Below are 288,358 nucleotides of genomic sequence, written 5' to 3'. Positions count from 1 at the left end.
ACACAAGATGAATATATACATTCAACATACGGTACATAAGTACTGTATTTGTTTATTATAACAATAAATCAACAAGATAGCATTAACATTCTGTTAAAGCAATCCATGGATAGAAAGACTTGTAGTCCTCAAAAGATAAATGTTAGTACAAGTTATAGAAATTTTGTATTAAAACCCCTCTTGATGTTTTCGTTTTAATAAAATTTGTAAAATTTTCAATCACAAAATAAACTAGTAGCCCTCCATTGTTGATGTCAATAATTACACAATGCTCATGGGTGCTTAAGCCCATAAAATCAGTCACACCTAAGCGCCAGCAGAGGGCGACAGAACTCCAAGAAACACAAGTAACAAGTTGGCATTGCACTGTGCTGTCATTTTAATCTGTTTGAGCGGGGCATGTGCGTTAATTGCGTCAAATATTTTAATGTGATTAATTTATAAAACGAATTACCGCCCGTTAACGCGATCATTTTGACAGTCCTACTTTTTACCACCAATAAAAGACTTAATTTTCAACTATTTCGCCACACTAATGAAGTCGTTAGTTACCTGTACCTCTTCACCGTTGTAATGTTTAACATTGTGTTTTTTTGTTTGATCTAGATGACAACAACTATTTCCTGTACTATTAGCTGTTTCTGTGCTCAGGGCAAAGCCAGCGAAAGTTAATTTGCCCAAATAAGATTTATTTATAGAGATTTATGTCGCCTTTTTTCCAACGCGTGCTCCTTCCACTGTATTTAACTGATGCATGAAGAGATGGGAACTAAATTGTCTGAACCCTATCACAATGACTGCCATGTAACCTTTTGTCACTACTCTTCCTCTTTTTTTACACTGTACATCTTCTACTTCTGTAATTTGTCCATAGACTTCCCTACAATGGCATAGGGACGGTAGAGACGTAACACGAGCAACTTTTCAGGATGCTCAAATTGTCCCCACCAACTTTTAAGCAACCCTATTTGCATATTATAGTGACTTTTGTTATATAGGTAATTTAGATTGTCTCCCCATATGTTGTAAGGATAGAATTTACCCTACCATTATTAAGTGAATTATTTTCATTATGTTCAGACTTAAAGAGCATACGACAGGAGAAAAAAAGTCTTAAATAGCATTATTATGTGAATTAGAATCATATTTTGAGACGATTCGACTATATACAACAATTTAGCAAAGCGCAGATGACGAAAAATTTGTCTTTTAATCTGCCGGTTAGCCACGCCTACCATTATAGGGCTCAAGCGTCCCCAACAGGCGGATGACGTCAGCGGGAGACTGGGCTCATCGGTTTTACTATACAACCCATTGAGGGGGAATTATTCACAACGAGGAAAACGCGACGAAGAGAGCCGCAAAATGTCATTGTTTCAGTCTCTCTACTCCAATATTTTTACAGGATAGCTAAATAAATGGCTTGAGAAGGACCAGTCAGCCTGTCGAGGGGGAACTATTCACAACGAGGAAAACACGACGAAGAGATCTGCAAAATGTCATTGTTTCTATCTCTTTACTTCAATATTTTTACAGGATATTCTTTTTATCCAAGTATTTTCCCCAACTGCTAAATAAATTGCATGGTCATGACAAATAACAGTCTTGTGCAAAATGGAATATGAAATAATAAAAATGCATTTATTCAGGACGACAGCAAAATTACTCCATAATGGTCAAAACTGTCGACTTCACCTTTACTGTCGCACCTCCTGAACGATATTTTATGACACCTAAATCGGACATATGTCATTTCCCTTCCCCGGCTTCGGAGAATGTAAACAAACCAAGAGGCGTGACAGCTAGCTGACATGCTAACCCAAACCAAGTGATGTTTCAAAGTCTTCGAAGCGGAAAATCACACATAACTAGCCCGGGTTATTTGACATGACGACTGGGTTGTCGACTGTCTTTGCGGATCGGCAAACCACCCGGCAGAGAGCAATTTACAGCTCGTTCCCCGGAGGAGGGCGGCTGCAGTTGTTGTGCAGCTAACGTGCAGCTAATGTGCATGAGGAGAGCTTTTTACATGCCTATCAATGATCAAACGTAAGTAGTCCTTTATTTAAAGAAAGTTTGTAGTGTTTAATTTGTAATTGCTGTATTCGTATTTGACATAATACAAAACAAGATGTTTACTCACTTCCTCGTAAGTCCAATGGTCCCACAGTACACTCTAAAAAATGATTTATGAGGCTAGTTGGTATGACTTGCAAACATGAGCTTTTTCAACATAAAAATGACTTTTTTTTACTATTCATTGTTTTATTAAGTTGGTAACTTCTTTTATGGAGTTAATCAAAATTAAATATTAAGAAAGACGTATTAACTTAAAAGTATATTGTTTTTGAATAAGCTTTTCTGCTTTCACGTAACAAAGAGAAAGATTAAGTGAGTGAAATTTAATTTCTATTCCATTATTAAGTTGGTGCAACTTCCTAAATTCCCATCTCATGTGCATATTACCACGGGAAAAGAATTGGCCATTTTCTGCCTTACAATATTTGCAGTTTGAAAGAAAATGAAAACAGATTTCATTCCCATACATCAAGCAGCATACTCAAAAAATTACAAAAATGTTTACAACATTTAAATAAATTATCTTAAAACAGGAGTTACTTTTCAATCACCCTATATTGTTTGTACATTTGCAAACATTTTGTTGTACACTTGTTTTGCACTGTGTGTTGTCATGCCATATATGTGTATCAAAGTACTGGAAGTACACTTTTCGTTTATACCTGCACCTGAAGTGAACTGTTGACAATGTTTAGGATGTTTATATTGGTTTTAATCTGCACTTTTATTTTGTCCATTCTTTTGAGTTTTGAAATATATATTTTTTTCCAAATAAAACTGGAGTTGCCATGTCCAATTTATTTTAGAAAAACAAGCTACTCTCAGGCGGCGTGGTGGCTGAGTGGTTAGCACGTCCGCCTCACAGTTCTGAGATCAAGGGTGTGGAGTTTGCATGTTCTCCCCGTGCCTGCGTGGGTTTCCTCCCACATCCCAAAAACATGCATGGTAGGCTGATTGAGCACTCTAAATTGTCCGTAGGTATGAATGTGTGCCTGAATGGTTGTATGTTTCCTTGTGCCCTCCGACTGGCTGGCAACCAGTTCAACCGTCCCCTGCCTACTGCCCATAGTTAGCTGAGATAGGCTCCAGCCCCTCCGTGACCCTCGTGAGGAAAAAGCGGCAAGGAAAATGAATGAGTTACTCTTACTCAATAAATTTAAGTACCATTTTGCATCAACTTTTGAGTTGAGAAATTAAAATGAAGGAGTTATAGCAACCTAAATGAAGTAGTTTTATTTCTTATGAATGTTAAAACTTGGACTTAAAAATTGAGTTGGTTCTACACAATAAAGCTTGTGGAGGGCAATAAATAATGATGGTTCAACTATACTAATTGAGTTAGTCCAGTTATAAAATTTATAAGGGAAGTACTTAATCATTGCTTAGTTGAATTTACCGTATTTTTCGGACTACAAGTCGCTTCTGAGTATAAGTCGATCCAGCCATAAAATGCCCAACAAAGAGAAAAAAAACATATACAAGTCGCATCGGAGTATAAGTCGAATTTTTGGGGGAAATTTATTTGATAAAATCCAACACATAGAACAGACATGTCATCTTGAAAGGCAATTAAATTAAAAAAAAAATACAATAGAGAACAACATGCTAAATAAATGTACAGTGTATGAACAACGAAATGTGAATATACTGTCCTACGTTACGGCTCGGTCCTGGCTATACAACGAACTCCCAAAAGACAATGCTGGACGTCCGTATAATTTGCTGAATCAATTTGGTCCTCGATAGAAAACAGGTTTGCATCAACGTAAATAAATGATAATTAGGTACTATTAGTAATAAGTAACAGGTTAGCATGCGTTCGCTATCATTAGCACATCGTTCAAACAACCACACAACTGGCTCTAAGTGTCCGATCGCGGGTGGAAAACACACAACAACAACAGAAAAGATAAACAATGAAAATAGGTTCGCAGCCGTCTATTCTCTCTCGCTAACTCGCCCACTCACTCACTTACTCACTCAGAGCTACGTAGCTGTCAGTCTTCTTCTGGCGTGTGAGCACTCTTCTTCACGTAAACAAGTGCGAGTGCGCCCTCACGTGGGCGTGAAAGCGCCACAAACTAAATGCATCCATTTCAAGATAAAAAAGTCAATAATACAATTGAACATACACTGCCAAAGGCAGAACGCGAACGTGGCCATAGCTATAAAGAGTTATTCAGATAACTGTAGCATAAGAACATGCTAACAACTTTACAAAACCAAAATAACATGTGAAATTATATCATAATGTGTTAATAATTCCACACATAAGTCGCTCCTGAGTATAAGTCGCACCCTCTGCCAAAATATGAAAAAAAAAAACGTGACTTATAGTCCGAAAAATACGGTACTTAAAAAATTAAATGCAAATTGTTACAACAATTTTTTTAAGTAGAGCCAGTGGATTTTTTTTAGAGTGTAGTTGGGCTTGTTTTGGCCAATATCCACGGTGAATGGGAACCTTTTGAAACTCCAAAAAGGCGCACACGCCTCTCCCTCACACAGCAAGATTTTTCTGCAGCCGTTAGGCTGGCGTGATGCAAAAAATAAATGTATTAATCCGAAAAATCAGCTGAATCCTTAGTCCTCATACACAACAGTAGGCTGTATAGTGAAGAGGAGTCCTTCTCCTGTACACGTCACAGCGCCCTCCTCCTCAATACAAGAACGAAGCCGGAAGTCACTCATTTTCATGGCGCGGGATTAAAAAAACTAAATAAATATAGCGATCGCTTCCACACACATCCAAGCGGTCCGTATCATTCAGGAGCATAAAATACCGCGTGTATTATGAAATAAACATGCTTTTTCGTGTCACATGCACTTTAAGGCCGAGTTATACTTCCGTTTCAGACCTGCGCCGTCAAGGAAGACCCGATTTACGACCCTGCACCGTAGCCTTATGCGGTCCTATTGATTTTTCAAACCCTAGCGTCATGTCAACGCATATGACGTGACGGAAATGGACTGTGATTGGTTCGCTCAGACTGTTGTTTCCAGTTCAGCGTGAAATCACCGCCATTGTAAAACATCATTTTTCTAGACGCAAAAATGGAACAGGCCGACAGGAGTATCATCGAAGAGCAAGTCTCGTCAAGACATCGTGAAGTTTGCCAAATGGCAAAGTCAGCGATTGAATTAAAAAATGGAGGAACCACCGAGACGTGTGTGTTCGGAATCGAGTGGCCACACGAAGCGATGACCCAGTCGGCCAAAAACTACCAGATACTTATTTGCCCCACTGTACATGAAAGAAAGGCTGTATTTTTATTTTTTTTACATATTCCCTGACTCAGAGTTTTTTTTCAGTCATATTTAATTGATACATTTATATAGTATATATATATATATATATATATATATATAGATATATATATATAGTACTGTATATATAATGTCATATGAATTTCTCAACAATGTTGAGTGGTCTTAAGGCAAATGTTTATTTTTCGCATTCCTGGATAGTTAAGAGATTATTAACAAGTTTGTATTTATTGTGTATTTTCATATAATTTGAGTTATGTTCAAATATTGAAAGATAATTTTGCTAATTAAATCCAACATTTATTGTGGAAGTTTCAAACTGTTTCTTTAGTAGTTTTTGAAAACAAAGTTTTGAATCGTACGGTGTATCACCTGAACCAATACATATGAAAGTATAAGTCAATACAGATGTATTTTGCATTGATCATTTAGCCTATCAATTAATTAGGTTCATATTCGTGAGAAATGTTGCTCTTGACTTCATTCACCCAGTCTGTTTGGTCTTATTAATGTCCCGTCCCCAGCAAAAACATGCAGGTTATGCCGTTATATCGTCCCTACTAATGTTGAGACCAAACCTACGCCCTTGTTTCCCCATCTTTGGAGGGTATGCTCACAACACCTGATTTTTCTCAACTCATTTTCCCTCATTTTCAGTTTGTATTCCACTTAATTTAATTGGCTAATGATGTTGTGAGAAAAGCTTTTTTCCTCTATTTCCGTTTATACAACTTCAGTTGTGACTTTTTACTGGTGTACATTGCAACATGAAATTAGCAGAAGAAATTATTATGTACTTTCACTCTCCTTCCTTTGCTATCTCCCCCGAAACTGGAAAAGACTAAAGTGTACGCGTCAGCCCTTTAAGAATATCACCTCCCCAGGCAGACGAGTCTCCGTCTGGTCCTCCATTATATTGCTGCATCTGCCATGTGCCAGCTTGGAACTGGGTTGTTACCATGGTGACCACATATTTGATGGACATGTCGGCGTATGGCGACCGGGATGCCGAATGTCTCTCACATTCAGCGCTAGATAGATACACATTCAGTTTGTGCACTTTGACTAATCGGCTGTGAAAAGAGCATTTATTCCGATTAATTCAAATGGAACTGACTCTGCCGTCTTTTCTGTTATCCACTTCCAGCTTGTTTTATACTAATTGTTCCCTCCAATATTTGCATTTAAAGACAAGTGAAGTGAAGCGTATCCTCCCCTAATGAGCGGTAGTGACGTCTTCACATTTTGAAAAGGTTTTAATGATGACGCATTGTATGCAAAAACAAAAAAAGGCACAGATTCCAGACTAACAGTGATCCGCGATCTTTCACTACATAAAATAAAACATTTAGCAATGTCATCATCTCAATACGTATACGGATTATGCTATTATAAACAATAATAATCATAATTTCGCCATTGTTTTTCCTGACGATCCTATTTTCAGCTTCTGTATTTGGTTTAATATTCCTTAAAGGGTATGAAAACGCAAAGGGGGTGTGAGACATCAATAGAACAGTTATGTGCCAAGATAACAAATATTGATAAAGTTAACAAAAAAAAATCAATCACATTAATGAGCAATTATCGAAAATAGATCGAAAATGACGAACATTTCCGAAAGTGTTCCGGAAACAGTCGAATAGGGCGGAGACGTCATAACAAGGAAACAAAAGGTTGAGGCAGGTGCCATCTTTGTTTATCGACGAGAGAGTTGCATTCGTGTTTCATCAAAAAATCACTAAAATGGTTCAAACCTGTCATGCTACGTGGTTTACAAATAGCCATTTGTCGCAATGTAGTACCCATGAGTTCCCGAACGCGAGAAAAAGAGCTGGACAACGCAGACAATGAGTAAAGTTCGTCAGTGCTAAGAGGGCTAATTTTGCAATTTTACGGGGAAAAGGGAACCTGACGAGCCAGAAGATGTGCCTACAACCTCAAAGAAAACAAAATTTATGCTACTTCCCAATCACTAAAGACCCACGAATTGCGAAGGAGTGAATTTGTGACCCATATGTGAATAAATCGAGTGATTCGAGCATGTCTGTGGAACAGGAATATCAGCTTGTAGAGATCGCAAATCACGGCGACTTAAACGTACATTTGAGACAACAACTCTACCGAAGTTCTGGATTAAAGTCATTTCGGAATATCCTGACATCGCTAGGAGCGCGCTTAAAACTGTGCTACAATTTCCTTTTGTGCATTTTGTGATGCTAGCTTCTCTCACTCTCCCATCTCGGGACCATCTCGTCTCAACGAAACAAACTCAGCCCTCCCACTGATTCAGCGGGTGAGTTGTATTTTTTCCCTGCACTTAACACGACGGGGCTAAAAACAAATGCTATTTTATATTTGCTGTATTTTTCTGCTGCACATTGCCGGTGTTCTGACAAAGTTGGCATGCGCGTAACGTTAAAAAGGACCGCGAATGCAGCGATTCCTAAGTACACACTACAAACTTTCTTTAAAGAAAGGAATATTAACTTACGTTTGCCATGTTCGGCGCACACAACAACTGCACGTAGACCTCTCACTTAAAGACTTCGCCGTGTCGTTAAGCGTTAATTTACGCTATTTCGGTGTTGCACATGTATGTTTGTGATGTAAATAGTTTTTTAGCACCATTGGATAACATTGAGAGTCCAACTGAATATAAAAGAGGGCTTTTTTTCACCGCCACAAAAGCTTTGGGAGCAAAATTTTATAAAGGTGCAAAATTTGACAGGACACCGGTCCGTGGTGCAAAAAAAGGTTGGGGACAGTGTTGTTAATAACGGCATTACTAACGGCGTTATTTTTTTCAGTAGTGGGTAATCTAATTAATTACTTTTCTCATCTTGGCAACGCCGTTACCGTTACTGAGGACGGAAAGGCATGCGTTACTATATTGGTCGAAAAGTCTGAGGGAGACGGACTCACCGAGACGACAGAGCAGAGCAGGAGTGGGGAGGAGGCAAAAAAGTTGTGACGCCGAGCAAACGCGATGCTAGGTAGCTCCAATAATACATGTTGTATCAGATAGCCTACAAACTACGCCCGCATGTTATGGTAGATATGGTAGACATGGTAGATATCACATGTACTGTATATAGATATAACTAGATGCAAAATGACAGACATGGCACTAAATGCGTTAGTAGACAGCCGCCATTTTAAAGCAGTAGACTTTTTAGGACGGCTCTGTTGTAGAGAACCTTCCTAGCGAACCTAAGTAACTTTTTATCTAAAATACTTCTAAATCGGCAAAATCTTGACTTGAATCTAACTTTAAATGATGAAACAGTTTTAAAACTTTCATATGTCGAAAGTAGAGAGAAGGGAACTAATGCAATAATGGGAGCAATTTTAACAACTTTTAACAGTTGATTCAGGGTAAAGGGTAAATTAGGGTAGAGAATTGGGCTTGGGCCAATTGTACCAAAAACTTTCACAAAAAACTTCACATAGTGTGGCCAATGTTTTTTTTTTTTTTTTTTGAGGAAAAAAAAAAAAAAGTAATTATCACCAATTACTTTGCCAAGTAACTAATTACTCTTACATTCAGGTAATTGAGTTACTAACGCAATTACTTTTTGGGATAAGTCAGTGGCGCCTCCAGAAATTTTTCATAGGGGTGGCCAGTAGGGGCCACTTAAAATCTTGGGGTGGCCAAAACTAAAAGCCATAATTTCAGGTTTTCATTGTATTATTGCAGTAAAAAGGTCAGGGGAAAACTACCAGAAAGACTTAAGGACACGGCTACTGATATAATTTGGTGTAATATTTCATGTTACTAATGATTTAATGTGCATAGTCCATAAAATGTCCAGTCAACATTTTGAGTTCCACAACAATTGTTTTATTGTGTTATGTATATATTAGGCATAAGCTGTACATTTAACTAGGGCTGTCAAACGATTAAAATTTTTAATCGAGTTAATCATAGCTTAAAAATTAATTGATCGTAATTAATCGCAATTCAAACCATCTCTAAAATATGCCCTATTTTTTCTGTAAATTATTGTTGGAATGGAAAGATAAGACAAGACGGATATATACATTCAACATACTGTACATAAGTACTGTATTTGTTTATTATGACAATAAATCCACAAGATGACATTAACATTATTAACCTTATTTCTGTGAAAGGGATCGACGGATAGAAAGACTTGTAATTCTTAAAGGATAAACGTGAGTTTGTATATTTTGACTAAATACTGCCATCTAGTGTATTTGTTGAGCTTTCAGTAAATGATACTGTAGCGACTTAACTGTTCTACCCAAATGCATGATGGGAAGTGGTGCAACCATGACTGTGTGTGGTGGCTGCAAATGCTATATCTTCTCTGCGTTGGGTACACTACATGGTGTTAAGAAAAACTCCTGTCATTCTTCCCCACATCGCTTCCCACAATATTTATAGTTGCTGTGGGAGAGAAGACAAAGCTTTTGCCAATTAAAAGCACGGCCCCAATGAATGATTGTATCTACTCCACTCTGCCTCTTATCTCTGTATATAAGTAAAACGGCGCCATTGTAGGCTGTTTGCGGCAATTCGTGAACGAGTTGTACCGCGACTGCGTTAATTGTGATAAATATTTTCACGTGATTAATTTTTAAAAATTAATTACCGCCCGTTAACGCAATGAATTTGACAGCCCTACATTTAACAAAACAAAATGAATGCATTCATTTAGGATGAAATGCATAACTGATGCTACAACAATCTAACGATATACTTGCAAGCGGGGTGGCCAGTGGGGTGGCCAACCAATTTGGCCACCCCTGGCCACCCCCTGGTGGTGCCACTGGGAGAAGTAATTTGTATTTGTAAATTAGAAGGGGGGGGGGGGGGCAAAAACAACACTAATTGAAACAATGGAAATGATTTTGAAATCATAGTTTTACGTATTTACAATTAAAACTAAAGTGGATTTGACTGGCAGGTGGATTGATGCAGCATCACAGTGATGTATAATTTTCATCGGAATCGGCATTGTCGTGGAAAAGAATGGCTGAGTCCACTTGTTTATGGCATTTTGTGCCTGACTTTTTAAGATGATGTTCACGTCATTAACGTCTCCCATAACAACCTGCTTCATCAATCAAACTGCTTTTCAGAGTTAAACATTAGGAGATGCTTTTAGGGGGTGAAGTGAAGGCCAGCATCTGCTACGTCACCTTGTTGAGCCCATCAGGTGAAGTAGCAGATGTAATTGCTTGCCTGTGTTTTAGCGCTGCATTCATTCCCACGAGATGCTAACAAAAATGTGGGAGACTGTTGTGTAATCACTTACGCTCAGACAAAACTAATCTCACCTCAATGTTGTTTGTTTCGAGAATATTTCGTTAACAAACATTTTTTCATGAGGATGACGTGAAGATGACAAACTCGAAACGTGTCTTGGATGACTGCAACGTAACGAAACGTTTGCCAGTTTTCGTCTAATGAGACGAGACGAAAATGCGACATACTGTAAGTTCTGTCATATAGTCACAATGCTTGTTGTTTGCTTTAATTTACATGTAGTTAGTGTTATTTACTTACATATACAGTATATGTTTACTTTTATGCATTATTATTCTTAGTCAAAGCATCATGATTGAAATACACCACAAAGTGTCAATGGCGAGTTTTAAATTAGAGATCTAGCCAAGGCAAAGTCTGAGTAAGTTTGATGTGTATTTTGCATAGCTATTTTGATTGGGAACGCCTCTTTGCATTGAGCGCTTTTCTTTTTGCGAACATTATTTTTGAGAGGTAAGAATATTATTTTTGTTGTGCTTTCACTAAATGATACTGTAGCGACTTAACTGTTCCGCCTAAATGCATGATGGGAGGTTGGGCAACCATGACTGGCAGTGGTGGCTGCAAATGGTATACAGTATGTTCTGCGTTGTGTTCAATTAAGCATGTTAAGAAAAGATCGTCTTCTGTCATTCTTCCCCGCGTCGTTCGCCACAATACTTATATTTGTTATGAAAGAGTTGCCAAAGCTTAAGCCAATATAAGGCGCGGTCCAATGAACGCCTGTGTCCACTCGCATTTCTCTGCCTTTTCGCTCTCAATGTGCTAAAACGGCGTCATTGTAGACTGTTTGAGGCAACGCATGAATGGTCATTCCGTGCATGCGTTAATTGCGTCAAATATTTTAACGTGATTAATTTAAAAAAATGATTACCACCCGTTAACGCGATAAATTTGACAGCACTACTTTCAAGATGACATTTCTGTTCTTGGAGTTGGATTTTATAAAATAAATTTCCCCCAAAAATGCGACTCATACTCCGGTGTGACTTATGTACCATCATTTTCGGACTACAATTATAAGACGCAACCCACCAAATTTGACACGAAAACAGCATTTGTTCATAGATAAGCCACACAGGACTATAAGCCGCAGCTGTCCTCACTATATTATGGGATATTTACACTAAATATATTAATCAGTAACACTTTATTTGACAGTGGCATCATAGGGCTGTCATTAGACCAAATGATTCACCATGAAGCTTTGAACCAATTGGCTGTAATGCTTCATTGCTTCAAAAAGCTTCATTTGGCCACCACTGCTTCCATGAGGGAGACGGTCAACCTCTGTTGCCACCTGCTGTCAACACTGTTGTTGTCCAACATGCCTCCTAGCATGCATTGCTGGGCTACAGATTTGAATAACAATCAAAATTCATGCTATGTGCTAATTATGTCTTCAGTTACTGTTCCAGTTGTTTCACTAATTGCTAGTTATGTTATTTGGTAACACTATTTTTGACAGCGGCATCATAAGACTGTCATAAGATCAAATGAACCACCATGAAGCTTTGAACCAATTGGTTGCGAAGCTTCAAGAAGCTTCATTTGGCCATCACTGCTCCCTTGGGGAACACAGTCAACCTCTGCTGCCAAATGCTGTCAACACTGTTGTCGTCCAATATGCTTCCTAGCATACATTGCAGCACGACAGATCTACAGTAAATATCAAAATTCATGTTCTGTGCTAATTATGTCTTCAGTAACTGCTCCAGTTGTTTCACTAATTGCTAGTTATGTTATTTGGTAACATTTTTTTTTAACGTTGTGCCATAAGACTGTCATAAGACTATGACAGTTATCACATGACACTGCCATGAGCATTAATGAATGGTTATGACAGATGTCTTTTTGTCCCATATGGCAAATTATCTCACTTTTGAATGGAGGTAAATTATCCGAGCTGGACATAAATGGAATTAGTGACATAATTTGCCGTATGATACTTAATGACATTTGTCATAAGCATTCATCAATGCCAATGACAGTGCCATATCATAATTATGATGGTCTAATGGCAGTCTTATGACGCCGCTGTCAAAGTGTTACCTATTAACCCAAATAAATCCACAAATAAGCCGCACTGGACTATAAACCGTAGGATTCAAAATGACGGAAAAACGTAGAGGCTTTTAGTCCGAAAATTACGGGATGTTTTTTCCTCTTCATCGAGGATATTTTGGCTGGTGCTACATATACTCGGTAAATATTTTCATTCAAAAGATGAAAACGAAAATTAAAAGGGCTGCCAAAAACAACAATGCAACCAAGTCATCTCAATGACAAAAGCTGCGTCAACAACCAAAATCTTCCTTTCCGTTCATGCATACATTACTCTTCAAAAAAAACTTGAACATGGTGTGCAGTGCTTTAATGACCACAGAATGCAACATAATGACTTTTTAGTTCAGGTGTAATTTAAGCTTTAACTGTCTGCTGCAATAGCCAGGAAGCAGCCCCAACTCCCTGCCAGATTTAATGAGGTACGCTGGAAGCTAAAGTATGAATGGTAATGAGTAAGGCTTTCCTGCTCCTGCACAGACAGAGGGACTGAATTAGGATGGCAGAATTACAACTTTGGACGACAGTAATAGGACACGTTCGGATGTGGTGCCCAGGATGAGGACTGGAGGCGTATTTAGCTTAATAGCTGAACTGTCGAGAGAAAAATGAAAAAAAAAAAAATACAAAGGAACAATGAAACTCAAACACACGCTGCGTTCCAACGTCGGATTTAGGTGGAAATAGGACAAAGGTTTCACTGCATACAAGCAGGCAGGAGGTAAGGTAAGGTAATTATTATATTTTTCGCACCATGCATGCACTTTAACTTTGTGAATACAACGAATGGATAAAAGTAGCCTAACTTTAGCTTGAAATATATATGTAAAATGAATGATAACGGCCTTTTTTTTTTTTTTTTTTGGCTTTTAACCAAGAGTCTAGACCAGGGGTGTCCAAACTTTTTGCAAAGAAGGGCCAGATTTGGTGTGGTAAAAATGTGGGGGGCCGAACTTGGCTGACGTCATTTACGTAGAACCAGGGCCGGCCCAGCCTATACGCAGACTATGCAACTGCTTAGGGCCCCTAACCACTTGGGGGTCCCCAATCTTGCAGTTGTTTAATTTATATTTTACTTTGCTTACTACAGTTTGCTTTAGTTGACTTTTGTGAATTTTGATACTTAATTTCAAGCTTAAAAAATAAAAGTTCTTCCTTAACTTCTTTCTTTTCCTCTTTTAGAAAAAGGTTTGGCGCTATCTACTGTAAGTACTGACAATCACTTGGGGTGAGAAGTTTGAAGTATGCAGTGCAACAAAATCTGATTAATATACAAATATGGACGTACAGGTTGGATTGCATGTATGCCTGAAATTTGACCACGGACTTTGGACATGTCTGGTCTAGACGGTTTTACGTTCATATCTACAGAAATTCCGCGATTTAAGCATTTATTTGCAAGAATTTTCAACTTAGAAAGCTCTTTATTTCATGACGGCCTTCATGTTGGATTAAACAATACCGTAATTTTGGCTTGAAATATTTACGTAAAATGAATGATAATACCTCCTTCGCTAAGACAATGGATTAAGGAACTTTCGGAAGGCATAGGAATGGAAAGACTGACTTACATCGCTCAAGGAAAACAAAAAGAATTTGAAAAACTATGGGACACATACACGCACATCAGGAATGTCCAAAGTCTGGACCGGCGGCCAAATGTGGCCCGTGGTCAAATTTCATCCGGCCCCCAGCCTCTGCATAAAATCAATATAATCTGGCCTGCACACAGACTTAATAAATTGGTCAGCAGTACTGCTAACAGCATATGAAGTAGCTTACACACTAAATGCTGCTCCTCATTTACCCACTAAAAGGCAGCAGTACTCTAAGCAACATTACCCCGTGTGACCATTTACTCCCAATTTTTTAAAATGGCGACAATTAACAAAAAAAAAAAGAAGGTTGACTGCGACGGTCGATGATAGGTGGAAATTGGACTATTTCTTCACTAAAATACGCAACAACTGTGTCTGCCTTGTTTGCAAAGGAACTGTTTTTAAAGAGTTCAATGTGTGGCGATATTACCAAACAAGACACACTGACATGTACGACAAGATTAGGAAGATAGGTAGTGAGAAATCGAAGCAACTTGAAGGTACCGTATTTTTCGGACTATAAGTCGCAGTTTTTTTTCATAGTTTGGCAGGGGGTACGACTTATACTCTGGAGTGACTTATGTGAAATGATTGAATGTTTTAATAATTTCACACATGTTATTTTGGTGTTTTGGAGTGACACTGATGGTTTGGTGAGCTTGTTAGCGTGTTCTTTATGCTATAGGTATCTGAATAACTCTTAATAGCTATGTTACGCTAACATACCGGCTGCGTTCGCATTTCGTTGTTCATGCATCATGTAACATTATCATACTGTACACTTATTCAGTATCTTGTTCTCTATTATATTTTTATTTTAAATTGCCTTTCAAGATGACATATCCGTTCTATGTATTGGATTTTATGAAGTAAATTTTCCCCTAAAATGCGACTTATATTCCGGTGCGACTTATAGTTCGAAAAAATACTGTAGTTTAACTTCACAGCAGTATTTCGCAAGAGCCCGAGAGTTGAAAGAGAACACCACAAAGGCTAGTTGCGAGATTGTTGAAATTATTTTAAAAAAAAAAATAATAATAATAATAATAAGGCAAATGTGACACACAGAATGGCATGCTAAAATTTGCTTAAATATATTGGTCTACGTAAAGGACGCCAGCTATTGTCGGCCCCCCACATTTTTACCACATCAAATCTGGCCCCCTTTGCAAAAAGTTTGGACACTCCTGACGTACATTGTAACAGATCTGAGAATGTAATTACGTCTTCTATATACAGACGTATTTTTCATTTTTGTCTTTGGAAGCTGTGTGAATGCGTGTGTGAATGTGTATAAGAGTATTTTTTTTTATACTGAATTGGGTTGTAAAATATGACCTCTTAGTGGTCACCATGTTTTGAATTTTCAGTTCTTGTCTTTAAAAAAAAAAAAAAATATGGGGAAAAAAAATAAAATGAATAATAACTGCCCATTTTTTGTTTTACGTCATATGTATAGAATTTCTGCAATTTTTTATATGCAACAATTTTCTACCTAAAAAGCTCTTCGTTTTGTGACGGCCGCCATGTTGGATTTTTTAAATCTCTGCACAATAGCGGAATTCAACCTAAATAAATAAATCAAATTTTGCTTTTAAGTAAAATTAAGATGATACTGCATGCTTTCCTGAAGTATTGTTTCTGATATGAAAATTTAATGATTCATTAGCGGTTGAAAACTTGCACTAAATTAAAAAAAAAAAAAAAAAAATTCAAGCTATTCTCAACCTTAGACAAGATGTGGCGTACTCAGATGCAGAATTCAGTCTTTATTTAATATCAATGGTCAGAGGAAAGTACAAACTGAGGGCGCTCCAGAAGGAGGAAATGACAGGCTATGAAACAAAAAATGATACAAATGAGAAACGAGAGCCAGGCAATATGCACTGGAGTAGACAACCACAACAAAGGGCTAGGCATAAGGCACAAAACAAAAAGCAATGGCAGAAGATTATGAACAATTTACAGCGTAGAATATCTCTGGTTATGGAAACTAGCTTTATTAGAAACAAAGGGCAAAGACACTTTAGCATGAGACTAGGGAGTGACAAACAATTTAAGCACATGAGGAATAGGGCACAGGTGGGAACAACAGGTAATCACAATCAGAGACAGGTGAGGCAGCAGGAAGGGTGGGTGGTGGGAACACGAGGGTGAGGCTTCAAAATAAAACAGGAAGAGATAAGACGATAAACCTAGACAGGACAACCTTCACCCAGGCGCGACAGCTATTTAGAGCAAAAACTTCATATATCATCTTCATAATATCATATGCTGAGCTGAGTTCCGATCTATGATTATGATCAGTGGATAGTCATAATAGTACAGCAATAATAATCAGTCCACCACAGGGGAGAGACCACTACTTAAAAGGTGAGTTGGAGATCAATGATTAGAAAGTGGAGAATGCCAAGAAGATGATAATATATAGCAGCCCACCCCCCACACACACCCCTACACACACATATACTGTGCAGTACAGGCCAAAAGTTTGGACACACCTTCTCATTAGTGCATTTTCTTTATTTCCATGAATATTTACATTGTAAATAAGCCCCCCTGTTCTTAACACCTAGTGATGCTCCTGTATACATACAGTGGGGCAAATAAGTATTTAGTCAACCACTAATTGTGCAAGTTCTCCCACTTGAAAATATTAGAGAGGCCTGTAATTGTCAACATGGGTAAACCTCAACCATGAGAGACAAAATGTGGGGGGAAAAAAACAGAAAATCACATTGTTTGATTTTTAAAGAATTTACAGTATTTCCAAATTAGAGTGGAAAATAAGTATTTGGTCAATACCAAAAGTTCATCTCAATACTTTGTTATGTACCCTTTATTGGCAATAATGGAGGCCAAATGTTTTCTGTAACTCTTCACAATGTCTTCACACACTGTTGCTGATATTTTGGCCCATTCCTCCATGCAGATCTCCTCTAGAGCAGTGACGTTTTGGGGCTGTTGTTGGGCAACACGGACTTTCAACTCCCTCCACAGATTTTCCATGGGGTTGAGATCTGGAGACTGGCTGGGCCACTCCAGGACCTTGAAATGCTTCTTGCGAAGCCACTCCTTTGTTGCCCTGGCTGTGTGTTTGGGATCATTGTCATGCTGAGAGACCCAGCCACGTCTCATCTTCAATGCCCTTGCTGATGGAAGGAGATTTTCACTCAAAACCTCTCGATACATGGCCCCATTCATTCTTTCCTTCGCACAGATCAGTCGTCCTGGTCCCTTTGCAGAAAAACAGCCCCAAAGCATGATGTTTCCACCCCCATGCTTCACAGTGGGTATGGTGTTCTTCGGATGCAAGTCAGTGTTCGTTCTCCTCCAAACATGAGAACCTGTGTTTCTACCAAAAAGTTCTATTTTGGTTTCATCTGACCATAACACATTCTCCCAGTCCTCTTCTGGATCATTCAAATGCTCTCTAGCGGACCGCAGACAGGCCTGGACGTGTACTTTCTTCAGTAGGGGGACAAATCTGGCAGTGCAGGATATGAGTCCCTGGGGGCGCATTGTGTTACTGATAGCAGCCTTTGTTACTGTGGTCCCAGCTCTCTGTAGGTCATTCACTAGGTCCCCCCGTGCTCTGGGATCAGGTAACGAGTGGAGCATTGTTAGACCTCGTTAGAAGAAGTTAGACCTCTTTGACAGCCAGAAATCTTGCTTGTTTGTAGGTGACCAAATATGTATTTTCCTCTCTAATTTGGAAAGAAATTCTTTAAAAATCAAACAATGTGATTTTCTGTTTTTTTTGTCCACATTCTATCTCTCATGGTTGAGGTCTACCCATGTTGACAATTACAGGCCTCTCTAATCTTTTCAAGTAGGAGAACTTGCAAAATTGGTGGTAGACTAGATACTTAGTTGCCCCACTGTATATATGTATATAAATGATCAATCTTTGTTAGCAGTTTGTGAAGTTTTGTGCATGTACGCTACGTTCACTTACATCCTCTATAACAGGGGTTTTCAACCCAGTCCTCAAGGCACACTGTGGGTCCTGGTTTTTGTTCCAGCCGATCCAGCAGAGACAGTTGAACCAATGAGGCTTCTGCTAAAACAAGCCACACCTGACTGCAATCAACTGATTGCACTTGTAAAACACCAGATTGGGGAAAAAGTGTTGTCATCTTGTTTGGTAAGAATGAAATCCTGCACCCACAGTGTGCCTTAGTGGAATAGGTTGGGAACCCCTGCTCTATAACTCCTGGGGGCTAAGCCCCCCTGTTCTTAAAAGCTAGTGACGCCCCTGTTAGGTTCATATTTGTACAAAATGTAGCCCTGACCCCCGTTCAGCCAATCTGTTTGGTCATATTAATGTCCCATCCCGAGCAAAAACTGTACATGCAGGTTATGCTGACCTATCGTCCCTACCAATATTGAGACCAAACCTATGCCCTTGCCCGTAACGATCTAAAAATCACATGGAAATGACGCAAAATGAACTCAATGCCTGCCATTGACAACAATAGTGTTAGGTCCTCTTCCCCTTCCTTTTGAGACATGCCCACCTCCAGCAGGTGTGCATGTTTTTACTTGATTACAGGTCAGACGAGTGGAGCGGCCACACCTGAGGGCAATTAACATCAGCCAGCTTTAAAAGCCAAGCAGACGCTCCACCTCGTCGCCCGATCAACTCGTCTGGTTCCACCGTCAGTTGTTTCTCGCATTGCTTTGATACGTACTCCTGATCACCGGCTCACGACTTGTTTTTTCTCTCGCCCCAGGACCTGTTCTCTGCGCGCCCCTTGTCGGATTCCACGCCTGCCTCCCTCCGAGCTCCTTCGCCTCACGCCAGCTCAACTACCCCGAGCCAAGTCACCAGCCCTCGCCACATTCTTGTGATCATCAATAAAAGATTACTCATCTCACCCCTGTGTGTCTGCTCTGGGATCCCCTCTTGCTCACGCAACCCTAACAGCTTGATCGGGCCATAACATGGATCCCGCAGACAACCTCGCCAGCTCGCCTACGTCACTCCTTAATCATCACCAGGCCATAGAAGCGCTCTTCCATAAGGTAACTGACATCTCTCGGACAATCCAGGCCATCCAGGCACGGCTTACATCGCCTTCTCATTCACATACGCCCCCGTTATCTCCAAGCCACCCCGCCGCCGTTCCGAGCCACGCGCCCACTGCTAACCCGGCGTCATCGGCTTCGCGCCAAGAGCCCCACGTTCCCGCACCGGCTCCGTACGACGGCGACCTCGGTGCGTGTCGGGCCTTTCTAGTTCAATGCAGCCTAGTTTTTGAGCAGCAACCCTCCGCATACCAGGGGGATAGAGCAAAGATTGCCTACCTCATCGCTTCCTTGCGGGGGGCGGCTTTGGATTGGGCTTCGGCCGTGTGGGAGCAGGGATCCGCTGTGTGTCTCTCGTACGCCCGCTTCACCGAGGAAATGCGCAAAATCTTTGACCATCCTGTCCGCGGCAAAGAGGCAGCCAAACGGCTCATGTCGGCTCGCCAAGGGACTCGAAACGTCGCCGAATTCTCAGTGGAGTTCCGGTGTTTGGCGGCTGAAAGCCGCTTTAATGACGCAGCGCTACAAGAAATCTTCATCTGCGCACTAGATGAGACTATCAAAGATGAATTGGCCACACGGGACGAATCGGATTCGCTGGACGATCTTGTCCGCCAAGCCATAAATATTGACAATCGACTGCTTGAACGCCGGAGACAACGAAGAGAACAGCCGGCCGCTCGGCACACCCGCCTCTCGGTCATTCCGCGGCCATCACTGTTTCCTGTCCAAGCCTCTGATGGTGCGCAGGCGGCGCCGCCCCCCGCTGGAAGGACCGAGCCACTGCAGTGGGGCCGCACTAGGCTGACACACGAGGAGCGCAACCGCAGGTATAGTGCACAATTATGTATATACTGCGGTCAAAGTGGGCATTTCATCCGCAGCTGCCCAGTGCGTCTGGTCTCCCCAAGCAAAGACTTACTGGTGAGTCATATGTCTTACAATTCCTCACGAAGGCTCCAGCTCCCCGCCACACTCACCTGGAAGGATCAGTCCCATACAGTGACTGCCCTTGTTGATTGTGGCTCTGATGAGAATTTTATAGATCGTGGCCTCGTGGACCAGTTGGGGCTGGCTACGCACCCGCTTCCTGCCCCATTAAGAACCACTGCGCTGGACGGTCGTCTCCTGTTTAGCGTGAGCAATAAAACAGAAGCCTTAGACGTCCTCCTGTCAGGCAACCACAGAGAGGTGAGCCAGTTTTTAGTTTTCCATAGCCCCTGCACACCGCTGGTCCTTGGTCTGCCTTGGTTGAAGACTCATAACCCCTCCATAGACTGGACACACCCCAGGATTACGGCTTGGAGCGATTTCTGCCATACTAACTGCTTAAAATCTGCTCTAGTGCCTGCTTGTCCTGTCCCGAGCCTGGAACAACCAGACCTGTCAGCCGTGCCAAAATGCTACCACGACCTGGGGCAGGTATTCAATAAAGACCGCGCAGCGTCGCTCCCTCCACACCGACCTTATGATTGTGCCATCGACCTCCTTCCTGGTGCGGCTCTTCCAAAGGGTCGCCTCTATAACATCTCTCTTCCAGAAAGGGAGGCGATGAAAAAGTACATTACCGAGTCATTAGCAACTGGTGCCATTCGCCCGTCGTCTTCCCCAGTAGGTGCGGGTTTCTTTTTCACGGGCAAAAAAGACGGCGGCCTGAGACCCTGCATAGACTTTCGAGGCTTGAACGAGATAACGATAAAAAATAAGTACCCTCTTCCTCTTCTTGAGTCTGCGTTCACCCCCCTCCATGGCGCCACTATTTTCACAAAACTCGACCTGCGCAGTGCCTACCACCTGGTCCGTATTAGGGAGGGTGACGAGTGGAAGACCGCTTTTAATACACCCCTAGGCCATTTTGAATATTTGGTAATGCCGTTTGGGCTCACAAACGCCCCTGCAGTTTTCCAGAACCTTGTTAATGATGTCCTGGGAGACATGATTAACAGGTTTGTGGTTGTGTACCTAGACGATATCTTGGTGTTCTCGCGCACACCACCGGAGCACGAGGACCACGTCCGACAAGTGCTCCAGCGGCTCCTCGAGAACAGACTGTACGTCAAAGCTGAGAAGTGCGAGTTCCATGTTCCTGAAACCACATTCCTAGGCTACGTCGTGGGAAAGGGGGAGCTACGCATGGACCCAGCAAAAGTTACAGCGGTTCTGCACTGGCCTCGTCCATCTGACCGTAAGCAGCTACAGCGATTTCTCGGGTTCGCTAATTTCTACCGCAGATTTATTCGCAATTATAGCCGGCTAGCGGCTCCGCTCACCGCCCTCACCTCCACCGCCAAGCCATTCCTCTGGTCTGATGCTGCAGACTCCGCCTTCGGCGACCTCAAGAGCCGGTTCACCACGGCCCCGGTGCTGGTCCATCCTAGCCCCTCACTGCAGTACATCGTGGAGGTCGATGCCTCGGAGATTGGCGTGGGCGCGGTGCTATCCCAACGCCGTCCGGCTGACAGCAAGATCCACCCATGTGCTTTTTTCTCTCGTAGGCTCTCCCCCGCTGAACGAAATTATAGCATCGGGGACAGGGAACTCTTGGCGGTAAAACTGGCATTGGAAGAATGGCGCCACCTACTGGAAGGGACACCCCAGCCCTTCGTCGTGCTCACAGACCATAAAAACCTGGAATACCTCAAGTCCGCCAGGAGATTGAATCCCCGACAAGCCAGGTGGGCCCTGTTTTTCAGCCGCTTCAATTTCACCCTGTCCTATATTCCAGGTAGCAAAAACACCAAGCCCGACGCCCTGTCACGCCAATTCCAAACAGGCGAACCCAAGGAAGAACCAGCCCCCATTCTTCCACCTACTTGCTTCATTGCCTCGATGGAGTGGGAGATCGAGCGAAAGGTGAAAGACTCCCATGGGGAACATCCAGACCCTCGAGCAGGCCCACAACCTAACCTGTTTGTACCCCAGGATCTCCGTTCCCAGGTGCTGGAGTGGGCTCACGCTTCTCGGCTGTTCTGCCACCCCGGCATCCGTAGGACGCTGGCTGTGCTGCGCCAGCGGTTCTGGTGGCCCACCATGCCTGAGGACACCAGATCCTATGTTCTGGCATGTACTGTTTGTGCTCGCAGTAAAACTACCACCAAGCCCAGCTCTGGACTCCTTCGCCCGTTACCCATTCCTAGCCGCCCTTGGTCCCACATAGCCCTGGACTTCGTCACCGGCCTGCCTCCTTCCAAAGGCAACACAGTTATACTCACCGTAGTGGATAGGTTCTCCAAAGCTGCCCATTTCATCCCCCTGCCCAAGCTACCAACAGCAACGGAAACCACGACCCTGCTCACAACCCATGTGTTCCGTTTACATGGCATCCCGGCAGATATAGTCTCTGACAGGGGACCCCAGTTCACCTCCCAGGTTTGGAAGGCCTTCTGTGCGGCCCTGGGTGTTGGCATAAGCCTCTCCTCCGGTTACCACCCGCAGACCAATGGCCAGTGCGAGCGAACAAACCAACAGCTCGAAGCAGCCATCCGTTGTACCACACAAGCTCACCCCAACACCTGGAGCGATCAACTGCCCTGGATCGAATACGCGCACAACACCCTGCCGAATGCCTCATCAGGTATGTCTCCCTACCTGTGCTCCTTGGGTTACCAACCCCCATTGTTCCCTTCACAGGAACGCGACATTGCCGTCCCGTCTGTCCAAGCCCACATTGATCGTTGCTCCAAGGTCTGGGAGAAAGCGCGCTCCGCACTCCTCCGTGCGTCCGAGAAATCCCGTACTCAGGCTGACCGCCGCCGCAGGCCTGCACCCGTCTACACCGTTGGTCAGAAGGTGTGGCTCTCTTCAAAGACCCTCCCGCTCAAGACTGAGTCGGTCAAGCTTTCCCCCCGGTTCGTTGGTCCCTTTGAAATCACCAAGATAGTGAATCCTAACGCCGTGCGCCTCAAGCTCCCTGCCCATTTCAGAGTCCACCCTACCTTCCACGTCTCCCAAGTCAAGCCTGTTTCCACGTGCCCTTTGGCTCCCCCTGTTCAGCCTCCTCCGCCGCCCCTGTCTATCGATGGGGGTCCTGCCTACCATGTGGAGCGGCTTCTCGATGTCCGCCGCCGTGGCCGTGGGCTCCAATACCTGGTGGACTGGGAGGGTTACGGCCCAGAAGAACGGTCCTGGATCCCTGCTCGGTGGGTGTTGTCCCGTGAGCTCATCCGGGATTTCCACCGTGCCCATCCCGGGGCTCTTCGTCGTGCGCCAGGTGGCGCCCGTAAGGGGGGGGGTCCTGTTAGGTCCTCTTCCCCTTCCTTTTGAGACATGCCCACCTCCAGCAGGTGTGCATGTTTTTACTTGATTACAGGTCAGACGAGTGGAGCGGCCACACCTGAGGGCAATTAACATCAGCCAGCTTTAAAAGCCAAGCAGACGCTCCACCTCGTCGCCCGATCAACTCGTCTGGTTCCACCGTCAGTTGTTTCTCGCATTGCTTTGATACGTACTCCTGATCACCGGCTCACGACTTGTTTTTTCTCTCGCCCCAGGACCTGTTCTCTGCGCGCCCCTTGTCGGATTCCACGCCTGCCTCCCTCCGAGCTCCTTCGCCTCACGCCAGCTCAACTACCCCGAGCCAAGTCACCAGCCCTCGCCACATTCTTGTGATCATCAATAAAAGATTACTCATCTCACCCCTGTGTGTCTGCTCTGGGATCCCCTCTTGCTCACGCAACCCTAACAAATAGACGTCTAATTCACATATACTGAAAGGACTGGCTGTGAATACTCATCTTCCAGTGCTATTGACGGCACGAACGTTCTTCCATAATCCTTCCAGTCAGAATAGATTGGACGACGAGCGCCGTCAATGATAGCCAGTGAGTAAACTTATTTGACCAAAAAATAAGCTAGTTCGGCCCACATGAGATCTAATTGCCATAAATGTGGCCCGCGATTCGCGAATAAAAATAAGTTTGACGCCCCTGCTCTAAATTGTAGAAAGCAACAAGAAAAACGTAATGCACATAAACTCCCATAATTCCTCTGTCTGTCTTGGTGCACTTTAGACAACTGATGGCTTCTTACATTTTTGGCAGCCACTCGTAAGGCTGCAGGGTAATGAAAAGTGCTTGACTGACAAGCACCTGGAAGAAGACGATAAGCACCCGAGTGAGGTGTGTGAGAGAGGATTAGTTGGAGGGGAGAACTTTAACTCGAGATGACATTTGTCTTAAGATCATCAGTGGCAAATTAACTAATCGAAAAGCAACACAGTGCATGTTTTGTTATTGTATAACCAATTTGTGGTCAGGTTTGTGAATTGATTTTGTGGTTTCTTGTTCATCATTAGGAGCTCTGCCAACACACTTTTAAAGTGCAAAGCCCGCGGGACAAACTGTTACTTCACTGATTTCAACAAGCACAATATTTATAGTGCAAAAACAACCAGAGTCTCAAAAAGTTGGAGAATGTGATTTTTAAGTACGTTCTCTCGGTTTAGAATATTAATATTGTTAGTTTCGCAGAATGGTGGATGGATCTCTGAGCAGACTTGAGAACAATGTATTTATGAACAAAGTTTATTTGCATCAAAACCAGATAGTGGAGCTTTCCGATCAGGGTAGTTGAGCCGGTGTGAGACTAGAGACGGGTAATAACGCATTACATGTACAGTCAGTGTTGTCACGGATTACTTTAAAAAGTAATTTAATTACTGATTACACCTAAAAAAGTAATCTAGTTACTTTACTGATTACTTTATTATCAGAGTAACTAAGTTACTTTAAAACTAACTTATCAGTTAGTTTTTACCAATTTTTTTTTCTTCCTTTTGCTGCCTCAACAGAAAGATAACTGAAAAATGTCATCGAGTGTAAGTGAGTTTTTCACATAAGGCTTAATCATTGAGTTAGCGGGGGTTTAATTAGTCAACCAGCCACTGACTCGCCTTAGCTTAGCCATTCCGGAGCCCTAAAACTAACAAATAACTGACAAATTGCACAAAATTTGTTTAAATCAACTCCAACGACTAATTAAACCCCCGCTAACTCCAAGATTAAGCCTAATGTAAAAAATTCTGAACTTCCCCTTTGAAATAAAGACCAAGCCGTTAAAATGATGTCTCCAAAAGTTGTAAAGCAATAAAACAAACAATAAAAATGAATGCTTTGCTAAGCCAAAACTACACCAGAGAAGGCAAGATGGATATTTAGAATTTCTTTGAACCTAAGCTTTCAAACGCTGCAAACAACAACTTGAACAGTTGATTGAACTCGAACAGTGTCAAGATGTGTGTATACATATATATACACAGTATTGGCCAAAAGTTTGGAGACACCTCAAAGGTGGATACTTTGAAGAATGTAGAACACAAAACCTGTTTTCAGTTATTTCACTTTTTTTGCCATTCCACATGTTCGTTCATAGTTTTGATGTCTTCAGTGAGAATATACAATAGTAGTGAAAATATATAAAACGCAAAAATCATGAAGTGTGTCCAAACTTTTGACTTTTGTTTCAGTCTTCAACATGCTTTTCCCCCAGTCCCACAAATGTAAAACTTCGCCTATGATTACAAACTCTAAGTATAAAATGTACATAATTACACATATTATAAAGGCTGGTTACAAACTGTAGAAGTGATGGCTGTCTCGTTACCTGTCGGCTGTAATTCCAAGTGCTTCCTTGTTGTTGAGTTTTTAGCGGTTGACAGTCTTTCTGAGCCTGCGCAGAGTTTGCAACGCACGGACATATTTTTGTCATCTTTACTGGACGGATATGTGAAGTAATGGCTGTATCTCCAGTGAGCAAATGCAGCCGTTTGTTGTATCTCTCCGGCTCCTTTACTGTTAGCATCCTGATAGGTTGCCATTAGCCAGGCTATGTTGTTGACCTCCGTGGCAGACGGCGGCGCGCACAGGCAGGATGGTAATACATGTGACCCGTTTTTTCCCCCCCGATGAGAAAACGTGAGATGTGATGTCACTCCCAAACTCAAGCGCAGTATTTTCTTTTCAAATGCTCTTCGTGCATGACTACAATATTCTTCATTCTACATTCAGTATGAGGCAACAACAAAATAGTAACGCACAGGCACCGAGGAAACTAACTTTAATCAGATTACTGGCTTGGAAATATGAATGCGTTAGATTGTTCGTTACTGAAAGAAAGTAATCAGATTACAGTAACGCGTTACTTAGTTAGCTGGGTACAGTACTTCGTTACATTTACTTGAGTAAATTTTGAGAAAAATGTACTTCTAGGAGTAGTTTTACTCAGATTTGTGAAGAAAACAACGCTACTCTTACTCTGCTACGTTGGGCTACACAAGCATCGTTACATTTTTCATCTTTATTTTTCATATTAGTTGTTGTTGTTTTTTTTTTGTTAGCAATGCCAAATGTAGCTCTACCAATTTTACCAGTGAGACATCACAACAAAAATCACATGACTCCATTATACCAATCACACCAGCCTGTTCAATCACGTGGCGTCTTTAAAGCACCGTAAAAAAATGAAGTATTTCACACTATGAAGGAACCATTCACTATTTAAAGGAACTATTTTCTCCACTGCTCTTTGGACGAATAAGTCTTTACTTCTGTCTTTTTTTTTATCTTGCCGGAATTCAATGATTTTTTTTTTGTTGTATTTCTTTGGCTTAATGTGGTTATGTAATGAGTTATTGCACAGTATCATTGTAACATCAGTTCGTATAGATAACTTTGTGCTGAGAAAATAACAATCAAACAAATTTGTGAGCAGTTACTCACAATGTTACTCATTACTTGAGTATTCTTTTCGCCAAATACCTTTTTCCTTGTACTTGAGTACATTTTTTTGGATGACTACTTTAATTTTACTAGAGTAAAATTATTTTGAAGTAACGGTGCTCTTACTTGAGTACAATTTTTGGCTACTCTACCCACCTCCTCGTGAGGCGATGAAGGTGGCAGGTGGAGAATCAGACGAGAGGCATGCAAAAGCAGAACCTGGAGCGAGAGCTAATAAGTCGTGAGCCGGTGTTTAGAGAAATTACAGACTTCATAATGTGACATTATGACATTAAGAAGTCTATGGAGAAATTAATAAAGAACGGGAAATGCAACTGACGTAGGAAACAGAGAAGTTGTTCGGAAGATGAAGTGGCAGCGTCCATTGGCTTTTTCCGTTTTTCATTTTCCAAAACTAGAAGGAAAAATGAATGGCCGATATGTACACTGACCCTCCTTGGGCCCAGGGTCGGTTAGTTTCCCTTCCAGCATTCCCAGTAGCAGTGAACGTTTTGTGGCAGAGGTGTTGGCGTAGTGATAGCATGCTGTTCGGTGGATGGAGACACATAAGTCACAGCTGAGGAAACGTTGATAAATGCCCTTTTTTTTTTTTTTTAATTAAGTTTGGAACACTATAAAATAATGGCTCCCAATTAGTTGCCGACTCCCTGAAAAAAACAATATGGAACATCACTTTGATAGGGCCGGCCAGCCCAATTACAAGCACCCTCGAATCATTTTTTTGTATGTGAAAAGTGATTAAAAAAAAAAATTTATAATCATAATATTATTATAATCTTACTCAAACCTGAATTAATTTGGTACATATTTGCGTGATATAAGCACATGGAAAAACAATGATTATCAGCAATGTATTTTTAATACAAAAAAATCCTAGAATAAAATTGAGATTTGTCATGCTAAATTTAAAACTGTAATTTAAACATTAAGGTCCTGAGCCTTTTGAGTGTGAGTGTGTGTGTGTGTTTTTGGCCCTTTTTTGTTTGTTTATTTGTTCGTTTTAAATACTTAAAAAAAAAAAAAAAAAAGCAGACATAAACGCTGTGGTAAACTTTTTTTTTTTTTTTTAAGGTGCGTTCAAAGTCTTCTCAGCAGTAACATTTCCGCATATAATTACTCCAAATATAATGTGTAAATTAGGGCTGTCAAAATTATCGCGCCAACGGGCGGTAATTAATTTTTTAAATTAACCACCTTAAAATATTTGACGCAATTAACGCACATGCCCCGCTCAGACAGATTTAAATGACAGTACAGTGAAATGCCCACTTGTTAATTGTGTTTTATGGAGTTTTGCCGCCCTCTGCTGGCGCTTGGGTGCAACTGATTTTATAGGCTTCAGCACCCATGAGCATTGTGTAAGTAATTATTGACATCAACAATGGCGGGCTACTAGTTTAATTTTTTGATTGAAAATGTTACAAATTTTATTAAAACGAAAAAATTAAGAGGGGTTTTAATATAAAATTTCTATAACTTCTACTAACATTTATCTTTTCAGAACTACAAGTCTTTCTATTCATGGATCGCTTTAACAGAATGTTAATAATGTTAATGCCATCTTGTTGATTTATTGTTATAATAAATAAATACAGTCCTTATGTACCGCATGTTGAATGTATATATCCGTCTTGTGTCTTATCTTTCCATTCCAACAATAATTTACAGAATAATACGGCATATTTTATAGATGGTTTGAATTGTGATTGTGATTAATTACGATTAATTCATTTTTAAGCTGTAATTAACTCGATTAAAAATTTTAATCGTTTGACAGCCCTAGTGTAAATACAAATGAAATTAACAGAACACAAAAATATAACAAAATTAGTGGAAATAAAGTACACAGAGAAGATCAAATGATAATCATTTTGAACATTCTGTTTACTTAAGCTTCACTCAAACCTCTTATCTTCCACACTCCTATGTTGTCTTCCGTTATTATAATGGCAAGCGAAAGTGCTTTGACCAATGAGAGAGGGATTTCGTATTGTCATTGTTCCGTCAGCTCATTGGTCAAAAAGCAGGAGAGGCGTGGGAATACGTTTCCCAGCATTTTCTTGGAAAGACCCATACCATTATTAGTTTTTTCCACAAAACAAGACGTTTTTTAGTTTCATGATATTACGGGGAAAAGCACATCCCTTGAAAGCTCAATACGGTACACGTATTTTTGTTTCTGAATTTCAAGTTTTTCAAGGGACGGTTGGTAACCTTACTCCGACACATTCAATAGCGTACCGTATGAATGCTATTTTTAGACCGTGATGTCGCCATTGTAACGCAGAAGTGGGACATTATAGACACGCCCTCGCATACAATCCATGTTATTTATTTTGTTTTCTCAAGTAATCTTTCAAAAAAGAACATGCCGATCAAACACTGCTGCTATGGAACTCTTATAAACGACTCTAGACATTACGACATATGAAGGACGTTTTCTTCTTACGTTTCCCAAAACCAAAAACTCGGAGGAAAAACTGTGAAGAATGGATCATTTTGCACGGACGTCCAACAGACCAGTGTAATGCTGGCAAGGTGGAGCCATTCACATTTCACATGCAGTAAACATTTTGTTGGGGGCCATGGTACTACAGAGGACGAAGAGGTAAGCCATTTTGATATTTTTGCTTATTTTTTAATGTGGCGTTTTGCCGTGCTGCGTCTGTCTGACAATGAATGACCTGAAAAAAATTTAAATGGTATCTGACTGTCAGTGTTACCTTTTCTGTTGCAAAAATAAACAACCTTAGTAAGGAGGAAGTGTAACTAAATTAGTAGAATTAAGATTTGTTATTAATGAAAAAATTAAGTGTTCGTTGGCTGTCACTGAGTAGCATTTGCGATCGCTACACAAAAATAGCAATACAAATTACCCCCAAGAACTGTCAGAGACGTAAGACAATCAGAGGATATAATATATAAGAAAGACTGGGCATATGGTGGTAAAGGATAGCTTTTTGAAACAGGAAAATGCCATTGTCAGTGGCGTAAGGCAATGTACACAAGAAAAAGCCATCTCTTTAACTGAACATTGGTATGTTCTTCCACATCTTTACCAGTGAAATTGGCACCAAGTACATCATTTTTCAGACAGAAGTCATAGGCTTAGCTCAGTAAACATTATTTATATGCATCTAGCATTAGGGACAAACGCGAGTTTGACCCCCCTAGCAACAGTTGCTAACGGCATGAATATTACGGTAATGCGCAAAGGTGACGTGTTACGTGCGGTACGCTATTGCTAACCTAAATGATATCTCGATTCGGGCCCAGCTGTAGATTATTTTATTAGTCGATTAATCTATCAACTACTTATTTCGAATAATCGAGTAATCGGATTAGGAACATTTGACGCGTTGCAGAATAAATTTTAGGAGAATTAAAACAAAGGCTTGCTAATATTGCACTTTCAAAAGAGCATTAAATGCAAACACAAAATAAAATTCCCGAGTGTTTCTTCAAACTGCAGATTTGTATTTTTATCAAAAAATAAATTAAAATACCTGAGCGTATTAATAAATCATAACATTAAATTTTTTGGGGAAAGCAACAATTTTGGAACGCAACTTTTTTACATTTTTTTCGACACATAGGAAAAACGTTGCTTTGAAGTGTAATATCAAAGTCATTTCTGAATATTTTTTACTTGCGACCACTCAAAATGTTCGGTTTCATCAGACCTATCCACACGTATATTGTTTTTATTTATTTTTCATCCCCTTTATGAACAATAAAAGCAAAAAAAAAAAAAAAAAAAGCTGTATTGTGCTATGCGTAAAAGTAACTACCATCTGCATATACAGTGCCTTGCAAAAGTATTCGGCCCCCTTGAATCTTGCAAACTTTCGCCACATTTCAGGCTTCAAATATAAAGATATGAAATTTAATTTTTTTGTCAAGAATCAACAAGTGGGACACAACCGTGAAGTGGAAAAACATTTATTGGATAATTTAAACTTTTTTAACAAATAAAAAACTGAAAAGTGGGGCGTGCAATATTATTCGGCCCCTTTACTTTCAGTGCAGCAAACTCACTCCAGAAGTTCAGTGAGGATCTCTGAATGATCCAATGTTGTCCTAAATGACCGATGATGATAAATAGAATCCACCTGTGTGTAATTAAGTCTCTGTATAAAAGCACCTGCTCTGTGATAGTCTCAGGGTTCTGTTTAAAGTGCAGAGAGCATTATGAAAACCAAGGAACACACCAGGCAGGTCCGAGATACTGTTGTGGAGAAGTTTAAAGCCGGATTTGGATACAAAACGATTTCCCAAGCTTTAAACATCTCAAGGAGCACTGTGCAAGCCATCATATTGAAATGGAAGGAGCATCAGACCACTGCAAATCTACCAAGACCCGGCCGTCTTTCCAAACTTTCTTCTCAAACAAGGAGAAAACTGATCAGAGATGCAGCCAAGAGGCCCATGATCTCTCTGGATGAACTGCAGAGATCTACAGCTGAGGTGGGAGAGTCTGTCCATAGGACAACAATCAGTCGTACACTGCACAAATCTGGCCTTTATGGAAGAGTGGCAAGAAGAAAGCCATTTCTCAAAGATATTCATAAAAAGTCTCGTTTAAAGTTTGCCACAAGCCACCTGGGAGACACACCAAACATGTGGAAGAAGGTGCTCTGGTCAGATGAAACCAAAATTGAACTTTTTGGCCACAATGCAAAACGATATGTTTGGCGTAAAAACCCTGAACACACCATCCCCACTGTCAAACATGGTGGTGGCAGCATCATGGTTTGGGCCTGCTTTTCTTCAGCAGGGACAGGGAAGATGGTTAAAATTGACGGGAAGATGGATGCAGCCAAATACAGGAACATTCTGGAAGAAAACCTGTTGGTATCTGCACAAGACCTGAGACTGGGACGGAGATTTATCTTCCAACAGGACAATGATCCAAAACATAAAGCCAAATCTACAATGGAATGGTTCAAAAATAAACGTATCCAGGTGTTAGAATGGCCAAGTCAAAGTCCAGACCTGAATCCAATCGAGAATCTGTGGAAAGAGCTGAAGACTGCTGTTCACAAACACTCTCCATCCAACCTCACTGAGCTCGAGCTGTTTTGTAAGGAAGAATGGGCAAGAATGTCAGTCTCTCGATGTGCAAAACTGATAGAAACATACCCCAAGCGACTTGCAGCTGTAACTGGAGCAAAAAGTGGCGCTACAAAGTATTAACGCAAGGGGGGCGAATAATATTGCACGCCCCACTTTTCAGATTTTTATTTGTTAAAAAAGTTTAAATTATCCAATAAATTTTGTTCCACTTCACGATTGTGTCCCACTTGTTGTTGATTCTTAAAAAAAAATTAAAATTTTATATCTTTATGTTTGAAGCCTGAAATGTGGCGAAAGGTTGCAAGGTTCATGGGGGCCGAATACTTTTGCAAGGCACTGTATATCAAAAACACATTCAAATTGGAATATTGAATATGGACAAGTTAGAGCCTTCAATATGTTTAAAAAATAGCTTAGCAAAAGTCTTCTAGCTTAAATGCTATAAAATGTTTTTTTTTTTAAAACAATACTCTTAATCGTTCAAACACGTTTCCACAAAACCAACCAAATATACCTATACACTGAATTACGAATGCATAAAACACTTAGCTTATGTTGGTCTTAACAGGGAGAAGCTGGATTCAGCCATGTTAAATTACTTATGTCATATTCACAGTTGCCATAAGAGGGCAGTGTATCCACCCAAATCAATAAAACTAAATGGAAACACTTTAAAAACAAACCATTATAATACCACTCTAATTAAACGAATACTCGAAGCAGCAAAATTTGATTCAAAGCTTTTTTCTAATCGAATTACTCGAGTTAATCGATTAATCATTGCAGCACTAATCTCGATGTACGTTTGTGTGGAACTGTAGTTCACAACAACAACAAAAATATTCAATTCTCGCCTAAGCTAGTAAAGCTCCCCCTGTCCATGGACATCGGTAACGCATCTACTAAAACATCAGGGAAGCTACACCGTAGCACAATATTGTTTCTCATTGCAAAGTCAAGTGCAAGCTGACTTTCCACTTTTGCCTTACAGTTTACAGGCAAGGCCTTAAATCTCTTTTGTGCTCTGATTTATTGTTGACTGACGCGCAGGGCCGTGCAGTAGTAATTGCAACGTGGAGCAGCCCGCGCCTGATGGAGCGTAAAAGACTGAATAAATCGAGATTGCGCACTCATTTGAACGTTTGACATTTACTGATGAGGCAATTAAGGAGAGCGAGTCACAAACTTGTCGGTTACAATAGGACAAATTGTGGCTGCTGTGGCGGCACCCTCTCAAATGGACGCACTTGTTGTGCCGTGTCCACAAGGACTGATGAAAATTTGGAATTTGATTGAATACAGTGGTAGTCACAAAATCAACATTTGAACCGACTATAACTTTTAGATTTAGTCAATAAAGTAGCATTGTGGTCGTCAAATGTATTTCACTTGGCATCCTACAGTTGTTAAAAACATTGCATACTGCAGAGGAGGAAGAACAAGAAGGGCTATTTGAAACAGAGTTGTCCGATAATTACTTTTTAACCGATATGGTGATGGTGTCAATATTAGGGCTGTCAAAATTATCGCGTTAACAGGCGGTAATTAATTTTTTAAATTAGTCACGTTAAAATATTGGACGCAATTAACGCACATGCCCCGCTCAGATTAAAATGTACAGTACAGTGTAATGTCAGCTTGCGCTCTCTGCTAGCGCTTGGGTCCAACTGATTTTATGGAATAGTACTAGAGATGCCGATTGATCGGGTCCGATCAAGTCATTTTCAAAGTATTGGAATCGACAAAAAAATATCGGACATGCCTTTTTTAAATATATATATATTTTTTCATTAAATCGTTTTCTAATTGTATTTAACGTTACAGACGTAATGTGTTACACTCTTCCAGAGTCTTTAGTTTAAGCTTAAGGTAGGTTTATCAAATTTATCGCGTTAACGGCGAGAATTAATATTTTTTACATTCATCACGTTACAATATTTAATGGCACCGTTTTACCCATACATTATATAGAGCTAAAAGCCAACGTAAAATAAATAGAGAGAATTTTGGCAGCCTTTGGAGCTATTTTTTAAATGGCAAAAGCCTTACAATCCCTCTCCCAATGATTAGAACAATCGTGGGAAGCAATGTGGGGAAGAAAGGTAGTAGTTGATCTTTATCTTAACACCCTATGTTATTTCCCAACGCAGAGAAGATATATCAATTGGTAGCACTACGCAGAGTCATGGTTCCACTTCCCATCATGCATTTGGGCATGACTACAGTATCATTTACTGAAAGCTCAACAAATACATTAGATGGCAATATTTAGTCACAATATACAAAGTCACAAGTCTTTCTATCCGTGGATCCCTCTCACAGAAAGAGTGTTAATAATGATAGATATATCAATTGGTACCACGATGCACAGTCATGGTTGCACTTCCGATCTTGCAAGTTAAATGGTTACAGTTTCATTTACTGAAAGTTCAACAAATACACTAGATGGCAATATTTAGTCACAATATACAAAGTCACATGTATCCTTTAAGAATTACAAGTCTTTCTATCCGTGGATCCCTCTCACAGAAAGAATGTTAATAATGTAAATGTAAATTTAGTCACAATATACAAAGTCACATTTATCCTTTAAGAATTACTAGTCTTTCTCTCCGTGGATCCCTCACACAGAAAGAATGTTAATAATGTAAATGCCATCTTGAGGATTTATTGTCATAATAAACAAATACAGTACTTATGTACTGTATGTTGAATGTACAGTGCCTTGCAAAAGTATTCGGCCCCCTTGAACCTTGCAACCTTTCGCCACATTTCAGGCTTCAAACATAAAGATATAAAATTTTAATTTTTTGTCAAGAATCAACAACAAGTGGGACACAATCGTGAAGTGGAACAAAATTTATTGGATAATTTAAACTTTTTTAACAAATAAAAAACTGAAAAGTGGGGCGTGCAATATTATTCGGCCCCCTTGCATTATTACTTTGTAGCGCCACCTTTTGCTCCAATTACAGCTGCAAGTCGCTTGGGGTATGTTTCTATCAGTTTTGCACATCGAGAGACTGACATTCTTGCCCATTCTTCCTTGCAAAACAGCTCGAGCTCAGTCAGGTTGGATGGAGAGTGTTTGTGAACAGCAGTCTTCAGCTCTTTCCACAGATTCTCGATTGGATTCAGGTCTGGACTTTGACTTGGCCATTCTAACACCTGGATACGTTTATTTTTGAACCATTCCGTTGTAGATTTGGCTTTGTTTTGGATCATTGTCCTGTTGGAAGATAAATCTCCGTCCCAGTCTCAGGTCTTGTGCAGATACCAACAGGTTTTCTTCCACAATGTTCCTGTATTTGGCTGCATCCATCTTCCCGTCAATTTTAATCATCTTCCCTGTCCCTGCTGAAGAAAAGCAGGCCCAAACCATGATGCTGCCACCACCATGTTTGACAGTGGGGATGGTGTGTTCAGGGTGATGAGCTGTGTTGCTTTTACGCCAAACATATCGTTTTGCATTGTGGCCAAAAAGTTCAATTTTGGTTTCATCTGACCAGAGCACCTTCTTCCACATGTTTGGTGTGTCTCCCAGGTGGCTTGTGGCAAACTTTAAATGAGACCTTTTATGGATATCTTTGAGAAATGGCTTTCTTCTTGCCACTCTTCCATAAAGGCCAGATTTGTGCAGTGTACGACTGATTGTTGTCCCATGGACAGACTCTCCCACCTCAGCTGTAGATCTCTGCAGTTCATCCAGAGTGATCATGGGCCTCTTGGCTGCATCTCTGATCAGTTTTCTCCTTGTTTGAGAAGAAAGTTTGGAAGGACGGCCGGGTCTTGGTAGATTTGCAGTGGTCTGATGCTCCTTCCATTTCAATATGATCTCTTGCACAGTGCTCCTTGAGATGTTTAAAGCTTGGGAAATCTTTTTGTATCCAAATCCGGCTTTAAACTTCTCCACAACAGTATCTCAGACCTGCCTGGTGTGTTCCTTGGTTTTCATAATGCTCTCTGCACTTTAAACAGAACCCTGAGACTATCACAGAGCAGGTATATTTATACGGAGACTTGATTACACACATTTGGATTCTATTTATCATCATCGGTCATTTAGGACAACATTGGATCATTGGAGCAAAAAAACATGATCGGAACAACCCTAGTTAGTACCATGAGTGAGCATGGTGTAATTATTGACATCAACAATGGCGAGCTACTAGTTTATTTTTTGATTGAAAATTTTACAAGTTATAATAAAACGAAAACATTAAGAGGGGTTTTAATATAAAATTTCTATAACTTGAACTAACATTTATCTTTTAAGAACTACAAGTCTTTCTATCCATGGATCCCTTTAAGAGAATGTTTATAATGTTAATGCCATCTGGTTGATTTAATGTTATAACAGACAAATACAGTACTTATGTACCGTATGTTGAATGTATATATCCGTCTTGTGTCTTATCTTTCCATTCCAACAATAGTTTACAGAAAAATATGGCATATTTTATAGATGGTTTGAATTGCGATTAATTACGATTAATAAATTTTTAAGCTGTAATTAACTCGATTAAAAATTTTAATCGTTTGACAGCCCTAGTCGATATCGAAACGATATCGATACAGTGAGTACTAGTATACCACATGGGAACTACGTACATCCCTTAATGTCCAAATTGAGTACTGTTTGTCATTTTCCCTCCAAAATGTCATGTGACTCGTTACAGGAGTGCTGTCAGCATTGCTGCAGAGATTGAAGAGGTAGGGGGGTCAGCCTGTTGGTGCTCAGACCATACGCCGCACATCAGATTAACAAAAACATAAAATTATGTGCAAATGCCTGCATCTTCAAATCATGAAAATAATAACAGCCTATATCTTACCAATCTTGTAATCTCGATAGGTCTTGTATCCATTCCATGTCAGGTAGTCTAGGCACATTGTTTGCATCCTGATTAGCGTCTGGCTAATACATGTTCGGTCCAACATAAAATTCCAAGCTCCGCTTCTTCCTCCAACTCTTCAAAAACTTGGATCTCCCCCTTGCGCTCGATCAATCGCTTATACCACTGTTTGAATCATTGTTTGAAGGGCTTTGTATGGCGGCCGTATGTATGGTGCTGCCGTCGCTGTTCCCGGTGTGACGTATCACTTCCGGGTTCGTCCCCTTTCAGGCTCGAACTTCGGAAACCCGATTATTTTGTCAAATTTACAACATATAAATTATTTTTTCATGGTTTATTTGTTGGACAATGTTTAATTACTTTAATTGTGACCCTATTCGGCATGTTATGAAATTACTTCACATTTCTGCTTTAAATGTGATCTGATCTTCACACAAAATCACACAGATGAAAATGCAGTGTCTGCTTTAACTAAAACCACCCAAACATTTGTAGGTGTTCATATTTTAATGAGCATAGCATGCAAACAATGACAGAAGTAGGAAAATAAGTAAGTGAAGGAGACTTAAAGAGCAATTGAAACCAATTTTGTACCAAACATTTTAAGTCAGGTGTGTGCCCAATCACTAATGAGTGGTTTAAAGCTGCCCTGCCCACTATAAAACGCACACCTTGCAAGAAATGTCTTGATGATAAACATTGTCTGATTTGCATCATGGCTCGGTCAAAAGAGTTGTCTAAAGACCTGCGATCAAGGATTGTTGATTTGTATAAAGCTGGGAAAGGATTTTAACCATCTCTAAAAGTCTGGATGTTCATCAATCGACAGTCAGAGAAGTTGTCTCCAAATGGAGAGAGTTTGGCACTGTTGCTTTTCTCCCAAGGAGTGGTCGTACACCAAAGATGACGCCAAGAGTTCAGCGCAGACTACTGAGACAAGTAAAAAAGAACCCTAGAGTGTCTGCTAAACACTTACAGAAATCACTGGCACAGTCGAATATCTCTGTGCACACATCAACTAAATATTAAACTATGGCCAAGAGTGGTGTTCATGGTTTGGGATTGTTTTGCCCTCTCAGGGCCTGGACAACTTGCAATCATTAATGGAAGAATTAATTCAAAGGTTTATCAGGAAAACCTGAGGCCATCTGTCAGACAGTTGACGCTAAAAACAGGATGGATGCTAAAACAAGACAATGATCTAAAACACAGAAGTACATTAACTTCAGAATGGTTTTAGAAGAACAAAACACGCGTTCTGGAGTGGCCAAGTCAAAGTCCAGACTTGAACCACATTGAGATGCTGTGGCATGACCTAAAGACAGCGATTCATGCCAAACATCTTAGGAATCCGAGAAGAATGGGCCAAGATTAGTCCTGATCAATGTGCCAGATTGATCTGCAGCTACAGGAAGCATCTGCTTGAAGTTATTGCTGCCAAAAGGGGTGGGGTGGGGGGGTGGGTGGGGGTGGGGATATTACATGTGTTGGCTCACTTACTTATTTTCCACCTTATATCATTGTTTGCATACTATCCTCATTAAAATATGAAAACCTACAAATGTATGGGTGGTTTTAGTTAAAGGAGACACTGTTTTTTTTTCATCTGTGTGATTTTGACAAAGATCAGACCATATGTGATGGTATTTTTTTATGCGGAAATTTAAGAAATTCTAAAAGGTTCAGATACTTTTTCATACCACTGTACGAGCATGTTATACCCCTACCAATGTTGAGACCAAACCTATACATAACATTTCAAAGAGGACGTCCAACAAGGTCAGCTGAAATGATAAAATTAATGTACTGTTTATGAACAAAAATACAACATATTAACATGGTTCAAACAAAATTGCCACTGTTCTGACACAAACAAAATCTGTAATGTTGCGGCGGAAGCTACACAAGGTATCAATACATCAATACGAACCTAATTAAATAAACTCATCAGAGCTTGAAGGTCCTATGTAAAATGTGTGCCTGATTTTCATTGAAGTTATGTTTAGAAATTGCATGGATCCAATCTATGCAGGCTCAAAAGCTGAATGTCATATGACAGGGAACTTCGGAGTTTAAAAAGTCACTACCTGTTTCATATGATAATGGCAAGGTCAAGCAACCGACATTTGCTTTGCAACACTTTAATTATAGCGCTGACATTTATGACACTACTTCATTAGTCGTGTAAATTAGGTCTCAAAGGCTGCTATTGACTCAATCCCATCCTTACTCTCACCATATCTTCTTTCATTTTACAAGATTACTTTACGGCATTATCCATCCAGGCTAAGACCGAAAGAATTTGTACATCGTTTTCACTGTGTCATTGCGTTTTTACACAAACCACAACCAATGCATTCAAATGTGCAGGTATTACTAGGCGAAAATACTTTGTGTCTGTTTCCCCCCCTCAGTTCTGGTCCCTGCTCACTTTCCATTCAAGGCTGTGTAAGGAAGCTTTTGCATGTTTCCAGAGTGAACAGCATATCGGTTGATATGGGTGTGTATTTAAATCAGGCTTACACAATACAGTGGCACCTCAATTTATGAAATTAATTGGTTCTGGAAATAGTTTCTTAACTTGAAAATTCTGTTTTCCATGTAAATGCCCTAATCCGTTCCAAGCCCTCCAAAGTTCAGACATAAATCCTTTATAATGCATAAAATGCATCAAAACATGTAACAAATACATGTTACAATTACTGTAGATAATTGCACAATAAACATAAAATCTGAATTGTGCATAATGTATGACCCATCGACATAACAGGAGGGTTAAACAAACCTGCAGAACAGCCTTTTTTCACCTGCGCAACATAGCCAAAATTTGAGATATTTTGTTTAAAAACAATGCGGAAAAATTAATTCACACATTCGTTACATCTAGATCGGATTACTGTCACTCCCTACTTGCAGCTTGTCCTAAAAGTTCTCTAAAAGGTCTTCAGCTAGTCCAGAACGCAGCAGCAAGACTTTTAACAGGAACTAATAGAAGAGAGCACATCACCCCTGTGCTCCAGGCCCTTCACTGGCTTCCAGTCGAGTTTAGAATTAAATTTAAAATCCTCCTTCTTACATTTAAGACCATTAATGGTTTGAGGCCATCTTATCTCACCGATGCTCTGGTTCCATACCGCCCCAACAGAACACTCCTGTTTTCAGAATGCAGGTCTACTGGTAGTTCCCAGGGTTTCTAAAAGTTTAGTAGGCGCTAGAGCAGAGGTGTCCAAACTTTTTGCAAAGAGGGCCAGATTTGGTGTGGTAAAAATATGGGGGGCCGACCTTGGCTGACGTGCTTTACGTAGAACAATATATTTAAGCAAATTTTACCAAGCTATTCTGTGTGTCACATTTGCTTCATTATTTTCTTTTAGAGCTGTCAAACGATTAAAATTTTTAATCGAGTTAATTTGATTAAAATTTGTAAAATTTTAAATAAAAAATAAACTCGTAGCTCGCCTTTGTTGATGTCAATAATTACACCATGCTCACTCATTGTGCTTAAACCCATAAAATCATTTGGACCCAAGCGCCAGCAGAGGCGCCAAACACCAAAAAACAAGTAACAGGCGGACATTACACTGCTGTCATGTTAATCTGTTTGAGTGGAGCATGTGCGTTAATTGTGTCAAATATTTTAACGTGATTAATTTAAAAAATTAATTAACGCCCGTTAAAGCGCTAATTTTGACAGCCCTATTTCCTTTAATTAATAATTTCAACAATCTCGCAATTAGCCTTTGTGGTGTTTTCTTTCGACTCAAAATACCGCTGCTGTGAAATTAAACTAGCTTCAAGTTGCTTCAATTTCTCGCTGTGTATCTTCCCTGTAATCTTGTTGTACATATCAGCGTGTCTTGTTTGGTAATATCGCCTCACATTGAACTCTTTAAAAATCGTGACTGTCTCTGCAAACGAGGCAGACACAGCTGTTGCGTATTTTAGTGAATAAATAGTCCAATTTCCACCTATCCTTGAAGCGTCGGCCGTCGCAGTCAACTTTTTTTTGTTATTGTTGATTGTCGCCATTTTAGAAAATTGGAAGTCAGGGCTACACGGGGTGATTTTGCTTAGAGTGCTGCAGCCTTTTGGTGGGTAAATGAGGAACAGCATTTAGTGTGTAAGCTACTTCATATGCTGGTAGCAGTACTGCTGACTGATTTATTAAGTCTATGTGCGGGCCAGACGTTTTTGATTTTATGACAGGGGCTGGGGGCCGGATGAAATTTGACCATGGGCCGCATTTGGCCCCCGGGCCGGACTTTGGATATGTCTGCGCTAGAGCCTTTAGCTACCAAGCTCCTGTCTTATGGAATCAGCTTTCAGCTAGTATTAAAGTAGCCCACACAGTCTGTACATTTAAGATCAGACTAAAAACGTTCCTATTCGACAAAGATTATGGTCAGGCTAGTTGAAATCGGACAGGACTCACAGTTCAGTCTAAGTTGCACTAGAAGCTAAAATGCTGGGAGAAGTACATCCACTGAGACCTATCTCCTTTTTCTCACTCTAGCTGTCCTCTCCCCTTCCTGATGGACATCTACTCCACCTGGTGCCACTGCAGAGCTCTAAACATCCTCAAGGACCGCTCACATCCTGGTTTCCAGCTGTTTGAACGGCTCCCCTCTGGGAGACGCTATAGGTGTTTAAAAGCAAGAACAAACAAACTGGGGAACAGTTTCTTTGCTAGAGCCATCTCCACTCTGAACAGCCATATGTAAACACCACATCAACCAATGTCCAATATTCATTTACATGCAATATTCTATATGCAATACTACTCATGTGCAATATTAACGTACAATATTCAATGCCTGCACTGTCAACTGCTGCTACGTCACTACTAGTCACACATATTATATGTGCAATACTATTTACGTGCAATATTAACTTGCAATATTCCAATGCCTTCGCTGTCAACTGCTGCTACTTTACTTCGAGTATTTGCACTGCCTGAACATAGGACTACCTCATACACATTTTATATTTATTTAGATTTGATAATTTTATACTTGCAAGTCACTTTTGAGGTTTTTACTTGTCCTGCACTGTAAAAGAGATGCTCCACAATTTCATTGGACATTGTATATTGACAATAAAGGGCTGTTCTATTCTATTCTATTCTATTCTATTCTATTCTATTCTATTCTATTCTATTCTAATTAGGGGTGTCAAACGATTAAAATTTTTAATGGAGTTCTGTAAAATCATCTGTAAAATATGCCATATTTCTCTGTAAATTATTGTTGGAATGGAAAGATAAGTAGTGTTTGAAAATACACCACAAGGTGTCAATGGCTAGTTTTAAATTACTTAGAGATCTAGCCAATGCAAAATCTGAGTAAGTTTGATGTGTATTTTGCATAGCTATTTTGATTGGGAATGCCAGTTCTGTTTGCATTGAGCGCTTTTCTTTTTGTGAACATTATTTTCTTTTGAGATATAGGAATATTATTTTTGTTGTGCTTTCACTAAATTATACTGTAGCGACTTAACGTTTCCGCCCAAATGCATGCTGGGAAGTTGGGCAACCATGACTGTCAGTGGTGGCTACAAATGGTATAGAGTATGTTTTGCGTTATGTTCGATTAAGCGTTTTCTCAGAAAAAGATCGTCTCCCGTTCCGCCCAAATGCATGCTGGGAAGTTGGGCAACCATGACTGTCAGTAGTGGTTGCAAATGGTATATTATATGTTCTGCGTTGTATTCAATTAAGCGTGTTTAGAAAAATATGGTCTGAATGTTAATGAGTGCTTGTGTCCACTCGCATTTCTTTGCCTTTTCGCTCCCAATGTGCTAAAACTTTTTGAGGCAACGCATGAACAGGTCTTACCGTGCATGCGTTAATTGCATCAAATATTTTAATGTAGTGATGATGAGATAAAGCCTCATGAGGCATTGCACCACTTGAGCCAATTGGTTGGAGAAAAGGTTCATTTCTTGGAGCTTCATGTGTCCACGGAACCACCTACTGGCTAACTGTATAATCACAATCATTTGTCTCCCAACCACATGAGGGATTCGTTAATTTTTGTGTGTGTGTGTGTGTGTCTGTTGGGAAGGTATTATTTAGCAAAATATTGTCTGACCAAATCCTCGATTTAATGTAGTAATAATGTATATATATTTTTTCTTCAACTTACTTTTCCTTGTTTTCCAATCACAGAAGTTAAATTTGGCATAAATCTTCAGCAATGGGATCAAACTCATAACCTGAGTGACAATGATGTATGGCGGGGGAGGGGGGAATCATAAAAAAAAAAAAAAAAAAAAAAAGGACCAATACATATGAAACAAAAACGCACACATAAACATTACCTCAGAGTCATATAAAATATATAATATGATGTCTCCTGTAGGTCAGCAGTGCCAAGCAGCTCCCCCAAAATCAACGTACAACAAATTATACATATAAACGTTTGAACTTTTGGGTCCAGTAAGAGGAGTTGCCACATACAGTCACAGTCTCATATGTGACTCATGAAGTAAAACCTATATGTATATATTTTTAATGTAGTCTGTGAATGTGTGAAAATAATTTCATAAATGGCATTATAATAATGTGGTAGGTTGTGCAATGTTATTTTTTCTGAAAATGACATGTGCGTATGTCGCTGGTGTTGCATGGATTCGGGCTGCGCGACGCAATCCGTACCCAGGACAGAACTCAAACTCACTCGCACGACGCGTCCAGCACAGTAGGCGGATGCTCTGACTACCAAGCCAGAAGCCCGGGCTACCCACTTTGCCTGCCAGCGCACCCACATGAGGAAAGGGAGGTTTCGACACAATGGACTTGCGTGAACCCGTTACACGTAATCAGAGACAACAGTCAACATGTTCGTGTAACATGAAAAAGGTTACTGATGATGCTTGTGCAATTTGGACATTGATGTAGCGACAGGATCAGAGGTTGCGCTAGACTTTTTCGTTGTCTGTCCTTTTGACAGACAGGGTCATAAAAATCCGGTCATAATCTATTTTTACCCGTCACTTAAATTTTAAAAATGATAATAATGACATATTCAATAGTATTTAGTTTTCATTTATTTTTAATTAATATTCTGTCCGAACAAGCTTAACAGAGAATCCACACCGTACCATCACACATCAAGCAGATGAATATGTAACTTTTTCTCCGCAGTGACAAAAACAGCTGACTGTGGCCCCAGTAGGTCGGCTACATATGGAACAATGAAATTAACAGTTCACCTGCTGTGGTCTGAACGCAGTCTCACACCTTCCTCCTGGTGCGCATTGACTTGAATTGCGTGCCCGCTTGTGCATAATCAAATATCTCAAGAAGAAACTTTTTTGAGGAAACTTCGGACACTCAGTTGCCTTGACATTTTTCCGAGTAAGGCCAACGACGTCATGCGTCAAGAGAGACAATAGCTAATTAATATGCTCACTCGCCACCCTGTGGTCTGGGGTGTGAATTGCAACCTGTCAAAATGACAGATGGACTTCAGTTTTTTCCGTCACTGTTTCAAAAAACCGGTCAACGACGGAAAATATTCGGTTAACGTGACCCCTGGACAGGATGGTGGGGATTTTCATTGTTTTATAAATGTTTTGGGTTTTTTTTCCACAGAGAGAAAGTCCTCTTTCTTGCTGGCTTCATCCTAGTATCAACTACTGTACCCTTTTTTCAACTCACTTAGACTTTTCACCCTCCAAACCACCTTCCACTTATCCAAACTCTCACCTGATCACAACTCTCCTACTAACACCCACATTTTGAATGCAGGCAGAGGTGTTGATAGACGGAAGCGAGCTGTCAAACCACGCAGCAAATCTAAAGCACTCCATTCAGCGATCACGTGGTAGAGCTTGGCAGCGAGGCTTCGGACGTCATCATTTTCGGAACCTCCCCTAAATGAAGCGAGCCTCGGTACACGCGTCGCTGAAAAGTCCCTTCATTACTCGATACACGCTTCGAAGACTTGGCGCACCTCGTGACATCACTATTTTAACGTGATTAATTAAAAAAATTAATTACCGCCCATTAACTTGATAAATTTGACAGCCCTAATTCTAATCTATTCTATTATTCATTCTCGTACCACTAGACGGAGTCTGTGTACCTCAAGTGGGTCTCATAAAAGAATCACTGAGTATGTGGTGGCGCTCAGTGAAGGTGCAGTTGGGCCTCTGACATTGGCATTAGATTGAATGTGTGGCTGTGACAAGAAAGTACAGCAGTACAAAAACAGCAATTGATTTCAAAACCTGAACACTAAGGAAGTGATTGATATGAACTTTGGAAAAAAAGTTTCACCGTGACAAGTGAACCGTGAGAAAACAAACAGGCGGCTTTGGTCTGGTGGGGGTGATGGGAGGATGAGGGGGTACCTCTTGTGTGCAACCGGACTGAATTGGAGTCAATTCAGAGTTCAATCATGTCTTCCAGCTTGTGCGCTGCCAAGTTTTGTTAAAGAAAAGAGGCCGGGACATTCGGGGCCTGCTATACATTCAGGGCCAGATCTTGTCAGAGCTAATGGACAACAAAACAACCTTCCTTTGACCCACCTTGCAAATTCAAATGGAATGTTCAGAAAATTATAACATTGTTTTAACAGAAAACTGGGAATAACACTAAGACTTTTGGCTGTAAGGCACACCTTTACTAGGAATAACACTAAGACTTATGGCTGTGAGGCACACATTTTGAAAAGAAGAAAAATGTTTGTTTTTTCTCTTCAAAAGTATGGCTGAATAAAACTTCTCTTAGAAGTACATTTTTCTCAAAAAGTTACTCAAGTAAATGTAACGGAGTACATGTAACGCGTTACTACCCACCTCTGGGCGTCTATGGCCGCCAGTGGCAACCAATGAGTTCATTTTGGGGCATTTCACGTCATTTGTTGTCTATTTTGAGTCACTTCCTATTCATTTGGGGACATTCTTGAGTCACTTCCTTTTCGGCAACTCAAAATCAACAGGAACTGACCTATAAATGCCCTGAAATGAACAGAAAGTGACCCGTTAATGCCCCAAAAGTGACCGAAAATCAACAGGAAATGATGCAAAATCCCCCAAAATGAACTCATTGACTGGCATTTGCTGCTACTGATGCCTCATAGATTTCACTATCAGTTGAAGGGAAAGGGGCGCAGGGCCGCTCCGTAGGGGGCCTATTTAAAAAGTTAAAATTCAAATATTTTCAAAACGAAAGCTGCTAGCGACCTAAAAACAAAACAGGCACCTCCCTTAGGCATATATGAGTCTCCATGAGCAGCGGCATCAAAAAAATTCAAAGTTGTTCCCTAATAAAATCCCAATTAATTATTTTGTATATAAGCGTAGCAAAACTTAAAATGGCTATAAAATTCTCAGATTTTACGCTAGATGTACAAAAATGACCAAATACAGAGATGATCACCTACATTTTCAGTATCAATAGCAATATTTAACATATCATATTAGTTTTTGTCCAAAATAGGGATTTCTTTTTTTTTTTTTTTAATTTTGTGCAATTCTTCAAGTTTCCAACAGCTAATGTACCACTCAATTTTCAAATCAGAAACGTAATACTTGAGGAAAGCATGCAAAATCATCTTAATTTTACTTAACAAAAGCAAATTTAGCATTTTTTTCTCTATACAATCACAACCTATTTAGGTTGAATTCCGATGTCACTATTGCCTCAGCACGTCTTGCGGACATCTGGCCCTCGTCGTTTATTAGATTGAAATGTTACATAAAATAAAACACGTAAAAGCCGAATTTTTTTGTATGGATGCAGAAATGTCTAAATTACTAGTTTTTTGCAAATAAAAGGACAGTTCACGGAAAATTACCTGATTATTTCAATGTCAAGTTACGCTATTATGTATGTTTACAAAATCCAACATGGCTGCCATCACAAAACAAAGAGCTTTTTAAGTTGAAAATTCTTGTAAATAAATGCGTAAATACCGGAATTTCTATAGATATGAATGTAAAACAGCCTAGATTCTTGGTTAAAAGCAAATAAAACGGGCAGCTATCATTCATTTTACGTAAATATTTCAACCTAAAGTTAGGCTAATTTTCCATTAATTTTATTTTTTTTCACATTTCAAAGTGCATGCATGGTGCTATTTTATATAATAATTAACTTGAATACATCTGTATTGACTTATACTACCTTTCATACTGTATGTATTGGTTCAGGTGATACACGTTCCATTCAAACCTTTGTTTTCAAAAACTACTAAAGAAAGTTTGAAAACTAGAATAAATGTCTGGATTTAATTAGCATATTTATATTTCAATATTTGAACATAACAAATTATATAAACATGCACAATAAATACAAACTTGCTAATAATCTCTTGACTATCCAGGAATGCAAAAAAAAAATCAGGGCTGTCAAAATTATCGCATTAATGGGCGGTAATTAATTTTTTAAATTAATCACAAGGGTTGTTCCGATCATGTTTTTTTTTTGCTCCCGATCCGATCCCGATAGTTTTAGTTTGAGTATCTGCCGATCCAGATATTTCCCGATCCGATTTATTTTTTTTGCTCCCGATTCAATTCCAATCATTCCCGATAATTTTTCCCGATCATATACATTTTGGCAATATATATATTTGGAATATATACATTAAACATACAGTAAATAAGTACTGTATTTGTTTATTATGACAATAAATCCTCAAGATGGCATTTACATTTTAACATTCTTTCTGTGAGAGGGATCCACGGATAGAAAGACTTGTGACTTTGTATATTGTGACTAAATATTGCCATCTAGTGTATTTGTTGAGCTTTCAGTAAATGATACTGAAGGCCGTGCCAAATGCATGATGGGAAGTGGAACCATGACAAGTGAAATCACGACTGTGCGTAGTGCTACCAATTCATATATCTTCTCTGCGATAGGATATAATTCAAGGTGCTAAGAAAAAGATCAAGTGCTACCGAGCTTCCCCACATTGCTTCCCATGATATTTCTAATAGTAGGGAGAGGGATTATAAGGCTTTAGCCAGTTAAAATAACGTTTCAAAGGCTGCCAAAATTCACTCTACTCATTTTACTCTGCCTTTTAGCTCTCTATATTGGCATAATGGCGCCATTACAGATGGAGCGCGACAATGCGTGAGTGGGTTGTGCAGTGCATGCATTAATTACATTAAATATTTTAACGCGATACATTAGTAAAACATTAATTACCACCGTTTTTGGGATAAATTTGATAACCCTACCAAAGCCTAAACTAAAGACTCTGGATAAGTGTAACATATTATGTCTGTAATGTTAAATACAATTAGAAAATGATTTAATTAAAAAATATATATACGTATATATTAAAAAAAGGCATGGCCGATATTTTTTTGCCGATTCCGATACTTTGAAAATGACGTGATCGGACCCGATCGATCGGGACATCTCTATTAATTACGTTAAAATATTTGACGCAATTAATGCACATGCCCCGCTCAAACAGATTAAAATGACAGTACAGTGTAATGTCGCTTGTTACTTGTTTTTTTGTGTTTGGCGCCCTCTGCTGGCGCTTGGGTCCAACTGATTTTATGGGTTAGTACCATGAGTGAGCATGGTGTAATTATTGACATAAACAATGGCGAGCTACTACTTTATTTTTTGATTGAAAATTTTACAAATTTTTAATAAAATGAAAACATTTAGAGGGATTTTAATATAAAATATATATAACTTGTACTAACATTTATCTTTTAAGAACTACAAGTCTTTCTAACCATGGATCGCTTTAAGAGAATGTTAATAATGTTAATGCCATCTTGTTGATTTATTGTTATAATAAACAAATACAGTACTTACGTACAGTATCTTGAATGTATATATCCGTCTTGTGTCTTATCTTTCCATTCCAACAATAATTTACTGAAAAATATGGCATATTTTATAAATGGTTTGAATTGTGATTAATTAGGATTAATTAATTTTTAAGCTGTGATTAACTCGATTAAAAATTTTAATCGTTTGACAGCCCCCCCCCCAAAAATAAAATAAACATGTGTCTTAAGACCACTCAACATTGTTGACAAATTAATAAAACATATATATAATATTTAAATTAGATATAAGTGAAAAAAAACTCTTAGTCAGGGAATAATAAAATAAATGAAAATTCAGCCTTCCTTCAGGTAAGACACTGCTGATTTTGTCAATAAGCACAGCAAAACCGAATAAAATGAAAGCTCCTTTGGGCTGCTTTAAAACCACATAAATGAAATAACAATGAAAATTGGGGAGAAAGGGATGGACCTCGGTTCACTACATTTCTCACAGTTTAATTAACGTTAATAGTGGAAAATCAAGGGCGTAGTGGGTCTCAACATTGGTAGGTACGAAAAACAGCATAAAGCAGCATAACCTGCATGTACACTTTTTTCCTGCAGATGGGACACTTCTCTCTTAGCAGCTTCCAAATTGAGTTTGCAGGTTAACAAGTTCACACAGTTTAATGTTATGCTAACTCTGATAAAGGTCAGACTTTCAGTAGCAAAAATAGTGGTGTTTCTCACCTAAACAACATTGACGTCTTTTTACATTGTTAAATAACAGCGTTATTTTTTCAGTAACGGGGTCGTCTAACTAATTATTTTTTCCCCCCGTTACAACGCCGTTACCGTTACTGACAGTCAAAAGCGGTGCGTTACTTACTCTGAATAAATTGAAGAAACTACCAGCCGTAGCGAGTCTACTCTGCTGTTTATTTGTCATCCAAGACTTGGGGTGCGTTGAGGTTCGAGAATAGCGCACGTATTTTGTTTTGTGCTTTGTCTTAGCAAAAATATACCACACAAGACGTGCTGGCACTCTGTTTCTTTAATAGCACATATAACTTCAACATTAACACAAACGTACAGCTCTCGGCAGGCCGTGTCTCTAACTCACTCCCGCATCATGTGAACAAAACAATATTGGCGCCGTGTGCACTTTAGGGTGCCTCGGATAATTCTGTATCAGAATATTACAGCATGTACTTCTTATGAATCCAGGCTGTTTGTCCCTGCTCATTCAATTAGATAATGCTTTCCAAAGCTTGCTAACGTTTTTGTGTTTGCTAAACCTGAATGCTAGCCTCGTTCCCATCCCCCACTGTAAGCCAGCAAGAATGCTGCTTCCATATTGAGGACGGCAGACGCTTTGAGGGTGACGGGAGGAATAGGAGGACGAGGCTACCTGAATGCACCACCTGGATAGATGCGATGGAAGTGATTGTGACTGGCTGAGGGTTAGAGTCATGTGTCATAGTAAGCCAATCAGAGCCGGTGTTTTCACACACAAACTGGAACAACGTGTGCGGCAAATGCACACAGGCAAAACAGATGCAGAGGGATATGATGGCAGAGCATTCAGAACAAAATTTGTCCTTTACGAGGTGGACATATAAACACTATTTCAAGTCAAAATACTTGAAGTACAGTAGGTTATGTCTATTTAACCAGTTGTCTCAGGTTGTTAGAGTTAGATTTAATTCACTTTATATTGTTTAATGCTGATTGTTATTTTATTATATTGTTTAATGTTTATTTTTGTTGCACTTCAAGTGTAGGATAAATCTGTTGCTGGTGAGGTGCAATAAATATTACAAGATTCTATAACACAACTACCTGTCTGTTCTTCTCTATTCAACTGACTCGAATACTGCTCGGAAAATTTCAAATTCTTTGACATACAACAACTTCTTTTTAAAGTAACGGAAATAATTACTTTCCCTGGTAACTAGTTACTAATTCAGTTACTAACTCAGTTACTTTTTGGTAAGAAGTAGTGAGTAACTATAACTAATTACTTTTTTAAAGTAACGTGCCCAACACTGCAGACAACAAATGCAGAACATGTTCAATACCGACGCTGTCATTTTAGTGCGGTACTTCTCAAATAGTGGGGCGCTGTTTCTGATTGTGTATCATACTGCCGCTGCAAAGCCCTTTGAGACAACCTTGTTGTGATCCAGGGCTACACAAGTTGAATTGAATAGGGGGGCGCAGAGCGATGCCAGGGGTGGTGCATCTGAGCTCTGGGAACATGTTTTTTTTTTTTTTCCTTACTAGAATAATGTGTACTTGCACATCCACCCAGTGGGTGGCAGTGGCGCGCTCATTTTCAGAGTGCGCGCAGTATTTTTGAACTAAGCAAGAGCACACAGAAAAGAGATATGAAGAATAGCTGTGCGCCGTTTTCGAAAGCCGTTTTCCGACCGGACTCACGCAGCGACCCACTGTCTTCTCCAGTTCTCATAACACAGATTTGCTGCTCGGAAACATGTAGCCTTGTTTTGGATCCAGAATTGTCCCTCCGTCATCTGTTTTTGCCTTGTTTTTGACCATTGTCGACGAATAATTTGTCAACCTGCTTTTGGCGAGTCTTTTTCAACTTTTGGAACATGGAGGCAGTACAAAGGGTTAACATCAGGGATGAACGCGCGAAATTCCGCCTTCCCGGTTGGCACCCGCGGAGGCAGCATCGGCAGAGTGGCACTTTGTTCGGCTGTCGCTGTTTCTGTGCGGCTTGTCTGAGGAGGCGAATTTCAACAATTGGTGACCCGACGTGATAGGCCCAGACGACGGAGGGACAATTCTGGATCCAAAACAAGGCTACATGTTTCCGAGCAGCAAATCTGTGTTATCTCAGTGTCCAGTGTTTTTAAGTCCGTGATGTAGTGGGCTGGCTGAAGGTGTGTCCGGGCGTTGCTTTTGGATCATCCCTCTTTGGCCGGTTTCGGGCTGTCTAGGTTCGTGCGTGGATGGGATGTGGTTTCCACAGCGACCGACGCTGGTCTTGACGTCCCAAGCGCCTGCTATCAACTTTGTTATCCGGGCTGGCTCTACTTGTTGTCGGACAAAGAGCACTTTGTCCTTGCAGAACTGATTTGCAAGTTTTGGTGAGTCAATCTTGCTCGTGGCGCACACGTTGGGCTTCTATGATAAGATGGCGTTGTGTATTTATTCTGCTTCTTTTCATTAAACTGTGGTGTGCTATCTATTCTACACTAGGTGTGTCAGAGCAGTACAGTCCCACAGTAAATATGAGAAATGATACTATTCCCTGATTAATTGTATTCCGTGTGTTCGAGTAATGCAAACAGTTAGACGGTGCCTACGAGAAACGGTACCATTTTTCCATTTCCCCCTCAGGAGCCCCGATAACTTTACTGTGTCAAGGCCACTGAGTGAATTCTGCCTAAACTATAGTTAAATGAATGTGTTAGACTAATGCAAACAATTATATGGTGTGTGAGAGAACGGTACTTTTTCCCTTCAAACTTTATTATAAGTTCGTTTATATTACTGTTTTTTCTTTAGTAGAAAAAAGGACACAATGTTAGGCAGATGCGTACTAATTATAATAATAATTTTACAGACAAATGATACTATTTACAGTGGGGGCAGAGAGTTTGGGGGGGGCGCAAAATACTTACGTCTTCCTTGGGGGGGCGTACCAGAAAATAATTGAGTTTTTTAGTGTCTGTTTTAGTGTCTTATCTGTACAACACTAGTTTAAAAACTGTCCGATGAGACCATGGAAGTTTCTTCATCCTATAAGTCGCACTGCAAAACAGAGGCCTGTTTTGCACATTAAATCATTTCCACTCATTTATGTATTTCTATTTCAAAAGACAAAGAATTTTCTCCCCTGCTTCAACTATATTTTCCCAAATGACTGATTTAAAGCCCACCACTAACCCCCCCCCATTTGTAGCTTTGTGCAGCTCTTCGTCGGCTCCGCCCCTCTCACTCAGATGTGCATGCACAAAAAAAGAGGAAAATAGAAAAGAAGGTGTCCAGCAGCAACTATGTGACAGATAGACAACGCGGAGTCGCGGACCCTCGGCTCTGCTCGCAGGAACCGCAACCAGAGTCCCCACCACGTCCCTCCGGACGACCGTGGCAGCATCCCCCGCAGCGCTTTTGAGGTAAGCTTATTTTTATGGTCGTTCCGACATCCGCCGGCTCTCCTTCCCACTGAAGGCGCCGCGTTCGCCGTATGTGCGTGTGTGACGAGAGCATCCGAATGCGCGTATACACACAAACCAACAGACAAATAACAAAAACACTAACAACGTTTGAATGAATTACATGCTGTGCACGAGGTCTTTGTCCCGGTCGCGCGCCCCAAGCTGCATTCCCACACGAGGGGCGCGTGCATGGAGGGTCAATTCAAGCGTATTAGATCACAATATGCAAACCTCACTCCCATCGTATTTCTTAACGAAGCGGGGGTTGCACCTTGCGCCACACAACAGGGCCTGTTTATGATTCGGTTAATATCAGATTTAACGGCTAGCAGAACTGCATTATGTTAGATATAGAAAAGACTGTACTTAATCAGTGTATTGCCTATGGGGGTAAAATTGGATGTTTTATATCAGTGCTTCTCAATTATTTTCTGTTACGCCCCCCCAAGGAAGACGTAAATGTTTCGCGCCCCCCCCAAACTCTCTGCCGCCACTGTAAATAGTATCATTTGTCTATATTACTATTATAAGTAGTCTATATTGCTATTATAAGTACGCCTCTGCCTAACATTGTCTTTTTTTTTCCTATTAAAGAAAAAAAGTAACATAGATCAACTTATAATAAAGTATAACTTTATTAACATTGTTTGTTTGTAAAAGAAAATACTTAACACACTTCAATTTGCCCGAATTAACAAAAAACAAGTCACATCAAAACTGTAAAATACACTCAAGGTACATTTTTTAATATAAAATAAAAATAAAATGTAAAAAAAATCAGTAAATAATAACAAATTCAAAATGATTAGAAACCAGGGTTGTTCCGATCACGTTTTTTTGCTCCCGATCCGATCCCGATCGTTTTAGTTTGAGTATCTGCCGATCCCGATATTTCCCGATCCGATTGCTTTTTTTTTGCTCCCGATTCAATTCCAATCATTCCCGATAATTTTTCCCGATCATATACATTGTGGCAATGCATTAAGAAAAAAATGAATAAAACTCGGACGAATATATACATTCAACATACAGTACATAAGTACTGTATTTGTTTATTATGACAATAAATCCTCAAGATGGCATTTACATTATTAACATTCTTTCTGTGAGAGGGATCCACGGATAGAAAGACTTGTAATTCTTAAAGGACACATGTGACTTTGTATATTGTGACTAAATATTGCCATCTAGTGGATTTTTATGAGTTTTCAGTAAATGATAATTCAGCCATTTAACTTCTGCCCAAATGCATGATGGGAAGTGCAACCATGACTGTGCGTAATGGTACCAATTGATATATCTTCTCAGCGTTGGGAAATAAAATAGGGTGCTAAGAAAAAGATCAACTACTCATGTTCTTCCCCACATTGCTTCCCACGATTATACTGATCAGTGAGAGAGGGATTTTAAGGCTTTAGCCATTTAACAAAAAAACTTCAAAGACTGCCAAAATTCTCTCTACTCATTAAACGTTCCCTTTACATGTATTAATTGCGTTAAATATTTTAATGTTATTACAGCCATTGACGCGATAAATTTGACAGCCCCACTTTAAGACAAAACTAAACTCTGGATGAGTGTAAGACATTTTGTCTGTAATGTTTAAAACAATTAGAAAACGATTATATATTAAAAAAGGCAAGTCCGATATTTTTTTGCCAATTCCGATACTTTGAAAATGACGTGATCGGGATGCCGATCGATCGGGACATCTCTATTAGAAACATTAACTCATGAGGAGAATAAGCCAAAAAAGTTGACCGAAAAAACAAAACTGAATAGAGGAAAAAATAGATTGTCTTTTGACAGAAGTACAGTTTTTATTTTCGTTGCTCACAGTATCACCTCCTTTGCAATGGTGTTGGCTTATTTTGCACTGAGCATGCTAACAGTGCTCACTGGTTTACTGATAGAACACTGACAAAGCGGGGCGATTGTTGGCAATATTCGGCACGTTTTCGCTGAAAAACAATCAAGCGGCTTATCAATGAGATTGAGCTCTAATGTCTTTAAGTGGCGTCTTAATTGATTTGGCTTCCGGCTGTCCGCTATAATCATTTTTTGACACAGTAAACAGTGGTCTTTCCTCATCTCCCACTGTATTAAAAGTCAAAGCCAAAAGGCAAACAGCCCAAAAAAAGCGCATTCTCGGCGGCCGAGTGTGAACCGTAGGTGAGGGCGGTCGTCGTGACGATCCCTAGCCGAAAATGGCACTTCTCGGGCGGACACGTGAGAACCGGAGAAGAAGTGGGTCGCTGCGTGAGTCCGGCCGGAAAACGGCTTTCGAAAACGGCGCACAGCTCTTCATAGTTCATATCTCTTTTCTGTGTGCTCTTGCTTAGTTCCAAAATACTGCGTGCACTCTGAAAATGAGAGCGCCACTGCCACCCACTGAGTGGATGTGGAAGTACACTTTATTCTCGTACGGCAAAAAAAGCATGTTCCCCGAGGTCACATGCGCCACCCCTGGCATCGCTCAGCGCCCCCCTGGGGGGGCGCGTCGCACTATTTGAGAAGTACTGGTATGTGGAGTGGTAATTGTTTGTACAACTGTAGAGTGGAAATGCTGCAACGATTTATCGATTAAATCGCGTAGTTCGATTAAAAAAAGTCAAATTTTGCTGCTTCGAGTATTCGTTTAAAGTGGCGTTGTAATGGTTTGTTTGAAAGTGTTTGCATTTACTATTATTTTTTTATATTGTACTATTACAGAACCGCATTAAACTAAAGGATTAAAAAAAAAAAAAAATCATTGAAATACAGAGAGAGAAAAAAAATCTACAGAAATGAAGCATAATTCATCCAAAGAGCATGAGTGCCCTCTAGTGGAGACAACTCTTCCTCTTATAAAAATTAAAGTGCCTGTGACAGCATAAAAAATATATTAAATAGAATTATTATGTGAATTAGAATAATATTTTGAGACAATCTGACTATATACAACAATTTGGCAAACCACAGATGACGAGAAATTAGTCTTTTAGTCTGCTGTTTAGACCCGCCTGTCATTATAGCGCTCTAGCGTCCCCATCTGGATGATGACGTCGGCAGGGTCACAATTTAATCTGATTTAGAATTCAGCCCATTGAGCGGGAAGATTCAGAGCAAGGAAAATACAACAGAGAGCACCAAAATGTTATGATTGTTTCAATCTCTCTACTCCAATATTTTTTACAGGATATTTTTTTAATTTAAGTATTTTTCCCCAATTGCTAAATGGTGTGGCCATGACAAATAACAGTTTTGTTCTAAATGGAATATGAAATATTAAAAATTCATTTTTTCAGTACGACAAGGCAAAATTATTGCAAAATGGTCAAAACTGCCAACTTCTTCCTCCCCCAAACGGTATTTTATGCCACCGGAGTTAGTCCAGCTTTTGTCATTTTCTTGCCCCGGCTTCGAAGACGGAGGGAAGCGCGTAAACAAAACAGGCGGCGTGACAGCTAGCCGACATGCTAACCCGAACAGAGAAGCTTTTGCTAGTCTGATTCTAGCCTTTCGAAAATGTAAAATCACACAAAACTACCCTGACTCATGTCACACACGGCAACAGGGTTGATTGTCTTCACCGATCGGCTAGCCCCCGGTGGCGAGCAAGTTATGGCTCGTCGTTCTGCTGCAGCCACGCCGGGCTGGCAGGGCTCGTCGTCGGGAATCAACGCCGAAAATAGCCCATTATCGGTGGACAAACTGGCCGACGTTGGAGCGGGGGGCTGCTTGTGGCCAGGCCGAGGATAGCGCATTCTCAGCGGGCACGTGAATAGGACCGAGGGGGTGGAAGTGACCACAAACGCCTCTCCCTGGTGCAGCAACAAAAGCCTGCAGCACATTGGGCTGGCGTGATACGAAAAATAAACTAAATAAAATCTGCAAAATTAGATTAATCCGCAGTCGTTCTGCATACTGTAATATTGGCCGTATACTGAAGATGATTAGCCCGCTGACGTCACATTCGCATTCTTCGTCAATCCAGGAAATCACTCATTTTCATGGCGCGGGATTAAAAAAATTGAATAAATATATCGATCGCTTCCACATACACCCAATCAGTCCATTTCCTTCAGGAGCATAAAATACCAGCTGAAATATGAACTAAACATGATTTTTGCTGTCATAGGCACTTTAAAAGGATCATATCTCTGGTTTTCCATGGACAGATGGTGCCAAATAAAAACTCTGAGAGAGGTTAAAATCTGCGTTTTTGAGTCTTGTTGACAGAAGCACTCTTATGTGAAATCCCAAATTTTTTATAGTTCTTTGAAGACGCTATGTGATTGAACAGGCCGGCTTTAGCATAGAACGGCAAGGTTGAGTCTGAATGGTCCAATGGAGTCATGTGATTATTACTGTGATTTCTCACTGGTGAAAGTGGTACAGCCACTGTTTGCATCTCTGGCAAAAAAACAAAAGTGAAATCTAATATGTACGATAAAGAGGAAAAATGTAACAACTAGTGCAACCCAAAGTAGAGTAGGAGTAGCGTTTCTTCTTCAAAAATCTACTCAAGTAAAAGTATAAAGTAGTGCTGTCAAATGATTAAAAAATTTAATCTAGTTAATCCTATGTCAACTGTGTGATTAATCATTATTAATCACATTTCCCTCCGGATGAATAAAGTTTTTCTTCAGGAAAAAAAAATCAAGGAAAATACTATAATTGACTTAAAATTTGTTTTCAGATGAAATGTATGATGTATGAATGAATTAATACTTAACCAAATAGAGTTTTAAAATTCTATTCAACAACTCAGCTCGTATAAAATAAAATAAATTGTCAGTATTATACAGAAAAGAGTTTAACAGGTTAAAGTGCCTCAGACTAACAATTTGGCTCAAGAACCGTTTGACATATTGCCCAAAATTAACGGCCAACTTAAAGAGCAGACAAGCACAATACAGTAACAATAGCTAGTGTTTCAAAAAATGTGTAAACAACTTGTCTGGTAAATTAAACATTTCACACAAATAAATGCAGTATTTGCAGTTTTACACTAAATGGCCTGAAAGCTGTGTGAGATTTAAAAAAAATAACAATTATTTGTCAATTTTCACACACTTAACTGAAAAACATTACACTAAAATGTATGTAAATCTGTTTAGATACACTGCTTAAGTTAGCCAGTCATACTTTTTTTTTTTTTTTTTTTTTTTTGTCCAGTGGTCTTCTGTCAGTGCAAGAAACATAACTCTGGCTAGTTGCTCCACCTTTGTTGCCTTTTCATTTTCAAAAAGTTCATGAATTTTTGTGGCAATAGTTGCCCGTGAAGGAGTTCTGTATGTTGGGTTGCCCGATGCTATCTGGATGAGATTTTCAAGGCCCTTGTCTTCGACTAAGTTAATGGGTCAACAGTCTCTGGCTCCCCATCTAGCGATAGCAGTAGTCAACCTACTTGTTGTCCTTTTGTTGACAAGTCCGAGTCCGCACTCTGCCAGTGTAGCTTGATGACCGCGGCTTGTGTTTGCGATGTTAGCGTCATTGCTAACACTAGCGAAGATATGCTTTGCCCGAAGTTGGTACTTTAGGCTTGTTGTGCGTCGATAGAAGGACAGTTCATCACAGCAGTATGTGCACACAACATCTGTTTTATCCAGATTTCCATTAGGCAGCTTTTTAAAACGGAATTTGCCATGAAGCAGACCTGGGTCATCATCCTCACTCATCGTGGCTGGCTGCATTTTGTCCTGCATTGCTGCGCGGGGAATGTAAACATCACCGTGTGGGACTACGGGAGGCAGTTGTGGCCAAACTTTGTGTGAGTGGTAAATTGCGTTATTTTTTTTTTTTATGCGTTAATATTTCCAGATTAATCATGGTCGTTAACGCATTATTGTTGTAGTATAAAGTATGGCTTAGTAAAACTACTCTTAGAAGTACATTTTTCTCAAAAACCTACTCAAAGAAATGTAACGTGTAACCTGGCAACAGAGTTCAAATGAGCCAGAAGAAAACTTCATCGTCCATCTGAACAGAGATAACATGCTTCACTATTTGCTACTGTTTTGTTTAACAACAGAGTCCAAATAGACTAAGCAGACAACTTTATCATCCATGTGAACAAAGATAATGGAAGTGTCTGCTTGCACCTTGGGCACTTGTTTGAAAAATCAAACTAGAAAATGCAATTTCTGGAGAATTTGTGACAGAAGCTTTGCTGTGATGTTTGGTAAATTTGGTCACTTCCTGTTGATTTTGGCTGAATGGTCATTTTTGTTGTGCCAAACTAATGAGAGCCCGGGTCGCGCAGGAATTCAGTTCGTTTTGGTGTATGAACGGTAGAGGTGTGCGAAATTTCCGATTCTTAGATTATTCGCGATTCGGCCGTGGAAGATTCGAGAACGATTCACAAACATTGAAATTCCGATTATTGAATTATACCAGGTAAAACACAGTCAGCGCGGTCTTTGGGACGCAATGAGGAACGGACCGAGAGTAAATATCATGTTCAACTCATGTCGCTAGATAAAAAAAACAATCATACCTGACTGCGGCCGACAGCCGCTACAAACAACGCCCAGTTGCTAGTTGCTACAAACGGCTACAGTAGATATCATATATATGTAGAACTAGATGCAAAATGACAGACGACGGCAGTGTTAGAACATGTATTATTGAACAGAGATGCGAAATGACGGACTTGCCGGGGTCAGTAAACAACCGCCATCTTAAAGCAGTAGACTTCTCTAGAAGGCTCTGTTGTAGCGAATCTAATTAACTTTTTATTTAAAATACTCCTAAATCGGCAAAATCTTGTCTTGAATCTATCTTTAAATGATGAAACAGTTTTAAAACTTTGACATGTCAGAAGTAGACAGAAGGGAAATTATGGAATAACGGGAGCAATTTTAACAACTGTAACGGTTGATTCACAACAATAAATGAATCGAATGTAGTTTAAAGCTGCTGTTTCAGAATGGGAACTGGAGTATTTTATTTACTGTTATTTTTGTATATTTGTTTACTGTTATATGTTAACTTGATACTGAAATAGTAGTTTGGTTTAGCCTGAGAGGATTTTTGAACAATTTTGGAACTAATGTACAAAACATAAAAAAAAAAATAAAAAAAAAGGACGGGGGTGCATCAATAATCGTTTTATAATCGAATCGGAGCCTCTGAATCGTAATCGAATCGTTAGGTGCTCAAAGATTCCCAGCTCTAATGAACGGTGTCGATGGGTCAAATTGTTTCGGCTGGGCAGGGCACCGATAAAACGTCATTGAAAGAAAAAGACAAGGGAAGTTATAGAGCTTTTGTATTACATGCAAAGTTACCATCAAAAACACTACTTTTATAAATTACCATCATTTGCTGCAGATTTCAGAAACTGCAGCAATACCCCCAACAAAAAAACTCAGAACTAAAAACTCATTTGATCCACCCATTTCTCTTATGTATTCATCCATTCAATTAATCTGAGCGGCAATTGAACCCCTTCTGAATGTTCCGCTGTTTTGGTTATCAAAATTCTGATAGCCTCAGCAGCGGACTTTTTAATGTGTCTGTGTTAAGTGTGGTAAAGGAAATGCTAGAGGGTAGGCGTATATTTGATCAAATCAGTGCTGCACCTTCAGATGTGACTTTTACTAGAGTATAGGAGGAAATGAGGTAATTATGAAATGGCATTATTTTTCAGAAACATGATTTCTTTCCCTGCACACTTCACTAATGTACCCTTTAAGGGTAATTATTAGACTACATTTCCAGTGCCAAACGGTTACTTGAAAAGGTTAGAAATTAATCATGAAAAGGCTGACTTGTTTTTCTTCTTCACAATAATACTGCCTGCATACCTAGTAAAACTATGCTCTTAAATTCTCCTGAAGCTATTGCTATTCATGGTGGAGATATATTGTAGGTGCTGGATTTCATTCATTCATTCATTCATTCATTCATTCATTCATTCATTCATTCATTCATTCATTCATTCATTCATTCATCTACAAAACAAGATGACACCATTTCACCAATCTGGTGTCTTACAAGTGAAATCAGTTGATTGCAGTCAGGTGCTGCTTGCTTTAGCAGAAACTTCTTTGGATGAACTGTCTGTGCTCGATTGGTAGAAACACACACAATGACCCACAGCATCCCTTGAGGACCAGTTTGACTAAGATAGATAGATAGATGGATAGATAGCAATCATAATAGAAGCTCAAGGTCCAGATTGCAATGTCACTATACAAAGAGTCAATTAAAAACAATAATAATTAACTAGAGCTGTCAAAATTATCGCGTTAACGGGCGATAATTAATTTTTTAAAATTAATCACGTTAAAATTAGGTTTGTCAAAATTATCGCGTTAACGGGCGTTAATTAATTTTTAAAAAATTAATCACGTTAAAATATTTGACGCAATTAACGCATGCGCTGAATGACCCGCTCACGCATTGCCTCAAACAGATTACAATGACGCCGTTTATGGACATTAAGAGTGAAGAGAATGCCACCGGCGGCTTGGGGGGAGCGCCATTCCGTACAAATGTTATTCCTTCTACTAGAAGGAAAATTAGTAGTTGTGAGACTTTTATGCTGTTACATTGTGCTATTTGTGCTCCACGCATATTTCTGTAAGTTTTCTTTCTTTTAGTGGCAATTATGTGTCTCTTGTTGTATTTTGGGTAAGATAAGTACAAAGATATATATACAGTGCCTTGCAAAAGTATTCAGCCCCCTTGAACCTTGCAACCTTTCGCCACATTTCAGGCTTCAAACGTAAAGATATAAAATTTTAATTTTTTCTCAAGAATCAACAACAAGTGGGACACAATCGTGAAGTGGAACAAAATTTATCGGATAATTTAAACTTTTTTTAACAAATAAAAAACTGAAAAGTGGGGCGTGCAATATTATTTGGCCCCCTTGCGTTAATACTTTGTAGCGCCACCTTTTGCTCCAATTACAGCTGCAAGTCGCTTGGGGTATGTTTCTATCAGTTTTGCACATCGAGAGATTGACACTCTTGCCCATTCTTTCTTGCAAAACAGCTCGAGCTCAGTGAGGTTGGATGGAGAGTGTTTGTGAACAGCAGTCTTCAGCTCTTTCCACAGATTCTCGATTGGATTCAGGTCTGGACTTTGACTTGGCCATTCTAACAACTGGATACGTTTATTTTTGAACCATTCCATTGTAGATTTGGCTTTATGTTTTGGATCATTGTCCTGTTGGAAGATAAATCTCCGTCCCAGTCTCAGGTCTTGTGCAGATACCAACAGGTTTTCTTCCAGAATGTTCCCGTATTTGGCTGCATCCATCTTCCCGTCAATTTTAACCATCTTCCCTGTCCCTGCTGAAGAAAAGCAGGCCCAAACCATGATGCTGCCACCACTACTGGTGTCAACAATAATCGATGCGGCGATGCATCCCGATGCGGGCCATGGACGATGCGATTCGATGCGGGCAACAAGCCGAATCGATTCAGCACATATTAAAATATATAAGTCCGTTCAAAAATCTTCCAGTGATGCAATGGATTTGGTTTCCCTATTTGTATTATTATTCTCATGTTTACCTGTAGAGGGAGCTATTGTACAAGCAATGCAGGGGGGACGAGGAACTCAAATCTGTTTCCTCACGGGAGTAACGTCACTGACATGCGCAATTGCGCAGTGGCACTCAAGAAAGCAGAGATAAGACATACTAACAATGGCTGAAGCGGTGAAAGAGGAAGCGCGAAAGATTACTGACGCACAAAAGACATTGAAAGCAGGCATATGGAGACATTTTGGCTTCTATGAGGTTGGTGGGAAACTTGACCAAACTTATGCGGTGTGTAAATAATGAAAGACTGCTAGTGTGTGTAAAAAAAAAAAAAAGAAAGCCCTGGTCTCATTCAAAGCACTAATTAAATGTTGTGATGTTTTTTTATTATTTTTATATATATTACTATTTTCATTTAACTACAACCAGGAATGACACAAGAGCCTATAAAAAGGTGTTTAATGTCTGACCGCTTGTGTTCCCTCATGATTCACGAAAAATATGCTTTGCTTTAGCATTTTAATGCATCCCAGGCTTTAATGCATCGTGATGCATTGCCGAATCGAACCGAATCGAATCGTGGCCCTCTTAATCGAATCGAATCGAATCGAATCGTGGCCCTCCGAATCGTAATCGAATCGAATCGTGAGGTCAGTGCCGATGCACACCTCTAGCCACCACCATGTTTGACAGTGGGGATGGTGTGTTCAGGGTGATGAGCTGTGTTGCTTTTACGCCAAACATATCGTTTTGCATTGTGGCCAAAAAGTTCAATTTTGGTTTCATCTGACCAGAGCACCTTCTTCCACATGTTTGGTGTGTCTCCCAGGTGGCTTGTGGCAAACTTTAAACGAGACTTTTTATGGATATCTTTGAGAAATGGCTTTCTTCTTGCCACTCTTCCATAAAGGCCAGATTTGTGCAGTGTACGACTGATTGTTGTCCTATGGACAGACTCTTCCACCTCAGCTGTAGATCTCTGCAGTTCATCCAGAGTGATCATGGGCCTCTTGGCTGCATTTCTGATCAGTTTTCTCCTTGTTTGAGAAGAAAGTTTGGAAGGACGGCCGGGTCTTGGTAGATTTGCAGTGGTCTGATGCTCCTTCCATTTCAATATGATGGCTTGCACAGTGCTCCTTGAGATGTTTAAAGCTTGAGAAATCTTTTTGTATCCAAATCCGGCTTTAAACTTCTCCACAACAGTATCTCGGACCTGCCTGGTGTGTTCCTTGGTTTTCATAATGCTCTCTGCACTTTAAACAGAACCCTGAGACTATCACAGAGCAGGTGCATTTATACGGATACTTGATTACACACAGGTGGATTCTATTTATCATCATCGGTCATTTATGACAACATTGGATCATTCAGAGATCCTCACTGAACTTCTGGAGTGAGTTTGCTGCACTGAAAGTAAAGGGGCCGAATAATATTGCACGCCCCACTTTTCAGTTTTTTATTTGTTAAAAAAGTTTAAATTATCCAATAAATGTTGTTCCACTTCACGATTGTGTCCCACTTGTTGTTGATTATTGACAAAAAAATTCAATTTCATATCTTTATGTTTGAAGCCTGAAATGTGGCGAAAGGTTGCAAGATTCAAGGGGGCCGAATACTTTTGCAAGGCACTGTATATATATTATAAAGGCGAGTGGACACAGGCGTTCTTTGGACCGCGTTGTTTAATTTTATAAGCTTCGGCAACCCCTTCACAACAAACATAAGTATCATTTAGTGAAAGCACCACAAAAATAATATTCCTATCCCTCAAAAAAAAAAAAAAAAAGTTCACAAAAAGAAAAGCACTTCAGTCTGTAGTACTGAGGCCCTATTCTCACACAGTTAAATAACAATGCAAAGTGAACTGGCTTGAACCGGCCACTTACTCAGACTTTGGTCACTCTAGTCTTTTTATTGTTATTTTTATTTTTATTCTTATTATTATTATATTAACTCGACTTTTGATTGAACATTTTACAAATTTTATTAAAACGAAAACATGAAGAGGGGTTTTAATTAGGGTTGTTCTGATCATGTCTTTTTGCTCCCGATCTGATCCTGATCGTTTTAGTTTGAGTATCTGCCGATCCCGATATTTCCCGATCCGATTGCTTTTTTTTGCTCTCGATTCAATTCCAATCATTCCCGATAAATTTTCCCGATCATATACATTTTGGCAATGCATTAAGAAAAAAATGAATAAAACTCGGACGAATATATACATTCAACATACAGTACATAAGTACTGTATTTGTTTATTATGACAATAAATCCTCAAGATGGCATTTACATTATGAACATTCTTTCTGTGAGGGATCCACGGATAGAAAGACTTGTGACTTTGTATATTGTGACTATATATTACCATCTAGTGTATTTGTTGAGCTTTCAGTAAATTATACTGTCATGCCCAAATGCATGATGGGAAGTGGAACCATGACTGCGCGTAGTGCAACCAATTGCTATATCTTCTCTGCGTTGGCAAATAACATAAGGTGTCAAGATATAGATCAATTATGACCTTGCTTCCCCACATTGCTTCCCATTATATTTCTAATCGTAGGGAGAGGGATTGTAAGGTTTTAGCCAATTAAAAAAGGCTCCAAAGGTTGCCAAAATTCATTCTACTCATTTACGCTACCTTTTATCTCTCTATATAGGAAAATGGCGCCATTACAGATTGAGCGCGACATTGAGTGAGTGGGTCGTGCAGCGCATTCATTAATTGCATTAAATATTTTAACGTGATACATTTATTAAAAAATTTGTTACTGCTGTTATTAGGATAATTTTGATAACCCTACCTTAAGCCTAAACTAAAGACTCTGGAAGAGTGAAACATATTATGTCTGTAATGTTAAATGCAATTAGAAAACGATTTAATAAAAAAAAATTGAAATTTTTTTTAAAAAAGGCATGGCCGATATTTTTTTCCCGATTCCGATACTTTGAAAATGACGTGATCGAACCCGATCGATCGGCGGACATCTCTAATTACACTTAAAACGAATACTAAGCTTTTTTCTAATCAAATTACTTAGTTAATCGATTAATCGTTGCAGCACTAAATATATCTTAGACAACGATTTAAATGATACACAATGAGCATGCTAATGGATTAAATGCAAATACAACATATGCATAATTACTGGTTTTCGTGGCACATTAGTTGGCACCTTTTTGCTGTATGTCTATCATAGAGTATAGAGCATGCAGACTGGCTCTGCCAGGAAGTTCCAGATGTGCTGTTGCTTCTTTTTGTTTTCTCTTTGTGCCTGCTAACAATGAGCTTAATGCATGAGTGTGTTCTCTTATATTTTCCCTTGCACAATCGGAGCTGGGGTAATATAAGGAAACGGAAAAAAATAAAAATAACAAGGCATGCATACATTTGCGTGTACATGTCAGAGTGGAACAAATGTGCCAATTGGCATGAGGAGCACACCGCGACACAAGCCCTTGTTAGTATGGCAGATGTGGAAAATGTGTTGCAAAGACCGCTCGCTCGGTAGATAAAAAAAAAAAAAAAAAGCTATCTCCTATGAACAACAGTATAGTGACACCTGCAGAAAGTGCATTTAGTAGATGCTACAATTCACACAATGCAAAACATAGTATTTCCTACTACAAGTACAGTGAGGAAAATAAGTATTTAGTCAACCACTAATTGTGCAAGTTCTCCCACTTGAAAATATTAGAGAGGCCTGTAATTGTCAACATGGGTAAACCTCAACCATGAGAGACAATGTGGAAAAAAAACAGAAAATCACATTGTTTGATTTTTAAAGAATTTATTTCCAAATTAGAGCGGAAATACAAATTTTATTAAAACGAAAACATTAAGAGGGGTTTTATTATAAAATTTCTATAACTTGTACTAACATTTATCTTTTAAGAACTACACGTCTTTCTGTCCATGGATCGCTTTAACAGAATGTTAATAATGTTAATGCCATCTTGTTGATTTATTGTTATAATAAACAAATACAGTACTTATGTACCGTATGTTGAATGTATATATGTCTTATCTTTCCATTCCAACAATTTACAGAAAAATATGGCATATTTTATTAGATGGTTTGAATTGCAATTAATTAATATTAATTACGATTAATTAATTTTTAAGCTGTAATTAACTCGATTAAAAATTTTAATTGTTATGACAGCTCTAATCCCGATACGTTGTACCGATGTCTCGCTTCGTTCAGTGGAAAATCACCTGGCTGCGAAAGCGAAGCGTTGTGACGTCACACGCGTGTCGGCCATGACCGTCGACGTGTCACTCAGGTATGGAGGAGTCGAGTGAGTCAATTTGGTTCAGTCAAACTCACAATGGTTATAAAAAGGGGAAATAACCCTTCAAAATTTTGTGGGTTGTGAGGGGGAGAGTTTTTGCGTGCATTACGTCATATTGAGAACGACACATTGCTTGATATTGATTCACTGCTTCAGGAAGCTAAGTTTGAAATTACTTCTGCTAGGTTGTTAAGGCCAAGGTTTGTTAAATGGACATCTAAAAAAACCTCGAAATCAAGGCTTCCCCATGATTTTTTTTTTTGGGATGTATGCTGCATGGATTTACCAAGCAATATGGCCCAGCGTTGCTTGGGTGAAAAAGTGAAAATTGGCATTTTCTATGCTAATTTTTGGAGTTTAGAATTAATTTTCCACACAAAACAGGAGGCCTACAGAGATCAAACCCATCAAAAACACAGTTTGTGCCCTAGTGTTTCTTGTCCATGTGATTACCCATTGATTTCACCTGCCTTTTGTATCAACCACCTGTGTCTCATTGTCTCGTTACCCCATGTCTGTATTTAAGTTCCCCATGTGCTGTCTGTTCTTGTTGCATCATTGTCTATCCGATATCAATATCCTGTCCAAGCTCTCCTTTTCCTGTTCTTCTGATTATAAGTTTTGATACACAGTTTTCATTAGTCATCACGAGTTTTGTTTGAACCTTGCCTTTTTGTTCCCCAGTGTTTTGTTTGTACTTTGTGTTTTTGTTCATTCTCATTAATACATTTTTTGAGTACATAGCCACAGTGCATTTGTGCTTTTGGGTCCTCCATGCCCCCAGCTGTGATACCAGAAACATAAAGAACAATTGTGTAAAATTTCTTCAAAATCCTTCCAGCAGTTTCAGAGTCCACAGGGAATGATGCCCCCCTGACCCCGCCCTACACACACATGCAAAGTTCCATTTACATATAAGTAAAGATTATAATTACTTATTATTGTTCCACTTAAACATGTCTTACATTTTATGTTAAAAAAAGGCTTACTCATCAGTGAAGTAAATCAGTAAAGCAGTAAATTCTGACAATGAATAAGTCATTCAATTTTCAGGTCATGCTTGTATTACCTTACATCTTCCAATTAAAAAAAACTGGGATAAGTGCAAGCAAGCATTCCAAGTGGCATCAGTTAATTGAATAGTAACATAATGTTATCAGTATCTTCAGTTTCATTCATGAACTCATTGAGGAAACATCCGGCCATATATCAGCCAATTTATTCTGTAATTTGTAGCTGTTGAAGATTTTTGTGGGGTTGCCTATTGTATTATGTGACTAAAGGATGTGTTTTAAGCCCCTTTCACACACATATCCCGGGATAAAAAAAAAAAAAAAAATCCCGGGAGTAATGGAGGTTGGACACTTTCATAGACTTGTCCTGTGTTGACCCGGTGCTCTCTGTGCGGGGAGGGCTGCTGGTGCAATTCTGTAACCCGAACATTACCGTATTTTTCGGACTATAAGTCATTTTTTTTTCATAGTTTGGCTGGGGGTGCGACTTCTACTCAGGAGCGACTTATGTGTGAAATTATTAACACATTATGATATCATTTCACATTTTATTTTGGTGTTTTGGAGTGACACTGATGGTTTGGTAAACTTGTTAGCATTTTCTTTATGCTATCGTTATCTGAATACCTCTTGATAGCTATGGCCACTTTCGCGTTCTGCCTTTGGCAATGTGTGTTCAATTGTATTATTGACTTTTTTATATATTGAAATGCATGCTTTTAGTTTGTAGCGCTTTCACGCCCACGTGGGGGCGCACTCGCACTTGTTTACGTGAAGAAGAGCGCTCACTCGCCAGAAGAAGACGGACAGCTACGCAGCGTTTCCATTTTCAGCGTTTCGAGTGGGCGAGAGAGAGACACGGCTGCGAACCTACGTTCATTGTTTATGCTTGTAAAATATCTCTACAGAGGCAACACCTGTGTGTATCATCTTTTCTGTTGTTGTTGTGTGTTTTCCCCACCGCGATCGGACACTTAGAGCCAGTTGTCTGGTTGTTTGAACGATGTGCTAATGCTAGCAAACGTATGCTAACCGTTTGTGTCATTGCTGTTATAGCACCTAATTATCATTTATTTAAGTTGATGCGAACCTGTTTGGTATCGTGGACGAAATTGATCCAGCAAATTATACGGATGTCCAGCATCGTCATTTGGGAGTTTAGCTCGCTGTATAGCCAGGACCGAGCCGTAGCGTCCTGATGAAGACAGTATATCCTAGAGCTGAAACGAATACTCCAGCAACTCGAGTAACTTGAGTTTAAAAACTGATCCGAGTAATTTTATTCACCTCGAGTAATGGTTTATTTTGACAGCTCTAAGCATCACCTTTTGCTCGGACTACTTTTAATGCGGGACAACGCGCTGATGTCACGTGCGTAGAGGAAGAAGCAAAAAAAAAAAAAAAAAAAAAAAAAAAACTGCAGCCGACAGCTGCTACAAACGACGCCGACGTTGCTAAATACTAGCCCGAACGACGCTACATTGGTAGCGTCAGATGAGTCTCATAGAGATCACATGTATGTTGAACTAGATGCGAAATGACAGACTCGGCCGCTTCTGGGCAGCGTTAGTAAACAGCCGCCATCTTAAAGCAGTAGAGCGCTAAGCGCTAATAAAGAGCGCTAAGCGCTAATAAATAAGATTATCGTTACTGTCACTATCTCACGTAACGTTAGCCCTGCGGAGGGCTAGGTTTCTATTAATTATGACCACTGTCGATGCGCGGCTAACGTGTCTTACATACAGGCTTTAACATAACATAGCGTTGTGGAGTGATGAGTGTGTAAAATAAAAACTCAATAATGCTAACTATCAATTTTAGCTCAGTAGTCATTGCTGGATAAAACACCAAGTAGCACTGGTCCCTAATGTGCTCCAATACAGTCTGTATCATACATTTACAGTACTTTGAACACTGCAAAAACTCAAAATCCTATCAGGACTTACAGTTTAGACCAACTTAAAACTTAACTAGAACTTAAAAATGGCTTGACACAAATAGAAATTTAATTGAAACACGTGGGAAAAAATCCTAACTTTTAAGTGATGTCTGTTATCAAGCGTAACAGCCTTTTTAGGTGTATATATGTGTATGTATATATATATAAGGGCTGTCAAACGATTAAAATTTTTAATCGAGTTAATTACAGCTTAAAAATTAATTAATCGTAGTTAATCGCAATTCAAACCATCTATAAAATATGCCATATTTTTCTGTAAATTATATATATATTCTGTAAAATAAATTGTTAGAATGGAAAGATAAGACACAAGATGGATATATACTTTCAACATACGGTACATAAGGACTGTAGTGGGCATTTCACTCTACTGTCATTTAAATCTGTCTATGCTGTCCTCACTCCGAAGCGTCTACTTTTTCCAAAGCTAGACAGCTAATGAACGACGCCTTAATAATTAGACTTCTTCCTTTTTATCTGATTTATTAATAAAATAGCCTCAAACCATTGTCCTCTTTAGATTGTCGTAAAACTACAAAAAAAAAGTACACAAGCATTGCATTAGCATCAACGTTAGCTTAGCACGCTATACAGGTTCACTAAACATAAACAAAAAGCGTCTCATACAAAAAATATAACATTTCGCTTACTAACATAATATGTACATTCTTTACAACAACCATACTTACGGACAAATCTTGTCCAAGGATCATATAAGCACAACATTATCAGCCCGAGTCGTCGTGCAACTGGACTGAAAACAATAAACCATGTCGCAAAGCGACCACAAGAGTTCGCTGTTGGACAGCACAAAAAGCCTTGCTGTTAAACTTACCAAAAGGCAGAATACTTTCTGAGCGGGACATGTGCGTTAATTGCGTCAAATATTTTAACGTGATTAATTAAAAAAATTAATTACCGCGCGTTAACGCGATAATTTTGACAGCCCTAATATATATATACATATATATATATATATATATATATATATATATATATATTTTTTTTTTAAATAAGATCTAAAGGTTTTTTGAGTGAAAGCAGTGAATTAGTCTTTTTTTTTAATTTTAGTTAAATCTGAGATGCAATTGTTGGCTGTTTTCAACAATATACATCGAAAATAAAGACATTGATTGACTGAAAATGGTTCAAGATGACTTGTTTTCTCATGTATATTTATAATTGCTCTTCACCTAAAAATATGTTTTATCCGATTACTCAATTAATCGATAGAATTTTCAGTCGATTACTCGATTACTAAAATATTTGATAGCTGCAACCCTAGTATATTCGCATTTCGTTGTTCATGCACTATACGCTGTACATTTATTCAGCATGTTGTTCTCTATTGTATTTATATATTAAATTGCCTTTCAAGATGACATATCTGTTCTATGTGTTGGATTTTATCAAGTAAATTTACCCCAAAAATGCGACTTATATGTTTTTTTCTCTTCGTTGGGCGTTTTATGGCTGGTGCGACTTATACTCAGGTGCAAATTGTAGTCCGAAAAATACGGTATGTTCCATTTGGTTTACACAGAGGATAAAACTGGAAGAGTTGAAGGGACAAGTAAAAACTTAAAAAGAAAAGTCACATCCTGTCAGTAGTTTTGTCTAATTAATGGTGGCTTTTCACCAAAACCTGTATTCTGGGCTTGAAAATGACAACAGGCCAGCTAGAATAACACCAGTTTACCCTTCCCCCATCAACCATGGCACCCTTGCCCTGCAAACACTCAAGATGCTTATTGGAGCAATCCAACCCTGTGGTTTTGCAAGTGTGAATAGGAATGAGTAATGAGGACCATAGTGCTCACAAAAGATATGCTGATTATGGTCAGATAGATTATCCTCTTCTGGTTACAAAAGTCATTTGTATAAACTGATCCACCCTTGGTAGTTGTCGTGTTAAATGTCCACTAATCTCCATGTCAGTCAACCCGGGACATTGCTTTCACACACAAGGGCTAACCGCTTAAATCCCGGGATTTTAACGGTGTTCAGGTATATGTGAAAGGGGCTTCTGTTGGCCACCACATGAGTCACTTTCTCTAACTTTCTCCCACATTCCAATAGCAGTTATGTTCATGAAATTGTTCATGAATACGAATGTGTGATCTATTGTTGATCTATATGTGTCCACATTTAACTGGCCAGATAAAATTAGATGGAAAAAAACAATGTATGCAGACACTTTCCTATAATTTCCGTTCCAAATCCGAAGGTTATCATCATAGATTTGTTTGCTTCAGTTGCATCACCAAATGTTCTGTATGTTAAACATGCGAGCACGTGACAAGACTCCACCGAGCAGTCGGATCCTAAAAACGCTAGTATATAATTTGGAGCCGCAGGAGAAAGGTCCCCTCTCATCACTTCCAGGCTTCATCTGTGCAGAAGCATCAGAGATGAGTAGGCAGGGTAATGTGGGAAGGTGGAGGTGTAATTTCAGAAGCGCGCTAACTGACCAAAGCAGCAGTTATATGAGCTTCAAAAGCAGCAGCAGCGGTGGCCGCAACAGCGCCGTAGTCATCAGGACCAGCTGTGCCCCTCAGTCCCCGACGGGCGTGGGATTCTGAATTCGCCACGTCAAAGGCGTTGACAGAGTTAGCCGTCTTCCAAGAGGGCCCAAGCTGTCAGTGGGAATGTCTTGGAGTCTGTATGTTGATTTATATTTGCCCACTCACTGGCTGAGCAGTAAAAGAATTATATGTCTGCGTTGTTACCCCATAATGAATTTAAGCGTGATGCTTCACCCTTACCTGTCAACCCGAGGCTGTTGGCAATCTTACAAATAGTGACGTATGCCCTTACAAATTGGTGACTAATCTTACAACATTGCATATAGCGTGCAATATGAAACAAAAATAAAACTCAATTTTTGAAATAATATGAATTTATTGGTAATATTGTAACATATAACCTGGTGCAATCAAAGAACAATCAATATCTTCAGCTGCATCATGATTACGAAAATTTAACTGTGACTTTTGTTATAATTGTATGTAGCACTTTTGGCAATTTCTATCATGTCTTGATGGCTGCACTTCAGCTCGCAATTCAGTTTGACTTGAAGGTAGTTCGTTAATGTGTCCAATTAAAATCAAAAGGTCAATTGATAAAATTAACTTAGCGACGCAATCTTTGAGTCAGGGAACATTTCTTTTGCTAATTCTGAGAAGTGATCAGCAATAGTTGCAGGCAAATTGTGTTCGGCAACAAATTGGCAGAATAAAATCTCCGCTTTTGTCACTTTTCATTATGCTGACTTCATCTTTATGACCAGTGTTGTTAATCTTACTTTTAAAAAGTAATTAATTAGTTACAAATTACTTCTCCCAAAAAGTAATTGAGTTAGTAACTCAGTTACCTCAATGTAAGAGTAATTATTTACTTGGCAAAGTAACTGGTGTTACCTTTCATGTTTTTTTTTTTCATTTTTTTCAAAAAACAAAAAACAGTAATAGGGTTGTTCCGATCATGTTTTTTTTGCTCCCGATCCGATCCCGATCGTTTTAGTTTGAGTATCTGCCGATCCCGACATTTCCCGATCCGATTGCTTTTTTTTTTTTGCTCCCAATTCAATTCCAGTCATTCCCGATAATTTTTCCCGATCATATACATTTTGGCAATGCATTAAGAAAAAAATTGAATGAAACTCCGACAAATATATACATTCAACATACAGTACATAAGAACTGTATTTGTTTATTATGACAATAAATCCTCAAGATGGCATTTACATTATTAACATTCTTTCTGTGTGAGGGATCCACGGAGAGAAAGACTAGTAATTCTTAAAGGATAAATGTGACTTTGTATATTGTGACTAAATATTGCCATCTAGTGTATTTGTTGAGCTTTCAGTAAATGATACTGTAGCCATCTGTCCTGCCCAAATGCATGATGGGAAGTGCACCCATGACCGTGCGTAGTGGTACCAATTGATATATCTTTGCGTTGGGAAACAACATAGGGTGTTAAGAAAAAGATCAATTACTACCTTTCTTCCCCACAATGTTTTCTAATAATAGGGTGAGGGATTGTAAGGCTTTAGCCAAGTAAAAAACGGCTCCAAAGGCTGCCAAAATTCACTCTACTCATTTTACGCTGCCTTTTAGCTCTATATATTGGTAATACGGCGCCATTACAGACTGAACGCGACATTGTGTGAGTGGGCCGTGCAGCGCATGCATTAAGTGCGTTAAATATTTTGATGTGATAAATAAAAAAAAAAAAATTACCGCCGTTAACGGGATACATTTGATAACCCTACCTTAAGCCTAAACTAAAGACTCTGAATGAGTGTAACGTATTATATCTTTAACGTTAAATACAATTAGAAAACGATTTATTTAAAAAAAAAAAAATTAAAAAGGCATGTCCGATATTTTTTTGCCGATTCCGATACTTTGAAAATGACGTGATCGGACCCGATCGATCTCTACATAGTAACCTTTGCTATGTTTGGAAGTCATTTAATGTTGTGAATCAACTGTTAAAGTTGTTAAAATTGCTCCCGTCTTTGCATTAATTCCTTTCTGTTTACTTTCAACATGTGAAAGTTTTAAAACTGTTTCATCATTTAAAGATAGATTCAAGTCAAGATTTTGCCGATTTAGGAGTATTTTAGATAAAAAGTTACTCAGGTTCGCTCGGAAGGTTCACTACAACAGAGCCTTTCGAGAAGTCTACTGCTTTAAAATGGCGGCTTTTTACTAACGTCGCCGAGTCTGTCATTTTGCACGTAGTTCTATATGCATGTGATATCTAGGCGTAGATTGTAGGCTGTCGGCTACAGTCAGGAAATATTTGAGCCGCCTAGCATCGCGTTTGCTACAGCGTCACAACAAACACTCTTCTCTCTCCGTGTCTGACTACTCTCGCGTCATTCAACCAACGTAGTAACACATAGTAACGGACATTGTCTCGTTGCCAAATCGGTGACAAAATCCGAACAGAGAAAAAAAAAAACGTAATGCACGAAAAACGTACAGATTTTGAACGTACGGCGAACACATTTAAAAATCAGTGCTCACTTGTACAAATTACGCCGACACAGTACAACTTGACAGGTATGTTCACCACTGAGTTGAAACAAGTTCCCTGTGTATTGTACAGACAAGTTTTCGAGGTACTTCTGCTTTACTTCCGCATTTCTGCTCGCGACTTCCGTTTGACACTTTTCTAACCAAAACAACAGTGGAGCTGGAGTGGCATTACTCATCAAAATCCCTCAAAAAAGACCATTTGAAAATGCCGCATCCATCTGCCATTATCACAACATGAAGGAATGGCTAAGAGTTGCCACAACCAAAATAGTTTTGTATTTTATTGATGTAATGGCAGGGGATGGAAGCCCAAACAGGGACCTGAAAAGCTCCGAAGCATCCAGTTGAATGTGTCCTAAAACATGAATATGGGAATTTTGCGTTCATGAAGGTAGATGGCCACCAAAAAGCAATAACAGGTACAATTATGTTCAATTTGACTACAGTTCTGTGTTGCGTCACAGCTGAGACATCATTAGCTTTGCATTAGCCTCAACGACAAAGAATAGAAAACAAACCCATCTACTACAAGTCATACACAGGCTGTTTACCCTAAAGGCATAAATTCAGGTGTTACATGTTTTTTGTTTGTCTGTTTAGAGGTAGAAAACGCAGTTAGGCAAGGGAAGACAATTTGATGTACCTCACAACAACACTTACGTTGATGGGCATACTGGTCCATCTAAAAAAATTAGCATATTGTGATAAAGTTCATTATTTTCTGTAATGTACTGATAAACATTAGACTTTCATGTATTTTAGATTGATTACACACAACTGAAGTAATTCAAGCCTTTAATTGTTTTGTATTGATGATTTTGTCAAAAAAGCAAAAATCCCTATCTCAAAAATTTTGCAAATTTCAACCAACCAATACAAAAAAAAGTGTTTTTTAATACAAAAAAAGTCAACCTTCAATTAATTATATCAGCTATGCACTCAATACTTAGTCGGGAATCCTTTTGCAGAAATGACTGCTTCAATGCGGCGTGTTATGGAGGCCCAGGATGCTTCAAGAGCAGCCTTAAGCTCATCTACAGTGTCCCACAAATTTTCTATGGGGTTCAGGTCAGGAGAGTTGGCAGGCCAATTGAGCACGGTAATGCCATGGTCAGTAAACCATTTACCAGTGGTTTTGGCACTGTGAGCAGGTGCCAGGTTGTGCTGCAAAATGAAATCTTCATCTCCATAAAGCTTTTCAGCAGATGGAAGCATGAAGTGCTCCAAAATCTCCTGATAGCTAGCTGCATTGACCCTGCCCTTTATTAGACCAACACCAGCAGCTGACATGACACCCCAGACCATCACTGACTGTGGGTACTTGACACTGGACTTCAGGCATTTTGGCATTTCCTTCTCCCCAGTCTTCCTCCAAACTTTGGCACCTTGATCTCCGAATGACATGCAAAATTTGCTTTCATCTGACAAAAGTACTTTGGACCACTGAGCAACAGTCCAGTGCTGCTTCTCTGTAGCCCAGGTCAGGTTCAAAAGTGGCTTGACCTGGGGAATGCGGCACCTGTAGCCCATTTCTAGCACACACCTGTGCACGGTGGCTCTGGATGTTTCTACTCCAGACTCAGTCCACTGTTTCTGCAGGTCCCCAAAGGTCTGAAATCTGTCCTTCTCAACAATCTTACTCAGGGTGCGGTCCCCTCTTCTGGTTGTGCAGCGTTTCCTGCCACACCTTTTCCTTCCACAGACTTCCCATTGAAGTGCCTTGATACAGCACTCTGGGAACAGACTATTCACTCAGTAATTTCTTTCTGTGTCTTAGCCTCTTGCTTGAGGGCGTCAATGATGGCCTTCTGGACAGCAGTCAGGTCGGCAGTCTTGCCCATGATTGCGGTTTTGAGTAATGAACCAGGCTGGGAGTTTTTAAAAGCCTCAGGAATCTTTCGCAGGGGTTTTGAGTTAATTTGTTGATTCAGATGATTAGATTAGTAGCTTCTTTAGAGCACCTTTTCATGATATGCTAACTTTTTGAGATAGGGATTTTTGTTTTCTCTTGACTTTTTGGCCAAAATCATCAATATTTAAACAATAAAAGGCTTGAACTACTTCAGTTGTGTCTAATGAATCCAAAATATACGAAAGTCTGATGTTTATCAGTACGTTACAGAAAATAATGAACTTTATCACAATATGCAAATTTTTTTAGAAGGACCTAGTATATCGAGACTACGTGCGTTCTACCTTGATGATGGAAGGCTCGATCTATGCTATGTATTTAAAAAAAAATTTTTTTTTTTTTTTTATAAATTGCGATTTATTAACCTGTTTTGCACATGGACCAATTGTTTTAAATAAAACAAGCTTTCAAATTCCATTTTGCCCTCAGCTCTAATGAAGAAAAGAATAATACAATATATAAATAGTTTTCCATTGCGAAGACCCACAAAATTACATCAAATGACAGTTTTGTCTTGAGGTTACCATGTTCACAATCCCAATGGCTTGAACCTAAAAATGACTAATCATAACACATGTCGCCACAAAAAAGAGAACGAGCCTTGAGTTGAACTCTGAGTGGACTTTTTCCCATTCATTCACATCAAACGCCAGCCGGCTGGGGACATCCCCGCTCCCTATCATGATTTATGGACCATAACGCAAGACGGCACACGGCCGTATTTCCTGTGGAGGTCCTTGCCACTGGCACTGTGAAAGTCTGTCGTCAGGAGCCAATGTCTCCTGATGCGCTCTGCAAGGTCAAGATGATTCAACTCTTCTCTTTCACTTGGTGTTTTCATCTGATTTATTTCCTCTTTTTGAAGGGGGTTGTTACTCGGGAGATATTACTGTGGCTTTTCTTTTCTCTGACTTGACATCCTCTGGTGTATTTTACTGAAATCCTTCTTTGAATTGAGCGCTAAAGGAAGGATAAATGTTGTCTGCTCCTTGAGGAAATCGGACATTGTTCTCTCTCAAGGGCTGAACGAAACGTGTCCTCAGCTCTTGTGAGCTCGAGCGCTTCATGAGAGGTGCTAATTGGTGGCACGGTGACCTTGGTGTGCTTTTAGATGCTGCTCTTTGCAACGAAAAGGCCAATCACGCAATGTGATGAGAGCTGTATTTAAAAAAAAATCTATGTAGGCAAAGTTAATTGTGCTCAGTGGTCCAGAATATTAAGATTTTGGGGGTCTGGGTACCACTTAATGGGAAGGACTTTTTCTAAATTACCATGTTAACCACTTAATGCCATGGATGTTTATTTTTATGAAAGCTTCAATATAATAACTTTCAGTAATTGTCCTCATCAAATTTGCTGTAGTAATCAGTGTTGGGAGTAACGCCGTTATGTAACGGCGTTATTTTTTCAGTAACAGGGTAATCTAACTAATTACTTTTTCCGCCATTAAAACGCCGTTACAACGCCGTTACCGTTACTGACTGTCAAAAGCGGTGCGTTACTTACTCTGAATAAATTGAAGAAACTACCAGCCGTGTCGAGTCGACTCTCTGCTCTGTTGATTTGTCATCCAAGACTAGGGGTGCGTTCAGGTTCGAGAATAGCGCACGTACTTCTGACTCCAAGCTGTTTGTCCCTGCTCATTCAATTAGACAATGCTTTCCAAAGTTTGGTAACGTTTCTGTGTTTGCTACACCTGATGCTAGCCTCGTTCCCATTTCCCACTGTCAGCCAGCAATAATTCTGCTTCCATCTTGAGGACGGCAGACGCTTTGAAGGTGACGTGAATTGTCGGGAAACGCGCCTACCTGAATGCAGCTCCTCGAGAGATGCGATGGAAGTGATTGTGATTGGCTGAGGGTTAGTCATGTGTCGTGGTAAGCCAATCAGAGCCGGTGATTTCACAAGCAAACCGGAACAGCGCGTGCGGCAAACACACACGCAAAACAGATGCACAGGGTCGGGATGGCAGAGCAGTCAGAAGAAAAATTGTCTTTTAAGAGGTGGAGATATAGACACTATTTCAAGTTTGTCGAAATTAAAGGAAAGGACCTGCATGTAATGTGTAATTTATGTCCCGGGGCAAAGCTTTTTTCGACATCTGCGGTAAGCAATTTAAATCTGCTGAAGCACCTAACAAGTTAACTACCTGTCTGTTCTTCTCTATTCCACTGACTCGAATACTGCTCAGAAAATTTCAAATTCTTTGGCATACAACAAGGTCTTTTTAAAGTAATGGAAATAGTTACTTTCCCTGGTAACTAGTTACTTTTACTATAGAGTAATTCAGTTACTAACTCAGTTACTTTTTGGAAGAAATAGTGAGTAATGTAACTAATTACTTTTTTAAAGTAACGTGCCCAACACTGGTAGTAATACTGTACAATTGTAGAATAGATAAATATTAATACTAGGGATGTTAAACGATTAAAATGTTTAATCGAGTTAATCACAGCTTTAAAATTAATTAATCGTAATTAATCGCAATTTTAAACCATCGCTAAAATATGCCATATTTTTCTGTAAATTGTTGGAATGGAAAGATAAGAAACAAGACGGAAATATACATTCAACATACTGTACATAAGTACTGTATTTGTTTATTATAACAATAAATCCACAAGATGGCATTAACATTATTAAAATTCTACCTGTTGAAGGGATGCACGGATAGAAAGACTTGTAATTCTTAAAAGATAAATGTGAGTACAAGTTATACTAATTTAATATTAAAACCCCTCTTTATGTTTTTGTTTTAATAAAATTTGTAAAATTTTCAATCAAAAAATAAAGTCGTAGCTCGCCATTGTTGACGTCTCCGAGCGGGACGTCACATGGGCTCCTTGCCGTTCTTCCACAGTATCTTTAACTACGTAAGGTAGTGATTGAAATACACCACAAGGTGTCAATGGCGAGTTTTAAATTAATTAGAGATCTAGCCAAGGCAAAGTCTGAGTAAGTTTTATGTGTATTTTGCATAGCTACTTGATTGAGAATGCCAGTTCTCTTTGCATTGAGCGCTTTTCTGTTTGTGAACATTATTTTTTTGAGAGATAGAAATATTATTTTTGTTGTGCTTTCACTAAATGATACTGTAGTGACTTAACTGTTCTGCCCAAATGCATGATGGGAAGTTGGGAAACAATGACTGTCAGTGGTGGCTGCAAATGGTGTATGTTCTGCATGGTGTTAAGAAAAAGATCAAGTCTTGTCATTCTTCCCAACGTCGCTCGCCACAATAGTTATGTTTGTAGTGAAAGAGTTGCCGAAGCTTATGCCAATATTTGGTGCGGTCCATTGAACGCCTGTGTCCACTCACATTACTCTGCCTCTCAATGAGCAAAAAGCAGCGTGATTGTAATCTGTTTGAGGCAATGCATGAGCGGGTCATTCCGCGCGTGCGTTAAATGCGTCAAATATTTTAACGCGATTAATAAAAAAAAATACCGCCCTTTAACGCGATAAATTTGACAACACTAATATTAATACAAAACTGACTCCTCTGTACGCAGTTAGGTAGATAAAAATCCTTCACTATATTCTTTTAAATTTGGTGCTATAAGATCGGCAAGTTGTCACCTCTCTGCATTTCTTTGATGGGTTTAGTGAACCTCTTAAGAGTTGAATTCATGGGTTTGTCAGTACCGTATTTTTCGGACTATAAGTCGCTCCTGAGTATAAGTCGCACCAGCCCGAAAATGCTCAATGAAGAGAAAAAAAAAAAAACATACAAGTCGCACTGGAGTATACAGTAAGTCGCATTTTTGGGGGAACTTTACTTGATAAAATCCAACACATAGAACAGATATGTCATCTTGAAAGGCAATTTAAAATAAAAATACAATAGAGAACAACATGCTGAATAAGTGCACAGTATGATAATGTTACATGTTGCATGAACAACGAAATGCGAACGTGGCCAGCATGTTATCACGTAACTTACTTATATAACTATTAACTCATTCACTCCCAGTCATTTTCACCGGTGCAACCCCCTTCGCTCCCGGCCGTTTTTTAAAAATTTTGACTGATTTTGCAAGGCCCACAGATTCTGTTCTCTCGCTATATAAACATTGAACCCGCCAAAAGAAAGATTAGACTCTCTTCTTTCAGCAGGAAAAAAAGTAAGTTCATATCTTTTTCCATTCTTTAGAAGTCAGCATTTGTAAATAGCTTAGTTTTAGCAATTTTCCAATTTCTGATGACAAAACAGAGAAATTTAGCTTTTTGTGAAAGCATACATTTCAAACATAACTTTGACTTTAACACAGCTATTTTTGGCTTTTGTGACATCCCAAACATCTAGAGGTGTGCAAAATTTCCGATTCTTAGATTATTCGCGATTCGGCCGTGGAAGATTCGAGAACGATTCACAAACATCCAAATTCCGATTATTGAAATATGCCAAGTAAAGCGGAAGTACAACACACTCAGCGCGCCGAGCGGTCAATGAGCAACGGAGCGAGAGTAGCTAAACATCATGCTTCTCATTACCCGGCCCCTCGGGTAATGCCAATGCTCAACTCACGGCTCTAGCTCAACTCATGCCACGAGATAAAAAAACACAACAACATACCTGAAGCTGCTACAAAAGTACGTCATCCACATAATGTTACGGTAGATATCATTTATATAAGACTAGATGCACTACGGTAGCGGTAGCGGTAGCGTTTGCAGCACATCTACAAAAAGCTAGATGCAGACGTAGTAAACGGCCACCATCTTAAAGCAGTACACTTCTCTGCAAGGCTGTTGTAGCGAACCTTCCAAGCAAACCTAATTAACCTTTTATCTAAAATACTCCTAAATCGGTAAAATATCTACTTGAATCTATCTTTAAAATAGTTTTAAAACCTTCACATGTCGAAAGTTGACAAAAGGGAAATTATGGATTAACGGGAGCAATTTTAACAACTTTAACGGTTGATTCACAACATTAAATTAATTGAATGTAGTTTAAAGCTGCTGATGCAGAATGGGGACTGGAGTTTTTTATTTACTGTTATTTTTGTATATTTGTTTACTGCTATATGTTAACTTGATACTGAAATAGTAGTTTGGTTTAGCCTGAGAGTATTTTTGAACAATTTTGGAACAAATGTACAAAATATTTAAAAAAAAAAAAAAAAAAAAAAAAAAAAAAAAGGGAGGGGGGTGCATCAATAATCGTTTTAGAATCGAATCGGAACATCTGAATCGTAATCGTAATCGAATCGTTAGGTGCCCAAAGATTCCCAGCTCTACAAACATCTGAATAATGTTTTCCTTCGACAAAATAGACATAAACAACAAAAATAGAGCTTTTGATAGCAAAGTAACAATTTATTTACACAGAACTAACTGAAGAACAGAACTAACTGAGAGATGACGCTGTTGCAGGGCCGGCCCAGGCCATTTTGGGGCCCTAAGCAAAATAATGCAAAGGGACCCCTATTTTTGGCCCACCATTTCGTCACACTGTACTGTGAAACCCATACATGCAATCCAACCCATACGTCCATATTTTGTATATTAATCAGATTTTGTTGCACTGCATACTTCAAACTTCTCACCCCAAATGATTGTCAGTACTTACAGTAGATAGCGCCAAACCTTTTTCTAAAAGAAGAAAGAAAGAAGTTTAGGAAGAACTTTTATTTTTTTAAGCTTGTAATCAAGTATCAAAACTCACAAAAGTCAAATAAAGCAAACTGTAATAAACAAAATAGAATATAAATTAAACAATTGCCAGATTGGGGGCCCCCTAGTGGTCAGGGGCCCTAAGCAGCTGCATAGTCTGCGTATAGGCTGGGCCGGCCCTGCAGCCGGGTAAACTTTTCCCTCATCGCCACCTGTCTCATAAAGATGGATTTTTTTTTTTGGTCTCTGCGGGGTCTGCTCGATGAGCAGCACAGACTCAACGGCATCGTCCGCTGCACTGGTGGTCCCGGTCGTTCTGCTCGGTCGTCCAGTGCCTGGCATCTCAGGCGTCCTCTAGGTTGTTCTCCATTTGGTCGTCTTTCGCCGCCACCCCGGCCTTGTGGCCTGGCCGTTCGTTGCCGTTGAATCAGGTTGCGGGTCTTACCAAATGCGCTACTGCCCTCCAGTGGCCAGTTTTATTGCTTTAAAATTGATTTCCAGCATTGTGCTTTGGAGCTAAATTGAATCAGAACCCAGAGATGTCTCTTGATAAAAACAAACAAACAAAAAAAAACATAAAAGACGTATAAATATGTCTTTGGGACACTGAAACAATTAAAAATAGAACATATTTATATGTTTTTGGGAGCAAATGAGTTATTCAGATACAGTAACTATAGAATAAAAAACATGCTAACAAGTTTACCAAACCATCTGTGTGACTCCAAAACACCAAAATAACATGTGAAATGATATAATAATTGTTTCACACATAAGTCGCTCCAGAGTATAAGTCGCACCCCCAGCCAAAATATAAAAAAACTGTGACTTATAGTCCAAAAAATACGGTACTTGTTTGCAGAAATGGACTTGTGCAATGCATTGCTGGTATAACCGGGGCTGTGGTTGTAGAGGAAAAGCTGGCTAAATCTGCCTCACTGGGATCACTTTGTAATGGAGTTAGTGATCCCTGATCTGACCTTCATACACCCTGTATTACGTGTCTAATCCTTCCACAGTCAAAAGAAAATAGATCTTGTTTTTTTCTCATCAGCACATTTTGGTTGAGTGGCTATGAACAATGGAGGTGTGGAAAAAGGGAGATAAGACCTACATACCGGCCCATGAGAGTATCAGAAAAAAGGTGCCAAAAATTTTAATCGACAAATAAAATGTACTGGAATATTGAATTGGACAAATTGATAGAGGGAATTTATGATGATAATTTACTAATATTTGAGTTACCTGTATATGTTGGTCAGCAGAATGATGAATAAAAGAAAAACACAAGTAGGGCTGCAGCTATTGAATATTTTAGTAATCGAGTATTCGACTGAAAATTCTATCAATTAATCGAGTAATCGGATAAAACAATTTTTTTTTAGGTAGAGAGCAATTATAAATTTACATGTGAAAACAAGACATTTAATCTAATATTGAACCATTTTCAGTCAATCGTCTTTATTTTTTATGTAAATTGTTGAAACTAGGGCTGCATCTATCGATTATTTTAGTAGTCGATTAATCGATGAAGTAGTTAGTTCGAATAATGTAGTAATCGGATAAGGAACATTAAAAATGAAAATGCCTGAGCTGAGCTTTAACCGGTATAAAAAAATAAATATACAAGGATCTATGTACAACAAAAGAACAACGGTTAACTTACATAGCAAAAGTCCGCTAGCTTAAATGCTATAAAACGCTAATGCTTTTTTTTTTTTTACCATGCTCTTAACAAATGGTTCAGACACATATTCTCACCAAAAAAAAAAGGCTGAATATACCATTAATCTATATTACATATGCATTACTTGGCTTATGTTGGTCTTAACATGGAGCAGCTGGATTCAGCCATGTGAAATGAGGCAGACTAGAGGGCAGTGTGTCCACCCAAATCAATAAAACTAAATGCAAACACTTTATTAAACAAATACTCGAAACAGCAAAATTTAATTTGAATCTTTTTTTTTCCTAACCGAATACTCGAGTTAATTGATTAATCGTTGCAGCCCTAAACACAAGCCTAATTCTGCTTTACAGTGACAGGAAAAGCTAAACGCTTCTTCTTGCGCACATTGTCGCTGTGTTCTTTGCACAGACACTTCATCCCAATTTTGCATTACCTGGGAATGATGACGCGTGGAGCCACGCTTGCGGGCGTCGAGAATAGTCCGGCGATATGCAAAGTCCAAACACTTTGCAAATGTCCACAACACAAACGGCAATTGCAAACGCTTTGCAAAAGAAAAAAGCATGAATGCAAATTCGCCAGAGCTGGATCGCAAATAGCCACAGCACAAATAAATACAAAAAGCCACGACACGAACCCCAATTGCCCACAACACGAATGCAAACGCCTCGCAATTGTAGTCCTCATGTCTGCTTCTGTGAAATTTAGGGCACTTTCACATTAGACTAAAAAAGGACTAGGGTCTGGTTGGAGAGCTACTTTGCAACAGCACTTGCAAATGACTTGTTAAAAAGGTTCAGTATTTCCACTGCGGCAACTGAACTTTCCGAGTAGCATCACGTGGACCGAAGGCGCACTCATTGATTGAAATACCTTCCTCGGAGCGAATGGGAGGGGAGACCGCATAGTATGACGCTGCACATAACATATCATAAGTGCATAAGGGCTTGGATTCACAAGTGAAGCAGAGTGCGATTAAAGTGGACCGAGACCCACGATTTTTGAGCGGACCAGAGTTTGTTTGTTGGTCCGAACTAGACAGTGTACCGTGGTATGAAAACGTCAAGGTTTCAAAACCGCAAAAACTTTCCGTCATACCGTCCCTAAGGTATTAACTATTAAACAGTACAAGAGGGTTCATGTACTCACCTCTTATAGACCCACACGGGTCTTAGCAACACACTCAGGACATTTATCAATTGACATGACTGAGAAACTACTGCTGGACAACTGAAAGACACGGAGCAACGAACTATCTCTCTTCCAGTCTCGCTCTAAAAAATAACTTGCGCACAGAAGCGCGACCGCCGGTCCCTGCCTGTCTCATACACAAATTTATTTTCCTTGTCCCTTGTCTTTTGAAAAGGAGTAAATCTCTTGCTCCATAACCGGCAGCATCCATCATAACATTGGTGTGCGTCCGTTAAAGGTGTCTTGAATTTTGCTCTGCTATGAGCGGCTGTCATAAAGTTATTAGGGAAAATGATCGTTTTTGAACATTTATGAATCGTACGCGAATCGTCACGTGTCGAATCGCGATGCATCTAATAATGGATTTTTTGGCACTCCCTTACCGCCCACCCCACACATGAGGAAGCAGCCGAGTGAAGAAGTGATAGCCTGCGCGCACATTTTTTGCTTGTGAAGCATCCAGAGGCGATGGCTGTATATAACCCTCTTGTACTGTTTATTTTGCGTTTTCAATTGTAGTCTAATTCTTGGGGCGAGTTTTTGTGATTGTTTTTGTGATGATGTGCGGACGCTAACTGATACATGCTAATCATTTGTTTTTGTTGTACCAGCAGCTACTTGTAAACGCAAATTTGAATTGCTGTTATTGAAGATAAGATTGATTTAGTTTCATTCTGCAAGTGTTGGTGTCATGAGCAGCTGAATAAAGTCAGCAAACCACACGGACGTCCGACATTGTCATTTCGGAGCTTAGCTCACTGTCTAGCTAGGACTTACAGTGGGGCAAATAAGTATTTAGTCAACCACCAATTTTGCAAGTCTCCTACTTGAAAAGGCTATAGAGGTAAGTATTTGGTCACCTACAAACAAGCAAGATTTCTGGCTGTCAAAGAGGTCCAACTTCTTCTAACGAGGTCTTACGAGGCTCCATTCTTTACCTGTATTAATGGAACCTGTTATAACTCATTATCGGTATAAAAGACACCTGTCCACAATATCAGTCAGTCACACTCCATACTCCACTATGGCCAAGACCAAAGAGCTGTCGAAGGACACCAGAGACAAAATTGTAGACCTGCACCAGGCTGGGAAGACTGAATCTGGGGCTCCATATTAGATCTCACCCCGTGGCGTCAAAATGATAACAAGAACAGTGGGCAAAAATCCCAGAACCACACGGGGGGGACCTAGTGAATGACCTACAGAAAGCTGGGACCACAGTAACAAAGGCTACTATCAGTAACACAATCCGCCGCCAAGGACTCAAATCCTGCACTGCCAGACGTGTCCCCCTGCTGAAGCCAGTACACGTCCAGTCCTCTTCTGCATTTGGATGATGCAGAAGAGGACTGGGAGAATGTGTTATGGTCAGATGAAACCAAAATAGAACTTTTTGGTGGAAACACAGGTTCTCGTGTTTGGAGGAGAAAGAATCCTGAATTGCATCCGAAGAACACCATGCCCACTGTGAAGCATGGGGGTGGAAACATCATGCTTTGGAGCTGTTTTTCTGCAAAGGGACCAGGACTACTGAGTGGCTTCGTAAGAAGCATTTCAAGGTCCTGGAGTGGCCTAGCCAGTCTCCAGATCTCAACCCCATAGAAAATCTGTGGAGGGAGTTGAAAGTCTGTGTTGCCCAACGACAGCCCCAAAACATCACTGCTCTTGTGAAGATCTGCATGGAGGAATAGGCCGAAATACCAGCAACATGTGAGGAGTTACAGAAAACGTTTGGCCTCCGTTATTGCCAATAAAGGGTGCATAACAAAGTATTGAGATGAACTTTTAGTATTGACCAAATACTTATTTTCCACCATGATTTGACAATAAATTCTTTTAAAAAAATCAAACAATGTGATTTTCCGTTTTTTCCCCACATTCTGTCTCTCATGGTTGAGGTTTACCCATGTTGACAATGACAGGCCTCTCTAATAATTTCAAGTGGGAGAACTTGCACAATTAATGGTTGACTAAATACTTATTTGCCCCACTGTAGCTGCAACGCCTTGGCGAGGACAGTACAATGACGTATAATACATGTTTTTGGATGTTTCTATTGAAAAAAAAAAAAAATTTTTTTAGAGGCTGTTTTGAGGTATTTAATGGGTTAATTCCAACTTGCGCAGAAATCCGGATTACATTGCCAGCGCAGGAACGGAACTCGTCCGTAAACCTGTATCTGCACTTTGGCAGTTGTTATAAAATGCTGTGGACCGTTCACAGTAGTGGTGCAAAAACTATGTTGTCAAGTTTTTTTTTTAATGTGCCACAAAGTATTAATAACCCCCATTGCCTTTCCAAATCAACAAGGGCTGCAATTTCTTTCAGGGGGTTCATTAAGGAAAGAGAGAGCTGCGGTCAATGTAGCCGCGGAGAATCCTGCGCTTTGAAAACTAAGTAAGCTTTGATGTCGGCCGTCGTGTTTCGGCATCCCCGCGCTGATTAAAATTTTATCCAAATATATGCGCGCGAATGGTACAAGACTATGCGGCTGTTGTGTCGCCTTAAGCATGCTACCTGATAAAGCATTTTATTAAGGTGCGTGGGAAATTTATGAACTCGGTTGTCCCAGTTTAAAAAATAGTCACCAATGTTGGAGTAAGACACTTGCCTGATTTTGATTTAGGACGTGTATATTCAGTTCATACTGAAATGATGGTATGGATATGCATTAGTGTAAGATGTGCTTTAATGCTTTTGCACACTAACAGTATTTAAACCAATTATGTGTGTTTAAATCTAGGTGTTATGATTATGTTTTCTCATGTAACAGTCTATTCGCTTGTGCTTTAGTGCTTACACAATGAAAAGAGTCATAATGTTTCCTTTTTCAGTAGACGTCACCATAATGTTTCTGTTTTCAGTAGACGTCACCATAATGTTTCATTCTGGTTTCTGTTCGCAGTAAATGATACAATAACAGCTATTTCTCGGTAAACAAAACTTAGGCATGTGCAATGAATGCTCTCCCACTGGTTAATAAAAGGCTGCGCTCCTCAGGGGTTAGATTAGATAAGCTTGTTGTGAGCCACATGCTCCACATCAACCTTTTCTCCTGACGGCCGTTAGCGTAAAAGCTTTATCTTCGTCTCAAGTCTGATTCTTCCTCCGTCCCTTCCTAGGTCCTTTATTATTTTCTTAGTACAATAGTAAGTTTAGACCCAACAATTAGGAAGGTTGTTATATGTCCTCCGTGATTGACTGACGACCAGTCTAGGGTAGGGTTCACCTTAGGTAAGCTGTGATAGGCTTCAGGTCTCAGCAGATAGAAAATGTATGAATGGTCTTAGGAATGTTCTCATGCTTAATTTTTCTTTCATGTCAAATATGCAAAATGAGATACATAACTTACACTTGATTGTAGGGTTGTTCCGATCATGTTTTTTTTTTGCTCCCGATCCGATCCCGATCGTTTTAGTTTGAGTATCTGCCGATCCCGATATTTCCCGATCCGAGTGTTTTTTTTTGCTCCCGATTCAATTCCAATCATTCCCGATAATTTTTCCCGATCATATACATTTTGGCAATGCATTAAGAAAAAAAATGAATAAAACTCGGACGAATATATACATTCAACATACAGTACATAAGTACTGTATTTGTTTATTATGACAATAAATCCTCAAGATGGCATTTACATTATTAACATTCTTTCTGTGAGAGGGATCCATGGATAGAAAGATTTGTGACTTTGTATATTGTGACTAAATATTGCCATCTAGTGCATTTGTTGAGCTTTCAGTAAATGATACTGCAGCCATTCAACCCAAATGCATGATGGGAAGTGGAACCATGATTGTGCGTAGTGCTACCAATTGATATATCTTATCTGCGTTGGGAAATAACATAAGGTGTTAAGAAAAAGATCAAGTGCTACCTTGCTTCCCCACATTGCTACCCATGATATTTCTAATCGTCGGGAGAGGGATTGTAAGGCTTTAGCCAATTAGAAAAAAGGCTCCAAAGGCTGCCAAAATTCACTCTACTCATTTTACACTGCCTATTATCTCTCTATATAGGTAAAACGGCGCCAATACAGATTGAGCGCGACATTGCGTGAGTGGGTCGTGCAGCACGTTAATTGTGTTAAATATTTTAATGTGATACATTTTTTTAAAAATTACTGCCGTTATTGGGATAAATTTGATAACCCTACCTTAAGCCTAAACTAAAGACTCTGGATGAGTGTAACATATTATGTCTGTAACGTTAAATACAATTATAAAACGATTTAATTACGTTAAATACAATTATAAAACGATTTAATTAAAAAAATTTAAAAGGCATGGCCGATATTTTTTTGCCGATTCCAATACTTTGAAAATGACGTGATTGGACCCGATCGATCGGCATCGGGACATCTCTACTTGGTTGTGTTTGTCTTATAATTTATGATGCCTTTAGTCATTTTTAGATCGTCATTCCTGGGCGCTATATTTTGGTTTAAATACATATTTAAAAAAAAAAAATCTATTTTTTTTTGTAAAGCTTACTTATTTACCATGTTATACTGATTAGTGTTGTGACGATTAATCGATTAACTCAAGTGTTTAGATGATATATGTATATATTTTTTTTGCTGCTTTGAGGATCCATCCATACATCCATACAGCCATCATCTGCAGCTTAATCCGGGGTCGGGTCGTGGGGGCAGCAGCTTCAGCAGGGAAGCCCAGACATCCCTCTACCCTGCCATATTGCTCATTCGGCGCACAGAATGAAAATAAAAAATTGTTGGGGTTTATCCTTTTCTTCATTGTATTTTTTTATGACTCTGCTCAAGCCTGCTCCGTGCTTAAAAGCAGAGTTCAAGATAGAAACTAATGCACATTTCAATTGGAAAAACCTGGAGCTAAATAGTCTAAGACATTTTGACAATCAATTTCAATTCAATGAATTTTTATGATGTTTTTTTGTATTTTATCTAAATACTCAATGATATATATTTTTAACACTTGATGAAACACAACGTTTATTTTTTAACAAATTAAACATCAAGTAAATAATTACTGACAGTGAAAGGCTTGAGAGCGAAGCAGCAGCAACACCATTAAGTCTCAAATGTAACACTCTTAAAAAAGAAATTTCTCAACTAATCGCCTGTTGCGTATTCTGTCTTCCGTTGCATTTCCACTTGAAAGCAGCAGTCACATGTTCTTAACTTAACAACTGATTCAACATGCGATCATGACTCTCAACAAAAATGATTAGTTTGTTCTGGCAAATATTGTACATGTGGCACGCATGCAGGAAGTAGTCCCAGAAAATCGGGCCTGAAGAGTAACAGGCCCCTACTTGCTGGCAAAGAGTTCACTCAACGGTTTCAAATCATTCCTTTCTTTCTTACAGCCGTTGGACTCTTTTGATTTTGTGTGTCTGTCATGAATGTGCATCTCACCATCTACAGTGGGGCAAATAAGTATTTAGTCAACCACTAATTGTGCAAGTTCTCCCACTTGAAAATATTTGAGAGGCCTGTAATTGTCAACATGGGTAAACCTCAACCATGAGAGACAAAGTGTGGAAAAAAAACAGAAAATCACATTGTTTGATTTTTAAAGAATTTATTTGCAAATCATGGAGGAAAATAAGTATTTGGTCAATACCAAAAGTTCATCTCAATACTTTGTTATGTACCCTTTTTTGGCAATAACGGAGGCCAAACGTTTTCTATAACTCTTCACAAGCTTTTCACACACTGTTGCTGGTATTTTGGCCCATTCCTCCATGCAGATGTCCTCTAGAGCAGTGATGTTTTGGGGCTGTCGTCGGGCAACACAGACTTTCAACTCCCTCCACGGATTTTCTATGGGGTTGAGATCTGGAGACTGGCTAGGCCACTCCAGGACCTTGAAATGCTTCTTACGAAGCCCCACCTTTGTTGCCCTGGCTGTGTGTTTAGGATCATTGTCATGCTGAAAGACCCAGCCACGTCTCATCTTCAATGCCCTTGCTGATTTTCACTCATAATCTCTCGATACATAGCCCCATTCATTCTTTCCTTTCCACAGATCAGTCGTCCTGGTCCCTTTGCAGAAAAACAGCTCTAAAGCATGATGTTTCCACCTCCATGCTTCACAGTGGGTATGGTGCAATTCAGTATTCTTTTGCCTCCAAACACGAGAACCTGTGTTTCTACCAAAAAGTTATATTTTGGTGTCATCTGACCATAACACATTCTCCCAGTCCTCTTCTGGATCATCCAAATGCTCTCTAGCGAACCGCAGATTGGCCTGGACGTGTACTGGCTTCAGCATGGGGGACACGTCTGGCAGTGCAGGATTTGAGTCCCTGGCGGCGCATTGTGTGACTGATAGTAGCCTTCGTTACTCTGGTCCCAGCTCTCTGTAGGTCATTCACTAGGTCCCCCCGTGTGGTTCTGGGATTTTTGGTCACTGTTCTTGTTATCATTTTGATGCCACGGGGTGAGGAGGAAGTTGAAAGTCCGTGTTGTCCAACGAAAGCCCCAAAACATCACTGCTTTCGAGGAGATCTGCATGGAGGAATAGGCCAAAATACCAGCAACAGTGTGTGAAAAGCTTGTGAAGAGTTACAGAAAACGTTTGGCCTCCGTTATTGCCAACAAATGGTACATAACAAAGTATTGAGATGAACTTTTGGTATTGACCAAATACTTATTTTCCACCACGATTTGCAAATGAATTCTTTAAAAATCAAACAATGTGATTTTCTGTTTTTTTTTTTTTTTTTTCCACATTCTGTCTCTCATGGTTGAGGTTTACCCATGTTGACAATTACAGGCCTCTGTAATATTATCAAGTGGGAGAACTTGCACAATTAGTGGTTGACTAAAAACTTATTTGCCCCACTGTAGGATTTATAGCAGGCACACTCGGTGCCAAGTGATTCAAATAAACGTGTGAATAATGGAGAGAAAGTTTAATCCCATTTTGAGCACTTTCTCACTTCTTCCCACTGATCGCGTACTGTGCCGAGTGGGTGTGATGGCTGCTTGGAATATGGAAGAAAAAAATTGTGATTAAATGTTGAAATGCATAAAGCTCGAGTGTACACAAGCGATGATGTCACGACTCACAAGGCTTTGATATTTATTCAACGTATAACAAAACAAGAGATGCCTATCCGTCCTTTTACTTCCACTTAGTTGCCTTCCTCCCAGTTCAAATGGATTTGACGTCTACGAGTGATACTCATTCCTCTTCACAGCAGAAGGATGGAAACAGCTTGTTTTTCTTTTTATTAGCTGTATTGTAGAATATCCTAGAATGGTTTCCTGACCCAATAATTGTAAAACTCAATATTTTATGTCTATCGCAGGATTTGTTCAAACCAAATAACAACATAAAATGTGTTTGACCACTTTTCCTATTTGACACTTTGTTTAACACTTTTTAAATCCCACTGTACTCGAGTGTTGGCAGATCTGCAGCTTTCACATAGTTCAACACAAAACAAAACAAAAAATTGAAAGCGATGGCATATTTGGAGCGTGCTATTAATATTACGGAAATTGTTGGTGCACCTGAAGCACTTTTGCAAATTCAGTGTTGCGTTCAAAGTCTCTGGAAAAGACCCAACGCACATATTCATTCTTGTGCACCTGTGTTTGTGTGCAAAATGATGTTGCCTCCCGGCGATGTACCTGCATGTTTGTCACCCGCTTCAACTGCTCAGAGGAGAATATTAAAGCTTTATTTTCGGAGTTGCGGGCAAAAAGCTCCACTTTGAGTCGTAAATCATTTATAAGGAACAAAGTCATCGGTCAGTGTTTTAGTAAAGTATGCACGCTTACTTGTGCGGTTTTGCAGTCTGAGGGAGAAGGGACATTAAGTTCCTTTTGCAGAAACAGAACAGATCATTTAGATTTATCTAGTTTTGTTTTATTGCCTTGTTCCGTTAATGTAGTACATATTGATGTGTTGTCAAATCTTTGTGTGTTTACAGCTAATCAACTTGACATTTGGACCTGCCAAAAGGCTCCTAGGGCTACATAATCGACAACTACCATATTTTTAGGACTAAACAGTCATGTGGAAAAATTAGGACACCCCATTAAACATTCAGATCTTTATTAAGAAATGTTCACATATCAAAGTCTGATCTTATTTTTCTTTGGAAAAGAAAGTGATTTAATTGCTGGTAAACAACAAAAATTAAAATTGTTTTACTCATTAAACCAAATATATAAACAAAAATGCATATTCTAACTGAGGAAAAAGTAAGGACACCCTACCATTGAATAGCTAGTGTTGCGTCCTTTGACTGAAATAACTTTAGCTAGACGCTTTTTGTAGCCATCTACCAGTCTCTGACTTCGGTCTGAAGAAGGTGTTAGGTTAAGTGTTGGTTTTCTCCTAGTGTGACTTAGGTCTGTGATTGCCCATTGATTTTACCTGTTGTACCTTCTCCTAGTGTATCCTGCAATCTGCATCCTACTGTGTTACCCAGCTGTTCCTCGTTGTCTCGTTACCCCTTGTCTGCGTGTGTGCATGTAAGCACCCAGTTTCTTGTCACTCCTTGTTGCGTCATTGTCAACGTCAAAGTCTATGTCAATGTCTTTGTTCATGCCAGCGTCAACTTTGCCTCTTTCTACGTCACAGCCCTCATGTTCCTCTGCCTAGTAAGTTTTTGAGACCAGTCTTTTGCCAATACCCTGGGTTTTGTTTGCAACTGTGTTTTTGGGATTACCTCAGTTTTGGTTTGTACTTCGTTTTTCTGTCGGCTTTATTAAATTACTTTTGCACCACCTTTTTGCCTCGCTTCCCTTTCCCTGCACTTGGGTCCACACACCACCTGCCTGCCCAGCATTCATGACAGAAGGTTGGCCCCACTCCTCAACGCAGAATAATTTCAACAGTGACTGACTGTTGAAGTGAGAGAAAACACTGTGGTGAAATCAAAGAGACCTTCAGAAAGAAGATTGTAGACGCTTGTGAGTCTGGTAAGGGATTTCAAAAGATCTCAAAAGAATATAATATCCGCCATTCCACTGTCTGGAAAATAGTCTACAAGTGGAGGATATTCAAAACAACTGCCAACATGCCCAGGTCTAGCCGTCCGAGCAAGTTAAAACCCTCAGAGCAAACTGCAAAATGCTAAAAGAAGTCTCCCAAAACCCTAAAATGTTATCATGGGACCTACAGCAGGCTCTTGCTACTGTTGATGTGAAAGTGCACGCCTCAATCAGAAAGCGACAACAAATTTAATATTCGTGGGAGGTGTGCAAGGAGGAAACCTTTGCTCTCCAAGAAGAACATGAAGGCCAGACTGAAGTTTGCCAGAGTAAATCTAGACAAAGACCAGGACTTCTGGAATAATGTTCTTTGGACAGATGAATCTAAAATTGAATTATTTGGACACCACACAGAGGACATGTTTGGCGTAAACCTAAGACAGCATTCCAGGAAAAGAACCTCATACCAACTGTGAAGCACGGAGGTGGAAGTGTCATGGTTTGGGGATGCTTTGATGCAGCAGGACCTGGCCAGCTCACCATCATAGAATCCACCATGAATTCCATCGAATTGTATCAGAAGTTGCTGAAGAAACATGAAACTGGACCCTGCAACATGACAATGACCCAAAACATACCAGTAAATCCACCAAAGACTTGCTGAAAAGAAATGGAGAGTCCTGGAATGGCCCAGATCTTAATCCCATTGAGATGCTGTGGGGTGACTTGAAACGGGCTGTACATGCAAGAAAATCCTCAAACATCTCACTGTTGAAAGTATTCTGTGTTGAGGAGTGGGGCAAACTTTCTTCAGACCGATGTCAAAGACTGGTACATGGCTACAAAAAGCGTCTCACTGAAGCTAGCTATTAGGTGGTAGGGTGTCCTAACTTTTTCCTCAGTTAGAATATGAATTTTTGTTGATATGTTTGGTTTAATGAGTAAAACGATGTTAATTCTTGTTGTTTACCTACAATTAAATCGCTTTCTTTTCCAATGATAAGGAAAAACAAGATCAGACGTTGATATGTGAACATTTCTTAATAAAGAAAACAAAAATAAATATTGAAAAAAAAAAAAAATGATGAGACGTAGGCCTGTCGCAATAACAAATTTTAGTGTGCGATAATTTATTTAATAAATTATTGCGATATGCGATATTATTGCACCCCACCCAATTTAAAAAAAAAATAAAAAAAATAAAAAATTTACAATAACACTGAGAATACAGTATATATTAATAGATCTTGTACACCCATTTAAACGCAATAAATGTTTACTCTTAAATTTAAAAATACTTTTTAGGAAATCACAACTAAAACAATAGACCATGCCTCTTTTAAGTAATAGACAACAATATTAATACTGCACAGAAACAGAGAAGAAATCAAATGTGTTTTTTAAGAAAAAAATAAAATTCCACTTAATAATTTAAGCATCGAGGCAAATGAAAACGTTTCCCCTCATAGATTCTGCTATGGCGTTCCATGCGTAATACAGTGGTACCTCTACATACTGAGTTAATTCGTTCCAGGAGCTTGTTTGTAAGTCGAAATGGTCGTATGTCGAGGAGTATTTTCCCATAAGAATACATTATAATTCCAATAATTCGTTCCACAGCCCAAAAACCCACACTACATCCTAAAAAAATACTGCTGTTACTATTGCAAATAGCAATTACAAAGAGCAAAACAAATAAAATATTAATAAAAATCAGAATAACAATAATATAATAATAGCAATAATAACAATAATACAGTACCTGTAATAACGTAACGAATCGGCTTCTAATGTGGCGGACTTTTTTTGCTGTACCTGAACGCACCGCGGGGCTGATGGTGAGCAGGGGCGCGCTATTTTACTTTCTGTTTCGATCCTGGCGTCAACAGCAGTGGAAACTCGGCGAGTTGATGGAATAAATGATTTGAAACCTGACGAAGCTGGCGATTTCTTAGGCGATGTTACCACAATAAGAACTGTCACCTTAACTTATAAAGACTGGCGAACGGAGGGGGACCGCCGGCCGAGATCGGCATTCTACGACCCAGTTCATGGATGCACATACCATGCACATATTTTGCTCTTTCACATCTTCATTTCAATGGTAGGCGTCACATTTTCTTTTTTTTCTCCACCTGCATTAAACTTAAACTGCACTAAACTAAAAACAGAACTAAAATGCATTTTGCGTTGTTGGTAACAAGGAAGCCGAACTTTTAACAGCACGTCAGCCACACGCGCGCACGCAGGTGCACTTGAGGCGATAAATCGCAGCGGAAAAATTATTGCCTTCATTTTTATTTACCGTGCGATAAATGGAATTATTGCATATTGCGACAGGCTTAATGAGACGCAGTCATCGTAAAGTCGAAATCGCGTAAGTCAGGTCTGCCTTTACTCAAGACTACCAGTAATTTTTAAGCCTGCAATCAAAATCAGAATCACAAAACATTTTCGAAAATAAGATGTTTTTTTTTTTTTTTTTTTTTTTTTAATTAAATTGCACTCACCCGTTTCAAAGAAAAACAACAATCAGGTGACTGCTCACATTGTCTCCTAAATGCAGGCATCTTTTCTTGAGAATTTTAGGCCACCATTATTTGGCTTTTGTTTTTTCTACTCATTGTTACTGTATATGTGGGCTCACTTTTTTGCAGTATCATGTGACCAGTATTGTTAATGACCACGTTAGAATATAAGAGTGTTTCTAAGGGCAAAATTTTTTTTCAGTAGTGAGTAATCTAATTTTCCCATCATTGCAAAGCTGTTCCCGTTACTGAGGATGTGAAGGGACGCGTTACTACAGTTTGGTTGAATGAAGCGCGAGTTGTCTGATTTTGTCACATCTGTCTTGGAAAGAGCAGAGTGGGAGGGGGGAGGAAGGAAGAGGGAAGTTTGTAGTGTAGTGTAGTGTAGTGTAAGTTGACGTTCTCGTTAGGATTAGCATTTTTGCATGGTGAGCATCATCTTAAATTCTCGGGCAACTTTTTTTTTTACATACAGCTCTAGGCATCAGGTTGGTACAATTATTAGAAAAATAATGTGCTGTTATCCTGTTGAGTGTGCATTCTCATTATCAAGTTGTCCTTGTAGATGCTACAAGATAATATGTACTAGTATAGTCATATTTTTATTACCAAAAATAATCAGTTTCCCTAAACCTTCCTTAAATGACATAACTAGAGAAAAGACAGGAGAGGTAGGAGATTCAGAGCCTCACCTGCATATTGAAAAATATATCTACCGTATTTTTCGGATTATAAGTCGCAGTTTTTTTTTTTTCATAGTTTGGCTGGGGGTGTGACTTATACTCAGGAGCGACTTATGTGTGAAATTATTTACACATTAATATATCAGTTCACATGTTATTTTGGTGTTTTGGCGTGACACTGATAGTTTGGTAAACTTGTTAGCATGTTCTTTATGCTATATATGCTATATCTGAATAACTCTTAATAGCTATGTTACGTTAACATACCGACCACGTTCGCATTTGGTTGTTCATGAATCATGTAACATTATCATACTGTACACTTATTCAGCATGATGCTCTCTATTGTATTTTTATTTGAAATTGCCTTTCAAGATGACATACAGTATCTGTTCTATGTGATGGATTTGATCAAGTAAATTTCCCCCAAAAATGCGACTTATACTCCGGTGCGACTTATATGTTTTTTTTTTTTCTCTTCGTTGGGCATTTTATGGCTGGTGCGACTTATACTCAGTGGCGACTTATAGTCTGAAAAATACGGTATATATGTTAGGGGTGTGACAATACATACAAGTGCCAATTCAGTACATACCTCGGTACGGAGATCATGGTTTGGTGCAGGTTCAGTACAGCAGAAAAAAGGCTATTTTCCTCACAGCATTTGAAAGATAAAGTTTGTATACCGTTACACTTTTATATAAGTGAAATCTTTTAAAATATGTAAAAATATGTAAAAGGTGTAAAAATTTTTAAAATGAAAAAAAAAATCAGTTCAATTTAATCAGTTAATATAAACATACAGTATTTCATGGGAAAGATGTTATAGAACGTATAATGTAATAATGTGTAGAACATAAAAAGTAATGTCAGTTAATTTGCTGAGTTACTACTCTTACAATGAGGTAACTGAGTAACTAACTCAATTACTTTTTGTGAGAAGTAATTCATAACTGTAACTAATTATGTTTTAAAAGTAAGATTAACAAGTGACTACCATTTCCGTCCTGAAAATAAAAACACGTTTTCCTTTCTAGTCTCTCTGTACAGCCTAATACCAGTACTAAAAAAACACCAACAAAAATCCAGCTGTAACATTTTTATAGTTGATGCTCCGGATGTAAAGGTCATCATTTGATGACACAAGCCTGCAATCATTTGGTGGTTGGTACACAGTCAGACAAGACGGGTCTGTTCCGACGTCGCAGATGTAATGAGGAGGATGATGATTCAGAACATTGCCGGAAAAAGTAATGGCAAGACAATTTTCTTTTGTGGTTTGCCTCTTCTCTAAGCCATTCCTGTCCATTCATGCGCAGGCATGGAAAGCCCCTTTAGCAATCCTGAGCTTTTCTTCCCTGATTCAATCCCGGACTTCTCCCTGGTTAGTCCGACATTCTTCTAACTAACGGTGGTAAACTCTAGGTACCTCCCGATTAGGCAATTTCCGGTTACCGGTTCCAAGTTATACCGTGGTATGAAAAAGTTTCAAAACCGCTAAAAGTTTCAGTCATACCGTGCCTACGGTATTAGCTATTTTTTATGTCCCAAAAATGCAGGGCTGACCCCTCACGCTGTGGCTTAGTGTCAGTGAGTCAGCTCTGTTGCCCGTTGGCTGAAGGACACGAAACACCTGAACTTTTTCCCTCATCGAAGAAAACAAAGTCACTGTTATGGGAATACTTTGAGTAAAGGAAAGTTACAGACAGCCGCAGCTTAGGTGTGCCAACCGTCATGTAAAACATGCTTGTGGAGGGTGGCTGCTAGAGAAGGCAATATCTCCAATATGATTTCGCATTCATACTAGTGCTGTCAAATTTATCGCGTTAACGGGCGGTATATTTTAAAAAAATTAATTACGTTAAAATATTTGACGCATTTAACTAGTGCTGCAACGATTAATCGATTAACTCAAGTATTCGATAAGAAACGAAATATTCAAATAAAATTTTGTTGCTTCGAGTATTCGTTTAATTAAAGTGGCGTTGTAATGGCTTATTTTTAAAGTGTTTGCATTTAGTTTTATTGATTAGGGCGGATACACTGCCCTCTGGTCTGCCTCTTTTCACATGGCTGAATCCAACTGCTCCCTGTTAAGACCAACGTTTTTGTTGGAGCTAATGTTTTTTAATGCATTCATAATTTAGTTTATAGGTATATTTAGCCGTTTTTAGTGTGGGAATATGTGTATGAACCATTTGTTAAGAGCATTGTAAAAAAAAAAAAAAAAAAACTAGCATTTTATAGAATTTAGGCTAGCGGGCTTTTTCTGTGTAAGTTAAGCAATTGTTCTTTTGTTGTACATAGATCCGCATTTAAAAAAAAAAAAAAAAGTATACCGTTTGAGGCTCAGCTCAGGTATTTTAATTTTTAATTCGATTATTCGAACTAACTAGCCAATCGATTAATCGACTACTAAAATATTCGATAGCTGCAGCCCTACATTTAACGCATGCGCGGAATGACCCGCTCATGCATTGCCTCAAACGGATTACAATGACACACTTGGGAGGTAAGAGGCAGAGAAAGGTGTCTTGTTTTGTGCTTTTTCTTAACAAAGGTGTACCACACGTGACGTGCTGGCAGTTAGTTTCTTTATTAGTACATTCAGCTTCAACAGTGACACAGAATACGGCTCTCGGCAGGCCGTAACTCTAACTCACTCCTGCATCATGTGAGTAAACGGCATTGGTGCCGCGTGCACTTCAGGGTGCCTCGGATAATTCTATATCAGACTATAACAAAAGGCGAGCGGACACAGGCGTTTATTGGACCACGCTGTTTATTGGCATAAGCTTTGGCAACTCCTTTGCAACAAACATGAGTATCATTTAGTGAAAGAACAACAAAAATAATATCGCTTGAAAAAAATAATGTTCACAAAAACAAAAGTGCTTCAATCTGTATTAATGAGGCCTTATTTTCCACAGTTAAACAACAGTGCAAAGAGAACTGGCATTCCCAATCAAAATAGCTATGCAAAATATACATAAAACCTACTCAGATTTTTGTCAAACTCTATTCAAACATTTGGTTTAGTTCAACAAATACACTGGATGGCACTCAAATGACCGTGAGGTACAATGCATGGACCAGTAAACAGGGAACTACGGCGTCAGTTGAGGGACAAAACACACTATTGGGCTTGATTAATTGAAGTTCATTTAAAACTCGCCATTGACAACTTGTGGTGTATTTTCAATCACAAACAGAAAGAATGTTAAAAATGTTAATGCAATCTGTGGCAATGTGTGGCAGAAAATTACAGTAAATGTAAGATAACATGACGGGACTAAAAACGAACATTAAGTCCAAGAAAAATGTAACTCACCATACACTGAATCAACCTTTTTTAAAAGAGACCTTACCCTAAAACGTGCCGTCAAATATCCTTGGTCGCAGGCATAATGAGTTATTTGTTAAAGGTTACTTGGTTTTCACAATACGGTTTGCCACGAGGTCTGATGTTCTCAGTGCATTCGCTTTTGTTGCTTTGTTTGCTAGCTTTTAGTCACATATGTGGACTAGACTTGGTTGTAGACTCCTCTTCTGGCTCAGCAGGTGGCCTTTTCTCCATAAAAAGCTGTCCAATGACGTCGCCGCTCGTAGCAGACAGTCAACAGTAGCTAACGTTACTGTTCACAACTTTACATTGACTGACGCTGGGCTGCAAACACCCCATTAATGGCGGCTAACGATTAGAGGGCGACGTACACAAATCTGTACTTGGATTAGTATTGATGTGTCAAGAGGCACAGGCCTGGGTGACCACCCTGGATCCCGAGGGGGGTGACGATGGCTCCTTTGATGGGCTGCGGGAGGAGGGATGGGCTGCGCTGCCCCCTACGCCCGCACTCCCTCCCCGGGCTAGCTGGGTGGAGGCCGTGGCCCTGGGTTGGCTTCTATGCGGCGTCTCAGCTCGTCTGCGTGGCTGTCGCGTGTTTGGTGGGGCTCACGTGCGGCTGGATATAACTGGGCGCGCTCGGGTGGGGGGTCCACGTGCCGGGATTGGCAGTGGGGCGGCTTAGGGTCGGTTGCCAACGGACCTGCACTCACAAGGGATTCACACGATTACTGGGTTCTAGATCACTGATTTGTGAACACTCTACCACTCCCAATCACTTAGCTTATAGACTTCCCCACCCCCTCCCCTTCTTTCCCTGGTCAACAGGCCCCCCACATGGTGTCAACCGGAAATACATCTAGCTGACGATAGCACCAACATACAGTATTAATAGTTAGTGTAGGTGTTCAATGTATTTCTTGTTGTTGTTTGTGTTTGTTTTCTCTTTTCCTGTGTTTCTTTTCTTCTGCTCGCCCATAACCCCTTCCTGTTCGCTGCTTTGTCATAATAAACGAGTTATGTTGAATGACCACAATGAGAGTATGTGATACTCTCAATGTGAAACATTAAAACCGTTCAGACCAACCGGACACTTAGGCTTCCATTCTCCGTGTCAAACAGCTGAACAGGACAGGTTAAAAAAAAAAGAGGCACAGGCCAGATTGCGGTCGTTAGCAAACTATTTATTATTTCTCTGTGGTAGCAAATGCGCCACGGGCTGGTACCGGTCCCTGACCCAGTGGTTGGGGATCACTGCAAAGATGCGAAGTAGTAACTACATGAGGCACCATATTGCAGCTCTGGCTTGTTAAAAGTCAGCAATATAACAACTCCACTGGGTAATCGGTAGAAAGCCACCCGTGTCAAAGAGGCCATGACCAGAGACTGATCATCATTCTGTCAAACACAATGGAAACATGAGATTTTAACAGTCATCGCAAGATTTTCCCAAGGGTTACCGCTGTCACTAATGAGTTGGTCCGTCACCCCATCTTGATCTTAAAATGTTCCTCTACTTAGTATGTCATTGAGGTCGCGTGTCACACAATTATCTCTCTGTGGCCTGCAAATGTTCATCTTTCTCTTTCTTTCTCTCTTTCGTGCTCTCACAGAACGTTTGAATGGAAAGTTTGCGGAAATGCTGACGTGACGCTTGTGATGCTACGCATTTTCCCAGCACTATGATGACACACTCTGATGGACGGTACTGTTACATGTGAGTACTCTACTCTGACTTGACTATCAATCAATTTTAAGAAAATACCTGTAAACAATAGATGGATTTTTATCTTAGAGGGACTCTTGTTGAAAGTTAAGGTTATACCTGAAAATAATTAATGGATTGAAATAATGTTTAAAAAGCCCTTCAAGTTTATGCGGTTTTAGTCATCCTTTCTTTAGGGTTGGGAACTACAGACTACAGACATACAGTGGCAGTGGCAAATAAGTATTTAGTCAACCACCGATTGTGCAAGTTCTCCTACTTGAAAATATTAGAGGCCTGTAATTGTCAACGTGGGTAAACCTCAACCATGAGAGACAGAATGTGAAAAAAAGAAAAGAAAATCACATTGTTTGATTTTTAAAGAATTTATTTCCAAATTAGAGTGAAAAATAAGTATTTGGTCACCTACAAACAAGCAAGATTTCTGGCTGTCAAAGACGTGAGACGTGGCTGGGTCTTTCAGCATGACAATGATCCTAAACACACAGCCAGGGCAACAAAGAAGTGGCTTCGTAAGAAGCATTTCAAGGTCCTGGACTGGCCTGGCCAGTCTCCAGATCTCAACCCCATAGAAAATCTGTGGAGGGAGTTGAAAGTTCGTGTTGCCCACTGACAGCCCCAAAACATCACTGCTCTAGAGGAGATCTGCATGGAGGAATGGGCCAAAATACCAGCAACAGTGTGTGAAAAGCTTGTGAAGAGTTACAGAAAACGTTTGGCCTCCGTTATTGCCAACAAAAGGGACATAACAAAGTATTGAGATGAACTTTTGGTATTGACCAAATGCTTATTTTCCACCATGATTTACAGATAAATTCTTTAAAGATCAAACAATGTGATTTTCTGGGCTTTTTATCCATATTCAGTCTCTCATGGTTGAGGTTTACCCATGTTGACCTCTCTAATATTTTCAACTTGCACAATTAGTGGTTGACTAAATACTTATTTGCCTCACTGTAGATACTGTACATGCCATGGTACTGGTCGACCGGAATGGGCTTTACAAAAGCCGATACCAACTTAAAAAAATAATAAATTAAGTCGATTGTTAATGTCTAAAGCCGATTTTGTAAACTGATATTTGTGGCCTATATGCTTTTTTTTAAACAGGTTAATTATGAAAAGTAATTGAAACATCCATCATGTTATATTACAGGTAGTCCCTTGGTTGCGAAAGAGATCCGTTCCTACGCTGGTGACGTAATCCGAATTAATCCTTTAAGAACCCATAAATACCCTATAAATCTCAAAATACCTCCAAAAACATGTATTATACATCATTTATAATATCACAAATTATAAAAAATTAGATACTGTGAGGTATGTTGTGTTAAATGCCGTTATATTCAATGACTATTTGGGCTTTACTCGCGAGTTAGTCGCATTGCTGAGAGGAAAGGGCGCTGTAAGAAAGAGTAGGGAGGCGAGAGAGGTGGGCTATCATGGTCGCCCAGGTCACCAGCGTCTCATCTCTTAACGCGAGCCCACCGTCCGAACTCAAAAGGATCGGGACTTGCAAGAAAAGTCGGCGCTGGGGGAGAAGGAGCAGCATGAGACAAGGAAGCGGGGACTGACGGCGGATCACCTGGCCAAAAGGAACTACAGGACGGCGGCAACACTGCTATGGGAAGAAGGGATGCTGAAATCAACGACAACGGGAACTAGGTCCTGTTTAAAATTACGTTTGTTAGGTATGTCGTAACCCTGGGACTACATGTATTAGAGGTTCAACTTTTCAAAATTAAAAAGATTACCCCAACAGTGAACATAAATTATTCTGTTACATTGGCTATATTTCAGCTGATACCGGCCAATCTTAAAAAAAAAAATTGTCCATCTATTGGCCGGCCTGTATACTGGTCGACCTTTACAAGAAAGAACAACACCCAAACAGCGAACAAAGGTTCTTCCAATAATTCGGCTTTATATATCAGCCCGATATATCAGCCGACCAATACATCGGTCGACCTTTATATCATATTGCATACAAATATCTGTCTCATGAATGAGGGTCTTTTTTGGGAAGTACACTGATACCTAGTTTTTCGCGGTTAATGGGGACCAGAAATAAAGCGATATGTGAAAAAAAAAAATTGTGTGTGTGTTCAATGTATTTATTCAGATTTAGCATTGGAAAGAGATACATATAAGACATATATTTTTCACTTTTTTATATAATTTAAAGTATAATTTAAAAAATATATGTGGTGGAAAACACTCAGGTGACTTGAAGTTCAGCTCTGAGACCCCTAATTTGGTCAAATTTCCAAAATTGTCCAATATGCATGTGTGATACATCACTGGAAAGCTTAAAATCTCAATTTTCCGGGGAATAAATTTTTATAACAGTAGGGCATTTTAAAAAAAAAGTTTTTTAAACAGCAAAACCCTATCTGGAGGCGAGAGCTCGCGAGAGCAGAATTACAGACGCCATGACTTTAACGACATATTATCACATATTTACCTTGTTTCGATCCCAAAACTCCATGTAGCACTGTATCACCAAGACACAGTCGTGAATGCCCACAGCTGGATTTCTTGGGGATTTCATGGATGAAACATGGCAATATAACAAGGGTCGCGATGCAGAAATCGCAGACATCAAGGAATGGTCGAGATTTTCTTTTTCATATTTTTACCCCTTCAAACGTTTTTTTTTTTTCTTTCAATTTTTCTTTGTTTGGATTGATTATTGATCATCTAACATATCGGAGAAAATGTAACAGGAACAAAAAAAATACAATTAAGCGATAGTTATGAGGTAGATATCCGTGACTTTTTTACAGACGCCATTTTTTTCATTGAGACGTCATTTGTTTAAAAGTTTAAAATATGTGAGTGAATCATTTTTTAAAGTCGTTTTTTTTTTTTTTAAACGGAATCTTAAACATCAATTAATGATTCTAAGCTAAAATTGACAGACATTTTGAATAATATAAATAAATAATTACCTTAGTTTTATGGCTGGGTTAAAACAAAAGCAGTTGCGCAATGTCTGTAAACGTGGCTTTTCAGGGTAAAACGGACAAATTAAAAATAGTTCGGGGGCCTCATGCGCCATGAATCTTCTATGGTAGCATATAGACATATTGTTCTATCAAACACAACTGTTGTTTTAGCTTAAAATAGAGCAGTTTCTTTTAAAGAGGAGTGCAAGAGGAGAAACTGCTCGTTATATGATGAGTGACTCATGCGGCGCTTTGAAGGTGTTGCTTACAAGCATCTGTGGCAAGATCAAACCCAAACATCTGTCAACATCGTTAACTTTAATAAGCAATTCCAGTGCAGTGCCTGATGAACAAAGAGCAGGGAGAGGGAGGGGGGAAGCGAGAGTGAGGCTACGCGATCGGCTCGGGACAGCTCATCTGTATATATATATGTATATATATATATATATATATATATATATATTTTAGGGCTGTCAAAATTATCGCGTTAACGGGCGTTAATGAATTTTTTAAATTAATCAACGTTAAAATATTTGACGCAATTAACGCATATGTCCCGCTCAGACAGATTTAAATGACAGTACAGTGAAACACTCACTTGTTGTTATAGAGTTTTGCCGCCCTCTGCTGGCGCTTGGGTGTGACTGATTTTATAGGCTTCAGCACTCATGAGCATTGTGTAAGTAATTATTGACATCAACAATGGCGGGCTACTTGTTTATTTTTTGATTGAAAATTTTACAAATTTTATTAAAACAAAAACATTAAGAGGGGTTTTAATATAAAATTTCTATAACTTGTACTAACATTTTTCTTTTAAGAACTACAAGTCTTTCTATCCATGGATCAGGTTAACAGAATGTTAATAATATTAATGCCATCTTGTTGATTTATTGTTATGATAAACAAATACAGTCCTTATGTACCGTATGTTGAATGTATACATCCATCTTGTGTCTTATCGTTCCATTCCAACAATAATTTACCGAAAAATATGGCATATTTTATAGATGGTTTGAATTGCGATTAATTACGATTAATTTTAAAGCTGTAATTAACTCGATTAAAAATTTTAATCGTTTGACAGCCCTAATATTTTTGTATATAAAAATCCGCGATGGACTGAGGGCGCGAAGTTTGAAGTGCGAAGTAGCGAGGAATCACTGTACCATAATATTTCCCCACGCTTTTAACCATGCGGTTGATAGTCCAGTGCGACTTAGCTATGGATTTTTACAGGGTCATGATGCAGTGTGAACTCCAGAAGTCTATAGTGCAGCTTACAGTTTTATGGTCAAATGTGGTGGATCCGACCTATATGAAGTGTAAACATGTGCCGGTATGATATTCTGACGGTATGATAACCTTAGGCCAAAATATCTTGGTATTGCAAATACAGCTTTAACAGTGTTACTTTGAGATATCTGGGTTTAAAAAACAAAACAAAAACAACAACAACTTTTTTCCCGTTGACCAGGATTTTTATTTGGAAAACATTGGCAAATTGGAACATAAGCATAATGTTAAGTTAAAAAAAAAAAAAAAAATTCTCGATAAAATTGAAATATATGCAGTCCTTTAGGTGAGCCTAAACCCACAGCCACAGCTCAACATTATTACCATCAGAACAAAGATAATTGTATTATTTTCCATAAAAAGCACGCGTGTATGACTCGTATAATGTTTACATTATACGAGATTATTATATACACACAATCTCTCTCTCTCAACACAGATAGTTGCCAAAGAGAAAAAAAAACACGTTTTACCACCGCTAGACACACTAAACACTAAACTCTCGTAGCCGGTGTGAAATGTTCATGACAGTGTTTATTAACCATTAATTTTGTATAAATGTGAAATCATATCGGAGGTGTTGCCTCCTCGGCAGTCACCCTCCGCAAACATGTTTTACAGGTCTGTTGGCCCTCTGCGCCCGTCTGTAACTTTTCTGTAGGTGAAGTATTCCCATATTAGCGATTTTGTTTTCTTCGATGGGGGAAAAAGTTCAGGAGTTTCACCTCCTCCAGCCATCGTGTAGCCCAGTTGACTCACTGACACTGAGCAACAATTGGTGGGGGATCGTTGAGCCTTACAGCTACCAGCGAGAGATTTCTCCATGCATTTTTGGGACATAAAAAATAGCCAATATCTTAGGGTCGGTATGACGGAAAATTTTTGCGGTTTTGAAACTTTGACGTTTTCCTACCATGGTATACCTTGAAACCGGTAATCGGCACATGTCAAGTAAGGTGTGGTTTATAGTCTGAAAAATATGGTATCTTGCCATGGTACTGGTTTGGGAGTTTTCATCCAGATACTGTAGATACCAGAGAGCCATCATTTAGGGGCTTTTAGTCAACCTTATTTTTTAAACATCTTGTAGCCATGTTTTGCTTCGTGAAAATGCATTCCTCCACTCCTACCTCTCCATCTGCACCATTGTGCTTGTTCACGCTCGCTGACACAACCTGAATGCTGCCAGGTGAGGAGAGCTACACACACATTCACAGGGGGCAGGTTGCGATATCATTTGGTTTGTCGAAAGAATTCAGGTAGCTGTGTGCTTGTTGTATTTGTGAAATTGAGTGAGTGTTAGACTTCGAGCCTGAACATATTTTTCCACTGGGGAAGTAGACGTGTTGGAACTGCTACACTCGCACCATATGAATAACGGCTCCCACCTGATGTGGCCCCGAGGCTTTTTCAGAGCATGCCACTTTAGATAGTATGTGTGCCTTGAGTCACCATGAAATCTGTATTCTTGGGCCCTATTGCTACTTGCTGGTTTCCTGCTGCTTGACCGAGGATCAGCGCTTGAGCTTTGGCCACCTGTGTGGCCGAGGAAATGAGGTGTGTGCACGAATGTGGATGTGGCGGGTTACAGGGGCTTGGTTCATGTCAATGGCGCCTGGGAGCCATACTGCTGCATGTCCTGGCAGGACCAACAGGAAGCTGGAATTACAATGAAAGGTTTCACTCTGACAAGACACCCCCAACCCTCCCACATACACACACTTCCCCTGCGTAATGCCTGTCTCACATTAAGAGACCATATTTTTCTAATTAGGTCTGGCTAAGTAGGTTGCGGTGCTGTAATGTATTTTTTAAGGTATCACTCACTCACTTCCTTGAAGGGAACCTCGGACTTAAAGACTTATCGTCGCTAATAAGCCACAGTTTTTCTCTTTGGCTAAAATATGTTATTAGAAAAATACATTTCGATCGGGTCCGATCACGTCATTTTCAAAGTATCGGAATCGGCAAAAAAATATCGGCCATGCCTTTTTTTAATATATATATATATATTTTTTATTTATTTAAATTGTTTTCTAATTGTATTTAACGTTACTGACATAATATGTTACACTCACCCAGAGTCTTTAGTTTAGACTTAAGGTAGGGTTATCAAATTTATCCCAATAACAGCAGTAATGAATTTTAAAAAAAATGTATCACATTAAAATATTTAACGCAATTAATGCATCCGCTGCATGACCCACTCACGCATTGTCGCGCTTAATCTGTAATGGCGCCGTTTTACCTATATAGAGAGATAAAAGGCAGCGTAAAATGAGTAGAGTGAAATTTGGCAGCCTTTGGAGCCTTTTTTTAATTGGCTAAAGCTTTACAATCCCTCTCCCTACGATAAGAAATATCATGGGAAGCAATGTGGGGAAGCAAGGTAGCACGATCTATTTCATAACACCTTATGTTATTTGCCAACGCTGAGAAGCTATATGAATTGGTAGCACTACGCACAGTCATGGTTCCACTTCCAATCATGCATTTGGGCATGGCTACAGTATCATTTACAGAAAGCTCAACAAATACACTAAATGGCAAAATTTAGTCACAATATACAAAGTCACAAGTCTTTCTATCCGTGGATCCCTCTCACAGAAAGAATGTTAATAATGTAAATGCCATCTTGAGGATTTATTGTCATAATAAACAAATACAGTACTTATGTACTGTATGTTGAATGTATATATTCGTCCGAGTTTTATTCATTTTTTTCTTAATGCATTGCCAAAATGTATATGATCGGGAAAAATTATCGGGAATGATTGGAATTGAATCGGTAGCAAAAAAAAGCAATCGGATCGGGAAATATCGGGATCGGCAGATACTCAAACTAAAACGATCGGGATCGGATCGGGAGCAAAAAAACATGATCGGAACAACCCTAATTATTGCCATTGATTTCAAAATCTATAATATTTAGTACATGTTTTAACTAGGACTGTCAAAATTATCTCGTTAACGGGCGGTAATTAATTTTTTTAAATTAATCACGTTAAAATATTTGACGCAATTAACGCAGATGCCCCGCTCAAACAGATTAAAATGACAGCACAGTGACAACACTTGTTACTTGTGTTTTTGGTTTTTTCGCCCTCTGCTGGCGCTTGGGTGCAGCACCTTGAGCATTGTGTAATTATTGACATCAACAATGGCGAGCTACTAGTTTATTTTTTGATTGATAATTTTACAAATTTTATTAAAACAAAAACATTAAGAGGGGCTTTAATATAAAATTTCTATAACTTGTACTAACATTTATCTTTTAAGAACTACAAGTCTTTCGACCCATGGATCGCTTTAACAGAATGTTAATGATGTTAATGCCATCTTGTTGATTTATTGTTATAATAAACAAATACAGTATTTATGTACCGTATGTTGAATGTCTTGTGTCTTTCCGTTCCAACAATAATTTACAGACAAATATTGCATATATTATAGATGGTTTGAATTGTGATTAATTATGATTAATTAATTTTTAAGCTGTAATTAACTTGATTAAAAATTTTAATCGTTTGACAGCCCTAGTTTTAACCTACGGAGAGTGCCATGTTTAGCGCGTAATGCACTCTGGAGGTGATAACCTGTTTGGTTTGGACTGGGAGAATAGTTGTGCTAGCTAGCAAGCAGTGTTGTTTTCGTCAACGATGACTATAACGAAAATATTTCGTCGACAAACAATTTTTTCCTGACGATGACGGGACTATAACGAGCTAAAAACGTATCTTAAGAGACTAAAACTTAACGACATGAATGCCAGTTTTCGTCTGAGGAGACGAGAACGAGACGAAAATGCGCCATAGTTTTCGTCCCATGTTCACAATGTTTGACATTTTATGTGTAGTTAGCCTGCCTGGTTGTGTCACTCATGTAACGTGCTGCGACCCCCCCCCAAACCACCCACTAGTTTAGTGTCCTTTCCAGTCTCCCCATTGCTTGTTTTGAGACACACACGGTAAGATTTGTCTTCTTATCCTGACAAGAGAGAATTTGCAATGTTGTTTTAGCCTTTAAAGGTCTGTGCTTAATAGTGCTGCAACTATTAATCGATTAAATCGAGTATTCGATTAGGAAAAAAAATATTAAATAAAATTTTGTTGCTTCGAGTATTCGTTTAATTAAAGTGGTGTTGTAATGGTTTATTTTGAAAGTGTTTGCATTTATATAAGGGTGATAAGGGTGGATACACTGCCCTCTGGCCTGTCTCTTTTCACATGGCTGAATCCAACCGCTCCCCGTTAAGACCAATGTAAGTTTTTGTTTGAGCTAATGTTTTTTAATGCATTCACAATTTAGTTAATAGTTATATTTCGCCGTCTTTTTTTGGGGAATATGTGTCTGAACTAGGGTTGTTCCGATCATGTTTTTTTGCTCCCGATCCGATCCCGATCGTTTTAGTTTGAGTATCTGCCGATCCCGATATTTCCCGATCCGATTGCTTTTTTTTTGTGCTCCCGATTCAATTCCAATCATTCCCGATAATTTTTCCCCATCATATACATTTTGGCAATGCATTAAGATAAAAATGAATAAAACTCGGACGAATATATACATTCAACATGCAGTACATAAGTACTGTATTTGTTTATCATGACAATAAATCCTCAAGATGGCATTTACATTATTGACATTCTTTCTGTGAGAGGGATCCACGCATAGAAAGACTTGTAATTCTTAAAGGATAAATGTGACTTTGTATATTGTGACTAAATATTGCCATCTAGTGTATTCGTTGAGCTTTCAGTAAATGATACTGCAGCCATTTAACTTCTGCCCAAATGCATGATGGGAAGTGCAACCATGACTGTGCGTAGGGGCACCAATTGATATATGTTCTCTGCGTTGGGAAATAACATAGGGTCTTAAGAAAATGATCAATTACTTTCTTCCCCACATTGCCTCCCACGTTATTTTTAAAAAGGTATTGTAAGGCTTTAGCCACATAAAAAATGGCTCCAAAGGTTGTCAAAATTCTCTCTACTCATTATAGCCTGCCTTTTAGCGCTATCCATAGGTAAAATGGCGTCTTTATAGATTGAACGCGACAATGCGCGAGTGGATCGTGCAGCGCATGTGTTAATTACTTAATGTGATTAATTTAAAAAAATGAATTACCGTTGTTAACGCAATAAATTTGATAGCCCTACTTTAAGCCAAAACTACTCTGGATGAGTGTAAGACATTTTGACTGTAACGTTAAATACAATTAGAAAACGATATAAATAAAAAATAAATAAATAAAAAAGGCATGTCCGATCAATCGGCATCCCGATCAATTGGGACTTTTTATATATAATATATTCATTTAGACGTCATGTTAAATTATATATATCAGGGTTCACTGAATCCGGACCTCGGTGCCACTTTTCCTGTCGTGTTTTCCACGTCTCTCTCTCCCCTAACACACCTGAATCAAATGATTATGTCATCAGCAACCTCTCCAGAAGCTTGATAATGATCCGGATTATTTTGATTCAGGTGTGTTGGAGGAGAGAGACAATCGAAAACACGACAGGAAAAGTGGCACCGAGGTCCGGATTTAGTGAACCCTGATATATATATAATAAATGTTTAAATATCTTTAAATAAAAAAATTAGACATCGCATTTGTAAGGCGTGGTGGCGGTGCGCCACAATCTATTATGTGTCGGGGAAACCCTGAATTTAGCCTTTTTCTATACAATACTGGCAGATATTGGATAGCATAAATTTGCATGTTTTTGTGTGTTCCCACCACTAAATTTTTTCATTTTGTCCGGGTTGACCCCTGCCCTCCCCCACTCTTTCCCATCTCCCTTCTCCTGTTCCAGCTGCAGGGCCTTGATGTCGGTGAATGCTTCTTCGTAATGAAGTCCAGCATGAGGCAGTGGCGGAGGCTCACATTGGTGGGAATGCTGGCCTGGGTTTTCTGGGTTTTTTTCTCCTATTTCCTGGACGCCCAGGTCAACAGTTCCCTTACCTCCATTGGCTCCCTGCTCTACCACGCTCCTGACACCCGCCGTCTGTCCTCCATTCCGGCCTCCCATCAGCAAAATGCCATCGGAGTCTCTGGTTCAACCCCGACTTCGCCGGGAGACGTGCGAGATCCTGAGCCTCAAAGCAGCTCTGTGACCTCCAGCGTGGAGACGAGCCGCAACCCTAACAGTGCACCCTACGCCAACTATGGCAGCGAGGAGATGAACCGGCAGGACTACATGGACCCGCAGAGTCTAGCGGCTTGGTCTTCCTTTGGCACGGAGAATGTGGATTCTCACTCAGACCCAGTGCTCCAGAGTCACGAGAGAACTTCCCAAACAATGGAATATCAAAACCATGTGAGAAGAGCACATCACCCTGGAGGAGAGGAAGAAGATGAGAGAGAAAACGTAACTGTAGAGAAGTCTGCATCAGTTTTGAAACTCTTGTGGAAGGGACGCTTGTCCGTTGACATGCTAGACCCTTGGCTGCAGCGAGCTCAAAAAAAATACATGGAGGCCAACACACACCACGTGGCCTACAAGGGGCCCCGCCAGGCCTCTCGAAGTGCCAAGGAACTGCTTTGTCAGATGAAGGCTAAGGCCCGGCTGAGTACGATAGACGGGTCGGAGAAGCCATTCTCCTCACTGGGATGGGCCCACCTTGTGCCATCCCTTCCGCTGGGGCAGCTGCACAGTTCCCAGGGTCAGAGCAGCTTCAAGACCTGCGCCGTGGTCTCATCTGCCGGTGCAGTCTTACGATCTGGCCTGGGAAAAGAGATCGGTGAGTTGTCTTGTAGTTCCTATATTATCCATAGATTTCATAATGATACTGACGGGACACAGGCCGCGGGGCCGATTAACAGGGGGCCTATCTCCGTCAAAGCTGACCGAGTGGAAATGCACACAAAGAGCGTTTTACGTTGCAAATTCTTGTGAATAAATGCTTAAATCCCTGAATTCTTTATAGATATGGACGTAAAACAGTCTCAATTCTTGGTGAAAAGCAAAAAAAAAAAAAAAAAAAAAAAAAAAAAAAAAGGGAAATTAGCTGTTATTTTATGTAAATATGTCGAATGTGCTGCTAGTCTTTAAGCCACTGTGGCACCCTCTTATCACAACAAAGAGCTTTTTACGTTGAAATTTTGGAGAATAAATGTTTAAATCCCTGAATTCTTTATTGCTATGGACGTAAAATAGTCACGATTCTTGGTTAAAAGCAAAAAAAAACAAAAAACAAAAAAAAAAACGGGCAGTTAGCTGTTATTTTACGTAAATATGTCGAATGTACTGGTAGTCTTTAAGCCACTGTGGCTCTGCCTTATCACAACAAAAAGGTTTATATGTTGAAATTTATTGGAATAAATGTTTAAATCCCTGAATTCTATATAGATATGAACATAAAACAGTCTCGATTATTGGTGAAAAGCAAAAAAAAAAAAAAAAAAAAAAAAAAAAAAAAAAAAAACGGGCTGTTAACATTTATTTTACGTAAATATGTCGAATGTACTGCTAGTCTTTATGCCACTGTGGCGCCCTCTTATCACAACAAAGAGCTTTTTACATTGAAATTTTTGGGAATAAATGCTTAAATCCCTGAATTCTATATACCATATTTTTCGGACTATGAGTCGCGTTTTTTTTTTCATATTTTGCCTGGGGGTGCGACTTATACTCAGGAGCGACTTATGTGTGAAATTATTAACACATTATGATATCATTTCACATGTTATTGTGGTGTTTTGGAGTGACACTGATGGTTTGGTAAACTTGTTAGCATGTTCTTTATGCTATAGTTATTATCTGAATAACTCTTAATAGCTATGGCCACGTTCGCGTTCTGCCTTTGGCAATGTGTATTCAATTGTATTATTGACTTTTTTATATTGAAATGCATGCTTTTAGTTTGTGGCGCTTTCACGCCCACGTGGGGGCGCACTCGCACTTGTTTACGTGAAGAAGAGCACTCACACGCCAGAAGAAGACGGACAGCTACGTAGCTGTGAGTGAGTGGGCGAGTTAGCAAGAGAGAGAGACACGGCTGCGAACCTACGTTCATTGTTTATGCTTTTAAAATATCTCTACAGAGGCAACGCCTGTGTGTATAATCTTTTCTGTTGTTGTTGTGTGTTTTCCACTCGCGATCGGACACTTAGAGCCAGTTGTGTGGTTGTTTGAACGATGTGCTAATGCTAGCGAACGCATGCTAACCGTTTAATGTCATTGCTCTAAGGGCACCTAATTATCTTTTTTCCTTACTTTGATGCGAACCTGTTTGGTATCGAGGACCAAATTGATTCAGCAAATTATACGGACGTCCAGCATCGTCATTTGGGAGTTCGCTGTATAGCCGGGACCGAGCCGTAGCGTCCTGGTGAGGACAGTATATTCTCATTTCATTGTTCATGCACTGTATACTGTACATTTATTCAGCATGTTGTTCTCTATTGTATTTTTATATTAAATTGCCTTTCAAGATGACATATCTGTTCTATGTGTTGGATTTTATCAAGTCAATTTCCCCCCAAAATGCGACTTATACTCCGGTGCGACTTATGTTTTTTTTCTCTTCGTTGGGCATTTTATGGCTGGTGCGACTTATACCCAGGTGCGACTTGTAGTCCGAAAAATACGGTAGGTATTAACATAGAATAGTCTCGATTCTTGGTTAAAAGCAAAAAAAACAAAAACAAAAAACGAGCAGTTAGCATTTATTTTACGTAAATATCTCAAATGCGCTGGTAGCCTTTCAGCCACTGTGGCGCCGCCTTATCACAACATAGAGCTTTTTACGTTGAATTTTTTGGGAATAAATGCTTAAATCCCTGAATTCTTTCTCTCTCTCTCTCTCCATATATATATATATATATATATATATATATATATATATAAACAGTCTCGATTCTGGGTAAAAAGCAAAAAAAAAAAACAAAACAAAAAAAAACGAGCAGTTAGCATTTATTTTGCATTTATTTGTAAATATGTCGAATGTGCCGCTAGTCTTTAACCCACTGTGGCTGACATTTGTAGGAATAAATGTTTAAATCCCTGAATTCTTTATAGATATGGATGTAAAACGGCCTTGATTCTTGGTTAAAAGCAAAAAAAAAAAAAATGCAGTTAGCATTTATTTTACGTAAATATGTCGAAGTACAATGCTAGTCTGTTAGTCCAGGGGTCCCCATCTGCCGGGACGCGGACCGGTATCGGTCCGTGGCGCATTTGCTACCGGACTGCATTGAAATAATTTTATAACGACTGCTTTCTGGCTGAATTAACCCTGTGCCCCTGCTTAACACACCAATATCCCTGTCTACTCTAGATATAATACTACGGGATAGATTAGAATGTCGTCATAGAAATCCATTGATTGGACTGCTAGTAGTACATCTTGTTTGTGTATATAATATATCTATGTGCGCTTGTCCATGATAATAACGTATTGCTAGGCCGCAGGCGCAGCACATGTGTTCCCGGAAATAATTAGCCCCCACACGAGCGAAGATGACTGGAAAACAGACATCTTTGGAGATATTTTTACGGCGAAAAGGGCACCTGACGAGCCTACAACCTCGAAGACCCACGAACGGCGAAGGACTGGATTTGTGACCCGTTTGTGAATAAACCGAGTGATTCGAGCATGTCTGTGCAACAGGAAGATCAACTTGTAGAGATCGCAAATGACGGCGACCTTATTAAACGTACATTTGAGACAACAACTCTACCGAGGTTCTGGATTAAAGTCATTCTGGAATATCCTGACGTCGCTACGAGAGCTTTGAAATCCTTGCTACAATTTCCAACATTGTATCTTTGTGAAGTGGGCTTCTTAATTAATGTTTAACGACAAGGCGAAGTCTTTAATGGTGAGAGCGGTGTATAGTTGTTGAGTGCAGCTTACATGGCAGGATGTATCTGAGAACTTTTCTACAAGTCCTTCCATGATCAAACGTAAGTTCATATTCTTTCAAGAAAGTTTGTAGTGTTTACTTTGGAATGGCTGCATTTGCGCATTTTGCGGCTATGGTTAACGTTACGCGCATGCGCAGAACCGCGTCGTTGCAATTTTTGATGGGTTGCAAAATTTGTCAGAACACCTGTCCATGAAAAAAAGACCCAAATAACACCGGTCCGTGGTGCAAAAAAAGTTGGGGACCCTTGTTTTAGAAGGAATAACAGAAAGCAATCGCTTCCTATAACCATCAACAAGTTTCGTGCACCTCTCAGATGGTATTTTGGACCACTCTTCTTTTGCGAACTGTTCCAGGTCTCTCAGATTTGAAGGGTGCCTTCGAGCAACAGCAATTTTGAGATCTCTCCATAGTATTAAATATGGTTTAGGACTCATCAATGGCCACCTCAGAATTCTCCAGCGCCTTGTATCCAACCACTTTTTGGTGCTATTTGAGGTATTTTTTTGGGTCATTGTCCTGTTGGATCATGACCTCTGTGGCAGACCCAGTTTTGTGACACTACACCCTACATTCCGGCAAAAAACATTTTGATAGTCACCATATTTCATGACTCCTTGCACACTGTCAAGGCACCCAGTGCGAGAGACAGCAAAACTACGCCAAAGCATCATTGGACCTCCACCATGTCACTGTGTTCTTTTCTTTGTAGGCATCATTCTTTTTTTCTCTCTCTCAATGTTGCAGCGAGACTTCTTCTTTCTTGATACCTTTAATTATTTTGTCCGTATCGTGTGAAATGAGAAACTGTAAGCTGCATACAATCATTTACTATATGATTGCAAAAAGGCATGGGAAGTCATGTAATATGTGAGTTGTCACGTCGTTTGCTGTGGTTGACGGCTCACAGGAAGTGGTGGAAGAGATTTGCAGACGTGTGACACTGTAAGCACTTACTGAAACTCAAGATCAGACTTGATCTCGAGCCCACATTTCTTGGTCTGGTCTCAGTCTCAACTCCAAAAAGTCTTGATTTTGTCCCGGACCGGCCGTTTGGTAGGACTCGAAATTGTTTTTTATGGTATTGTGTGGACGTTTGCACTTGTGCTAGCACTAGCACAAACACAAATATTGCATATTAAATTAGTCTCTTTCTCCTGAGTAGATGTTCTAGCAAATAACAGAATAAGTTCTCCATAAGAATTCAATGAATTGCTGAATTTGTAAAAGCTGAATCTCAATTTTGCAAAGGTTCATCCTATGTTGAATACGTATAATCATGCTCTAGTTACTTCTTGGATTGATAGGTTCAACAGGGTCTACTAGTGTGCACACCTTTCGGACATGCGTACAGGATATCAAAGCATTCTTCCAAAAAAGTGTCTTGATACAGTGATCCTTCACTACTTTGCGGTTCAGACTTCGCCCTCAGTCTTTTTTTCAATAAATAAATAAACAAACAAATATAGTATTTTATAGATCTGTCCCAATCACATACAGCCAATCACCTCTTCCTCCTGCTGCTTTTGTTGCTCATCAAGCAGCTGCTTGTTAAAGTTAATGATGAGTGACAGCTCTGAAGCTTTGATCTTGCCAGAGAAGCTTGGGAGCGCCAGTCTTGAAAGGCGTCGAATGTATGAGCTCGTTGAGCTTGTTAAACACTAGCGGTAGTGTGCTGTGGTGACTCATTGTGTGTGTGTAAGTGAGCAGCGTAAGCGGATTTGAGTGGATTCACTCAATGAAGCATTTAATAAAGATGCATTTGCTATGTTATTCTTGTTTTAAAATAATTCGGTGGGACAGTAACATGTTTAAAACTAAACCCTAATCCTTAAATTATACTTAGGGAAACAAAATGGGAAAATAAGTATTATATGTATCTTTCCAATGCTAAATTCGAATACAGTGATCACACCAAATAATAATAACAAAACTAAACTAGCCCTGCAAGCAGGACTGAACGGGCCCTCGCTTGTCGCACTCGGACGGCATGCTGGTTGGGGTGGTGGCAGGTCACCCCCCTATAATTATCTAATGAGAACCTAACCCTGAAAAAAAAAAGAAAAAAAGCCGGACTTAGGTACCCCGCCCAGGTCTGTGAATGAAAACTCACCATTTTGATAACTTAACATCTCATGTGTCTTATGAACAGTCTCACCAATTTTGAGGAGGATCCAACTAACTGTCTAGGCGCTATGGTCTCATATGTGCACGCTGTTTATCGACTAAAATTGCATGTTTTTTAACATTCAAATGTAAAATACCCGATTTGCTGTTGGGTTTGGAATACTGGTGCAAGACTCTTTTTGGAGCAGCTTTGGACAACGTATCAATTCCCCAGATTCCATCACTCTACCTTGAAAAAACCTAGATGGAAAGGCCGTTTTTAAAAATTCAAGAGGGCGCCACTGAGCTATTTTGTTCCGTTTTTTTGGCAAGGTGGCAAAATTATCGAAATGTACGCGAAGCCGCATGTATGAGTAAATTTTGGTGAGTTTGAGTATGTTCAGGCCTCCAAATTGGCCATTTTCATTTGCCATGATAAAAAAAAAAAAACAAAAAAAACAAAAAACATTTGCATTCCAATAGGCCTGTTGGTGCTCGGGCCCTAATAGGCTCCACCTCTACTTAGCGGATTTTCGATTATCGTGGGGGGGTGGGTGGATGGAGGGCGCTTTCCCTATTAACCGCGAAAAACGAGGGATCACTGTATACCAAATAAGCCTCCACTCAAATACAGTTGACGCCAAACCCAGATTAATCAGTTCATCTGGTAGATAATTAAACACTGCACCTCAGATTTAAATTCACCCTTAAATGGATGTAATTACATTGTGCCTTGGCACACACTGCCTGTCAAGCAGATGTAGCACTTGTAAAGCTGAAATTTAAGGTTTGAAGAGAAAATGCTTATTTGAATCAAATTTAGAACCATTCAGTGGGTTGAGATATGAGTTTGACCTGTCCTGTGAATATTCTCAAAACAATCATATGTCAAATGTTCTTTTTTCCATTTAAATTTAAATGACAGTAATCTGTTCCACCCTACTCTAAAAAATGCAACAAAGGTCTTTAGAATGATGTGTTTTTAATAATAAAAACTAGAGATGTCCCGATCGATCGGGTCCGATCGGGTCCGATCATGTCATTTTCAAAGTATCGGAATCGGCAAAAAAATATCGGACATACCTTTTTTTAATATATATATATATTTTTTAATTGTTTTCTAATTGTATTTAACGTTACATACATAATATGTTACACTTATCCAGAGTCTTTAGTTTAGGCTTAAGGTAGGGTTATCAAATTTATCCCAATAACGGCGGTAATTAATTAAAAAAAAAAAAAAAAGTATCACGTTAAAATATTTAACGCAATTAGTGCATGTGCTGCACGACCCACTCACGCATTGTCGCGCTCCATTTGTAATGGTGCCTTTTTGCTTATATAGAGAGCTAAAAGGCAGCGTAAAATGAGTAGAGTTAATTTTGGCAGCCTTATTTTAATTGGCTAAAGCAGGGGTGTCCAAACTTTTTGCAAACGGGGCCAGATTTGGTGTGGTAAAAATGTGGGGGGCCGACCTTGGCTGACGTCCTTTACGTAGAACAATATATTTAAGCAAATTTTAGTAAGCCATTCTGTGTGTCACATTTGCTTTATTAGTTTTTTGATTAATAATTTCAACAATCTCGCAACTAGCCTTTGTGGCGTTCTCTTTTGACTCTCGGGCTGTTGCGAAATACTGCTGCTGTGAAATTAAACTAGCTTCAAGTTTGCTTCAATTACTCGCTGCGTATCTTCCCTATCATCTTGTCGTACATGTCAGAGTGTCTTGTTTGGTATTATTGCCTCACATTGAACTTTTTAAAAACAGCTACTGTCTCTTTGCAAATGAGGCAGACCGAGTTGCTGCGTATTTTAGTGAAGAAATAGTCCAATTTCCACCTATCCTTGAAGCGTCGGCCGTCGTAGTCAACTTTCTTTTTTTTTTGTTGATTGTCGCCATTTTAGAAAATTGGAAGTGTTACATGGGGTAATGTTGTTTAGAGTGCTGCTGCCTTTTAGCGGGTAAATGTGGAGCAGCATTTAGTGTGTAAGCTACTTCGTATGCTGGTAGCAGCACTGCTGACCAATTTATTAAGTCTGTGCAGGCCAGACGTAATTGATTTTATGACAGAGGCTGGGGGCCGGATGAAATTTGACCGCGGGCCGCATTTGGCCCCCGGGCCGGACTTTGGACATGTCTGGGCTAAAGCCTTACAATCCCTCTCCCTACGATTAGAAATATCATGGGAAGCAATGTGGGGAAGCAAGGTAACAATTGATCTTTTTCTTAACACCTTTTGTTGTATCCCATCGCAGAGAAGATATATGAATTGGTAGCACTACGCACAGTTATGGGTCCACTTGTCATGGTTCCACTTACCATCATGCATTTGGGCATGGCCTTCAGTATCATTTACAGAAAGCTCAACAAATACACTAGATGGCAATATTTAGTCACAATATACAAAATCACAAGTCTTTCTATCCGTGGATCCCTCTCACAGAAAGAATGTTAATAATGTAAATGCCATCTTGAGGATTTGTCATAATAAACAAATACAGTACTGTATGTTGAATGTATATATTCGTCCGAGTTTTATTCATTTTTTTCTTAATGCATTGCCAAAATGTATATGATCGGGAAAAATTATCGGGAATGATTGGAATTGAATCGGGAGCAAAAAAAAAGCAATCGGATCGGGAAATATCAGGATCGGATCGGGAGCAAAAAAACATGATCGGAACAACCCTAATAAAAAAAGCACTCTTGAATATTGTACCTTTTACGATGAAATAATTAAAGAATGTAAAATAATTAAACAACCAATTGACATTAATCTGCTCCTTCTGATGTGCACTCCTTGTTATTCAGAACAGATGATTAAGAAAACATCCGTATTGATTTATTCATTCTTTGCTGTTGTCTATGTTGCTCCATTGTTTGTTTTCAAAAAACCCTTAAATATATGCAAACCATTCCCAGGGAAATTATATTAAACACTGCAAAATGCATTAGTGCTTATACATAAAAATAACGACTCCCTTTATTCAATCTTTGTGTGATATTACGCATTTGCCTAAATAAACACTCCAGGCTCCAACATGACGAAAGTGGATAATTAGCAATCAGCATAAAATAGTTGTCAACACAATAAACACGTTTTCAACATCAATCTCCAGCTGGAGGCAACAGCTTTCACAATGAATCTGCACACTTTTATGTTTTTTTTTTGTTTTTTCTCGAGGAACATGATTGTTTCTCCTTAGTGTTGTTTCCAGTAAAAAGGTGCTCCCACCTGCTCTCAAACACAGTGATTCGGTGTATTAGGCACATACACCATCACACATCGGTCGACTGTCAAAATATACACTGCTGGCCAAAAAGTATTGGCACCCCTGCAATTCTGTCAGATAATGCTCAATCTCTCCCAGAAAATGATTGCAATTACAAATGCTTCGGTAGCAATATCTTTATTTGCTTTGCTTGCAATGAAAAAAACCCCAAAAAGAATTAAATAAATAAATAAATAAATAAATAATCATTATCATTTTACACTAAACTCTAAAAATGGGCCGGACAAAAGTATTGGCACCCTTTGAAAAATCACGTGATGCTTCTCTAATTTATGTAATTAACAGCACCTGTTACTTACCCGTGACACATAACAGGTGGTGGCAATAACTAAATCTCACTTGCAGCCAGTTAAAATGGATTAAAGTTGACTCAACCTCTGTCATGTGTCCTTGTGTGTACCACACTGAGTATGCAGAAAAGAAAGAACACCAAAGAACTGTCTGAGGACTTGAGAAGCAAAATTGTGAGCAAGCATGGGTTATCTCAAGGCTAAAAGTCCATCTCCAAAGACCTGAATGCTCCTGTGTCTACCGTGCGCAGTGTCATTAATAAGTGTAAAACCCATGGCACTATGGCTAACCTCCCTAGATGTGGACGGAAAAGAAACATTGACAAGAGATTTCAACTAAAGATTGTGCGGATGGTGGATAAAGAACCTCGACTGACATCCAAACAAGTTCAAGCTGTCCTGCAGTCCCAGGGTATTGAATTCTATTCTATTTTATTTGTATAGCCCTATATCACAACAAGGTTGTCTCAAAGTGCTTTGCAGAGTCAATATGATACACAGTCAGAAACAGTAGATGAATTAGATAAAGTTCAAGTCCAAGTCCTGGGCATCCCCCATCCTTAGACCCTCCATGTTGGCAAGGAAAAACTCCAAAAACCCTTTGGGAAAAATGAGAAACCTTGGGGAGAACCACAGTCAGGAGAGATCTACTCCCAGGACAGACAGGCACCAGGACTGATGGTGGGTATTAGCAGCAGAAGGTCCAGTTTGTAGAGATGCAATGGAATGTAGAAACGAGGAGGTCCATCTAGCCAGATGAGACGGGGGGCAATGAGAACGTCCATCCAGCCAGGGGTCAGGATAGTCAGGAGGCTGCGGCTGAAAAATAGCCCCTCCCCAGAGGGGAGTGGGGAAAAGGGACACGGGTGACTAGTGATGAAGAGACTTGTCAACTAGATATTAAAATTAGAAGAGAGAAATAAAGTAAGACAAGAGGTAGGTAGAGTGAGAAAAAGGGGACAGGACTCAGTGGCTGTAGTTCCCCCAGCATTATAGCTTCTCGTGCAGCTTAGACTGAACTGTGAGTCTATTCCGATTTCAACTAGCCTGACCATAAGCTTTGTCAAATAGGAACGTTTTTAGTCTAATTTGAAATGTACAGACTGTGTCGGCTTCTTTAATACTTGCTGGAAGCTGATTCCATAAGACAGGAGCTTGGTAGCTAAAGTACAACAGTTCAACAGTGTCAACCCGTACTATCCGTTGGCGTCTGAATGAAAAGGGACTCTACTGTAGGATACCCAGGAAAACCCCACTTCTGACCCAGAGACATAAAAAAGCCAGGCTGGAGTTTGCCAAAACTTACTCGAGATAGCAAAAAACATTTTGGATGAATGTTCTCTGGTCAGATGAGACAAAAGTAGAGCTTTTTGAGAAAATGTGTTAACATAGTTTACTGGAAAAAAGACAAGGTCTTCAAAGAAAAGAACACGGCCCCCACAGTCAAACATGGCAGAGGTTCCCTAATGTTTTGGCGTTGCTTTGCTGTCTCTGGCACTGGACTGCTTGACCGTGTGCATGGCATTATGAAGTCGGAAGACTACCAACAAATTTTGCAGCATAATGTAGGGCCCAGTGTGAGAAAGCTGGGTCTCTCTCAGAGGTCATGGGTCTTCCAGAAGGACAATGACCCAAAACACACCTCAAAAAGCACTATAAAATGTTTAGTGAGAAAGCACTGGAGACTTCTACAGTGGCCAGCAACGAGTCCAGACCTGAATGCCATTGAACGCCTGTGGAGAGAGCTGGAAATGGCAGTTTGGAGAAGGCACTCTTCAAATCTCAGAGACCTGAAGCAAACCCCCAAAAATATGGTCTAAAATTCCAGCAGAGCATTGTAAGAAACTCAATGATGGATACCAGAAGCGATTGTTCGCAGTTATTATGTCTTTAAGTTGTGCTACCAAGTATTACGCTGAGGTTGCCAATACTTTTGTGTGGACCATTTTTGGAGTTTTGTGTAAAATGATAATTATTTATTTATTTTTTTCCCATTCTCTTTTGTGTTTTTTCATTGCAAGCAAATTAAATGAAGATATTACTCCCAAAGCATTTGTAATTGCAATCATTTTCTGGGACAAATTGAACATTATCTGACAGAATTTCTGGGGTGCCAATACTTTTGGCCGGCATTGTATAATCAATCAAATATGTAAAATAATTGTATTTGTCCAACGATGACTGGTATGTGCTTCCCTATGCCAAGTCTCATCCCATTAATAAGCTCTTCAAGAGAATGAACTCAACATATTCTTGAGAAACCTTGACATGACTTGAGTGATTTAACTCCATTTGATGTATTTTTTTTTTTTTTTTTTTTTTTGGTAGACGCTTAATTCAGCGGAACGGCAGGTGATTGCCGTAGAGCATGAATTATTTCGGGAAATCCCGCAGGATGAGAGTCAAAATTTTATTAATCCCGTCATTGGGAGCTGAACTGAACTCACATTTTGATTGACATCTGTATTTGTATGTATGTTTATTGTTGTGCCTGTTGTCTGCGATGTCTTTAATGAGGCTTTCAATTTTATTGCGTTACTTGTAAGCTGACAAATTCATGATGCGCTGTGTGATGCATTGCTGCCACCGTGTGGGCAACATAATGGACAAGATGCATAATAATCTATTATTCCTTTTAAACATTTAAACTGCATTTCTGGGACACGAAATTTCTATTTCTAGTTTTTATCAGTATAATTATGACAGTATATAGCTCTATTTATTTATTTATTTATTTATTTATTTATGTATGTGCATGTCATACTTGCATCCACTCTGTTGACTACACAGTGCCATTAGTGCATCAAAATGACTTATTTCAATCCCCAGAGCCTTTTATTTTATTGATCTTGTAATTTTAATGTTTAAACACTCATACACATATAGGTAATTTGGAAATCTATATTTCTATAGTCATAGATTTGTATTTGTTTTACTGTTTGTCTTTCGTCGTTTCGTTTTATTTTTTTAGTTTGCCTAAGACAAAAGTTTTTGACTTTATATTATTTTATTAATTCAAACTATTTTGCAAGCATTTTAAGTCTGATTTTGAGTGTGACTACATTTATATACTGGAAGTTTTGCTTTCATAAAAATACAACATATTAATTACATAATTTTTATTGTATTTGTTTGAACTAACATGAAAATTAGTTTTAAGGTGCAAGCATGCCAACCAGAACTACAAGAAAGCCTTTTAAGATACCAAGACTGACCGTTAGAGGGCAATTGTGTGACATCAGTGGGAAATTTGCATATGAAAAAAAATGACGTGCGTCTTCATGTGTTTCCTCTCACCAATATGCAAACACAAGGGCAGAGGTTTGGTCTCAATATTGGTAGGGACGACGATATAACCGCAAAACCTGCATGTGAGCTCTTTGCTGGGGACAGACTGGGTGAACGGCGGTCAGGGCTACATTTCTCACCAATTAATAACCTACTAATTAATTGATAGGCTAAATAATTAATGCAAAAATAAATCTGTATTGATTTATACTAAACATCACACCGCAAAATTACAGTATAACGTGTTAATCTGATAATTTCTCTTCAATCTAGCCGAATAATTTTCTTCATCTTGTTTTGAGTTTTAAAGGCTAGTTAACAGATTAACGTCTTATTAAGGCCAAAAATCTAAAAGTCGGTCGTTTTTCACCTAAATCAAGAAAAAAATGCTTTCAAATAATGTTTTGAACAAGATCTATTCTTGAATTAAGAACATTTCTGACAAACAAGTTTTTTTTGGTTTTTTTTTTAAAGATGAAATATAAAATCTTTCTGCCTAAATAAGTCTGTTAAGATTATTTTCCACTAGCTATTTTTCTGCTTTCAAGATATCTGAGTAAAATTTAGTTGAAGCACTGGCAAATAATTTCACTTATTTCTAGTAGATTTACACTGATTCAAACATAAGCGGATTTTAAGGGGGGGGGGCCTGGTGGCCGAAAAGTGTTATCGCCTTTAATTGACTTTATATATATCTATATCTATATATCTATATATCTATCTATCTATCTATATATATATATATATATTAGGGCTGTCAAAATTATCGCGTTAACGGGTGTTAATTAATTTTTTTAATTAATCACGTTAAAATATTTGACGCAATTAACGCAGATGTCCCGCTCAGAAAGATTTAAAGGACAGTACACTGAAACGCTCACTTGTTGTTATGGAGTTTTGCCGCCCTCTGCTGGCGCTTGAGGGAATGACCATCTCGCATATTGCCTCAGGTTACAATGTGGCCGTTTATGGACATTAAGAGTGAAGAGAATGCCACCGGCCGCTTGGGGGCAGCGCCGTTCCATACTCATGTTATTTCTTCCAAACGTGGGAGAATTAGTAGTTTTGAGACGTTTATGCTGTATTCACAATGCAATGCAAATTGCTATTTGTGCTCCACACATATTTCGATAAGTATAATAAGTTTAGTACATAAGCAATAAGTACATATAAGTTTTCTTTCTTTAAGTGGCAATTATGTGTCTCTTGTTGTATTTTGGGTAAGATATGTAGATATATGTTATACAGTAGAGGCGAGTGGACACAGGCGTTCTTTGGACCGCGCCGTTTATTGGCAACTCCTTCACAAGAAACATACAGTGGGGAGAACAAGTATTTGATATCAAATACTTGTTCTCCCCACTGTACATTCAACATATGGAACTGGCATTCCATATCAAAATAGCTATGCAAAATGCACGTAAAACTTAGACTTTGGTCACTCTATTTTTATTATTGTTATTTTTATTATATTTTACTTATTATATATTAACTCTACTTTTGATTGAAAATTTTACAAATTTTATTAAAACGAAACCATGAAGAGGGGTTTTAATATAAAATTACTATACTTGTAACTATAACATTTATCGTTTAAGAACTACAAGTCTTTCTATCTGTGGATCACTTTAACAGAAAGAATGTTAATGCCATTTGTGGATTTGTTACAATAAAATAATACAGTACTTATGTACAGTATGTTGTATGTATATATCCGTCATGTGTCTTATCTTTCCATTCCAACAATAATTTACAGAAAAATATGGCATATTTTAGAGATGGACAGCCCTAATATATATATATATATATATATATATATATATATATATATATATATATATATATATATATATATATATATATTAGGGCTGTCCCAAACGACTAATTTTCTCCCGATTAGTCAGCCGACTATTTTTACGATTAGTCGACTAATCTAATAATTTTTTATTTAAAAAAAAAAATTTTTTTTTTACTAATTTAGCAATGAAATTTTTGTTGTCGCTTATCAATTCACAAAAAACATACTGGAACACTCACATTATTTATTAAAGTACAAATAAACACGTAAATAACAATAATAAATCACAAATAAACAATGAGTTCAAATGCTGATCGAATTAACTAGTGTAGCATCCCGATTGATAAGATGGTCTCTTAAACTGATGGTTTACAACTTTTATTCCATCCTTGATGTAAACACACTGTAAGAGCTACGGTGCACACAAATAAAGCAACACAATTAGAAATTAACAAAAACTTTTCACCTTTTTCCTTTTAAACCTTATTTATATATCAATGAATTGCCTATATGAATTGCCTTTACCTTATTACCTTATCATTGACAATCTCTCCCTTGAGTGCAATGACTGTATATACTGTATATATTTATGACCTTTTAACCTTATATAATTTTCTATACATTAAAATAAACCATAACATGAAATACACCTTTCAATTAGCATTAAGAACAATACTAATAGCACTTATAGGCCCATTGTCAATGAAACATTATTATTTAGTAAGGCGACAGCACCCTCTGGTGTACAAAAAATGAAGGAAAAAAAAAAATTCAAACTGCGTGAAGGCGCTTGAGTTGTTTATTCACGGCCGACGCGCAGCCAAGCTTGGCACTGAACAGACAGGACAGAAGAGTGTACTCTCCTTTGTTTCTTTGAAATAAGTCAATGTTTTGGACACTCTGGTGCGCTTTTTTTGGCTTTGTGCCGCTTTCCCCGCTTGCAAACAGAGCATCCGACATTCTAACTTTCCACGCATATATTTTTTTAACCCTTCATTAACCGTCGACGGGATGTTGTGCTCGTCGACGGATTTACGTCATCGATGACGTCGACTATGTCGACTAGTCGGGACAGCTCTAATATATATATATATATATTAGGGCTGTCAAACGATTAAAATTTTTAATCGAGGTTAATTACAGCTTAAAAATTAATTAATCGTAATTAATCGCAATTCAAGCCATCTATAAAATATGCCATATTCTTCTGTAAATTATATTTATATTCTGTAAAATAAATTGTTGGAATGGAAAGATAAGACACAAGATGGATATATACATTCAACATACAGTACATAAGGACTGTATTTGTTTATTATAACAATAAATCAACAAGATGGCATTAACATTATTAACATTCTGTTAAAGCGATCCATGGATAGAAAGACTTATAGTTCTTAAAAGATAAATATTAGTACAAGTTATAGAAATTTTATATTAAAACCCCTCTTAATATTTTCGTTTTAATAAAATTTGTAAAATTTTCAATCAAAAAATAAACTAGCAGCCCGCCATTGTTGATGTCAATAATTACTTACACAATGCTCATGGGTGCCGAAGCCTATAAAATCAGTCGCACCCAAGTGCCAGCAGAGGGCGGCAAAACTCCATAAAACACAATTAACAAGTGGGCATTTCACTCTACTGTCATTTAAATCTGTCCGAGCGGGACATGTGCGTTAATTGCGTCAAATATTTTAACGTGATTAATTTAAAAAAATTAATTACCACCCGTTAACGCGATACTTTTGACAGCCCTAACATATATATATATATATATATATAATATATATATATATATATATATATATATTTTTTTTTTTATAATGGGTCAAAATTATATTTCAAACAGATCATATGAGTAGCACCTTAGACTGTCATTTGCTTTGTATATAATTTATAATATATACATATATATATATATATATATATATATATATATATATATATATATATATATATATATATATATATATATATATATATATATATAATAGGGGAGTTTTATTTTTCAAATGTTTTTTTTTCTTTGATTGAAAATATATATATATTTTTTTGATTGAAGCATCATTTTTGGGGATTGAATGTTTTATACACAAATGTCCTACCGATAATATGGCCCAAACACAGATTGTTTCAATCAAAGAAAACTTTTTCAATGAAAAGTTAAGTCTTCAAATGCAAATTTTTCTATCTCAAATATTTTGTCGCATTCAAAAACTTTTCCTATGATTGAAAAAAAATTTTTTTTGATTGAAGTGATTTTTCTTTTTGAAAATATCTATATATTTTTGAAGCAGCTTATTCTTTGACAAAAATGTCCTTGCCAAAATGTGGAACTCTGAAAAACTACTTCTGGTTAAGAACCACTGATTTAGGTAAATAGGTAAAACTTTATTCGACAGCGGCGTCATACTAACTCCATTTATGTCTAGCTCATGGGGATTGGAATCGAAATCCGATTCCAATTCAAAACCGGTTCCTAGTGTTTCGAGGCCTCGACATCACAATGAAAAAGCCTTAACGATCCCTTTAACAATTCCTAAAGACGCGTATTGCGTCGTGAGGTGTGTTTTTGTCCAGACGCATCAAACTAGCACAGCGCCAAGAACCACCCGCTCTAAAGTTTGGCTACACTTCACCAGGAAAGAGGGTGAAAATGAAAGGCTAGGATGGTTTAGCACGAGCATTGTAGCCATTGTAGCATCAAACCACTGCAAAACAAGTGTCCGATCGCGAGTGGAAACACACAACAACAACAACACAAAAGATGATACATACAGGTGTTGCCTCTAGATAGTTTACAAACATTAACAAAGAACGTAGGCTCGTAGCAATGTTTCCCTCTCTCACTCGCTTGGATGCGGCACTTCTTCGTGTGTAAGCGCGCTCTTCTTCACGTGAGCGCATTCTTTTCGCGTTAGGAAGCGCAAGGGCGCCCCCACTTGAGGGTGAAAGCGCCATAAAAACTAAAAGGCAGGCATTTCAATACAATGTAAATAATACACTTTAACACAGGGGTCCCCAAACTATGGGCTGCGGGCCAGACATGGCCCGCATCCACATTTGGTCCGGCCCCCTGAACATTTTTTTTCCCAATAGTGTTATTTATTTCCTAGCTTTTTACTGTGAAGAACCCAGAGAGGCTTATTTGGTTATCTATTTAATTAATAGTGTTATTATTATATTATTATCTTTATTTTATTTACTTTTGTTCCATGAAGAATCCAGAAAGGGTTATATGATTGTGGCTTTCTGAAAAACAATAAATTTTTACATTTAGGTACTCCTGCAAATCGTCACACCTTCTCTGTTACAAACTGACCCTGGCCCCTCATCAGAGAGGGTAAAAGTTATGTGGCCCTAACACAGTACTTCTCAAATGGTGGGGCGCGCCCCCCCAGGGGGGCGTAGAGCGATGCCAGGGGGGGCGCGAGTGACCTCGGGGAACATGCTTTTTTTTTTTTTTTTTTGCCGTACTAGAATAAAGTGTATTTGCACATCCACTCCGTGGGTGGCAGTGGCGCTCTCATTTTCAAAGTGCGTGCAGTATTTTTGAAGTAAGCAAGAGCACACGGAAGAGACTCATGCAGAGCTGGACTCACGCAGCGACCCACTGTCTTTCTCACGTGTCCGGCCGAGAAGTGCCGTTTTCGGCTTGGGATCGTCACGACCACCGCCCTCACCTACGGTTCTCCCTCGGCCGCCGAGAATGCGCTTTTTTCGGGCCGTTTGCCTTTGACTTTTAATATAGTGGGAAATGAGGAAAGACCACTGTTTACTGAGTCTAAAAATGATTATAGCGGAGAAGCCAAATCAGTTAAGACGCCACTTAAAGACATTAGACCTCAATCTCATTGACAAGCCGCTTGATTGTTTTTCAGCGAAAATGTGCCGAATATTGCCAATTGTCACAATCGTCCCGCTTTGTCAGTGTTATATCAGTAAACCAGTGAGCACTGTGGTGAATCAGCGAAAATAAAAACTTTCCTTCTGTCCAGAGACCTTTTTCCCCCCTTCTATTCAGTTTTGTTTTTTTTCGGTCAAATTTTTTGGCATGTTGTCCTGAAGAGTAAATGTTTCTAATCAATTTGAATTTGTTATTATTTACTGATTTTATTACATTTTATTTTTCAGTATCAAATGGTCAAAAATGTACCTTGAGTGTATTTTTACAGTTTGGATGTGACTTTTTTTTTTTTTTTTTTAACTTCAGGCAAATTGATGCGCATTAAGTCTTTTCTGTTACAAGCAACACAATGTTAAAAAAGTTATACTTTATTATAAGTAGATCTATGTTACTTTTTTTCTTTAATATAAAAAAAAGGACACAATGTTAGGCTGAGGCGTACTTATAATAGTAATATAGACGAATGATACTATTTACAGTGGCGGCAGAGAGTTGGGGGGGGCGCGAAACATTTACGTCTTCCTTGGGGGGGGCGTAACAGAAAATAATTGAGAAGCACTGCCCTAACAGGAAGAAGTTTGGGGACCCCTGCTTAACCCATATTGCCAAAGGCAGAACAACGACCTATATGCCAATATATACCAATATTTTTTATTTCTATTAGGAAAAATGTTTCAGTAAAATGTTACACATTCTTGTGTATTTGTCACTTATTGCCACAGGTAACATTGAGGCTTTGGGCCTCTTTTGACCTCGTGAGTTTGTAAGGTTGCGACTTCTGATAACACAAACTCGATGGCAATCAAAATGTTAGTTCTTTTTCCCCCCAATTAGAATCGATAAGAGAATCGATAAAGAATCGAATCGTTAAGCAATATCGATAATGGAATCAGAATCGTAAAAATCGTATCAATTCCCATCCCTACTAGCTCAACTCTTTTACATGCGTTCAAAAGTCAGATTATTTGCCGGATTACACGAAATGACATCCGTCATAAGCATTCATTCATACTGCAGTGTCATGTCATAAAAATAAAATGGTCTTGTGACAGTCTCATAGCTGTCTACTGTCAAATGAAGTGTTACCAAATACCATAACTTGCAATTAATGAAACAACTGGAACAGGAACTGAAAAAATAATTAGCACGGAACATGTGGTTGTTATTTACATCTTTAGCACTGCAATGCATGCTAGGAGGCATGTTGGACGACAACAGTGTGGCAGCAGAAGTTGACCGTCTCGTCCACGGGTGCAGTGATGGCCTAATGAAGCTTCTTGAAGCATTTATTGTTTTGATGCAGGTATTTATCCAGATCAGTGGAAAATATAAAAAGTTGTTCCTTTGGCTAAAAATTCAAGAGAGCCACTGACTGGGCAAAACAGCCGACCGATAAGCATCCTACCAGTCCTGGGTAAACTGATGGAGATGGTTATGTGTAAATAGATTCAGAATTATTTTGAGGTTAATCAACTGCATCGTGATGCCCAGCATGCATATAAAGAAGGCTACTCAGCCAGTACAGCACTCACAGTTCTAACTGATGACTGGCTGCGGCAGATTGATAATAAAAAATTGGTGGGAACTGTGTTTCTGGACTTTAGCGCAGCATTTGATCTAGTTGATCATGAGCTTCTACTAGGTAAATTATTAGCCTATGGATTTAAAAACTCTGCCAAAAACTTCTTAAGTAGTTATTTGGTTGACAGAACAGAATGTGTTACTTACCATGGTTCCCTCTCAGATACTGTAACCCTGATGTGTGGAGATCCACAAGGCAGTTGCCTCGGTCCTCTTCTTTACAGCATTTTTGTAAATGATATGTCATATGTGTTCCGAAGTGCCTGTATGACTATTTATGCCGACGATACAACAATACATGTCTCTGGCCCTAGCTTAGATCAAGTCAATAGCATGCTACAACAGGAGCTTATGTCTGTCTATGAGTGGGTTGTGGAGAACAGGTTGAAACTAAATGTGCTAAAAACAAAGTGTATGGTGCTGGGATCTAAATATACAATGAGAGAAGCCCCAGAGCTAACTCTTTCTCTGCTTAACCAATCATTAGAAGTGTCAGAGATTAAACTCTTGGGGGTCATTTTAGATCAAACTATGTCATGGACGACTCATATAAATAATATTGTGACCAAAATGGGTAGGAATATTTCTTTAATAAGGCGTAATGTCCACTTTATGCCAATAGAAACAAGAGAACTTGTACTACAATCTTTAGTTTTATGTCACCTAGACTACTGTCCCATTGTGTGGTCCAGTGCTGCCAAGAAAGACCTTGACAAAATCCAGATAGCTCAGAATCGGGCTGCTAGATTAGCTCTAAACTGTCCTTTTCGTACAAATATTTTTTCAATGCATCAAAGACTGTCATGGATGAAAGTCAAGGACAGATTGACATATTGTACTGTGCTTTCTTTGCACAAAATCTGGATCTCACACAAACCTTTTAGCCTGTTCTCTAAACTTCAGACCACCTATAACAGACATGGCTTTAACACGAGACATGCTTCGAGTGCCATGTTTATTTTGCCACTGCCAAAAACAAATGCACTTAAAAGAACATTTATTTATCGAGCTGTTTCATGCTGGAATTTACTGCCTGCTGAAATGCTTACAACAAGCAATCACATTTCTTTTAAAACAAGTCTTAAAAAATCTATAATTTGTAAGGAAGTGATGCTTATTCAGCCATTGTAAATATATGTAGTTGTTTTATTTTTTTCCACACTGTAGAAATGTAAACCTGCTTTATGCTATTAATTGTTTTGTATATATTGTAAAATTACTGTGAATGGACCCCAGGAAGAATAGTCGCTACTTTGGTAGAGACAAATGGGGATCCTTGAATAAAGAATAAAGAATAAAACAATGAAGCCCAGCAGATGGCAGCAGAGGTTGACTCTCTCGTCCAAGTTTGCGATGATGGCCAAATGAAGCTTCGTGAAGCAATGAAGCTTCGCATCAAATTGGGCTACAAAGTATCGAGATATATCATCTTTTTGATACATTGTCACACTCCTAGTAATAAGCAAATTAAGTATAATGGGGAAGTATTAAATAGTTTGACATAAATAATTTATCCTGTCATAATACATAATAGTCATAAAGCAAAATAACAACTGTACTAAGTGACCTAGCTCAGCTGTAATATTAGTCATTTCACACTGACTATAAAGAATTTGTGCCTGTTTTTTTATTTTCTGTATACATGTATGCTGCTTTGCTTTGAAAAAACAAATCAATTATCTACATTTTCTGACATGAAACGGATCAATATCTGAATCAAATAAACCTTTTTCCACTGCCAAAAAAAGGCAATTGCAGCAGTTTGTCACTTAATATGATAGCCAACGTTTGTTATTTCAGACGCTCATGACGCTGTGGTGAGGTTCAACGCGGCGCCCACCAAGGGCTACGAGAAAGACGTGGGCAAGAAGACCACCATACGCCTCATCAATTCAAGGGTGAGAACATGAATAATAATTGTTAGGTTGACAGGTGCTGATGCACAGGAACACGCTGCTGTCCTGAAAAGGGACACATCATTAATTATTCATGTGAATGGACACCATATGGTTAAAAATGTCAGGACATGAAAAAAAATATGGCGTTGCCTCCAGATATGAGTATGTGTACTATCTTTTACATCTGGGACCAAAGTTATGACGCAATCCGCTCATTCTCATTTGGGCCTTAGGGTTGTCGGAGCTTATCCCAGCTGACTAGCTAAGATGCAGTGTATGGGCACACATTTGTCTTCATTTTGCAAATACAGTACATTCAGATAAAATGACAACTTTTTCTTGTGATTTTAATAGTTCATTGTAAAGGCATTTATTTTTTTTGTTTCTGAACATTTGACTGGAGACCATTCTTCTGTTTTGTTTATATAGCTATTATACTGTACGATGAAAAAGTATCTGAACCTTTTGGAATTTCTCACATTTCTTCATAAAATCACCATCAAATGTGATCTGATTTTTGTCAAAATCACACAGATGAAAATACAGTGTCTGCTTTAACTAAAACCACCCAAATATTCATAGGTTTTCATATTTTAATGAGGATAGCATGCAAACAATGACAGAATAGGGGAAAATAAGTAAGTGAACCCTCTGCCTAAGGAGACTGAACGAGTTTTGACTCGGGCTCTCAAACGATTAAAATTTTGAATCGAGTTAATCACAGCTTAAAAATGAATGAATCGTAATTAATCGCAATTCAAACCATCTATAAAATATGCCATATTTTTCTGTAAATTATTGTTGGAATGGAAAGATATGAGACACGACGGATATATACGTTCAACATACTGTACATAAGTACTGTATTTGTTTATTATAACAATAAATCAACAAAATGGCATTAACATTAATGTTCTGTTAAAGCGATCCATGGATAGAAAGACTTGTAGTTCCTAAAAGATAAATGTTAGTACAAGTTATAGAAATTTTATATTATAACCCCTCTTAATGTTTTCGTTTTAATAAATTTTGTAATATTTTCAATCAAAAAATAAACTAGTCGCTCGCCATTGTTGATGTCAATAATTACACAATACTCATGTTGCTTAAACCCATAAAATCAGTCGCACTCAAGCGCCAGCAGAAGGCGACAAAACACAAGTAACAAGTGGCCATGGCACTGTGCTGTCATTTTAATCTGTTTGAGCGGGGCATGTGCGTTAATTGCGTCAAATATTTTAACGTGATTCATTTAAAAAAATTAATTACCGCCCGTTAACGCGATTATTTTGACAGCCCTAGTTATGACCAATTTTTACCAAACAATTTAATTCAGGTGTGTGCCCAATCACAGATGAGTGGTTTAAAGCTACTCTGCCCACTGTAAAACACACACCTGGTAAGAATTGTCTTGATGAGAAGCATTGTCTGATGTGCATAATGGCTCGGTCAAAAGAGCTGTCTGAACACCTATGATCAAAGATTTTTGATTTGTATAAAAGCTCGGAAAGGATACAAAATGTTAGGTCTAAACTTACTTGTATCTAGCAAAATAATAAAGACCTAGAGGAGAACGAAGACAAGGATCAGACAGGAGACGGAGATAAGGTTTTACGCTGACGGCCGTCAGGAGGAAGGTTGATGCGGAGCGGGTGGCTCACAACAAGCTTCTCTGCCTCCAACCTGGGGACCGCGTCTTTTATTGAGAACAGCAACCAGAATGAAACATTATGGTGACGTCTACTGAAAAAAGAAACATTATGGTGACGTCTACTGAAAACAGAAACATTATGGTGACGTCAACTGAAAACAGAAACATTATGACTCTTTTCATTGTGTAAGCACTAAAGCACAAGCGAATAGACTGTTACATGAGAAAACATAATCATAACACCTAGTTTCAAACACACATAATTGGTTTAAATACTGTTAGTGTGCAAAAGCATTAAAGCACATCTTACACAAAACCATCTCTAAAAGTCTGGATGTTCATCAATCGACAGAGAGGTTTTCTACAAAGGGAGAGAGTTTGGCACTGCTGCTTCTCTCCCAGTTCAGCGCAGAATACTCAGAGGTAAAAATGAACACTAGAGTGTCTGCTAAAGACTTACAGAAATGATGAATGACTCCACGGAGGAAGCCACCGCTGTCTGAAAAAAACATTGTTGCTCGTTTAATGCTCGCAAAAAGGCAGTTGGACGCGCCACAGACTGCTCCAGTTGAATTGTTTGGGAGTAACACACATCGTCATGTGTGGAGAAAAAATGGAACAGCTCACCAACATCAACACCTCTGTCGCGGCAAAGTTGGCAAAGTTGAGGTGGACCAAAGTGCGACCAGGAAACGGAAGTGGAATGAAGGGTTTTTATTGAACTATGGCTTTGGCTGCGGCTGTGGCTCAGGCTGTGGCTGCGAGGGCTTGATGGGTGGCTGTGCTGATGGCAAAGAACAAGATTAGTCAAGAGATCTATGAGCAATTGTCAAAAACTACAGGGGTAGTTGGCCGATGTGCCACTGGTGATTGGCAGAATCATCTGGCACCTGCTTGTTGCCCAGGCCGCTCCTTAAAAGCAGTGTTGATTGCGATGAGCTGCAGGTGCACTCCCATGTCTGCCACACCCAGCCAGCAATAAAAGCCAGTAGAGGGGAGTGTGGGCTACGACCACCACAACCTCATCCCCACCGTGAAGCATGGTTGAGGGAGCATCATGATTTGGGGCTGTTTTGCTACCTCAGGGCCTGGACAATTTGCAATCATTTATGGAAGACCTGAGGCCATCTATCAGACAGTTGAAGCTAAAAAGAGGATGGATGCTGCAAAAAGACAATAATCCAAAACACAGAAGTAAATCAACTTCAGAAAGGTTTCAGAAGAACAAGTTGTACGCCAAGACTAAGTCCAGACTTCAACCACTTGAACCCCATTGAGATACTGTGGCATGACCTAAAGACAGCGATTCATGCCAGACATCCCAGGAATCTGACTGAACTACAGCAGTTTTGTTGAGAAGAATGGGCCAGGATCAGTCCTGATTGATGTGCCAGACTGATCTGCTGCTACAGGAAGCGTCTGGTTGAAGTTTTGCTGCCAAAGGGGGGGGGGCACAAAATATTAAATGAGATGGTTCACTTACTTATTTTCCCCCCTTCTGTCATTGTTCGCATACTATCCTCATTAAAATATGAAAACCTATAAATGCTTGGGTGGTTTTAGTTAAAGCAGACACTTTATTTTCATCTGTGTGGTTTTGACAAAGATCAGATCACATTTGATGGTGATTTTGTGCAGAAATGTGAGTAATTCCAAAAGGCTCAGATACTTTTTCATACCACTGTATATACCAGTGGTCTCAAACCGGTCCTCAAAGGGCCGCAGGGGGTACTGGATTTCATTCCAACCAAACGAGACAAATACCTTTTCACCAATCTGGTTTCTTACAAGTGTAATCAGTTGATTGCAATCAGGTGCTGCTTATGTTAGTAGAAACCTCATTGGTTGAACTGTTTGTGCTGGATCTGTTGGAACAAAAACCAGGACCCACTGCGGCCCTTTGTGGAGTCGGTTTGAGACCGCTGGTATATACAGTATTTAGTCAACCACCTATTGTGCAAGGTCTCCCTCTTAAAAAAATGAGAGAGGCCTGTGATTTTCATCATAGGTATAGCTCAACTATGACAGATAGAATGCGGGGGGAAAAAATCCCAAAAATTACTTTGTCTAAATTTTTAAAGAATTTAATTGCAAATATAACTGTCCCATCTTTTCTACAGATTGTGGCAAGTCCAGAGTTCAAGACCAGTTCTCTTTACAAGAATGTAACCTTGGTGGCCTGGGACCCGCCACCTTACACGCTCAACCTGCACGAGGTTTGCTTCAGTGATTTCAATTAGTGTATATCACCATCACCAAACTATTTACAGTATCTCCTTTGATTTTTTGAGTTGAAATTTCGGCACAAAGTCTATTTACATTATGTATTCTTCTGTAGTATGTTCCGTATCTATGTATGTGTGTTTGATGTCAAGCTGACAGGATTTTTTCAGGTTCTTATCACGTCCCACATGGGCTTCACCCCATTCCTTTACCTAATGTATTTAATGTCAGCTTGCATTTATCAAAACACGTATGACTTTGTTCTGCCCTTTAAAGTATCACATTCATGTTTACATAGTAATGTTACACCAAGAAAAGTTTAATAATAAAATGAAATAATACACAATTCGATCAATTATTATACTACTTTTATTAACCCTTTAACACCTAAGCCTATTTTGGCCGAATTTGCATGCATTTGATGTTGCCTTTATATTTCAAAGAAAAAATTGTTCTCAATGGCCAAGTTGGGTCCCTTTTTTAAGGGCACTTTGAACTTCATGTCCAAACTGTTGTTTTCTTTACTGAGCAATTATAATCCACATTTTGGACCCAAAAAGACAAAAAAAAAAACCAAAATATTTTTTCAAAATTTGTAATGTTGATGTCCCATTGACAACCAAACATGCTCGACCAACCGTTTTGAAGCTTGATAATATTTACCGTAATTTCCCGAATATAACACGCACTTTTTTTCCCCAAAATCAACTTGTAAACTCATGGTGCGCATTATAAACGGGTACATGGATGGAGACAGAAATATATATGTATTACATATATATATAAACCGATTTTTTTTCATTGACACGGCCACGTTGTGTTGAAGAAACGTATGCGGCGACCCGTTGCCGACCATTACGGTACGTGACGTCACCATTTTGTTTCGGTAATACTTCACACTAATCGGCCGAATGATTTCGTCTGTGTTAAATTCTGCTTTTTTCACTCTTCATAAAGCACAGAATTTAGTTTCTTGAACTCATTTGAGTCGACGTTTATTGCAGCTCCACAATTCGGAGCATAACAAATGTAAGGACACACACTTCCTGTGTCCGTCAACTATATCCGTCCCTCGGGAAACTCAAACCCAAATAACAATAGTTCAGTAGTTTTACCGTATCAATCCATGGAAGAAACATTTATTCATCATGAGGAAACGAGCAAGTTATACAGCAGCCTTTAAAAGAAAAGTCACATCCGTTTTGTTTTCTCCTAGATTCTGGTAAGTTGGAGAAGTTGTCAAATCATATTATTACCGTAAATATTGTCAGTTTACGGTAATGTTTTGAACTACCAATGTGCTATGCTTGTGCTGTGTTTCACCAGTCAGTAAAATGACATCTCTGTATCTGTACAAACGAGCTCTGTTTTCTTGTATTCTTCTATTTATTGGTGCTAAAATTAGGGTGCGCGTTATAAACGGGTATAATAATTTTCCCCAAATTTTACAAGTAAATTTGGGGTGCGCATTATACACGGGTGCGCCTTATATTCGGGAAATTACGGTATTCAACTTGTTAGGATAAACATTCAATATAAAAAAAAATAAGATTGAATAGTTTTATGTTTGACAATTCAACACAAACAGCAAGTATGGTCAGAGGCGGTTTTGGCCTTTACACATACTATGGTTAAAACAGGTTATATACAGTGCAAAATAGTGAGGAAAAAAAAAACATCTAACACAAAAAGGGTTTGGAGGATATCTCTTTGTGAAGTTAGGTATTATACCCATCACCATATCTAAAGTATATACGTACATGCAATCAAGCTTCTTGAACACTCATCTTTATAAAAATTGAAAAGATTATAGTGAAGAAAAAATATATATAACATTGAAAAAAAAAGTATTTTCAAAAATATTGACAAGTAGTTCAGTTCAATTCAAATTTTTCTGGCATATGACCGAATATTTTTTTTTTTTTTTGCGCACTCAATAAAGCTTCTGCATGAACAGGTCACAGAGCTGCGTCACACACAACGTCACACAGCCTACTCTTTCGCCATTTGCGCGCTGCTGTCACTTCTACTCGCTGAGACGCCGACTCATCCCAGGAAAACAACGACAAATATGGCTCATCTTCTTCCTTGAGTTAATGAAATAATGCATTAGCTTGCACTAAATTTAGTTTTAGATTCATTCTGCACGTTTCAAAGTCGCTTGCCCAATCCAACCGGTACAACACCGGCCGTTGCTTGCTTCGCATGCCTCCTTTTCCTTAGTTGGTGCCTCGCTCGGAAATTTATTAAAAATGTCCACATTCGGTTCGTCCTTCTTGACATCACAACGACTCGTGGGGTACGTAGTCTTTTGTGCTGCTTTCGGTTTTGAAAAAGGACAAGAAATGATGGAAATATGGAGATAGATACATGGTCCATGCAGCGTTTTAATGCATATTTATGAGTGCAATAAAACTACAAAACTCAAATGACATTATCTCACGTTTTTCTTGGTCGATTGACTTCAAATAAAAACTGGTGTGGACATCAACTTCCGCACTTTCAAATGAGACCAACCAGCGGCACGTGGGTGATGTAATTACAGCGTGACGAAGCTTCAAATACGACATGCGTAAACGCGTTGCTGCCGACACGTTCGGTGTTAAAGGGTTAATTAGCATGTTATTTAGGACATTTGTTGTAGAGTATATTGTTAGTATATCTGTCTTGGTTTCTGAATCGTAGCCCCTGAATCGTAATCGAATCGTTAGGTGCCCCAAGAGTCCCACCTCTAGTGTTTACTAACTGTTAATTTTGCATAAATGCAAAATCAGATTGGAGATATTGCCTCCTTGGCAGCCATCCGCCGCAAACAAGTTTTACATGTCGGTTGGCCCTCCTCATCTAAGCCACAACCGTCTATAACTTCTGTAGCTGAACTATTCAAATGGCAGAGATTTTTTTCTTTCTTCGATGGGGGAAAAAGTTCAGGAGTTTCACCTCCTCCAGCCACGATTTTTTTTTCTTCGATAGGGGAAAAAGTTCAGGAGTTTCACCTCCTCCACCCATCGTGTAGCATAGCTGACTCACTGACACTAGGCAACAACCGTTGGGGTAGGGTTGAGCCTTGCAGCTGATAGCAAGGGATTTCTCCTTCCATTTTTGGGACACAAAAAAATCGTTAATACTGTATGACACAAATTTTTTGCAGTTTTGAAACCTTCACGTTTTTAGACCACGGCACATATCTACTATGGAGTAGTTGCAACTTGAAAATAACGTCCCAAAAACATAAACAAACTATCAACTGAGTCATTAGTTAGTAAGTTACTAATAGCTTGTTATTGGTACTGTATTTTCTGCACTATAATGGGCACCTTCAATGAATGGCCTATTTTAAACTTTCATACATAGGGTGCACTGCATTGTAAGGCGCAGTGGTAGTAGTATTAGTATTGGGGACTGTAAGGGACTGTAATGCCATGATTAACCAATATTCAACCTAGAGCAGGGCGGTAAACCAAAAATTTACCGGTACCGAAATTCTTCACGATGACCTACGTAATTTTGACCATGACGGTGAATTCGGTAATTTAATAAAACAAGAAAATATAGTCTTTTCATCCCGCTTTGACTCTGTGTTGTTCAGCTATGTTCATTCCCCTTTAAGAAAGCAGACAGTGTGCTTACGTATGGAGTCACGTGGTTATCAGGTAACCAAACAAACAAGAGTCCAGTAGGCTAACGCTAGTGGCTAATGCTATAAGCAAACGTGATGGAGTGTGGCTTGAGGGAGGTTCGCCAAACATCCACCCGACATTAAATAGACTCTTGGCGGCATCCAGACGGGCTTTCACCCGCTGTCCTCCCTTGTTCTCACGATTTCCAAAGAGGATGCTTTCAATGCTTTCTACTGGTCGCCAAGCCACAGGCTAACGCTAGTGGCTAACGCTAGCGGCTAACGCTACAAGCAAACGTGATGGAGTGTGGCTTAAGGGAGGTTCGCCAAACTTTCACCCGACATTAAATAGACTCTTGGCGGCATCCAGACGGGCTTTCACCCGCTCTCCTCCCTTGTTCTCATGATTTCCAAAGGGGATGCTTTCAATGCCTTCTACTGGTACCCAAGCCACAGGCTAACGCAGGGGTGGGCAAACCGGTCCTCGAGGGCCGCAGTGGGTCCTGGCCTTTGTTCCAACTGATTCAGCATACACAGTATAACCAATGAGGTCTCAGTGGAAACAAGGAGCACCTGACTGCAATCAACTGATTACACTTGTAAGAAACCAGATTGGTGAAAGGCTGTCCTCATGATGGGTATGAACAAAAACCCGCACCCACTGCGGCCCTTTGTGGAATTAATTGCCCACCCCTGGGCTAACGCTAGCGGTTAATGCTACAAATTAACGTAATGGAGTCGGATAGCGGCTCTAACCTTGTCGAAACAGCTGAACTTAATTAGTGGATTGGGCACGGACTGCATCTAGAAATTAGTATGTCTGTGTGTGATTTTTCTGATAGCTTTTGTGATGGTAAAGCATTCAGCATAAAGTACAACCCAACAGTGAAAATTATAATACGACCGTTTAATGGCCCCAGCTACTTTTCTGTATGTGCTTAATTCTGTGTCATTAGATCAATGCAGCTTTAATGTGTGTGTGTGTGTGTCTGTGTGGGGGTTCATGTGTGCTTGAATGTATTAAAAAATGCACTGGGGGAAAAAAACCTGAAATCTTGTGGTAAACACTTGTGTTGAGTAATTGTCACAGCAGCCATTAACAATAAGTTGTCTTTTTGAAGTGTACTGTTTAAGCTGTAAGTCATTTGTGTTACAATGACATATTTGCACAGGCATATTGATTTTGACAATGTACATTGTTCAAGCCATACAAGCTGTTATAAATGTTCAAACTTCAATTCATATTGTTTACAATACCTTTTTATATACTTAATATTTAGACTGCATGTACAATTGTTAAACATATTATATTGAAATCTAGTAAATAAATCAACAAACGGTTAATCTGTATTTCATGCATTGATTGAGATTTTCAAATTATATAACAGTCCGCTTGGGCGAATTTTTCGTCATTTATCGTTATCGAGGTAAGTCTGCAATTTACCGTGATACGTGCTTAAGGCCATATCGCCCAGCCCTAATTCAACCATATATAAGGCGCACTGTCTGCCTTTGAGAAAATTGAAGGCTTTAAGGCAGGAGTCGGGAACCTATGGCTCGCGAGCCAGATATGGCTCTTTTGATGGCTGCATCTGGCTCGCAGACAAATCTTTAGCTATTAAAAAAAAAAAAAACAGTTTCGTTATGTAATGGGAAGGGCTCTAGGACCTGGGGGGAAACCTGGCGGGCGTAAGAGCCACAGGGGAAGCGTTAAAAATAGCAACCAGTAAAGGGCCCTCACATGTTTTCCATTAGCAAACTAGTGACCAGGTGACATTCGGGACACTACAGGTGTGGCAGTGGAGAACGTCTGAAGTCTGATGATGCGTGTGGCAGTCGGTTGAAATCATAGCTATGGATCTGTAGCGTGGTGCAGACAGAAATTAAATGCTTCAGTCTGTTGCTACACATTTAATTTTGCTTTATTTTCATTTTTCTTGTACAGCTGAAACAAGAAAAAAACAACGTCCTTCTCGCATTGCTGCACACACACGGCTCATTTCTTATTCACTCTGAAATGTGGATTCTTACATAATCAATAAACAAATACTAGTTTTTGTGACAAAACTTTTAACTTCTGCATTTTTGACACTACTAGCATTCACTCGTCGTCCGCTCGCCATTACGGACACATCTGCAGTCACACATAAACATACTGTAATAGCCCAGAATGGGGAAATAGGAAGGAGAGGAGTCGGTGATGACTTTCCCACTTTATTGTGGCAACCATAGAAATAATAAACAAAATAACGGGCATCCGCAACATGCTAACTACGCTCTCACGCCGTACGCTCTCTCCTCCTTGCTTCCCGCTACGTCACTACTCTGCCGTCTGATGGCCTCTTCAAGGGCCCACAAATAGTTATGGACATTACAATACTTAACGATTAACATATTTCTGAACTATATTAACACACAGCACACATCACAATCATCATAAAATAAAGCAATCCGCTAATATACACAGTCAAATTATACTATTTTTCTCACCTCAAACAAGAAAAAAATACTAGTTTACAATGTCCGCCTCACATTGGTCTAAAATGTGAACATTTATAGCCCATGCAAGCCACGTAGCGAACGCCTCCCCCCTGCTGGTTTAAAACCGTAAGTACAACGGTCTATCTGTGGACACAAAATATTAAAATAACTATTTTAATACTATTTAATAATTGTTATTTAATTTATTATCATTTATAAAAGTTATTAAAAAGAATTCAGAGACTTATTGTACTGTAAAAGTGTTGAAATTACATAAAATGCACATATTACTTGTATTTTTAGTTTTAAACATATTGTATGGCTCTCACAGAATTACATTTAAAAATATGTGGTGTTCATGGCTCTCTCAGCCAAAAAGGTTCCCAATCCCTGCTTTAAGGTGTGCCTTATAGCAGTGTTTTTCAACCTTTTTGAGCCGCGGCACACTTTTTACATTGACAAAATTCTGGGGCACACCACCAACCATAATGACACAAAATGAAACTCTATAGCCTTACACAGTACATATTATAGAACACAGTTAGAAATATAGTTAATAAAAGCTTCTAAACTCACTCAGTGTGACCCCTGGGCCTGTTTAGATGAACACAAGGATGATATTCTGGCAGGAACTGTAGAAAGACATACACGGAGCTCTTCCTCAACAGCTCTCAGTCTCTCTCTGTTTTTAGTTTTTATCACGGTCAGGCTTGAAAAGCTCAACTCACATAGATATGTTGTGGAAAATGGGAGCAATGTTGAAACAGCTTTGTTGGCCAGAATGGGGAACTCCTTGGCAGCAGTTAACCAAAAACTGTCCAAAGGAAGATCAGCAAAGTTTAGCTTCAAACCACGATTTTGTTTCAGTTCAATGAGTTGCTCTTGCTCCTGTAAAGTCATGTCCATTCCAACAACTGATGCTGAGCTGTATGGGTCCCTCACCCAGTCGAGATGTTCTGTGCAGGCTGAGGGGAAATAAAATGACAACTTCTCCTGAAGCGTTTTCAAATGTGTGCCTATCACCTCGCACAGTGCAGCAGTGTTGACATCGCTCCGTTTCTCGGTGAGTGGGAACATCCCTAGGTTGCCACGCTGCACATGTTGTTGCCAGAGCTGTACCTTTAAACGGAATCCATTCATTTTATCTGTGCTTGTAAGCAGGTTTTCATTCCGGCCTTGCATCCGTGTGTTCAGTTCATTCAGATGATGAAATATATCAGCCAGGTATGCCAGTTTTGCACACCACTCATCAGTTGCAAGCAGCTTTGAGCAATCAGGCCTCTCATTTATCAGAAATAGTTTAAGTTCCTCTCGCAGCTCATACACACGGGCCAGCACCTTGCCGCGCGACAACCATCGGACCTCCGTATGAAGCAATAACGTTTTATGCTCCGCTCCCATTTCCTCACACAAAGATGCAAACATGCGACTTTTCAAAGGTCGTGACTTCACAAAGTTCACTATACGCACAACATCATCCAACACATGAGCCAGGTCTGCTGGTAAGGTCTTTGCAATGAGAGCCTCACGGTAGCTAGCTTTAAGGGCTCTCTCATTTACCGTTGTGGTTTTCCTCAAAAAAGTTGCCTGTTTCTCTGTGTTTTTAAGTAAGCGTACAAAGTAATCCACCGGCTTGTCTTGAAGGGACGGGTGTTTTGTTTGTAGATGCCGTTTAAGCTTGCTGGGCACCATGCCGCTGTTAGCTAGCTTCTCGCCACACACCAGGCATAATGGCGACGGTGCCGTTGCATCCCCGGTGAAAGTGAATCCAAATGACAGGTAGCTTTCACTGTAAAGCCTTGAGCTAACCATCTTGTCTTTCTTCTGTTGTCCACCACGCATACTAGGGCCTTCGTCTGGGTCAGCATTTTGTCCAGAGCCCTGCTCAGAGTTTGCATTTCTCCTTCTTAGAAACTTCTCCATCACTGTCACTGTCGCTGTAATCCGTCATGCACAGGTCTAATTCTATTGTCTTTTTACAGTCAATTCGCCGTCTGCTGCCACCTGCTGACGTAGAAGAGTATTACTCTGCCACTTACTCGCAGCACAGACACTCTTCAATGGCACAATGGTACAATATTATTTGCGGATAATTAATTTTCAAACCTCTAATGATTATTTAAGTGAAATTTAATAATTTCCCGCGGCACACCTGACGGTCTCTCACGGCACACCAGTGTACCGCGGCACACAGGTTGAAAAACACTGCCTTATAGTGCAGAAAATACTGTATATTACTAATTTATAAGGTGTAGGTAGAAATGATTGCGATACAGTTACAATTCATCATCATTATGACTGCTTAACAAACTGTTAAACACTTAACAAGTCAACAAAAAATCATGTACTAACAGTTTACTAATGATCTATTAAGTAGCTATAATGGATAGTTATTTTAAAGTGTTACCTATGTTTTTTATATATATAATATATATATATATATATATATATATATATATAATCTTTATTCTCATGAATTACTAGTAGGGTTATTCATGTAGTAATCGGGATTTTTACTGCTTTTGTGCAGTTGGAGCCTCATGAGTATGACAGAATCTTTTGGTAAAAAGAAAAATGGCATTTTGATAACATCATTCTGCCTCACCTTGCACCTGACCTTCCCTGGCAGACTACTGTTGCTCTTTTCTTTCATTATCTCATTTAATGTGCCACAAAAAGATCGCTTCGCTGCTCAAATTTGCTGCGTTCATCACATTTAAGTCATTGGGCAGTGAATACATCGGCTTCCAAGACTCTAAAGTGGCCATCTTTGAGTGACAGAGGAATTTTATGATACCGTAATTTGTGCTGAGTGCTAGCTGTTACATTCAGTAAAGTCCTAGCTAACCCTAAGTTCACTATTTTAACAACATTTTTCACACAGGCATTTTGACATACTAAAATGGCTAATGGCTAATATTTAAACAATTATATTTGATGAGGCTCTGGATAAAGTATATTGGTCTGTGAAATGCAAGACAAAAATGAAAAATGAGGTGTCTAAAATATGTACTGTGGTATCTCAAGATAGGAAATTAATTTGTTCCGCTGTGGCTTTCGTATCATGATTTTTTTCATATGGTGAAATGCATTTTACATGTAAATTGCCTAATTCGTTCCAAGCTCTACTAAAACACCACATTAACTTTTATAATCAGGGTGAAACCAGAATAAAACAAAAGCCAAACACATCTGAATTATAAAATATAATCAACCTAACCGTTAAAACCTGTCATGAGAGAGATAATAGAATATGATTTGAAGAAAAAACATGCAAATTTGGAAGCTTATCTATCGAGCGAAGTGATGTCTGAAAGTGATATTATGATATCTTATGGCACTGTCATGTCCTCTGATTGCCTGTCTTTAATTGTAATTCTTAGTCGCCCCCTTGTGGCACTTAAGTGTAACTAGTTTGTTAGGTTCTAGGTAATTCTACAGATGTTATCACATGAGTACTCGAGCTCATAGTAAACACAGAGTGCTAAAAGACAAGCTAACTTTGAAAGCTCTCGTATCATTGCAGTTCTTCCTATTTCATCTCGCTGTAAGTTAAATGCAAATGCTACAAGTTACATTTAGTGTGTAATGATTAGAGTTGGAATCTTTTGGGCACCTAACGATCCAATTTCGATTACGATTCAGAGGCTACGATTCGATTATAAATCGATTATTGATGACACCCCCCCCCCCCCCCCCCCCCGCTATTAGCTTAGTTACAAAAACTGTAAAGAAAAAAAAAAAAAAAGAAAGCCTCGCAGGCTTAAATAAACGACTATTTCTATTGTACTCGACTGAGTTTCTATGCTGAAATATTAACAGACCGCCGACATTTCTTCTTCTGGTTTGGTTTTCCTCCATATGAAAAAGCTGCCCCGGCATTGGTTAAGAGCGGCTATTGGTCCGCTTTCATTGGTGTAGAGCAGGCCAATAGCAATAGCTGCTTGGCATGCAAAGTGATCACATGTGATCACACAACACAGAGTGTAGTGAGTGTCAGGAGAAAGAAGGCTGCTTTCAAGTAATACCGGTAAATGGTATCGGCACGTTATTTGTTGGTGTCACCGATACCAACATTTTAGTGCCGGATCGGCCTCCCACCGATACTGGTATCGTGATCGGTGCAACATTACTTGGAACGGAACTGGTTCGTAACGCGGGGACTACCTGTATTACTAATTTTAGGAAAGCCAGCATACTTTGTTTGTTTTGACTGGTCCTAAGTTCGCGACACTTATATACTATGTGCTCATTCTGTGTAATATCGCATTTAGTATTTTGGGCAGTCTGTCCAAAAAGTGTGCTGAAATGACCTAGATGCAATTAACTCATTCACTCCCAGCCATTTTCACTGGTGCAACCCCCTTCGCTCCCGGCCATTTTACTGGATTTTAACTGATTTTGCAAGGCCCACAGAAAATTCTGTTCTATTGCTATATAAACATGGAACCCAACAAAAGAAAGATCAGACTCTCTTCTTTCAGCAGGAAAACAAGTTAGTTCATATCTTTTTCCATTCCTCAGAAATCAGTATTAAGAAAATAGCTTAGTTTGAGCAATTTTCCAATTTCTGATGAAAAAACTGAGAAATTGAGCTTTTTGTAAAAGCATACATTTCAAACATAATTTTGACTTTAACACAGCTATTTTTTGCTTTTGTGACATCCCAAACATCTGAATAATGTTTTCCTTCTACAAAATAACATAAACGACAAGACAAATAGAGCTTTTCATTGCAAAGTAACAATTTATTTACACATAACTAAACAATTAAACTGTTGAACTGTTTGCGCACATAACAATTTACTTGAACATAACACATAACTTTTGAACTGAACTATTGACACAACCACTTGTGTCAACACTGCGAGTGGATTCACACTCTGAAATTTATAGAAATATGTAATTACTGTATATGAAATATATACTATTGTATAAGTCAGCGATTTTTCAAGCTAAGATAAGCTAAGCTAGCAGCTACCTCCTTGTGTTGGTGGGTCCGGGGAAGGCTCTCGGCTGCTCCCAGTTGAATGAGATGGCTCCCAGTAATCTGATGAGGCCGGGTCAAGATCAGTCTCACTTTTTTCATCATCTTCATCGTTGGTTTCAACCTCGGGCTCAGGAGTACCGCGACGTGAGCTCCGCAGAACTCGTGTGGAACATGACTCTGTTGTGGCCGCGACTGTCTCGGCAGACGGGGTAAACTTTTCCCTCATCACCGTCTGTCTCATCAATATAGATTTTTTTTAATCTTTCTTTGACGATTGTGTCGTTTTCTTTCCAAAACACTCCTCCAGTGTCGTTTGCCTTTTTACATCGTTCTCCACACAAGGTCCCTCCAACTTCCGTTTCCTGACTATTTTTCTTTACTTCACTTCCTTTGATGGTCCTAGTTCTTACCAAACAGCTACTGCCCTCAGGTGGCCAGTTTTATTGATTTAAAATAGGTTTTACAATGGGTTTGCAAAATAACATAAACAACTAGACAAATAGAGCTTTTGATAGCAAAATAACAATTTATTTACACATAACTAAACTATTGAACTGAGAGATGACGCTGTTGTGGCTGCGACAGCTGGGGTAAACTTTTCCCCCATCGCCGCCCGTGTCATCAAGATGGATTTTTTTTGTCTTTTTTTGTGGTGACCACTGCCTCATGGCGGAGTTCGCCAAGGGAACTTGTGTTACTGGGGGGGGGTAACTGGTGTGGTCGTGCGCGTTTCCGGCTGAATCGCCGGACACTGGAGGGTGTGGTGGACGCGAGCGGCCGAGCACGGCAGCGTGGGCTCTGCTCGGCGAGCAGCACGGACTCAACAGCATCGTCCGCTGCACTGGTGGTCCCGGTCGTTCTGCTCAGTCGTCCAGCGCCTGGCATCCCGGGCGTCCTCCCGGTTGTTCTGCTCGGTTGTCCGCCGCCTGGCATCCTGGACGTCCATTCGGTCGTCTTCCGCCGGTGCCCCAGCTGTGCCGCCCGACCGTTCATTCCGTTGAGTCGGGTTGCGGGTCTTACTAGATGCGCTACTACCCTCCAGTGGCTACTTTTATTGCTTTAAAATGGAATTTCAGCATTGTGCTTTGGAGCTAAGTTGCATCAGAACCTAGAGATGTCTCTTGTGAAAAAAAAAAACGTAAAAGACGTATAAATACGCCTTTGGGACACTGAAACAATTAATAATAGAACGTATTTACAGTGCCCTCCATAATTATTGGCACCCCTGAAAAAGATGTGTTTTTTAGCTTCTAATATTTTTTTTCATTCAAATAATATGGGACCTTAATCCAACCTTCAATACAAGTGCATTCATTCAGTGGGTGAAAAATCTCACATAAAGAAAAAATTATTTGACATCAAATAATGTGTGTCACAATTATTAGCACCCCTGGTGTTAATACTTTGTACAACCCCCTTTTGCAATCAAAACAAGGTCTGGCGACTGAGATGGCCCTGGGAGTAGCTTGATTCTGTGTTTGGTGAACCATTTCTGTGTAGATTTGGCCATATGCTTAGGGTCATTGTCTTGCCGAAAGACCCAGTGACGACCCGTCTTCAGCTTTCGGGCAGAGGGCAACAGATTTTGATTTAAAATGTCCTGGTATTTCAAAGCATTCATGATGCCATGCACCCTAACAAGGTTCCCAGGGCCTGGAAGCGGGCCTGGCTTGGAAGCGAAACAGCCCCACAGCATCACTGACCCACCCCCATACTTCACAGTGGATATGAGGTGCTTTTCAGCATGCACATCTTTCGTGGCACACCAGACCCACTTAGAGTGTTTGTTGCCAAAAAGCTCCATCTTGGTCTCACACAAAAATACATCCGTTCCCAGGCTTCAACTGGGACCGTGTGCTTTGGTCAGATGAGACCAAGATTGAGCATTTTGGCAACAAACACTCTAAGTGGGTCTGGCGTGCCACGAAAGATGCGCATGCTGAAAAGCACCTCACACCCACTGTGAAGTATGGGGGTGGGTCAGTGATGCTGTGGGGTTGTTTCGCTTCCAAAGGCCCTAGGAACCTTGTTAGGGTGCATGGCATCATGAATGCTTTGATATACCAGGACATTTTAAATCAAAATCTGTTGCCCTCTGCCCGAAAGCTGAAGATGGGTCGTCACTGGGTCTTTCAGCAAGACAATGACCCTAAACATATGGCCAAATCTACACAGAAATGGTTCACCAGACACAAAATCAAGCTGTTCCCATGGCCATCTCAGTCCCCAGACCTTGTTTTGTTAGCCAAAGGGGGTTGTACAAAGTATTAACACCAGGGGTGCTCATAATTGTGAAACACATTATTTGATGTCAAATATTATTTTCTTTATGTGGGATTTTTCCCCACTGAATGAATGCACTTGTATTTAAGGTTGGATTTTTTCCTTTTTTTCATTAAGGTCCCATATTATTTGAATTAAAAAAATATATTAGAAGCTAAAAAACACATCTTTTTCTGGGGTGCCAATAATTATGGAGGGCACTGTATACGATTTTGGGAGCAAATGAGTTAAATGCAGTTCAGGCAGGACTTTTGTAATTGCTCGTTATTGTGACTCTCAAAATTACCCTTTCCAGCCAGCAGTGAAAAGCCCTGAAATTGTTTTGCTCAATCAATAAGTACTCACAATATTTGTTAGCAATTCAAAAATATTAGCACAAGCAGAAGGTTAAGTCCGCCGCTTCTTGTTTTGACTGTGCTTTGCAAAATAAATTGCACCGCAAGCCAGTCGCAAACACAATTCTTTTTCGCCCAGTTACTCGATAAGCTTTCCCCCCAAAATGTCTTTTGACAAGCAAACCTTATTACTCAAACCGACCCGTACTATACATCACATCATTCATTATGCAAATTCAAAATCTATATTGCATATATGTTTAATGAAAAGTGAGAAATAGCCATAGCAAAAGAAATGATAATAATAAAAATCTGGTTTGGAAATAAAAATAACCTTCACTCCTTTCATTACTTTTTGTAGGAAGAATCAATTTGTTCAAGGTACGCTCCTGCAGTGGCGCCTAGCAGACATTTTTCATTCGCACATAATAGAGGAGGCGTTGAGGAGGCTCATCAGTCATTGACGATTTATATCTCAGATGAATTTTTGTCACGGGAGCTGAAATGCATTTCTGACCGATTCCGAGCACTTTTTTAATTTCCTACCTGCTGCTTCGTCCATGCTGAGCGTGACTGAACAAATCGTTCTATTCTGTATATATGCAACTCAAGTGCAAAATGGCCTTCCCGCTTTTAAAATTGTATATTATTTACGGTAAAATACGACAAACAAGGATTGGCAGTGAGTAACATGAAGTATTGTTATTTTCCTGCTGCGTTTGTTTGTAAGATGCCATTAAAGCGTTCCATGAATAAATGAGGAGTTGATCATTGGGAGAGCCAGAGTTGGCTTCATCTGATTGCATCTATTGACATTTGGGGAGGGAGCAAATTGCTTTAAATAGGCTACGCCTTGTGTCTGTTCATAACTGATAGAGCCAGGTTGTGTAAAGCACACTCAGAAGTTTGTGTTTAACATTATGAACACTTTCCTCAACCTTTCGCTTTGTTATTTTGCATAAGGAGACAAAATTGAGTTTAGTATTTGTGTCGAAATAGTTTGGACTCTTCAGCGACAGTCCACCCAGGGGCGGAATGGGGAGGGTGGGGGGTGGAGTGGAACGGAGTCATTGAAAGACCGGCAACACAAGTATCTGTAACTTTACCTTGGTGAGAAAAAAAACAGCATTTGATGTTCTTTTGGACAACATCATGAGTCCTTAATTAGCCTTGAGTAAAATAATTCCTGAAACAGTGTAGTGATTTTAAAGCATGTAGTGATTTTAATACAAACAGGTCATTGATACAATAAACATGAGTAAACCATTAGAGAACTGTAACCTGATCAGAGTACACATTTTGGACTTTCAATTCGAATTTTCTAAATATTGGTACAGTAAGAAATGCATCGTTTTGAGTTTGTGAGTCAGAGAGGTCCACTACCAATATTTACCAACCATGCCCATAATTTATTCAGATTTGTGGATTTACAGTACCACAAAAATGAGAACTGTAACCTGTAAACAGATCATAGTTCACATGTAGGACATTTATTTCATTTTTCGAAATTTTGGTCCAGTAAAAAGGTAGGTTTGAGTTAGGGATGTCCCGATCCAGGTTTTTGCACTTCCGATCCGATACCAATATTATTTTGCACTTCCGATCCGATACCGATACTGGCCGATACCGGCCTATCTGAGCATGTGTTAAAGTTTGAAGTTATTTAGCCTCCTTACTTAGTTGTCAGACTCATGTTGAAAAGAGTTTTAGTACTCTTGATAACAACTAGCCAGCTGAATTAGGTCAGTTTGAATAACACACAACAGTTGGTAACAAGAAACGGACCTGTTTATTCAGGGACAAACACAAAACATTATAAATAACAAACAGAAATGGCATAGTCAGTCAGTAAAACGTGCAAATAATATTGTAAACTGTCTTAAAAAAGCAAAACACACAAACAACCTCAGTGGAAAATCCCACAAACCACCTATCTATTAGATGCTATTAATGTTTCGTGCATTAGTTACAATAGTTGTATAAAAAGCCTCTCAGGTTTAAATAAACGACTATTTCAGTATCAAGTTAATATTTTAAAACAGTAAATAAAATACTCAAGTCCCCATTCTGTATCAGCAACTTTAAACTACATTCAATTCATTTAATTTTGCGAATCAACAGTTAAAGTTGTTAAAATTGCTCCCGTTATTCCATAATTTCCCTTCTGTCTACTTTCGACATGTTAAAGTTTTAAAACTGTTTTGAAGATAGATTCAAGTCAAAATTTTGCTGATTTAGGAGTATTTTAGATAAAAAGTTAATTAGGTTCGCTTGGAAGGTTCACAACAGCCTACTAGGGAAGTCTCCTGCTTTAAGATGGCGGCTGTTTACTAACGCATGTAGTTTTCCATACTTCAATGTTGCTAATGTCGTGTTGCATCTAGTTCTATATACAAATGATATCTAGTATCTAACGTAAAACGATGTTGACGTAGTTTGTAACGGCTGTCAGCAGCAGTCAGGTATTCTTGTGTTTTTTATCCAGCGGCATGAGTTGAGCTAAAGCCGTGAGTCGAGCATTGGCATTACCCGGGTCTATGACAAGCATGAGGTTTACTCTCGGGACACAATGCGGTCCATTTCTCATTGCGTCCCGAAGACCGCGCTGTGTATTAGTTCCGCTTTACTCGACATATTTCAATAATCGGAATTTGGATGTTTGTGAATCATTCTCGAATCTTCCACGGCCAAATCGCTCAAGGATGTAATGACGGCTGGGCATGTTGTACCGTGGTTCTAAGTGTTGGATAGTGCGTCTTTACTCACGAGAGATAATGGCTCGTCATCCAGAATGAATTCTTCGGCAAAGACTCTTGTTATTCCCTGGGCTTTGGGACTGTCGAGTGCCAGTTTGTCACGCATAGCAAAAGTTTCTGCCAGTGTTAGTTGCGTAGGACCTTTCTTTTTGTCTTTGGTTTTCTTAACATACTCCTCATATTGTTTGTGGTGGTATTTCGCTAAATGCTTGATTAGGTTGGTTGTATTAAAACTTCTTACAGCTTTACCACCACGCTTGACTTTATTGTGGCATATGTTGCACTCTGCCTCTTCGTCTTTGTCGTCCTTTAAGGTGAAATGATCCCACACAGCTGACATTTTTACCGATAAAGTCTCTCGGTAAATTGAGAGACGGTAATGTAGTGTGTTGAAGGTGTGCCATAAAATGCGGACCGGATTTTAGGGAAACCGAAGCAAAAACTGGAATGGATTATGTAAATCAGTGCACTGGAAAACCCGGACCGAATTTTCAAAAAAACTAGATCAGAAGTCTGGATCGGAATTTTTCCGTGTCGGCCAATCCGATACCGACGCGCATTTTTTTGCCCATATCGGCGTCCGATCCGATCCAAATATCGGATCGGGACCTCTCTAGTTTAAGTATGTGAGCAGTCACAGAGTTCTACTACTAAATTTCACCAACTTTGGCTCTGAACTTATTCAGAATTATAGATTTACAGTACCACAAAAATGAGAACTAACCTGTAACGAGATCATAGTTCACATATAGAAAATGTATTTCATGTTTTGAACCTATGCAGATGACACACAACTGTACATTTCTGTGTCCACACATGACTATAGTCCCTTAGTCTCCCTGAGTAATTGCATTCATCAAATCAATGACTGGATGTGCCAGAATTCTCCCCAGTTAAATGTGGAGAAGACAGAAGTGATAATTTCTTGGCCAAAAAAGGAAAGGTCAAAGATAAGCAGGCACCTTAGCATAATGTCACTTACAGCTACAAATCAAGTCAGAACCCTTGGCGTAATTATTGATTCAGACCTAAAATTTGATAGCCATCTAAAGTCCGTCACTAAATCCGCTTATTACCACCTAAAAAATATAACCAGAATTAAGGGGCTTCTGACTCAACAAGACATGGAAAAACTTATGCATGCATTCATTTTCAACAGATTGGACTATTGCAACGGTATATTTACAGGTTTTGATAAAAAATCAGTCAGGAAGCTGCAGCTTGTACAGAATGCTGCAGGCAGAGTCCTCACAAATACAAGGAAGCTGGACCACATTACACCGGTTTTGAAATCACTACATTGGCTTCCAGTGAGTCAAAGGATAGACTATAAAATACTACTGCTCATCTACAAAACACTTAATGGCCTTGGACCAAAGTACATGCTGGATTTGTTAGATTACAAGAACCAAGCAGGGTGAGGCAGCATTTAGTTATTATGCTCCTCACCTCTGGAACAAGTTACCTGAACCTCTGAAGTATGCTCAAACTGTTAGCTCCTTTAAATCAGGGCTAAAAACGCTTTTGTTTAGCACTGCATATTCATAACTGTCTATATATCTCAATCTACTTGCTTTCTATTCCTCTTGTGCTCATCTCCATTGCTGATTTCAATTATTATTTAGTAGTTTTTGTATAAAGTATTGAGATGAACTTTTGGTATTGACCAAATACTTATTTTCCACCATGATTTGCAAATAAATTATTTAAAAATCAATCAATGTGATTTTCTGTTGTTTTTTTCCCCCACATTCTGTCATGTTTGATGTTTAACCATGTTGACAATTACAGGCCTCTTTAATTTTTTCAAGTGGGAGAACTTGCACAATTAGTGGTTGACAAAATACTTATTTGCCCCACTGTATGAGCGTTGGGTGCATGTCCATGAACTGCTTGACAATACTCCTCCGACCTCTTTCGCCAGTCTTTATACGTTAAGGTGACAATTATTATTCTGGTAGCATCTCCAAAGAAATCACCAACTTCGTCAGGTTTTTAATCATTTATTTCAAACCTTGTGGAACACAACACGCGTCGCCAACTGATAGCAACAACAGGACGTGAAAAGAGTCAACTGCACTCTCTCACTCTGCCGTCAGCCCCGTGGTGCGTTCAGGTACACTACGCAAAATACATAATGTATTTGTTTTGTTCTTGTAATTGCTTTTTGCAATAGTAACAGCAGTAGTTATTAAGGATTTTGTAAAATTGCACTGAGCTGGTCGGACTAGAAGAATGGATACCACTGCAGATAGTCCGGTTAGAAAAATAATGATGCCCGTCCCAAATTAATCAGACCAAAACTTTCTCTTCATCAACGCGTTGCCTTTTCATTTTCTTTCTATGAGAACGTAGGTCTTAGCTTTCTATAGGTGGCCAAAATATGCCTGATCAGAAAAACAACAAATTGCAACTCGCCACCAGGGGAATCCAAAACACGTAACATGCAAACAACCTGGCATTTTTAACAGATTTAGTGTTGGTTTTTGGGCTGTGGAACGAATTAATGGAATTATAATGTATTCATATGGGAAAATACTGCTCAACATATGACCATTTTGACTTGCAAATAAAGTCTTGGAACAAACTTCGTATGCAGAGGTACCACTGTACTACTCTATTTGTATCCTGTTCGCTTGATTAAAATCCAATCTGTCACGTCTCGGAAGTCTTGTTAATGTTTTGTGTTGGTTCGAGTCAGATCCTTTTATTTTGGTAGTGGTGTGCCTCCTTGAGCAAACTTTACTTCCTGCTCTTGCCAATCAGGCTGATCATGTCCACCTGTGAACTTCTGTATATATAGCCTGCAGCTAACCATGCCCAGTGTCGGTTTGTCTTGTATCCTGCCATATTCCATGTTACAAGCTCATGTAAGCCTTTTCTTGACTAAGATTTATGTTGAGTTCAAATGCCCACTTTTGTTACTTAGCTGACTTTGCTCAAAATTTTGGTATCCAGCAAGTGCTGTGAATTTTTGTTGACTTTGCTCAGAATTTTGGTGTCCAGCAAGCGCTGTGATTTTTTCTTCTCTTTTTGAACTCCTATGAACTGAAAATAAATATTTTGTTTAAACGGAACATTCGTGCATTTGGGTCCTTAGTGAATCCTTGTCACAATCAAGGGAAAGCAACTTTAAAGGGAGTGTGTAGCAGCGATGAAGGAAATTCATAATCTTTCATTTATTAATTTATATTTTTAGAAAGGAAGATAAATATCAAGTTAAAACTTCCGAACGTTTTCAATTTTTCAAACCTTGAAAACACGACAGTAAAAGCCAAGCGTTTTCAATGACCTGTACGAACCCTGTGTATGAAATTATGCCGCCAATTCTTTCAATGCTTTGGCACATTTTTTGCACTCTTCTCTTGATACTGATGTGATCATTCCGATGATTCTTTAATTCATCTCCTTTTATAGGTGTATAGAGTACATTTTGTATTTCACAAAAGCCTGACATTTGAACAGGGCTGATTTTATTCTGTAGCATTACCCAAAGGTCAGCTGGTGTTGTGGTGTACTTTTCCCTCCTTTTACCTCAAATGCTCCACAGAGAAGCAAGAGATTTTTTTTTTTTTTCAATTTGATGTATTATTATTTAACTCTATTAGCGTAATTTCCCCAAAAATTAGGCGTACCTGTGTATAATGCGCACCCAAAATTTACTTGTAAAATCTAGGGAAAATTATTGTACCCGTTTATAACGCGCACCCTAATTTTAGCACCAATAAATAGAAGAATACAAGAAAACAGAGCTCGTGTACAGATACAGAAATGTAATTTTACTGAATGGTGAAACATAGCACAAGCATAGCAAATTGGTAGTTCAAAACATTACCATAAACTGACAATATTTACGGTAATAATATGATTTGACAACTTCTCCAACTTACTGCTGCTGCTGTATAACTTGCTCGTTTCATCATGATGAATAAATGTTTCTTCCATGGATTGATAGAGTAAAATAAAAGTGAGAACGTAAGTCGGAAATCCGAGAGAGCTCATCGCTGTCGACACGACAGTAACAATAGGAACTATTGTTATTTGGGTTTGAGTTTCCCAAGGGACAGATATAGTTGACGGACACACACAGGAAGTCTGTGTTGTTACGTTTGTTATGGTCCGAGTTGCAGAACTGCAATAAACGTTAGTTCAAGAGACTAAATTCTGTGCTTTATGAAGAGTGAAAAAAGCAGAATTTAACACAGACGAAATCATTCGGCCGATCAGAGTGAAGTCTTACCGAAACAAAATGGTGACGTCACGTACCGTAATGGTCGGCAACGGATCGCTGCATACGTTTCTTCAAAACAAAGTGGCCGTGTCAATAAAAAAAATCGGTTTATATACATTATATAATATACAGTTGTGGTCATAAATTTACATACACTTGTGAAGAACATAATGTCATTGCTCTCTTGAGTTTCCAGTTATTTCTACAACTGTGATTTTTCTCCGATAGAGTGATTGGAACAGATACTTCTTTGTCACAAAAACATTCATGAAGTTTGGTTCTTTTATGACTTTATTATGGGTTAACAGAAAAAGTGATCATATCTGCTGTGTCAAAAATATAAATACATGGATCTGAAAAAGCGAATCATTGACTTGAACAAGTCAGGAAAGTCACTTGGAGCCATTTCAAAGCAGCTGCAGGTCCCAAGAGCAACAGTGCAAACAATTGTTTGTAAGTATAAAGTGCATGGCACTGTTTTAGGAAGGAAGGATCAGGAAGAAAATGCAAGCTATCACTTGCTGCTGAGAGAAAATTTGCCAGGAGGGTGAAGATTCAACCGAGAATCACCAAAAAGCAGATCTGCCAAGAATTAGAAGCTGCTGGAACAAAGGTGTCAGTGTCCACAGTCAAGCGTGTTTTGCATCTCAATGGACTGACAGGCTGCCGTGCAAGAAGGAAGCCCTTACTCCAAAAGCGGCACCTTAAGGCTCGACTGAAGTTTTGCTGCTGATCACATGGACAAAGATAAGACCTTCTGGAGGAAAGTTCTGTGGTCAGACGAAACAAAAATCGAGCTGTTTGGCCACAATGCCATCAATATGTTTGGAGGAGAAAAGGTGAGGCCTTTAACCCCAAGTACACCATGCCTACCGTCAGGCATGATGGTGGTAGTATTATGCTGTGGGGCTGTTTTGCTGCCAATGGAACTGGTGCTTTACAAAGAGTAAATGGGATAATGAAGAAGGAGGATTACCTTCAAATTCTTCAAGATCACCTAACGTCATCAGCCCGAAGATTGGGTCTTGGGCGCAGTTGGGTGTTCCAACAGGACAATGACCCCAAACACACATCAAAAGTGGCAATGGAATGGCTAAATCAGGCTAGAATTAAGGTTTTCGAATGGCCTTCCCAAAGTCCTGACTTAATCCCATTGAGAACTTGTGGACAATGCTGAAGAAACAAGTCCATGTCAGAAAGCCATCAAATTTAACTGAACTGCACCAATTCTGTCAAGAGGAGTGGTCAAAGATTCAACCAGAAGTTTGCCAGAAGCTTGTGGATGGCTACCAAAAGCGCCTAATTGAAGTGAAAATGGGACATGTTACCAAATATTAGCGCTGCTGTATGTATATTTTTGACCCAGCAGATTTGATCACTTTTTTCTGTTAACCCATAATAAAGTCATAAAAGAACCAAACTTCATGAATGTTTTTTGTGACAAAGAAGTATCTGTTCCAATCACTCTATCGGAGAAAAATCAAGAGTTGTAGAAATAACTGGAAACTCAAGAGAGCCATGACATTATGTTCTTCACAAGTGTATGGAAACTTTTGACCACAACTGTATATATATGTGTATGTAAATATATATATATATATATGTATTTCTGTCTCCATCCATGTACCCGTTTATAATGCGCACCATGATTTTACAAGTTGATTTTGGGGGAAAATGTGCGCGTTATATTCGGGAAATTATGGTAATTCACTTAATTATGGTAGGGTCAATTCTATCCATACAGTTTATGGAAAGACAATCTAAGTTACAGCAAATGACCTGAAATGCTCCCAAATTAATCATTGGCTGCCATTGAGCGCTCATAGACGTCCAATTCATTTGAACTGGGAGGGTGGCAGCGAATTTCTCAGTTCAAACGAATTGGACGTCTTCTAGTGATAAACTCAATTCAATTCACAGCAGAAGGATTTCTGGGTTTGTTTGTTTTTTAATTTTGTAGAATATCCTAGAATGATCAACGTTGTATCGCCAATATCGTGACATCATCATTATCGTGAGGTACCACATGGTTCCCACCCCTACTGACAGTAGCGTTCTTCTTTTGTCAGTGGTATGCCAGTCCAGACTACAACCTGTTTGGACCGTACATGAAACACCGCAAATTCCATCCCGACCAGCCCTTCTACATTCTTCATCCCAGTTACCTTTGGGGCCTTTGGGATGTGATACAGGGCAACACAAAAGTGAACATCCAGCCCAACCCTCCCTCATCTGGCTTCATCGGTAAGCAAATATGTTTTGCATTCATTCAAATTTCCCGTCTGTGTTATTTGTCCATACGCTGGCTTTTTTTTTTTTTTTTTTAGTTTTTTTCTGTGTTTCATCAAAGAAAAAGCATTGGAAAATTGGATTTCCCCAGGATAGTAAAAACAAGTAAAGATCAAAATGACACCATGCTGCAATTTCTAACTTATTGCAAACAGGTTGGGGAGATTCACACTAAATTCTTGTAATAATGCCATGTTCTGGCTCATTGACTCCCATAATAAATCATAATTTTTCATATGCTGAAAACCTGATGTGTTATAAAGCATTTTCCATGATTACTGATGCAATCGCTTGTTTGGCGAGTCAAAAACATGGGAAAAGAGGAATTTGTGTGTTGAGAGTCTTAACACCCAAAGGTCACTAGGGGGCGCCATGGGCCAATACAAGAATTTGCTTGCGAAGTAATTCTGTTGTTATGACTTATGGACTTATTTGGGCCTCTATGTCATATGAAATATTCAAATTAGACTTTTATTCAATTTATATATACACTCATACTATATGCTATATATCAATAGCAATATTTAACATATCATATGTTTTCGAACAAAATAGAATTTTTTTTTTACTTGAGGAAAGCATGCAGAATCAACTATAAATACTATGTAAATAGATTATTAATAAATTCTATATACAATCACAACTTATTATAGAATAGAATAGCCCTTTATAATCATTATACACTAAATACTGTTAGCGGATGAGGCTAGCGGCCGGCTGACGTAAACAAAGCTTTTCTGGCGAAAATTCTTGTGAATAAATGCTTAAATCCCCGAATTCTTCATAGATATGGACGTAAAACAGTCTCAATTCTTGGTTAAAAGCAAAGAAACCGCGCAGGTAGCGTTTATTTTACGTATATTCTCGAAGTACAATGCTACTCTGCTAGCGAATGAGGCTAGCGGCCGCCTGACGTAAACAAAGCTTTTCCGGCGAAAATTCTTGTGAATAAATGTTTAAATCCATGAATTCTTTGTAGATATGGACGTAAAACACTCTCGATTCTTGGTTAAAAGCAAAGAAACCGTGCAGTTAGCCTTTATTTTACGTATATTTTCGAAGTACAATGCTACTAAATATTGTCAACAATGAGGCTAGTCAGTTACGAAAATTAGCCGCCTCCATGTGTAAACAAAGAAGAAAATTCCTGCGGATAAATGCTTCAATCATGCATACATGGTACAAAAAAATATAATATTTAACTTGAATCTTCGAACAAATCACTGACGCAAATTTAGATTGCTGTCATTGAAGATGAGACTGATTTAATTTCACTTTATTTTACTTTCATTCTGCAAGTGTTGATGTCATGAGCAGCTGAATAAAGTCAGCGACATCATTTCGGAGCTTAGCTCGCTGTCTAGCTAGGATTTAGCTCCAACGTCTTGGCAAGGACAGTACAATGACTTATAATTAGGGCTGTCCAACGATTAAAATTTCTAATCGAGTTAATCACAGCTTTAAAATTATTTAATCGTAATTAATCGCAATTCAAACCATCTATAAAATATGCCATATTTTTCTGTAAATTATTGTTGGAATGGAAAAATAAGACACAAGACGGATATATATATATTTAACATACTGTACATAAGTACTGTATTTGTTTATTATAACAATAAATCAACAAGATGGCATTAACATTCTGTTAAAGCGATCCATGGATAGAAAGTTCTTAAAAGATAAATGTTAGTACAAGTTATAGAAATTTTATACTAAAACCCCTCTTAATGTTTTCGTTTTAATGAAATTTATAAAATTTTCAATAAAAAAATAAACTAGTAGCTCGCCATTGTTGATAATCAATAATTACACTGTGCTCGTGGTCCTGAAACCCATAAAATCAGTCGCACCCAAGCGCCAGCAGAGGGTGACAAAACACCAAAAAGCACAAGTTACAAGTAGACATGACACTGTGCTGTCATTTTAATCTGTTTGAGTGGGGCATGTGTGTTAAATACGTCAAATATTTTAACGTGATTAATTTAAAAAATTAATTACCGCCTGTTAATACGATAATTTTGACAGCCCTACTTATAATACATGTTTTTGGATCATTTTTTAATATTTAGAGGGTCTTTAGAGGTATTTAAAGGGTTAATTCCGATTTACGCGGAAGTCCTGGTTACATTGCCAGCATAGGAACGGAACTCGTTCGTAACCAGTATAGATCACACTTGTGTATAAGACGCAGGCCCAGCCACATGGTGAAAAAAGTGCGATTTATCTTCTGGAAAATACGGAGCTCAATGGGTTTTCTTGGCTTATTTCTCTATTTTATTGTGTGTATATAGACACACAATCAATCAAAATTGCACACAAACGGAGTCGCGTTGACACCCTCTGCTCAATCAAACATCTGAGCCGAGATGGACTGCAGACTAATCTCACAAACACTTTCACATCAACTTGCGTTCCACTCGCTCCTAATCATCACATTTTTCATATACACTATTTCAAAAAGCTTGGAAATAGATGTGGCGTGGACACACACAATGTCAAATCATTGTTGTTAGTATACTGTGGCTGTCATACTAAGTACTGCAATTTTCACTCCCTGGTAGCCTATTGAGAGCCAAGACAATAGTTTAAGTCATTTTATATTGCAGCATTTTGTCATTATGTCATCTCGAAAGGCAATTTAAAATATAAATAGAGAACAACCGGCTGAATAAGTGTACGGCATGCTAATGTTACATGATTCATAAAGAATGTAAGAGTAACCTGCCCATTTTTCCAGTCCCTTACTTTCTTTCTGCTGCCTATTTCATTTGTTGCATCCCGTAATCTGCGGAATTAGATTTTCTTTTCAATGCCATTTTGTTCAGCCCTTCTCAGTTGTTTTTATAAGTTACCACCAATGTTGAAACACAGGCCTTGAGTGCCTTCTTGCGCTTTAGTGTGAAAATAACATGTGAAATGATATAATAATGTGTTAATAATTTCACACATAATTCGTTCCAGAGTATAAATGGCACCCCCTGCCAAACTATGGAAAAAAAACTGTGATCTGAAATATACGGTCTGTGAAATGGAAATACAAATGGGAATCAAAAATGCCTATAATATATATGTACAGTGGGGCAAATAAGTATTTAGTCAACCACTAATTGTGCAGGTTCTCTCACTTGAAAATATTAGAGGCCTGTAATTGTAAACGTCGGTAAACTTCAACCATTAGAGACAGAATGTGGAAAAAAAAAAACAGAAAATCACATTGTTTGATTTTTAAAGAATTTATTTGCAAATCATGGTGGAAAATAAGTATTTGGTCAATTCCAAAAGTTCATCTCAATACTTTGTTATGTACCCTTTGTTGGCAATAACAGAGGCCAAATGTTTTCTGTAACTCTTCACAAGCTTTTCACAGACTGTTGCTGGTATTTTGGCCCATTCCTCCAAGCAGATCTCCTCTAGAGCAGTAATGTTTTGGGGCTGTCGTTGAGCAACACGGACTTTCAACTCCCTCCACAGATCTTCTTTGGGGTTAAGATCTGGAGACTGGCTAGGCCAGTCCAGGACCTTGAAATGCTTCTTATGAAGCCACTCCTTTGTTGCCCTGGCTGTGTGTTTGGGATCATTGTCATGCTGAAAGACCCAGCCACGTCTCATCTTCAATGCCCTTGCTGATGGAAGGAGATTTTCACTCAAAATTTCTCGATACATGGCCCCATGCATTCTTTCCTTTACACAAATCAGTCGCCGTGGTCCCTTTGCAGAAAAACAGCCCCAAAGCATGATGTTTCCACCCCCATGCTTCACAGTGGGTAATGTGTTCTTCGGATGCAATTCAGGATTCTTTCTCCTCCAAACAAGAGAACCTGTGTTTCTACCAAAAAGTTCTATTTTGATTTCATCTGACCATAACCCAGTCCTCTTCTGGATCATCCAAATGCTCTCTAGCTAACCGCAGACGGGCCTGGACGTGTACTGGCTTCAGCAATGGGACACGTCTGGCAGTGCAGGATTTGAGTCCCTGGCGGCGCATTGTGTTACTGATAGTAGCCTTTGTTACTGGGGTCCCAGCTCTCTGTAGGTCATTTACTAGGTCCCCCTGTGTGGTTCTGGGATGTTTGCTCACCGTTCTTGTTATCATTTGACGCCACGGGCTGAGATCTTGTATGGAGCCCCAGATCAAGGGAGATTATCAGTGGTCTTGTATGTCTCCATTTTCTAATAATTGCTCCCACAGTTGATTTCTTTGCACCAAGCGTTTTACCTGTTGCAGAGTCAGTCTTCCCAGCCTGGTGCAGGTCTACAATTTTGTCTCTGGTGTCCTTCTACAGCTCTTTGGTCTTGGCCATAGTGGAGTTTGGAATGTGACTGACTGAGGTTGTGGACAGGTGTCTTTTATACCGATAATGAGTTAAAACAGGTGCCATTCATACAGGTAACGAGTGGAGCCTCGTTAAACCCCGTTAGAATAAGTTAGACCTTTTTCACAGCCAGAAATCTTGCTCGTTTGTAGGTGACCAAATACTTATTTTCCACTCTAATTTGAAAATAAATTCTTTAAAAATCTCTCGTGGTTGAGGTTTACCCATGTTGACAATTACAGGCCTCTCTAATCTTTTCAAGTAGGAGAACTTGCACAATTGGTGGTTGACTAAATACTTATTTGCCCCACTGTATATAATTATCTTTTTTTTTTTTCGTTTTCTGCAGCTTCGACAAAATAAAGGCCTCAAAAGAACTTCGAAGTTCGTGACTGATCTATATTATTGAATAACAGTATTATTTCCTAATTTATTTTCTTTTAAAACATTTTGATGAGATTATCACAATTGTTTGAGTTGATATTCCACTAAGTAATAAACCACTGGGCAATATTACATTCTACTATATGGAATATTGAAATTGTTTTAAAATGGACTGATTTTTCCCCCTCATTTTATTTCTCCTTTGCAATGATATTTAAACATTTTTGAACCACTGGGTCAGCCTGTAACAGTTGTTCTTGATTAATGTATTAAGAGCTTCTTTCTCCTCCTTTTCATATAATCCTGGCCAAAGTGTGGGGGAAAAAAAACGTCAGTGTGGACGTTTAATGAATGCGCAATTGGAGTAAAGTTGTGAGAGAGTGCGCTCCATCTGTTCTATTTTGAATTTCTAGAGACTAAATTAAATGCAGATGACGTTAAACTCTGAGACAACAAAGAAGCACCCGCTGTACACATGCCACAGTCGTCACCATCAACGGCGATGAAGTATTTCCCTCATCCTGCCAACTGCTCGTTAGCATCAACAGAATGAATGTACTCAAATTAAATTAGATTTCACTAAACTGTCCCCAGGCTTATTAAGCGCTCTAAATTCTCTGTGGGTGTGATTGAGAGTGTGAAAGGTCCATGTGTGTCCTGTTATTGGCACCCCCCTGAGACCGTCGTGACAGAATATGAATGAATGAACGTAGCGTCGGTGACGTCACCCGTAGCGTTCGCCTGCTTCCATTTCAAGCTCGCTTTTTTTTTTTTTAAACTGGTTTATGTATAGATTGTATGTAATCTACAGGTGGTAGGGGTGTGACAATACAGTGGTACCTCTACATACGAATTTAATTCGTTCCAGGACCTTGTTTGTAAGTCGAAATCGTCGCATGTCGAGCGGGATTTACTCATAAGAGTACATTATAATTGCATGAATTCGTTCCACAGCCCGAAAACCTACACTAAATCCTTAATACAGTGGTATGAAAAACTATCTGAACCTTTTGGAATTTCTCACATTTCTGCATAAAATTATCATCAAATGTGATTTGATCTTTGTCAAAATCACACAGATGAAAATAAAGTGTCTGCTTTAACTAAAACCACCCAAACATTTATAGCTTTTCGTATTTTAATGAGGATCGCATGCAAACAATGACAGAAGGGCGGAAAAATAAATAAGGGAACCCCCTGCCTAAGGAGACTTAAAGAGCAATTGAAACCAATTCTTACCAAATATTTTAAGTCAGGTGTGTGCCCAATCACTGATGAGTGGTTATAGCTGCCCTGCCCACCATAAAACACACACCTGGTAAGAAATGTCTTGATGAGAAGCATTGTCTGATGTGCAGCATGGCTCGGTCAAAGGAGCTGTCTGAAGACTGGCGATCAAATATTATTGATTTGTATAAAGCTGGGAAAGGATACAAAACCATCTCTAAAAGTCTGGATGTTCATCAATCGACAGTCAGAGAAGTTATCTACAAATGGAGAGAGTTTGGCACTGTTGCTTCTCTCCCAAGGAGTGGCCGTCCACCAAAGATGACGCCAACAGTTCAGCGCAGAATAATCAGAGAGGTAAAAAGGAACCATAGATTGTCTGCTAAAGGCTTACAGAAATCACTGACACAGTCCAATATCTTTATGCACACATCAACGCATGCACACATATACATAAAACTATGATCAAGAATGGTGTTCATGGGAGAACTCCATGGAGGAAGCATTGTTGCTCGTTTAATGTTCACAAAAAGGCACTTGGACACTCCACAGAAGTGTTGGCAAAATATGTTGTGGACTGATGAAACCAAAGTTGAATTGTTTGAGTGTAACAAACAATATCATGTGTGGAGGAAAAATGTAACAGCTGGCCAACATCAACACCTCATCCCCACCGTGAAGCATGGTGGAGGGAGCATCATGATTGGGGCTGTTTTGCTTCCTCGGGGCCTGGACAACTTGCAATCATTAATGGAAGAATGAATTCAAAAGTTTATCAGGATGTTTGGCAGGAAAACCTGAGGCCGTCTGTCAGACAGTTGAAGCTAAAAAAGAGGATGGATGCTGCAACAGGACAATGATCCAAAACACAGCAGTAAATCAACTTCAGAATGGTTTCAGAAGAACAAAATACTGTACATGTTCTGGAGTGGCCAGGTCAAAGTCTAGACTTGGACCCCATTGAAATGCTGTGGCATGACCTAATAACAGCGATTCATGCCAGACATCCCAGAAATCTGACTGAGCTACAGCAGTTTTGTAGCGAAGAATGGGCCAAGATTAGTCCTGATCGATGTGCCAGATTGATATGCAGCTACAGGAAGCGTCAGGTTGAAGTTATTGACGCCAAAGGGGAGGGGGGGCACAACATATTAAATGTGATGGTTCACTTACTGATTTTCCCCCTTCTGTCATTGTTTGCATTCTGTCCTCATTAAAATATGAAAATGTAAAAATGTTTGGGTGGTTTTAGTTAAAGTACAACCTGTTTGTTTTCATCTGTGTGATTTTGACAAAGATCAGATCACATTTGATGGTGATTTTATGCAGAAATGTGAGAAATTCCAAAAGGTTCAGATACTTTTTATACTGCTAGTCCTATTACAAATGGCAATTTCACATCGCAAAGCTAATTAATTATAACTAAAAATCAGAACAATATCATAATAATAATAGTAATTCCTGTAACAATGCAACAAATTGGGTTATAATGTGGCCGAAGTGTTTTGCATGCTGTACCTGAACGCATCGTGAAGCTAACGTGACAGAGTGAGATAGGTTCGGTAGAGATTTTACTTTCACTTTTAGGGCTTTTTGTCCCTACGTCACACATGAGACCAATATTTACATTTAGAGTAAATTAGACAGGTGCTTTTTTTGCTTCCATTTATTTACAAATTCTTGCCGCGCTTCATATTGAAGAACACATGCGAAGGATGGGGGTATTATGGACGATTATTTTTTGCGCATTCATATGAATATACTTAAAAATGAATGAATGCGATTGGCTGTGGAAATTTTTATTTTTTTTCTCCAAACGTGCTGGTGTTGACGTAACTATTTTTTTTTTACCGGCGTATTAGGGCAGGATCCTTGGTTTTAAAAAACCCTGCTAGGTGAAGACACGGCCTTAGTTTTCGGTTGTTGGCATCAGCTACGACGGACAGTAGGCGTGTTGTGTTGCACAAGTTCTGAAATAATAATAATAATACATTTTATTTACAACGCACTTTACATTTGAAAAACAAATCTCAAAGTGCACATTACCTACCGTAGACATTCTACAGCCGTATTGTCGAGCCAGTTTACGGGCACGCACACCACACTCATTTTTCTATCATTTCCATCTTCATTTCAATGGTAAGTGCTTTTCTTTTTTTCCACCACCTGCACTCACCTTTTTGGAACCCATGTTAATTTCTCTCATAAGGGTTAAGAAAACCAAGGGCGTAGGTTTGCATAGGGACAGTAAGGGACAAAACACTACCAACTTTTCAGGATGCTCAAATTGTCTGCACCAACTTTTAAGCAACTTTATTTGCGTTATATAATGACTTTAGTTATATGTTGTTTTGATTGTCTTCCCATATGTTTTAATTGTTGTAATTGACCCCAGCATTATCAAGTGAATTATTTTCATACTGTGCAGACTTACATGTACCTCTTTTCACTTGCTGAATGTGCTAGTCCATTTTTCCCCTCCTAAACGCTTGATTGGCTGATGACTTGATGCCCCCAACAAACAAACACAAACACACATACATTAGATATCAGAGATATTAGAAGTTTTTTCCCAGCCAGTAGCAGCCACTGTAAGAAATGTAAAAAGACATCAATGTTTTAAAAGTGGGGAACACACCACTAATTTTGCTACTGAAAGTCAGACCTGCATCAGAGTTAGCATAACATTTAACTGTTTGAACTTGCTAACCTGCAAAACTCGAGTAGGAAGCTGCTTAGAGAGAAGGGTCATCCTGCATATGTTTTCTACTGTTAATGTTAAATTAACTGTGAGAAATGAAGTGAACCGAGGTCTACCCTCTTCTCCCCAATGTTGCTCTTTATTTTATTTATGTGGTCTTAAAGCAGCCCACAGTTTTGTTTAGTTTGGCTGTGCTTGCGGACAAAAGCAGTAGTGTTTTACCTGAAGGACAGATCCATTTTTATTTATTTTTTTGTTTTCCCTGACAAAGAAGTTTTTCAGTTATATTTTATTTCTTTATTTAGACAATGTTGAGTGGTCTTAAGACAAATGTTGATTTATTATTTTTGTTTTTCAATTCCTGGATCGTTAAGAGATGATTAACATGCTTGTATTTATTTTGTATGTTAATATAATTTAAGTTATGTTCAAATAAATTTGCTCTTAAAATCCGGACATTTTTTCTAGGGCTGTCAAACGATTAAAATTTTTAATCGAGTTAATCACATCTTAAAAATTAATTAATCGTAATTAATCGCAATTCAAACCATCTCTAAAATATGCCATATTTTTCTGTAAATTATTGTTGGAATGGAAAGATAAGACACAAGAAGGATATATACATACAACATACTGTACATAAGTACTGTATTTGTTTATTATGACAATAAATCCACAAATGGCATTATTAACATTCTTTCTGTTAAAGTGATCCACAGATAGAAAGATTTGTAGTTCTTAAAAGATAAATGTTATAGTTGCAAGTTATAGTAATTTTATATTAAAACCCCTCTTCATGTTTTCGTTTTCATAAAATTTGTAAAATTTTCCATCAAAAGTAGAGTTAATATAATAAAATTAAGAATAAGAATAACAATAATATGAACAGAGTGACCTAAGTCTGAGTAAGTTGCCAGTTCATGACAGTTCACTTTGCATTGTTGTTTAACTGTGTGAGAATAGGGCCTCATTACTACAGGCTGAAGTGCTTTTCTTTTTGTGAACATTATTTTGTTTTTGAGAGATAGGACTATTATTTTTGTTGTGCTTTCACTAAATGATACTTATGTTTGTTGTGAAGGACTTGCCGAAGCTTATGCCAATAAACGGCGCAGTCCAAAGAACGCCTGTGTCCACTCGCCTTTATAACATATATATCTCTGTACATATCTTACCCAAAATACAACAAGAGACACATAATTGCCACTAAAAGAAAGAAAACTTACAGAAATATGCGTGGAGCACAAATAGCACAATGTAGCAGCATAAAAGTCTCACAACTACTAATTCTCCCACTAGTAGAAGGAATAACATTAGTATGGAACGGCGGTGCCCCCAAGCTGCCGCTGGCATTCTCTTCACTCTTAATGTCCGTAAACGGCGTCATTGTAATCTGTTTTAGGCAATGCGTGAGCGGGTCATTCAGTGCATGCGTTAATTGCGTCAAATATTTTAACGTGATTAATTAACGCCCGTTAACGCGATAATTTTGACAGCCCTAATTTTTTCTGAAAGTTTTAAATGTTTCTTTAGTAGTTTTTGAAAATAAAGGTTTGAATTGAACACTGTAGGTTGAACCAATACACACGAAAGTTAGTATAAATCAATACAGATTTGTTTTGCATTGATCATTATGAATGTCCCGTCCCCAGCAAAAAGTGTACATGCAGGTTATACTGTTATATTGTCCCTACCATTGTTGAGACCAAACCTACGCCCTTGAAGAAAGCACAATGCTTTAAAGTATGAGAGGGAAACATATGCAAAAAGTATTTTGAGGCAATGAAAACGTAATAAAAGCCTCAATAAAAACACAATTAGCAAGTACTCGCCACTTTTAACCGATGTGCGCATGTGTTGGACGCCTCACCGCGTGGAAGGAATTACAGAACACAGGTAGTGTTTGTCTAGTAACAGTGACAACAAACTCATCACCCCGAGCGTCCATTGCGCGCATAAAACATGGAGGTAAAAATTTGAATAAAAAAAACAAACAAAAAAAAACACTGCCCACATAGTTGTCATGAAGAATTTTATGTCAACATACAGTCCAAATTAAAAGTTTGAACCAGGTTTTGAACAGTTTTATTTTCATAGTGAAATCAGTCAGTTTAGAATGGAGTGTAAAAGTAAACTCCAGTCGCCAATGTGATGTCCAGGACTGCAGGCCTTTTCAAACACTTGCAGGTCTTCATTTTGTCTTTTACCGGGGCAAATATTTCTATCACCAGCTGGAGCGCCCCCTACCGGGATGTATCTGACCATGTTTGCAACAAAAAAAACAAAAAAAAAATTTTTTTTTCCATTTTTTAAAAATGGTCAGAGTAAATATGGCTTCATTAATCTGTTAGAGAAATAGGCTTTAATCAATACAAGATGGTAGTTTTGTAATGTATCTTCATCTTTGTACACATCTGATCTGCAACTACTGTACAATGAGGATCAGACTACGTTATAAAACCAATTCATGCAGAAGTGTAAAAAATCCCAACAGTGTTCAGCTGCAATACCTTAGGCCTGCCACAAAATACCTTTTCCCCCTTTTTAAATCAAGATTGATTTTGTGGCATTTCAGTTCTTAGCAAAACATCACTCAGCAAATTAAACAACATACTAAGTATGTGTTTCACTTGTATTTTGTATTTTTTTTTTTAAATGACTAATGTTTTATACATGACATTTAACCAAATATATTTTCTGGCATGGTAATTCATTGTAAACTGGCATAGAATACAATACGATACAATACAATATGAATTTTTGTCTCATTAGTCAAGCAAATTTGTCATTATCACTTTTGAAGAAGCAATGACACCATAAAAAAAACACCCATGCTGATGTTGGCCTGTGGTTTAGCTCTAGACACTTGAGAATTATACTCCGAAACCTCTGTTTTGTTGCAATGAGCCAAGATTGCTTCTTGAATATATTTAGTCCTTAAAGCAACACAAGGTAACTTTTCAACCTTTATAAACTATTTGATAACACTTTACAATAAGGGTCCTTTTAATGCATTTTTAGACAATAACTCATGTTTAAGTAACATGACAATAATTCATGTAATCCCTTATCTAACATTTATCAATATATTAATTAACATGAGTTAATGCATTAGTTAATGCATTTTAAGACAACAACTAATGTTTAAGTAACATTACAATAACTAGAAACTGCAATTTCTGGAGAAATTACTCTGGGTCTTTGCTCTGTGGTGATATACAGATCTTAACCCCGCCCAGGTTGGCGTGGGGACATTTCGGGGACAATATCAGGTCACTTCCTGTTGATTTGGGGACATTTTTTTTTTTTTTTTTTGCCATTGAAAATGAATGGGAAAAAATTTGGACGTTCATGGACGTCAATGGCAGCATCCTCCATAAGCGTCAACGGAATCGGGGACATTTATGCGACACGTCGTATTGATATCTGTTCATTTCCTGTTGATGTGGGGATATTTTTTTTTCTTTTTTTTTGCCTTTGAAAATGAATGGAAAAAAATTTGGACGTCCATGGACGTCAATGGTATCGACTTACATAGGCGTCAATGGAATCCAAGTACATTAGCATCAATAGAATGAAAAAATATGATTAAATGCCATTGGAAATGAACGGCACACTTTACAATAAGGGTCCCTTAATTAACATTAGTTAATGCATTTTTAGACAATAACTCATGTTTAAGTTACATGACAATAATTCATGTAATCCCTTATGTAACATTTATTAATATATTAATTAACATGAGTTAATGCATTAGTTAATGCATTTTAAGACGATAACTAAAGTGTAAGTAACATTACAATAACTAGAAACTGCAATTTCTGGAGATATTACTCTGGGTCTTTGCTCTGTGGTGATAAGATCTTAACCCCGTCCAGGTTAGCTTGGGGACATTTCGTGGACAATATCAGGTCACTTCCTGTTGATATGGGGACATTAAAGCGTCAATGGAATCGGGGACATTTGTGGGAAACGTCGTATTGATATCTGGTCATTTCCTGTTGATCTGGGGAATTTTTTTTTTTTTTTTTTGCCTTTGAAAATGAATGGGAAAAATTTGGGGCATCCATGGATGTCAATGGTATCGACTTACATAGGCGTAAATGGAATCCAAGTACATTAGCATCAATAGAATAAAAAAACATGAATAAATGCCATTGGTAATGAACGGGAAGTTTGGACGTCCATGGGCGTCAATGGCAGCACCCTCCATAAGTGTCAATGGATTCGGGGACATTTGGGTGCACGTCTGATCATTTCCTGTTGATTTGGGGACATTTTTTTTATCCATTGAAACTGAATGGGAAAAAAGTTGGACGTCCATAGACGTCAATGGTAACACCCTCCATAAGCGTCAATGGATTCGGGGACAATTGTGGGACACGTCCTATTAATATCTGGTCTATTCCTGTTGATTTGGGGACATTTTTTTTACCCATTGAAAATGAATAGGAAACAATTTGGACGTCCATGGACGCCAATGACATCGATTCACAGATGCATCAATGGAATCCAAGTACATTAATGTGCTAACTGCTTTACGGCATACGTGACTTGCCACTTACAAAGACGGAAGTCGATGCGTACTCTTTCACATGAATTCTGCAAAGATGGCAGAGCAACAAGAGACAAAACTTTTTGTCTGAGGAGGAAAAAAAGGCAGGTTACCAGGATATACGGAAAAAAACATTGGCCCGGCTTTCACTCGCTGGCGTGACAATCACACTAGCCACACTAAGCCACAGGGTGCTAACCCTCATATGCTATTGTTTAGCCACAACTGGCTTCATTACCTTATTACTATTCATCGTTCACACAGCTGCTGGAAACAGAAATGTTGTTTACCATAATTTTCGGATTATAAACCACATTCATTAATGCTCATGGCAGTGTTATGTCGTAAGTATGATGTTCATATGACAGTCTTAAGGCACCACTGTCAAATAAAGTGTTACCATATACCATAACTAGCAATTAATGTAACAACTGGACGAGTAACTGAAGAAATAATTAGCACAGAACATGAATCTCTAGCACTGCAATGCATGCTAGGAGGAATGTTGCACAACAACAGCGTTGACACCAGGTGGCAGCAGAGGTTGACTGACCCGCCCAAGGCAGCATTGATGGCCAAATGAAGCTTCTTGAAGCAATGAAGCTTTGCAGCCAATTGGTTCAAAGCTTCATGGTGGTTCATTTGGTCTTATGACACCTCTGTCAAATAAAGTGTTACCGGTTAATATCTTTGGGTGTAAATATCCCATAATACAGTGAGGACAGTTGCAGTTTATACTCCGGTGCAGTTTATGTATGAACAAATTTTGTTTTTGTGTCAAATTTGATGGGTGGCGGCTTATAGTCAGGTGTGCCATATAGTCCGAAAATTACGGTAATCGATCTGCAGGTGACCGGGAAATTGAGTTTTGATTGATTCATTATTTTACGACAACGTGGGTGGGTGCTGGTACTCATGGGAAACGCAGTCTTCCTTAAAAGTGCCTGTGACACGAAAAACATGTTTATTTCATAATACTTGGAACTGTGTGGAAGGGATCGCTATATTTATTTAGTTTTTTTAATCCCGCGCCATGAAAATGAGTGACTTCCGGCAACAGTCTTGAGTTGAGAAAAAGGGCGCTGTGACGTGTACGGAGGAAGGAGTCCTCTTCACTATACAGCCGTACTGTTGTATGAGAAAGACTAAGGATTCAGCTGATTTTGCGGATTAATACGTTTATTTTTCACATCACGCCAGCCAAACGGCTGCAGAAAAATCTTGCTGCACGAGGGAGAGGCGTGTGCGACTTTTTGGGGTTTCAAAAGGTTCCCATTCACCGGTGGATATTGGCCAAAATAAGCCCTACTACCGTGGGACCATGGGACTTACGAGGAAGTGAGTAAACAACGTGTTTTGTATTATTTCAAATACTGGGATCATTTTAATATGTAGGTGGCTTGCATTTGGTGACATGCTCCTTGTCCCCTCAGCCGACGACCGGCGGCTTGTCGCACATGCCCCCGCCGGGAGAGAACTATACTCAGCTTATTCCCCTGTTCAAGTGGCCGGTGTTCTGTCAAATTTTCCGACCGATCAGAAATTGCAACTTTGAGTTAAAAATAGCTGCGAATACAGCGATTACAAAGTAAACACTACAAACTTTCTTTAAATAAAGGACTACTTGTTTGATCATGGATAGGCATATAAAAAGCTCTCATACACATTAGCTGCACGTTAGCTGCACAATAACTGACAACTTCGCCATGTAGTAGAGCATAATTTTTGCCTTATTCGTGATGACTATTTGGCAGCTACACGCCCCTTCGACGTCGGCCGGTTTGTTCAGCGGTCATTGTCCAGCTATCTTGCTTCCCCGGCGAGCTCTCCTGTCTGTAGTAGCAGGGGAACGAGCTGTAAATTGCTCTCCACCGGGCGGTTTGCCGATCGGCGAAGACAATCAAAAACCCAGTCGTCATGTGAAATGACCCGGGCTAGTTATGTGTGATTTTTCCGCTTCGAAGACTTTGAAACATCACTCGATTCGGGTTAGCATGTCGGCTAGCTGTCACGCCTCTTGGTTTGTTTACATTCTCCGAAGCCGGGGAAGGGAAATGACATAAGCTCGTTTTAGGTGACATAAAATATCGTTCGGGAGGTGCGACAGTAAAGGTGAAATAGACAGTTTTGACCATTATGGAGTAATTTTGCCATGACGTCTTGAATAAATGCATTTTTATTAGTTCATATTCCATTTAGCACAAGACTGTTATTTGTCACGACCATGCCATTTATCTGGCTATTGGGGAAAAATACATGGATAAAAATAATATCCTGTAAAAATGTTGGAGTACAGAGACTGAAACAATGACATTTTGCGGCTCTCTTCGTCACGTTTTCCTCGTTCTGAATAATTCCCCCTCAACGGGCTGACTGGTCCTTCTCAAGCCATTTATTTAGCTATTGTGGAAAAATACTTGGATAAAAAGAATATCATGTAAAAAAAAATATTGGAGTAGAGTGACTGAAACAATGACATTTTGCGGCTCTCTTCGTCACATTTTCCTCGTTCTGAATAATTCCCCCTCAACAGGCTGACTGGTCCTTCTCAAGCCATTTATTTAGCTATTGTGGAAAAATACTTGGATAAAAAGAATATCATGTAAAAATATTGGAGTAGAGGGACTGAAACAATGAAATTTTGCGGCTCTCTTCATCGCGTTTTCATCGTTGTGAATAATTCCCCCTCAATGGGCTGCATACTAAATCAGATGAAATCGTGACTCCGCTGACGTCATCCACCTGTTGGGGACGCTAGAGCCCTATAATGGTAGGCGTTGCTAATCGGCAGATTAAAAGACTAATTTCTTGTCATCTGCGCTTTGCTAAATTGTTGTATGTAGTTGAATCGTCTCAAAATATGATTTTAATTCACATAATAATCCTATTTAAGCCTTTTTTCTCATGTCGTACGCACTTTAAGGCAAAACACTACTGCTTTTGTCCACCGGCGTTGCTCAAATCGACCAAAACTGAAAAGTTACATAATGTTGCTTTAAGTGCTGAGCGGTAAACACTGGAGATTATTTTTGTTTCCAACTTAGGCCTTCAATGTGCTGTAGGTTTTGCACTTTGGAAGTGAATCACTAATCAGTCCAGTGGCGGAACAAATGTGAACACGGGCCGGGTGCGATGAATATAAACAGGACCCCCGAGTGGACCGTCAAACACTTAAAACACTATATTACAGCCCCGCGCGCCATCTTACCTTTCTGTTTGACCCTCCCCTTGCCCAACCACGCCCACCTTACGCCAATAAACCGGGCCCCTTAGGCTAGGTTCCTACTACAGGTCTTAATGCACAAATCCGATTTTTTGTCATATCTGTTTTTTTGGCGTGCCCGTTCAGACCGCCTTTGTCCATTGAGACCTTTCAAGTACTACGCACGCGCACTAATTTGCAGTCCAACACGTGCTGAGCAAGACGACCCGCATGCGCAGAAGCATCAAAACAAATGACCAAAATGCTGGCTGTCATCCGTCATTCCAGGGATATCATATTTTTCTTTTTAAAAAGAGGACACAAATAACAGACATAAATAATCCCAGTTTAGGTTTATATTCAATGTATATGGATCCATAGCATGCACGCACTGTCCATGCATGTCACACACACATACGGGAAGTTTGCCCCGACTCTCGGCTGTGTAGGCAATGTTGAAATATTGGTTAAATCAGGGGTCCCCAACCTTTATTGCACCACGGGCCGGTGTTATTTGGGTCTTTTTTTCACGGACCGGTGTTCTGACAATTTGGCCACCCATCAAAAATTTGCAACGATGCGGTTCTGCGCATGCGCGGAACGTTAAACCAGGGGTTGCGTTAACCGAATATTTTCCGTCGTTGACCGATTTTTTTTAAAACTGTGACGAAAAAAACTGAAGTCCATCCGTCATTTTGACAGGTTGCAATTCACACCCCAGACCACAGGGTGGCGAGTGAGCATATTAATTAGCCATTGTCTCTCTTGATGCATGACGTCGTTGGCCTTACTCTGAAAAATGTCAAGGCAACTGAGTGTCCAAAGTTTCTTCAAAAAGCCCCAAAACGACGATGGTGTTGATAAAAGAGGTGAAAAAAGAGGGACTGCACAAGCGGGCACGCAATTCAAGTCCATGCGCACCAGGAGGAAGGTGTGAAACTACGTTCAGGCCACAGCAGGTGAACTGTTAATTTCATTGTTCCATATGCTACATATGGTAGGCTACCTACCTACTGGGGCCACAGTCAGCTGCTTTTGTCATTGCGGAGAAAAAGTTACATATTCATCTGCTTGATGTGTGATGGCACGGTGTGGATTCTCTTTTAAGCTTGTTCGGACAGAATATTAATTTAAAATGAATGAAAACTAAATACTATTGAATATGTTGAAACGGTATGCAATGTTAAGAGTCTTGTTAGCTCGAATTTTCTGTGTCCAGCCGATGCGGCTCTGCTGCTCTCAGTGTGAATTCTCTATTCAAGCCGGAACACTCGCGGCTCTTAAGTGTCTCTGTCACGTGACTGTGTCGTAGCCGCTAACGCGCTCGGCCAAATGGACACACAAGTACGGAAGGTGAATTACGCCAAACAAAGGGTCACCACAATGTCATTATCATCGTTTTAAAAATTTAAAGGACGGGGAAAAATAGATTATGACCGGATTTTTATGACCCTGTCAGTCAAAATGACAGACAACGAAAAAGTCTAGCGCAACCTCTGCGTTAACCATAGCCGCAAAATGCGCAAATGCAGCGATTCCAAAGTAAACACTACAAACTTTCTTGAAAGAAAGGAATATTAACTTACGTTTGATCATGGAAGGACTTGTAGAAAAGTTCTCCTCAGAAACATCCTTCACTTCACACCGCTCTCACCTTCGCTTTGTCGTTAAACATTCATTAAGAAGCCCGCTTCACAAAGATACGATGTTGGAAATTGTAGCAAGGCTTTCAATGTTCTTGTAGCGATGTCAGGATATTCCAGAATGACTCTAATCCAGAACCTCGGTAGAGTTGTTGTCTCAAATGTACGTTTAATAAGGTCGCCGTCAGTTGCGATCTCTACAATTTGATCTTACTGTTGCACAGACATGCTTGAATCACTCCGTTTATTCACAAACGGGTCACGAATTCACTCCTTCGCAGTTCGTGGGTCTTCGAGGTTTTAGGCTCATCAGGTGCCCTTTTCGCCGTAAAAATATCTCCAAAGACGTCTGTTTTCCAATCATCTTCGCTCGTGTGGGGGCTAATTATTTCCTGGAACAAATGTGCTGCGCCCACGGCCTAGCAATACGTTATTATTGAGGACATTGGACAAGCGCACATAGATATATTATATACACAAACAAGATGTACTGCTAGCAGTCCAATCAATGAATTTCTATGACAACATTCTAATCTATTCCGTAGTATTATATCTAGAGTAGGCAGGGATATTGGGGTGTTAAACAGGGGCACACGGGTTAATTCTGCCAGAATGTGGTCGTTATTAAATTATTATTTCAGTGCGGCCCGGTAGCAAATGCGCCACGGACCCCGGCAGATGGGAACCCCTGGGTTAAATGGAGCAGACAGAAAACCGATCACTCTCAGGCTTATCCTCAACCCATTTTAATTTTTTTATGACTGTTGTCAATTCCGACCCTTCCTTAAAAAGCAGTGTTCAAGGCAAGCTAGGCGCTAATAACGCACAGCTGCAAAGCTACCATAGCTTCTCTCTCGCTTTTTTGATGACGTAACTGCTGCATGAATTTCGATCTGAGAGACTGGACAGTACAGACCGCCGCGACAGTCTGGAAAAATGTGGCCCAGATCGGATTTGAACCACATACGAAAGTGACCCAGATCGGATTTGAAATGGTCCACTTCTATGCGACTTGTCACGTTCAGACCGTCAAGTTAATGCCTCACTCGAATCGGAAAAACACGAAAATATCGAATTCGTGCATTAAGACCTGTAGTATGAACGTAGTCTTAGAGGGCCGGGTGCGGTCGCACCTCCAGCACCCTCCTAATTTCCGCCCCTGAATCAGTCCAAACCTAGCTTTCATATCCTAAAACGACACTGAGATCATGTTGTGAATACTGAGCATGTGTATTTTTCTTGTTTTACATTTAGCACATCAAGCACAAATAAGAAAATGCATAAGTCATGGGACACAAAATAAATCTTTGTACAAACATTTAGCTCACATGGAAAATACAGTATGTTATATCAATCCAATTCCCTTTCGTCCGTATTCCACTGCAGTCCACTTTGTAATCACAACTTCCCATCTGAAACAATACGACTTCGTTGTGCTTCTTGGTAGTTTCAGGTGATGACCTCAGGCGGCGTGGTCAGCTTGACGGCCGGCGTTCCGCTTGTTTTGAACGCGTCGCTAGAAACAGCGGCGCAGGCCACCGTGTTGCTCGAGATCCGTCGGTTTAGCTGGATGACAGTGGTTTTGGACTGCATGGAGGTGTTGCCGTTCTTCCCCGACCAGTTGTCGCAGTGGAACAGGATCAGGAAACATCTGTAAAACTAACAGGGCAGAGGGGAATTGGGTTAACGTTGTAGTGACCTGTCTTTCAGAAGTACCAGTTTGATGGAGCATAAATCGTGGTTTAAAGCACTTTCATTATGGTGGGAGCAGAGAAAATGGCCTCCTAATGACTTGTTGCATGTCATGGAGTGGCCTCAGACAGTCTTGAGAGGTTTGCTCCCGATGCTTGATGGGGAAGCATTTGAGAATTCATGTGGAGCGTTTCCTGGATACCGCCAGGCAGCATTTATTCCCGTACATAAAGCCAACTATGGCTTATCCCTATATAGGAGTAGTGTGTACGCAGTACTGTGCAAAAGTCATTTCATTTCTTGTTTTTTTGACCTTTTGGACAGAAGTCATGGTAACAAAGTAACTAGAGGACACATGCAGTTTACACAAAAAGTCTTGTGTTGAAAAAATGATTGACACGTGCTGTACAGTGGGGCAAATAAGTATTTAGTCAACCACCAATTGTGCAAGTTCTCCCACTTGAAAATATTAGAGAGACCTGTAATTGTCAACATTGTTAAACCTCAACCATAACAGATAGAATGTGGAGAAAAAAAAAAGAAAATCACATTGTTTGATTTTTAAAGAATGTATTTGCAAATCATGGTTGAAAATAAGTATTTGGTCAATACCAAAAGTTCATCTCAATACTTTGTTATGTACCCTTTGTTGGCAATAACGGAGGCCAAACATTTTCTGTAACTCATGCAGATCTCCTCTAGAGCAGTGATGTTTTGGGGCTGTCGTTGGGCAATAATGTAAATATATCACTTAATAATAGTAGGGTCAATTCGATCCTTAAAACATAAAAAAGACAATGTAAATTACCTACATAACTGAACATTATATAATACAAATAAGGTTGCCTGATAATTGGTGGGGACAAATTTAGGATCCTGAAAGGTTGGTAGTGTTACGTCCCTAACGTCCCAATGCAAACCTACGCCCTTGCCGGGTCATGTCCACTTTTTACATCCTGTCCGGGGTTTTATAAAGTCATGAAAAAGTCCGGTTTTCATTATTTTTCACAGGACCAATAAGTGTGTGTTGAAATTGACTGACACTTTGTACAGAATCTTACGGTACAGTGCTGCCTGTAACATGTTCTCAGAGAGCCTGCCCAGTGGTCGGTTCAGCTGTGCTCAGTAACAGCGAAAACTGACGTCGTGGTCAAATTGAGCTCAAATGGGCTGCGGAACAAAGAATAACTATAATAATTAGGGTTGTTCCGATCATGTTTTTTTTTGCTCCCGATCCGATCCCGATCGTTTTAGTTTGAGTATCTGCCGATCCCGATATTTCCCGATCCGATTGCTTTTTTTTTGCTCCCGATTCAATTCCAATTATTCCCTATAATTTTTCCCGATCATATACATTTTGGCAATGCATTAAGAAAAAAATGAATAAAACTCGGACGAATATATACATTCAACATACAGTACATAAGTACTGTATTTGTTTATTATGACAATAAATCCTCAAGATGGCATTTACATTATTAACATTCTTTCTGTGAGAGGTATCCACGGATAGAGAGACTTGTGACTTTGTATATTGTGACTAAATATTGCCATCCAGTGTATTTGTTGATCTTTCAGTAAATGATACTGAAGGCCATGCCCAATGCATGATGGGAAGTGGAACCATGGCAAGTGAAACCACGACTGTGCGTAGTGCTACCAATTCATATATCTTCTCTGCGATGGGATATAACTCAAGGTGTTAAGATAAAGATCAATTGCTAACTTGCTTCCCCACATTGCTTTCTTTCTTTCTTTCTTTTTCTTTCAAATTTCTTTTTATTGGTTTTACAAAAATACAGAACACCCCCCTCCCCAAACTTACAAAAAAATAAAAAGTGTTTCACTCTAAGTTATCAAACACAGCCACCTATGAAGTCCAAGTCTAATCGTAAATGGCCAGAGAGCCATAGAAAGTTCTTCGGTGCCATCACTCTCAATACATAATAGTTACAGAATCAAAATACAGTACAATACGTTCAAATGTCCCACCAAATAGGAGCAGCATGGAAAGCGACCATACCATTGCCCATCCCCCATAGCTAAATTAACAATATACAGTAACAGTGCATATGTCATTCCTGTACTTGTGTAGCGGTGTTATCAAAGAATGAAAGAAAAGGTCCCCATGTACAAAAAAATTTCTTTTCTGAACCGCGAAGAATATATGTGATTTTAAGGTTCATCAGCACATCCCTTATCCAATGCGATGTTGTGGGTGGGGCAGCCTCCTTCCACCTCAAAAGAACCAAACGTCGTGCCAAAAGGGTGGTAAATGCAATAACCCTACACCCCCAAGTAGGCAGCCACAGACCCTCCGGTAAAACTCCAAATATTGATATTAAAGGCTTCCCCACATTGCTTCCCATGATATTTCTAATCATAGTGAGAGGTATTGTAAGGCTTTAGCCGATTAAGATAAGGCTCCAATGGTTGCCAAAATTCACTCTACTCATTTTACGCTGCCTTTTAGCTCTCTATAATGGCAAAACGGCGCCATTACAGATGAAGCGCGACAATGCGTGAGTGGGTCGTGCAGCGCATGCATTAATTGCGTTAACTATTTCAACGTGATACATTTTTTAAAAAATTAATCACCGCCGTTATTGGGATAAATTTGATAACCCTACCTTAAGCCTAAACTAAAGACTCTGGATAAGTGTAACATATTATGTCTGTAACGTTAAATACAAATAGAAAACGATTTAATTTAAAAAAAGATATATATATATTAAAAAAAGGCATGGCCGATATTTTTTTGCCGATTCCGATACTTTGAAAATGACGTGATCGGACATCTCTAATAATAATAATAATAATAATAAAACCGAGGAACCACAATAGGTTACCTAAAAAAAAACATTGTCACCTGCATGTCCATACTGTTCAGTTATGGATGTGTTCTAAGTCAAATAAAATCAAATAAAATTTTATTTGTTTAGACCAAATCACAACAACAGTCATCTCAAGGAGAAAACAAAACATGTTTAAAGGTGCAGTAGCCCTACGCTGGATTTTGACAACTTGAGCATTGTAGTCGCCCCCCCCCCCCCCCCCCCCCCAGGTAAGACTAATTACTAAATGCCCACCCACACCTGGCACCCTGGTAACACCACTGCTCTCATCTATTAACAACTGTTGTTTTCGTGTCAAATTCGATGGGTGGCGTCTTACAGTTAGGTGCGCCTTATAGCCCGAAAATTAAGGTACTTCCATTTTTTAGCATGGATACGCTAAATCAGGGGTGTGTATAATCTATGAAAAAAAAAAAGTCAACTTTTGAAAGGCAATTTTCTGGTTGTGTGTTATACAGTTGTAGATTTTCCATTTCATCGCTTTTGTTGATAGTGCATATAAAAAAATATGAACTGTTAGCTGTAGTAGCACAGTGCCCCTTTGATTCTGTCAATGAAAACTTAATATGATTTCCATTGTAATATATTTGAGGTGGTAAACTTCCGGGGAAGGATTGAGCCTTTGATTCAGAAAGACATCAGAGGACAAAACCTTGTGAGCAGAATAACAATTCCAGGAGACAAAATGATAAACAGAAAGCGGCAGCAAAGACTGGTGGTGTTTATGTTAGGCAGATAACACAGCATGGATGTTAGCATGCTGAGCCTGCCTGAGCTTCTTTTTTTTTTTTTGCATTTTTTTTTTTTTTCACTCAAAAAGGTCTTGCTGAACATGCACACTTTTTTGCCCACCTCTTATTTCCTCCAGACGTTTGCACTTATCACATTTGTATCGGAAAGGGCTCACAATTTAACAACAGATGACCATCGACAAAGCTGCATTCACCAAAAGGAATGTTATAACATGTTCCCGAATGAGATTTCTGCATCTATCCAAGAGGAGAGCCCATAAGTAACTTGGGGCGCTGCATGAACAAAAAATAAATTAATAAAAAGGGGTTGCGGGTCATTTTTCTTGTAGCAAGAACATTGAGAAATTGGATTGGGTATCGATCAAACAGTGTGTAAGCAGTGCAACTGCACCAAAAATGCCTTTGTCAGCTCTGATTTCATCATCTCCTAATTGGAACCAAATGCCATGAACAGACTGTCGTGCTAACTTGCCTGGCAATTGATAATCATTTGCTGAATTATTAGCCCTTGTTAACAAATAACCGATTATCACTTGAATTCCTTTTTTCAGGGTTACCGATAGGCCAACGGTTTTCATCCATAGACTTCATTATCAGGGGCGTAGCAAGGGTCCCCGGGGGCCCCAGGCAACAAGCAACATGGGGCCCTTCGAGCGTGTGCAAGTAAGAGGGACAGTTGGACTTGGAGTAATAGCATATTTAATAAAAGTGTAATAAAGCCTTCTACCCATAGAGCGCTTTTTAGGATACTCAAAATGCCCGGCTTCTACTACATTAGGACATAAAACTACAGTAACATAGTACACTCACCGCTGTCTTGCTTCCTTTTCTCCTCTTCTGCTTTTTTTTTTCTTTTGTCGCTTCCAGAAGGATAACGTCTCTTCATTTTGGATACACGCCAATTAAAAAAAAGCCACGTGTGGGGGGGTAGAGCGAGTGAAGGGGCCCCTTCAGGGAACTCAGACACAAGGCTTTCACTGGCTCTGTCGCACTTGTCGCTGCGACAGTGCAGTAAAGCTGCGTGTGCTAAATCTGTTGGTCCTCTGGGGGCCCCTGCTGGCTGGGGGCCCTAGGCGGCCTGAATTGCCTGGTTTGCCTAATGGGACGCGACACCTCTGTTCATTATCAGTTGAAGGGACACGGGGCTCGGGCCGATCTGTAGGGGGCCTATTAAAAAAACCTAAAATACAAAGGTTTTCAAAACCAAAGCCACTAGCGACCTAATACCAAAACAGGCACCTCCCTTAGGCATACTTTATATGAGCCATGAGCAGCGGCATAAAAAAATTCAAAGTCATTCCATAATAAATTCCTGATTATTTTTTTATACATGCATAACAAAACTTAAAATGGCTATAAAATTCTCAGATTTTATGCTGGATGTACAAAAACCACCGAACGCAGAGATTATCACCTATATTTTTAGGATCAATAGCGATATTTAACAAATATAATTTTTTGCCAGAAATAGCTTAATTTTGGTTAATTATTGGTTTAAAGCAAAAAACTGGCAGTTGTCCTTCATTTTACGTAAATATTTCAAGCCAAATTTACGGTAGTGTGTAATCCCTATGCAAACGCAAATGCACAAAATCTTTCGTGATACATTTATGCCAGCAAAACTCGGACCACCTTCACACAAAGCCGTTCATAAGTTGTAGTGCCGGGGCCGTTGAAGCGTTAGGTTAGACCAAAGTCTGGCCCGGGGGCCAAATGCGGCCCTTGGTCAAATTTCATCCGGCCCCCAGCCTCTCATAAAATCAATAACGTCTGGCCCGCACACAGACTTAATTGGTCAGCAGTACTGCTACTAGCATATGAAGTAGCTTACACACTAAATGCTGCTCGTCATTTACCCACTAAAAGGCAGCAGCACTCTAAGCAACATTACCCCGTGTGACCGTTTATTCCCAATTTTCTAAAATGGCGACAATCAACAAAAAAAGTTGACTGCGACGGCCGACGCTTCAAGGATAGGTGGAAATTGGATTATTTCTTCAGTAAAATACGCAACAACAGTGTCTGCCTTATTTGCAAAGGGACAGTCGCTGTTTTTAAAGAGTTCAATGTGAGGCGATATTACCAAACAAGACACGCTGACATTTACGACAAGATTACAGAGAAGAGAAGTAGCGAGAAGTTCAAGCAACTTGAAGCTAGTTTAATTTTACAGCAGCAGTATTTCACAAGAGCCTGAGAGTTGAAAGAGAACGTCACAAAGGCTATTGCGAGATTGTGGAAATTATTCATAAAAATAAAAATAAATACAGCAAATGTGACACACGGAATGCCTTGCTAAAATTTGCTTCAATATATTGTTCTACATAAAGGACGTCAGCCAAGGTCGCCCCCCCACATTTTTACTGTGCCAAATCTGGCCCCCTTTGCAAAAAGTTTGGACACCCCTGCGTTAGATTGTTTGAAAAAATGTCTTTGCAGTATTTCACTTTCATTTTCAGTTTCCAGGGCTGATTAATTTTGACCTGGAAATTTCCTCTCCCTGCAGGAATCGCCCTGATGATGGCGCTGTGTGAGCAGGTGCACGTATATGAGTTCATCCCCTCGATGAGGAAGACCGACCTGTGTCATTACTACCAGCGTCATTTCGACGAGGCGTGCACTCTGGGCTCCTACCACCCACTTTTGTACGAGAAGAGGCTCATTCAGCGGATCAACAGCGGCACAGAGGGCGACCTGCGTAGGAAGGGTCGGGTCACACTCCCAGGCTTCCGCACCTTCAACTGTGACATTTGAAAGCTGACTCACTGAGGCTAAGTCTAACCTAGGATGGATAATGGCCAGAACATTAGTTAGACGATAAGGCATGTCGGTTACACTAATGTAGCTCTTGTCCGGAGATTTTATTACACGGAGTAGGGGGCAGTGTAATTTCATAAACTTCGGACCGGCTGCCTAATATAGACGACGTATCTGTATAGTAATGAGATACAAAGGAAGTGACATCACAGAGCGCCCCATCGCCATTTTTTGTGTGGCATTATGGCATCGTAAACATGGTACAGATGTGGCTTTCCTATTCTTCCTTTTAAAAGTGAACGCGCTTTTAAATCTTACGCTTGAATATGTCATCGAACAATGCCGAAAAATGATAACCTTCCGGTTCAGAGGTTACCCACGTAGATGATGACATCACACACAAGGTTGCTCCTTTTTGCGCATGCAAATGCAGGCGTCCCGGGCGTTTTAAACGCACCTTAAACGTTGTGCCGACAGGTCTAAAATATTGTCCGAATACACAAGGCAAAAAAATTATCCGTCCTAGTGTTGACGTAGCCTGAGCTCACATTATGTAACTCTGACCTATTCTGGGCACAATAAGGGCGTGGTGCAATAAAGCCACTGGAGATGTGGAGGCTGTAACGGATGGCGGCGAAGGCTTACAGTTTCTGATTAGATGGATGAAAACACAAGCCATTGCACTTCAGGGTTGTTGGGGGCTCAACATAGAGGCTTTGCTGGGAACTTGTTTTCATCGAGATGTTCTTTGGGACTACAGGCTGCTGAAGAAAAGATACCCGTGACAGCGTTGAAAAAGACATATCTGCTTTAGCTGAGCCATGTTAGCTATGGGGCTGACTTAGCGTAGCCACAGGTTTTAACGAGTTCTTAGGGAATTTTCAAGATTTTATTTGATGTAAAATGTCTTACTTACTTACTAAACTACTTAAGACAGTACCAGATTCGACGTCATCCCTGTGGGGTGTTGATATTCGGTGTCGGAAAAGCCACCCCACCTAGTTCTGTCTCCCTCAATTTTACGGGCTATTTAGTGAAAGACCTTGCAGTTTTCCTGCTGGCCTTCCTTCACCAAATGTATGTCCTTCTTATTGATTTTTTTCATAATGAATAATGACATTTTATTGGACTATTGAGTATGTTTATAGTGGGAAGCACAGTTCCCGTTTGAGCGTCCTTGGGTCTGAAAGGACAATGGTCATCAAATAAAGCATTTTTCTCGTTTACGGAATATAACTGGGCATAGCTTACAAGGGCAAAAAATAGAATCGCCCACATATTCTTTGACAACCACTATGTGTGCTGCTTTTGCTGAACGGTTGTTCCTTGTTGAGAGAAAATAGAATCGACTTTGTTTATACTAAATGTTATGGAGCTAGAACAGTCTCATAATGTACACATGCACATTTTCGATGTACACCAGTGTTGTTATAGATTACTTGAAAAAAATATTCAATGGAGTTGATTTCAACCACCATTGACTCACACTAGCTTAGCCACTCCGGAGCCCTGAAACTAATAAATAACCGACAAACTGCATGGAATTTGTTAAAAACAACTCCACCGACTAATTAAACCCCAGCTAACTTGAAGATTAAACCTAATGTCAAAAATTCTAAACTCCGGGTTAGTCCATTTGGCCACAAAATGTGGCGGCAACTAAGCATTTTACACTCAGTTTGACTTACAACACATTCCAGAGATGCTAAACGAACATGTCACTTCATGGCATAAATGTGCAATACAAATATGATGTAAACAATGCTCGCCGACTTGGCGAGAAGCGAATCACTACCCGCCGCCGCTACGACGAAGCTACGAAACGGATCACCTATCGCTGGAACCCTCCAGAATGAAGGAAAAATACTCAAGTACATTCATGGGCACACACAGAACAACATCTCAACAGGTGGCTGCGCGGGGCTCGAACGTGCACCCTCTCGCCTTTCTCAGTCCCAAAACACTTAACACGTGTGACTCGAGACCAAAACAGAAAGTAACTATGAACGGTTACCGTGGAAACGAACGCGTAGCGGAAACCTTTTAACATTTTCTAAAATGCTCTTCGTACATGACTACAATATTTTCATTGTACATACATTATGAAGCAATAACAAAATAGTAACGCACTAACACAAAGGAAACTAACTTTAATCAGATTACTGGTTTGGACAAATGAACGCATTAGATCGTTCGTGACAGAAAGTAATCAGAATACAATCGCGCGTTATTTAGTAACGCGTTAGTGACAACACCGATGTACACACGCATTTGACACAAAACGCACAAACACATCTAATACAAAACACATACATTATGGGATTTATAAACACATCTGACATAAAACACACACACACACACACACACTAGGATTTATAAACATATCTGACATGAAATACACAAACACACACATCAAATGTGTGTGTGAATTGTCTTGCGCGATGGAGTTGGTTTTAATAAATTTTGCTTAGTTTGTTAGTTATTTGTTGGTTGCAGGGCTCCGGAGTGGCTAAGCTAGCGCGAGTCAATGGTGCTACAGTGGTATGAAAAAGTATCTCAACCTTTTGGAATTCCTCACATTTCTGCTTGAAGTCATCATCAAATGTGATCTGATCTTTGTCAAAATCACACAGATGTAAAAACACTGCTTTAACTAAAACCACCCAAACATTTTATTGGTTTTCTTATTTTAATGAAGATAGCATGCAAACAATGACAGAAGGGGGGGAGTAAGTGAACCATCTGCCTAAGGAAACCTAAAGAGCAATTGAAACCAAACAATTTAAGTCAGGTGTGTACCCAATCACTAATGAGTGGTTTAAAACTGCCCTGCCCTCTATAAAACACACATCTGGTAAGTATTGTCTTGATGAGAAGCATTGTCTTATGCGCATCATGGCTCGGTCAAAAGAGTTGCCTGAAGACCTGCAATCAGGGATTGATTTGCATATACCTGCCTGAAGACCTGCGATCAGGGATTGTTGATTTGTATATAGCTGAGAAAGGATACAAAACCAATTCCAAAAGTCTGGATGTTCATCAATCGACAGTCAGAGAAGTTGTCTACAAATGGAGAGAGTTTGGCACAGTTGCTTCTCTCCTAAGGAGTGGCCGTCTACCAAAGATGATGCCAAGAGTTCAGTGCAGGATACTCAGAAAGGTAGAAAAGAACCCTAGAGTGTCTACTAAAGACTTACATAAATCACTGGCACCGTCCAATATCTCTGTGCACATATTAACTCTATGTACAACTATGGCCAAGAAGGGTGTTCATGGGGGGACTCAACTGAGGAATCCAATGCTGTGTAAAAATGACATTCTTGCTCGTTTAATGTTCGCAAAAAGGCACCAGGACACTCCACAGAAGTTTTGGCAAAATATTTTGTGGACTGGTGAAAACAAAGTTGAATTGTTTGGGAGTAACACACAACGTCATGTCTGAAAGACAAATGGAACAGCTCACCAACATCAACACCTCATCCCCACTGTGAAGAATGGTGGAGGGAGCATCACGATTTGGGGTTGTTTTGCTACCTCTGGGCCTGGACAACTTGCAATCATTAATGGAAGAATGAATTCAAAAGTTTATCAGGATGTTTTGCAGGAAAACCTGTCAGACAGTTGAAGCTAAAAAGAGGATGGATGCTGCAACAAGACAATTATCCAAAACAGAATTAAATCAACTTCAGAATGATTTCAGAAGAACAAAATACACATTCTGGAGTGGCCAAGTCAAAGTCCAGACTTGAACCCCATTGAGATGCTTTGGCATGACCTAAAGAAAGTGATTCATGCCAGACATGCCAGGAGTCTGACTGAAGATCAGCAGTTTTGTTGAGATGAATGGGCCAAGATTAGTCCTGATCGATGTGCCAGACTGATCTGCAGCTACAGAATGAGTCTAATTGAAGTTATTGCTGTCAAAGGGGGAGGGGGCACAAAATATTAAATGTGATGGTTTACTTCTTTTTTTCCCTTTATGTCATTGTTTGCATACTATCCTCATTAAAATATGAAAACCTATAAATATTTGGGTAGTTTTAATTGAAGCAGACACTGTTTTTTATCTGTGTGATTTTGACAAAGATCAGATAACAATTGATGGTGATTTTATGCAGAAATATGAGAAATTCAACAAGGTTCAAACACTTTTTCATACCACTGTAGCTGTGATGGTACATCGAAAATGTGTGTGTGTTTCGTCTAGGGCTGTCCCAAACGACAAATTTTCTCCCGATTAGTCAGCCGACTATTTTTACAATTAGTCGACTAATTTTATAATTTTTTTTAATTATTATTTTTTTTACTAATTTAGCAATGACATTTTTGTTGACGCTTATCAATTCACAAAAACATTTTGGAACACTTAAATTCTTAATTGAAGTACAAATAAACAGATATATAACAATAATAAATCACAAATAAACAATGACTTCAAATGCTGATAGAATTAACTTGTGCAAAAGAATGGAATGTAAACAGATTCAGAACACTGACTTCACCTTTCCAAAATGATTCAAAGCAATTCTTTAAAAAAAATACCTAGCATTAATATTATAGTATACTGTAGTACTATATATATAATAGCATTATAATAACTATTCATTGCCAATCAGACTTTTCATAAAGGGTGTCATTTTAAAGGTATTCGTAGTGTAGAATCTGAAGTATGTGGGATTATCTCCAGAAATCGTTATTTATATGACGAACATGCTTTTATTTTGAAATGTTCACCGGAAGTACGTTCGCTAAACCGCTAAATTAAGCTTTACACTCCGCCAAAAAAAAAACAAACAAACACTTTTTGTGATTGCATGTGGTGTCAGTAATAGATTTTTGTTCCTTTTGCAAATGCTGTTAACCAGTGATTTTTCATGTTGGAAGTGTTACCTTTTAACTGCAAGTTTTGGAGAAGGCTGCCTGTTTTATAGCCAGCTAAAGTAGGTCATCTTTTTTCCCCATTCACCTCAGTGTAGCAATGCTAACGTATATAGTGTTTAATATAGATGTGTTTTCTTATTTTGTATGTCTGAACTTGATGAGAGAAAAGATCTGGAGTCTCATATGCCATCAGCATCCACGCGCGCGCAGCGATAAAACGCAGCCGTGAAAATGACCGCCCTCATTTTTATTTACCATGCGATAAATGGACTCATTGCATATCGCGACAGGCTTAGCAACTTTAATAAAACATGTCATTAGTTAGTTAGATGGACTTACAATCTCCTGTCGTTATCATTCACGGCCCACTTGCAGCCAAGCTTGGCATTGAAGAGACAGAACACGAGTGTACCCTCCTTTGTTTCTTTAAAAGTAAGTCAATGTTTTGGACTCTCTGGTGCGCTTTTTTGGCTTTGTGCCGCTTTCCCCGCTTGCATACCAAGCGTCCAACATTCTGAACTTTCCACGCATATATTTTTTTTAACCCTTCATTAACCGTCGACGAGATGTTGTGCTCGATTTACATCATCGATGACGTCGACTATGTCGACTAGTCGGGACAGCTCTAGTTTCGTCTCAAATGTTTGTGTACATTGAAAATTTCTATGTGTGTTCATTATAAACTGTTCTAGCTCCATAAAATATTACTGAAGTTGGTTACAGTGGTTTAGAAAACTACTGTAGATAAATAGATTAGGGTAGGCTAGGAGAGTGGCTAGGTAAAGCAGGATTCTTATCAACTACCTGTTGGCAAATTTGTGATATTTTGCCTTCTTGATCTGCTTTATCACCTATTCGCAAATGTTACACTTTTTTCCGATCGCAAATCCTTATGAGTGGACATCCTTTGGCTTTTCCTTCCTTTAGCCGGTGAGAAAGGGAGAGAATAGTTGCTGGTGAGATTTGGTTGCATCTAAAAGAAAAAGCAATGGGTCTCATTTCCCCAAGTGTTTTGGAGTTCCTGGCAAAGAACATCGCCATACTGAAGAAAGCCTCCTTACTCAGCCAACATAGCTGTTTTTTTTAAGACTTTCTGAGGAGGTCATCAGGGAGGCCTATTTTGAAGACATAGATGGCATTCAAGGTGGCCCTGATGGAACAGAATCCTGTAATAATGCTTCTTAGAGTGCATTAAGGTGTGGCAGAAAAGGCTGGTAAAGTGTGAAGGGAAAGTTAGGATTCTAGAACTCCTCCAACACACTTTATATTAGTTGTTTAGCTAGTGCAACAGTAGATAAGAAGAATATCAGGTAGGACAGAAAGGGTAGGTATGTGAACAGGTACAGTAGGTACATAATTGAACCCTGTCTACACATTGCCTTGGGCTGGTTTACTTCCCGAATGCAGTAACCCAGGCTGCTGTCTGCTATCTCTCGTAATTGAATGTAACCTTTAACAGCTGTGTGTTCCAGAGGCGAGCCTCACAACAAAGTATTTCATGATTGCAGCTCGCGGGCAACGGCGGGCTTAAATTCCATTGTCACAGAGCTGTGGGAAGCTCATTTATTTCTGCCGGTGAATCCTCAAACATTGAACAGCAGTCGCCATCAACAACAAGGAATGTGATCCAGTAAACCCCCCCAGATTTGCGTCGACTCTGCCTGAGGAGATTTGATTTATTATGTTTTTCTACTTTCCTCCTTTTTGCTCTCTAATGGGCAGCATTTGTCTTGCCTATACGATTTTTTTAAAAGACAAAACAATGCCTATTATTACAAAATGCTCCTGAGCCAATGTTGTTAAAAGAAGTGCTGTCATGTGAGTTTTATATTAAATGTAAGATGATGGCTTTGGAAGTAAATAGATGAGTCTCATGAGTGTCTCACTACTAGCGGTATAAAATACTGTTTTTATGAAGTAGTGGCCTCTTAACTGCAACAACCTTAGTTTTTTATTATTTTCATACACATACACTCATTGCTAATAAAAACGGTCGCATCTACCAGATCACAACAGTTTTTTAGATTGACTTGTATTAGAAGAAAATGTGACTTGCAAGATTCTGCTCGTTGTAATCGAATTTGAGGTCAAGATAGTGTTGTAATGTCTTGGGATTACAATTGCAGTTACCTCAATGGTTTCCATTCATGTTCTATGTTCAAACACCATATAGTCTGCCTCCTTTCTTGCCATTTTGCCCGACAATAGCCCCTCACTTCGTTTTAAATGACATGTGTCTTGTAATGTATAATATGTGCATTAGGGGTGGGACAATATATCGGAATGGTGATGTATCACGATATTTTGTATCCCAATAGGTTATCGATATGCTCCTGCCAAGAATCGATATATCGTTTTAAAACGGTGAAAAGAAATTTAAAAACAATAAAAAAAAATAAAGTAACCAACAGGCTGCTATTAACATCTTCCACTGAAATACAGTAGTGTCCATAGACGGCTCTCGACGTCCAATCCATTTTGACTGGGAGGGTAAGATAGATTGGACGTGCAGCACTGTCAATGGCACTGAAACATAGCACTCACAGCTAGTCTTCCCGGTTTTGGGGGCATTTATGAGGCAGTTTATGTTAATTTTAGAGCATTTTTAGATCACTTCCTGTTGATTTTGAGTCACTTCCTACCCAGATAGCAGACTGACGTTGAAAAGATGTTGGATCAACATTCTGCTGTCGATCTTATATCGTCGAATCAACGTCACTTTTGCACCCTCAGTTAATGTTGTCTCAACATTGAAATCCTTACAAAACCTAAATGTCATTTCGATTACTAATAATTAGAGATGTCCCGATCGATCGGGTCCGATCACGTCATTTTCAATATCGGAATCGGCAAAAAAATAGCGGCCATGTCTTTTTTTTTATATAAATATATTTTTTTAATTAAATCGTTTTCTCATTGTATTTAACGTTACAGACATAATATGTCACACTTATCCAGAGTCTTTAGTTTAGGCTTAAGTTAGGGTTATCAAATTTATCCCAATAACGGCGGTACTTAATTTTTAAAAAAATGTATCACGTTAAAATATTTAACGCAATTAATGCATGCGCTGCACGACCCACTCACGCAATGTCGCGCTCAATCTGTAATGGCGCCGTTTTACCTATATAGAGAGATAAAAGGCAGCGTAAAATGAGTAGAGTGAATTTTGGCAGCCTTTGGAGCCTTTTTTTAATTGGCTAAAGCCTTACAATCCCTCTCCCTACGATTAGAAATATCATGGGAAGCAATGTGGGGAAGCAAGGTAGCAATTGATCTTTTTCTTAACACCTTATGATATTTCCCAACGCAGAGAAGATATATCAGTTGGTAGCACTAAAAATGTATCACGTTAAAATATTTAATGCAATTAATGCATGCGCTGCACGACCCACTCAAGCAATGTCGCGCTCAATCGGTAATGGCGCTGTTTTACCTATATAGAGAGATAAAAGGCAGCGTAAAATGAGTAGAGTGAATTTTGGCAGCCTTTGGAGCCTTTTTTTAATTGGCTAAAGCCTTACAATCCCTCTCCCTACGATTAGAAATATCATGGGAAGCAATGTGGGGAAGCAAGATAGAAATTGATCTTTTTCTTAACACCTTATGTTATAACCCAACGCAGAGAAGATATATCAGATGGTAGCACTACGCACAGTCATGGTTCCACTTCCCATCATGCATTTGGGCATGGCCTTCAGTATCATTTACTGAAAGCTCAACAAATACACTAGATGGCAATATTTAGTCACAATATACAAAGTCACATTTATCCTTTAAGAATTACAAGTCTTTCTATCCGTGGATCCCGCTCACAGAAAGAATGTTAATAATGTAAATGCCATCTTGAGGATTTATTGTCATAATAAACAAATACAGTACTTATGTACTGTATGTTGAATGTATATATTCGTCCGAGTTTTATTCATTTTTTTCTTAATGCATTGCCAAAATGTATACGATCGGGAAAAATTATCGGGAATGATTGGGATTGAATCGGGAGCAAAAAAAAGCAATCGGATTGGGAAATATGGGGGTCGGCAGATACTTAAACTAAAACGATCGGATGGGGAGCAAAAAAACATGATCGGAACAACCCTACTAATAATATTGGAACAACGTTAAATCAATGTTATGTTTTCGACCACAACGCCCGCTCATCCATATTTCAATGACTTTTCAATCGTATTTCCCGGTCAATCATGAATCAACTATTTGTCATTAGTTCATCAACAATAAAACAATGTTAACCCAACCATTGCCTGACATACCATAGAACAGCGTTCTTTCAACGTCACTTGATGTCGAAAATTTCTATGTCAACCATACTGATGATTTTGATTGAAAATCAACATGTATTCAATGTCAGTCTGCTATCTGGGTACTGTATTCGTTTGGGGACATTCCCTGGCCAATTCCTGTTCAGTAACCTTAAATCAACAGGACGTGATCCGTAAATGCAACTAAATCAACAGGAAATGACCCAAAAATGCCCCAAAATCAATAGAAAAGTGACCAAAAATCAATATATTGTATATTGTAGAATGATTTCCTGACGTATGTACAGGTAGTCCGTGGTTAACGAAAGTGTTCCGTTTCTGCACTGGCGATGTAACCCGGATTTCCGTGCAAGTCGGAATTAACCCTTTAAAATACCTCAAAACACCCTCTAAAAAAAAAAAACCTATCCAGAAACATGTATTATATGTCATTGTACTCTCCTCGCCAAACGATGACGCTAAATCCTAGCTTAGCAGTGATCTAAGCTCCGAAATAACGATGTCAAACGTCCGGTTTGCTGACTATCCAGCTGCTCATGACATCAACACTTGCAGAATGAAGATTAAATCCTATGAAATTAAATCAGTCTCATCTTCAATAATAGCAATTCAAATTTGTTTTTATTAGGGCTGTCAAACGATTAAAATTTTTAATCGAGTTAATTACAGCTTAATAATTAATTAATCGTAATTAATCGCAATTCAAACCATCTATAAAATATGCCATATTTTTATGTAAATTATTGTTGGAATAGAAAGATAAGACACAAGACGGATATATACATTCAACATACGGTACATAAGTACTGTATTTGTTTATTATAACAATAAATCAACAAGATGGCATTAACATTATTAACATTCTGTTAAAGCGATCCATGGATAGAAAGACTTGTAGTTCTTAAAAGTTAAATGTTAGTACAAGTTATAGAAATTTTATACTAAAACCCCTCCTAACGTTTTTGTTTAATAAAACTTGTAAAATTTTCTAACAAAAAATAAACAACTAGCTCGCCATTGTTGAAGTCAATAATTACACAATGCTCATGGTGCTGAAACCCATAAAATCAGTCGCACCCAAGCGCCAGCAGAGGGCGACAAAACACCAAAAAACACAAGTAACTAAAGATGTCATCCCGATCAATCGGGTCCGATCACGTCATTTTCAAAGTATCGGAATCGGCAAAAATATATCGGACATGCCTTTTTTTTAATTATATACTGTATATTTTTTAATTAAATCGTTTTCTAATTGTATTTAACGTTACAGACAAAATTTCTTACACTCATCCAGAGTTTTTAGTTTTGGCCTAAAGAAGGGCTATCAAATTTATCGCGTTAACGGCGGTAATTAATTTTTTAAAAATTAATCACATTAAAATATTAACGCAATTAACGCATGCGCTGCAGACCCACTCACGCATTGTCGCGTTCAATCTATAAAGGCGCCGTACACGTATATAGAGCTAAAAGGCAGCATAAAATGAGTAAAGTCAATTTTGGCAGTATTTGGAGCCTTATTTTAATTGGCTAAAGCCTTACAATCCCTCTCTCAACAATTAGAAATATCGGGAGAAACAATGTGGGGAAGAAAGGTAGTAATTGATCTTTTTCTTAACACCCTATGTTATTTCCCAACGCAGAGAATATATATCAATTGGTGCCACTACGCACAGTCATGGTTGCTCTTCCCATCATGCATTTGGGCAGAACAGTTAAATGGCTGCAGTATCATTTACTGAAAGCTCAACAAATACACTAGATGGCAATATTTAGTCACAATATACAAAGTCACATTTATCCTTTAAGAATTACAAGTCTTTCTATCCGTGGATCCCTCTCACTGAAAGAATGTTAATAATGTAAATGCCATCTTGAGGATTTATTGTCATAATAAACAAATACAGTACCTATGTACTGTATGTTGAATGTATATATTCATCCGAGTTTTATTCATTTTTTTCTTAATGCATTGCCAAAATGTATATGATCGGGAAACATTATCGGGAATGATTGGAATTGAATCGGGAGCAAAAAAAAAAAAAGCAATCGGATCGGGAAATATCGGGATCGGCAGATACTCAAACTAAAACGATCGGGATCGGATCGGGAGCAAAAAAACATGATCGGAACAACCCTACAAGTAACAAGTGAACATGACAGTGTCCTGTCATTTTAATCTGTTTGAGCGGGGCATGTGTGTTAAATGCGTCAAATATTTTAACGTGATTAATTTAAAAAAAAACTAATTACCGCCCGTTAACGCGATAATTTTGACAGCCCTAGTTTTTATACGTAGCTGCTGATACAGCAATAACAAGCGATTAGCATGTATCAGTTAGTGTCCGCACGTCATCAAAAAAAAAAAATCCCATAAACTCGCCCTAAGTATTCGACCACAATTGAAAATGCACAATAATCAGTACAAAAGGGGTTATACAGTATACAGCCGTCGCCTCTGAATGCTTCACAAGCAACATTTATGCGCGCAGGCTGTCACCTCTTCACTCGGTTGCTTCCTCATGGAACCCCCACAACTGCCGTGTGTGGGGTGGGCGGGTGTGTAAATGCTATCGCGCGCGGAAGTACTACCTGCTCTACAGTTCTTGCCAAAATAAAAGCATGCATCGCAAAACAAAAGTCAATATTTAAAAAAAATTTTCGAAATCGCGCAAGTCGGGTCAGTCGTAACCCGGGGACTACTTGTATCGATAATTTTTGTATCATAATATCGTGAGATAATCGTTATAGTGAGCATTGTATCGTAAATTGCATCGTAAGGTAACCAGAGGTTCCCACTCCTAATGTGCATTATAAATTATTTGCAACATTTGATTCAAAGTGCATACTATGATGCCATACATAATATAATTACAGAAAAAAGATGCAGTAATACATAAATATAATTTGTTGTCATAGCTACTAGCCCCTGGACGACTTTAAGAAAATACAGCTGGAGCTCTTAAATAAATATTCATATATTTGGTGGCCTTTCAGTTAAGAATTTTAGCGTACGGTCTGGGGGATGTGTAAATCAAATCTTGTGCTGTGATTCTCGGTCTTGCAATATAAGAAGTGAGACTGTTTACAATACATAACCATGTAGAGGCATGCCCTGCAAATACTTGAAACATGAAGGTACTGCATCACATTGATACAATATATGATGAATCCATACTTGGATTTCAGTAATTCTGGCTCGGGAAAGGGATAAAAATGGATGGATTAATTGGTTGTTAAAATTAAGTCAATATGTATTGATTTGGTGCTACTTGATTCACTTTCGACTAGTTTGCCATCTGATGAAGGACACCATGAAATGTCAGTTTTGTGTACATCAATGTCGATCTCAAGTGCTTTAAGAGCACATTGGTAGTAGCACATTGGTTCTGAACCAATTTTACTGTAGTGGCCTTGTAAGGCCAGTGTTTTTTCAGAGGGGGGTGATGAATGAGGTGTTGCATTTTTGTCAACGGGGGCTATGGGGCTTTGGGTCCGTGTATCTTTCTGCCATTCATGTTTCCTTCTAATGTTGGAAAAGAAAAAAAATTGAAAATGAGCCCAATTCTGTGTTTTGTTGTTGTTGTTTTAATGTACGGCTGCAGCCATCGATTATTTAAGTAATCGATTCATTTATCAATTAGTTAGTTAGAAAAATCGAGGAATCGGATTAGGAACATTTAATTGATTCCAGCAAAAAAATGTTAGGAGATGTAAAACAAAGATTTGCTAAGATTGCGCTTTTCAAAAGAGCATTAAATGCGAATACACAATAATATTTCTGAGTGTTTTTCAAACTATGCAGAATTGCACTTTCATTTCACCAGAGCAATAAATGCTTTTAAAAATAAATTTAACTAAGCTTAGCCTCAATATGTATAAAGAAAAAACGAGAAACTAGACAACAACAAAACAATTGGTTAACTTGCATAGAAAAAGTCCACTAGCTTAAATGCTATAAAAGGCTAACGTTTTTTTTTTAACAATGCTCTCAATTATTCAAACACATTCTCACAAAAAACTGCTAAATAAACCTCAAATAAAACACAAATGCATAAATAATCATATTAGTTCATCCCGCCATGTTGGATGAGTTATGTCATATTCACTGTTGACACTAGAGGGCATTGTATACATCCAACTCAATAAAAGTAAATGCAAACACTTTCAAAACATACCATTACAATGGCGCTCTGAACGAATCCTTGAAACAGCAACAAAAAAAAAAAACATTTTTTTTTTTAAAAAAAATCGAACTACTCGAGTTAATCAATTAATCGCTGCAGCACTATTTAATGTGTGCTAACAAAAAACGAGAAACGAATCGTCTCCCGTTTCCTAATTAAAAACTGGTGATACAATTACGGAAAACAAGCCTTAATCTGTTTTTCCAATAACAGTTTATTGAACTGAAGTCGAAAAACAAAATTTGCCCATTATTTGTTTTCCTCCAAGTTAGCTTTTACAATGACCCATGACCCGGAAAACGATGTTCTTTTTCTTCTTATAAATGAATACAGTGGTACCTCAACATACGATCGCTTCGATACACGATCTTTTCGACATCCAACATAAAATTTGACTCGCCATTTGTTTCCACTTCCAACGACATGCTCTATATACGACGATTTATGACAGCGCTGCAGTTTGTTTTCCCGCAAAACGGACGCACGGCAGATTTGTGAGAGAAATCAACATGGGTTCCAACAATGTTAGTGCAGGTGGTAAAAAAAAAAGGAAAAAGTTGGTGGTGTGCGCGTCCGTGAACTGGCTCGACAATCAGGCCGTAAAATGTCTACGATCTCGGTGGTCCGCCTCCGTTCTCCGTTCTCCCGATTCAATTCCAATCATTCCCGATAATTTTTCCCGATCATATACATTTTGGCAATGCATTAAGAAAAAAATTAATAAAACTCGGACGAATATATACATTCAACATACAGTACATAAGTACTGTATTTGTTTATTATGACAATAAATCTTCAAGATGGCATTTACATTATTAACATTCTTTCTGTGAGCGGGATCCACGGATAGAAAGACTTGTAATTATTAAAGGATGAATGTGACTTTGTATATTGTGACTAAATATTGCTATCTAGTGTATTTGTTGAGCTTTCAGTAAATGATACTGTAGCCATTTAACTTGTGCTCAAATGCATGATGGGAAGTGCAACCATGACTGTGCGTCGTGGTACCAATTGATATATCTTTTCTGCTTTGGGAAATAACATAGGGTGTTAAGAAAAAGATCAACTACTACCTTTCTTCCCCACATTGCTTCCCATGATGATTCTAAGTGACGGGAGAGGGATTGTAAGGCTCTAGCCATTTAAAAAAAGGCTCCAAATGCTGTCAAAATTCACTCTACTCATTTTACGCTGCCTTTTAGCTCTATATACTATATGAGCAAAACGGCATCATTATAGATTGAACACGACAATGCGTGAGTGGGTCGTGCAGCGCATGCGTTAATTGCGTTAAATATTGTAACGTGATAAATGTAAAAAATATTAATTCTGGCCGTTAATGCGATAAATTTGATAACCTTTATCTTAAGCTTAAACTAAAGACTCGGGAAGAGTGTAACACATTATGTCTGTAACGTTAAATACAATTAGAAAATGATTTAATTAAAAAAAATATATATATTAAAAAAAGGCATGTCCGATATTTTTTTTGCCGATTCCGATACTTTGAAAATGACGTGATCGGATCGACATCTCTCGTGACAATTATTATTATTGTAACATCGCCAAAGAAATCGCCAGTTTTTTAATCATTTATTTCAGAACTTGTGTAACACAACATACCTACTGTCCACTGCAGCTGACGTCTTCAATAGAACATAAAAAGTGAAAGTAAAAAGTCCTCTCTCACTTTGTCAAGTCAGACACTACGCAAAATACATCTGCCACATTAGAACCCGATCGTTACATTATTACAGGTTTTATTATTATTATTATTGCTATTATCAAATTCCGATTTTTATTCATATCTTATTTGTTTTGCTCTGTGTAGTTGCTATTTGCAATAGTACCAGCAGTATTTATTAAGGATTTAGTGTAGGTTTTTGGGCTGTGGAACGAATTAATGAAATTATAATGTATTCTAAAGGGAGAATCCTGCTCGACATACGACCATTTCGACTTACAAACAAGGTGCTGAAACGAAATAACTTTGTATGTAGAGGTACCAATGTATTAAACATCTGCAGCATGGTCATGTCACCCCTTGGTGCTAATAATTAGCATTGGTACTCCACTTAGAACACTGGCTTTGGATGGCCATGCTGATTTAATGGTGAAAAAGTTCATATCTAACGGAACACTTTTCATGCCAATTTGGCCCTACAACTTCAGGGTTACACATTTGCCATCAAGAAAAAAAACGTACGACTCCATCCTACTTCTCTATAAATGTGGGTATCATTACATCCATCTTCTGTGCCTCAAAATAACCTTATTATAGGTTAGCCAAAAGTCTTCTTTTGCCAGGACATGTTCCACTTTTCACATCCTGCTCGGGGCGTCCGGCGGGGTTTTATAAAGTATTGAAAATGTCCAATTTTCATTATTTTTCACGGGACCAATTAGCATGTGTTGAAATTGACTGACGCTTTGCACTGAATACTCCAGTATTGTGCTGCCTGGGACGTGTTCCAAGACAGCTTGCCCAGTTGTTAAGACTTTTATTAAGATCAATCCGTATATAATCAAATCACTGGCGTGATCTGTGAAAGCCCGTTTGGGATTGTAAACTTTTATAGCAATGTTTGATCTTACCTTGGCTACCGGTGCATGCTAATAGTTTAGCTGTCGGTGAGCTAAGCCGTGCTAGGCCTTATGGGAAATGTAGTTTTAAACTGCTGCGTTTGGAAACATGCTGGTTGAATCATTTGTCAGTTCATTTCGGTTATTGTTTGTGTGCAATCTAGAACATTGAATAAGAATAACAATTTGTCGACGACAATTTCCGTGATAGTAATTTATAAAAATGTTTAGTTGGCACATAGTCTACTGTGTATGTACTGTATATTGACTGGAGTACATTTCAATTATATTATTATTTATCATTATTTAATTCCAGTTTTTTGTTTTGTTTTTTTTTTTTCTCGATTTTTTTTTTTTTTTAGAAATAATAAAGCCTTTTGAGAATTTAAATTTGTGTCTTTGGTTATATAGCTACTATATACAGTGGGGCAAATAAGTATTTAATTTTATTTTATTCATTTATTTATTTATCTTATTTTTATTTAATTGTGCAAGTTCTCCCACTTAAAAATATTAGAGAGGCCTGTAATTGTCAACATGGGTAAACCTCAACCATGAGAGAAAATCACATTGTTTGATTTTTAAAGAATTTATTTGCTAATCATGGTGGAAAATAAGTATTTGGTCAATACCAAAAGTTCGTCTCAATACTTTGTTATGTCCCCTTTGTTGGCAATAACGGAGGCCAAACGTTTTCTGTAACTTTTCACAAGCTTTCCACACACTGTTGCTGGCATTTTGACCCATTCCCCCATGCAGATCTCCTATAGTGCAGTGATGTTTTGGGGCTGTCGTTGGGCAACACAGACTTTCAACTCCCTCCACAGATTTTCTATGGGGTTGAGATCTGGAGACTGGCTAGGCCACTTCAGGACCTTGAAATGCTTCATGCTGAAAGACCCAGCCACGTCTCATCTTCAATGTCCTTGCTGATGGAAGGAGATTTTCACTCAAAATCTCTCGATACATGGCCTTATTCATTGTTTTCTTTACACAGATCAGTCGTCCTGGTCCCTTTGCAGAAAAACAGCCCCAAAGCATCATGTTTCCACCCCCATGCTTCACAATGGGTATGGTGTTCTTCGGATGCAATTCAGTATTCTTTCTCTTCCAAACACGAGAACCTGTGTTTCTACCAAAAGGTCTATTTTGGTTTCATCTGACCATAACACATTCTCCCAGTCCTCTTCTGGATCATCCAATTGCTCTGTAGCGAACCGCAGACGGCCCTGGACGTGTACTGGCTTCAGCAGCGGGACACGTCTGGCAGTGCAGGATTTGAGTCCTTGGCGGCGCATTGTGCTACTGATAGTAGCCTTTGTTACTGTGGTCCCAGCTCTCTGTAGGTCATTGACTAGGTCCCCCCGTGTGGTTCGGGGATTTTTGCTCACCGTTCTTGTTATCATTTTGACGCCACGGGATGAGATCTTGCATGGAGCCCCAGATTGAGGGAGATTATCAGTGGTCTTGTATGTCTTCCATTTTCTAATAATTGCTCCCACAGTTGATTTCTTTACACCAACCGTTGTACCTACTGCAGATTCAGTCTTCCCAGCCTGTTGCAGGTCTACAATTTTTTTCTCTAGTGTCCTTCGACAGCTCTTTGGTCTTGGCCATAGTGGAGTTTGGAGTGTGACTGACTGAGGTTGTGGACAGGTGTCTTTTATACCAATAATGAGTTAAAACAGGTGCCATTAATACAGGTAACGAGTGGAGCCTCGTTAGACCTCGTTAGAAGAAGTTAGACCTCTTTAAAAGCCAGAAATCTTGCTTGTTTGTAGGTGACCAAATACTTATTTTCCACTCTAATTTGGAAATAAATTCTTAAAAAATCAAACAATGTGATTTTCTGTTTTTTTCCCCACATTCTGTCTCTCGTGGTTGAGGTTTACCCATGTTGACAATTACAAGCCTCTCTAATCTTTTCAAGTAGTAGAACTTGCCCAATTGGTGGTCGACTAAATACTTATTTGCCCCACTGTAGCTATATATATATATATATTTTTTTTAAATAAAACTGAATTTTTCTATCCAGACGGAGGAGGCACACTTTAAATATATTAAAGTTATATAGGCATCTTTGAGTGAAGTTTGAGTAAAATTTCAGTGGCCAGGTGTCCTCTTTTTTGGAAATCAAAATATGGTCACCCTATCGTATTAGCAAGTATTAGCAATTATTAGCAACAGTAGTATTAGCAACACGTATTGGGCGTATTATGTTTTTCGACCGGAAAAACAGATTAAGGCTCTCTTTCCTCCTCTCATTGAATTACCAGTTCTTAATCAAGAATCGCGAGACGATTCATTTCTCGTTTTTTATTAACACACATTAAAACCAAAAAAAATTGGAATCTGGCTCATTTTCTGTTTTCCAAAGTTTGAATGAAAACGAATGGCCGAAAGGTACACGGGCCGCTTCGGCCTCGTCAGCGTAGTGGCACGCATACATAAGTTTAGTACATAACACACAGTTTAAAAAAAAAAAAACCTTTGTAGCTAACTTTTCTGACTAAAGTGGAGTTCTTAGCAACCAATTAAAACCATTACTGGCACTCTTGGTGCCAATAAGAGTGCTAACATTGTTTTTAATCAGAGTGTAAGTGCTTTTTAATAGTTGAGGGAAAATCAAGGTTTTCTAATTAAATTGCTAAAGGTGAACATTTTGAACATTGCTGTTGTTGTCGATTCCATTTCTTGTGACTGTGACACACTGAAAAACCATTGCGTTTACTGTACATATGTTCATACAGGAGAGCACAATGGCATGCATGAAGTCCTCAAACTGTCTGTTCTTTACCTTGCCGCAAATAGAAACTGCTAACGTGGTACATGTCGTGAGAGGCTCCTTCTGCTCCGTTGGGGCCATGTGCATGCTTGTGGAGAGGCCAATTTAGTCTGGCTGCGGGGAAGCTCTGACTTACCCTAGTAGCATTTCAAAGACTGCATTTCTTTTTTTAAATGTTAACCCATTTTGCTTGTGCCAATTTCCTTTTTTTTTTTTTTTTCAAATGACATCTCGGCGAGTTAACTTTTTATATGACAGGTGAAATTTAAGGGACTGTGCACCTCACTGCCTGTGATAACATCTCATTTTGATGCAGAATAAGGAATGAAGCAACACCACCTTCACTCCTAACAGCCTTATAGGGTGTTCTCGTTGACTGGTCCGCACATTGTCTTCTAATTGCACTTGATTCAATATTTGAATTTGTATGATTTAAGATATCGCTTTTTTAAACAATGTAAATAAACATTGTACATGTCTAAGTATTCTTTGTTGACTGACCTGTTTGTTCATAAGAATGTAGATCAGCGGGTTGATAACAGTGCTGCTCTTGGCCAGTAGGGATGGCACCACGCTGGCTACGGGACTGATGATGTTAGGTGGACCAAATGTTGCCATCATGGCCACCACGCCATAGGGCATCCAACACAGTAGGTAGCACGCAGCTGTCGTCAGCACCATGAAGAGAATGTGGTACTCCCTCCTTCGAGCTGCCGTCTTGCGGATCTTACCCACCTGTGTCTCAAAGAAATGAACATAGGGTTGTCCCGATTATATATTTTGCCATCTGAGTCCAAGTCACTAGATTTTGAGGATCTGTCGATACCATATACCGATCCGATACCTCGGCAATTTATTAATTAAATTACAGTGATCCCTTGTTTTTAGCAGGGACCAAAACCCGCCGCGATAAGTGAAAAACCGTGAAGTAGCGTCCCACCCCCAAAAAAATTATTCAAAAGTGTTCAATGTATATATTCAGATTTAGCACTGGAAAGGAAAAATAGACCTGTTTTTTCACCAAACTTTTATGTATGTATATATATTCTCCCAAATTATAATGTATATATATATATATATATATATATATATATATATATGTATGTATATATAAATATCAATAAATGGATTTTAAGCACTTCAAACGTAATAATTATGAGTTTAAAAGATGTTACTGTCCCACTGAATTATTTTTAAACAAGAAAAAAGCAGAAAAATGCATGGCTTTATGAAATGCTTCATTGAGTAAGTCCACTCAAATCTGCTCAAGCTGCTCACTTACACACAATGAATTGCCACAGCAACTGTTTAACAAGTTAAACAATGATTGACGCATGCGGCGCTTTGAAATTCATTTCTGTGGCAAGATCAAACTTTAACTGCTGTCAATCATCGTTAACTTTAAAAAGCAACACCAGTGTACTCACTGCCTGCACTCACGTGATCAGCTCAGGACAGCTCATCTCCCTATGTATATACATATATATATACATATATATATAGAAAGAGAGAGAGAGAGAGAGAGAGATGTATATATATATATATATATATATATATATATATATATGTGTATATATGTGTATATATGTATATATATATATATATATATATATATATATATATATATATATATATATATATATATATATATTAGGGCTGTCAAACGATTAAAATTTTTAATCAAGTTAATTACAGCTTAAAAATTAATTAATCGTAATTAATCGCAATTAATCGCAATTCAAACCATCTATATAATATGCCATATTTTTCTGTAAATTATTGTTGGAATGGAAAGATAAGACACAAGATGGATATATATATTCAACATGCGGTACATCAGGACTGTATTTGTTTATTATAACAATAAATTAACAAGATGGCATTAACATTATTAACATTCTGTTAAAGCGATCCATGGATAGAAAGACTTGTAGTTCTTAAAAGAAAAATGTTAGTACAAGTTATAGAAATTTTATATTAAAACCCCTCTTAATGTTTTCATTTTAATAAAATTTGTAAAATTTTCACTCAAAAATAAACTAGTAGCGCGCCATTGTTGATGTCAATAATTACTTACACAATGCCCCTGGGTGCTGAAGCCTATAAAATCAGTCGCAACCAAGCGCCAGCAGAGGGCAGCAAAACTCCGCAAAACACAATTAACAAGTGGGCCTTTCACTCTTCTGTCATTTAAATCTGTCTGAGCTAGGCAAGTGCGTTAATTGCGTCAAATATTTTAACGTGATTAATTTAAAAAAATAATTACCGCTCGTTAACGCAATAATTTTGACAGCCCTAATATATATATATATATATATATTATCGATATATAGCTATATTTATGGCAGAAAACACTCAGGTGACTTGAAGTTCCGCTATGAGACCCCCAATTTGGACAAAATTCCAAATTGTCCGATATGCATGTGTGATACATCATTGGAAAGCTTAAAATATGAATTTTCTGGGGGAAGAAAAATTTTAAACAAGAGGGCATTTTCAAAAAAAAAAAATTTTTTTCAAACAGCAAAACACTATCTGGAGGTGAAAGCACGCGAGAGCAGAAATACAGACGCCATGACTTTAATGAGATATTATCGCGTACCTACTTTGTTTCAATCCAAAAACTCCATGTAGCATGTATCACTGAGTGTCAAGACACAGCTGGATTCTTTTGGGATTTTATGGGTGAAACATGGTTATATAACAAGGGTCGCGATGCAGAAATCGCAGACATCAAAGAGTGGTCGAGATGTTCTTTTTCATATATTTACCCTTTTAAATGTTTTTTTTTCAACTTTTTTTTTTTTTTTTTGGGATTAATTATTTATCATCAAACATATCAGAGAAAATGCGACAGTAACAAAAAAATACAATTAAGCGATAGTTATGAGGTAGATATCTGTGACCTTTTTTACAGACGCCATTTTTTTCATTGTGACAATTTGTTTAAAAGTTTAAAAAATTATTCACTCACAAATTTTTGTCGTTTTTTTTTCTTTTTGTAAACGAAATAGGAGACATCAATGAATGATTCTAAGCTAAAAAATGACAGACATTTTGAATAATAAATATAATTAATTACCTTTGTTTTATGGTTGGATTGAAACAAAGCGGTTGCGCGACATCTGTAAACGGGTGTTTTCAGGGTAAAACGGACAAATTAAAAATAGTTCGGGGGCTTCATGCGCCGTGAATCTGCTATGGCAACATATAGATATATTGTTCTATCAAACACAACAGTTGTTTTAGCTTAAAATACAGCAGTTTCTTTTCAAGAGGAGTGTAAGAGCAGAAACTGCTTTTTTCAGTCTTGTCTGTGTTTTCCGCCATATATATATATATATATATATATATATATATATATATGAAAGTATCTTCATTTGACTTCAACCAGGAGTGACACAAGAGCCAATAAAAAGTTGTTTAATGTCTGACCGCTTGTGTTGCCTCATGATTCACAAAAAATATGCTTTGCTTTAGAATTTTATTGCATCCCAGGCTTTAATGCATCGTGATGCATTGCCGAATCGTGACCCTCTGAATCCAATCCAATCGAATCGCGGCCCTCCGAATCGTAATCGAATCTATTCGTGAGGGCAGTGCCGATGCACACCTCTAGTATTGTTGTTCACGCATGTTACTTCATGTTATTTCATCAAATTAGCTAGTTGTGCAATTTATTTTTTAAAATCTTTTTCACTTGGTCAGCAAGCTTCATTTTTCATCATGTGCCGCTTAAGAGTGCTAAACACAAACTTCATGATTTGGCATTCGACAGGTCATGAAATGTCCTCGTGTGTACATTCAAAGAGGCAAACGGCATTGAGGGCAAAACAAGAGTTATTTGACAACAAGGCACCATCGCTAAATCAAACTGATTTTGACCTTCTAGCTGCTAAAAAACAATCTTCAGAGACCCTCAACAACTAATAAATACAACATTTTGGCATTTGGAACTGTTCCCTTGCAGCTAGCGGTTGCAGATTGCAATAAAATAATATTATAAACACTGTATAGTAGAGTAAAGTGGAGTTCTTTACTATTAAAGATGACAACCATCAAAAGAAAAATAAAACTGAACATTAGGACTGTTACAAATGAAACAATACTGACTCATATAAAAATGTGATATCAACCATTTCAAAAAGGGCAAACTCCACACACGAATCTAAGAACTTTTTGCAAATCAAGCACCAGGAGCTGCCTCTGGAGGACACGTCATGCAAAAGCATCATTGGTACACACAGAAAAGCATGTAAAGTAGCCTAGATTTAGCACTTTCATTATACAAATACATCTCAGCCAGATGGGTACTCGTGAATAAATCCCTTGTAATACTCTCACAGTTTAGAAAGGATTTCAAAATGGATCAGAGAATATCTGAGAAGCATGCTCTTGCATATAGCAAATCATCTCATTATTGTCTGGATTACTAGGATTTTAATTCTTATCTATTAATTTATTTATTTAAAGGGAACCTTGGACTTAGACTTGTAGGCTCTAATAAGCAACAATTGTTCTCTTTTACTAAGATAAGTTATTAGAAACACAACATTTTGCAATTGATTTAAAAATCTATAATATTTAGTACATGTTTTGACCTACGGAGGAGGCCATGTTTTATGTGCGCAATGGACGCTCGGGGTGATGACATAGCTTGTCACTGTCACTCAACCAATACTACAGGGTTACTGCAATTCCTTTTACGCCACGAGACTTCCAACCAGGGGTCGCGTTAACTGAATATTTTCCGTCGTTGACCGGTTTTTTATAACGGTGACGGAAAAAACTGAAGTCCATCCGTCATTTTGACAGGTTGCAATTCACACCCCAGACCACAGGGTGGCGAGTGAACATATTAATTAGCTATTGTCTCTCTTGATGCATGACGTCGTTGGCCTTACTCGGAAAAATGTCAAGGCAACTGAGTGTTTGCCTGGCACGGCCAGACTGTTCTACCTGTATTTTTCAAACACTGAGAGAAAAGTCTGGGACACAGCCTCTCGAGTAGGTACAAAATCAATCGACAAATCAGATTTGTTTATTTGCGTGACGTGTTCTTCACGAGCAACGTCACGCGCGCGCCGAAAGTCGTCTCTACAACAACACGGATGGCGGGAGAGCCGAGAATATGTTCCAATCCGCGGTAAATTCAGTTTTAAATGAGCTAAAACACATCGACACGAGACACCCACCCTTGTGGCAACAATAAGAAAACAAAATAATAGCAGACTGCCGCCACATTCGACCGCGAAGTTTTGCTTCTCGCTGATCTCCTCCTCGCCTCCTACTACTCCAGCGTCTCTTAAACGGATCGTGCATAGTGTCTTGTTATGAGCTTTTTGTTTACAAATGTATCGGACACACGATGTGCTGACAACTTTGCTTCTTTATTAACACATGGAGCTAACAGTACGAGGCTCTCGGGGCCGGGGCTCTCGGCAGGAACAGCGAACAGATTACAAAGCACCACTGCAGTGTTGTCCCGAGACTACATTTCCCATAATTCACTGCGTGACCTGCGCGTTCGCTGATTTGCTGCCAGACATTAAAAGCAACACGCTTGTTGTTGTCACCTGTCAGCGGCTCTCATACGTAAAACACAAACTAGAAGGCTATCAAGCAATCACCGTGAAAGAAACGCCGAACCGTACAAATGCAATGCAATGCTTAAAGCATGAAGGTGTAAATACATAATACAAATACAAATAAATGTGCACAAACTCACCGGCGTTGTGTGTCTCTTACGGCAACGTGACTGTGAATTACCGCGACGCCGACCCGCTTATATGCACATCCACACCCCTTTCCCGAGTGACAGTGGATTAACCCTTTCGGACAAGGGCGTAGATGACGCAAAATTTAAACACGCTTGACCTAGCGAACGCAACAACAACTATGATTGGGGATTGCCACGAGTTAACTTTCGGCTAACATCGCTAGCTTATACTGTTAATTCCACAACAGTTGGCAGCTCTGCTTTGACAAAGTCATTAGTCATCTATCCAAAAATCACACTTACATTTTGGCAAATCCTTGATCATAAGCAGACCGGTTAAGGAAGCAGGCATCTTCGAAGTGTTTGCAGCAGAGAACACTACTCGATGATGGCGTGAAATTCATTCGCTTCGTGCGAACGAAAGATGTCCATTTACGTGCCCTGCTATCCTTTGGCCACTCATACAACTTTTCGTTTGAGTGAGAACAAAACATCGCCACACACTGCCGTGGCATCTTACCGAGAAGCAATGCAACAAACAATACTGTTCTATGGCGGACTTCCCTCGCACTTCCCGATGTGACGTAATTTCCGAAGATTGCCGAAGAAAAGCATTTTCATTGTCAAGGGCGTTGCTATGGGTTAAACAAAGAATCTGGAAGGGTTGCGTTAAAAAAACAATGAAAATATGCTTATAATTGTTTAGCCATTGATATTATTCAAAAACATGGGTGGCCAACCTTAGTTCACATTTCTGCTTTAAGATCTGTAGTATGAACCTAGCCAATGTTAAATTATGCATGAAAAACGAAATGCGAACATGGCCGGTATGTTAAAGTAACATAGCTATTAAGAGTTATTCAGATAATTGTAGCATAAAGAACATGCTAAGAAGTTTACCAAACCATCAGTGTCACTCCAAAACACCCAAATAACATGTGAAATGATATAATAATGTGTTAATAATGTCACAAATAAGTCGCTCCAGAGTATAAGACGCACCCTAAGCCAAACCATGAAAAAAACTGTGACTTATAGTCCGAAAAATACGGTACCTACCATTTTTTTTTAAATTGAGTCTTTTATTATTATTATTTTTTCATTGCCTCAAAATACTTTTCGCCTGTGTTTCTTTTACATTCTTTTAAGCATGGTGTTTTCTTGTGGTAGCTTTAAAGCAAATTGTTGAGCTATTGACCACATTAGTCACGTAGTGCAGTTGTCCCCAACCACCAGGCCGCGGACCGGTACCGATCCATGGCGCATTTGCAGAGGCGTCGCGTCCCATTAGGCAAACCAGGAAATTGCCTACGGCTCCCAGCCAGCAGGGGCCCCCAGAGGGCCAACAGATTTAGCACACGCAGCTTTAAAATGGTAAATGGACAGTGCTTATATAGCGCATTTATCTGCATGGTTACCATGCCCAAAGCGCATTACAGTAGCACACATTCACACACCAATGGGGCTGCTGCCATGCAAGGCGCTGTCAACCCATTGGAGGCAAATCAGGGTTCAGTGCCTTGCCCAAGGGCACTTCAACAGTGGGCAGTCGTAGCCAGGAATCGAACCACTGACCCTTCGGTCCAAGGACAACTCCAGATACCAACTGCACCACGGCGGCCCCTTTACTGCACTGTCGCAGCGACAAGTGTAGGGAGTGTTTCAATACCATGGAATCATTTTGCAGATTATCTAACGGTTCTGTTATCAATCCCAATCAGCACTAACAATGTCACATAGATCATACATGTTTAAACAAGACGACTAAGGTTCTCCACACTATTTTGTGGTAAACTTTCAGTCTTCGAAACAAAAAAAAACGATAATGCATTTGTAGTGGCCAATAGTTTTCTCTAATTTTTACATTGGACAACATGAACCAAATGAATCAGATGTTATTTAATTATTTGACCAATTATAATATTTTCTTGGAGTTTGGCATGATATGAATTAAGATGTGATTAGACATGTCAGAGCAGGCACTACTCTTTGTTACGATGAAAGGATCTTGAAAACCCAAAATGAGCAATTGCAGACTAGAAGGTTATCAAATTGAGAAATATTTGAGACTGACACAATATAGGGTTGCTTGGCGAGATCAGTAAAAGAGGCAGCTGAGGCAGGTTTAAGAAATAAAATACTTTGCTCATCCATGTCTTTTAATGAGACATTACTGAGATCGTGACTCCAAGTAAGGAGATAAAATTGAGACGCATTTGAGATCGACACAAGTACTCATAGTTGTCTCTTGGAGAGATCTTGAAAGGAGACAACTGTGAGACTTTATTGAAAAATCGTGCCAGTAGAACTATTCTCAAGACCTTCTCAGGTAATGCTCACTAAGAGACTTATTTCTCATGAGACAAATTTGAGAAAACTGAGAAAACCACCCTGGTCTCAATTATTGTTGATTCACTTCTCAGAGATGTAAATGAGACATTAACAAGAGTTCATCTTCAATTTTGCTTTGCTATGGGTACCCACCTCTGACTACAACCCGTATGTGTTTTTCATCCGTCTCGCAAAAATCCGATTTCCGTGCTTTATGATTGTTCAGACTACAAAAGAGCCATCCAGTTTCAATCTGGATGGGCCAAAAATCGAGATTTTCACTGCCAGTCTGAACATGGGCCTTAGTGAATTATTCTAAAAGACAAGTTTGCAATCACGAGATAAAATTTGCATAAACCAAGGCCCTGTTTCGCATGAGAACACTCACTAAATCCACTGTACGCAGGCTTAAAGTTGCGGAAGATGGACCCTAAATGGTCATAGCTAGGGTTGTTCCGATCATGTTTTTTTGCTCCCGATCCGATCGTTTTAGTTTGAGTATCTGCCGATCCCGATATTTCCCGATCCAATTGCTTTTTTTTTTTTTTTTTTTTTGCTCCCGATTCAATTCCAATCATTCCCGATAATTATTCCCGATCATATACATTTTGGCAATGCATTAAGAAAAAAATGAATAAAACTCGAATGAATATATACATTCAACATACAGTACACAAGTACTGTATTTGTTTATTATGACAATAAATCCTCAAGATGGCATTTACATTATTCACATTCTTTCTGTGAGAGGGATTCACGGATAGAAAGACTTGTAATTCTTAAAGGATAAATGAGACTTTGTATATTCTGACTAAATATTGCCATCTAGTGTATTTGTTGAGCTTTCAGTAAATGATACTGTAGCCAATTAACTGTTCTGCCCAAATGCATGATGGGAAGTGCAACCATGACTGTGCGTAGTGGCACCAATTGATATATCTTCTCTGCGTTGGGAAATAACATAGGGTGTTAAGAAAAAGATCAATTACTACCTTTCTTCCCCACATTGCATCTCACGATATTTCTAATTGTTGAGAGAGGGAATAGCCAATTAAAAAAAAGGCTCCAAAGACTGCCAAAATTCACTCTACTCATTTTATGCTGCCTTTTAGCTCTATATACGGGTAAAACGGCGCCTTTATAGATTGAACGCGACAATGCGTGAGTGGGTCGTGCAGCGCATGCGTTAATTGTGTTAAACGTGATTAATTTAAAAAAAATTAATTGCCGCCGTTAACGCGATAAATTTGATAGCCCTACTTTAAGCCAAAACTAAAGACTCTGGATAGGTGTAAGACATTTTGTCTGTAACGTTAAATACAATTAGAAAACGATTTAATTAAAAAATATACAGTATATATTAAAAAAAGGCATGTCCGACATTTTTTTTGCCGATTCCGATACTTTGAAAATGACGTGATCGGACCCGATCGAGCGGGACATCTTTAGTCATAGCCGTCTGAATCTAATTTTTTTCCTATGTTGAGGGTGGTGAACACTGTTCAAGGGATCCTCTATTTTTAAGTAATTCTTAAAAGATAAATGTTAGTATGAGTTATAATAATTTGATATTAAAACCCCTCTTAATGTTTTTGTTTTAATAAAGTTTGTAAAATTATTTTAAGTGATAGGTCGCCATTCTTGTTACGTCGCAGTGCGTGACGTCACCGGGCCCGTTGCCGAAAATCCAGCGTGTCACTCGTTAGCTTTCCCAACATGTCGTCGGTTCTACCCTTGCTATTTGAACCAGATCTGAAAAGTGAAGAGCAGGACAGCACTGTCGGTCGTTCACAAGATGAGCTTCAGGGAAAAATACGTGCAGCAAATACCTGATAAGATAAAAGTTGGGCAAAACTGGTGATGCACTCGCTGCAAGTGATTCTCAATGGCAACAGAGCTAGGGAGTGCTGTTGGGAGCTCCGGTTGGGAGCTCCGGTTTTATTAGCAGATATTCAAGGTAAGCATATTGCCTTTTTAAACTTATCCCAATATAATTATGTAGATTGTTAGCATCCAGAGCTGTGGTGTGCTTTACATACAGTACAGGCCAAAGAGCACACCTTGTGTAATCCATGTCTTGTACATTGTAACGCGTGGTAGGTAGGATACGTGCGTGTATAAAAGTACCAAAAAGGGGAGAAGCTTCCACTTATGCACATTTATTCACAAAAGATAATATTTCCACCTTGACCACTCTTCACTCGGGAGCTCAGCAGTACGCATCAAGCGTTCCCTGACAAACTCCAACATTGTTGTAAGGTCCACATCAGAGTCACTGTCGTCACTGTAGCGTGCCATAGTGCTTTAATTATTTAGTATGATTTGGGGAAATCTCCCACGAAGAATAGTCAACAAGAAAGATAGCAATAGTAATCCAAATCCGCGTTTTTTACTCACTCGAAGATCCTGTAATTAGACCGATCCCATGGCAATGTTGAGGCCGCGATCAGGCCGTCAATTCCACAAAATAGACTGATCCGAAAAGCCGCTGTTGGACCGACGAATCAAAAAAAATGGACAGATCCGAAACCAACATTGCAGACGCGGTGGGACCTTCGGATCCAGAAAATAGACGGATCCCTTACTTGACTGAGGATCCAGGAAAAATGTTCGGGCGCCAGTTGTAACGCGTGGTGGGTAGGATATGTGCATACAGGGACCAAAAAGGGGGAGAAGCTTCCACTTATGGACAGTTATTCACTAAAAATACCAATTCCACCTTGACCACTCGCTTCACTCCCCTTTTTTCCATTTGACTGGAAATCGGCACATCGTGGCATTTTGCAATAAGCAATTGTTGAACACGCTACACATTTGGAAAGATCCCCATGACGTCATCACTGCGAGCCCGCAAACCATGGCGCCAACTAACGGTCAAAATATGTTCTAAACATTATAAAAATATTGCCATTGATTTAACATTTTATGTGTTTCTAATAACATATTTTAGCACAAGAGTACAATTGTGGTTTATTAGAGCCTACATGTTTTAAGTTAGAGGATCACTTTAAACTAGGGTGACCAAACGTCCTCTTTTGCCCAGACAAGTCCTACTTTCACGTAGTATCCTTGTCGTCCGGTCGGGTTTTTTAAATTCATAAAGATGTCCGGTTCTCATGATTTTTCACGGGACCAACTTGAAGAGAATCCCTCCGGCCGCTGGGTGGCAGCAGTTGACATGGCTCCTACTAGAAGGGAGGGAAGGAGTAGTTCTTCTTGTTTTTGTTGGCAGTTTACCCCTATCATGAGGCATTACTGTCATCTACTGGGTTGACGATTTGGCCACAACGCCCGCCCAGTTGTTAAGTTTTTTACGATAAATACGTATATAATGGCAACTGTTGACTTCTGTCGGAGCTTTGACTGTAAAATCCCGTTTGGTGTCGCATCGTTGCGCTGCCAATGATGGTAAACTTTTATAGCAAAGTTTGATTTTTTGCCTCAGCTAACTATCAGTAAGCTAAACCACGCTAGGCATTATGGGAAACGTAGTTTTGAACTGCTACGTTTGGAAACATGCTGGTTGGATAGTTTGTCACTTTTTTTCGGTTATTTTTTGTGTGTAATCTAGAACATTGAATGAGAATATCAATTGAATGGGAATAACAATTTGTCAAGGACAATTGTCGCTATAGTAATTTATAAAAACAATTAGTTGGCACATAGCCTACTGTGTGTATGTGTATTGACTGGACTACATTTCCATGGGTCTGCATTATATCTATCTATCTATCTCTATATTAGTCATTATTTATTTATTGATTGATTTTTCAAAATGCATTTTTCCATCCAGAGTGAGGGGGCACACTTTCATTAAAGTGATATAGGCATCTTTGAGTGAACTTCAAGTAAAATTCAAGTATCTTGAGGCCGGGCTGAGTGTCCTCTTTTTTGGAAATCAAAATATGGTCACCCAACTTTAAACAAACACTGCTGTTCTTGAATGTGCTCTTATGGCTAATTGTCCAGAGGGTGTGGGCATAGTTGATTTGTATCAGGTGCTGCTCATCAATAAATGGCCACTTGCCCTTGGTGTGCGTGTACAAGCTGCTCAGACTTGAGCCGAAGGCTACAGTTAGTTTCCACTGTATAATGTTTTAGTCGGCTTTCCAGCCCTTATTAAGAAGGCAACATAAACAGAGTCTTGTCAAATCTAATTCTAACGTCTGAAGGACTTTTTTCAAAAGACATTTACTCTATACTCAACAGCCACTAATTGCTTTTAGGTACTGTATAGTTGAATGACATTAACGATATAGCATTGATTAAGTCATCCAGCTAATGTACTGTAACCCACACAGTAATTATCAGTAAAGGTTAATTCTTACTGCTTTAATTAAAAGTAGCTTATGCACACTAGGGAGTCTTACAAGTGATTGAATAAAACTGATTACAGATTAAGACGTTGGGAAACAACACCACTAAGCCCAGCCAAGTGTTTTGTATGTGACTCTCCAGTGGGGTGTTGAACCACCTTTTAATACCAATTATAGAAAACATCAATACTATATAAATATGCAGTGTCTCACCACACGACTGATCAGGAGTAGTACAGTACTGCACAGCATACTCAACAGAGCTGCTGATAGGAGGGTTTTTGTAAACTAAAATTTGTTAAAGCATTCATTGTGACAGTAGTAGTACACAATAGATAATATAGCTCTGGGCGGGTTGCCGATCGGCGAAGATAATCGACAACCCCGCCGCCGAGTGATTTGATCTGAGTAGTTTTGAGTGATTTTTCGCTTCGAAATCCGGGAAGAGACGTCGCAACATCACTCGGTTCGGGTTAGCATGTCAGCTACCTGTCACGCCTCCTGGTTTGTTTGCGCTCTCCTAAGCCGGGGCAGGGAAATGACAAAAGCCGGACTAATTTCAGTGGTATAAAATATAGTTCGCGAGATGTGACAGTAAAGGTGAAGACGACAGTTTTGACCATTATGGAGAAATTTTGCCATGTCGTACTGAATAAATATATTTTTTATATTTCATATTCAATTTAGCACAAGACTGTTATTTGTCATGACCATACCATTTATTTAGCAATTGGGGAAAAATACTTCGAGAAAAATATCCTATAAAAATATTGGAGTAGAGAGGCTGAAACAATGATATTTTGCGGGTCTCTTCGTCGCATTTTCCTCGTTCTGAATAATTCCCCTGAGGCTGAACTCTATATCAGATGAAACCATGACCCTGCCGACGTCATCCTGCTGATGGGGACGCTAGAGCCCTATAATGGTAGGCGTGGCTAAACCGCAGATTAAAAGACTAATTTCTCGTCATCTGTGCTTTGCCAAATTATTGCATGTAGTCAAATCGTCTCAAAATATGATTGTAATTCACATATTAATGCTATTTAAGACTGGGAAGACTGCGTTTCCCATGAGGACCAGCGCACAGTGTCGTAAAAACATGATCTCCACCTGCAGATGGATTAAACTACATTTCTGTTTCCAGCAGCTGTGTGAAGGCAAATAGTAATGAGTTAATGAATCCAATTGTGATTAAACAGTAGCATATAACGATGTTGATTTTAAGAAACGTATGTTTTTGTACCGTACTTTCCCACCGACCTTCTGCCCCCGAACACGTCAGCGGTCACAAGTCACGACAGCAAGTGAAAGCTGGTCCAATGTTTATTCCTGAGTGTCCTTTTATCCTTGTAGCCTCCCTTTTTTGTCTCCTTGGACAAAACTTTTTGTCTCTTTTGTTGCTCTGCCATCTTTGAAGAAGTCACGCTAAAGCGTTGGTATTGACTTCCGTCCTAATAACGAATGGGGAAAGGAGGAATTGATTTATGCCTTAAAGCAGTCAGGGCATTTGCAGTTTTTTTGTGAGGCAGGGTTCCCGCCACCAACCTCAAAGTTTATTAGTGTCGGTTAAAATGATAAACACCCCCTCAAGATATGAAAGAAGTGTCATTTAACTAGTTGTCAGTCGACATATCACAAATGTGATGAAAATATTATATAAAGGTTGAAAAGTTACCTTGTGTTGCTTTAAGTGTTAAATCTAGCTGATACAGTGGTATGAAAAACTATCTGAACCTTTTGGAATTCCTCACGTTTCTGCATAAAATTACAATCAAATGTGATCTGATTGTTGTCAAAATCTAACATATGTAAAAACAGTGTCTGCTTTAACTAAAACCGCCCAAACAATTACAGGTTTCAATGAGGATAGCATGCAAACAATGATAGAAGGGGGGAAAATAAGTAAGTATACTCTCTGCCTAAGTAGACTTAAAGAGCAACTGAAACCAATTTTTACCAAACAATTTAAGTCAGGTGTGTTCAATCACTGATGAGTGGTTTAAAGCTGCCCTGCCCACTATAAAACACACACCTGGTAAGAATTGTCTTGATGAGAAGCATTGTCTGATGTGCATCGTGGCTCGGTCAAAAGAGCTGTCTGAAGACCTGCGATCAAGGATTGTTGATTTGTATAAAGCTGGGAAAGGATACAAAACCATCTCTAAAAGTCTAGATGTTCATCAATCAACAGTCAGAGACGTTGTCCACATATTGAAAGAGTTTGGAACTGTTATTTCTCTCTCAAGGAGAGAAACCAAAGATGACGCCAAGAGTTCAGCGCAGAATACTCAAAGAGGTAAAATAAGAACCCAAGAGTGTCTGCTAAGGACTTATAAAAATCAATGGCACAGCTCAATATATCTGTGCTCATCTCAACTATATGTAAAACTATGGCCAAGAATGGTGTTCATGGGAGGACTCCACGGAGGAAGCCACTGCTGTCTAAACAAACAAACAAAAAAAAACATTGTTGCTCGTCTAATGTTCGCAACAAGGCACCTGGACACTCCACAGAGGTTTTAGCAAAATATTTTGTGGACTGATGAAACCAAAGTTGAATTGTTTGGGAGTAACATACAATCATGCGTGGAGGATAAACGGAACAGCTTACCAACACCAACACCTCCTCCCTACCATGATTTGGGGCTGTTTTGCTGCCTCAGGGCCTGGTCAACTTGCAATCATTAATGGAAAAATGAATTTAAAAGTTTATCAGGATGTTCTGCAGGAAAACCTGAAGCCGTCTGTCAGACAGTCGAAGCTAAAAAGAGGATGGATGCTGCAATAAGACAATGACCCAAAACACAGAAGTAAATCAACTTCAGAATGGTTTCAGAAGAACAAATACATGTTCTGGAGTGGCCAAGTTAAAGTCCAGACTTGAACCCCATTGAGATGCTGTGGCATGACTTAAAAACAGTGATTCATGCCAGACATCCCAGGAATCTGACTGAACTACAGCACTTTTGTATAGAGGAATGGGCCAAGTTTAGTCCTGATCGATGTACCAGACTGATATGCAGCTACATGTCGTGTCTGGTTGAAGTTTTTGCTGCCAGAGGGGGGCCACAAACTACTAAATGTGATGCTTCACTTAGTTATTCTCCCTCTTCTGTCATTGTTTGCATACTTTCCCCATTAAAATATGAAGACCTATATATGTTTGGGTGGTTTTAGTTGAAGCAGACACTGTTTTTTCATCTGTGTGATTTTGACAAAGATCAGATCACATTTGATGGTAATTTAATGCAGAAATGTGAGAAATTCCAAAGGTTCAGATACTTTTTCATACCATTGTACATCAGTAGCACTGGCAATTTTAAATGATCCTGAGCAGGTTAGCTATACCATGGCAACACATAGGTGCTGAAATCTGATTGGATTGAGGACATGCACTTCAGGTCCTGACCGCCCAATACATGCATCAGAAAGTCCAGAACAGTAGTCCTAAATGTAGATTATTATTTTTAGCTATGTTTGAAAATCTACACGGACAAGACCAAACTGAAGGGACCTACAGCAAACTCATGGAGTAGGTCAGTTGTGTGATCAAGAGAATCCAAGCAGTTAAGTCCAGATTTGACCTTGGACCAACTTTTGACATTTACCCCCTGCCATTTCACATCCAAACATTGCCACAAGCCTTGAAATCTTTGCTGCCGCTGCTTTAGCTTTATCATGCAACCTTGCACCTGTTCCACATCCCTCAGCAGGATGAAAGCTCATAACAGAATCTTCCTGTGTAGAAGAGACTTGATTCGTCTCCAATTTGTGACACTGTCTCCATCCGTGTGCTGAATACAAAGGAATAACAACTTACAGTATAGTACAACCCACCAATAGAGAGCCACTTGATTTATAGGCTGTCAATCAAAGTGGACGGCAGTACAAATTATACTGAATTCACTATCGTATCATCTCACTTGTCAGCCACTCTGCATTTGTCGGTGACATTTGAAAGATGGATGAACAGGAGACTGTGACTATGTTTATGAATCATTTACCCTTTGCTTATTACCTGTGAAGAGTTGTCATCGTAGTCCTAATGCGCATCACAGTTTAACGCTTGGCTGTCACGGATTTATCACAAAACTGTTCAGAATGCATTTAACATTACGTATGTATGGGGTATTCATGTAATACAATGGTTCTTAACCGGGGTTCGACTGAACCCCAGGGGTTTGGTAAGTAATGCATGGTTTAGGCTTCTGCGGCGGCCCGACGGGGTAGGGTGGACGGACGTCATAGCTACGCCGTAAAGGAGCATTTAATGTTCTGTATAAAAGTGACGCATTGCGCTGTAGTGTGCTGCCCTGTCACTAGGGGGTGTGTTAAGATAATCATTAAAAAGGTTTTCAAAAGCTTTATTGGTGTATTTTCTCAAGTTAAAGCGCCACACAGAAATTAATAAATTTAATTGTGTAAGCAGGATCTGTGTATTATTCTTATTATTTAATTACAGGTGTTTTAGCTCATTTCACTTTATTTTATTTAAATGGGCTATTATTTATTTTATTATGTGTTTATAATTTACAAATGTGATCTATTCATTTATATTGTACATTTTATGTTGTATAACTTTAGTTTCTATGTGATTGTTGTGGAAATAAATTTGTGTCCACTTGTGAATTTGTGTGGCTTGTTTTATGCTACGTCCTTAGCGAGCCGTCCTTGGGACGTAACAGATGGACTAAAAAAGTGGGTTACGATTGCATATTAGTTTGAAAATCGACCGGATCCACCGTATTTTTACACGAGTGACTTCCGGTCTGCCCAATCCCAGCTACTGGTAGTAGTATTGACGCAGGAGGGTCGCATCTCGCGTTAAATAATAAACTCTGCCGTTCTTCTCACGTGCGTCGTGTTGAGCTGCTTCTGGGGCGCGTCTAACACGCGGCCGCGCTGCGACTGGTGTGCATTGGCTGATTGACTTTAATGCCCGCGTTTCACTGCGTTCTCGCGGCGGCCAAGTTGTCGTGCCGTTGACGTTTCTGGGTTATACTGTCCTACCGTGTTGGTCCTCATTATAGTAGAAAAGACGGAGTAAATATAATCTACACAAAGAAACTGTAACCCGATCGACTCAGAGCCTCGAAGGGTTACATTACGTCAGAAACTCGTTCGGTACGCCTCCGTTCCGAACCGAGCACCACGTACCAAAAGGGTTCAATACAAATACATGTACCGTTACACCCTTAGTATTTGCTAAATATAAACTGATCTGATCGAGACTGGACACAACCTAAAACTATCATGGTCAATTTTATGATACACTTTCAGTCATCATTTCTCAATAGTTCCCCAGTAAAACCAGCAATGGTAATATTTGCCTCAAAAGTTATACACATTGTCATATGTCAGATTTTCTACCTGTTTGACAGCCCATAGTAGCCTGCCATAGCAGTAGATCATGACCAGCACAGGCAGCCCCAGACAGAAGATGAAGAGGCAGATGATGTAGGCGTGCGACTGGGTCGTCTGGACCGTCCAAGACACTGAGCAGCTGGTTCCGGCTCCTTCCTCACCATAGCTGCTCCAGCCCAAGAGCGGCGGCACCGTCCAGAACAAAGAGTAGAGCCACGATCCTCCGACAGCCAACAGGGGCTTGCGGTAGTCGGGACCGCGCTTATTGTACACTGTCAGAGTGCTGTAGCGGTCGTAAGAGAGGATCACCAGGGAAATCAGTGACACGATACCTAGGAAAGCACAGAATGACACATGAGGATATGTGATCAGATCTTTGTGATCAGGTCACTTCCTTTTTCACATTTTCTGTTCAATGCCAAATAGCCAGGGTCAAGGGTGTTGGTTTGGTCTCAAAATTGGTAGGGACGATATAACAGCATAACCTTCATGTAGGCTTTTTGCTGGGGACGGGACATTAATAACAATTTATCTTGAAGCTGTTTTAGGAATGTAAGTACAAATGAAGACAAAAATGGATAACTATTTCCTTCAAAAATAATATTCTATTACATTTTCTTGACTTCACTGATGTCTACAACTGTACTGTTTTAAAGGGTAGGTAACGGCAAAGGGGGTGTGAGACATCAATAGAACTGTTATGTGCCAAGATAACAAATATTGATAAAGTTAACCAAAAAAAATCAATCACATTAATGAGCAATTATCGAAAATAGATCGAAAGTGACGAACATTTCCGAAAGTGTTCCGGAAACAGCCGAATGGGGCGGCGACGTCACAACAAGTGATTGACAGTCGAGGCGGCGCCAGGTGCCATTGTTCTTTATCGACGAGAGAGTAGCGTTCGGGTTTGTTTGACCAAAACATCACTAAAATGGTTCAAAACTGCTGTGCTATGTGGTGTACAAATAGCTATTTATCGGAATATAGTATCCATGAGTTCCCGAACGCGAAAAAAAAAAAGCTGGACTACGCAGACAATGGGTAAAGTTCGTCCGTGCAAAGAGGGCTAATTTTCTAGACCCAGCCTCCGACACGGTTTTCTGTTATTTTCCACCTGAAAGCTTCTCGAACTATGGACAAGTGAAATCGGGTTTTGCTGCAAGATTGGTGCTCAAAGCAGATGCGGTGCCCACCATACACCAGCCACCTAAATGTCCCGAGATATCAAGAAAGAGGACGATGACTGGCAAAAGAGGCTAAGGCTAAGCAAAGGAGGGGAGCAGCCAAGCTCGAAATGGCCAGAGTGAGTACTCTTTTATAATAAAAAAAAATATCACGCATTGGATACAGGATACACATGTATAAATTATCGCTCGTAAAATATATAGAACAAATCCTCTGATCCCATTCATATTTGTGTCTGTTGGCAGAGCGAAAAACTATGATAGCGCAATAAATGATAATTATTCTATACATTATTTTGCGGTCACGGTGTATCAGCTTCACAAAAAGAAATGCAAAAAATATCATTCGTTGTTTCCCACACGATCTGCTGCCGATGTTTTATCAGTGTCATTGCTCCCCTCAATGACCGTTTCATTACGCTGCATTGGCGTTCATTTGGGCTCAAATTGGTAACCTAAAACACCAATTAAAGCTTTGTAACTCTTCTCGTCACCATTAGATGAACATTCGTTACGTCCTTCTACGTCGGATTCGTCGCTGAAACTAGAAACTAAATTGTCTGCCATCATCGAAGCCATTCAGTATTAAAGCACTGAGCCTTTTTTCTTGTTGAAGAAACACCCCTCACTGTCAATTCTGAATTCTCTTTTATTGACAACGAGGGGTGTTTCTTCATGAGGGAACCTGGAATATGTGCAGGACGAACACAATGCAACAGCATAAACAGCTCAAAACCCCGCTAATTCTCCCCTCACTAGAAGGAATTATATTGATGCAGACAGGCGCTGCCCCCCTAGTGGCCGGTGGGACTCTCTTCACTTGTCGTGACGTCACGCACACAATCTGCCAGATCTCGGGCGCCAGTCGTTTTAGCTTGACAATCGAGCCAAATTTCTCTCATTTTCTTGTGTGTAATTACACGAAGTGGCATGATATGAATACAAAAGGCATGCGTTTATAGATAAATGATGGAATATTAACATTTTCCCAGGGCACGACATACTCTTTAAGTACGTAAAACTTTTTTTTTTCATTTTTTTAAGGTTCTGAGTAAATAACATTAAAATAATTTCTCAGTACACAAATTAGACAAAAGTCCTGTTCATTCAAATAAAAAAGTGCTAAATATTGGTGTAGTTTTTTAAAAATTTTTATTTATTTATTTTTTTGTGGGAAAAAGCGCTAATACAAATTGTGTCAATGACCCATTTATTTTAATTTGAATAAACAACAAAATTGAATAAGGAGCAGGCGGACTGTAATGAATCAGTTTATCAAACAGTTGTTCATAAATACAATTCAAATCCAATTTCAAAGCACTCTCTCTTGTATAACAATTCACAGTTTGAATGGGGGCTTATGTTGAAGGGGGACTAAGCAATTATATGAATGGGTTTTATGTAGGGTTGTTCCGATCATGTTTTTTTGCTCCCGATCCGATCCCGATAGTTTTAGTTTGAGTATCTGCCAATCCCGATATTTCCCGATCCGATTTCTTTTTTTTTTCTTCTCCCGATTCAATTCCAATCATTCCCGATAATTTTTCCTCATTTAATCATATACATTTTGGCAATGCATTAAGAAAAAAATGAATAAAACTTGGACAAATATATACGTTCAACATACAGTACATAAGTACTGTATTTGTTTATTATGACAATAAATCCTCAAGATGGCATTTACATTATTAACATTCTTTCTGTGAGAGGGATCCACGGATAGAAAGACTTGTAATTCTTAAAGGATAAATGTGACTTTGTATATTGTGACTAAATATTGCCATCTATTGTATTTGTTGAGCTTTCAGTAAATGATACTGTAGCCACTTAACTGTTCTGCCAAAATGCATGATGGGAAGTGGAACCATGACTGTGCATAGTGGCACCAAATGATATATCTTCTCTGCGTTGGGAAATAACATAGGGTGTTAAGAAAATGATCAACTACTACCTTTCTTCGACACATTGCTTCCCACGATATTTTTATTTGTTGAGAGAGGGATTTTAAGGCTTTAGCCATTAAAAAAAGGCTCCAAAGACTGCCAAAATTCACTCTACTCATTTTACGCTGCCTTCTAGCTCTATATATAGGTAAAACGGCGCCATTATAGATTGAACGCGACAATGCGTGAGTGGATCGTGCAGCACATGCGTTAATTGCATTAAATATTTTTTAACGTTATTAATTTTTTTTAAAAAATCATTACCGCCGTTAACGCGATAAATTTGATAGCCCTTCTTTAAGCCGAAACTAAAGACTCTGGATGAGTGTAAGACATTTTGTCTGTAACGTTAAATACACTTAGAAAATGATTTAATTAAAAAAATATATATATAATGAAAAAAAAAGGCATGTCAGATTTTTTTTTTGCCGATTCCGATACTTTGAAAATGACGTGATCGGACCCGATCGATCGGGAGTTTTATGTGTGTGGTTGCTTCATATAACGAAATGAGACAACTTTACTATCCAACAATAACTTCAGTGCTGATATCTTTCTCTAAAACACAATACAAACGGACACTAATGACACTGATTAGCATAGTCTCTAATTAGCTTAGCACTTCATGCTAAGTAGTAACGTCTCATCAGCAAGGCCGGTGTAGGTTCACTATCCTCTTCCCCTCACTATCCACTTGCTCTCGCTATATGATTGGCCGAAGAGAAATTTTAATACATTTTTACAAAAATATGGGCCCCTTGGCATTATTTTGCTTAGGGCCCCCAAATGGCCTGGGCCGGCCCTGCTCATCAGCAAAGAATACTAGCAATACAATTGGTTTCATGTACTCACCTCTGACGGAGGCACACTCGATCTAACAACACAAAAGACAATCTAACTCGCGACACTTTGTAATATTATTCATTCAGAAACTGAGTGTAACAGTGAACTCTCTCTCTCTTATTCTAATCAGTGACGCTTGCACAGCCTCACATTACACAAAAGACCCAAATGGGACTGCTCATAGCTGCCGGACAAAAACACAGGCTTCAACTGGGACCGTGTGCTTTGGTCAGATGAGACCAAGATTGAGCTTTTTGGCAACAAACACTCTAAGTGGGTCTGGCGTGCCACGAAAGACGTGCATGCTGAAAAGCACCTCATACCCACTGTGAAGTATGGGGGTGGGTCAGTGATGCTGTGGGGCTCTTTCGCTTCCAAAGGCCCTGGGAACCTTGTTAGGCTGCATGGCATCATGAATGCTTTGAAATACCAGGACATTTTAAATCAAAATCTGTTGCCCTCTGCCCGAAAGCTGAAGATGGATTGTCACTGGGTCTTTCAGCAAGACAATGACCCTAAACATATGGCCAAATCTACACAGAAATGGTTCACCAGACACAAAATCAAGCTCCTCCCATGGCCATCTCAGTCCCCAGACCTTGTTTTGTTGGCAAAAGGGGGTTGTACAAAGTATTAACACCAGGGGTGCTAATAATTGTGACACAAATATTTTGATGTCAAATAATTTTTTCTTTATGTGGGATTTTTTTCCCCACCGAATGACTGCACTTGTATTGAAGTTTGGATTTTTCTCTTTTTTTTTCATTAAGGTCCCATATTATTTGAATTTAAAAAAATATATATTAGAAGCTTAAAAAAACATCTTTTTCAGGGGTGCCAATAATTATGGAAGGCACTGTAGGTAGGTAGGTAGGTAGGTAGGTAGGTAGGTAGGTAGGTAGGTAGGTAGGTAGGTAGGTAGGTAGGTAGGTAGGTAGGTAGGTAGGTAGGTAGGTAGATATATTTATTTTATTACATAGGAAAATTCATTTTACAGCCTGTCATCACCAACACGAATACAAAGCCACATCAGTGTCTCAGTGTATCAGTGTAGCTGAGCTGATTTGAACTTTCCTTTTAAACCTAACAGTGCCTCAGACTGCAGGAAACAACAATCTCTCCGATGGTTTAAAATATAAATGAGTTCCCTGTGCCGAAGTAAAAATGTTAAAATATAGTTTATTCTTCAGAAAAAAATAACTGAAAGAGAACCCATGTTCACAATAAGGATGGATAAGATTAAATGTTGAATTATTTAGCCAATTCCCCATGTTGTCCACACTAACCTTTTGATTCACAAGCCGCTCTCTGGGTTATATTTTTTCACTCATTTGGTCATCTAATTTTTGAGATGACAATCCAATCACGTGGTAGAGTCCACCGTCAACCAAACGTCTACGGAAAGGGATTGACGTCATAAAATGTATCCAGCTTCTCGACATAATCTAAATAAGGAAATTGAGGTGAATCATACATACGACCAGCAAAGACATGTAGCCTATGTCTAAATGTGAAGGCGCTTGTCGAAATGGTCCAAGAATATATTTGGGAAAACCTACACACAATGTGTAAGGCAAGGGCGTAGGTTTGGTCTTGATATTGGTAGGGACGATATTACAGCATAATCTGTATGTACACTTTTTGCTGGGGACGGGACATTAATAAGACCAAACATATTTGTTGAATGCTGGTCAGGGCTACATTTCTCACCAATATGAACCTATTTAATTGATAGGCTAAATGATTAATACAAAATAAATCTGTATTGACCTATACTAACTTTCACACTGCAAATTTATAACGTCTAATTCTGATAATTTTTGTTAAATCTAGTCAAGATTCTAGTCAGTCTGCGTCAGATTCTTCTACTTTAAGTAAATATTACTACCATATTGGCCCGAATATAAGACGGCCCTGATTATAAGACGACCCCCCTCTTTTTCAAGACTTAAGTTTGAAAACCGACTTTTTGAAAATCAAATTGATTTTGATACAGAAAATAATAACAGAACATCTGAAACAAATGATTATAACAATATATTTGAGAGAAAAAGCATGTTATTTTGCCTCATTCAAATCTTAATATCCGAACATTTAAATATGTAAACTAAAGTGCAACAACTTTCATAAATGAATGGCTTCTGGTTTTTGAAATGTAAATAAACCAATCTATTGTGATAAAACAACAAAATTGCAATAACTGCATTAACCGTCAAAGTGAAGCCTTACTGTAACTGTAGTCTTGAAACAAATCTGAATAAGGAAAAACATTGCAATAAAATAATGCAAACTGGTTAAACTTGAGAGTAGCTGAGATCTGTCATGACAGAACATCGCTTCAATGATATCTGGCGCCATCTAGCGTCGTGAATGGGGAGAGTAGCTGATATCTGTCATAACAGAACATCGCTTCAATGATATCTGGCGTCATCTAGTGTCGTGAATGGGTATAATGTCTTGAGCGTGAATATAAGACGACCCCCTCTTTTTCAATCTTATTTCAATGCAAAAAACACCATCTTATATTCGGGCCAATACGGTATTTGTTTGTATTGAGCCCATACATCTAAAAGTTGGTCATTTTTAACCTAAATCAATAAAAAAAAATTCAAATAATGTTTTGAACAATATTCTTGAATTAAGAACATTTCTGACAAACAGGTTTTTCCTTTTAAGATTAAATATACAACTGTTTTGCTTACTTGTAGTAGTGCTCACAATAAGATTGGATGCACTGACCAGACTCCATATCCTGTACAATTAATTGTTTTTGTAAAGGTTCTTTTATACCAACTGTTTAATATTGTTGAACACTTTCAGGTCATAAATGCTGTGTGGCCAGGTACAGTGGGGCAAATAAGTATTGAGTCAACCACTAATTGTGCAAGTTCTCCCACTTGAAAATATTAGAGAGGCCTGTAATTGTCAACATGAGTAAACCTCTACCATGAGAGATAGAATGTGGGGAAAAAACCCACAAAATCACATTGTTTGATTTTTAAAGAATTTATTTGCAAATCATGGTGGAAAATAAGTATTTGGTCAATACCAAAAGTTCATCTCAATACTTTGTTATGTACCCTTTTTTGGCAATAACGGAGGCCAAACATTTTCTGTAACTCTTCACAAGCTTTTCACACACTGTTGCTGGTATTTTGGCCCATTCCTCCATGCAGATCTCCTCTAAAGCAGTGATGTTTTGGCGCTGTCGTTGGGCAACGCGAACTTTCAACTCCCTCCACAGATTTTCTATGGCGTTGAGATCTGGAGACTGGCTAGGCCACTCCAGGACCTTGAAATGCTTCTTACGAAGCCACTCCTTTGTTGCCCTGGCTGTGTGTTTGGGATCATTGTCATGCTGAAAGACCCAGCCACGTCTCATCTTCAATGCCCTAGCTGATGGAAGGAGATTTTCACTCAAAATCTCTCGATACATGGCCCCATTCATTCTTTCCTTTACACAGATCAGTCGTCCTGGTCCCTTTGCAGAAAAACAGCCCCAAAGCATGATGTTTCCACCCCCATGCTTTACAGTGGGTATGGTGTTCTTCGGATGCTATTCAGTATTCTTTCTCCTCGAAACAGGATAAACCTGTGTTTCTACCAAAAAGTTCTGTTTTGGTTTCATCTGACCATAACACATTCTCCCAGTCCTCTTCTGGATCATCCAAATGCTCTCTAGCGAACCGCAGACCGGCCTGGACGTGTACTGGCTTCAGCAGGGGGACACGTCTGGCAATGCAGGATTTGAGTCCCTGGCGGCACATTGTTTTACTGATAGTAGCCTTTGTTTCTGTGGTCCCAGCTCTCTGTAGTTCATTCACTAGGTCCCTCCGTGTGGTTCTGGGATTTTTGTTCACCATTCTTGTTATCATTTTGACGCCATGGGGTGAAATCTTGCATGGAGCCCCAGATCGAGGGAGATTATCAGTGGTCATGTATGTCTTCCATTTTCTAATGATTGCTCCCACAGTTGATTTCTTTACACCAAGTGTTTTACCTATTGCAGATTCAGTCTTCCCAGCCTGGTGCAGGTCTACAATTTTGTCTCTGGTGTCCTTCGACAGCTCTTTGGTCTTGGCCATAATGGAGTTTGGAGTGTGACTGACTGACATTGTGGACAGGTGTATTTTATACCGATAATGAGTTAAAACAGGTGCCATTAATACAGGTAACGAGTGCAGCCTCGTTAGACCTCGTTAGAAGAAGTTAGACCTCTTTGACAGCCAGAAATCTAGCTTATTTATAGGTGACCAAATACTTATTTTCCACTCTAATTTGGAAATAAATTCTTTAAAAATCAAACAATGTGATTTTCTGTTTTTTTTCCCCACATTCTGTCTCTCATGGTTGAGGTTTACCCATGTTGACAATTACAGGCCTCTCTAATCTTTTCAAGTAGAACTTGCACAATTGGTGGTTGACTAAATACTTATTCGCCCCACAGTATGAAGTTGGCGTGAAATACCCTGTGTATCATTATCCATAGTTAAGACATAGCCAAGAGTATATTTTACAATGCCGCCATTATTATGTTGAACATCTAATCTACTTGCTTGTTTCACTGGTAGCACATCAAAGGAAGCATGGGATTTCAGCGGTAATGCTAATGAGGTCATAATGTAATGGACTTTGATCAGATCAAGATGGAAATGGCTTCTCCTGTAGCAATACGGCCTTATTGAACTTTCCTGTTTGCGCTTATGCTTACTGAATGGTTCTGTTTTCTCATTGCTCTATATGAAAAGATATGTTTGAGGCTCTGGGCTCTGATCCTTTCGCGCAAGTTTTTTTTGTTTTTTTTTTATATATATGTATTCTTTTGCTTACGTTAATAAATAGTTGAAAATGCCATCCGTTCTTTGGAAAGTAATACTTACTTTACATTCCAGATCACCTCCACAATAGATGAAATCCTTGAAGCAGCAGTCAATATTTATCGCATTTTGTATACACTTTATTACTCGCAATTATGTGATGCCTGTGAAGAGCAGGTATTATCCAAGTCATTTGTGGTTGCAATCCACACGTCCTTCATCATAATTATTAAAGCTCAGAGTGTGCTTTTAACAAGGTCTACTCTGTATACTGGCATTTAAACAGTATATGGCGGAAAACACTGCCAAGACTGAAAAAGCAGTTTCTGCTCTTGCATTCCTCTTTAAGAGAAACTTCTGTATTTTAAGCCAAAATGACTGTTGTGTTTGATAGAATACTGTATGTCTATATGCTGCCATAACAGATTCATCGTGCATTAAGCTCCCAAACGATTTTTAATTTGTTCGTTTTACCCTCGGAAACCCGACGTCACGCAACCCCTTTTGTTTCAACCCAGCCATAAAACGAATGTAATTACTGTAATTATATTTATTATTCAAAATGTCATTTTTAGTTTAGAATCATTAATTTATGTTATTTCGTTAAAAAAAAAAAAAAAAAAAAAACACTTAAAACAATTATTCACTCGCATATTTTAAACTTTTTAAAAAAATTACGTCACAATGAAAAAAATGGTGTCTGTAAAAAAGTCACGGATAGCTACCACATAACTATCGCTTAAGTGTTTTTTTTTTTTTGTTACTGCGACATTTTTTCCGAAATGTTAGATGATAAATAATTTGAAAAAGAGAAAAGGTTTAAAAGGGTAATATATGAAAAAGAAACTGTCGACCACTCCTTGATGTCTGCGATTTCTGCATCGCGACCCTTCTTATATTACCATGTTTCACCCATAAAATCCCCCAAAAACATGGAGTTTTTAGATCGAAATAAGGTAAGTACGCGATAATACAGTATCTCATTAAAGTCATGGCGTCTGTAATTCTGCTCTCACGTGCTCTGGTCTCTAGATAGGGTTTTGCTGTTTAATTTTTTTTTTCTTTTTTAAATGCCCTCCAGTTCAAAATTTTGCTTCCCTCAGAAAAATTTGATTTTAAGCTTTCCAATGATGTATCACACATGCATATCTGACAATTTTGAAAGTTGGCCAAATTGGGGGCCTTAGAGCAGAACTTCAAGTTACCTGAGTGTTTTGCGCCATATCTATAGGATCTGCCTCTATATCTCTATAAGCCGCACTGTCTACAATGCATTCGCGTAAATTGACACCAAATGACATGCATCTTTTTAGCTTGCAAAAATCCACACATAAGCCACGCTGGACTGTAAACCCCAGGGTTCAAATTAGGGCTGCAGCTATCGAATATTTTAGTAATCGAGTAATTGACTGAAAATTCTACTTCACTGCTTTCACTCAAAAAACTTTTAGAATATATATATATATATATATATATATACATATATATATATATATATATATATACATATATATATATATATATACATATACAAAATTATCGCGTTAAAGGGCGGTAATTAAATTTTTTAATTGATCACGTTTAAAAATTTGACGCAATTAATGCACATGCCCCGCATGATTAGATTAAAATGACAGCACAGTGTAATGTTCGCTTGTTTTTTGGTGTTTGGCGCCCTCTGCTGGCGCTTGGGTCCAACTGATTTTATGTGTTACACAATGAGTGAGGATGGTGTAATTATTGAAAACAACAATGGCGATCTACTAGTTTATTTTTTGATTGAAAATTTTACAAATTTTAATAAAACGAAAATATTAAGAGGGGTTTTAATATAAAATTGCTATAACTTGTACTAACATTTATCTTTTAAGAACTACAAGTCTTTCTATCCGTGGATCGCTTTAAGAGAATGTTAATCATGTTAATGCCATCTTGTTGATTGATTGTTATAATAAACAAATGCAGTACTTATGTACAGTATGTTGAATGTATATATCTGTCTTGTGTGTTATCTTTCCATTCCAACAATAATTTACAGAAAAATATGGCATATTTTCTAGATGGTTTGAATTGCGATTAATTATGATTAATTAATTTTTAAGCTGTGATTAACTCGATTAAAAATTTTAATAGTTTGACAGCCCTAAAAAATATAATATATAATATATATATATATATTTCTTACCTAAAAATGCCATTACGCATGATAACACACATCACTTAAAAGTTAAGTGTTTTTCCCACGTGTTTCAATTGAATTTCTATTTGTGTCCAGCTATTCTTAAATTCTAGTTAAGTTTTAAATTAGTCTAAACTGTAAATCTTGAAATGATTTTTAGTTTTTGCAGTGTTCAAAATAAATGTATGATACCTGCTGTATTGGAGCACATTAGGGACCCGTGCTACTTGGTGTTTTATCCAGCAATGACTGCTGAGCTAAAATTGACAGTTAGCATGATCATGAGTTTTCATTTTACACCCTCATCACTCTACAGCGCTATGTTTTCACAGATTAAATAAAGTCTGTATGTAAGACACGTTAGCCTCGCATTGACAGTGGTCATGATTCATAGAAACCTAACCATAGCAGGGCTAATGTTACGTGAGCGAGTGACAGTAACATTAAACTTATTTATTAGCACTTATAAGTCTCCTGCTTTAAGATGGCGGCTGTTTACTAACGCTGTTGACTCTGTCATTTCGCATCTAGTTCAACATACATGAATGTGATCTCTGTGAGACGCATCAGACACTACCTGCTACCACTGTAGCATCATGCGGGCTAGTTTTTAGCAACGTAGGCGTCGTTTGTAGCGGCTGTCTTCTGCAGTAAGTTTTTCTTTTTTGTTATTGCTTCTCCCTCCACGCACGTGACATCAGCGCGTTGTCCTGCATTAAAAGTAGTCCGGGCAAAATATGATGCTTAGAGCTGTCAAAATTAAACGATTACTCGAGGTGAACAAAATTACTCGGATCAATTTTTAAACTCGAGTTACTCGAGTTGCTCGAGTATTCGTTTCAGCTCTAGTTCAAATCTTGTTCTAAACCTAACCCTATCTAGATAGCGAAATATAACTGGAGCGGACATGGGCCAGATGTACTGCAATTTTTGGCCTAACTTCTTAAAACGTATCCGCCCCAATGTCTTTTTGAACAATGGCCCAAACTCAGTAGGGAGTCACTAGCCGGATCAGAAACCAGTTTTGGGCCAGAATTGGTCCAAAGTAACAAACACTACAATGATGTATGGCCTGGATATGGCACACGTGATACCCAAACTGGGCCAGATTTGTATCAGTATTAAATTGTGGGGTCCAATTTATTCAGGGTATCATACTGTAATGTGTTCATATTGCATATTAAATGTGTCTATTGAGAGCAATAATGACAACACTTCTTTTTCATGCAATTTATTAATGCTAACATATTAATGCAACATACTACTATATAACGATACAACACAAAATTTTTAATTGGAACAAGCAATTCCACATTAAAGATGACCCATTTTTTAACTGTAAACAACATATTGTATTTGTTGAGGTTTTGGGCTAACAGGGGACCTAAGCGCAGAGACAGAGGCAAACTGGCAGTGGTAACAAGAGTTCATTGTCCATGAGCGGGAGTGGTAGATAGTGTCCGAAGAATCTTGTGGGCAGTTTGGTGATAGAACAGACGAACGGGCAGGCAGGCCTTTTGGAGGGCAAGTAGTACTGGATCTAGGGGGGGGGGGAAAGAGCTTAGTATCAGATAAGATTCTTTGTTAACTGAAAGTCACACCAGTGAGTTGCTGATCTGGCAATTATGTGAGGGCAAGGACCGGTTTAAAAAAGCTGCTGACGATGATCAGCGGAACATGGTCCTAGGCTCTCCCATCTGTGCAAACAAGGCAGTGACACAAATACACAAACACAAGGAGGAGGGGCTCAGTTTGAATAACAGTATTCAAACATTGAAACATTTACAGCAACACAGAGTAAATCCTTTCTCCCTCCTCAATTTGTTCTGCAACAAATTTTGAATGACTTAACTTACAGACATGGCAGATCACTTTAATACACCAGTCAATTCATGAACACTCGATTGAATAACTTGTTTAGCAGTCAAGAAGGCTAGGTTCATACTGCATGTCTTAATGCACAATTCCGATTTTTTGTCATATCTGTTTTTTTGGCGTGCCTGTTCAGACTGCCTCTTACCATTGAGCACGTTCAAGTATTAAGCATGCGTACTAACTCGCAGTGCGACACGCGCTGAGCAAATTGACCTGCATGCACAGAAGCATCAAAACAAAAGACTTCATATGCGGGCTCTACATCATTTTAGGGTGATCATATTTTGAGTTCCAAAAAGAGGACATAAATAAGACATAAATAGTCCCCGTTTAGTGTTATATTCAAAGTTTATATGGATTGATAGAACGCATGCACCGTATGTTTGTGCGTCATGCACACACGCACATACAAAAGGTCAGTTTGTCCCGTCTCTCGGCCATGTAAGCAATATTGAAATACTGCTCATTTAGCACACCGAAAGAAAACCAAGGATTCTCAGACTTGCCCTCCCCATTTAAATTTTTTATGACTGTTGTCAAGCCCGTCTCTTCCCAAAAAGCCAAGCGCTAATGAACAGCTCTGTCACCGCCGTCCTCTGTGCCTTTCGCTCTTTGCTGACGTAATTGCTGCATGAATTTCTACTTGGGAGATTTGACAGTTCAAAACACAGCCACATTCTGAAAAAATGTGGCCCAAATCGGATTTAAACCACATACAAAAGTGAACTGGATCGGATTTGAAATGGTCCACTTCTATGCGACTTCTCACGTTCAGACCATCAATTAATGCCTCACTCGAGTCGGAAAAACACAGGGAAAAAAATCAAATTTGTGCATTAACTGCAGTATGAACCGAGCCCAAGGGACTTCAAAACGCAATCACTACTTTGAATAAAGCACTTACCATGAAAATTTCCGTACGCTGAGATGACGTCTCCTGAATCCTGCATGTTCTCCTGTGTCGCAGTGTTGTGACGTCAAATGTCAAATGCTAAATTTCAGATTTTTTGCCCATTCGGTCTGCGCGGTCCGCCCAGGACCAGTGCGAGACCTATCATTTGGACTTTCAGATTGATGATTCCGGCCGCATCTGGCGCACTGAGGCATTCAGCAGACTTGATTACTATGTGGATCTGGTGAGCTGACCCCGAATGTGGCGCACAGTCACCTGCAATCGGGGTACGTTCATTGCACGCAGGTCCTGTTCACATTTGTTCCACCACTATGAATTAGTACATGAAAATCACCAGCCTGGTTAGGAAATTTATTACCATGTCCACAGTTCTGAGGTTCTAGTGTTTAGACTCTGTGCTTCAGACAAGATCTATTGACCTTATAATGATATTGACAGGACACATTTCCCAGACACTGTGCCATGCCTTAAAGTAGTGGGCGGTCCCACACTCCACTTCAGTGGGTCGAAGTCGGTCGCAGTTATTCTCAAACACATGCAGCGATCCAACGCCGGGTTCAGGTTGAAAAAGTACGAAAGCTTTACCGCACACAAACAGGATGGATTATCTCAGGAGTGATTTGTTCGAAGATTCAAAGTAATTATTATATGTTTCGTACCATGCATGCATTTTGAAACGTGATAAAAATCAATGGGAGAAATTAACTGCTACGGCATTGGCGTCATAATTCGCAATCTTCACGTAACATTTTTTTTTTTTTTTTTTTTGCTTTTAACCAAGAATCGAGACTTTTTTTACATTCATAGCTATAAAGAATTCAGAGATTTAATCATTTATTCACAATAATTTTCAACGTAAAAAGCTATCTGTGGTGATAAGGCTGTGCCACAGTGGTTTAAAGACTAGCAGCACATTTGACATATTTACATAAAATAAATACTAACTGGCCGATTCTTTGCTCTTTTTAACAAAGAATCGAGACTGTTTCACGTCCATATCTATATTGACTTCAGGGATTTACGTATTTATTCACAAGAATTTTCAACGTAAAAAGCTCTTTGTGGTGATAAGGTGGTGCCACAGTGGCTTAAAGACTAGCAGCACATTCGACATACTGTATGTATGTAAAATAAATGCGAACTGCCTGTTTTTTGTTGTTGTTTTTTTTTGCTTTTAACCAAGAATCAAGACTGTTTTACGCCAATATCTATAGAATTCAGGAATTTAAGCATTTATTCACAATAATTTTCAACGAAAAAAGCTCTTTGTCTGTGTTTCCACTCGGTCAGCTTTGACGGAGGTAGGCCCCCTATGGCCCCGCGCCCATTCAATATATTATGAAGTCTATGTTAAATAATTTTCTTCTTGTGCTTTTAATGGATATATTCCTCTCTCATCATAAAAAGATGCAAATCTCAGAACTGTGCCCTGGGATCAAATGGTGACCTGTCCGCTGCACACCCTGCCTGTCACACAAAATCAGTTGAGATCAGAGTCATATAAACTGTGACCTGGATATGTGGGATAGAAAATAGATGACTGGATGAAGTTGATGAAACTAGTCTATTTCAATTACTTGTGATGTCTAAGCCAGGGATCACCAACCTTGTTTGCACCATGGATCCGTGTGATTTGGGTTACATATGGTCCGGCCCCCAGAACAAAAAAAAAAATTGGGGGAAAAAAAAAATATATATATATATATATATATATATATATATATATATATATATATGTGTGTGTGTGTGTGTATATTTGGGCTGTCAAACGATTAAAATTTTTAATCGAGTTAATTACAGCTTAAAAATTAATTAATCGCAATTAATCGCAATTCAAACCATCTCTAAAATATGTCATATTTTTCTGTAAATTATTGTTGGAATGGAAAGATAAGACACAAGATGGATATATACATTCAACATACGGTACATAAGGACTGTATTTGTTTATTATAACAATAAATCAACAAGATGGCATTAACATTATTAACATTCTGTTAAAGCGATCCATGGATAGAAAGACTTGTAGTTCTTAAAAGAAATATGTTAGTACAAGTTATAGAAATTTTATATTAAAACCCCTCTTAATGTTTTCGTTTTGATAAAATTTGTAATATTTTCAATCAACAAATAAACTAGTAGCCCGCCATTGTTGATGTCAATAATTACTTACACAATGCTCATGGGTGCTGAAGCCTATAAAATCAGTCGCACCCGAGCGCCAGCAGAGGGCGGCAAAAGTCCATAAAACACAATTAACAAATAAGCGTTTCACTGTACCGTCACTTAAATCTGTCTGAGCGGGGCATCTGCGTTAAATATTTTAATGTGATTAATTTTAAAAAACTAATTAACGCCCGTTAACAGCCCTAATATATATATATATATATATATATATATATATATTTTTTTTTTTTTTTTTTTTTTCCCCTCAATAGTGGTATTTATTTCCTGGCATTTTTTCTGTGAAAGGGTTATTTGGTTATTATCTATTTAATTAATAGTGTTATTATTATATTATATTATATTATATTATATTATATTATATTATATTATATTATATTATATTATATTATATTATATTATATTATATTATATTTTTTATTTTTGTTTTACTTTTGTTCCGTGAAGAATCCAGAAAGGGTTATTTGATTGTGGCTTTCTGAAAAACAATACATTTTTACATTTAGGCACTCCTGCAATGGTCACACCTTTTCTGTTACAAACTGACCCCGGCCCCACATCAGAGAAGGGAAAAGTTATGTGGCCCTCATAGGAAAAAGTTTGGGGACCCCTGCTTTACATCATAAACATACATGTGCAACACAAAAATGGCGTAAATTAATGCTTAATGACACGGCGAAGTCGTTAAGTGAGAGAGCTGCGTGCAGTTGTTCTGTGCAGCTAACATGGCAAACGTATAAGTTAATATTCCTTTCTTTAAATAAAGTTTGTAGTGTGTACTTTGGAATTGCTGCATTCGCAGTCATTTTTAACGTTACGCGCATCCCAAATTTGTCAGAACACCAGCAATGTGTGGCAGTAAAATACAGCAAATATAAAATTACATTTGGTTTTAGCCCCGTCGTGTTAAGTGCAGGGAAAATACAACTCACCCGCTGAATCAGTGGGAGGCCTGTGCTTGTTTCGTTGAGACGAGATGGTCCCGAGATAGGAGAGCGAGAGAAGCCCGCTTCACAAAGATACGATGTTGGAAATTGTAGCACAGTTTTCAGTGCTCTCCTAGCGATCCAGAACCTCGATAGAGTTTTTGTCTCAAATGTACGTTTAAGGTCGCCGTCATTTGCGATCTCTACAAGCTGATATTCCTGTTGCACAGACATGCTCGAATCACTCGGTTTATTCACATATGGGTCACAAATCCACCCCTTCGCAGTTCGTGGGTCTTTAGTGATTGGGAAGTAGCATAGATTTTGTTTTCTTCGAGGTTGTAGGCTCATCTTCTGGCTCGTCAGGTTCCCTTTTCCCCGTAAAAAAATCTGTCCAAAGAAGTCTGTTTTTTCAGTAATTCTTGTGTGGGGGCTAATTATTTCCGGGAACAAATGTGATGGGCGACGACCTATGTCATACGTTATTATCGAGGCCAAGCGCACATAGATATACAAAACAAGATGTACTGCTAACAGTCCAATCAATGCATTTCTATGATGACCTCCGATCCTGTAGTTGTATATCTAGAGTAGACAGGGATATTGGTGTGTTAAGCGGTACAGGTCAAAGTCAATTGACCAGAATGCTGCCGTTAATAAATTATTTATTATTTCTGCGCGGCCCGGTACCAAATGCGCCGAAGCCCGGTCGTTGGGGTCCCCTGGTCTAAGCCATTTTCTTTTTGTTTTGTTTTTAATTTAAAAAAAAAATTTTTTTTTACTTTTTGACAGTAGCGTGATACGATGCTGAGGAATGGACAAGGCTCAGCTGTTGTCTCATTGCGTGATGGAGCCACCGCCACAGGCTATGTGCTTCAGCAACCTTTTCAGGCACTATTATAAATAAGCAAAGAGATTTCTTTAGAGAGTGATTTCAAGCAAACTTTCTTTGTTGCCAAAGTGTTGTTCAATTTGTGTGGGCTTAGTGGATGCTCAAACCAGCGAATCGTGATGGTGGAAATCCCAACTCGCTCGTTTTGGTTATAAGCCAGATGGTGCCCACAATCACTCATCGGGGTGAGTAGCGATGCGCCTCCACTTAATGGGGGCGAGCAGAACAAAACAGCGGGAGTAAATAATCAAAAGTAATACACATGGATCCCCAGGATGAAACAGAGACTAAGCCTGCAGAGAAAATCATTTCAGTGTTCAAATATTGGACAGTAAATCTCTTGAAGCCATTTCTAACAAAATATTTCATTTCAAATTCTTAGAATGAGTGGTTACTTAAGATTAGGGTTTTGGGGCAATCATGCCACTTGTTTTCTTTTCTATATTCAATCCTTAGTTAATTGAGTGCAATGGTGACAATGTTGCAAGGGAAAAAAACCCTAATCTAATTAGTACCCAGCACAGTTGGAGGCAAGCAGAAAAACCAGCTTCGGAATTTGGCCTCTGCCAGGGTGATGAGTCCTTGAAGATATGTCTGAAATGTTAACAATTCAGTGACAGAAAGTCAGTCTGCAGCTGGGGTGGCCACACTTTTCCCTAGTTATCTACCATTCAAATTACTAATAATATAGAGTGATCCCTTGTTCTTCGCGGTTAACGGGGGCCAGAACCCACCGGGATAAGTGAAAACCCGCGAAGTAGTGCTACCCCCCCCAAGAAAAATAATATATACAGTGGGGGAAATAAGTATTTAGTCAACCACCAATTGTGCAAGTTCTCCTACTTGAAAAGATTAGAGAGGCCTGTAATTGTCAACATGGGTATACCTCAACCATGAGGGACAGAATGTGGAAAAAAAAAACAGAAAATCACATTGTTTGATTTTTAAAGAACTTATTTCCAAATTAGAGTGGAAAATAAGTATTTGGTCACCTACAAACAAGCAAGATTTCTGGCTGTCAAAGAGGTGTAACTTCTTCTAACGAGGTCTAACGAGGCGCCACTCGTTATCTGTATTAACGGTACTTGTTTTAACTCATTATCGGTATAAAAGACACCTGTCCAAAACCTCAGTCAGTCACACTCCAAACTCCACTGTGGCCAAGACCAAAGAGCTGTCGAAGGACACCAGAGACAAAATTGTAGACCTGCACCAGGCTGGGAAGACTGAATCTGCAATAGCTAAAACGCTTGGCGAAAAGAAATCAACTGTGGGAGCAATTATTAGAAAATGGAAGACATACAAGACCACTGATAATCTCCCTCAATCTGGGGCTCCATGCAAGATTTCACCCCGTGGCGTCAAAATGATAACAAGAATGGTGAGCAAAAATCCCAGAACCACACGGGGGCACCAAGTAAATGACCTACAGAGAGCTGGGAGCACAGTAACAAAGGCTACTATCAGTAACACAATGCGCCGCCAGGGACTCAAATCCTGCACGGCCAGATGTGTCCCCCTGCTGAAGAAAGTACGCGTCCAGGCCCATCTGCGGTTCGCTAGAGAGCATTTGGATGATCCAGAAGAGGACTGGGAGAATGTGTTACGGACAGATGAAACCAAAAATTTTTGGTGGAAACACAGGTTCTCGTGTTTGGAGGAGAAAGAATACTGAATTGCATCCGAAGAACACCATACCCACTGTGAAGCATGGGAGTGGAAACATCATGCTTTGGGGCTGTTTTTCTGCAAAGGGACCAGGACGACTGATATGTGTAAAGGAAAGAATGAATGGGGCTATGTATCGAGAAATTTTGAGTGAAAATCTCCATCCATCAGCAAGGGCATTGAAGATGAGACGTGGCTGGGTCTTTCAGCATGACAATGATTCCAAACACACAGCCAGGGCAACAAAGGAGTGGCTTCGTAAGAGGCATTTCAAGGTCCTGGAGTGGCCTAGCCAATCTCCAGATCTCAACCCCATAGAAAATCTGTGGAGGGAGTTAAAAGTCCGCGTTGCCCAACGACAGCCCCAAAACATCATTGCTCTAGAGGAGATCTGCGTGGAGGAATGGGCCAAAATACCAGCAACAGTGTGTGACAAGCTTGTGAAAAGTTACAGAAAACGTTTGGCGTCCGTTATTGCCAACAAAGGGTACATAACAAAGTATTGAGATGAACTTTTGGTATTGACCAAATACTTATTTTCCACCATGATTTGCAAATAAATTGCTTAAAAATCAAACATTGTGATTTTCTGTTTTTTTTCCCACATTCTGTCTCTCATGGTTGAGGTTTACCCATGTTGACAATTGCAGGCCTCTCTAATATTTTCAAGTGGGAGAACATGCACAATTAGTGGTTGACTAAATACTTATTTGCACCACTGTATATACAGTATATATAAAGTCCAGCATCCCGAGGCTCTACACAAAGCGGAAACAGGGAGGCCAAGGACTAGTGAGCATCAGAGCCACTATCCAGGAGGAAACTACATCCCTCCAAGAGTACATCATGAAAGTGGCCCCCAGTGATGACCAGCTCGATGAATGCCTGAGTCAATAGAAGCCCAGTAAGTAGGAGGACCCTGAGGAGCTATCATGGAAGTACAAGCCTCTTCATGGTATGTACCACCGACAAATTGAGGAGGTAGCTGACATGGGAAAAACATACCAGTGGCTGGAAAAGGCCGGACTGAAAGACAGCACTGAGGTACTGATCATGGCAGCACAAAAGTAAGATTAAAAAAGTAAAAAAGTAAAAGTAAAATTAACAACACTGTTGGTAGTGAATGTTAACACCTGCTTCTGGTTCATCTTGATTCGCACACTTCCACAATCACTTGCTCCAGATCTTCTGGGGGTGATTTCCAGTTCAACTGAGCAACAGAGTTCCCTTCCCCCAGTGTGTCCTAGGACTTCCTTCGGGACGCCCTCCTAATGAGGCGCGCCCATACACTTTCACAGAGAGTGATCAGGAGGCATTTGACCCAAATATCTAAACCACCTCTTCTGACTCCTCTCGATGTAGAAGGGAGCAATGTGTCTACTCCGGCTCGAGAGACTGAACTCCTGACCTCCTATCTCGACACAAGCGCCCAGACAACCTGCGTAGGGAGTTCCGTATCCACGGCCTTGTCCTTTCTGTCATGATGTCTATTGTTTTATGCCCAGAAAATCCACAAAATTACCTAAGGCTAGCAATATACCCTGCAACTAACAGTAAAATTGTGCCCGTTCGTTCATGACAATAACACCTGCACCGGGATTATCTCTTAATGACATACCGTCCATGCGTATACTCTTCAAATTCCTTAGGAGTGGCATAAAAATCCATTTACGACATGTTTTATGCTGGAGCAAGGCGGTGTGTTCGGAATGTTGAGAATTTTCTTGTAATTTATGAGACTAAAATAACAATGCTACAAGCCTTATTGGCTTAATTTATATTACCCTTGATTGTGCAAGTGTTAATGGTTTTATTTTGTGATTGTGAAGATTTAAGGCCTTTTCTTTTCTTAGTTGACTTTGTTATGTTCATTGGTTTCCCTGTTCACCAACCTTTCATGGAAAATGGTTCCTTTGTGTACACTTGACTTTTTGTCATTGCACATTTCATTATTTGTCTTTTTGTTTCTTTTTGCCACGTGTGTGCGCTTTCTAAATAAATCCTGTAAAACTTTTTGTGTTAGCCCCGCAGTCTAATTAACACAGCTCCGACGGATACATTTTTTAAATTTAATATTATCTCCCACACTGCAGAAACACACCTCCTTAATACTAGTTAAATTCCCTTGTTATCGGTGTAAATCTGCTACAAATAAGTCAAATGATTTCCCAGTGCTTCTAGTAAATTTTACTCAGATTTCTTGAAATAAGGAATAGCTAGGCTTTGATTAAGATGAAAATAAGCTTAATTTGGCTTATTTTAAGCAATAAATTTGTACATGGCGGAAAACACACAGGTGACTTGAAATTCCGCTCTGAGACCCCCAATTTGGCCAAATTTAAAAATTGTCCTATATGCATGAGTGATACATCATTGGAAATCTTAAAATCTCAAATTTCTGGGGGAAGAAAAAATTTGAACAGGAGGGCATTTAAAATACATACATATATATATATATATATATAGTGCCTTGCAAAAGTATTCGGCCCCCTTGAACCTTGCAACCTTTCGCCACATTTCAGGCTTCAAACATAAAGATATAAAATTTTAATTTTTTGTCAAGAATCAACAACAAGTGGGACACAATCGTGAAGTGGAACAAAATTTATTGGATAATTTAAACTTTTTTAACAAATAAAAAACTGAAAAGTGGGGCGTGCAATATTATTCGGCCCCCTTGCATTAATACTTTGTAGCGCCACCTTTTGCTCCAATTACAGCTGCAAGTCGCTTGGGGTATGTTTCTATCAGTTTTGCACATCGAGAGACTGACATTCTTGCCCATTCTTCCTTGCAAAACAGCTCGAGCTCAGTGAGGTTGGATGGAGAGTGTTTGTGAACAGCAGTCTTCAGCTCTTTCCACAGATTCTCGATTGGATTCAGGTCTGGACTTTGACTTGGCCATTCTAACACCTGGATACGTTTATTTTTGAACCATTCCATTGTAGATTTGGCTTTATGTTTTGGATCATTGTCCTGTTGGAAGATAAATCTCCGTCCCAGTCTCAAGTCTTGTGCAGATACCAACAGGTTTTCTTCCAGAATGTTCCTGTATTTGGCTGCATCCATCTTCCCGTCATTTTTAACCATCTTCCCTGTCCCTGCGGAAGAAAAGCAGGCCCAAACCATGATGCTGCCACCACCATGTTTGACAGTGGGGATGGTGTGTTCAGGGTGATGAGCTGTGTTGCTTTTACGCCAAACATATCGTTTTGCATTGTGGCCAAAAAGTTCAATTTTGGTTTCATCTGACCAGAGCACCTTCTTCCACATGTTTGGTGTGTCTCCCAGGTGGCTTGTGGCAAACTTTAAACGAGACTTTTTATGGATGTCTTTGAGAAATGGGTTTCTTCTTGCCACTCTTCCATAAAGGCCAGATTTGTGAAGTGTACGACTGATTGTTGTCCTATGGACAGACTCTCCCACCTCAGCTGTAGATCTCTGCAGTTCATCCAGAGTGATCATGGGCCTCTTGGCTGCATCTCTGATTAGTTTTCTCCTTGTTTGAGAAGAAAGTTTGGAAGGACGGCCGGGTCTTGGTAGATTTGCAGTGGTCTGATGCTCCTTCCATTTCAATATGATGGCTTGCACAGTGCTCCTTGAGATGTTTAAAGCTTGGGAAATCTTTTTGTATCCAAATTCGGGTTTAAACTTCTCCACAACAGTATCTCGGACCTGCCTGGTGTGTTCCTTGGTTTTCATAATGCTCTCTGCACTTTAAACAGAACCCTGAGACTATCACAGAGCAGGTGCATTTATACGGAGACTTGATTACACACAGGTGGATTCTATTTATCATCATCGGTCATTTAGGACAACATTGGATCATTCAGCGATCCTCACTGAACTTCTGGAGTGAGTTTGCTGCACTGAAAGTAAAGGGGCCGAATAATATTGCACGCCCCACTTTTCAGTTTTTTATTTGTTAAAAAAGTTTAAATTATTCAATAAATGTTGTTCCACTTCACGATTGTGTCCCACTTGTTGTTGATTCTTGACAGAAAAATTAAATTTCATATCTTTATGTTTGAAGCCTGAAATGTGGCGAAAGGTTGCAAGATTCAAGGGGGCCGAATACTTTTGCAAGGCACTGTATATATATATATATATATATATATATATATATATATATATATATATATATATATATATATATATATATATATATATATATATATATATATATATATATATATATATATACATTTACCAATACTCGCTTCAAGTAAATTTTACTCGCTTAGATTTCTTGAAATAAAAAAAAATAGCTAGGCTTTCATTAAGCTGATAATAATAATAATAATGACTTATTTTAAGCAATACATTTGTATATATAATCTTAAAGTTTTGATCACTCATTTTTAGAAACATTTTGTGTATCATAAGCAAAAATCATTTATTCTCAGCAGCAAATTTAGGAAATTAAATCTAAAAACAACAACCTCAATCGCTTATAGCAGGGGTCCCCAACGACCGGGTGGTCTGTGGCGCATTTGGTACCTTGCCGCGCAGAAATAATAAATAATTTATTAACGACTGCATTCTGGCCAATTGACTTTGGCCTGTGCCGCTTAACACATCAATATACCAGCTGTAGCTCTGCTGCTCTCTGTGAACTCTCTATTCATATTCAAGCTGGAACGCGCGCGGCTCTTAAGTGTCTCTGTCACGTGACTTCGGCCAAATGGACACACAAGTACGGAAGGTGAATTATGCCAAACAAAGGGTCACCACAATGTCATTATCATCATTTAAAAAATTTAAGTGACGGGTAAAAATAGATTATGACCGGATTTTTATGACCCTGTCAGTCAAAATGACAGACAACGAAAAAGTCTAGCGCAACCTCTGCTCGGGACCATCTCGTCTCAACGAAACAAACTCAGGCCTCCCACTGATTCAGCGGGTGAGTTGTATTTTTTTCCCTGCACTTAACACGACGGGGCTAAAAACAAATGCTATTTTATATTTGCTGTATTTTTCTGCCGCACATTGCCGGTGTTCTGACAAAGTTGGCATGCGCGTAACGTTAAAAGGGATCGCGAATGCAGCGATTCCAAAGTACACACTACAAACTTTCTTTAAAGAAAGAAATATTAACTTATGTTTGCCATGTTAGGTGCACACAACAACTGCACGTAGCCCTCTCGCTTAACGACTTCGCCGTGTCGTTAAGCAGTAATTTACGCCATTTCCGTGTTGCACATGTATGTTTATGATGTAAATAGTTTTTTAGCACCATTGGATAACATTGAGAGTCCAACTGAATACAAAAGAGGGGTTTTTTTCACCGCCACATAAGCTTTGGGAGCAAAATTTTACAAGGGTGCAAAATTTGACAGGACACCGGTCCGTGAAAAAAAGACCCAAATCACACCGCTCCATGGTGCAAAAAAGGTTGGGGACTGCTGGCTTATAGCAAGCAACAATTAAAGTATATTCAATCTTTAAAAAAAAAAAAAAAAAAAAACATTAAACACTCACTCGAAGCAACATGTTACTTAAAACAAGCACAAAAAAAAACTAACTAATTCTATGCAGTAAATCTGTTTTGTGTTGGTTCCCTCCTAGTGTGTTCCTGTGATTGCCCAAGTGTATCCTCCAACACGCATCATTCTGTGTCACCCACCTGTTCCTCGTTGTCTTGTTACCCCTTGTCTGTGTGTGTATACAAGCTCCCAGTATCTTTGCACTCCTTGCTGCGTCATTGTCAATGTCCATGTGCACGTCCGGATCTGTTCTCGTCAGTTTTCTCCAAGCCCTCGTGCTCCTTTCAGTAAGTTTTTGATCCCCAGCCTTTTGTTAGTAACCTGAGTTTTGTTTGCTTCGGTGTTTTTTGGGATCTCCACAGTATTTGTTGGTACTTTGTTTTTGTTTTTGTTTTGTTTGTTTGCCTTAATTAAATCATTTTTGCACTGCCGGTCTGCGTCAACTCTTTTCCCACAGTCGGGACCACACCACCCCCGTACCCGTGTTACCCCGACAAAATCCAGGAAATTAAACATAAAAATGAGACTAAATCACTCATTCTAAGCAACATAACAACTCAGTTAAATCGTGAAATAATCTTGAAACACTTGTTTTTCATATTAAAATGTCTTCTTTGTTACTTGTTTTAACAAAAAGCAATTCCGTTCTAAATTTTTAGATGGACCCTGTCAATAAAAGTGATTTGTTCAAGCTACATTTGAGTGTTTATTTTAAGGGAGTGGGGGGAGTAAATTTGTCATACCCAAACAAGAATGGGTAGTTGCGCCCCTGGCCCGAAGGCTACTTTTCATCTTTAGTCCCCTCACCATGATGTGAAAACATGCTAAGACACTTCAACTTCTTTACATAAACTATTACACAATAGCAAAGTTCAGAGCACCTAAACATTATAATTCAAGAGACATAATCAAACACGTGCCAATTAAGCCACTCAAAAGTAAATTTGAAATACAGAAGACGAGCTTATTTCCCTCCACGACGGTATTCATAATTTACTGGTATTCTCGTTAAATTTAAATGCAGTATATGCAAATGATTATTGCATAGGGTCGGCGCAATAACTTTAATATGTGTAATATCCTGTCTCTATCTAACAGCCTCCCATGATTAACTAGCAATGCTGATTTTCTTTTTTCTCAGCCTACGGGACCCTCATAATTGAGCTTCCACAGCATAAGGTCTCCGAGTCTAACGAGCACGTGACAAGAAAACAGAATCCGATTGTGTTGATCTGTGCTTAGGGTTGGGCATCAAGCGCCGAGAAGCAATCTGAACCTAACATTCCGATTCCCGTCTTTTGGTTCATTGCGAACTTTACAGTTAGATCAGCGGAAATAATAAGGTTTGCTGTCCAGCTACCTTTTCCTGTGGAGCGATACCCACTGAGATGAACTTCTACCTGATGAATCGTATCTGACATCTTAGTGCTGACACTCCTGTTCTGCATTGACTGCGAAACCTCTTAAACAACCAAAAAAGACCCTGCTGTGCACATTGAAGTGACGTTCTGTATTTTAAACTGACCTCCTGTTCTGTCAGTCCACAAAATCTTGCTTATTTTCTGGTTATATTTGATATGTACAGTGGTATGAAAAAGTATCTGAACCTTTTTGAATTTCTCAAATTTCTGCATAAAATTACCATCAACTGTGATCTGCTATTGTCAAAATCACATAGATGAAAAAACTGTCTGCTTTAACTAAAACCACCCGAACATTTATAGGTTTTCATATTTTAATGAGGATAGTATGCAAACAATGACAGAAGGGGGTAAAATAAATCAAACATCACGTTTAATATTTTGTGCCCCCCCCCACCCCCTTCTTTGGTAGCAATGACTTCAACAAGATGCTTCTTGTGGCTGCAGATCAGTTTTGGATCATTGTCTATCACAAAGGTGAGTACACTCCTCGCATTTCTGCAGATATTTAAGTATAGCTTTTCATGGGACAACACTGACAAAATGACACTTTGACCATAAGCAGATTTTAAGGGGGGGGGGGCGAAAATTGTTATTGCATGAAATTGACTTTCCTATATATATCAGTTGTAAAGCAATAAAACTGCAACAAAAATGAATGAAATGAACAAAAAAAATATTTCTATAATGGGTCAAAATTATTTTTTGAACAGATCATGTGACTAGCACCTTAGATGGTCATTTGCTTTGCATACAATTTTCCCCCCAAAAAATATATTTTTGAAATAATTTTTTTCTTTGATTGAAAATATTTTTTTTGATTGAAGCAACTTTTTGGGGGGATTGAATGATTTAGAATAAACTAATGTCCTACCCATAAAATGGCCCAAAAACAAAAAGGATCGCTTCAATCAAACTTTTTCACTGAAAAATTAAGTGTTCAATTCAATTCAATTTTCAATCTCAAATTAGGGCTGTCAAAATTATCGCGTTAACGGGCGGTAATTAATTTTTTAAATTAATCACGTTAAAATATTTGACGCAATTAACGCACAAATGCCCTGCTCAGACAGATTAAAATATAATTTAAATTTAATTAATTAATTAATTAATTTAATTTTTATATAATAAGACAGTACAGTGAAATGTTTGTTAATTGTGTTTTATGGAGTTTTCCCGCCCTCTGCTGGCACTTGGGTGCGACTGTTTTTATAGGCTTCAGCACCCATGAGCATTGTGTAAGTAATTATTGACATCAACAATGGCGGGCTACTAGTTTATTTTTTGATTGAAAATTTTACAAATGTTATTAAAAGGAAAACATTAAGAGGGGTTTTAGTATAAAGTTTCTATAACTTGTACTAACATTTTTCTTTTAAGAACTACAAGTCTTTCTATCTATGGATCGCGTTAACAAAATGTTAATAAGTTAATGCCATCTTGTTGATTTATTGTTATAATAAACAAATACAGTCCTTATGTACCGTATTTTGAATGTATATATCCATCTTGTGTCTTATCTTTCCATTCCAACAATAATTTACAGAAAAATATGGCATATTTTATAGATGGTTTGAATTGCGATTAATTGCGATTAATTACGATTAATTAATTTTTAAGCTGTAATTAACTCGATTAAAAATTTTAATCGTTTGACAGCCCTATCTCAAATATTTTTTTGCATTCAAAAATACTTTCTATGATTGAATTTTTTCTTTTTTTGATTGAAGTGATTTTTCCTTTTTGAAAATATATATATTTTTGAAGCATATAGAATAATAGAGACAAACACGTCCTAGCCAAATGTGGCCCAAACACATAAAACATTACTTCAAGCAAAGAAGTTGCTTCAATTAAAAAAAACAATCAAAAAAAGAAAATCATTCAAAGAAAAATAGCTTTCACATGCTTTTTTTTAAGTTTCAAATTATTTTTTGCTTTCAAACACATATATTTTTTACAGCGTTTTTTTTTTTCATTGAAAATATCTATTTTGATTGAAGCAACTTTTTTTTTTTTTTTTTAATTGAAGCAACTTTTTTTGGATTGCATAATAAACACACAAATCTACCTCCACGTGGCTCCGCACAGGGGATACAATTTTTGACTGGGGTAACTACATTGGCACGACATCGGCGGGCGTACCATATTCAATGGATGATGATCTTGGCGAAAAGTATTGCCTAAGCAGCCTGATTTAGAATTCCCCTCAAGAATGATAGGAAACAAAAAAACGCTTATTGTCAACTTATTAATTTTATTGCTGACACTGCGTTTCGGGGTCATCAACATGTTGTGCCCCCCCCTTCCCCAAAAGTCAAACTCCGCTTATGACTTTGACACAATGAAAAGTATTCTGTGTGCAGCTTATATAATGAGTTAATTTATTTTCCTCTCAAAATAACTCTAAATATAGCCATTAATACTGTATCTAAACCCCTGGCAACAAAAGTGAATAAACCCCTTAGAAACTACATCCCTAAATGTCCAAATTGAGTACTGCTTGTCATTTTCTCTCCAAAATGTCATGTGGCTCATTAGTGTTACTAGGTCCGGGTGTGCATAGGGAGCAGGTGTGTTCAAATTTGTAGTGCAGCTCTCACACTCTCTCATACTGGTCACTGAAAGTTCCAACATGGCATCACATGGCAAAGACCTCTCTGAGGATCTTAAAAGACGTATTGTTGTGCAAAACCCTGAAACTGAGCTGTAGCACAGTGGCTAAGATCATCCAGTGTTTTAAAAGAGCAGGATCCAACTCAGAACAGGCCTCGGGTTGGTCGTCCAAAGAAGCTGAGCGCACGTGCTGAGCATCACATCCAAATGCTTTCTTTGAAAGATCGTCGCAGGAGTGCTGTCAGCATTGCTGCAGATATTGATGAGGTTGGGGGGGGGTCAGCCTGTTGGTGCTCAGACCTTACGCCGCACTCTACATCAAATTGCTGTGCATGGCTGTCACCCCAGGGGGAAGCCTTTTCTGAAGACTGTACACAAAGCCCGCAAGCAGTTTGCTGAAGACATGTCAACAAAGCATATGGATTACTGGAACCATGTTCTATGGTCTGATGAGGCGAAGATTGATTTGTTTGGTTCCGATGGTCTCAAGCATGTGTGGCAGCGACCTGGTGAGGAGTACAAAGATATACTGTAGATTGAACTGTCTGACAGACGGCCTCAGGTTTTCCTGCAACAACATCCAGATAAACTTTTAAATTAATTCTTCCATTCATGATTGTAAGTTGTCCAGGCCCTGAGGTAGTGAAACAGCCCCAAATCATGATGCTCCTTCCACCATGCTTCGTGGTGGGGATGAGGTGTTGATGTTGGTGAGCTGTTTTATTTTTCTTACACACATGACGTTGTGTGTTATTCCCAAACAATTCAACTTTGGTTTCATCAGTCCCCAAAATATTTTGCCAAAACGTCTGTGGAGTGTCCAAGTGCCTTTTTATGAACATTGAACGAGCGACAATGTTTTTTTTTGTTTGGTTTTTTGTTTTGTTTTGTTTTTTAGACAGCAGTGGCTTCCTCTGTGGAGTTTCCCATGAACACCATTCTTGGTTATAGTTTTACACAGGGGCCCCTAACCTTTTTTGCACCACGGACCGGTGTTATTCAGGTATTTTTTTCACGGACCGGTGTTCTGATAAATTTTGCAACCCATAAAAAATTGCAACAATACGGTTCTGCGTATGCGCATAACGTTAAACATGGCCGCAAATGCAGCGATTCCAAAGTAAACACTACAAACTTTCTTTAAAGAAAATAATATTAACTTACGTTTGATCATTGAAGGACATGTAGAAAAGTTCTCCTCAGATACATCCTGCCATGTTCTCTGCACACAACAACTGCACACCGCTCTCTCACCATTAACGACTTTGTCTTGTCGTTAAGCATTAATTAAGAAGCCTGCTTCACAAAGATATGATGTTGGAAGTTGTAGCAAGGTTTTCAATGCTCTCGTAGCGATGTCAGGATATTCCGGAATGACTTTAATCCAGAACCTCGGTAGTTGTTGTCTCAAATGTATGTTTAAGGTTGCCGACATTTGCGATCTCTACAAGCTGATCCTCCTCTCCTGTTGTACAGACATGCTCGAATCACTCGGTTTATTCACAAACAGGTCACAAATCCACTTCTTAGCAGTTCGTGGGTCTTTGAAGTTGTAGGCTCATCTTCTGGCTCTTCAGGTGTCCTTTTCGCCTTAAAAATATCTCCAAAGACGTCTGTTTTCCAGTCATCTGCGACCTTGTAATACGTTATTATAGAGGACAAGCACCCATAGATATATACACAAAACAAGATGTACTGCTAGCAGTCCAATCAATACATTTCTATGACGACATTCTAATCTATCCTGTAGTATTATATCTAGAGTAGACAGGGTGTTGGTATTGGTGTGTTAAACAGGGACACATAGTTAATTCGGCCAGAATTCGGTCATTAATAAATTATTATTTCTGTGCGGCCCGGTAGCAAATGCGCCACGGACCGGTACCGGTCCGCGGCCCGGCAGATGGGGACCCGTGGTTTTACATGTAGTTGATGTGTGCACAGAGATATTGGACTGTGCCAGTGATTTCTGTAAGTCTTTAGCAGACAATCTATGGTTCTTTTTGTTTTTTTACCTCTCTGAGTATTCTGCGCTGAAATCTTGGCCTCATCTTTGGTGGACGTCCACTCCTTGGGAGAGAAGCAACAGTGCCAAACTCTCCATTTGTAGACAACTTCTCTGACTATTGAATGATGAACATCCAGATTTTCAGAGATGGCGTTCTATCCTTTTCCCAGCTTTATACAAATCAACAATCCTTGATCGCAGGTCTTCAGACAGCTCTTTTGACCGAGCCATGATCCAAATCAGACAATGCTTCTCTTTAAGACACTTCTAACCAGGTGTGTATTTTATAGCGGACAGGGCAGCTTTAAACCACTTATTAGTGATTGGGCATACACCTGACTTAAATTGTTTGGCAAAAATTGGTTTCAATTGCTCTTTAAGTCTCCTTAAGAGGAGGGTTCACATACTTATTTTTTCCCCCTTCTGTCATTGTTTGCATGCTATCCTAATTGAAATATGAAAACCTATAAATGTTTGGGTGGTTTTAGATAAAGCAGAAACTGTTGTGTTTCATCTGTGTGATTTTTACAAAGATCAGGTCACATTTGATGGTGATTTTATGCAGAAATTCTAAAAAGTTCAGGTACTTGTTTCATACCACTGTACATACATTTTACACACGCACACAGCAAACACACCAACGAGGCTTTAATAATTATCGAAAAGCTTTTGTGATTAGCCCTGTCGGAGGTGGACAAGCAGATTACTGCTGCTATTCACTGTGCACTTTCTGTTAAAAAATGAGATTGTGCCATGGCAACACAGACAATGAAAAATAAATCATGGTGCAAAGTCACACTGTGGACATTGTTCGATGTTCACCACTCTATGTAACTTTAAGTGCCATTTGCTGTCTTAAGAGTCCACTTTCAGGCAATTAGTGTAGTCATGTCTCTTCACAGAACTACATAGCAATACAATGTATTGTTGCAATTTAAAGCGCATGTATGTGTGTATATGCAGGATGCGCACAAATCGAATTTGAACTGGGATTTAGCACTATACACTCTTGAATCAAGCAATCAAACTTTATTTATAAAGTGCTCTTCAAGCAAACAATGTTACACAAATTGCTTCACAGGTTGAAATCACCCAGATCACCATTAAAATCTGCATTAAAGGGAACCTCAGATTTAAAAACTTGTAGGTTCTAATAAACCACAATTGTTCTGTTCTACTTAAAGTGCCTGTGACACGAAAAAGCATGTTTATTTCATTATACACGCAATATTTTATGCTCCTGAATGACATGGACCGCTTGGATGTGTGTGAAAGCGATCGCTATATTTATTTAGTTTTTTGAATCCCGTGCCGAGAAAATGAGTGACTTCCGGCAACAGTCTCGAGTTCAGAAAAGAGGGCGCTGTGACGTGGAAGGAGTAAGGAGTCCTCTTCACTACACAGCTGTACTGTTGTATGAGAAGGACTAAGGATTCAGCTGATTTGAGGATTAATACGTTTATTTTTCGCATCACGCCAGCCAAACGCCTGCAGAAAAATCTTGCTTTAGCGAGGGAGAGGCACACCTCTCAAAAGGTTACCATTCACCAGTGGATATCGGCCAAAACAAGCCCTACTACTGTGGGACCATGGGACTTACAGTGAGGAGAACAAGTATTTGATACACTGCCGATTTTGCTGGTTTTCCCACTTGCAAGCCATGTAGAGGTCTGTAATTTGTATCATAAGTTCTCTTCAACTGTGAGGGACGGAATCGAATACAAAAATCCAGAAAATCACATTGTATAATTTTTAAATAAAAAAATTGTATTTAACTGCATGAAATAAGTATTTGATACATTACCAACTAGTAAATATCTTTTAGTTCTTTTTTAACAACCCCTCCTGTTCTCCACTCATTACCGGAAGTAACTGTACATGTTTGAACATGTTACCTGTATAAAAGACACCTGTTCACATGCTCAAACAAACAAACTCCAACCTCTCCACAATGGCCAAGACCAAAGAGCTGTGTAAGGACATCAGGGATAAAATAATAGACCTGCACAAGGCTGGGATGGGCTACAGGAAAAGAAGCAAGCAGCTTGGTGAGAAGGTAACAACTGTTGGAGCGATTATTAGAAAATGGAAGAAGTTAAGGTTGACGGTCAATCTGCCTCGTTCTGGGGCTCCATGCAAGATCTCACCTCGTTGGGCATCACTGATCATGAGGAAGGTGAGGGATCAGCCCAGAACTACACCGCAGGACCTGGTCAATGACCTGAAGAGAGCTGGAACCACAGTCTCGAAGAAAACCATCGGAAACACATTACGCCGTCATGAATTAAAATCCTACAGCGCACGCAAGGTCCCGCTGCTGAAGCCAGTGCATGTCCAGACACGTCTGAAGTTTGCCACTGACCATCTGGAAGATCCAGAGGAGCAATGGGAGAAGATCATGTGGTCGGATGAGACCAAAATTGAACTTTTTTGGTCTAAACTCAGCTCGTCGTGTTTGGAGGAAAAAGAAGGATGAGTACAACCCCAAGAACACCATCCCAACCTTGAAACATGGAGGAAACATCATTTTTTGGGGCTGCTTCTCTGCCAAGGGTACAGGACGACTGCACCGTATTGAGGGGAGGACAGATGGGGCTATGTATCGCCAGATGTTGGCTGACAACCTCCTTCCTTCAGTGAGAGCCCAGAAGATGGGTCGTGGCTGGGTCTTCCAGCATGACAACGACCCAAAGCACACAGCCAAGGCAACTAAAGAGTGGCTCCGTAAGAAGCATCTTAAGGTCCTGGAGTGGCCTAGCCAGTCACCAGATCTGAACCCTATAGAAAATCTATGGAGGGAGCTGAAAGTCCGTGTTGCCCGGCAGCAGCCCCGAAACCTGAAGGCTCTGGAGAAGATCTGCATGGAGGAGTGGGCCAAAATCCCTGCTGCAGTGTGTGCAAACCTTGTCAAGGACTACAGGAAACGTTTGGTATCTGTAATAGCAAACAAAGGTTTCTGTACCAAATATTAAGTTCGATTTTTGTGATGTATCAAATACTTATTTCATGCAATTAAATGCAAATTTATTATTTAAAAATCATACAGCGTGATTTTCTGTTTTTTTGTATTAGATTCCGTCCCTCACAGTTAAGTGGGAAAACCAGCAAAATCGGCAGTGTATCAAATACCTGTTCTCCCCACTGTACGAGGAAGCGTGTAAACATCTTGTTTTGTATTATGTCAAATACTGGGATTATTTTAGTATGTAGGTTGCTTGCATTTTGTGGATGACATGCTCTTTGTCCATTCGGCCGACGACCAGCGGCTTGTCGCACATCCCCCCCGGGAGAGCACTCTACTCGACTTATTCCCCTCTTCATGTGCCCGGTGTTCTGTCAAATTTTCCGACCGATCAGAAATTGCAACTTTGAGTTAAAAATAGCCGCGAATCCAGCGATTACAAAATAAACACTACAAACTTTCTTTGAATAAAGGACTACTTACGTTTGATCATGATGGGCATGATGGAAATTCATATATTTCAGGTGTGTTTTGTGTCTTTTTTTCATAAAAACGTCTCAAACATGACTTATTATTATCATGAGTCACTGCCGACAGATGCGAGGAGGCGATACAACTTAAAATTAGCGTGTAGTGGCCTGCAAATCTGCCCATACAAAGTCGCAGCTGATAGCTGGATAAACAATCCAAAGGAATTGCCTGCAGTGGAGTTTGGAAACATCTACAACTACCTCATAAAGTCACCCAGTAAGTTGACCTTTATCAATTACGTGGAATATGTACTGTGTGGAACTCAGAAAACTGGTAGTACATACGGAGTGATTATTTCTGCCGTAACCGATAATTCGCCTCCAAGCGTTATTTAGCCGTGAACACGTCACAGCAAAATAACCAATTCCCACCAGGCCAATAATATACCGATTGACTGAACTCAGAGCAGTTCACGGCAAAAGAAAACTAACGCTTTGCGAGTTGCTGGTTACGGTAATAATAACCACTGCCTAGTCTATTGAATCCTAGCAGCTAATTTGGGCAAAAAAAAAATTGATTAAAGTTTACTCACCAGTAATAAAATGTCGGCTGCAAACGTAAATGTGCTTGGATTTAGGTTACCACAGAACCGTTTTCTTTTACTGTTCCTCGATTAATTGCTTTCAGCAATATGTTTCTCCTTGACATCCCACGAGGAAGAATGAAGAACTTCAAATGCGGCTCCGAACTCTTCCTTGTGTGACAACCCGCAACACAGCAACTTTTAGTCATTCCGACGGGAAAAAAATCGCAAATAAGACGACAGTTCAACGCATTTGTATTACAATGCATGACAGGGCAAGTGCTTGTGACTCGTCTTTTGCCCCTATTACAACATGGCGACGCTTTATTGTGGCTGGTGACGTCAGTAATGCCCGGATGTCCGACTGCGAGAATGGAAGCGTCGCGTTGCCGTATCGAACGCACCAATAGGACCGTCGCATTGCTGCATCAAACACACCAATACTGCGGCGCTGACGGTAGTAGTGACGCTACAATACGTTTATGTTGAATTTTATTTTGTGCGCTGCATAGATTTTAGAGGGAGCTTAGAGGGAACATTGGACACATAGCGTATTTAAATCACCATTATTTGATATTACTGTTATTAAGTATCTTATTAATGCATCTTTATTATGTTCTTTCTGAATGCATTTAAACAAAACAAGCTGAAAGCACACGGTATTACTTTGGGTGTCAAATTCACTTCTTGTAGATGTTTCGTCGGTGTGGCACATTTTGGTTGAACACCGGTTTTGTCCTACTCTCGTTTCATCTCATCCTGTCTTTTTCTGTTCATTTTGTTCTTGCTGCCCGTGTTGTGAAATATCGACAGTGCTGTCATGCTCATTAATGTTCCTCCCGGGTTCAAATTGAAAGGGCTGAACAGATGACATGTTTATGTCGCTAGAGTCATACTCCGGAAGCCTGGTTGCGTAACCAGGGGTGAAAGTGGGCCAGAACGGTCAGGAACGCAGTTCCAGTATAAGATTCAGGGCCGGAACACAGTTGTGGTATAAGATTCAGGGCCGGAATGCTGTTCCGATACACAGTGCTTTGATCCCGAAAACATGACGGCAGCTGTCAAAACGCTATGATTAATAAATAAATAAATAAATTGCTAAGCTGCCACACATGCATTTCATCTCCAAGAAGAAAACAATCTACCAACATCATTTTACATACACAAGTGTTAACAACAAGCATAATAAAGTGCTTGTGTAGCGTAATCTGTTTCCACCAATATTATTATTTATTTTATTCCACGGACAGCATGGAGGTTTCCCCAGCTGCTGCAGTTATCTGAGTCTGACGATGATGAGTCACGTCAATGTGCGAATGCACGCAGCAAAGCAAAACGACTGGACTCATTAATCTGTTCAATTGGCTGACATACTGACATGTGATCAGCAGAGATAGTTAGCTGATTGGTTCAGATGTGGATGTTTTCTGGAACAGCAAAAAAAATAGGTTGTTGAATTGATTTGACAAAAAAAGGGCAATGCAACATAAAATGGATCAAATCTTTAAAAGCAAGGAAACAATTGAGGAGGTTTATTTATCATATTTAGTTTTATTTGCTCTGATGGGAAGGTTCAGAACCAAGAGCGTATGTTTGCATAGGGACGGTAGGTTCATAACGGGACCAACTTTTCAGGATGCTCAAATTGTCCCCACCAACTTTTGAGCCAATTTATATGCATTATATCATTTGTTCAGTTATATAGGTATTTAGATTGTATTCCCGTATGTTGCAAGAAAAGCATTGACCCTACCATTATTAAGTGAATTATTTTCATTATGTTAAAATGTTAAAACCGTTTTCACTTGCTGAATGCACCGGTCCATTTTTTTCCCCCTTCAAACACGTTTGATTGGCTGATGTCACCCATTCCAAACACACATGCACGCTCACACTTGCACAGCCCCTATGTCGATAACATGCCGCCTCCTCAGTGATATTTTAAGTTGTTTTTTTTCGGCCAGCAGCAGCCATTGTAAATCATTTCAAAAGACACCAATGTTGTGGAGGTGGGAAACACCACTATTTTTGCTACTGTAAGTCAGACCTGCATCAGAGTTGACATAACATTAAACTGTGTGAACTTGCTAACCTGAAAAACTCGAGTAGGAAGCTGCTTAGAGAGAAGTGCCCTTCTGTTTCTGTTTTCTACTGTTAACGTTAATTAAACTGAGAAATTAAGTTACCTTTGCTGGAAACTATAGAACCAGAAAAACGTCAGCAAGAAGCTGCTTAGAAAGAGAGGGGTGCTGTATAAACTCATAAGTTGCTCACACAACATAATCACAATTAACTATTTACGTTAAAAAACATCTTGCCGTGAGCTACCCACACTAGCGTTGCGATTGACTGGTCGATTATAATCGACGTAATGAGCACCCCTGTTTTTCTCTATCAATTAATTAGGTGCATATTCGTGTGAAATGTAGCCTGTCCCCCGTTTACCCAATCTATTTATTTTTATGTCGTATCCCGAGCAAAAAAATGTACATGCAGATTATGCTGTTACACCGTCCCTACCAATGTTGAGACCAAACCTACACCCTTGTTCAGAACATCTTAGCTTTCAATGTGCATTTTGGACTTATATTTGTTCATTTATGTTAGGCTACTTATTCATTTCCTTATGATTTAAAAAAGTCAATGTTTGCGCAATTTTCAAAATATATTCCATTTCACTCTGCATAATACAAGTCATTTGTACTTATTTTTCTGAATGTATGTTACTTATTTTATTAAAAAAACAAAAAGTAAATGTTTACATTAACTTCAATTTTAATTATACATACTATGTTCTTAAGTAGTTAAAATTGAGATTTGGCATTTAGTATGTGAGGAAATGAGGGGAAATGAAAATTAGGACATGGAGGTTAGGGTTATTGCTGTTTTTAACTGACTTTGAACTTGACTTTTATTTTGCAAATCATTGAAAAAATACAATCTTATATGAAAATCAGTATTTGTATGTGTCATAGAAATAACTGTGCCAAAACAGTTTTCTTTGCATTTCAGTAGTTATTGGACGTTTGCCCCCCCCCCCCCCCCCCCCAAAAAAAAACGACATCAACAACAATGGCGACCTACTAGTTTATCTTTTAAGAACTACAAGTCTTTCTATCCTTGGTTCTCTTTAAGAGCATTCTTGATTGTCAAAAATAAATAATGTTGGGGTTCATTTTGGTTTTATTAAATTTGACAAATATTCATTAAATGCATTTCTTATTGCATAATTTTAGATTTGCTGCTCTCTAAAACACTGATGATTACCTGTTTTATTTCTTCTTTCACCACCTCCTCTCCACCACCCTGCAGCTTCATCATAAGATTTTGATTTTTTTATCTCCACGAAGGTATGGATTTTGTGTGGATGTTTTTTTTTTTTTTTTTTTTTTTTTTACGTATGGAAGCCACTAGATCAAGGACAGATACAAGTGTATTGCTCAAATTTTCTGTTATGAAATCACAGGGAGAAGGTCATGTGAACAGAGCCTCTCAAATGGGATAATAATTTTTCGCGGGCCCCTCCAAACACCTCCAGACACGGGTAGGGCAGGCGAGTGAGGGGGGCTGACAGAGATGTTTTAACACTTAATGCTGCAGTTTGCACACCAGCTAAAAATCAGTGTGGAGGATGCTTTGATTTTTCTTATCCACAGGTCGCTATCCCACCTGGAGATGCAGGGAAGCACTGTGTGAGTGATGTTTTTTGACTTCTCCAGTGCTTTTAACACCATCCAGCCCTGCCTCCTAGGGGATAAGCTGTTGGGAATGCAGCTACGCACTGACATTACAACATGGATTTTGGCCACTTCACTGGCCGGCCATTGTACAGTTGAGAAAATAAGTATTTAGTCAACCACGAATTGTGCAAGTTCTCCCACTTGAAAATATTAAAGAGGCCTGCAATCGTCAACATGGGTAAACCTCAACCATGAGAGTCAGAATGTATTGTGTACCAGAAAATGACATTGTTTGATTTTTAAAGAATTTATTTGCAAATCATGGTGGAAAATAAGTATTTGGTCAATACCAAAAGTTCATCTCTATACTTTGTTATGTACCCTTTGTTGGCAATAACAGAGGCCAAACGTTTTCTCTAACTCTTCACAAGCTTTACACACACTGTTGCTGGTATTTTGGCCCATTCCTCCATGCAGATCTTCACAAGAGCAGTGATGTTTTGGGGCTGTCGTTGGGCAACACAGACTTTCAACTCCCTCCACAGATTTTCTATGGGGTTGAGATCTGGAGACTGGCTAGGCCACTCCAGGACCTTGAAATGCTTCTTACGAAGCCACTCCTTTGTTACCATGGCTGTGTGTTTAGGATCATTGTCATGCTGAAAGACCCAGCCACGTATCATCTTCAATGCCCTTGGTGATGGAAGGAGATTTTCACTCAAAATCTCTCGATTCATGGCCCCGTTCATTCTTTCCTGTACACAGATCAGTCGTCCTGGTCCCTTTGCAGAAAAACAGCCCCAAAGCATGATGTTTCCACCCCCATGCTTCACAGTGGGTATGGTGTTCTTCAGATGCAATTCAGTATTCTTTCTCCTCCAAACACCTGTGTTTCTACCAAAAAGTTCTATTTTGGTTTAATCTGACCATAACACATTCTCCCCGTCCTCTTCTGGATCATCCAAATTCTCTCTAGCGAACCGCGGACGGGCCTGGACAAGTACTGGCTTCAGCAGGGGGACACGTCTGGTAGTGCAGGATTTGAGTCCCTGGCGGTGCATTGTTTTACTGATAGTAGACTTTGTTACTGTGGTCCCAGCTCTCTGTTGGTCATTCACTAGGTTCCTCCGTGCGGTTCTGGGATTTTTGCTCACCGTTCATATCATTTTGATGCCACGGGGTGAGATCTTGCATGGAGCCCCAGATCAAGGGGGATTATCAGTGGTCTTGTATGTCTTTTCTAATAATTGCTCCCACAGTTGACTTCTTTACACCAAGCGTTTTACCTATTGCAGATTCAGTCTTCCCAGCCTGGTGCAGGTCTACAAAAAAAAAAAACAGCCCTAAAGCATGATGTTTCCACCCCCATGCTTCACGGTGGGTATGGTGTTCTTCGGATGCAATTCAGTATTCTTTGTCCTTACACGAGAACCTGTGTTTCTACCAAAAAGTTCTATTTTGGTTTCATCTGACCATAACACATTCTCCGAGTCCTCTTCTGGTTCATCCAAATGCTCTCTAGCGAACTGCAGACGGGCATGGACATGTACTTTCTTCATTAGGGGGACATGTCTGGCAGTGCAGGATTTGAGTCCGCCAGGCGCATTGTGTAGTAAAACAATGCGCCTGGCGGCGGCTCGTGTAGTAACACAATGCGCCGCCAGCTCTGGTCCCAGCTCTCTGTAGGTCATTCACTAGGTCCCCCCGTGTGGTTCTGGGATTTTTGCTCACCGTTCTTGTTATCATTTTGATGCCACGGGGTGAAATCTTGCATGGAGCCCCAGATCGAGGGAGATTATCAGTGGTGTTGTATGTCTTCCAATTTCTAATAATTGCTCCCGCAGTTGATTTCTTTACACCAAGCGCTATGATGGCAAAGCATTCAGAGGAAAATTTGTCCTTTACGAGGAGGAGATATAAACACTATTTCAAGTCAAAATACTTGAAGTACAGTAGGCTATGTCTACTTGACCAGTTGTCTCAGGTTGTGAGAGTTAGATTTAATTGATTAAACTCACTTTATATTGTTTACTGCTGATTGTTATTTTATTATATTGTTTACTGTTTATTTTTGTTGCACTTCAAGTGTAGGATAAATCTGTTGCTGGTGAGGTGCAATAAATATTACAAGGTTCTATAACACAACTACCTGTCTGTTCTTCTCTATTCAACTAACTCGAATACTACTAGGAAAAATTTTCAAATTCTTTGACATACAACAACTTCTTTTTAAAGTAACGGAAATAATTACTTTCCCTGGTAACTAGTTACTTTTACTATAGAGTAATTCAGTTACTGACTCAGTTACTTTTTGGAAGAAGTAGTGAGTAACTATAACTAATTACTTTTTTAAAGTAACGTGTCCAACACTGGACAAGACACACTAGGGCACAAAACCAACTCAAAGCATGACAGTGGTGGCAAGTACCCTGTTTTCCGCTGTAGTGTGCTGGGGGAGCGGCTTCAAGGAAGGTGAGGTGGGCAGACTTAATAAATTGGTGAGGCTTGAGTTGCGCAGTCTTGAAACGGTGGCTGAGAAGAGGATGGCGATCAAATTCAAAGCCATCTTAGATAACCACTCTCACCCTCTCTATCACGATCTGTGGCAGATGGGCAGCTCTTTCAGCTCGTGCTTTATATCACCAAGATGCAGAACTGAGTGCTATAGGCACTCCTTTGTGCCTACGGCGCAAACTCTACTTTGTGCTGACAACGAAATCTGTGCTCACGATTAAATGTACATGAAACATAAGGACAATAATAGGTACACGCTTTGTGTTTGTTTTTGAAATAGCACCGATCTTCATTTTAGATTCCACTTGTACTTATTTTACCGTATTGGCCCGAATACAAGACGGCCCTGATTATAAGACGACCCCCTCTTTTTCAAGACTCAAGTTTGAAAAAAGACTTTTTGAATAACAAATTAATTTTTATACAGAAAATAATTACAGTACATCCAAAACAAATGATTATAACAATATATTTGAGAGAAAAAGCATGTTATTTTGCCTCATTCAAATCTTAATATTTGAACCTTTAAATATGTAAACTAAAGTGCAATCACATTCGTAAATGAATGGCTTCTGGTTTTTGAAATGTAAATAAACCAATCTATTGTGATAAAACAACAAAATTGTAATCACTGCATGAACCATCAAAATGAAGTCTAACTGTAACTGTAGTCTTGAAACAAATCTGAATAAGGACAAACATTGCAATAAAATAATGCAAACTTGAGAGTAGCTGAGATCTGTCATGACAGAACATCGCTTCAATGATATCTGGCGCCATCTAGCGTCGTGAATGAGTATAATGTCTAGACCGCGAATATAAGACGACCCCCTCTTTTTCAATCTTATTCCATTGCAAAAAACACCGTCTTATATTCGGGCCAATACGGTAGTTCTATGTAATTTGTGCCATAGACGTCATAATGTATTGACATGACACATTCCCCATTCTCCGCCTTCCCAAAGGGGGCCATCCAACACTCCGCTTCATTTATTAGCGTTTGCAACTATTAGCATTTATTAGTCGGTCACATGCAGGTATCTAACACCGGATTTAGGTTGAAAAAGTACGAAAGCTGTACTGCATGCAAACAGGAAGGATTGTCTCAGGAGTGATGTTGTTTGAGGATTCAAGGTGATTATTATATTTTTTGTACCATGCATGCATTTTGAAACGTTGTGAGAAAAATCAATGGGAGAAAATAGCCGCTACAGCAATGGCATTGTACTTCACAATATTTACATACAATAAATGCTAACTGCACGTTTTTTTTTGTTTTGTTTTTTTTTTGCTAGTAATTAAGAATCGAGACTGTTTTGTGTTCATATCTATTAAGAATTCTGCGATTTAAGCATTTATTCACAAAAATTTTAAACGGAAAAACTCATTGTTTACATATGGCGGTCGCTAATTTCCTTAATGACTGGCCTCATAGTTCCCAATATGTACTGTACGTAAAATAAATGCTGCCTGCACGTTTTTTTTTTTGTTTTTTTTATGCTTTTAACCAAGAAACAAGACTGTTTTACATCCATATTTCGAAAAAATTCAGGGACTTAAGCATTCATCCACAAGAATTTATTGTACGTAAATATTGCGAAATATGAGGCTAGTCAGTAAAGAAATTAGCGGCCGCCATATGTAAACAAAGAGCTTTTTTTGTTGAAAGTTCTTGTGAATAATGCTTAAATCCCTGAATTCTTTATAGATATGGACGTAAAACAGTCTCGATCCTTGGTTAAAAGCAAAAAAAAATCATGCAGGTAGCATTTATTTTATGTAAATATTGCAAACTAGTACGCCATTCAGTAAGGAAATTAGCGGCCGCCATATGTAAACAAAGAGCTTTTTCTGTTGAAAACTCTTGAATAATGCTTAAATCCCTGAATTCTTAATAGATATGGACGTAAAACAGTCTCAATCCTTGGTTGAAAGCAAAAAAAACCGCGCAGGTACCATTTATTTTATGTGAATATTATGAACTATGAGGCTAGTCAGTTAGGAAATTAGTGGGCGCCATATGTAAACAAAGAGCTTTTTTCTGTTGAAAATTCTTTTGAATAATGCTTAAATCCCTGAATTCTTTATAGATATGTACGTAAAACAGTCTCGATTCTTGGTTAAAAGCAAAACAAAACGTGCCAGTAGAATTTATTTTACGTAAATATTGCGAACTATGAGGCTAGTCAGTAAGGAAATTAGCGGCCGCCATATGTAAACAAACAGCTTTTTTCTGTTGAAAATTCTTTTGAATAATGCTTAAATCCCTGATTTCTTCATAGATACGGACGTAAAACAGTCTCGATTTTTGGTTAAAAGCAAAGGAAAAAAAAAACGTGCAGGTAGAATTTATGTAGCGGTTAATTTCTCCCATTGATTTTTTTCACAACGTTTCAAAATGCATGCATGATACGAAAAATATAATAATCACCTTGAATCCTCAAACAAATCACTCCTGAGACAATCCTTCCTGTTTGTATGCGGTACAGCTTTCGTACTTTTTCAACCTAAATCCGGCGTTGGATCCCTGCATTTGTTGACTATCTCCGACCGACTGAATAACTGAAGCAGACTGTAGGACGGCCCCCCAACTTGAAGGCGTTGATGCGCAGTGGTTGACGGAGTGAGCAATCAAAACAATTATAAAGTCTATTACTGCATTTTTCAGCATGGACGACATTTATCCATATAAAATAATTGTAATATTTTCATCTGTCCATTATTTTATACTGTCTATTCTGTTTAGAGTCCGGAGGAACTAAGGCCACGACACTCTAAAATAGGTTGCTAGGCAATTACAATTTACTCTAACTGTACACACACATTTACACAGTCACTGAGTGGGAACTGAACTCACACTGCCTTCACTGAAGTGGCAAATGTACCACAACAAGCATGGGCGAAAATGTGCTCCAAGGCTACTTTTAAGTTCTCCTTCTGTGTTTTTTTCTTTTATCATGTATAGATAATTTTGGCAAAGTTATTTGGAGATATTATTATATTTTTAGTAGGGCTGTCAAACAATTAAAATTTTTAATTGAGTTGATCACAGCTTACAAATTAATTAATCGTAATTAATTGCAAATCAAACCATCTCTAAAATATGCCATATTTTTCAGTAAATTATTGTTGGAATGGAAAGATAAGACACAAGACGGATATATACATTCAACATACTGTACATAAGTACTGTATTTGTTTATTATACAATAAATCCACAAGATGGCATTAACATTAGTAACATTCTTTCTGTTAAAGTGATCCACGGATAGAAAGACTTGTAGTTCTTAAAAGATTAATGTGAGAACAAGTTATAGTAATTTTATATTAAAACCCCTCTTAATGTTTTCGTTTTAATAAAATTTGTCAAATTTTCAATCAAAAAATAAACTAATAGCTCGCCATTGTTGACGTCGCCGAGCGGGACGTAGCCAAGCGGGACATCGCATGGGCACCCTGCCCTTCTTCCACAGTGTCTTTAACCACGTGAGGTAGTGATTTAAATACATCACAAGGTGTCAATGGCGAGTTTTACATTAATTAGAGATCTAGCCAACGAGTGCGTTTTGCCCCTCGTCTGACAACGTAGTTTCTGGGTTCATTGTACATTGTTCATTTGAGTGTTGACTTCACAACGTACGAGACCTCTGATAGTTTGTATATTGTGACTAACTATTGCCATCCAGTGTATTTGCTCAGCTAAACGAAATGTTTGAAGAGAAATTGACCAAAGTCTGAGTAAGTTTTATGTGTATTTTGCATAGCTATTTTGATTGGGAATGCCAGTTCTCTTTGCATTGAGCGCTTTTCTTTTTGTGAACATTATTTTTTCGAGAGATAGGAATATTACTTTTGTTGTGCTTTCACTAAATGATACTGTAGCGACTTGACTGTTCTGCCCAAATGCATGATGGGAAGTAGGGCAACCATGACTGTCAGTGGTGGCTGCAAATGGTATATGTTCTGCGTTGTGTTCAATTAAGCGTGTTAAGAAAAAGATCATCTCCAGTCAGTCTTCTCCATGTCGCTCGCTACAATAGTTATGTTTGTTGTAGGGCTGTCAAAATGATCGCGTTAACGCGCGGTAATTAATTTTTTTAATTAATCACGTTAAAATATTTGACGCAATTAACCCACATGTGCCGCTCAGACAGATTTAAATGACAGTAGAGTGAAATGCCCACTTGTTAATTGTGTTTTATGGAGTTTTGCCGCCCTCTGCTGGCGCTTGGGTGCGACTGATTTTATAGGCTTCAGCACCCAATGAGCATTGTGTAAGTAATTATTGACATCAACAATGGCGGGCTACTAGTTTATTTTTTGATTGAAAATTTTTCAAATTTTATTAAAACGAAAACATTAAGAGGCGTTTTAATGTAAAATTTCTATAACTTGTACTCACATTTATCGTTGAGGAACTGCAAGTCTTTCTATCCATGGATCGCTTTAACAGAATGTTAATAATGTTAATGCCATCTTGTTGATTTATTGTTATAATAAACAAATACAGTCCTTATGTACCGTATGATGAATGTATATATCCATCTTGTGTCTTATCTTTCCATTCCAGCAATAATTTACAGAAAAATCTGGCATATTTTATAGATGGTTTGAATTGCGATTAATTGCGATTAATTACGATTAATTAATTTTTAAGCTGTAATTAACTCGATTAAAAATTTTAATCGTTTGACAGCCCTAGTTTGTTGTGAAAGAATTGCTAAAGCTTATGCTAATAAATGGCGCGGTCCAATGAAAGCCTGTGTCCACACGCATTTCTCTACTCCTTAGCTGTCATTTTGCAAAAAAACGGCGTCATTGCTATCTGTTTGAGGCAATGCATGAGCGGGTCATTCCGCGCATGCGTTAAATGCGTCAAATATTTTAACATGAATAATTTTTTTTTTTTAAATAACTACGCGATAAATTTGACAGCACTAATTTTTAGGTAAAAAGTGCGAGAAATATGTGTATATACAGTAATTCTAAATATTAGAATAATATATGATGTTTAGATGTTTACAAAATCTATATTTAATAGTACTGAAATAATTGTTATTTCACTATGTGCGAAAAACTATTTGATAAAAAATGTGTTTAAATCATTTAATCTTACACATATAGCATAATTTCTCTAGTGAAATAAATGAAATCGAAGAAATTTGTACAACCAAATTTTGTGGTAAAAATAAAGAAGCACTCTGAGAGAGCAGACCGCCTAAGCAGTCAAATTCAACCTTGATTATCACAATCCTGCCGAAATGTCCTGTACAATTAAGACCTTTTCCATTGTGCCACAAAATGCTCTCTTTCTCATTGTGTCACTTACCCTGCAAATTTGAGGAGAATAGGCTAATCCATCATCAAGTTATGTTGAAATTCATTTTCTGACCTCTGTAACCTTTGACCTCATTGTCACAAAATTGAATCACCGCTTCAGTTTCATATTTACAAATATATCCTGCAAGTTTGACAATGATCCCATTGTTTGTTCTTTAGTTATCTTGAACACAGACATACAGAAATAAAACTGACATACTGAACCGAATACATAACCTCCAGGTAGGGTTTAACTCCTGACGGATGTAATACATTCAGCTAAATTAATAAATCAAATACAGTGGGGCAAATAAGTATTTAGTTAACCATCAATTGTGCAAGTTCTCATACTTGAAAAGATTAGAGAGGCCTGTAATTGTCAACATGGGTAAACCTCAACCATGAGAGACAGAATGTGAAAAAAACAACAGAAAATCATATTGTTTGATTTTTAAAGAATTTATTTCCAAATTACAGAATTAGAGAAACAAGCAAGATTTCTGGCTGTCAAAGAGGTCTAACTTCTTCTAATGAAGTCTAACGAGGCCCCACTCATTACCTGTATTAATGGCGCCTGTTTCAACTCATTATCAGTATGAAAGACACCTGTCCACAATCTCAGTCAGTCACACTCCAAACTCCACTATTGCCAAGACCAAAGAGCTGTCGAAGGACACCAGAGACAAAATTGTAAACCTGCACCAGGCTGGGAAGACTGAATCTGCAATAGGTAAAACGCTTGGTGTAAAGAAATCAACTGTGGGAGCAATTATTAGAAAATGGAAGACATTCAAGACTACTGATAATCTCCCTCGATCTGGGGCTCCATGCAAGATCTCACCTCGTGGCGTCAAAATGATAACAAGAACGGTCAGCAAAAATCCCAGAACCACACGGGGGGACCTAGTGAATGACTAACAGAGAGCTGGGACCACAGTGACAAAGGCTCAGTAACACAATGCGCCGCCAGGGACTCAAATCCTGCACTGCCAGACGCGTCCCCTGCTGAAGCCAGTACACGTCCAGGCCCATCTGCAGTTTGCTAGATAGCATTTGGATGATCCAGAAGAGGGCTGGGAAAATGTGTTGTGGTCAGATGAAACCAAACTAGAACTTTTTGGTAGAAACACAGGTTCTCGTGTTTGGAGGAGAAAGAATACTGAATTGCATCCGAAGAACACCATACTCACTGTGAAGCATGGGGGTGAAATCGTCATCCTTTGGGGCTTTTTTTCTGCAAAGGGACTAGGACGACTGATCTGTGTAAAGGAAAGAATGGATGGGGCCATGTATTGAGAGATTGTGAGTGAAAATCTCCTTCCGTCAGCAAGGGCATTCAAGATGAGACGTGGCTGGGTCTTTCAACATGACCATTATCCCAAATACACAGCCAGGGCAACAAAGGAGTGGCTTCGTAAGAAACATTTTAATGTCCTGGAGTGGCCGAGCCAGTCTCCATATCTCAACTCCATAGAAAATCTGTGGAGGGAGTTGAAAGTCCATGTTGCCCAACGACAGCCAAAAACATCACTGCTCTAGAGGAGATCTGCACGGGGGAATGGGCCAAAATACCAGCAACAGTGTGTGAAAAGCTTGTGAAGAGTTACAGAAAACGTTTGGCGTCCGTTATTGCCAACAAAGGGTACATAACAAAGTATTAAGATGGACTTTTGGTATTGACAAAAATACTTATTTTCCACCATGATTTGCAAATAAATTCTTTAAAAATCAAACAATGTGATTTTCTGGGGTCTTTTTTTTTTTTTTTTGACTAAATACTTATTTGCCCCACTGTATAAAAGAATTCACGTCAATGTAAATGTTTGATGTGGTGGCTAAAAGAATCAAGAAGTCACACTGGCGGAACAAATGTGAACAGGACCCAAGTATCAATTGGCCCCTGGACTGGACCTTTCCGACATCGGATGCTAATAGATCATTTTTCCTGGGCTCCTCAAGACAATTCATATTTTCACGGACCCCTCAAGACAATAGTCCAACAGGAGGGTGTTCGTGTAACCGGTCTGCATGGAGCCATGCCGCACTGCAAAGCGTGCAACTCAAAAGGTGAGCGCGCTAGCCACTACGCTAAAAGCCCAGGCTAGCAGCTCTAGTCGCCAGCACTCTCTCTTAAAGGCATCGGAAGTGAAGTTTCACATGCAACGCACACAACAGACCTAAGTGCAACCGTTAGTAGTAGAAAACTAGTGGAAAAATTTTTTTGCAGGTGCTGACAGACAGTACAGACAGAACACTTACAGTATATACTATGTTATAGCTATCACTATCAAACTCTCTTTTAACACCCTTCCTCAACCACATAGACCAGGGGACGGCAACCCAAAATGTTAAAAGAGCCATATTGGACCAAAAAAACAAAAACAAATATGTCTGGAGACGCAAAAAAAAAGCCTTAAATAACCCTAATAATGAAGGCAATACATGCTGTATGTATCTGTATTAGCTACGTATATTAGCCTACTATCAAAATGGCTAGGTCAGCTAAAAATACATAATGAGCCTTCATGATATAATGTTTATTTTCCCTGCAGTGCATCCAACGCACCACGTGACTACTTTGTTGTTTAACTTCATTCCAATATCAACGAATTGTTTAATTGCTTTTATGAAATTACAGAACATGCAATAAAGAAATCCGGTAATCCAGTAGTTTTGCAGGTTAGCAAGTTCACACAGTTTAATGTGATGCTAACTCTGACGCAGGTCAGACTTTCAAGAGCAAAATTGATGGTATTTCCCCAACCTCCAAACCTCCAAATCTAATATCCCTCCTTATAGAAGGGGCGGATGAGGTGGCATGTTGTCAACATGAATCTGTCGGGGTTGTGTGAGTGTAGGTGTGCCTGTGTAGCGGGGGGGGGGGCATGTCGTCAGCCAAAAAAACGTGCGTTGGAAGGGGGGGGCGCACATTCAGCAAGTGAAAAGGGATAAATATAAGTCTGAACATAACAATTCACTTAATAATGGTAGTGTCTTTTCTATCCTTACAACATATGGGAAGACGATCTAAATGACCTATCTAACTGGACTCATAATGCAAATAAGGTTGCTTAAAAGTTGGTGGGGACAATTTGAGCATCCTGAAAAGTTGGTAGTGTTAAGACCCTACCGTCCCTATGCAAACCTACACTGATGCCTTTCGAACACCAGTCCCTTAGGCGGAGTTTGACTTTTGAGACGGGGGGCACAAACTGTTGATGACCCCGAAAGGTAGTGTCAACAATAAAATTAACACACCTATACTTTTCGCCAAGATCGTCATCCATTGAATATGGTGTGCCCGCCGGTGTCGTGCCAATGTAGTTACCCCCGTCAAAAATGGTATCCCCTGGGCGGAGCCACTGCACTGCACTGATTTGCTTGATTTCCGTGTTTTGATGATGTAGTTATCTACAAGGTTTTAAAACATGGTCCATCCATCAAAAAAACTTTTTTTTCTGTCATATAACGTAACATACGTACTAAAGGTAAAAAAAAAAAAGGCAATGTTTCACTGTTTTACTCGCAAGATGACCTATAAAAGTTATCACTGTAATTCAAGTCGTGTATGGAGTTTCTCCAGTTTAATAAATGGCGATGTCCAAAATTTATAACTGTGGTTCTTTTTTGGCTCCAAGCAATTGTTTAAGTCGACATAACTCATAACAGGGGACACAATTTTTGACGGGGGTACCTACATTGGCAAGACACCGGTGGTGGCTCTGTTGTACAATTAGCGTCTTTAGTAGGGCAAAATGTAAACTCCGCTCACCATTTTGACGGTTGTCCCTAGCATTTCATGGTCCACATTTTCAATCCTTGGTTCTTGCTCAGTAGTTGCTGTGGCTTTCGAAAGCTTAGGTTTGAAAAAATTACGTATATCCATCTTGCCTCCTTTTAAACTCATATACAGTATAGGAAAGTCAAGTACATGCAATGACACTTTTCGGCCACCAGGGCAACATGTCCCCATTGCCCCCCCCCCCCCCCCCTTAAACTCCGCTTATGACCAATCCTGGAACTTTTCTGTCACAGCTTGTATATTTTCTCAACAAATTATGTTTTGAAAGTAAAAGTCATGAAAACTAACAAAAACCAAAACTAAATAATACTTATTTTCATAAGCGGATTTTATGTGTGTGTGAGTGGGGGGCGGGGGGCAGGCCCCCCCTGGTGTCCGAAAAATGTCATTGCATGTAATTGACTTTCCTATATATATAAAAGTTGAAAAGCAATAAAACTGCAACAAAAATGAATGAAATGAACAAAAATATATATTTTTATAATGGGTCAAAATTATTTTTCGAGCACCTTAGACGGTCATTTGCTTTGCATATAATGTTTTTTTTTTTTTTTTTTTTTACATTTTTTTGGGGGGGGGGAATATTGAAAAAAATGATTTTTTTTCTATGACCGAAAAATTTTTTTTTGATTGAAGCAACTTTTTGGGGGGATTGAATAATTTAGACACAAATGTCCTAATCATAATATGGCCCAAAACACAAAATGGATTGCTTCAATCAAAGAAAATATTTTCAATGAAAAATTAAGTGTTCAAATGCAAACTCCGCCTATGGTTATTTTACAGTAATAAATGCTTAAGTTGTGAGATAACAAGTGGGGGGGGGGGGGGGGGGCAATTTTCACACAGGTTTTCAGCGAAATTCAAACCCATTCAAGTGGCAGACACGTGTTTTTCTTTGAATGAAGGACCACATACACAACCGAATAAAATTTCCCGTACAGCTGCGAATCTTACCGAAGCAGGAGTTGATGAATCCGTACCAGCTGCATCCACCGGAGCCGAGCAGCCAGCGTCCGTGGATGCTGGAGGCAAAGCTGAGCGTGGTGCCGAACACGCACACCAGCATGTCGCTCACGCTGATATTAAGAAGCAGCATGTTGACGGGTGTGCGCAGCTTTTTGAACTTACAGAAGAGCAGCAGCACCACCAGGTTGTTAAGAAAGCCGAACGTCATAATGAAGCCCAGCACCACGGAGAGCACCGCAAAGCCCGTGGACGACAGGCGCGCCTCGACCTCAGCGGGCGGCTCCGTCAGCTCCGGGTCGTCGCTCATAAAGCTGCTGAAGTTGAGAGCCGCCTGGCCCGAGAACATCCTGGCGTCCATGCATGAGAGCTTGGCTGCACTTTAGCTGAGTTTACAAGCGTTCTCCGCGCATTCCTTTTCAATTGCACGGCTCGTTGTGAAGAGGGTGATGCCTCACAATCCCACCTGTTACTTCCCATCTACATTTTCCCTTTCTCTCGCAATCGACAATTTACTCCTTCATCCCACAATCATGTTTTTGTGCATTATCTCCACGCTGCAGTGTAATCCACGCGCGCGGTTTCACGTGAAAGTGCGCCTCTACGCGTGGTCCTGTATCTTTTTTAAAGGCGCCTTTGACGTCATCAACGCATCGTGAGCTGAATGGGAAGGGTGAGTAGAGTGGGAGCGACCTTCTTTCAATTGTCCCCTCATTTACATCCTTATTTTACTGTAGGTAAGTACCCCCCTCCTACACACACTCCATTACCATCATCCTTCCTGACGAGGAGCTGTAAAAATCTATTTTCAGTCAAAGTCTATTACTCATACTGGCAGCAGTGGCCGGAGACATCATCCTAAGTCTATTTTTGTCCTTCAAGGTCCAAGTTATACCAAACAGCTCTAGTGACCCATTAATGGCTTCCATCTTAAAATCTGTCCACGCGACTTCTAATCAATTTTGCTCAGCCCGGTCATGTAAATCAGTTATAAACAAAGGTGGGTAGAGTAGCCAAAAAATGTACTCAAGTAAGAGTAGCCATAAACTTCCTAATTGTATACATGCAGCATTCAACGCCGGATTTAGGATAAATGTACGAAAGCTGTACCGCATATAAACAGGAAGGATTGTCTCAGGAGTGATTTGTTCGAGGATTAAAGGTAATTATCATATACCATGCATGCATTTAGAAATGTGAAAAAAAATCAATGAAAAAATTAGCTGCTATAGCATTGGCATTATAGTTTGAAATATTTACGTAAAATAAATGCTGACTGCAATTTTTTTTTTTTAAATTTTATTTTTTTTTGCTTTTAACCAAGAATCGAGACTGTTTTATGTCCATATCTATAAAGAATTTGGGGATTTAAAGACCAAATGTGAAATGTGAAGTAATTTCACAAAATGCCAAATAGGGTAACAATGAAAGTAAATAAGCATTGTCCCACAAATAAAGCATGAAAAAATAATTTATATGTTGTATATTTGACATAATAATCACGTTTCCGAAGTTCGAGCCTGAAAGGGGACGAACCCGGAAGTGATACGTCACACCGAGAACAGCGATGGCAGCGCTCCATACGGCCGCCATACAAAGCCGTTCAAACAATGATTCAAACAACGATATAAGCGATAGATCAAGCGCAAGTGAGGAGATCCAAGTTTTTGAAGAGTTGGAGGAAGAGAAGGAGATTGGAATTTTATGTTGGACCGTACATGTATTTGCCAGACGCTAATCAGGATGCAAACAATGTGCCCAAACTACCTGACATGGAATGGACACAAGACCCATCGAGATTACAAGATTGGTATGATATAGACCCTACCCACCGACGTCACAAAATCACGTGATCGCTGTATTGTTCCGCCCCCTTGTCCGTCATTTTGTGTCTGTATTATCAATGGTCTCAATTGATCGAGCAATTTATAATGCATTTCATGGAAGACCCGGTGCTTTCGGATGCCATAAACTCACTTGATGCGTTGCATAAAAGGCGTTATGTAGAAAAGCTTCAGTTCATCCATTCGCCAGATCCATATTTGATGCCTAAATCGATGTTTTTCGACCCGCTGTCTTCGCCGTATTTGCCTGACATCTGCTAGCTACCCTGATATTTACAACTATCTTGTTCACACAAAATCAGCCTATTCTCACGAAAGTTTGAAAAACTTTAAGAGCTTGGAGGCTTATAAATACTTTGTTGCTGGTTGGGCGAAACAGGTCCTCGTCCACGAAAATTCGGCAGGAATCTCTCTTGTGCTTTGAAAGGTGAGTTACGAAATTTTCAATTCAAAATCTTTTGTTCTTGCTAACATCCACTGTCAAGTCTAATGTATTTCATGTCGTTTGTCAATGGAGTTAGGGCTTTTAATGTTTATATGGTTTAGCAATAGCACTCTCACTACATACATACGTGTATGTTGTCGGCGATTAGCCTAGCAATGATCTTAATTGTGGTTGTCAGCCCAAAACCCTCTAAATATATATTAAATGCATCTTACCAGATATAAAATGACTACTACATAATCTGTGGTAATCGTTTGGAGCCCAGTTTTCTCGTCGAATTGCAGCAGCCCATCTCGCTCTCTCCTCTCCGGGTCTCTCGGAATCCGGTAGGACTTCAAGTCTCTCCGTCTGTCTTCTCTGTTATTGCAACCGACCGCCACACACGCCTTCACCATTTTGATTATTAATGTTAACGAGCAGAAAAACACGCCGTAAATAGGAGGAATGTACGTAGCCGTAACAGGTAAACACGATGTGTTGACGGACAATTGGGCGGCACCAGTCAGGAGGGCGGAGTTGTGACGTCACGTGGGTAGGGTCTATAGGCTGTTATTATTTTTATGATTTGAAGCAGTCAGGTAAATAAACCACCGACTATTGCCTGGGATAAAAGAAAAGTTTTGACGAATCCCCGATCATTTTGTGGAATGAACAGTAGAAGCTAGCGACGTTAGCTTTTATTTACCTGACATGTTTCGGCGAACACTTCCGTCTTCGGACCCTCTGACGAAGGCGGAAGTGTTCGCCGAAGCATGTCAGGAAAATAACCACCTACTATTGCCTGGGATAAAAGAAAAGTTTTGACGAATTTATAAGTGTAGGCAAAATGAACTCAATACAACTATGATTGGGGATTGCCACAAGTTAGCTTTCGGCTAACGTCGCTAGCTTCTACTGTTCACTCCACAACACGATCGGGGTTTTGCCTCGAGTTACCTTTTGGCTAATGTAGCTACCTTCTACTGTTCATTCCACAACAGTTTGACAAAGTCATCAGTCATCTATCCAAAAATCACACTTACCTTGCTCATAAGCAGACTGGTTGAGGAAGCAGGCATCTTTGAAGTGTTTGTAGCAGAGAACACTACTTGATGATGGCGTGAAATTCGTTCGCTTCATGCGAACGAAAGATGTCCATTTACGTGCCCTGCTATCCTTTGGCCACTCATACAACTTTTCTTCAGATTGAGAACAATACATCGCCATAGACCGCCGTGGCATCTTACCAAGAAGCAATGCAACAATACTGTTCTATGGAGGACTTCCCTCGCAGTTCTCTGTGTGATGTCATTTCCGAAGTCTGTCGAAGAAAAGCATTCTCGTTGTCAAGGGCATTGCTATGGGTTAAAACAAAGAATCTGGAAGGGTTGCATTAAAAAAAATAATGAAAATATGCTTTTAATTGTTTAGCCATTGATATTATTCAAAAACATGGTTGGGCAACCTTACTTCACATTTGGTCTTTAAGCATTTATTCACAATAATTTTCACCAGAAAAGCTTTGTTTACATCAGACAACCGCTAGCTACGTTCACTAACAGATTAGCATTGTACTTCGACATATTTACGTAAAAGAATTGCTTACTGCACTTTTTTTTTTTTTTTTTTTTTTTTTTTGCTTTTAACCAAGAATCAAGACTGTTTTTACGTCAATGTCTATTAAGAATTCAGGGATTTAATCATTTATTCACAAGAATTTTCTACAAAAAAAAAAGCTCTCTGTCTGTGATTCCACTCAGTCAGCTTTGACGGCCTCGCAATACAGGCCACATATTTCCCAGCCGCGCGCCCCGTGTCCCGTCAATACATTATGAAGTCTATGGAGTAGCGTTACTTCTAAATAATATTACTGAAGTAAATGTAAAAATAGTCTTTCAAAAATTTACTCAAGTGCAAGTAATGAGTAACATTGTGAGTAACTGCTTGCAATGTGAGATTTTTTTTTTTTTTTTAAATAATCGGTGATTTTTATTTCTCAGCACAACTTAATCTACAGGAACCGTTATTATCAGTGTTGTTATTCTTATTTTTAAAAAGTAATTAATTATAGTTACAAATTACTTCTCCCAAAAAGTAAACGAGTTTGTAACTCAGTTACCTCAACGTAAGAGTAATTAGTTACATGGCAAAGTAACTGACGTTACTTTTCATGTTCCACACGTTATTACATGATCCATAGACTTTCTAATGTAATGATGGCACACGAGCGCAGGGCGGATAAATAGGGGGACTGCATTGTTGGCGAAGCCATCAAAGTTGACCTAGTGGAATCACAGAAAAATACCTTTTTTCGTCGAAAATCTTGTGAATAAATGCTTAAATCCCTGAATTTATATATATGAACTTTATAGATATGCACGTGAAACAGTCTCGATTCTTGGTTAAAAGCAAAAAACGTGCAGTTAGCATTTATTTTATGTAAATATGTCGAAGTACAATGCTAGTCTGTTCGTAAATGTAGCTAGCGGCCGCCTTATGTAAACAGAGCTTTTCCGGTAAAAGTTCTTGTGAATAAATGCTTAAATCCCCGAATTCTTTATGGTTATGGATGTAAAACAGGTTTGATTATTGGTTAAAAGGGAAAAAAAACAAAAAAATGTGTAGTTAGCATTTATTTTACATAAATATGTCGACGTACAATGCTCGTCTGTTAGTAAATGTAGCTAGCGGCTGCCTGATGTAAACAGAGCTTTTCCGGTGAAAATTCTTGTCAATAAATAATTAAATCCTCAAATTCTTTATAGATATGGACGTAAAACAGGTTCGATTATTGGTTAAAAGGGGAAAAAAACAAAAAATGTGTAGTTAGCATTTATTTTATATAAATATGTCAAAGTACGATGCTAGTCTGTTAGTAAATGTAGCTAGCGGCTGCCTTATGTAAACAGGGCTTTTCCAGTAAAATTTCTTGTGAATAAATGCTTAAATCCCTGAATTCTTTATGAGTATGGATGTAAAACAGTCTCGATTCTTGGTTAAACGCAAAAAAATGAGCAGTAATCATTTATTTTACGGAAATATGTCAAAGTACAATGCTCGTCTGTTAGTGAATGTCGCTAGCGGCTGACTGATGTAAACAAGCTCTGTTTACATTTCTCTGTTATTTACAAGAATTTTCAACTTAAAAAGCTTTTTGTTTTGTGATGGCCGCCATGTTGGATTTACACAATACCATAATTTAACTCGAAATATTTATGTAAAATGAATGATAACTGCCCAGTTATTTGCTTTTACCCAAGAATCTATACTGTTTTACATTCATATCTATCGAAATCGCGGGATGTACACATTTATTTACAAGAATTTTCAACTTAAAAAGCTCTTTGTTTTGTGATGGCCGACATGTTGGATCCATACACAGGAGCGTAAGTTTACATTTAAATAATCAGGTAATATCTGCCCAACTGCCAGTTTTTTGGCAAAAAAGTAGTAGTTAAGGCATTTCTACGTCCATACAAAAAAACCATTCGCCTTTTACGTATTTCATTTTATGTAACATTTCAAACTAAAAACGACAAGGGCAAGACAGCCGGCTAGACCGTGCTGAGGCAATAGTAACATCGGAATTCAAGCTAAATAAATTGGGATTGTACATAAAGTAAAATTAAAATAATTCTGCATGCTCTCCTCAAGTAATACGTTTCTGATGTAAAAATTGAGTGATATATTAGCTGTTGAAAACTTGCACTAATTAAAACAACTAAGTTGCTATTTTGGGCAAAAACTTGTATGATATGTTAAATATTGTGATTGATCCTGAAAATATCGGTGCTTATCTCTGCATTTTTGGGAATTTTGTGCATCTAGCGTAAGATTTGAGAATTTTATAACCATTTTATGTTTTGTTATACTTGTATTAAAAAATAATTAATCTGGATTTTATTAGGGAACGACTTTGAATTTTTTGATGTAGGTGCTCATGGAGACTCATATATATCCCTAAGGGAGGTGCCTGTTTTGGTTTTAATCGCTAGCAGCTTTGGTTTTGAAAATATTTCAATTTTAGGTTTTTGAAAATAGTATCGGGCCCGAGCCGCGTCAACTGATAGTGAAGACTATTGCTTGACGTCTGGTTAGAGATGGGAATTGATCAGATTTTTACGATTCCGATTCCATTATCGGTATTGCTTAACGATTCGATTCTTAATCGATTCCCTTATCGATTCTCATTTGGAGTAATGGACTGTATGAGGTTCTAGGTTCAATATGTTTTATGGTTCATTCACCTCGGGGTGTCGGTTAGAACACAAGGAGCGGAGAGTAGAGTTGGTCTTTGGCACTTTTAATCCAACTTGGCAACAGGCTCAACTATATACAGGCAATGGCACTTGATATGAGAATCCCTCAATGAGCAGATGAGAGCATGCGTGGAGAGATGTTGATGTATTTGTATGTGTGTGGAAGAAGACTGGACTGTGTGGGTATATGTGTGGTTCTGAAAGGAAAGAAAATGACATCATATTAGTGCTGATGCAATAAACAATGCAAATTGACTGTAAAGCAGTCAATAACACACATACAGGACATGACTCACATAGTATAATGAACGCAAAGTTGGGGGGGTGCGAGTGCTCACGTGCATGTGCGGTCATCTTGGCCATAAAAGGCAAAAACTAAGCACTTTACACTCATATGTTCAACATTATCTTAAGATGCTACATTAACACATTCCCTCTTAACACAAATGTGCAACGTGAATATAATGTAAACAACGCTCTCCTCGACGCAGCGAGGATGAGCGGGAGCAACCAGCCGACGTACCAGTAAAAACACGAAACGGTTGCGCTGATAACGGCTTTAACTTATCATAAGAACTTTATGACATGAAGAGGAAAAACTTACATTCGTTCATTGAGGCACACAGATTAACAGTCGGCGCACTCTGCTCGAAATGCGCACCTTACACCTATTCTCGGTCCCATAATACGCAGCGCGTGTGACATAAGACAATAACAAGAAGTAACTGACTGGTTGCTATGGGAACGAACGCATACCCAAAGAAAGAGGAGTGTTAAAAATGCTAATAAAATCGTTTAGGATTATTTTAGATGCATATGTGTTATATTTTTGTTATAGAGTATTCGACGAGGAACACGATAGACCCAGTAATAGACTTTTTGGGGAAAAAAATCACCATTTCTTTAAGTAGTCTCATGAATAAAAACCTGGCCTGTGAAAGTCAATGCAAAATCACTCGGCGACCACTCTTCAGATTATACTTGGTGTGTGGTCTTTGAGTAATCATGTAGTGTTACTATCTAAAACCGATGCAGAAAAATTAATTCACCCGTTCGTTACATCTAGATTGGATTACTGTAACTCCCTACTTTCACCTTGTCCTAAAAGTTCTCTCAAAGGTGTTCAGCGAGTCCAAAACGCAGCAGCAAGACTTTTGACAGGAACTGATAGAAGAGAGCACATCACCCCTGTGCTCCAGGCCCTTCACTGGTTTCGAGTCGAGTTTAGAATTAAATTTTAAATCCTCCTTCTTACATTTAAGACCATTAATGAGTTGGGGCCATCTTATCTCACCGATGATCTTGTTCCATACCGCTCCAACAGAACACTCCACTCTCAGAATGCAGGTCTACTGGTAGTTCCCAGGGTTTCTAAAAGTACTGTCGAAGCTAGAGCCTTTAGCCACCAAGCCCCTGTTTTATGGAATCAGCTTCCAGCTAATATTAAAGAAGCCTAGATCGTCTGCACATTTAAGATTAGATTAAAAACGTTCCTATTCGACAAAGCCTATGGTCAGGCTAGTTGAAGTCGGATTAGACTCACAGTTCAGTCTAAGCTGCACTATAAGCTATCATGCTGGGAGAAGTACAGTCACTGAGTTCTATCTCCTTTTTCTCACTCTACCTACCACTTGTCTTACTTTATTTTCCAATGTTAATATCTAGTTAACTAGTCTCTTCATCACTAGTCACCCGGTGCCCCCCTTTCCCCCCGGGGAGGGGCTATTTTTCAGATGGAGCCTCCTGACTATCCAGACCCCTGGCTGGATGGACGTCCTCGTTGCCACCCCCGTCTCATCTGACTAGATGGACCTCTTCTTGTTCCTTTACTCTACTGCATCTTTACAGACTGTAACCCCATCTGCTAATTCCCATTAGCAGTCCTGGTGCATCCTGTCTATCCATCCTGGGAATGGATCTCTCCTGACTGTGGTACTCCCCAAGGTTTCTCATTTTCTCCCAAAGAGCTTGGAGTTTTTGGAGTTTTTCCTTGCCGACATGGAGGGTCCAAGGATGGGGGATGCCCAGGACTTGAACTTTATTTATTCATATTTGTTTACTTCATTTGCTGTTTCTGACTGTGTATCATATTGCCTCTGCAAAGCCCTTTGAGACAACCTTGTTGTGATTTAGAGCTATACAAATAAAATGGAATTGAATTGAACTGAATTACTTGCTGATTCAATTGTGTGTAACATGCATAAATTACGTGATGTAATTACGTAATTCGTGTTGTTTGGAATCGACAAGAGAATCGTTAGATAAACTGCCAAACGATTCCATGGAATTGAAACACACGAAACCAATACTCTATAGCAGTGGTGTCCAAACTATTCCACATAGGGCCGCAGTGGGTGATGGATTTCATTCCTACTAAACAAGACGACATCTTTTCACCAATCTGGTGTCTCACAAGTGTAATCAGTTGACTGCAGTCAGGTGCTGCTTATTTTAGCACAAACTTCATTGGTTAAACTGTCTGCGTTTGATTGGTAGGAATGAAAACCAGGACCCACAGCGGCCCTTGAGGACAGGTTTGGACACCCATGCTCTAGCAGTGTTTTTCAACCTTTTCTGAGTCACGTCACAATTTTCATTTGGAAAAAATCTCATGGCACACGACAAACCAAAAATTTTCCAAAATAACTTTCTTGACAGTATATTTAATTTTAAAATATTTTCTCAATATTCATACTTACTCAGTGTAAAGCTTTAGCCTGTTTAGATGAACACAAAGCCGATACCCTAGCTGCAATCATCGTCAACAGCTCTCAGTCTCTCTCTGTTATTATTTTCTATTGCAGTTAGGCTTGAAAAGCTCAGAATGATCAGACAGGGGGACTTTAGCAATGTCTTTAACCGCATCAGGGCCAAGCAGCTCGCTGACAATAACTTTGTAGGCAGGTAGTATTAAGGTCTCTGCCACAGAGTGGGACTTTGGATTTAGCAACAATGTAACTGGCTTCAGGGGCTTTCTCATTTACCTTTGTAGCTTTTCCCCCAAAAAGTTGCATGTTTCTCTGTCTTTTTACCAGGGGTGAAAGTGGGCCAGAACGGTCAGGAACGCAGTTCCGGTATAAGAGTCAGGGCCGGAACGCAGTTCCGGTACACGGTGCTTCGATTAAAAAACATATGACAGCAACTGTCGAAATGATTAGTAAAAAAAAAAAAAATGTATACAGTGATACCTCAGCTCACGAACGTAATTGGTTCCCAGAAAGTGTGTGTAAGGCGAAAAGTTCGTCTTCCGAACATTTATTTCCCTTAAGAAACCATTAAAATGAGAATAATCCGTTCCCAGGTCCCCATAAAACATAATTTTTTACTAAATAAGCCTTAAAACTACACAAAAATATACCTTATTTTCTTTAATGTCTTCTTAGGCTTAACACTAGCCTGTGGTGGGGTTTTTTTTGGTCCCATAATAGCAAAAGTACACTCAATATGGTCCAAAATGTCTATCAAACACAAACCACGTCCGCACTCAACGAAAGGGAGGGGACGAACTGGGACGCCGTGAGCGTGCGTCAGCTTCTCGTGGCGCTGTTTGACCGCGTGGTTTGGTTCGTCCGCCGAAAACTAGTTCGTCAGCAGAGACTATATGCTCGCGAATTTAATGTTCTTGAGGCGAAAATTTCGTGAGCTTAAGCGTTCGTGAGCTGAGGTATCACTGTATATAGAATATATATACATTGTAATATATATATATATATATATATATATATATATATATATGCTAGGCTGCCACACATGCATTTCATTTCCAAGAAGAAAACAATCTACTAACATCAGATTTACATACACAAGTGTTTACAACAAGCATAATAAAGTGCTTGTGTAGCGTAATCCGGTTCCACCGATATTTATTTATTTTATTTCACGGCCGGGATGGAGGTTTCCCCAGCTGCTGCAGTTATTTGAGTCTGATAATGATGAGTCACATCAATGTGTGAATGGGGAGGTTCAGAACATCTTAGCTGTCAATGTGTGCTTTGGACTAGTTGTATAAATATACTTGTATATTTATGTTAGGGTACTTATTCATTTCCTTATGATTTAAAAAAGTCAATGTTTGCGCGATCTTCAAAATATATTCTATTTCACTCTGCGTATTATAAGTCATTTCATAAGTCATTATTTTTCTGAACGTTTGTTACTTATATCTTTATTATTAAAAAAAAAAAGAAAACACAAGTAAATGTTTACACTAACTTCAATTTTAATATACATCCTATGTTCTTAAGTAGGTAAAACTGAGAATGGCATTTAGTATGTGAGGAAATGAGGGAAAATACAAATTTGGAGATGGAGGTTGGAGTTATTGCTGTTTTTGTTAACTTTTATTTTGCAAATCATTGAAAAAATACAATTTTTAATGAAAATCAGTTTTTGTATGTTATAAAAATAGCTGTGCCAAAACAGTTTTCTTTGCATTTCAGTAGTTTTAAATAAATAAACAACATTTCTGGCTCTGTGGCGTCCTTCACGTCTGGGAGTTCCGGCAAGAAATTCTAGTGACTTTCACCCCTGGTTTTTATGAAGGCAAACAAAATAGTCCATCGACTAGTTTTGAAGTGACAGGTGTTTCGTTTGGAGATGGCGTTTAGGATAGCTGCTCGTGTCGCGTTCAAGAACTGCTCTGATTTCTAGCCGTCAGCCATTTTGCTGTCCACAACAATGTGTTGGAATAAAACACGGAGAGGATTGACGGTCGTCACATATGGATAAAATGGAAAGGACACTTTCGTGTATATTAACTCTTGACGAGTCTAATCAAATGATGTACAGTAGACGTGCTGTGGTCCACATTGTTGCGGACAGCAAGGTTCCTGATGGCTAGAAATCCGAGCAGTTATTGAACGCGACATGAGCAATGCTTCGCTCATCTGGACACTTTCTATCTAATACTTCCTTCGTACTGCAACTCGGCCCGTCGAATTAAAAAAAAAACAAAAAAAAACATATAGGATAATTTCTCGCGGCACACCTGACAATCTCTCGCAGCACACTACACTGGTTGAAAAACATTGCTCTATAGGAACCGGTTCTCGATTCCTCTCCCTACGTCTGGCACTTTAACGCCCCTTCACCGACACAAAGCACTCACAGGCAGACAAATTTTGAGCTTCCCCTCATTGAAAGACCAGCATCCGTCACTGTTTTCCCACTACCTTCAATCCCCGTCTCACTAATGGAGAGCCACCACTGCTTACATATAGCTTCTCAACTGCCGAGGCAATTGTTATATAGCTCGGTCCCCCTTTCATAACAATTATTTACGTGATAGCCTATATATCATAGTTCCTGTGATGTCTTTCCCTGAAAGCCTCAAATATTGAGTCTTGTGCTTCTAAAGGCAGTTAAGTCCACTGGGATATTTTTTATCCATCCATTCCTAATAACTTGTTTTCAAACATGTTTGTACAGAAGCCATTCTTCTCAGTCGTGGCAAGGTAAACAATGAAAAGCATCCACGATCACCAATATTTCACTGCTCAGTAAGACGGCTGCTGAAATTTCTTAACGTGTTTTTGACAAATATCTGCTCCAAAGAGCAAAAATGATCATCTGTTTGTCTTTTTTTTTTCCTGTAGGTGCTATGATTTTTACTAGTTATTGATTGATTTTTTTTTTTTTTTCACTTAAAGCAACAGTGTCCTCAAGCAGGGAATGTCATTTGTGGCTTGTCTGGCTAATCACATTGTCCCCTGTGTCTTTGTTTTCCAGGGTTCAGTTTGATAATGTGTCAGAACCACAAATAATAAGAGATATTATCATGTTAGCTATTTTCATGTCGGTCCTCATCATAAACAGCTGTCATATGGTCCGTTACAGAACATCTTTCCAGACAGATGGCTTACTCCATAAATGATCTCGAAGGGATTTTTATCAGCCAATGCATAACACTGCTCGGGACAGGCTAAAAATAGGAACTTGAAAAGATTACCTAATCTTTGATTATGCATATCTATGGTCAAAAACTGTGAATTTATGCCTGAAGGTTATTTGTTTTTTTTTTTCCAAATGAGACAAAATATTGCAGTGTATGGGTAAACCATCTTTCACTCAGTTAATTGTTGTCTCCTGGTGTAGTCTTGGTACAACGGGTATTGATATTCTCACTGATTCCCAAATATGGGAAGTTAAGCACTTCGTGACGAATGTTTAAATTTCCTTTAACACTCTGCATCTAAACCAGTAATTTTCGAAAAGGTGGGTTGGCAGCAAAAAGTGTTTGGTGGGAGTGTTGTGTGAGTCGCTGGACGATCTTGCTCTACAAAGCTGTATCCATAGGGGCTCATCGATAGGTTTTGACACGAGAGAAGGAGATTTAAAAGGACTATAGACAAATTTCGGAGGTAGTTCCGCATTTCTGATCGCGACTTTCGTTTTACACTTTCCCCATCCAAAACAACAGTGGAGCTGGAGTGGCATAACTCAACAAAGTCCCTCAAAAAAGACAATTTAGAAATACCGCATGGGAGGACAACATGTTCATGAAGGCAGATGTGGAACCAAGC

At 39.1% G+C, this 288,358-nt stretch overlaps 2 protein-coding genes across 3 annotated transcripts; one reads left to right on the top strand and one right to left on the bottom strand.

The window, feature by feature from the left end:
• Positions 1-52,724: 52,724 nt before the first annotated feature.
• On the top strand, positions 52,725-191,161 carry st6gal2a (ST6 beta-galactosamide alpha-2,6-sialyltranferase 2a). The gene is made up of 7 exons (XM_057851664.1): positions 52,725-52,902; positions 102,263-102,366; positions 112,442-113,369; positions 134,564-134,661; positions 138,433-138,528; positions 161,300-161,474; positions 187,353-191,161. The coding sequence occupies exons 3-7, from the start codon at positions 112,478-112,480 to the stop codon at positions 187,598-187,600; spliced, it is 1,509 nt and encodes a 502-aa protein (XP_057707647.1). The 5' UTR covers positions 52,725-52,902; positions 102,263-102,366; positions 112,442-112,477; the 3' UTR covers positions 187,601-191,161.
• Positions 172,174-276,143, bottom strand: tmtops2b (teleost multiple tissue opsin 2b). 2 transcript variants are annotated; one of them, XM_057851665.1, is made up of 4 exons: positions 275,302-276,143; positions 224,059-224,384; positions 206,824-207,063; positions 172,174-181,206 (listed from the first exon to the last, which is right to left on the bottom strand). In XM_057851665.1, exons 1-4 carry the CDS (start codon positions 275,669-275,671, stop codon positions 180,997-180,999), a joined length of 1,146 nt encoding a protein of 381 aa, XP_057707648.1. In that variant the 5' UTR covers positions 275,672-276,143; the 3' UTR covers positions 172,174-180,996. The 2 variants fall into 2 exon arrangements, with proteins under 2 accessions (XP_057707648.1, XP_057707649.1); XM_057851666.1 differs by having other exon boundaries at positions 206,824-207,057.
• Between the last annotated feature and the right edge of the window lie 12,215 nt (positions 276,144-288,358).

Source organism: Corythoichthys intestinalis, chromosome 12 (genome assembly GCF_030265065.1).
Source record: "Corythoichthys intestinalis isolate RoL2023-P3 chromosome 12, ASM3026506v1, whole genome shotgun sequence".
Lineage (NCBI taxonomy): Eukaryota > Metazoa > Chordata > Actinopteri > Syngnathiformes > Syngnathidae > Corythoichthys > Corythoichthys intestinalis.
The sequence above is the reverse complement of the archived record's forward strand: the minus strand, read 5'-3'. Positions and strand labels throughout refer to the sequence as shown.

Excerpts from the sequence above, each read along its gene's own strand:
- tmtops2b (XM_057851665.1), bottom strand. The coding sequence starts at position 275,671 with ATGGACGCCAGGATGTTCTCGGGCCAGGCGGCTCTCAACTTCAGCAGC. Across the intron at positions 224,385-275,301 it reads ATTCATCAACTCCTGCTTCG|GTATCGTGTCACTGATTTCC; the intron begins GTAAGATTCGCA and ends GTGCTTTCCTAG. Across the intron at positions 181,207-206,823 it reads ACATTCTTATGAACAAACAG|TTTTACAGATGTTTCCTGAT; the intron begins GTCAGTCAACAA and ends CTGCCCTGTTAG.
- st6gal2a (XM_057851664.1), top strand. The coding sequence starts at position 112,478 with ATGAAGTCCAGCATGAGGCAGTGGCGGAGGCTCACATTGGTGGGAATG. Across the intron at positions 113,370-134,563 it reads TGGCCTGGGAAAAGAGATCG|ACGCTCATGACGCTGTGGTG; the intron begins GTGAGTTGTCTT and ends TTGTTATTTCAG. Across the intron at positions 138,529-161,299 it reads ACACGCTCAACCTGCACGAG|TGGTATGCCAGTCCAGACTA; the intron begins GTTTGCTTCAGT and ends TTCTTTTGTCAG.